Raw genomic sequence first — 271,116 nt, 5'->3', positions numbered from 1 at the left:
CTAACCAAACCATAAAAAAACAACCAAACAAACAAAACCCACAAAAAAAAAAACCCACACCAAACACAACACCCCCCACTCCACCCCCTCCAAAGAAACCAACCCCAAACGACCCAAACAGAAATCGTCTCCGAAAAGGTACGCCATTTCCCTTCCCCCCCCGCACCCCAGCCTTACCTCTGCGCCACGCTCCCCGCCTGCTCGCCGCCCGTCTGTCGCCTGCCTCTACGCCAGCCTCCCTTCCCTGCCGTCCGCCGCGGCCGCGACTGAGGGCGGCACCCTTGAAGTGGCCGGGGGCGCGGTTGCCAGCAAGCGGGGGAGGCGCGCCCTGTGCAGGCTGCGGGCCCGCCAACCCCCCCCCACCCCTTTCCACGCCCTGCTGCTCCGGCGCGCCGGAGGGACAGTCTGCGGTCGGTAGCGGGGGGGGTGGGGGGAAACCGCACCCACCGGCCTGCAAGGAGGGAGGAGAGCGCGCACGCTGAGGGGGGGGGGGGCCGCGGGGCAGCGTCTGCAGGCTCTCAGACATCAGTGTCTTACAACTGCTGGTCATCTGCAATATTCACTTTGCAACCGGAGAGCTTTGAGAGGAGGATTCTTGCAGGCTGTCATTCTGCTTTGTCGTTCGGTCCTGTCCAGAATGTAGCGCTGGTACAAGTTCTGCAACAGACAGGAACGGGTCTAGCCTTGTACGCGGGGTTTGTTTTTCCTTGCAGGTTGGACTTGAGAGTTGAAATGGCATTTTCCTTCACTAAAGAAGCACGCCCCAGACTCGCCGCAGACTCGGCAGCGTCGCGGATTTCGCCGGACCACGCCGCTGGCAGAGCCGGCGGCCGACGGGGTCGCGGGCGCTCGGCACTGCGTCGGCCGGAGGCTCCCGTGGGCGCAGCAGCGACGGTCGGGGGCGGCGCGGCTGGACAGCCGGAGGTTTGGTGTCGCGGCGTGTCTGCCGTGCGCGGGTTCGCTTCCCCGGGACTTTGGGCTGCTCTGGAAAAACGGGTGGCGGAGCCGGAGAGAAGAGCGGGCGGTGGCTAAAGGCCGAGTCGCCGCTCGGGGAGGTTGCGCTCCGCGGAGCTTCAAACTTTGGAGCCGGAGTGCAAAACCGTCGAGCGTCCCAAGTGGACCGCGGCAGGCGTCCTCGCTCCGGTCGCGTCGAGGCGCTCCGGTGGTTTTTCCTGGGGAATTCCAAAGTGGTCAGTTTCTATTAGTTTAATTTTTACCGCTTGTTTACGTCAAAACGTTTAAAATAAAAATGTCCATCACAGTAACCAGAATAGTCTTTGGGAGCGAATACTGCCCGTCGTCTGCTCTAGCTATTGCTTCCCGCTTTGCAGACAGGACTTACTCCCCATTGATGTAATCAAAGGGCAAGGAGCAAAATGTCAACAACAGAGTCCTAACTGGAAGTAACACCTGTAGAGAAACAACTCTTAACAGGAAAAGAAAAAATCGCGCATCCTAGTTAATCCACTTCGTGGTAAAGTCACAAAATATTAGAGCGCGCCTAAAGAGAAGAAATATTGCCTAGGACTGAGTAATGACTAAGTTTAGTGGCAGATATTACTTAATGAACCAGGCGGTAATTATTCCCAGTCTGTATTGCAATTCAAAAAAATTAATAGTTTAGAGACCCTTTTTAAGTGATAAAGACAGAAAACTAATTGGGAGTCATTAACAGCTCCATTTAAACATAACCACTGCTAAACAAATTGAACTGGAAACTAATTGGGAGTCTCTAACGCTTAAACGATCACACCGCTGTAAGTAAGTTGGGAGGCAACGGTGACTCCTGCTTAGAACCAAAACAGTAATCGAAGCTTTAGATTTTTAAATAAAGAGAAATAAAAAAAGGCATCGTTCAATACCGGCTACGTTTAAACGTAGGTACTGAAAGAATTCCCGGGCGGTGGTGAACTAAGATAACACTAAAAGATTTAGATTTAAAATAAAAGGAAAATTAGAGAACCAACAGGGAGTCACGACTGCCAAAATTTAAACATAGCCGTCGGGGGTGGGGGGAGGAGGGGACGGGTACCAATTCCTTCCAAGTAGAGCTAAAAGAAAAAAATGACGCCAATTAAATGCGATGAACAAAAACTTAGATTTCATTTTAGAAACAGATCGAATGCTATCTGGGCATCACGAATGCCCGTTTAACAATACTAGCGATCTTAAATTTATGCATTAAAGATACCCCCCCAGCACTAACAGATGAAAATTTTCTCATTAGGAAGCAGAAATAGAACACCAATTGGGAGCAGTTTAGGGCAAGGGTCGTCGTGAAAGTACCCCTAATTAGAGTCCTAATTCACAATCCGAAGCCGTGATTTCCAACGGTAATTAACCTTTCCTCTTGTGTCAGTCCGGTGTCTGCGCTTTGCTCCCGCTCCCTTCCGCAGCGGTACACGGAGCGCTGGCTGGCTGTGAGCCGTACGTTCACCGGATTTTTGTACTAGTCAACTCTTTAATCGGGCCATTTAAATAACAGACTATTATCTCAAATTCCAGCTCAAGCGCGTGGCACGAATTAACGGCGCCCGAGGACCACCCCATTTACTAGTGCCGCCCCGCAGCTGAGCCTGGTTATTGTGAGGCTCTTCTCGCAAGAGCCCCTCACGCACGCAGGTCCCGTCACCGCTGCTCCGCGCCGGCCGAACCGCGGAGCGGCACGGCCGGCAGAGGAGCTGCCCGGAAGCCGTGGAGAGCGAGACGGACTCAACAGCGATTCCTGCCGAAACACGCAAGGAACGCAGCTCTGCACGGCGGGGCGGCGGCTTGTCCCCTCCTGCCCGCGCGGCCCCCACCCCGCCGCGGGCAGCCTCAGCCTTCCCAAAATGGCGGCGCCACGCACCACGCCCCCCCCGCCCTCCCCCCGCGCACCGGCCGCAGCCCCGGAGAGAAACGACGCGGATGCGGCACCGAGACGGCGGCGCCACCGCCGCGGCCGCTGCTGCCGCTGGCACTCGGTTCGCGGGGGACTCACCGGCTCCTCCGGGGCTCCGGCAGGCTCCCGCCGCTTCCCTACGGGCCCGCGGTCCTCCATGATGGCGGAAGTGCCCCTCAGTCCTCCGAACTTGCGCTCTATGGGCCCGCAGTCCTCCAGGATGCCCAAGGGCCGGCTCGGTGGCGGGGGCCCGGGGTAGATGAGCCCCGGGCTCTGTCCAGGGAGCTCCTTCTGTGCGAGGCGAGAGCCGTGGGACTGGGCAGGGTCCAGCGGCACCCACAGGAGAGAGTGCCCTGGGATGCAGCTTGGGTTTTTGTTCTTCTGTTTTGTTGGGTTTTTTGTGGTGTTTTGTTTTTTTTTTTTTTTTCCCCGTCAGCAGTTTCCTACGGGGTGTCCAGGGGTGACAAGAGGGTTTTAAGCCACACAGCTTTTTTTAACTGATAGTTTTGCTGCTGTTTTGTTCTAGGTGCACTGGATTTTCCCGGAATTCTGAACTTGCTGCAGGATGGCAACTTGTTTTTTGGGAGGAGTGTTTGTGACCGCATTTCCCTTCCTTGGACTTGAAGGTGAGATGATCGAGCAGCCGTGAGGATGTGCACCACGTCTGCACCTGTCTATGCCCCCCCATCCCCTTGTCCGTGCCTGCAGGTGGGGTTTTTCCCATGCCACCCCCAACTTGGTGGCCTTGCCAAGGGTGGGTGTGCCTGGCCCTAAATCCACCTGACGCCTGCCCCCCGCGAGCGCGCCTTTGTGCCGTTCTTCGGCACTGGCCACTGTAGGTGTGCCCTGCTTGCCCCCCCCGGGTGTGCCTTTTCTGCCCCGGCACCGCCCCCCCCCCCCGCCCCCCCGAGTGCCTTTGTTGCCCATCCCCCGCGGGCGTGCCTGGCTTCCTCGCGCCCCGCCCCGGCACCGCCCCCCGCGGGCGTGCCCGGCTTCCTCGCGCCCCGCCCCGGCACCACCCCCCGCGGGCGTGCCTGGCTTCCTCGCGCCCCGCCCCGGCACCGCCCCCCGCCCCATGGCCTCGCCGACAGTGGCCGTGCCCTGCTTGCCCCCCCCCCCCCGCGGGTTTGCCTTTGTTGTTCTGCACCCCACCCCAGCACCGCCCCCCCCCGTGGGTCTGACTTTTTTGCCCCATGCCCCAGCCTCCCGTTGGCGTGCCTTGCTGCCCCCCGCCCCCCGCCCCCCCCCCCCGGCACCGCCCCCCCTTGTGTCCCATCCCCACCACTTGCCCGGGGGCGGGGCCTGGGGTATATGAGCCTCGGCCTCTGCTCAGGGAGCTCATTCTGTTCTGGGGCTGCTGGCGCTGGCAGCTCCAGACCCAGCTGCCTCTGCGGGCATGGGGCTTCGGGCGTGGACAGGAGCGCAGGCGGCTGCGGCAGGGAAGAGCTGCGGCCGGGGACACCAGGCCACCCCTGTACTCCTCAGGCCCCCATCGGCTCCAGCCCCTCAGCGAGGACCAGATGTGCTCCTGGGCCTGGCCAGGCCCTGCCGGGACGCGTTCTACCCCGTCGGGCCCCCTGCCACCAGCTACGCCGAGCGCTGCTGCCTCTGCCCAGCCCCGGGGGTGCCAGGGCCAGAGGTTGTCGTCCCCAAGTGGGGTCACAGCATCTTTGGGGGGGGTCGATGGCACCGACGCCGAGCCATCCTGCAGCCGTCTTTTTGGCTTTGCACCGCAGGCAGCTCCGTAAGCTGTCCGAGTTCCTCCCTCCCCTTCGTGTGCCCCTCAGTCCCCTCCATTTCCCATCCAGGCACCAGAATCAATCTGCGTGACAAGTGGCCTTCTCAGAACCACGGGCCTTCAAAGGGCCTTCTCTCACCTGCCTAGTCCTCTCAGAAGGACACGGGCGTTGCTCTGTGTGGACTCATTTGTCTTTCCTGGCACCTCTCCTGAGGTGCTTTGTCACTTGTTTTGGTTCGAGTCACTTCAGTGTTACTTAAGGTGCTTGGTACAGTTCCTGATGCTTTGGGGTTCTTTTCCCCGACGGTTTTTCCTTGGTTTTGGTTTTTGGTTTGGGTTCGGTTTGGTTTCAACCCTATCCCGGTGTTTTCTGTCCTTTGGGACTTCTTTCTGTTGAGGGAGGCAGATGGAGAAAAGTAGGAGTCTCAGTGTCTTACAACTGCTGGTGATCTACAATATTCACTTTGCAACCAGAGAGCTCTGAGAGGGGGATTCTTGCACGCTGTAATTCTGCTTTTGTCGTTCGGTCCTGTCCAGAATGTAGCGCTGGTACAAGTTCTGCAACAGACAGGAACGGGTCTAGCCTTGTACGCGGGGTTTGTTTTTCCTTGCAGGTTGGACTTGAGAGTTGAAACGGCATTTTCTTTCACTAAAGAAGCACGCCGCAGACTCGGCAGCGTCGCGGATTTCGCCAGACCACGCCGCTGGCAGAGCCGGCGGCCGACGGGGTCGCGGGCGCTCGGCACTGCGTCGGCCGGAGGCTCCCGTTGGCGCAGCAGCGACGGTCGGGGGCGGCGCAGCTGGACAGCCGGAGGTTTGGTGTCGCGGCGTATCTGCTGTGCGCGGGTTCGCTTCCCCGGGATTTTGGGCTGCTCTGGAAAAACGGGTGGCGGAGCCGGAGAGAAGAGCGGGCGGTGGCTACAGGCCGAGTCGCCGCTCGGGGAGGGTGCGCTCCGCGGAGCTTCAAACTTTGGAGCCGGAGTGCAAAACCGTCGAGCGTCCCAAGTGGACCGCGGCAGGCGTCCTCGCTCCGGTCGCGTCGAGGCGCTCCGGTGGTTTTTCCTGGGGAATTCCAAAGTGGTCAGTTTCTATTAGTTTAATTTTTACCGCTCGTTTACGCCAAAACGTTTAAAATAAAAATGTCCGTCACAGTAACCAGAATAGTCTTTGGGAGCAAATACTGCCCGTCGTCCGCTCTAGCTATTGCTTCCCACTCTGCAGACAGGACTTACTCCCCATTGATGTAATCAAAGGGCAAGCAGCAGAATATCAACAACAGAGCACTAACTGGAAGGAATACCTGTAGCGAAACAACTCTAACAGGAAAAGAAAAAAATCACGCGTCCTAGTTAATCCACTTCGTGGTAAAGTCACAAAATATTAGAGCGCGCCTAAAGAGAATAAATATTACCTAGGATTGAGTAATGACTAAATTTAGTGGCAGATATTACTTAACGAACCAGGCAGTAATTATTCCCAGTCCGTATTGCAATTCAAAAAATTAATAGTTTAGAGACCCTCTTCAAGTGATAAAGACAGAAAACTAATTGGGAGTCGTTAACAGCTCCATTTAAACATAACCACTGCTAAACCAATTGAACTGGAAACTAATTGGGAGGCTCTAACGCTTAAACGATCACACCGCTGTAAGCAAGCTGGGAGGCAACAGTGACTCCTGCTTAGAACCAAAAGAGTAATCGAAGCTTTAGATTTTTAGATAAAGAGAAATAAAAAAAAGGAATCGTTCAATAACGGCTACGTTTAAACGTAGGTACTAAAAGAATTCCCGGGCGGCGGTGAACTAACATAGCGCTAAAAGATTTAGATTTAAAATAAAAGGAAAATTAGAAAACCAACAGGGAGTCACGACTGCCAAAATTTAAACATAGCCGTTGGGGGGGGAGGAGGGGAGGGGTACCAATTCCTCCCAAGTAGAGCTAAAAGAAAAAAACGACGCCAATTAAATCCGACGAACAAAAACTTAGATTCCATTTTAGAAACAGACCGAACGCTAACTGGGCATCATGAATGCCCGTTTAACAACACTAGCCATCTTTAAACTGATGCACTAAAGATACCCCCGCAGCACCATCAGATGAAAATTTTCTCATTAGGAAGCAGAAATGGAATACCAATTGGGAGCAGTTTAGGGTAACAGTCGTCGTGAACGTACCCCTAATTAGAGTCCTAATTCACAATCCGAAACCGTGATTTCCAACGGTAATGAACCTTTTCCTCTTGTGTCAGTCCGGTGCCTGCGCTTTGCTCCTGCTCCCTTCAGCAGCGGTACACGGAGCGCTCGCTGGCTGTGAGCCGTTCGTTCACCGGCTTTTTGTACCAGTCAACTCTTCAATCGGGCCATTTAAATAACAGACTATTCTCTCAAATTCCAGCTCAAACGCGTGGCACGGATTAACGGCGCCCGAGGACCATGCCATTTACTAGTGCCGCCCCGGAGCTGAGCCTGGTTATTGTGAGGCTCTTCTCACAAGAGCCCCTCACGCACGCACGCAAGTCCCGTCACCGGTGCCCCGCGCCGGCCTAACCGCGGACCGGCAGGGCCGGCGGAGAAGCTGCCCGGAAGCCGTGGAGAGCGAGACGGATTCAACAGCGATTCCTGCCGAAACACGCAAGGAACGCAGCTCTGCACGGCGGGGCGGCGGCCTGTCCCCTCCTGCCCGCGCGGCCCCATCCCCGCCGGGGGCAGCCTCAGCCTTCACAAGACGGCGGCGCCATACACCCCCCCCCCCCCCCGCCCCCCTCCAAGCACCGGCCGCAGCTCCGGAGAGAAACGACGCGGATGCGGCCCCGAGACGGCGGCGCCGCCGGCACTCGTTTCGCGGGGGACTCACCGGCTCCTCCGGGGCTCCGGCAGGCTCCCGCCGCTTCCCCGCGGTCCTCCATGATGCCGGAAGTGCCCCTCAGTCCTCCGAACTTGCGCTCTATGGGCCCGCAGTCCTCCAGGATGCCCAAGTGCCGGTTCGGTGCGGGGGGGCCTGGAGTAGATGAGCCCCGGGCTCTGCCCAGGGAGCTCCTTCTGGGCGAGGCGAGAGCTGTGGGACTGGGCAGGGTCCAGCGGCACCCACAGGAGAGAGTGCCCTGGGATGCAGCTTGGGTTTTGTTTGTTTTTTTTTGTTTTTTTTTTTTTTTACGTCGGCAGTTTCCTAGGGGGTGTTCAGGGGTGACAGGAGGGTTTTAAAACACACAGCCTTTTTAACTGATAGTTTTGCTGCTGTTTTGTTCTAGGTGCACTGGATTTTCCCAGAATTCTGAACTTTCTGCAGGATGGCAACTTGTTTTTTGTGAGGAGTGTTTGTGACCGCATTTCCCTTCCTAGGACTTGAAGGTGAGACTATCGAGCAGCCGTGAGGATGCGCACCACGTCTGCACCTGTCTATGCCCCCCCATCCCTCCGTCCGTGGCTGCAGGTGGGGTTTTTCCCATGCCACCCCCAACTCGGTGGCCTTGCCAAGGGTGGGTGTGCCTGGCCCTACTTCTTGTGTCCCTGCCTCCAATGGGTGTGCTTTGCCTGCTTTGTGTACCCTCTTTATGGGTGTGCATAGCTCACACTGTTGTCTTCGCCCTGTGCTTCTGCCTTGCACCTGCTTCCCATGGGTATGCATTGTCTCCCCCTTGTCCCCGCTCCATGCAGCTGCCTTGCCCCCACCTCTCCAAGTATTGCTGCTCTAGATGTACAGCACCAATAAACTGTTAACATTCTGAACTTTGCTCTGGCACTTCCTTGGGCCCCAAATCCCTAAGACTACCCCAAAATGCCACCAGTAGATGTCAGGGGGAGTGAGGGGCACCCAGCAGGGACACCCTGAAGTCTCATGGTTTCCATCAGGCTTTCCCAAGGGCAGAGTTGGGTGGGAGAGTGGAAAAGCAGCATTACTTTTTACGTTTTCTTCCTACATCTCCCTGTTCCTGATGGGCTCCAGGTGTGGCCAGTGGGGCTAATGAGAGGGCTGGCCCTGCTGTGGACTATAAAGGGGCTGCCTGAGGGAGCTGGTAAAGGGGAACTGGCTGAGGAGGAGGTGGAGGTGCCTCCAGCATGGAATGGGTGGTCCCTGTGGTGAGGAAGGGTCCCTCTGAGCTGTCTGTGATGGAGCAGACCACCAGCACTGGTTTCCAAGAGCTTGATGCCTGCATTGGCTGTGTGTGAGCAGCTGGCCAGCCTGGCAGTGGAGGGGAGTTGAGAGATAAGTGTTGGGGCACTGAAGGTCTGAGCCGGTGCTGGGAGCTGGGGTGAGTCACATGTTCTCCCATGCACATCCCGGTCCATCCCTGCTGCCCTGCCTGCTGCTCCTTCCGCTGCCTGGGAAAGGGCTGCCCAGGGATGGGGAGGGCCAATAATGGCTTTCTGTCCTGGCCCCTTTGCTGTGGAAGCCTGCCAGGCACCCTGCTGCCATTCCGGTGGCACTGGGGCTTCCCCTCAAGCCAGGGGGAGGTGGCAGGGCTGGAAGAAAGTGGAGGCTGAGATGGGGTGCAAAGTCAGGGAAAATGTGGAAATCAAGAGTGGGTGGAAATGGTGTCACTTTTTACATTGTCTTTGTAAGGCTCCCTCTTTCTGTCTTCCTGACCCTATGTGTTAGTTCTTGCCTCTGTTTCTTTTCCCCTATTGCTTTACAATATTTGCCTGTCCCTCATCTTGTCCTTGCCTTGTGGTCCTGCTGGTCCCTTTGGCCTCTCTCTCCTGTTCCTCCTCTCTCTTATGTATTCCTCCACCTCTCCCTGGGTTTTTTGCTCAGTGTCCCGGTACTCCTCTCTCTACGCTACTGTCCTGCTCCCTGTCCCTCCCCTGTTTGCAGCATCCCGTTTACTGGCTGCCTGTCCCCCACCTCTTCTCTATCTTCCTCCTGCTTTTTCCCTTCTCTTCTCTCCTGCTGTCCTGCTGCGTTTGGCCACCAAGTCCGGTAGCCAGCTCAGTGCCAGGGTTTGTTCTGGGCAGGAGTGAGTAAACTTTTCCTGCCTCCTCTGTGCCCCTGGATGGTATTCAAGCCCCTGGGTGCAGAGCTCGTGGCTGTGAGCAGGTGCTAGGGAGGGGGCCATATGCTGTGGGGATTTGGCCAGGCCACTGTTCCTGATGGGCTCCAGCTGGGACAGGTGTGGCCAGTGAGGCTAATGATGGGGCTGGCCCTGCTTTGGGCTAGGAAGGGGGCTGCCTGGGCATGCCTGCCTGCAGGAGCTGGCTGAGGAGTCAAACCAAGGGGCTTCCACAGGCAGCTGTCTCCAGCCGGTACCTGTGGCAAGGAAGGATCCCTCCCAGCCGTCCCCAACAGAGCATGCCACCAGCACATGGCACCAGGACCTTGGCGGCTCTGTTGGCCACACGTGTGAGCTGCTGCATGTCCAGGAAACCTCGTGAGAGAAGTGCATTGAGTCACCCACTGCCTACTCCTAAGGTCAGGCAGCTGGCACTGTGGAGGAGGAAGGGGCAGAAGCAGAGAGAAAAGCCTCGGGGCGGTGAAGGTCTGCCGTTGGCACCAGGAGCCACGTGTCCCCTCGTGTGTGTCCGGGCCCATCCCTGCCCTGGTTCTCCAGATCTCTGTCTGCCTCCTTGCCTGTCCCTGCCTCTGTCTGCCTTTCAGGCTGTCTAGTTCCCCAAAGCTTCTTGCTCTTCTGCTAGCATTACCCTGTAAGTGTCACCTTCTACCTTTCCTTTCTATGTCTCTTCCTTTCTGGCACCCCACCAGCTCTGATTTCATTCTTCCTCGTTGCTTGTGACAATGGCATTTCTAGGTCTCCCTCTCTCGGTGTCTCCGTTTATTCAGTTCCCTGTGATTGTGGGAAGGGTGGTGGTCGGGGTCTGGGGTATATGAGCCCCGGTCTCTGCTCAGGGAGCTCATTCTGTTCTGAGGTTGCTGTGGTGTGGGTGCTCTGTTGGTGCTATCAGCGGTGGCAGCTCAGGAGCTGGCTGGGATGTGTGGGTATTGCGGTTTGGTCACGGAGAGAAGCAGAAGCATCTGAGGTAAGAGTTGTGGGACTGGGCAAGGTCCAGCAGCACATAGAGAGTGCCATTGGATGCCAGTTTGTTGGTTTTGATGTCAGCAATTTTATACTGAGTGTTCAGGGGTGGCAAGATACTTTAAAAACACAGATTTTTTTTTAACGGAATTTTTTTTGTTCTAGCTGCACTGGATTTTCCTGGAACTCTGGACTTCATGCAGGATGTAACCTTGTTTTTTTCCCTAGTTTGGCTGACAGCTTTTCCCTTAATATGACTGAAGGTGAGATTATTAGGTATTAGAAGGTGCAACATGTATGCACCTGTATATGCCACTCCCTATCCACCTGTCCATGCCTCCATGAGAGGTTTTTGCCCATGTGAGGCTTTTCCCCTGCCTGGTCTTCTCGCTGCTGGCCAGGCATCCTGACCAAGAGGTTCCTGTTTCACCGCCTCTTCCCAGTGTCACCTTCCATGTCCCACGAGGTAAATCCTGTGCAAGCTGCTGCGGTTGTTGCTCGGGTGATGGCCCATGTGAGGCTGGGAGAGTGTGTGTGGAGGAACCGGGGTGAGTGGAAGGGTTCCCCCGCTGTAGGAGACTATCTAGCAGAGAGAGAGCATCCTTAATATGGACATAGAGGAAATAAGGGGTGAATAGTAGGTACTAACAGACACTGTCACATAGAACTTGTAACCAATCGCATAAGTAAGGTAACTGCATGCTGGGCGGGTGGACAAAGTGAGATAGCCAATCTGAAAATGCATGATTACATGTACGGAAATAAAACAGTATATAAGACGCAGCCAAACGTTCAATAAATGGCTTTTGCTTGAAACCATATTGGTTGGTATGCAGAGTCCGTCCTTGCGTGACCACACCCCGCCCCTCCCCACTCAAGCCTGGAAAACGGCCCATCTGCTGCCAGGGCAGAAAAGCTGGTGACAAAGTGCCATTAACAAAGCACGGCTTGTTCCCCAAGGGGGCCTTTGGGAGTTTGAAATGTTTTCATTCCAGGTAAAGGAAGAGACTCATCAGTGATAAAGTAAGAGCTGCCTGTTACCTTATCTATTTCTCTTCTGTTGGTTCACCCTAATTTTATCGATGAGACGGAGATGGCCTTTTATTTTGAGATGCCCGAGTACATTGTCAGTAACCTGTGGTGTCAGGACAGTGAAGCTTTGAGCACCTAGATGCCCGTAGAAATGTAACCAAAGAAACAGGATGGAAAGTAATTTTAAAACTTGGTTTATAATTGATTTGGTTTTTTCATTAGAGCATTGATGACTGCTTGTCCTGTGGTTCAGTCCACATTCTGTTCTGTGGAGTCCTCAGTCTAGGAATTTTACATGAAAAAAGTCTCAAGGAAACACCAGGATAGGGTTGAAACAAAACCGAACCAAAACCAAAAACCAAAACCAAGGAAAAACCGTCGGGGAAAAGAACCCCAAAGCATCAGGAACTGGACCAAGCACCTTAAGTAACACTGAAGTGACTCGAACCAAAACAAGTGACAAAGCACCTCGGGAGAGGTGCCAGGAAAGACAAATGAGTCCACACAGAGCAACACCCGTGTCCTTCTAAGAGGACTAGGCAGGTGAGAGAAGGCCCTTTGAAGGCCCGTGTTCTGAGAGAACAGATTGATTCTGGTGCCTGGAAGGGAAATGGAGGGCACACGAAGGGGAGGGAGGAACTCGGACAGCTTACGGAGCTGCCTGCGGTGCAAAGCCAAAAAGACGGCTGCAGGATGGCTCGGTGTCGGTGCCGTCGACCCCCCCAAAAGACGCTGTGACCCCACTTGGGGACGACAACCTCTGGCCCTGGTGTCCCCCCGGGGCTGGGCAGAGGCAGCAGCGCTCGGCGTAGCTGGTGGCAGGGGGTCCGACGGGATGGAACGCGTCCCGGCAGGGCCGGGCCAGGCCCAGGAGCACATGTGGTCCTCGCTGAGGGGCTGGAGCCGATGGGGGCCTGAGGAGTACAGGGGTGGCCTGGTGTCCCCGGCCGCAGCTCTTCCCTGCCGCAGCCGCCTGCGCTCCTGTCCACGCCCGAAGCCCCATGCCCGCAGAGGCAGCTGGGTCTGGAGCTGCCAGCGCCAGCAGCCCCAGAGCAGAATGAGCTCCCTGAGCAGAGGCCGAGGCTCATCTACCCCAGGCCCCACCCCCAGGCAAGTGGTGGGGATAGGACACAAGGGGGGGCGGTGCCGGGGGGGGGGGGGCGGGGGGCGGGGGGCAGCAAGGCACGCCAACGGGAGGCTGGGGCATGGGGCAAAAAAGTCAGACCCACGGGGGGGGCGGTGCTGGGGTGGGGTGCAGAACAACAAAGGCAAACCCGCGGGGGGCGGGGCAAGCAGGGCACGGCCACTGTCGGCGAGGCCATGGGGGGGGGGGGGGCGGTGCCGGGGCGGGGCGCGAGGAAGCCAGGCACGCCCGCGGGGGGCGGTGCCGGGGCGGGGCGCGAGGAAGCCAGGCACGCCCGCGGGGGGCGGTGCCGGGGCGGGGCGCGAGGAAGCCGGGCACGCCCGCGGGGGGCGGTGCCGGGGCGGGGCGCGAGGAAGCCGGGCACGCCCGCGGGGGGCGGTGCCGGGGCGGGGCACGAGGAAGCCGGGCACGCCCGCGGGGGGCGGTGCCGGGGCGGGGAGCCCGGAAGCCAGGCACGCCCGCGGGGGGCGGTGCCGGGGCGGGGCGCCCGGAAGCCAGGCACGCCCGCGGGGGATGGGCAACAAAGGCACTCGGGGGGGCGGGGGGGGGGGGCGGTGCCGGGGCAGAAAAGGCACACCCGGGGGGGGCAAGCAGGGCACACCTACAGTGGCCAGTGCCGAAGAACGGCACAAAGGCGCGCTCGCGGGGGGCAGGCGTCAGGTGGATTTAGGGCCAGGCACACCCACCCTTGGCAAGGCCACCAAGTTGGGGGTGGCATGGGAAAAACCCCACCTGCAGGCACGGACAAGGGGATGGGGGGGCATAGACAGGTGCAGACGTGGTGCACATCCTCACGGCTGCTCGATCATCTCACCTTCAAGTCCAAGGAAGGGAAATGCGGTCACAAACACTCCTCCCAAAAAACAAGTTGCCATCCTGCAGCAAGTTCAGAATTCCGGGAAAATCCAGTGCACCTAGAACAAAACAGCAGCAAAACTATCAGTTAAAAAAAGCTGTGTGGCTTAAAACCCTCTTGTCACCCCTGGACACCCCGTAGGAAACTGCTGACGGGGAAAAAAAAAAAAAAAAAAACAAAACACCACAAAAAACCCAACAAAACAGAAGAACAAAAACCCAAGCTGCATCCCAGGGCACTCTCTCCTGTGGGTGCCGCTGGACCCTGCCCAGTCCCACGGCTCTCGCCTCGCACAGAAGGAGCTCCCTGGACAGAGCCCGGGGCTCATCTACCCCGGGCCCCCGCCACCGAGCCGGCCCTTGGGCATCCTGGAGGACTGCGGGCCCATAGAGCGCAAGTTCGGAGGACTGAGGGGCACTTCCGCCATCATGGAGGACCGCGGGCCCGTAGGGAAGCGGCGGGAGCCTGCCGGAGCCCCGGAGGAGCCGGTGAGTCCCCCGCGAACCGAGTGCCAGCGGCAGCAGCGGCCGCGGCGGTGGCGCCGCCGTCTCGGTGCCGCATCCGCGTCGTTTCTCTCCGGGGCTGCGGCCGGTGCGCGGGGGGAGGGCGGGGGGGGCGTGGTGCGTGGCGCCGCCATTTTGGGAAGGCTGAGGCTGCCCGCGGCGGGGTGGGGGCCGCGCGGGCAGGAGGGGACAAGCCGCCGCCCCGCCGTGCAGAGCTGCGTTCCTTGCGTGTTTCGGCAGGAATCGCTGTTGAGTCCGTCTCGCTCTCCACGGCTTCCGGGCAGCTCCTCTGCCGGCCGTGCCGCTCCGCGGTTCGGCCGGCGCGGAGCAGCGGTGACGGGACCTGCGTGCGTGAGGGGCTCTTGCGAGAAGAGCCTCACAATAACCAGGCTCAGCTGCGGGGCGGCACTAGTAAATGGGGTGGTCCTCGGGCGCCGTTAATTCGTGCCACGCGCTTGAGCTGGAATTTGAGATAATAGTCTGTTATTTAAATGGCCCGATTAAAGAGTTGACTAGTACAAAAATCCGGTGAACGTACGGCTCACAGCCAGCCAGCGCTCCGTGTACCGCTGCGGAAGGGAGCGGGAGCAAAGCGCAGACACCGGACTGACACAAGAGGAAAGGTTAATTACCGTTGGAAATCACGGCTTCGGATTGTGAATTAGGACTCTAATTAGGGGTACTTTCACGACGACCCTTGCCCTAAACTGCTCCCAATTGGTGTTCTATTTCTGCTTCCTAATGAGAAAATTTTCATCTGTTAGTGCTGGGGGGGTATCTTTAATGCATAAATTTAAGATCGCTAGTATTGTTAAACGGGCATTCGTGATGCCCAGATAGCATTCGATCTGTTTCTAAAATGAAATCTAAGTTTTTGTTCATCGCATTTAATTGGAGTCATTTTTTTCTTTTAGCTCTACTTGGAAGGAATTGGTACCCGTCCCCTCCTCCCCCCACCCCCGACGGCTATGTTTAAATTTTGGCAGTCGTGACTCCCTGTTGGTTCTCTAATTTTCCTTTTATTTTAAATCTAAATCTTTTAGTGTTATCTTAGTTCACCACCGCCCGGGAATTCTTTCAGTACCTACGTTTAAACGTAGCCGGTATTGAACGATGCCTTTTTTTATTTCTCTTTATTTAAAAATCTAAAGCTTCGATTACTGTTTTGGTTCTAAGCAGGAGTCACCGTTGCCTCCCAACTTACTTACAGCGGTGTGATCGTTTAAGCGTTAGAGACTCCCAATTAGTTTCCAGTTCAATTTGTTTAGCAGTGGTTATGTTTAAATGGAGCTGTTAATGACTCCCAATTAGTTTTCTGTCTTTATCACTTAAAAAGGGTCTCTAAACTATTAATTTTTTTGAATTGCAATACAGACTGGGAATAATTACCGCCTGGTTCATTAAGTAATATCTGCCACTAAACTTAGTCATTACTCAGTCCTAGGCAATATTTCTTCTCTTTAGGCGCGCTCTAATATTTTGTGACTTTACCACGAAGTGGATTAACTAGGATGCGCGATTTTTTCTTTTCCTGTTAAGAGTTGTTTCTCTACAGGTGTTACTTCCAGTTAGGACTCTGTTGTTGACATTTTGCTCCTTGCCCTTTGATTACATCAATGGGGAGTAAGTCCTGTCTGCAAAGCGGGAAGCAATAGCTAGAGCAGACGACGGGCAGTATTCGCTCCCAAAGACTATTCTGGTTACTGTGATGGACATTTTTATTTTAAACGTTTTGACGTAAACAAGCGGTAAAAATTAAACTAATAGAAACTGACCACTTTGGAATTCCCCAGGAAAAACCACCGGAGCGCCTCGACGCGACCGGAGCGAGGACGCCTGCCGCGGTCCACTTGGGACGCTCGACGGTTTTGCACTCCGGCTCCAAAGTTTGAAGCTCCGCGGAGCGCAACCTCCCCGAGCGGCGACTCGGCCTTTAGCCACCGCCCGCTCTTCTCTCCGGCTCCGCCACCCGTTTTTCCAGAGCAGCCCAAAGTCCCGGGGAAGCGAACCCGCGCACGGCAGACACGCCGCGACACCAAACCTCCGGCTGTCCAGCCGCGCCGCCCCCGACCGTCGCTGCTGCGCCCACGGGAGCCTCCGGCCGACGCAGTGCCGAGCGCCCGCGACCCCGTCGGCCGCCGGCTCTGCCAGCGGCGTGGTCCGGCGAAATCCGCGACGCTGCCGAGTCTGCGGCGAGTCTGGGGCGTGCTTCTTTAGTGAAGGAAAATGCCATTTCAACTCTCAAGTCCAACCTGCAAGGAAAAACAAACCCCGCGTACAAGGCTAGACCCGTTCCTGTCTGTTGCAGAACTTGTACCAGCGCTACATTCTGGACAGGACCGAACGACAAAGCAGAATGACAGCCTGCAAGAATCCTCCTCTCAAAGCTCTCCGGTTGCAAAGTGAATATTGCAGATGACCAGCAGTTGTAAGACACTGAGACTCCTACTTTTCTCCATCTGCCTCCCTTAACAGAAAGAAGTCCCAAGGAAACACCAGGATAGGGTTGAAACAAAACCGAACCAAAACCAAAAACCAAAACCAAGGAAAAACCGTCGGGGAAAAGAACCCCAAAGCATCAGGAACTGGACCAAGCACCTTAAGTAACACTGAAGTGACTCGAACCAAAACAAGTGACAAAGCACCTCGGGAGAGGTGCCAGGAAAGACAAATGAGTCCACACAGAGCAACACCCGTGTCCTTCTAAGAGGACTAGGCAGGTGAGAGAAGGCCCTTTGAAGGCCCGTGTTCTGAGAGAACAGATTGATTCTGGTGCCTGGAAGGGAAATGGAGGGCACACGAAGGGGAGGGAGGAACTCGGACAGCTTACGGAGCTGCCTGCGGTGCAAAGCCAAAAAGACGGCTGCAGGATGGCTCGGCGTCGGTGCCGTCGACCCCCCAAAAGACGCTGTGACCCCACTTGGGGACGACAACCTCTGGCCCTGGTGTCCCCCCGGGGCTGGGCAGAGGCAGCAGCGCTCGGCGTAGCTGGTGGCAGGGGGTCCGACGGGATGGAACGCGTCCCGGCAGGGCCGGGCCAGGCCCAGGAGCACATGTGGTCCTCGCTGAGGGGCTGGAGCCGATGGGGGCCTGAGGAGTACAGGGGTGGCCTGGTGTCCCCGGCCGCAGCTCTTCCCTGCCGCAGCCGCCTGCGCTCCTGTCCACGCCCGAAGCCCCATGCCCGCAGAGGCAGCTGGGTCTGGAGCTGCCAGCGCCAGCAGCCCCAGAGCAGAATGAGCTCCCTGAGCAGAGGCCGAGGCTCATCTACCCCAGGCCCCACCCCTGGGCAAGTGGTGCGGATAGGACACAAGGGGGGGCGGTGCCGGGGGGGGGGGCGGGGGGCGGGGGGCAGCAAGGCACGCCAACGGGAGGCTGGGGCATGGGGCAAAAAAGTCAGACCCACGGGGGGGGCGGTGCTGGGGTGGGGTGCAGAACAACAAAGGCAAACCCGCGGGGGGCGGGGCAAGCAGGGCACGGCCACTGTCGGCGAGGCCATGGGGGGGGGGGCGGTGCCGGGGCGGGGCGCGAGGAAGCCAGGCACGCCCGCGGGGGGCGGTGCCGGGGCGGGGCGCGAGGAAGCCAGGCACGCCCGCGGGGGGCGGTGCCGGGGCGGGGAGCCCGGAAGCCAGGCACGCCCGCGGGGGGCGGTGCCGGGGCGGGGCGCCCGGAAGCCAGGCACGCCCGTGGGGGATGGGCAACAAAGGCACTCGGGGGGGCGGGGGGGGGGGGGCGGTGCCGGGGCAGAAAAGGCACACCCGGGGGGGGCAAGCAGGGCACACCTACAGTGGCCAGTGCCGAAGAACGGCACAAAGGCGCGCTCGCGGGGGGCAGGCGTCAGGTGGATTTAGGGCCAGGCACACCCACCCTTGGCAAGGCCACCAAGTTGGGGGTGGCATGGGAAAAACCCCACCTGCAGGCACGGACAAGGGGATGGGGGGGCATAGACAGGTGCAGACGTGGTGCACATCCTCACGGCTGCTCGATCATCTCACCTTCAAGTCCAAGGAAGGGAAATGCGGTCACAAACACTCCTCCCAAAAAACAAGTTGCCATCCTGCAGCAAGTTCAGAATTCCGGGAAAATCCAGTGCACCTAGAACAAAACAGCAGCAAAACTATCAGTTAAAAAAAGCTGTGTGGCTTAAAACCCTCTTGTCACCCCTGGACACCCCGTAGGAAACTGCTGACGGGGAAAAAAAAAAAAAAAAACAAAACACCACAAAAAACCCAACAAAACAGAAGAACAAAAACCCAAGCTGCATCCCAGGGCACTCTCTCCTGTGGGTGCCGCTGGACCCTGCCCAGTCCCACGGCTCTCGCCTCGCACAGAAGGAGCTCCCTGGACAGAGCCCGGGGCTCATCTACCCCGGGCCCCCGCCACCGAGCCGGCCCTTGGGCATCCTGGAGGACTGCGGGCCCATAGAGCGCAAGTTCGGAGGACTGAGGGGCACTTCCGCCATCATGGAGGACCGCGGGCCCGTAGGGAAGCGGCGGGAGCCTGCCGGAGCCCCGGAGGAGCCGGTGAGTCCCCCGCGAACCGAGTGCCAGCGGCAGCAGCGGCCGCGGCGGTGGCGCCGCCGTCTCGGTGCCGCATCCGCGTCGTTTCTCTCCGGGGCTGCGGCCGGTGCGCGGGGGGAGGGCGGGGGGGGCGTGGTGCGTGGCGCCGCCATTTTGGGAAGGCTGAGGCTGCCCGCGGCGGGGTGGGGGCCGCGCGGGCAGGAGGGGACAAGCCGCCGCCCCGCCGTGCAGAGCTGCGTTCCTTGCGTGTTTCGGCAGGAATCGCTGTTGAGTCCGTCTCGCTCTCCACGGCTTCCGGGCAGCTCCTCTGCCGGCCGTGCCGCTCCGCGGTTCGGCCGGCGCGGAGCAGCGGTGACGGGACCTGCGTGCGTGAGGGGCTCTTGCGAGAAGAGCCTCACAATAACCAGGCTCAGCTGCGGGGCGGCACTAGTAAATGGGGTGGTCCTCGGGCGCCGTTAATTCGTGCCACGCGCTTGAGCTGGAATTTGAGATAATAGTCTGTTATTTAAATGGCCCGATTAAAGAGTTGACTAGTACAAAAATCCGGTGAACGTACGGCTCACAGCCAGCCAGCGCTCCGTGTACCGCTGCGGAAGGGAGCGGGAGCAAAGCGCAGACACCGGACTGACACAAGAGGAAAGGTTAATTACCGTTGGAAATCACGGCTTCGGATTGTGAATTAGGACTCTAATTAGGGGTACTTTCACGACGACCCTTGCCCTAAACTGCTCCCAATTGGTGTTCTATTTCTGCTTCCTAATGAGAAAATTTTCATCTGTTAGTGCTGGGGGGGTATCTTTAATGCATAAATTTAAGATCGCTAGTATTGTTAAACGGGCATTCGTGATGCCCAGATAGCATTCGATCTGTTTCTAAAATGAAATCTAAGTTTTTGTTCATCGCATTTAATTGGCGTCATTTTTTTCTTTTAGCTCTACTTGGAAGGAATTGGTACCCGTCCCCTCCTCCCCCCACCCCCGACGGCTATGTTTAAATTTTGGCAGTCGTGACTCCCTGTTGGTTCTCTAATTTTCCTTTTATTTTAAATCTAAATCTTTTAGTGTTATCTTAGTTCACCACCGCCCGGGAATTCTTTCAGTACCTACGTTTAAACGTAGCCGGTATTGAACGATGCCTTTTTTTATTTCTCTTTATTTAAAAATCTAAAGCTTCGATTACTGTTTTGGTTCTAAGCAGGAGTCACCGTTGCCTCCCAACTTACTTACAGCGGTGTGATCGTTTAAGCGTTAGAGACTCCCAATTAGTTTCCAGTTCAATTTGTTTAGCAGTGGTTATGTTTAAATGGAGCTGTTAATGACTCCCAATTAGTTTTCTGTCTTTATCACTTAAAAAGGGTCTCTAAACTATTAATTTTTTTGAATTGCAATACAGACTGGGAATAATTACCGCCTGGTTCATTAAGTAATATCTGCCACTAAACTTAGTCATTACTCAGTCCTAGGCAATATTTCTTCTCTTTAGGCGCGCTCTAATATTTTGTGACTTTACCACGAAGTGGATTAACTAGGATGCGCGATTTTTTCTTTTCCTGTTAAGAGTTGTTTCTCTACAGGTGTTACTTCCAGTTAGGACTCTGTTGTTGACATTTTGCTCCTTGCCCTTTGATTACATCAATGGGGAGTAAGTCCTGTCTGCAAAGCGGGAAGCAATAGCTAGAGCAGACGACGGGCAGTATTCGCTCCCAAAGACTATTCTGGTTACTGTGATGGACATTTTTATTTTAAACGTTTTGACGTAAACAAGCGGTAAAAATTAAACTAATAGAAACTGACCACTTTGGAATTCCCCAGGAAAAACCACCGGAGCGCCTCGACGCGACCGGAGCGAGGACGCCTGCCGCGGTCCACTTGGGACGCTCGACGGTTTTGCACTCCGGCTCCAAAGTTTGAAGCTCCGCGGAGCGCAACCTCCCCGAGCGGCGACTCGGCCTTTAGCCACCGCCCGCTCTTCTCTCCGGCTCCGCCACCCGTTTTTCCAGAGCAGCCCAAAGTCCCGGGGAAGCGAACCCGCGCACGGCAGACACGCCGCGACACCAAACCTCCGGCTGTCCAGCCGCGCCGCCCCCGACCGTCGCTGCTGCGCCCACGGGAGCCTCCGGCCGACGCAGTGCCGAGCGCCCGCGACCCCGTCGGCCGCCGGCTCTGCCAGCGGCGTGGTCCGGCGAAATCCGCGACGCTGCCGAGTCTGCGGCGAGTCTGGGGCGTGCTTCTTTAGTGAAGGAAAATGCCATTTCAACTCTCAAGTCCAACCTGCAAGGAAAAACAAACCCCGCGTACAAGGCTAGACCCGTTCCTGTCTGTTGCAGAACTTGTACCAGCGCTACATTCTGGACAGGACCGAACGACAAAGCAGAATGACAGCCTGCAAGAATCCTCCTCTCAAAGCTCTCCGGTTGCAAAGTGAATATTGCAGATGACCAGCAGTTGTAAGACACTGAGACTCCTACTTTTCTCCATCTGCCTCCCTTAACAGAAAGAAGTCCCAAGGAAACACCAGGATAGGGTTGAAACAAAACCGAACCAAAACCAAAAACCAAAACCAAGGAAAAACCGTTGGGGAAAAGAACCCCAAAGCATCAGGAACTGGACCAAGCACCTTAAGTAACACTGAAGTGACTCGAACCAAAACAAGTGACAAAGCACCTCGGGAGAGGTGCCAGGAAAGACAAATGAGTCCACACAGAGCAACACCCGTGTCCTTCTAAGAGGACTAGGCAGGTGAGAGAAGGCCCTTTGAAGGCCCGTGTTCTGAGAGAACAGATTGATTCTGGTGCCTGGAAGGGAAATGGAGGGCACACGAAGGGGAGGGAGGAACTCGGACAGCTTACGGAGCTGCCTGCGGTGCAAAGCCAAAAAGACGGCTGCAGGATGGCTCGGCGTCGGTGCCGTCGACCCCCCAAAAGACGCTGTGACCCCACTTGGGGACGACAACCTCTGGCCCTGGTGTCCCCCCGGGGCTGGGCAGAGGCAGCAGCGCTCGGCGTAGCTGGTGGCAGGGGGTCCGACGGGATGGAACGCGTCCCGGCAGGGCCGGGCCAGGCCCAGGAGCACATGTGGTCCTCGCTGAGGGGCTGGAGCCGATGGGGGCCTGAGGAGTACAGGGGTGGCCTGGTGTCCCCGGCCGCAGCTCTTCCCTGCCGCAGCCGCCTGCGCTCCTGTCCACGCCCGAAGCCCCATGCCCGCAGAGGCAGCTGGGTCTGGAGCTGCCAGCGCCAGCAGCCCCAGAGCAGAATGAGCTCCCTGAGCAGAGGCCGAGGCTCATCTACCCCAGGCCCCACCCCTGGGCAAGTGGTGCGGATAGGACACAAGGGGGGGCGGTGCCGGGGGGGGGGGGCGGGGGGCGGGGGGCAGCAAGGCACGCCAACGGGAGGCTGGGGCATGGGGCAAAAAAGTCAGACCCACGGGGGGGGCGGTGCTGGGGTGGGGTGCAGAACAACAAAGGCAAACCCGCGGGGGGCGGGGCAAGCAGGGCACGGCCACTGTCGGCGAGGCCATGGGGGGGGGGGGGCGGTGCCGGGGCGGGGCGCGAGGAAGCCAGGCACGCCCGCGGGGGGCGGTGCCGGGGCGGGGCGCGAGGAAGCCAGGCACGCCCGCGGGGGGCGGTGCCGGGGCGGGGAGCCCGGAAGCCAGGCACGCCCGCGGGGGGCGGTGCCGGGGCGGGGCGCCCGGAAGCCAGGCACGCCCGCGGGGGATGGGCAACAAAGGCACTCGGGGGGGCGGGGGGGGGGGGGGGCGGTGCCGGGGCAGAAAAGGCACACCCGGGGGGGGCAAGCAGGGCACACCTACAGTGGCCAGTGCCGAAGAACGGCACAAAGGCTCGCTCGCGGGGGGCAGGCGTCAGGTGGATTTAGGGCCAGGCACACCCACCCTTGGCAAGGCCACCAAGTTGGGGGTGGCATGGGAAAAACCCCACCTGCAGGCACGGACAAGGGGATGGGGGGGCATAGACAGGTGCAGACGTGGTGCACATCCTCACGGCTGCTCGATCATCTCACCTTCAAGTCCAAGGAAGGGAAATGCGGTCACAAACACTCCTCCCAAAAAACAAGTTGCCATCCTGCAGCAAGTTCAGAATTCCGGGAAAATCCAGTGCACCTAGAACAAAACAGCAGCAAAACTATCAGTTAAAAAAAGCTGTGTGGCTTAAAACCCTCTTGTCACCCCTGGACACCCCGTAGGAAACTGCTGACGGGGAAAAAAAAAAAAAAAAACAAAACACCACAAAAAACCCAACAAAACAGAAGAACAAAAACCCAAGCTGCATCCCAGGGCACTCTCTCCTGTGGGTGCCGCTGGACCCTGCCCAGTCCCACGGCTCTCGCCTCGCACAGAAGGAGCTCCCTGGACAGAGCCCGGGGCTCATCTACCCCGGGCCCCCGCCACCGAGCCGGCCCTTGGGCATCCTGGAGGACTGCGGGCCCATAGAGCGCAAGTTCGGAGGACTGAGGGGCACTTCCGCCATCATGGAGGACCGCGGGCCCGTAGGGAAGCGGCGGGAGCCTGCCGGAGCCCCGGAGGAGCCGGTGAGTCCCCCGCGAACCGAGTGCCAGCGGCAGCAGCGGCCGCGGCGGTGGCGCCGCCGTCTCGGTGCCGCATCCGCGTCGTTTCTCTCCGGGGCTGCGGCCGGTGCGCGGGGGGAGGGCGGGGGGGGCGTGGTGCGTGGCGCCGCCATTTTGGGAAGGCTGAGGCTGCCCGCGGCGGGGTGGGGGCCGCGCGGGCAGGAGGGGACAAGCCGCCGCCCCGCCGTGCAGAGCTGCGTTCCTTGCGTGTTTCGGCAGGAATCGCTGTTGAGTCCGTCTCGCTCTCCACGGCTTCCGGGCAGCTCCTCTGCCGGCCGTGCCGCTCCGCGGTTCGGCCGGCGCGGAGCAGCGGTGACGGGACCTGCGTGCGTGAGGGGCTCTTGCGAGAAGAGCCTCACAATAACCAGGCTCAGCTGCGGGGCGGCACTAGTAAATGGGGTGGTCCTCGGGCGCCGTTAATTCGTGCCACGCGCTTGAGCTGGAATTTGAGATAATAGTCTGTTATTTAAATGGCCCGATTAAAGAGTTGACTAGTACAAAAATCCGGTGAACGTACGGCTCACAGCCAGCCAGCGCTCCGTGTACCGCTGCGGAAGGGAGCGGGAGCAAAGCGCAGACACCGGACTGACACAAGAGGAAAGGTTAATTACCGTTGGAAATCACGGCTTCGGATTGTGAATTAGGACTCTAATTAGGGGTACTTTCACGACGACCCTTGCCCTAAACTGCTCCCAATTGGTGTTCTATTTCTGCTTCCTAATGAGAAAATTTTCATCTGTTAGTGCTGGGGGGGTATCTTTAATGCATACATTTAAGATCGCTAGTATTGTTAAACGGGCATTCGTGATGCCCAGATAGCATTCGATCTGTTTCTAAAATGAAATCTAAGTTTTTGTTCATCGCATTTAATTGGCGTCATTTTTTTCTTTTAGCTCTACTTGGAAGGAATTGGTACCCGTCCCCTCCTCCCCCCACCCCCGACGGCTATGTTTAAATTTTGGCAGTCGTGACTCCCTGTTGGTTCTCTAATTTTCCTTTTATTTTAAATCTAAATCTTTTAGTGTTATCTTAGTTCACCACCGCCCGGGAATTCTTTCAGTACCTACGTTTAAACGTAGCCGGTATTGAACGATGCCTTTTTTTATTTCTCTTTATTTAAAAATCTAAAGCTTCGATTACTGTTTTGGTTCTAAGCAGGAGTCACCGTTGCCTCCCAACTTACTTACAGCGGTGTGATCGTTTAAGCGTTAGAGACTCCCAATTAGTTTCCAGTTCAATTTGTTTAGCAGTGGTTATGTTTAAATGGAGCTGTTAATGACTCCCAATTAGTTTTCTGTCTTTATCACTTAAAAAGGGTCTCTAAACTATTAATTTTTTTGAATTGCAATACAGACTGGGAATAATTACCGCCTGGTTCATTAAGTAATATCTGCCACTAAACTTAGTCATTACTCAGTCCTAGGCAATATTTCTTCTCTTTAGGCGCGCTCTAATATTTTGTGACTTTACCACGAAGTGGATTAACTAGGATGCGCGATTTTTTCTTTTCCTGTTAAGAGTTGTTTCTCTACAGGTGTTACTTCCAGTTAGGACTCTGTTGTTGACATTTTGCTCCTTGCCCTTTGATTACATCAATGGGGAGTAAGTCCTGTCTGCAAAGCGGGAAGCAATAGCTAGAGCAGACGACGGGCAGTATTCGCTCCCAAAGACTATTCTGGTTACTGTGATGGACATTTTTATTTTAAACGTTTTGACGTAAACAAGCGGTAAAAATTAAACTAATAGAAACTGACCACTTTGGAATTCCCCAGGAAAAACCACCGGAGCGCCTCGACGCGACCGGAGCGAGGACGCCTGCCGCGGTCCACTTGGGACGCTCGACGGTTTTGCACTCCGGCTCCAAAGTTTGAAGCTCCGCGGAGCGCAACCTCCCCGAGCGGCGACTCGGCCTTTAGCCACCGCCCGCTCTTCTCTCCGGCTCCGCCACCCGTTTTTCCAGAGCAGCCCAAAGTCCCGGGGAAGCGAACCCGCGCACGGCAGACACGCCGCGACACCAAACCTCCGGCTGTCCAGCCGCGCCGCCCCCGACCGTCGCTGCTGCGCCCACGGGAGCCTCCGGCCGACGCAGTGCCGAGCGCCCGCGACCCCGTCGGCCGCCGGCTCTGCCAGCGGCGTGGTCCGGCGAAATCCGCGACGCTGCCGAGTCTGCGGCGAGTCTGGGGCGTGCTTCTTTAGTGAAGGAAAATGCCATTTCAACTCTCAAGTCCAACCTGCAAGGAAAAACAAACCCCGCGTACAAGGCTAGACCCGTTCCTGTCTGTTGCAGAACTTGTACCAGCGCTACATTCTGGACAGGACCGAACGACAAAGCAGAATGACAGCCTGCAAGAATCCTCCTCTCAAAGCTCTCCGGTTGCAAAGTGAATATTGCAGATGACCAGCAGTTGTAAGACACTGAGACTCCTACTTTTCTCCATCTGCCTCCCTTAACAGAAAGAAGTCCCAAGGAAACACCAGGATAGGGTTGAAACAAAACCGAACCAAAACCAAAAACCAAAACCAAGGAAAAACCGTCGGGGAAAAGAACCCCAAAGCATCAGGAACTGGACCAAGCACCTTAAGTAACACTGAAGTGACTCGAACCAAAACAAGTGACAAAGCACCTCGGGAGAGGTGCCAGGAAAGACAAATGAGTCCACACAGAGCAACACCCGTGTCCTTCTAAGAGGACTAGGCAGGTGAGAGAAGGCCCTTTGAAGGCCCGTGTTCTGAGAGAACAGATTGATTCTGGTGCCTGGAAGGGAAATGGAGGGCACACGAAGGGGAGGGAGGAACTCGGACAGCTTACGGAGCTGCCTGCGGTGCAAAGCCAAAAAGACGGCTGCAGGATGGCTCGGCGTCGGTGCCGTCGACCCCCCAAAAGACGCTGTGACCCCACTTGGGGACGACAACCTCTGGCCCTGGTGTCCCCCCGGGGCTGGGCAGAGGCAGCAGCGCTCGGCGTAGCTGGTGGCAGGGGGTCCGACGGGATGGAACGCGTCCTGGCAGGGCCGGGCCAGGCCCAGGAGCACATGTGGTCCTCGCTGAGGGGCTGGAGCCGATGGGGGCCTGAGGAGTACAGGGGTGGCCTGGTGTCCCCGGCCGCAGCTCTTCCCTGCCGCAGCCGCCTGCGCTCCTGTCCACGCCCGAAGCCCCATGCCCGCAGAGGCAGCTGGGTCTGGAGCTGCCAGCGCCAGCAGCCCCAGAGCAGAATGAGCTCCCTGAGCAGAGGCCGAGGCTCATCTACCCCAGGCCCCACCCCTGGGCAAGTGGTGCGGATAGGACACAAGGGGGGGCGGTGCCGGGGGGGGGGGCGGGGGGCGGGGGGCAGCAAGGCACGCCAACGGGAGGCTGGGGCATGGGGCAAAAAAGTCAGACCCACGGGGGGGGCGGTGCTGGGGTGGGGTGCAGAACAACAAAGGCAAACCCGCGGGGGGCGGGGCAAGCAGGGCACGGCCACTGTCGGCGAGGCCATGGGGGGGGGGGGCGGTGCCGGGGCGGGGCGCGAGGAAGCCAGGCACGCCCGCGGGGGGCGGTGCCGGGGCGGGGCGCGAGGAAGCCAGGCACACCCGCAGGGGGCGGTGCCGGGGCGGGGAGCCCGGAAGCCAGGCACGCCCGCGGGGGGCGGTGCCGGGGCGGGGAGCCCGGAAGCCAGGCACGCCCGCGGGGGATGGGCAACAAAGGCACTCGGGGGGGCGGGGGGGGGGGGGCGGTGCCGGGGCAGAAAAGGCACACCCGGGGGGGGCAAGCAGGGCACACCTACAGTGGCCAGTGCTGAAGAACGGCACAAAGGCGCGCTCGCGGGGGGCAGGCGTCAGGTGGATTTAGGGCCAGGCACACCCACCCTTGGCAAGGCCACCAAGTTGGGGGTGGCATGGGAAAAACCCCACCTGCAGGCACGGACAAGGGGATGGGGGGGCATAGACAGGTGCAGACGTGGTGCACATCCTCACGGCTGCTCGATCATCTCACCTTCAAGTCCAAGGAAGGGAAATGCGGTCACAAACACTCCTCCCAAAAAACAAGTTGCCATCCTGCAGCAAGTTCAGAATTCCGGGAAAATCCAGTGCACCTAGAACAAAACAGCAGCAAAACTATCAGTTAAAAAAAGCTGTGTGGCTTAAAACCCTCTTGTCACCCCTGGACACCCCGTAGGAAACTGCTGACGGGGAAAAAAAAAAAAAAAAACAAAACACCACAAAAAACCCAACAAAACAGAAGAACAAAAACCCAAGCTGCATCCCAGGGCACTCTCTCCTGTGGGTGCCGCTGGACCCTGCCCAGTCCCACGGCTCTCGCCTCGCACAGAAGGAGCTCCCTGGACAGAGCCCGGGGCTCATCTACCCCGGGCCCCCGCCACCGAGCCGGCCCTTGGGCATCCTGGAGGACTGCGGGCCCATAGAGCGCAAGTTCGGAGGACTGAGGGGCACTTCCGCCATCATGGAGGACCGCGGGCCCGTAGGGAAGCGGCGGGAGCCTGCCGGAGCCCCGGAGGAGCCGGTGAGTCCCCCGCGAACCGAGTGCCAGCGGCAGCAGCGGCCGCGGCGGTGGCGCCGCCGTCTCGGTGCCGCATCCGCGTCGTTTCTCTCCGGGGCTGCGGCCGGTGCGCGGGGGGAGGGCGGGGGGGGGCGTGGTGCGTGGCGCCACCATTTTGGGAAGGCTGAGGCTGCCCGCGGCGGGGTGGGGGCCGCGCGGGCAGGAGGGGACAAGCCGCCGCCCCGCCGTGCAGAGCTGCGTTCCTTGCGTGTTTCGGCAGGAATCGCTGTTGAGTCCGTCTCGCTCTCCACGGCTTCCGGGCAGCTCCTCTGCCGGCCGTGCCGCTCCGCGGTTCGGCCGGCGCGGAGCAGCGGTGACGGGACCTGCGTGCGTGAGGGGCTCTTGCGAGAAGAGCCTCACAATAACCAGGCTCAGCTGCGGGGCGGCACTAGTAAATGGGGTGGTCCTCGGGCGCCGTTAATTCGTGCCACGCGCTTGAGCTGGAATTTGAGATAATAGTCTGTTATTTAAATGGCCCGATTAAAGAGTTGACTAGTACAAAAATCCGGTGAACGTACGGCTCACAGCCAGCCAGCGCTCCGTGTACCGCTGCGGAAGGGAGCGGGAGCAAAGCGCAGACACCGGACTGACACAAGAGGAAAGGTTAATTACCGTTGGAAATCACGGCTTCGGATTGTGAATTAGGACTCTAATTAGGGGTACTTTCACGACGACCCTTGCCCTAAACTGCTCCCAATTGGTGTTCTATTTCTGCTTCCTAATGAGAAAATTTTCATCTGTTAGTGCTGGGGGGGTATCTTTAATGCATAAATTTAAGATCGCTAGTATTGTTAAACGGGCATTCGTGATGCCCAGATAGCATTCGATCTGTTTCTAAAATGAAATCTAAGTTTTTGTTCATCGCATTTAATTGGCGTCATTTTTTTCTTTTAGCTCTACTTGGAAGGAATTGGTACCCGTCCCCTCCTCCCCCCACCCCCGACGGCTATGTTTAAATTTTGGCAGTCGTGACTCCCTGTTGGTTCTCTAATTTTCCTTTTATTTTAAATCTAAATCTTTTAGTGTTATCTTAGTTCACCACCGCCCGGGAATTCTTTCAGTACCTACGTTTAAACGTAGCCGGTATTGAACGATGCCTTTTTTTATTTCTCTTTATTTAAAAATCTAAAGCTTCGATTACTGTTTTGGTTCTAAGCAGGAGTCACCGTTGCCTCCCAACTTACTTACAGCGGTGTGATCGTTTAAGCGTTAGAGACTCCCAATTAGTTTCCAGTTCAATTTGTTTAGCAGTGGTTATGTTTAAATGGAGCTGTTAATGACTCCCAATTAGTTTTCTGTCTTTATCACTTAAAAAGGGTCTCTAAACTATTAATTTTTTTGAATTGCAATACAGACTGGGAATAATTACCGCCTGGTTCATTAAGTAATATCTGCCACTAAACTTAGTCATTACTCAGTCCTAGGCAATATTTCTTCTCTTTAGGCGCGCTCTAATATTTTGTGACTTTACCACGAAGTGGATTAACTAGGATGCGCGATTTTTTCTTTTCCTGTTAAGAGTTGTTTCTCTACAGGTGTTACTTCCAGTTAGGACTCTGTTGTTGACATTTTGCTCCTTGCCCTTTGATTACATCAATGGGGAGTAAGTCCTGTCTGCAAAGCGGGAAGCAATAGCTAGAGCAGACGACGGGCAGTATTCGCTCCCAAAGACTATTCTGGTTACTGTGATGGACATTTTTATTTTAAACGTTTTGACGTAAACAAGCGGTAAAAATTAAACTAATAGAAACTGACCACTTTGGAATTCCCCAGGAAAAACCACCGGAGCGCCTCGACGCGACCGGAGCGAGGACGCCTGCCGCGGTCCACTTGGGACGCTCGACGGTTTTGCACTCCGGCTCCAAAGTTTGAAGCTCCGCGGAGCGCAACCTCCCCGAGCGGCGACTCGGCCTTTAGCCACCGCCCGCTCTTCTCTCCGGCTCCGCCACCCGTTTTTCCAGAGCAGCCCAAAGTCCCGGGGAAGCGAACCCGCGCACGGCAGACACGCCGCGACACCAAACCTCCGGCTGTCCAGCCGCGCCGCCCCCGACCGTCGCTGCTGCGCCCACGGGAGCCTCCGGCCGACGCAGTGCCGAGCGCCCGCGACCCCGTCGGCCGCCGGCTCTGCCAGCGGCGTGGTCCGGCGAAATCCGCGACGCTGCCGAGTCTGCGGCGAGTCTGGGGCGTGCTTCTTTAGTGAAGGAAAATGCCATTTCAACTCTCAAGTCCAACCTGCAAGGAAAAACAAACCCCGCGTACAAGGCTAGACCCGTTCCTGTCTGTTGCAGAACTTGTACCAGCGCTACATTCTGGACAGGACCGAACGACAAAGCAGAATGACAGCCTGCAAGAATCCTCCTCTCAAAGCTCTCCGGTTGCAAAGTGAATATTGCAGATGACCAGCAGTTGTAAGACACTGAGACTCCTACTTTTCTCCATCTGCCTCCCTTAACAGAAAGAAGTCCCAAGGAAACACCAGGATAGGGTTGAAACAAAACCGAACCAAAACCAAAAACCAAAACCAAGGAAAAACCGTCGGGGAAAAGAACCCCAAAGCATCAGGAACTGGACCAAGCACCTTAAGTAACACTGAAGTGACTCGAACCAAAACAAGTGACAAAGCACCTCGGGAGAGGTGCCAGGAAAGACAAATGAGTCCACACAGAGCAACACCCGTGTCCTTCTAAGAGGACTAGGCAGGTGAGAGAAGGCCCTTTGAAGGCCCGTGTTCTGAGAGAACAGATTGATTCTGGTGCCTGGAAGGGAAATGGAGGGCACACGAAGGGGAGGGAGGAACTCGGACAGCTTACGGAGCTGCCTGCGGTGCAAAGCCAAAAAGACGGCTGCAGGATGGCTCGGCGTCGGTGCCGTCGACCCCCCAAAAGACGCTGTGACCCCACTTGGGGACGACAACCTCTGGCCCTGGTGTCCCCCCGGGGCTGGGCAGAGGCAGCAGCGCTCGGCGTAGCTGGTGGCAGGGGGTCCGACGGGATGGAACGCGTCCCGGCAGGGCCGGGCCAGGCCCAGGAGCACATGTGGTCCTCGCTGAGGGGCTGGAGCCGATGGGGGCCTGAGGAGTACAGGGGTGGCCTGGTGTCCCCGGCCGCAGCTCTTCCCTGCCGCAGCCGCCTGCGCTCCTGTCCACGCCCGAAGCCCCATGCCCGCAGAGGCAGCTGGGTCTGGAGCTGCCAGCGCCAGCAGCCCCAGAGCAGAATGAGCTCCCTGAGCAGAGGCCGAGGCTCATCTACCCCAGGCCCCACCCCTGGGCAAGTGGTGCGGATAGGACACAAGGGGGGGCGGTGCCGGGGGGGGGGGCGGGGGGCGGGGGGCAGCAAGGCACGCCAACGGGAGGCTGGGGCATGGGGCAAAAAAGTCAGACCCACGGGGGGGGCGGTGCTGGGGTGGGGTGCAGAACAACAAAGGCAAACCCGCGGGGGGCGGGGCAAGCAGGGCACGGCCACTGTCGGCGAGGCCATGGGGGGGGGGGCGGTGCCGGGGCGGGGCGCGAGGAAGCCAGGCACGCCCGCGGGGGGCGGTGCCGGGGCGGGGAGCCCGGAAGCCAGGCACGCCCGCGGGGGGCGGTGCCGGGGCGGGGCGCCCGGAAGCCAGGCACGCCCGCGGGGGATGGGCAACAAAGGCACTCGGGGGGGCGGGGGGGGGGGGGCGGTGCCGGGGCAGAAAAGGCACACCCGGGGGGGGCAAGCAGGGCACACCTACAGTGGCCAGTGCCGAAGAACGGCACAAAGGCGCGCTCGCGGGGGGCAGGCGTCAGGTGGATTTAGGGCCAGGCACACCCACCCTTGGCAAGGCCACCAAGTTGGGGGTGGCATGGGAAAAACCCCACCTGCAGGCACGGACAAGGGGATGGGGGGGCATAGACAGGTGCAGACGTGGTGCACATCCTCACGGCTGCTCGATCATCTCACCTTCAAGTCCAAGGAAGGGAAATGCGGTCACAAACACTCCTCCCAAAAAACAAGTTGCCATCCTGCAGCAAGTTCAGAATTCCGGGAAAATCCAGTGCACCTAGAACAAAACAGCAGCAAAACTATCAGTTAAAAAAAGCTGTGTGGCTTAAAACCCTCTTGTCACCCCTGGACACCCCGTAGGAAACTGCTGACGGGGAAAAAAAAAAAAAAAAACAAAACACCACAAAAAACCCAACAAAACAGAAGAACAAAAACCCAAGCTGCATCCCAGGGCACTCTCTCCTGTGGGTGCCGCTGGACCCTGCCCAGTCCCACGGCTCTCGCCTCGCACAGAAGGAGCTCCCTGGACAGAGCCCGGGGCTCATCTACCCCGGGCCCCCGCCACCGAGCCGGCCCTTGGGCATCCTGGAGGACTGCGGGCCCATAGAGCGCAAGTTCGGAGGACTGAGGGGCACTTCCGCCATCATGGAGGACCGCGGGCCCGTAGGGAAGCGGCGGGAGCCTGCCGGAGCCCCGGAGGAGCCGGTGAGTCCCCCGCGAACCGAGTGCCAGCGGCAGCAGCGGCCGCGGCGGTGGCGCCGCCGTCTCGGTGCCGCATCCGCGTCGTTTCTCTCCGGGGCTGCGGCCGGTGCGCGGGGGGAGGGCGGGGGGGGCGTGGTGCGTGGCGCCACCATTTTGGGAAGGCTGAGGCTGCCCGCGGCGGGGTGGGGGCCGCGCGGGCAGGAGGGGACAAGCCGCCGCCCCGCCGTGCAGAGCTGCGTTCCTTGCGTGTTTCGGCAGGAATCGCTGTTGAGTCCGTCTCGCTCTCCACGGCTTCCGGGCAGCTCCTCTGCCGGCCGTGCCGCTCCGCGGTTCGGCCGGCGCGGAGCAGCGGTGACGGGACCTGCGTGCGTGAGGGGCTCTTGCGAGAAGAGCCTCACAATAACCAGGCTCAGCTGCGGGGCGGCACTAGTAAATGGGGTGGTCCTCGGGCGCCGTTAATTCGTGCCACGCGCTTGAGCTGGAATTTGAGATAATAGTCTGTTATTTAAATGGCCCGATTAAAGAGTTGACTAGTACAAAAATCCGGTGAACGTACGGCTCACAGCCAGCCAGCGCTCGGTGTACCGCTGCGGAAGGGAGCGGGAGCAAAGCGCAGACACCGGACTGACACAAGAGGAAAGGTTAATTACCGTTGGAAATCACGGCTTCGGATTGTGAATTAGGACTCTAATTAGGGGTACTTTCACGACGACCCTTGCCCTAAACTGCTCCCAATTGGTGTTCTATTTCTGCTTCCTAATGAGAAAATTTTCATCTGTTAGTGCTGGGGGGGTATCTTTAATGCATACATTTAAGATCGCTAGTATTGTTAAACGGGCATTCGTGATGCCCAGATAGCATTCGATCTGTTTCTAAAATGAAATCTAAGTTTTTGTTCATCGCATTTAATTGGCGTCATTTTTTTCTTTTAGCTCTACTTGGAAGGAATTGGTACCCGTCCCCTCCTCCCCCCACCCCCGACGGCTATGTTTAAATTTTGGCAGTCGTGACTCCCTGTTGGTTCTCTAATTTTCCTTTTATTTTAAATCTAAATCTTTTAGTGTTATCTTAGTTCACCACCGCCCGGGAATTCTTTCAGTACCTACGTTTAAACGTAGCCGGTATTGAACGATGCCTTTTTTTATTTCTCTTTATTTAAAAATCTAAAGCTTCGATTACTGTTTTGGTTCTAAGCAGGAGTCACCGTTGCCTCCCAACTTACTTACAGCGGTGTGATCGTTTAAGCGTTAGAGACTCCCAATTAGTTTCCAGTTCAATTTGTTTAGCAGTGGTTATGTTTAAATGGAGCTGTTAATGACTCCCAATTAGTTTTCTGTCTTTATCACTTAAAAAGGGTCTCTAAACTATTAATTTTTTTGAATTGCAATACAGACTGGGAATAATTACCGCCTGGTTCATTAAGTAATATCTGCCACTAAACTTAGTCATTACTCAGTCCTAGGCAATATTTCTTCTCTTTAGGCGCGCTCTAATATTTTGTGACTTTACCACGAAGTGGATTAACTAGGATGCGCGATTTTTTCTTTTCCTGTTAAGAGTTGTTTCTCTACAGGTGTTACTTCCAGTTAGGACTCTGTTGTTGACATTTTGCTCCTTGCCCTTTGATTACATCAATGGGGAGTAAGTCCTGTCTGCAAAGCGGGAAGCAATAGCTAGAGCAGACGACGGGCAGTATTCGCTCCCAAAGACTATTCTGGTTACTGTGATGGACATTTTTATTTTAAACGTTTTGACGTAAACAAGCGGTAAAAATTAAACTAATAGAAACTGACCACTTTGGAATTCCCCAGGAAAAACCACCGGAGCGCCTCGACGCGACCGGAGCGAGGACGCCTGCCGCGGTCCACTTGGGACGCTCGACGGTTTTGCACTCCGGCTCCAAAGTTTGAAGCTCCACGGAGCGCAACCTCCCCGAGCGGCGACTCGGCCTTTAGCCACCGCCCGCTCTTCTCTCCGGCTCCGCCACCTGTTTTTCCAGAGCAGCCCAAAGTCCCGGGGAAGCGAACCCGCGCACGGCAGACACGCCGCGACACCAAACCTCCGGCTGTCCAGCCGCGCCGCCCCCGACCGTCGCTGCTGCGCCCACGGGAGCCTCCGGCCGACGCAGTGCCGAGCGCCCGCGACCCCGTCGGCCGCCGGCTCTGCCAGCGGCGTGGTCCGGCGAAATCCGCGACGCTGCCGAGTCTGCGGCGAGTCTGGGGCGTGCTTCTTTAGTGAAGGAAAATGCCATTTCAACTCTCAAGTCCAACCTGCAAGGAAAAACAAACCCCGCGTACAAGGCTAGACCCGTTCCTGTCTGTTGCAGAACTTGTACCAGCGCTACATTCTGGACAGGACCGAACGACAAAGCAGAATGACAGCCTGCAAGAATCCTCCTCTCAAAGCTCTCCGGTTGCAAAGTGAATATTGCAGATGACCAGCAGTTGTAAGACACTGAGACTCCTACTTTTCTCCATCTGCCTCCCTTAACAGAAAGAAGTCCCAAGGAAACACCAGGATAGGGTTGAAACAAAACCGAACCAAAACCAAAAACCAAAACCAAGGAAAAACCGTCGGGGAAAAGAACCCCAAAGCATCAGGAACTGGACCAAGCACCTTAAGTAACACTGAAGTGACTCGAACCAAAACAAGTGACAAAGCACCTCGGGAGAGGTGCCAGGAAAGACAAATGAGTCCACACAGAGCAACACCCGTGTCCTTCTAAGAGGACTAGGCAGGTGAGAGAAGGCCCTTTGAAGGCCCGTGTTCTGAGAGAACAGATTGATTCTGGTGCCTGGAAGGGAAATGGAGGGCACACGAAGGGGAGGGAGGAACTCGGACAGCTTACGGAGCTGCCTGCGGTGCAAAGCCAAAAAGACGGCTGCAGGATGGCTCGGCGTCGGTGCCGTCGACCCCCCAAAAGACGCTGTGACCCCACTTGGGGACGACAACCTCTGGCCCTGGTGTCCCCCCGGGGCTGGGCAGAGGCAGCAGCGCTCGGCGTAGCTGGTGGCAGGGGGTCCGACGGGATGGAACGCGTCCCGGCAGGGCCGGGCCAGGCCCAGGAGCACATGTGGTCCTCGCTGAGGGGCTGGAGCCGATGGGGGCCTGAGGAGTACAGGGGTGGCCTGGTGTCCCCGGCCGCAGCTCTTCCCTGCCGCAGCCGCCTGCGCTCCTGTCCACGCCCGAAGCCCCATGCCCGCAGAGGCAGCTGGGTCTGGAGCTGCCAGCGCCAGCAGCCCCAGAGCAGAATGAGCTCCCTGAGCAGAGGCCGAGGCTCATCTACCCCAGGCCCCACCCCTGGGCAAGTGGTGCGGATAGGACACAAGGGGGGGCGGTGACGGGGGGGGGGGGGGCGGGGGGCGGGGGGCAGCAAGGCACGCCAACGGGAGGCTGGGGCATGGGGCAAAAAAGTCAGACCCACGGGGGGGGCGGTGCTGGGGTGGGGTGCAGAACAACAAAGGCAAACCCGCGGGGGGCGGGGCAAGCAGGGCACGGCCACTGTCGGCGAGGCCATGGGGGGGGGGGCGGTGCCGGGGCGGGGCGCGAGGAAGCCAGGCACGCCCGCGGGGGGCGGTGCCGGGGCGGGGAGCCCGGAAGCCAGGCACGCCCGCGGGGGGCGGTGCCGGGGCGGGGCGCCCGGAAGCCAGGCACGCCCGCGGGGGATGGGCAACAAAGGCACTCGGGGGGGCGGGGGGGGGGGGGCGGTGCCGGGGCAGAAAAGGCACACCCGGGGGGGGCAAGCAGGGCACACCTACAGTGGCCAGTGCCGAAGAACGGCACAAAGGCGCGCTCGCGGGGGGCAGGCGTCAGGTGGATTTAGGGCCAGGCACACCCACCCTTGGCAAGGCCACCAAGTTGGGGGTGGCATGGGAAAAACCCCACCTGCAGGCACGGACAAGGGGATGGGGGGGCATAGACAGGTGCAGACGTGGTGCACATCCTCACGGCTGCTCGATCATCTCACCTTCAAGTCCAAGGAAGGGAAATGCGGTCACAAACACTCCTCCCAAAAAACAAGTTGCCATCCTGCAGCAAGTTCAGAATTCCGGGAAAATCCAGTGCACCTAGAACAAAACAGCAGCAAAACTATCAGTTAAAAAAAGCTGTGTGGCTTAAAACCCTCTTGTCACCCCTGGACACCCCGTAGGAAACTGCTGACGGGGAAAAAAAAAAAAAAAAACAAAACACCACAAAAAACCCAACAAAACAGAAGAACAAAAACCCAAGCTGCATCCCAGGGCACTCTCTCCTGTGGGTGCCGCTGGACCCTGCCCAGTCCCACGGCTCTCGCCTCGCACAGAAGGAGCTCCCTGGACAGAGCCCGGGGCTCATCTACCCCGGGCCCCCGCCACCGAGCCGGCCCTTGGGCATCCTGGAGGACTGCGGGCCCATAGAGCGCAAGTTCGGAGGACTGAGGGGCACTTCCGCCATCATGGAGGACCGCGGGCCCGTAGGGAAGCGGCGGGAGCCTGCCGGAGCCCCGGAGGAGCCGGTGAGTCCCCCGCGAACCGAGTGCCAGCGGCAGCAGCGGCCGCGGCGGTGGCGCCGCCGTCTCGGTGCCGCATCCGCGTCGTTTCTCTCCGGGGCTGCGGCCGGTGCGCGGGGGGAGGGCGGGGGGGGCGTGGTGCGTGGCGCCGCCATTTTGGGAAGGCTGAGGCTGCCCGCGGCGGGGTGGGGGCCGCGCGGGCAGGAGGGGACAAGCCGCCGCCCCGCCGTGCAGAGCTGCGTTCCTTGCGTGTTTCGGCAGGAATCGCTGTTGAGTCCGTCTCGCTCTCCACGGCTTCCGGGCAGCTCCTCTGCCGGCCGTGCCGCTCCGCGGTTCGGCCGGCGCGGAGCAGCGGTGACGGGACCTGCGTGCGTGAGGGGCTCTTGCGAGAAGAGCCTCACAATAACCAGGCTCAGCTGCGGGGCGGCACTAGTAAATGGGGTGGTCCTCGGGCGCCGTTAATTCGTGCCACGCGCTTGAGCTGGAATTTGAGATAATAGTCTGTTATTTAAATGGCCCGATTAAAGAGTTGACTAGTACAAAAATCCGGTGAACGTACGGCTCACAGCCAGCCAGCGCTCCGTGTACCGCTGCGGAAGGGAGCGGGAGCAAAGCGCAGACACCGGACTGACACAAGAGGAAAGGTTAATTACCGTTGGAAATCACGGCTTCGGATTGTGAATTAGGACTCTAATTAGGGGTACTTTCACGACGACCCTTGCCCTAAACTGCTCCCAATTGGTGTTCTATTTCTGCTTCCTAATGAGAAAATTTTCATCTGTTAGTGCTGGGGGGGTATCTTTAATGCATACATTTAAGATCGCTAGTATTGTTAAACGGGCATTCGTGATGCCCAGATAGCATTCGATCTGTTTCTAAAATGAAATCTAAGTTTTTGTTCATCGCATTTAATTGGCGTCATTTTTTTCTTTTAGCTCTACTTGGAAGGAATTGGTACCCGTCCCCTCCTCCCCCCACCCCCGACGGCTATGTTTAAATTTTGGCAGTCGTGACTCCCTGTTGGTTCTCTAATTTTCCTTTTATTTTAAATCTAAATCTTTTAGTGTTATCTTAGTTCACCACCGCCCGGGAATTCTTTCAGTACCTACGTTTAAACGTAGCCGGTATTGAACGATGCCTTTTTTTATTTCTCTTTATTTAAAAATCTAAAGCTTCGATTACTGTTTTGGTTCTAAGCAGGAGTCACCGTTGCCTCCCAACTTACTTACAGCGGTGTGATCGTTTAAGCGTTAGAGACTCCCAATTAGTTTCCAGTTCAATTTGTTTAGCAGTGGTTATGTTTAAATGGAGCTGTTAATGACTCCCAATTAGTTTTCTGTCTTTATCACTTAAAAAGGGTCTCTAAACTATTAATTTTTTTGAATTGCAATACAGACTGGGAATAATTACCGCCTGGTTCATTAAGTAATATCTGCCACTAAACTTAGTCATTACTCAGTCCTAGGCAATATTTCTTCTCTTTAGGCGCGCTCTAATATTTTGTGACTTTACCACGAAGTGGATTAACTAGGATGCGCGATTTTTTCTTTTCCTGTTAAGAGTTGTTTCTCTACAGGTGTTACTTCCAGTTAGGACTCTGTTGTTGACATTTTGCTCCTTGCCCTTTGATTACATCAATGGGGAGTAAGTCCTGTCTGCAAAGCGGGAAGCAATAGCTAGAGCAGACGACGGGCAGTATTCGCTCCCAAAGACTATTCTGGTTACTGTGATGGACATTTTTATTTTAAACGTTTTGACGTAAACAAGCGGTAAAAATTAAACTAATAGAAACTGACCACTTTGGAATTCCCCAGGAAAAACCACCGGAGCGCCTCGACGCGACCGGAGCGAGGACGCCTGCCGCGGTCCACTTGGGACGCTCGACGGTTTTGCACTCCGGCTCCAAAGTTTGAAGCTCCGCGGAGCGCAACCTCCCCGAGCGGCGACTCGGCCTTTAGCCACCGCCCGCTCTTCTCTCCGGCTCCGCCACCCGTTTTTCCAGAGCAGCCCAAAGTCCCGGGGAAGCGAACCCGCGCACGGCAGACACGCCGCGACACCAAACCTCCGGCTGTCCAGCCGCGCCGCCCCCGACCGTCGCTGCTGCGCCCACGGGAGCCTCCGGCCGACGCAGTGCCGAGCGCCCGCGACCCCGTCGGCCGCCGGCTCTGCCAGCGGCGTGGTCCGGCGAAATCCGCGACGCTGCCGAGTCTGCGGCGAGTCTGGGGCGTGCTTCTTTAGTGAAGGAAAATGCCATTTCAACTCTCAAGTCCAACCTGCAAGGAAAAACAAACCCCGCGTACAAGGCTAGACCCGTTCCTGTCTGTTGCAGAACTTGTACCAGCGCTACATTCTGGACAGGACCGAACGACAAAGCAGAATGACAGCCTGCAAGAATCCTCCTCTCAAAGCTCTCCGGTTGCAAAGTGAATATTGCAGATGACCAGCAGTTGTAAGACACTGAGACTCCTACTTTTCTCCATCTGCCTCCCTTAACAGAAAGAAGTCCCAAGGAAACACCAGGATAGGGTTGAAACAAAACCGAACCAAAACCAAAAACCAAAACCAAGGAAAAACCGTCGGGGAAAAGAACCCCAAAGCATCAGGAACTGGACCAAGCACCTTAAGTAACACTGAAGTGACTCGAACCAAAACAAGTGACAAAGCACCTCGGGAGAGGTGCCAGGAAAGACAAATGAGTCCACACAGAGCAACACCCGTGTCCTTCTAAGAGGACTAGGCAGGTGAGAGAAGGCCCTTTGAAGGCCCGTGTTCTGAGAGAACAGATTGATTCTGGTGCCTGGAAGGGAAATGGAGGGCACACGAAGGGGAGGGAGGAACTCGGACAGCTTACGGAGCTGCCTGCGGTGCAAAGCCAAAAAGACGGCTGCAGGATGGCTCGGCGTCGGTGCCGTCGACCCCCCAAAAGACGCTGTGACCCCACTTGGGGACGACAACCTCTGGCCCTGGTGTCCCCCCGGGGCTGGGCAGAGGCAGCAGCGCTCGGCGTAGCTGGTGGCAGGGGGTCCGACGGGATGGAACGCGTCCCGGCAGGGCCGGGCCAGGCCCAGGAGCACATGTGGTCCTCGCTGAGGGGCTGGAGCCGATGGGGGCCTGAGGAGTACAGGGGTGGCCTGGTGTCCCCGGCCGCAGCTCTTCCCTGCCGCAGCCGCCTGCGCTCCTGTCCACGCCCGAAGCCCCATGCCCGCAGAGGCAGCTGGGTCTGGAGCTGCCAGCGCCAGCAGCCCCAGAGCAGAATGAGCTCCCTGAGCAGAGGCCGAGGCTCATCTACCCCAGGCCCCACCCCTGGGCAAGTGGTGCGGATAGGACACAAGGGGGGGCGGTGCCGGGGGGGGGGGGCGGGGGGCGGGGGGCAGCAAGGCACGCCAACGGGAGGCTGGGGCATGGGGCAAAAAAGTCAGACCCACGGGGGGGGCGGTGCTGGGGTGGGGTGCAGAACAACAAAGGCAAACCCGCGGGGGGCGGGGCAAGCAGGGCACGGCCACTGTCGGCGAGGCCATGGGGGGGGGGGCGGTGCCGGGGCGGGGCGCGAGGAAGCCAGGCACGCCCGCGGGGGGCGGTGCCGGGGCGGGGAGCCCGGAAGCCAGGCACGCCCGCGGGGGGCGGTGCCGGGGCGGGGCGCCCGGAAGCCAGGCACGCCCGCGGGGGATGGGCAACAAAGGCACTCGGGGGGGCGGGGGGGGGGGGGCGGTGCCGGGGCAGAAAAGGCACACCCGGGGGGGGCAAGCAGGGCACACCTACAGTGGCCAGTGCCGAAGAACGGCACAAAGGCGCGCTCGCGGGGGGCAGGCGTCAGGTGGATTTAGGGCCAGGCACACCCACCCTTGGCAAGGCCACCAAGTTGGGGGTGGCATGGGAAAAACCCCACCTGCAGGCACGGACAAGGGGATGGGGGGGCATAGACAGGTGCAGACGTGGTGCACATCCTCACGGCTGCTCGATCATCTCACCTTCAAGTCCAAGGAAGGGAAATGCGGTCACAAACACTCCTCCCAAAAAACAAGTTGCCATCCTGCAGCAAGTTCAGAATTCCGGGAAAATCCAGTGCACCTAGAACAAAACAGCAGCAAAACTATCAGTTAAAAAAAGCTGTGTGGCTTAAAACCCTCTTGTCACCCCTGGACACCCCGTAGGAAACTGCTGACGGGGAAAAAAAAAAAAAAAAACAAAACACCACAAAAAACCCAACAAAACAGAAGAACAAAAACCCAAGCTGCATCCCAGGGCACTCTCTCCTGTGGGTGCCGCTGGACCCTGCCCAGTCCCACGGCTCTCGCCTCGCACAGAAGGAGCTCCCTGGACAGAGCCCGGGGCTCATCTACCCCGGGCCCCCGCCACCGAGCCGGCCCTTGGGCATCCTGGAGGACTGCGGGCCCATAGAGCGCAAGTTCGGAGGACTGAGGGGCACTTCCGCCATCATGGAGGACCGCGGGCCCGTAGGGAAGCGGCGGGAGCCTGCCGGAGCCCCGGAGGAGCCGGTGAGTCCCCCGCGAACCGAGTGCCAGCGGCAGCAGCGGCCGCGGCGGTGGCGCCGCCGTCTCGGTGCCGCATCCGCGTCGTTTCTCTCCGGGGCTGCGGCCGGTGCGCGGGGGGAGGGCGGGGGGGGCGTGGTGCGTGGCGCCGCCATTTTGGGAAGGCTGAGGCTGCCCGCGGCGGGGTGGGGGCCGCGCGGGCAGGAGGGGACAAGCCGCCGCCCCGCCGTGCAGAGCTGCGTTCCTTGCGTGTTTCGGCAGGAATCGCTGTTGAGTCCGTCTCGCTCTCCACGGCTTCCGGGCAGCTCCTCTGCCGGCCGTGCCGCTCCGCGGTTCGGCCGGCGCGGAGCAGCGGTGACGGGACCTGCGTGCGTGAGGGGCTCTTGCGAGAAGAGCCTCACAATAACCAGGCTCAGCTGCGGGGCGGCACTAGTAAATGGGGTGGTCCTCGGGCGCCGTTAATTCGTGCCACGCGCTTGAGCTGGAATTTGAGATAATAGTCTGTTATTTAAATGGCCCGATTAAAGAGTTGACTAGTACAAAAATCCGGTGAACGTACGGCTCACAGCCAGCCAGCGCTCCGTGTACCGCTGCGGAAGGGAGCGGGAGCAAAGCGCAGACACCGGACTGACACAAGAGGAAAGGTTAATTACCGTTGGAAATCACGGCTTCGGATTGTGAATTAGGACTCTAATTAGGGGTACTTTCACGACGACCCTTGCCCTAAACTGCTCCCAATTGGTGTTCTATTTCTGCTTCCTAATGAGAAAATTTTCATCTGTTAGTGCTGGGGGGGTATCTTTAATGCATAAATTTAAGATCGCTAGTATTGTTAAACGGGCATTCGTGATGCCCAGATAGCATTCGATCTGTTTCTAAAATGAAATCTAAGTTTTTGTTCATCGCATTTAATTGGCGTCATTTTTTTCTTTTAGCTCTACTTGGAAGGAATTGGTACCCGTCCCCTCCTCCCCCCACCCCCGACGGCTATGTTTAAATTTTGGCAGTCGTGACTCCCTGTTGGTTCTCTAATTTTCCTTTTATTTTAAATCTAAATCTTTTAGTGTTATCTTAGTTCACCACCGCCCGGGAATTCTTTCAGTACCTACGTTTAAACGTAGCCGGTATTGAACGATGCCTTTTTTAATTTCTCTTTATTTAAAAATCTAAAGCTTCGATTACTGTTTTGGTTCTAAGCAGGAGTCACCGTTGCCTCCCAACTTACTTACAGCGGTGTGATCGTTTAAGCGTTAGAGACTCCCAATTAGTTTCCAGTTCAATTTGTTTAGCAGTGGTTATGTTTAAATGGAGCTGTTAATGACTCCCAATTAGTTTTCTGTCTTTATCACTTAAAAAGGGTCTCTAAACTATTAATTTTTTTGAATTGCAATACAGACTGGGAATAATTACCGCCTGGTTCATTAAGTAATATCTGCCACTAAACTTAGTCATTACTCAGTCCTAGGCAATATTTCTTCTCTTTAGGCGCGCTCTAATATTTTGTGTCTTTACCACGAAGTGGATTAACTAGGATGCGCGATTTTTTCTTTTCCTGTTAAGAGTTGTTTCTCTACAGGTGTTACTTCCAGTTAGGACTCTGTTGTTGACATTTTGCTCCTTGCCCTTTGATTACATCAATGGGGAGTAAGTCCTGTCTGCAAAGCGGGAAGCAATAGCTAGAGCAGACGACGGGCAGTATTCGCTCCCAAAGACTATTCTGGTTACTGTGATGGACATTTTTATTTTAAACGTTTTGACGTAAACAAGCGGTAAAAATTAAACTAATAGAAACTGACCACTTTGGAATTCCCCAGGAAAAACCACCGGAGCGCCTCGACGCGACCGGAGCGAGGACGCCTGCCGCGGTCCACTTGGGACGCTCGACGGTTTTGCACTCCGGCTCCAAAGTTTGAAGCTCCACGGAGCGCAACCTCCCCGAGCGGCGACTCGGCCTTTAGCCACCGCCCGCTCTTCTCTCCGGCTCCGCCACCCGTTTTTCCAGAGCAGCCCAAAGTCCCGGGGAAGCGAACCCGCGCACGGCAGACACGCCGCGACACCAAACCTCCGGCTGTCCAGCCGCGCCGCCCCCGACCGTCGCTGCTGCGCCCACGGGAGCCTCCGGCCGACGCAGTGCCGAGCGCCCGCGACCCCGTCGGCCGCCGGCTCTGCCAGCGGCGTGGTCCGGCGAAATCCGCGACGCTGCCGAGTCTGCGGCGAGTCTGGGGCGTGCTTCTTTAGTGAAGGAAAATGCCATTTCAACTCTCAAGTCCAACCTGCAAGGAAAAACAAACCCCGCGTACAAGGCTAGACCCGTTCCTGTCTGTTGCAGAACTTGTACCAGCGCTACATTCTGGACAGGACCGAACGACAAAGCAGAATGACAGCCTGCAAGAATCCTCCTCTCAAAGCTCTCCGGTTGCAAAGTGAATATTGCAGATGACCAGCAGTTGTAAGACACTGAGACTCCTACTTTTCTCCATCTGCCTCCCTTAACAGAAAGAAGTCCCAAGGAAACACCAGGATAGGGTTGAAACAAAACCGAACCAAAACCAAAAACCAAAACCAAGGAAAAACCGTCGGGGAAAAGAACCCCAAAGCATCAGGAACTGGACCAAGCACCTTAAGTAACACTGAAGTGACTCGAACCAAAACAAGTGACAAAGCACCTCGGGAGAGGTGCCAGGAAAGACAAATGAGTCCACACAGAGCAACACCCGTGTCCTTCTAAGAGGACTAGGCAGGTGAGAGAAGGCCCTTTGAAGGCCCGTGTTCTGAGAGAACAGATTGATTCTGGTGCCTGGAAGGGAAATGGAGGGCACACGAAGGGGAGGGAGGAACTCGGACAGCTTACGGAGCTGCCTGCGGTGCAAAGCCAAAAAGACGGCTGCAGGATGGCTCGGCGTCGGTGCCGTCGACCCCCCAAAAGACGCTGTGACCCCACTTGGGGACGACAACCTCTGGCCCTGGTGTCCCCCCAGGGCTGGGCAGAGGCAGCAGCGCTCGGCGTAGCTGGTGGCAGGGGGTCCGACGGGATGGAACGCGTCCCGGCAGGGCCGGGCCAGGCCCAGGAGCACATGTGGTCCTCGCTGAGGGGCTGGAGCCGATGGGGGCCTGAGGAGTACAGGGGTGGCCTGGTGTCCCCGGCCGCAGCTCTTCCCTGCCGCAGCCGCCTGCGCTCCTGTCCACGCCCGAAGCCCCATGCCCGCAGAGGCAGCTGGGTCTGGAGCTGCCAGCGCCAGCAGCCCCAGAGCAGAATGAGCTCCCTGAGCAGAGGCCGAGGCTCATCTACCCCAGGCCCCACCCCTGGGCAAGTGGTGCGGATAGGACACAAGGGGGGGCGGTGCCGGGGGGGGGGGGCGGGGGGCGGGGGGCAGCAAGGCACGCCAACGGGAGGCTGGGGCATGGGGCAAAAAAGTCAGACCCACGGGGGGGGCGGTGCTGGGGTGGGGTGCAGAACAACAAAGGCAAACCCGCGGGGGGCGGGGCAAGCAGGGCACGGCCACTGTCGGCGAGGCCATGGGGGGGGGGGCGGTGCCGGGGCGGGGCGCGAGGAAGCCAGGCACGCCCGCGGGGGGCGGTGCCGGGGCGGGGCGCGAGGAAGCCAGGCACGCCCGCGGGGGGCGGTGCCGGGGCGGGGAGCCCGGAAGCCAGGCACGCCCGCGGGGGGCGGTGCCGGGGCGGGGCGCCCGGAAGCCAGGCACGCCCGCGGGGGATGGGCAACAAAGGCACTCGGGGGGGCGGGGGGGGGGGGGCGGTGCCGGGGCAGAAAAGGCACACCCGGGGGGGGCAAGCAGGGCACACCTACAGTGGCCAGTGCCGAAGAACGGCACAAAGGCGCGCTCGCGGGGGGCAGGCGTCAGGTGGATTTAGGGCCAGGCACACCCACCCTTGGCAAGGCCACCAAGTTGGGGGTGGCATGGGAAAAACCCCACCTGCAGGCACGGACAAGGGGATGGGGGGGCATAGACAGGTGCAGACGTGGTGCACATCCTCACGGCTGCTCGATCATCTCACCTTCAAGTCCAAGGAAGGGAAATGCGGTCACAAACACTCCTCCCAAAAAACAAGTTGCCATCCTGCAGCAAGTTCAGAATTCCGGGAAAATCCAGTGCACCTAGAACAAAACAGCAGCAAAACTATCAGTTAAAAAAAGCTGTGTGGCTTAAAACCCTCTTGTCACCCCTGGACACCCCGTAGGAAACTGCTGACGGGGAAAAAAAAAAAAAAAAACAAAACACCACAAAAAACCCAACAAAACAGAAGAACAAAAACCCAAGCTGCATCCCAGGGCACTCTCTCCTGTGGGTGCCGCTGGACCCTGCCCAGTCCCACGGCTCTCGCCTCGCACAGAAGGAGCTCCCTGGACAGAGCCCGGGGCTCATCTACCCCGGGCCCCCGCCACCGAGCCGGCCCTTGGGCATCCTGGAGGACTGCGGGCCCATAGAGCGCAAGTTCGGAGGACTGAGGGGCACTTCCGCCATCATGGAGGACCGCGGGCCCGTAGGGAAGCGGCGGGAGCCTGCCGGAGCCCCGGAGGAGCCGGTGAGTCCCCCGCGAACCGAGTGCCAGCGGCAGCAGCGGCCGCGGCGGTGGCGCCGCCGTCTCGGTGCCGCATCCGCGTCGTTTCTCTCCGGGGCTGCGGCCGGTGCGCGGGGGGAGGGCGGGGGGGGCGTGGTGCGTGGCGCCGCCATTTTGGGAAGGCTGAGGCTGCCCGCGGCGGGGTGGGGGCCGCGCGGGCAGGAGGGGACAAGCCGCCGCCCCGCCGTGCAGAGCTGCGTTCCTTGCGTGTTTCGGCAGGAATCGCTGTTGAGTCCGTCTCGCTCTCCACGGCTTCCGGGCAGCTCCTCTGCCGGCCGTGCCGCTCCGCGGTTCGGCCGGCGCGGAGCAGCGGTGACGGGACCTGCGTGCGTGAGGGGCTCTTGCGAGAAGAGCCTCACAATAACCAGGCTCAGCTGCGGGGCGGCACTAGTAAATGGGATGGTCCTCGGGCGCCGTTAATTCGTGCCACGCGCTTGAGCTGGAATTTGAGATAATAGTCTGTTATTTAAATGGCCCGATTAAAGAGTTGACTAGTACAAAAATCCGGTGAACGTACGGCTCACAGCCAGCCAGCGCTCCGTGTACCGCTGCGGAAGGGAGCGGGAGCAAAGCGCAGACACCGGACTGACACAAGAGGAAAGGTTAATTACCGTTGGAAATCACGGCTTCGGATTGTGAATTAGGACTCTAATTAGGGGTACTTTCACGACGACCCTTGCCCTAAACTGCTCCCAATTGGTGTTCTATTTCTGCTTCCTAATGAGAAAATTTTCATCTGTTAGTGCTGGGGGGGTATCTTTAATGCATACATTTAAGATCGCTAGTATTGTTAAACGGGCATTCGTGATGCCCAGATAGCATTCGATCTGTTTCTAAAATGAAATCTAAGTTTTTGTTCATCGCATTTAATTGGCGTCATTTTTTTCTTTTAGCTCTACTTGGAAGGAATTGGTACCCGTCCCCTCCTCCCCCCACCCCCGACGGCTATGTTTAAATTTTGGCAGTCGTGACTCCCTGTTGGTTCTCTAATTTTCCTTTTATTTTAAATCTAAATCTTTTAGTGTTATCTTAGTTCACCACCGCCCGGGAATTCTTTCAGTACCTACGTTTAAACGTAGCCGGTATTGAACGATGCCTTTTTTTATTTCTCTTTATTTAAAAATCTAAAGCTTCGATTACTGTTTTGGTTCTAAGCAGGAGTCACCGTTGCCTCCCAACTTACTTACAGCGGTGTGATCGTTTAAGCGTTAGAGACTCCCAATTAGTTTCCAGTTCAATTTGTTTAGCAGTGGTTATGTTTAAATGGAGCTGTTAATGACTCCCAATTAGTTTTCTGTCTTTATCACTTAAAAAGGGTCTCTAAACTATTAATTTTTTTGAATTGCAATACAGACTGGGAATAATTACCGCCTGGTTCATTAAGTAATATCTGCCACTAAACTTAGTCATTACTCAGTCCTAGGCAATATTTCTTCTCTTTAGGCGCGCTCTAATATTTTGTGACTTTACCACGAAGTGGATTAACTAGGATGCGCGATTTTTTCTTTTCCTGTTAAGAGTTGTTTCTCTACAGGTGTTACTTCCAGTTAGGACTCTGTTGTTGACATTTTGCTCCTTGCCCTTTGATTACATCAATGGGGAGTAAGTCCTGTCTGCAAAGCGGGAAGCAATAGCTAGAGCAGACGACGGGCAGTATTCGCTCCCAAAGACTATTCTGGTTACTGTGATGGACATTTTTATTTTAAACGTTTTGACGTAAACAAGCGGTAAAAATTAAACTAATAGAAACTGACCACTTTGGAATTCCCCAGGAAAAACCACCGGAGCGCCTCGACGCGACCGGAGCGAGGACGCCTGCCGCGGTCCACTTGGGACGCTCGACGGTTTTGCACTCCGGCTCCAAAGTTTGAAGCTCCGCGGAGCGCAACCTCCCCGAGCGGCGACTCGGCCTTTAGCCACCGCCCGCTCTTCTCTCCGGCTCCGCCACCCGTTTTTCCAGAGCAGCCCAAAGTCCCGGGGAAGCGAACCCGCGCACGGCAGACACGCCGCGACACCAAACCTCCGGCTGTCCAGCCGCGCCGCCCCCGACCGTCGCTGCTGCGCCCACGGGAGCCTCCGGCCGACGCAGTGCCGAGCGCCCGCGACCCCGTCGGCCGCCGGCTCTGCCAGCGGCGTGGTCCGGCGAAATCCGCGACGCTGCCGAGTCTGCGGCGAGTCTGGGGCGTGCTTCTTTAGTGAAGGAAAATGCCATTTCAACTCTCAAGTCCAACCTGCAAGGAAAAACAAACCCCGCGTACAAGGCTAGACCCGTTCCTGTCTGTTGCAGAACTTGTACCAGCGCTACATTCTGGACAGGACCGAACGACAAAGCAGAATGACAGCCTGCAAGAATCCTCCTCTCAAAGCTCTCCGGTTGCAAAGTGAATATTGCAGATGACCAGCAGTTGTAAGACACTGAGACTCCTACTTTTCTCCATCTGCCTCCCTTAACAGAAAGAAGTCCCAAGGAAACACCAGGATAGGGTTGAAACAAAACCGAACCAAAACCAAAAACCAAAACCAAGGAAAAACCGTCGGGGAAAAGAACCCCAAAGCATCAGGAACTGGACCAAGCACCTTAAGTAACACTGAAGTGACTCGAACCAAAACAAGTGACAAAGCACCTCGGGAGAGGTGCCAGGAAAGACAAATGAGTCCACACAGAGCAACACCCGTGTCCTTCTAAGAGGACTAGGCAGGTGAGAGAAGGCCCTTTGAAGGCCCGTGTTCTGAGAGAACAGATTGATTCTGGTGCCTGGAAGGGAAATGGAGGGCACACGAAGGGGAGGGAGGAACTCGGACAGCTTACGGAGCTGCCTGCGGTGCAAAGCCAAAAAGACGGCTGCAGGATGGCTCGGCGTCGGTGCCGTCGACCCCCCAAAAGACGCTGTGACCCCACTTGGGGACGACAACCTCTGGCCCTGGTGTCCCCCCGGGGCTGGGCAGAGGCAGCAGCGCTCGGCGTAGCTGGTGGCAGGGGGTCCGACGGGATGGAACGCGTCCCGGCAGGGCCGGGCCAGGCCCAGGAGCACATGTGGTCCTCGCTGAGGGGCTGGAGCCGATGGGGGCCTGAGGAGTACAGGGGTGGCCTGGTGTCCCCGGCCGCAGCTCTTCCCTGCCGCAGCCGCCTGCGCTCCTGTCCACGCCCGAAGCCCCATGCCCGCAGAGGCAGCTGGGTCTGGAGCTGCCAGCGCCAGCAGCCCCAGAGCAGAATGAGCTCCCTGAGCAGAGGCCGAGGCTCATCTACCCCAGGCCCCACCCCTGGGCAAGTGGTGCGGATAGGACACAAGGGGGGGCGGTGCCGGGGGGGGGGGGGCGGGGGGCGGGGGGCAGCAAGGCACGCCAACGGGAGGCTGGGGCATGGGGCAAAAAAGTCAGACCCACGGGGGGGGCGGTGCTGGGGTGGGGTGCAGAACAACAAAGGCAAACCCGCGGGGGGCGGGGCAAGCAGGGCACGGCCACTGTCGGCGAGGCCATGGGGGGGGGGGGGCGGTGCCGGGGCGGGGCGCGAGGAAGCCAGGCACGCCCGCGGGGGGCGGTGCCGGGGCGGGGCGCGAGGAAGCCAGGCACGCCCGCGGGGGGCGGTGCCGGGGCGGGGAGCCCGGAAGCCAGGCACGCCCGCGGGGGGCGGTGCCGGGGCGGGGCGCCCGGAAGCCAGGCACGCCCGCGGGGGATGGGCAACAAAGGCACTCGGGGGGGCGGGGGGGGGGGGGCGGTGCCGGGGCAGAAAAGGCACACCCGGGGGGGGCAAGCAGGGCACACCTACAGTGGCCAGTGCCGAAGAACGGCACAAAGGCGCGCTCGCGGGGGGCAGGCGTCAGGTGGATTTAGGGCCAGGCACACCCACCCTTGGCAAGGCCACCAAGTTGGGGGTGGCATGGGAAAAACCCCACCTGCAGGCACGGACAAGGGGATGGGGGGGCATAGACAGGTGCAGACGTGGTGCACATCCTCACGGCTGCTCGATCATCTCACCTTCAAGTCCAAGGAAGGGAAATGCGGTCACAAACACTCCTCCCAAAAAACAAGTTGCCATCCTGCAGCAAGTTCAGAATTCCGGGAAAATCCAGTGCACCTAGAACAAAACAGCAGCAAAACTATCAGTTAAAAAAAGCTGTGTGGCTTAAAACCCTCTTGTCACCCCTGGACACCCCGTAGGAAACTGCTGACGGGGAAAAAAAAAAAAAAAAACAAAACACCACAAAAAACCCAACAAAACAGAAGAACAAAAACCCAAGCTGCATCCCAGGGCACTCTCTCCTGTGGGTGCCGCTGGACCCTGCCCAGTCCCACGGCTCTCGCCTCGCACAGAAGGAGCTCCCTGGACAGAGCCCGGGGCTCATCTACCCCGGGCCCCCGCCACCGAGCCGGCCCTTGGGCATCCTGGAGGACTGCGGGCCCATAGAGCGCAAGTTCGGAGGACTGAGGGGCACTTCCGCCATCATGGAGGACCGCGGGCCCGTAGGGAAGCGGCGGGAGCCTGCCGGAGCCCCGGAGGAGCCGGTGAGTCCCCCGCGAACCGAGTGCCAGCGGCAGCAGCGGCCGCGGCGGTGGCGCCGCCGTCTCGGTGCCGCATCCGCGTCGTTTCTCTCCGGGGCTGCGGCCGGTGCGCGGGGGGAGGGCGGGGGGGGCGTGGTGCGTGGCGCCGCCATTTTGGGAAGGCTGAGGCTGCCCGCGGCGGGGTGGGGGCCGCGCGGGCAGGAGGGGACAAGCCGCCGCCCCGCCGTGCAGAGCTGCGTTCCTTGCGTGTTTCGGCAGGAATCGCTGTTGAGTCCGTCTCGCTCTCCACGGCTTCCGGGCAGCTCCTCTGCCGGCCGTGCCGCTCCGCGGTTCGGCCGGCGCGGAGCAGCGGTGACGGGACCTGCGTGCGTGAGGGGCTCTTGCGAGAAGAGCCTCACAATAACCAGGCTCAGCTGCGGGGCGGCACTAGTAAATGGGGTGGTCCTCGGGCGCCGTTAATTCGTGCCACGCGCTTGAGCTGGAATTTGAGATAATAGTCTGTTATTTAAATGGCCCGATTAAAGAGTTGACTAGTACAAAAATCCGGTGAACGTACGGCTCACAGCCAGCCAGCGCTCCGTGTACCGCTGCGGAAGGGAGCGGGAGCAAAGCGCAGACACCGGACTGACACAAGAGGAAAGGTTAATTACCGTTGGAAATCACGGCTTCGGATTGTGAATTAGGACTCTAATTAGGGGTACTTTCACGACGACCCTTGCCCTAAACTGCTCCCAATTGGTGTTCTATTTCTGCTTCCTAATGAGAAAATTTTCATCTGTTAGTGCTGGGGGGGTATCTTTAATGCATAAATTTAAGATCGCTAGTATTGTTAAACGGGCATTCGTGATGCCCAGATAGCATTCGATCTGTTTCTAAAATGAAATCTAAGTTTTTGTTCATCGCATTTAATTGGCGTCATTTTTTTCTTTTAGCTCTACTTGGAAGGAATTGGTACCCGTCCCCTCCTCCCCCCACCCCCGACGGCTATGTTTAAATTTTGGCAGTCGTGACTCCCTGTTGGTTCTCTAATTTTCCTTTTATTTTAAATCTAAATCTTTTAGTGTTATCTTAGTTCACCACCGCCCGGGAATTCTTTCAGTACCTACGTTTAAACGTAGCCGGTATTGAACGATGCCTTTTTTTATTTCTCTTTATTTAAAAATCTAAAGCTTCGATTACTGTTTTGGTTCTAAGCAGGAGTCACCGTTGCCTCCCAACTTACTTACAGCGGTGTGATCGTTTAAGCGTTAGAGACTCCCAATTAGTTTCCAGTTCAATTTGTTTAGCAGTGGTTATGTTTAAATGGAGCTGTTAATGACTCCCAATTAGTTTTCTGTCTTTATCACTTAAAAAGGGTCTCTAAACTATTAATTTTTTTGAATTGCAATACAGACTGGGAATAATTACCGCCTGGTTCATTAAGTAATATCTGCCACTAAACTTAGTCATTACTCAGTCCTAGGCAATATTTCTTCTCTTTAGGCGCGCTCTAATATTTTGTGACTTTACCACGAAGTGGATTAACTAGGATGCGCGATTTTTTCTTTTCCTGTTAAGAGTTGTTTCTCTACAGGTGTTACTTCCAGTTAGGACTCTGTTGTTGACATTTTGCTCCTTGCCCTTTGATTACATCAATGGGGAGTAAGTCCTGTCTGCAAAGCGGGAAGCAATAGCTAGAGCAGACGACGGGCAGTATTCGCTCCCAAAGACTATTCTGGTTACTGTGATGGACATTTTTATTTTAAACGTTTTGACGTAAACAAGCGGTAAAAATTAAACTAATAGAAACTGACCACTTTGGAATTCCCCAGGAAAAACCACCGGAGCGCCTCGACGCGACCGGAGCGAGGACGCCTGCCGCGGTCCACTTGGGACGCTCGACGGTTTTGCACTCCGGCTCCAAAGTTTGAAGCTCCGCGGAGCGCAACCTCCCCGAGCGGCGACTCGGCCTTTAGCCACCGCCCGCTCTTCTCTCCGGCTCCGCCACCCGTTTTTCCAGAGCAGCCCAAAGTCCCGGGGAAGCGAACCCGCGCACGGCAGACACGCCGCGACACCAAACCTCCGGCTGTCCAGCCGCGCCGCCCCCGACCGTCGCTGCTGCGCCCACGGGAGCCTCCGGCCGACGCAGTGCCGAGCGCCCGCGACCCCGTCGGCCGCCGGCTCTGCCAGCGGCGTGGTCCGGCGAAATCCGCGACGCTGCCGAGTCTGCGGCGAGTCTGGGGCGTGCTTCTTTAGTGAAGGAAAATGCCATTTCAACTCTCAAGTCCAACCTGCAAGGAAAAACAAACCCCGCGTACAAGGCTAGACCCGTTCCTGTCTGTTGCAGAACTTGTACCAGCGCTACATTCTGGACAGGACCGAACGACAAAGCAGAATGACAGCCTGCAAGAATCCTCCTCTCAAAGCTCTCCGGTTGCAAAGTGAATATTGCAGATGACCAGCAGTTGTAAGACACTGAGACTCCTACTTTTCTCCATCTGCCTCCCTTAACAGAAAGAAGTCCCAAGGAAACACCAGGATAGGGTTGAAACAAAACCGAACCAAAACCAAAAACCAAAACCAAGGAAAAACCGTCGGGGAAAAGAACCCCAAAGCATCAGGAACTGGACCAAGCACCTTAAGTAACACTGAAGTGACTCGAACCAAAACAAGTGACAAAGCACCTCGGGAGAGGTGCCAGGAAAGACAAATGAGTCCACACAGAGCAACACCCGTGTCCTTCTAAGAGGACTAGGCAGGTGAGAGAAGGCCCTTTGAAGGCCCGTGTTCTGAGAGAACAGATTGATTCTGGTGCCTGGAAGGGAAATGGAGGGCACACGAAGGGGAGGGAGGAACTCGGACAGCTTACGGAGCTGCCTGCGGTGCAAAGCCAAAAAGACGGCTGCAGGATGGCTCGGCGTCGGTGCCGTCGACCCCCCAAAAGACGCTGTGACCCCACTTGGGGACGACAACCTCTGGCCCTGGTGTCCCCCCGGGGCTGGGCAGAGGCAGCAGCGCTCGGCGTAGCTGGTGGCAGGGGGTCCGACGGGATGGAACGCGTCCCGGCAGGGCCGGGCCAGGCCCAGGAGCACATGTGGTCCTCGCTGAGGGGCTGGAGCCGATGGGGGCCTGAGGAGTACAGGGGTGGCCTGGTGTCCCCGGCCGCAGCTCTTCCCTGCCGCAGCCGCCTGCGCTCCTGTCCACGCCCGAAGCCCCATGCCCGCAGAGGCAGCTGGGTCTGGAGCTGCCAGCGCCAGCAGCCCCAGAGCAGAATGAGCTCCCTGAGCAGAGGCCGAGGCTCATCTACCCCAGGCCCCACCCCTGGGCAAGTGGTGCGGATAGGACACAAGGGGGGGCGGTGCCGGGGGGGGGGGGCGGGGGGCGGGGGGCAGCAAGGCACGCCAACGGGAGGCTGGGGCATGGGGCAAAAAAGTCAGACCCACGGGGGGGGCGGTGCTGGGGTGGGGTGCAGAACAACAAAGGCAAACCCGCGGGGGGCGGGGCAAGCAGGGCACGGCCACTGTCGGCGAGGCCATGGGGGGGGGGGGCGGTGCCGGGGCGGGGCGCGAGGAAGCCAGGCACGCCCGCGGGGGGCGGTGCCGGGGCGGGGCGCGAGGAAGCCAGGCACGCCCGCGGGGGGCGGTGCCGGGGCGGGGAGCCCGGAAGCCAGGCACGCCCGCGGGGGGCGGTGCCGGGGCGGGGCGCCCGGAAGCCAGGCACGCCCGCGGGGGATGGGCAACAAAGGCACTCGGGGGGGCGGGGGGGGGGGGGCGGTGCCGGGGCAGAAAAGGCACACCCGGGGGGGGCAAGCAGGGCACACCTACAGTGGCCAGTGCCGAAGAACGGCACAAAGGCGCGCTCGCGGGGGGCAGGCGTCAGGTGGATTTAGGGCCAGGCACACCCACCCTTGGCAAGGCCACCAAGTTGGGGGTGGCATGGGAAAAACCCCACCTGCAGGCACGGACAAGGGGATGGGGGGGCATAGACAGGTGCAGACGTGGTGCACATCCTCACGGCTGCTCGATCATCTCACCTTCAAGTCCAAGGAAGGGAAATGCGGTCACAAACACTCCTCCCAAAAAACAAGTTGCCATCCTGCAGCAAGTTCAGAATTCCGGGAAAATCCAGTGCACCTAGAACAAAACAGCAGCAAAACTATCAGTTAAAAAAAGCTGTGTGGCTTAAAACCCTCTTGTCACCCCTGGACACCCCGTAGGAAACTGCTGACGGGGAAAAAAAAAAAAAAAAACAAAACACCACAAAAAACCCAACAAAACAGAAGAACAAAAACCCAAGCTGCATCCCAGGGCACTCTCTCCTGTGGGTGCCGCTGGACCCTGCCCAGTCCCACGGCTCTCGCCTCGCACAGAAGGAGCTCCCTGGACAGAGCCCGGGGCTCATCTACCCCGGGCCCCCGCCACCGAGCCGGCCCTTGGGCATCCTGGAGGACTGCGGGCCCATAGAGCGCAAGTTCGGAGGACTGAGGGGCACTTCCGCCATCATGGAGGACCGCGGGCCCGTAGGGAAGCGGCGGGAGCCTGCCGGAGCCCCGGAGGAGCCGGTGAGTCCCCCGCGAACCGAGTGCCAGCGGCAGCAGCGGCCGCGGCGGTGGCGCCGCCGTCTCGGTGCCGCATCCGCGTCGTTTCTCTCCGGGGCTGCGGCCGGTGCGCGGGGGGAGGGCGGGGGGGGCGTGGTGCGTGGCGCCGCCATTTTGGGAAGGCTGAGGCTGCCCGCGGCGGGGTGGGGGCCGCGCGGGCAGGAGGGGACAAGCCGCCGCCCCGCCGTGCAGAGCTGCGTTCCTTGCGTGTTTCGGCAGGAATCGCTGTTGAGTCCGTCTCGCTCTCCACGGCTTCCGGGCAGCTCCTCTGCCGGCCGTGCCGCTCCGCGGTTCGGCCGGCGCGGAGCAGCGGTGACGGGACCTGCGTGCGTGAGGGGCTCTTGCGAGAAGAGCCTCACAATAACCAGGCTCAGCTGCGGGGCGGCACTAGTAAATGGGGTGGTCCTCGGGCGCCGTTAATTCGTGCCACGCGCTTGAGCTGGAATTTGAGATAATAGTCTGTTATTTAAATGGCCCGATTAAAGAGTTGACTAGTACAAAAATCCGGTGAACGTACGGCTCACAGCCAGCCAGCGCTCCGTGTACCGCTGCGGAAGGGAGCGGGAGCAAAGCGCAGACACCGGACTGACACAAGAGGAAAGGTTAATTACCGTTGGAAATCACGGCTTCGGATTGTGAATTAGGACTCTAATTAGGGGTACTTTCACGACGACCCTTGCCCTAAACTGCTCCCAATTGGTGTTCTATTTCTGCTTCCTAATGAGAAAATTTTCATCTGTTAGTGCTGGGGGGGTATCTTTAATGCATAAATTTAAGATCGCTAGTATTGTTAAACGGGCATTCGTGATGCCCAGATAGCATTCGATCTGTTTCTAAAATGAAATCTAAGTTTTTGTTCATCGCATTTAATTGGCGTCATTTTTTTCTTTTAGCTCTACTTGGAAGGAATTGGTACCCGTCCCCTCCTCCCCCCACCCCCGACGGCTATGTTTAAATTTTGGCAGTCGTGACTCCCTGTTGGTTCTCTAATTTTCCTTTTATTTTAAATCTAAATCTTTTAGTGTTATCTTAGTTCACCACCGCCCGGGAATTCTTTCAGTACCTACGTTTAAACGTAGCCGGTATTGAACGATGCCTTTTTTTATTTCTCTTTATTTAAAAATCTAAAGCTTCGATTACTGTTTTGGTTCTAAGCAGGAGTCACCGTTGCCTCCCAACTTACTTACAGCGGTGTGATCGTTTAAGCGTTAGAGACTCCCAATTAGTTTCCAGTTCAATTTGTTTAGCAGTGGTTATGTTTAAATGGAGCTGTTAATGACTCCCAATTAGTTTTCTGTCTTTATCACTTAAAAAGGGTCTCTAAACTATTAATTTTTTTGAATTGCAATACAGACTGGGAATAATTACCGCCTGGTTCATTAAGTAATATCTGCCACTAAACTTAGTCATTACTCAGTCCTAGGCAATATTTCTTCTCTTTAGGCGCGCTCTAATATTTTGTGACTTTACCACGAAGTGGATTAACTAGGATGCGCGATTTTTTCTTTTCCTGTTAAGAGTTGTTTCTCTACAGGTGTTACTTCCAGTTAGGACTCTGTTGTTGACATTTTGCTCCTTGCCCTTTGATTACATCAATGGGGAGTAAGTCCTGTCTGCAAAGCGGGAAGCAATAGCTAGAGCAGACGACGGGCAGTATTCGCTCCCAAAGACTATTCTGGTTACTGTGATGGACATTTTTATTTTAAACGTTTTGACGTAAACAAGCGGTAAAAATTAAACTAATAGAAACTGACCACTTTGGAATTCCCCAGGAAAAACCACCGGAGCGCCTCGACGCGACCGGAGCGAGGACGCCTGCCGCGGTCCACTTGGGACGCTCGACGGTTTTGCACTCCGGCTCCAAAGTTTGAAGCTCCACGGAGCGCAACCTCCCCGAGCGGCGACTCGGCCTTTAGCCACCGCCCGCTCTTCTCTCCGGCTCCGCCACCTGTTTTTCCAGAGCAGCCCAAAGTCCCGGGGAAGCGAACCCGCGCACGGCAGACACGCCGCGACACCAAACCTCCGGCTGTCCAGCCGCGCCGCCCCCGACCGTCGCTGCTGCGCCCACGGGAGCCTCCGGCCGACGCAGTGCCGAGCGCCCGCGACCCCGTCGGCCGCCGGCTCTGCCAGCGGCGTGGTCCGGCGAAATCCGCGACGCTGCCGAGTCTGCGGCGAGTCTGGGGCGTGCTTCTTTAGTGAAGGAAAATGCCATTTCAACTCTCAAGTCCAACCTGCAAGGAAAAACAAACCCCGCGTACAAGGCTAGACCCGTTCCTGTCTGTTGCAGAACTTGTACCAGCGCTACATTCTGGACAGGACCGAACGACAAAGCAGAATGACAGCCTGCAAAAATCCTCCTCTCAAAGCTCTCCGGTTGCAAAGTGAATATTGCAGATGACCAGCAGTTGTAAGACACTGAGACTCCTACTTTTCTCCATCTGCCTCCCTTAACAGAAAGAAGTCCCAAGGAAACACCAGGATAGGGTTGAAACAAAACCGAACCAAAACCAAAAACCAAAACCAAGGAAAAACCGTCGGGGAAAAGAACCCCAAAGCATCAGGAACTGGACCAAGCACCTTAAGTAACACTGAAGTGACTCGAACCAAAACAAGTGACAAAGCACCTCGGGAGAGGTGCCAGGAAAGACAAATGAGTCCACACAGAGCAACACCCGTGTCCTTCTAAGAGGACTAGGCAGGTGAGAGAAGGCCCTTTGAAGGCCCGTGTTCTGAGAGAACAGATTGATTCTGGTGCCTGGAAGGGAAATGGAGGGCACACGAAGGGGAGGGAGGAACTCGGACAGCTTACGGAGCTGCCTGCGGTGCAAAGCCAAAAAGACGGCTGCAGGATGGCTCGGCGTCGGTGCCGTCGACCCCCCAAAAGACGCTGTGACCCCACTTGGGGACGACAACCTCTGGCCCTGGTGTCCCCCCGGGGCTGGGCAGAGGCAGCAGCGCTCGGCGTAGCTGGTGGCAGGGGGTCCGACGGGATGGAACGCGTCCCGGCAGGGCCGGGCCAGGCCCAGGAGCACATGTGGTCCTCGCTGAGGGGCTGGAGCCGATGGGGGCCTGAGGAGTACAGGGGTGGCCTGGTGTCCCCGGCCGCAGCTCTTCCCTGCCGCAGCCGCCTGCGCTCCTGTCCACGCCCGAAGCCCCATGCCCGCAGAGGCAGCTGGGTCTGGAGCTGCCAGCGCCAGCAGCCCCAGAGCAGAATGAGCTCCCTGAGCAGAGGCCGAGGCTCATCTACCCTAGGCCCCACCCCTGGGCAAGTGGTGCGGATAGGACACAAGGGGGGGCGGTGCCGGGGGGGGGGGGCGGGGGGCGGGGGGCAGCAAGGCACGCCAACGGGAGGCTGGGGCATGGGGCAAAAAAGTCAGACCCACGGGGGGGGCGGTGCTGGGGTGGGGTGCAGAACAACAAAGGCAAACCCGCGGGGGGCGGGGCAAGCAGGGCACGGCCACTGTCGGCGAGGCCATGGGGGGGGGGGCGGTGCCGGGGCGGGGCGCGAGGAAGCCAGGCACGCCCGCGGGGGGCGGTGCCGGGGCGGGGCGCGAGGAAGCCAGGCACGCCCGCGGGGGGCGGTGCCGGGGCGGGGAGCCCGGAAGCCAGGCACGCCCGCGGGGGGCGGTGCCGGGGCGGGGCGCCCGGAAGCCAGGCACGCCCGCGGGGGATGGGCAACAAAGGCACTCGGGGGGGCGGGGGGGGGGGGGCGGTGCCGGGGCAGAAAAGGCACACCCGGGGGGGGCAAGCAGGGCACACCTACAGTGGCCAGTGCCGAAGAACGGCACAAAGGCGCGCTCGCGGGGGGCAGGCGTCAGGTGGATTTAGGGCCAGGCACACCCACCCTTGGCAAGGCCACCAAGTTGGGGGTGGCATGGGAAAAACCCCACCTGCAGGCACGGACAAGGGGATGGGGGGGCATAGACAGGTGCAGACGTGGTGCACATCCTCACGGCTGCTCGATCATCTCACCTTCAAGTCCAAGGAAGGGAAATGCGGTCACAAACACTCCTCCCAAAAAACAAGTTGCCATCCTGCAGCAAGTTCAGAATTCCGGGAAAATCCAGTGCACCTAGAACAAAACAGCAGCAAAACTATCAGTTAAAAAAAGCTGTGTGGCTTAAAACCCTCTTGTCACCCCTGGACACCCCGTAGGAAACTGCTGACGGGGAAAAAAAAAAAAAAAAACAAAACACCACAAAAAACCCAACAAAACAGAAGAACAAAAACCCAAGCTGCATCCCAGGGCACTCTCTCCTGTGGGTGCCGCTGGACCCTGCCCAGTCCCACGGCTCTCGCCTCGCACAGAAGGAGCTCCCTGGACAGAGCCCGGGGCTCATCTACCCCGGGCCCCCGCCACCGAGCCGGCCCTTGGGCATCCTGGAGGACTGCGGGCCCATAGAGCGCAAGTTCGGAGGACTGAGGGGCACTTCCGCCATCATGGAGGACCGCGGGCCCGTAGGGAAGCGGCGGGAGCCTGCCGGAGCCCCGGAGGAGCCGGTGAGTCCCCCGCGAACCGAGTGCCAGCGGCAGCAGCGGCCGCGGCGGTGGCGCCGCCGTCTCGGTGCCGCATCCGCGTCGTTTCTCTCCGGGGCTGCGGCCGGTGCGCGGGGGGAGGGCGGGGGGGGCGTGGTGCGTGGCGCCGCCATTTTGGGAAGGCTGAGGCTGCCCGCGGCGGGGTGGGGGCCGCGCGGGCAGGAGGGGACAAGCCGCCGCCCCGCCGTGCAGAGCTGCGTTCCTTGCGTGTTTCGGCAGGAATCGCTGTTGAGTCCGTCTCGCTCTCCACGGCTTCCGGGCAGCTCCTCTGCCGGCCGTGCCGCTCCGCGGTTCGGCCGGCGCGGAGCAGCGGTGACGGGACCTGCGTGCGTGAGGGGCTCTTGCGAGAAGAGCCTCACAATAACCAGGCTCAGCTGCGGGGCGGCACTAGTAAATGGGGTGGTCCTCGGGCGCCGTTAATTCGTGCCACGCGCTTGAGCTGGAATTTGAGATAATAGTCTGTTATTTAAATGGCCCGATTAAAGAGTTGACTAGTACAAAAATCCGGTGAACGTACGGCTCACAGCCAGCCAGCGCTCTGTGTACCGCTGCGGAAGGGAGCGGGAGCAAAGCGCAGACACCGGACTGACACAAGAGGAAAGGTTAATTACCGTTGGAAATCACGGCTTCGGATTGTGAATTAGGACTCTAATTAGGGGTACTTTCACGACGACCCTTGCCCTAAACTGCTCCCAATTGGTGTTCTATTTCTGCTTCCTAATGAGAAAATTTTCATCTGTTAGTGCTGGGGGGGTATCTTTAATGCATAAATTTAAGATCGCTAGTATTGTTAAACGGGCATTCGTGATGCCCAGATAGCATTCGATCTGTTTCTAAAATGAAATCTAAGTTTTTGTTCATCGCATTTAATTGGCGTCATTTTTTTCTTTTAGCTCTACTTGGAAGGAATTGGTACCCGTCCCCTCCTCCCCCCACCCCCGACGGCTATGTTTAAATTTTGGCAGTCGTGACTCCCTGTTGGTTCTCTAATTTTCCTTTTATTTTAAATCTAAATCTTTTAGTGTTATCTTAGTTCACCACCGCCCGGGAATTCTTTCAGTACCTACGTTTAAACGTAGCCGGTATTGAACGATGCCTTTTTTTATTTCTCTTTATTTAAAAATCTAAAGCTTCGATTACTGTTTTGGTTCTAAGCAGGAGTCACCGTTGCCTCCCAACTTACTTACAGCGGTGTGATCGTTTAAGCGTTAGAGACTCCCAATTAGTTTCCAGTTCAATTTGTTTAGCAGTGGTTATGTTTAAATGGAGCTGTTAATGACTCCCAATTAGTTTTCTGTCTTTATCACTTAAAAAGGGTCTCTAAACTATTAATTTTTTTGAATTGCAATACAGACTGGGAATAATTACCGCCTGGTTCATTAAGTAATATCTGCCACTAAACTTAGTCATTACTCAGTCCTAGGCAATATTTCTTCTCTTTAGGCGCGCTCTAATATTTTGTGACTTTACCACGAAGTGGATTAACTAGGATGCGCGATTTTTTCTTTTCCTGTTAAGAGTTGTTTCTCTACAGGTGTTACTTCCAGTTAGGACTCTGTTGTTGACATTTTGCTCCTTGCCCTTTGATTACATCAATGGGGAGTAAGTCCTGTCTGCAAAGCGGGAAGCAATAGCTAGAGCAGACGACGGGCAGTATTCGCTCCCAAAGACTATTCTGGTTACTGTGATGGACATTTTTATTTTAAACGTTTTGACGTAAACAAGCGGTAAAAATTAAACTAATAGAAACTGACCACTTTGGAATTCCCCAGGAAAAACCACCGGAGCGCCTCGACGCGACCGGAGCGAGGACGCCTGCCGCGGTCCACTTGGGACGCTCGACGGTTTTGCACTCCGGCTCCAAAGTTTGAAGCTCCGCGGAGCGCAACCTCCCCAAGCGGCGACTCGGCCTTTAGCCACCGCCCGCTCTTCTCTCCGGCTCCGCCACCCGTTTTTCCAGAGCAGCCCAAAGTCCCGGGGAAGCGAACCCGCGCACGGCAGACACGCCGCGACACCAAACCTCCGGCTGTCCAGCCGCGCCGCCCCCGACCGTCGCTGCTGCGCCCACGGGAGCCTCCGGCCGACGCAGTGCCGAGCGCCCGCGACCCCGTCGGCCGCCGGCTCTGCCAGCGGCGTGGTCCGGCGAAATCCGCGACGCTGCCGAGTCTGCGGCGAGTCTGGGGCGTGCTTCTTTAGTGAAGGAAAATGCCATTTCAACTCTCAAGTCCAACCTGCAAGGAAAAACAAACCCCGCGTACAAGGCTAGACCCGTTCCTGTCTGTTGCAGAACTTGTACCAGCGCTACATTCTGGACAGGACCGAACGACAAAGCAGAATGACAGCCTGCAAAAATCCTCCTCTCAAAGCTCTCCGGTTGCAAAGTGAATATTGCAGATGACCAGCAGTTGTAAGACACTGAGACTCCTACTTTTCTCCATCTGCCTCCCTTAACAGAAAGAAGTCCCAAGGAAACACCAGGATAGGGTTGAAACAAAACCGAACCAAAACCAAAAACCAAAACCAAGGAAAAACCGTCGGGGAAAAGAACCCCAAAGCATCAGGAACTGGACCAAGCACCTTAAGTAACACTGAAGTGACTCGAACCAAAACAAGTGACAAAGCACCTCGGGAGAGGTGCCAGGAAAGACAAATGAGTCCACACAGAGCAACACCCGTGTCCTTCTAAGAGGACTAGGCAGGTGAGAGAAGGCCCTTTGAAGGCCCGTGTTCTGAGAGAACAGATTGATTCTGGTGCCTGGAAGGGAAATGGAGGGCACACGAAGGGGAGGGAGGAACTCGGACAGCTTACGGAGCTGCCTGCGGTGCAAAGCCAAAAAGACGGCTGCAGGATGGCTCGGCGTCGGTGCCGTCGACCCCCCAAAAGACGCTGTGACCCCACTTGGGGACGACAACCTCTGGCCCTGGTGTCCCCCCGGGGCTGGGCAGAGGCAGCAGCGCTCGGCGTAGCTGGTGGCAGGGGGTCCGACGGGATGGAACGCGTCCCGGCAGGGCCGGGCCAGGCCCAGGAGCACATGTGGTCCTCGCTGAGGGGCTGGAGCCGATGGGGGCCTGAGGAGTACAGGGGTGGCCTGGTGTCCCCGGCCGCAGCTCTTCCCTGCCGCAGCCGCCTGCGCTCCTGTCCACGCCCGAAGCCCCATGCCCGCAGAGGCAGCTGGGTCTGGAGCTGCCAGCGCCAGCAGCCCCAGAGCAGAATGAGCTCCCTGAGCAGAGGCCGAGGCTCATCTACCCCAGGCCCCACCCCTGGGCAAGTGGTGCGGATAGGACACAAGGGGGGGCGGTGCCGGGGGGGGGGGGGCGGGGGGCGGGGGGCAGCAAGGCACGCCAACGGGAGGCTGGGGCATGGGGCAAAAAAGTCAGACCCACGGGGGGGGCGGTGCTGGGGTGGGGTGCAGAACAACAAAGGCAAACCCGCGGGGGGCGGGGCAAGCAGGGCACGGCCACTGTCGGCGAGGCCATGGGGGGGGGGGCGGTGCCGGGGCGGGGCGCGAGGAAGCCAGGCACGCCCGCGGGGGGCGGTGCCGGGGCGGGGCGCGAGGAAGCCAGGCACGCCCGCGGGGGGCGGTGCCGGGGCGGGGCGCCCGGAAGCCAGGCACGCCCGCGGGGGATGGGCAACAAAGGCACTCGGGGGGGCGGGGGGGGGGGGGCGGTGCCGGGGCAGAAAAGGCACACCCGGGGGGGGCAAGCAGGGCACACCTACAGTGGCCAGTGCCGAAGAACGGCACAAAGGCGCGCTCGCGGGGGGCAGGCGTCAGGTGGATTTAGGGCCAGGCACACCCACCCTTGGCAAGGCCACCAAGTTGGGGGTGGCATGGGAAAAACCCCACCTGCAGGCACGGACAAGGGGATGGGGGGGCATAGACAGGTGCAGACGTGGTGCACATCCTCACGGCTGCTCGATCATCTCACCTTCAAGTCCAAGGAAGGGAAATGCGGTCACAAACACTCCTCCCAAAAAACAAGTTGCCATCCTGCAGCAAGTTCAGAATTCCGGGAAAATCCAGTGCACCTAGAACAAAACAGCAGCAAAACTATCAGTTAAAAAAAGCTGTGTGGCTTAAAACCCTCTTGTCACCCCTGGACACCCCGTAGGAAACTGCTGACGGGGAAAAAAAAAAAAAAAAAACAAAACACCACAAAAAACCCAACAAAACAGAAGAACAAAAACCCAAGCTGCATCCCAGGGCACTCTCTCCTGTGGGTGCCGCTGGACCCTGCCCAGTCCCACGGCTCTCGCCTCGCACAGAAGGAGCTCCCTGGACAGAGCCCGGGGCTCATCTACCCCGGGCCCCCGCCACCGAGCCGGCCCTTGGGCATCCTGGAGGACTGCGGGCCCATAGAGCGCAAGTTCGGAGGACTGAGGGGCACTTCCGCCATCATGGAGGACCGCGGGCCCGTAGGGAAGCGGCGGGAGCCTGCCGGAGCCCCGGAGGAGCCGGTGAGTCCCCCGCGAACCGAGTGCCAGCGGCAGCAGCGGCCGCGGCGGTGGCGCCGCCGTCTCGGTGCCGCATCCGCGTCGTTTCTCTCCGGGGCTGCGGCCGGTGCGCGGGGGGAGGGCGGGGGGGGCGTGGTGCGTGGCGCCGCCATTTTGGGAAGGCTGAGGCTGCCCGCGGCGGGGTGGGGGCCGCGCGGGCAGGAGGGGACAAGCCGCCGCCCCGCCGTGCAGAGCTGCGTTCCTTGCGTGTTTCGGCAGGAATCGCTGTTGAGTCCGTCTCGCTCTCCACGGCTTCCGGGCAGCTCCTCTGCCGGCCGTGCCGCTCCGCGGTTCGGCCGGCGCGGAGCAGCGGTGACGGGACCTGCGTGCGTGAGGGGCTCTTGCGAGAAGAGCCTCACAATAACCAGGCTCAGCTGCGGGGCGGCACTAGTAAATGGGGTGGTCCTCGGGCGCCGTTAATTCGTGCCACGCGCTTGAGCTGGAATTTGAGATAATAGTCTGTTATTTAAATGGCCCGATTAAAGAGTTGACTAGTACAAAAATCCGGTGAACGTACGGCTCACAGCCAGCCAGCGCTCCGTGTACCGCTGCGGAAGGGAGCGGGAGCAAAGCGCAGACACCGGACTGACACAAGAGGAAAGGTTAATTACCGTTGGAAATCACGGCTTCGGATTGTGAATTAGGACTCTAATTAGGGGTACTTTCACGACGACCCTTGCCCTAAACTGCTCCCAATTGGTGTTCTATTTCTGCTTCCTAATGAGAAAATTTTCATCTGTTAGTGCTGGGGGGGTATCTTTAATGCATAAATTTAAGATCGCTAGTATTGTTAAACGGGCATTCGTGATGCCCAGATAGCATTCGATCTGTTTCTAAAATGAAATCTAAGTTTTTGTTCATCGCATTTAATTGGCGTCATTTTTTTCTTTTAGCTCTACTTGGAAGGAATTGGTACCCGTCCCCTCCTCCCCCCACCCCCGACGGCTATGTTTAAATTTTGGCAGTCGTGACTCCCTGTTGGTTCTCTAATTTTCCTTTTATTTTAAATCTAAATCTTTTAGTGTTATCTTAGTTCACCACCGCCCGGGAATTCTTTCAGTACCTACGTTTAAACGTAGCCGGTATTGAACGATGCCTTTTTTTATTTCTCTTTATTTAAAAATCTAAAGCTTCGATTACTGTTTTGGTTCTAAGCAGGAGTCACCGTTGCCTCCCAACTTACTTACAGCGGTGTGATCGTTTAAGCGTTAGAGACTCCCAATTAGTTTCCAGTTCAATTTGTTTAGCAGTGGTTATGTTTAAATGGAGCTGTTAATGACTCCCAATTAGTTTTCTGTCTTTATCACTTAAAAAGGGTCTCTAAACTATTAATTTTTTTGAATTGCAATACAGACTGGGAATAATTACCGCCTGGTTCATTAAGTAATATCTGCCACTAAACTTAGTCATTACTCAGTCCTAGGCAATATTTCTTCTCTTTAGGCGCGCTCTAATATTTTGTGACTTTACCACGAAGTGGATTAACTAGGATGCGCGATTTTTTCTTTTCCTGTTAAGAGTTGTTTCTCTACAGGTGTTACTTCCAGTTAGGACTCTGTTGTTGACATTTTGCTCCTTGCCCTTTGATTACATCAATGGGGAGTAAGTCCTGTCTGCAAAGCGGGAAGCAATAGCTAGAGCAGACGACGGGCAGTATTCGCTCCCAAAGACTATTCTGGTTACTGTGATGGACATTTTTATTTTAAACGTTTTGACGTAAACAAGCGGTAAAAATTAAACTAATAGAAACTGACCACTTTGGAATTCCCCAGGAAAAACCACCGGAGCGCCTCGACGCGACCGGAGCGAGGACGCCTGCCGCGGTCCACTTGGGACGCTCGACGGTTTTGCACTCCGGCTCCAAAGTTTGAAGCTCCGCGGAGCGCAACCTCCCCGAGCGGCGACTCGGCCTTTAGCCACCGCCCGCTCTTCTCTCCGGCTCCGCCACCCGTTTTTCCAGAGCAGCCCAAAGTCCCGGGGAAGCGAACCCGCGCACGGCAGACACGCCGCGACACCAAACCTCCGGCTGTCCAGCCGCGCCGCCCCCGACCGTCGCTGCTGCGCCCACGGGAGCCTCCGGCCGACGCAGTGCCGAGCGCCCGCGACCCCGTCGGCCGCCGGCTCTGCCAGCGGCGTGGTCCGGCGAAATCCGCGACGCTGCCGAGTCTGCGGCGAGTCTGGGGCGTGCTTCTTTAGTGAAGGAAAATGCCATTTCAACTCTCAAGTCCAACCTGCAAGGAAAAACAAACCCCGCGTACAAGGCTAGACCCGTTCCTGTCTGTTGCAGAACTTGTACCAGCGCTACATTCTGGACAGGACCGAACGACAAAGCAGAATGACAGCCTGCAAGAATCCTCCTCTCAAAGCTCTCCGGTTGCAAAGTGAATATTGCAGATGACCAGCAGTTGTAAGACACTGAGACTCCTACTTTTCTCCATCTGCCTCCCTTAACAGAAAGAAGTCCCAAGGAAACACCAGGATAGGGTTGAAACAAAACCGAACCAAAACCAAAAACCAAAACCAAGGAAAAACCGTCGGGGAAAAGAACCCCAAAGCATCAGGAACTGGACCAAGCACCTTAAGTAACACTGAAGTGACTCGAACCAAAACAAGTGACAAAGCACCTCGGGAGAGGTGCCAGGAAAGACAAATGAGTCCACACAGAGCAACACCCGTGTCCTTCTAAGAGGACTAGGCAGGTGAGAGAAGGCCCTTTGAAGGCCCGTGTTCTGAGAGAACAGATTGATTCTGGTGCCTGGAAGGGAAATGGAGGGCACACGAAGGGGAGGGAGGAACTCGGACAGCTTACGGAGCTGCCTGCGGTGCAAAGCCAAAAAGACGGCTGCAGGATGGCTCGGCATCGGTGCCGTCGACCCCCCAAAAGACGCTGTGACCCCACTTGGGGACGACAACCTCTGGCCCTGGTGTCCCCCCGGGGCTGGGCAGAGGCAGCAGCGCTCGGCGTAGCTGGTGGCAGGGGGTCCGACGGGACGGAACGCGTCCCGGCAGGGCCGGGCCAGGCCCAGGAGCACATGTGGTCCTCGCTGAGGGGCTGGAGCCGATGGGGGCCTGAGGAGTACAGGGGTGGCCTGGTGTCCCCGGCCGCAGCTCTTCCCTGCCGCAGCCGCCTGCGCTCCTGTCCACGCCCGAAGCCCCATGCCCGCAGAGGCAGCTGGGTCTGGAGCTGCCAGCGCCAGCAGCCCCAGAGCAGAATGAGCTCCCTGAGCAGAGGCCGAGGCTCATCTACCCCAGGCCCCACCCCTGGGCAAGTGGTGCGGATAGGACACAAGGGGGGGCGGTGCCGGGGGGGGGGGGGCGGGGGGCAGCAAGGCACGCCAACGGGAGGCTGGGGCATGGGGCAAAAAAGTCAGACCCACGGGGGGGGCGGTGCTGGGGTGGGGTGCAGAACAACAAAGGCAAACCCGCGGGGGGCGGGGCAAGCAGGGCACGGCCACTGTCGGCGAGGCCATGGGGGGGGGGGGCGGTGCCGGGGCGGGGCGCGAGGAAGCCGGGCACGCCCGCGGGGGGCGGTGCCGGGGCGGGGAGCCCGGAAGCCGGGCACGCCCGCGGGGGGCGGTGCCGGGGCGGGGCGCGAGGAAGCCGGGCACGCCCGCGGGGGGCGGTGCCGGGGCGGGGCGCGAGGAAGCCGGGCACGCCCGCGGGGGGCGGTGCCGGGGCGGGGCGCGAGGAAGCCGGGCACGCCCGCGGGGGGCGGTGCCGGGGCGGGGCGCGAGGAAGCCGGGCACGCCCGCGGGGGGCGGTGCCGGGGCGGGGCGCGAGGAAGCCGGGCACGCCCGCGGGGGGCGGTGCCGGGGCGGGGCGCGAGGAAGCCAGGCACGCCCGCGGGGGGCGGTGCCGGGGCGGGGCGCGAGGAAGCCGGGCACGCCCGCGGGGGGCGGTGCCGGGGCGGGGCGCGAGGAAGCCGGGCACGCCCGCGGGGGATGGGCAACAAAGGCACCCGGGGGGGCGGGGGGGGGGGGGCGGTGCCGGGGCAGAAAAGGCACACCCGGGGGGGGCAAGCAGGGCACACCTACAGTGGCCAGTGCCGAAGAACGGCACAAAGGCGCGCTCGCGGGGGGCAGGCGTCAGGTGGATTTAGGGCCAGGCACACCCACCCTTGGCAAGGCCACCAAGTTGGGGGTGGCATGGGAAAAACCCCACCTGCAGGCACGGACAAGGGGATGGGGGGGCATAGACAGGTGCAGACGTGGTGCACATCCTCACGGCTGCTCGATCATCTCACCTTCAAGTCCAAGGAAGGGAAATGCGGTCACAAACACTCCTCACAAAAAACAAGTTGCCATCCTGCAGCAAGTTCAGAATTCTGGGAAAATCCAGTGCACCTAGAACAAAACAGCAGCAAAACTATCAGTTAAAAAAACCTGTGTGGTTTAAAACCCTCTTGTCACCCCTGGACACCCCGTAGGAAACTGCTGACATAAAAACAAGAAAAAGGAAAAAAAAAAGCCCAAGCTGCATCCCAGGGCACTCTCTACTGTGGGTGGTGCTGGACCCTGCCTAATCCCAGAATTCTTGCCTCACATGGAAGGAGCTCCCTGGGCAGAGCTCAGGGCTCATCTACCCCAGGCCCCAACCACCACCCTTCCCACAGTCATAGGGAACTGGGTAAACTGAGACACGGAGAGAGGGGAGCTAGAAATGCCATTTTCACAAGCAATGGGGAAGAATGGAATCAGAGCTGGTGGGCTGCCGGAAAGGAAAAGACATAGAAAGGAAAGGTAGAAGGTGACACTTTACAGGGCAATGCTAGCAAAAGAGCAAAAAGCTTTGGGGAACCAGACAGCCTGAAAGCAGACAGAGGCAGGGACAGGCAAGGAGGCAGGCAGAGATCCAGAGAACCGGGGCAGGGATGGCCCTGGATGCACACAAGGAGACACGTGGCTCCTGGCACCGATGGCAGACCTTCACCACCCCGAGGATTTTCTCTCTGCTTTTGCCCCTTCCTCCTCCACAGTGCCGGCTGCCTGACCTTAGGAGTAGTCAGTGGGTGACTCAATGCACTTCTCCCATGAGGTTTTCTGGACATGGAGGAGCTCACGTCTGCAGCCAACAGAGGCGCCAAGGTCCTGGTGCGGTGTTATGGTGGCATTCTCTGTTGTGGATGGGTCGGAGGGATCCTTCCTTGCCACAGGGACCAGCTGGAGACAGCTGCCTGTGGAAGCCCCTTGGTTTGACTCCTCAGCCAGCTCCTGCAGGCAGGCATGCCCAGGCAGCCCCCTTCATAGCCCAAAGCAGGGCCAGCCCCATCATTAGCCTCACTAGCTACACCTGCCCCAGCTGGAGCCCGTCAGGAACAGGGGCCTGGCCAAAGCCCCACAGCACATGGCTCCCTCCCTGTCACCTGCCCACAGCCAAGAGCTCTGCACCCAGGGGCTTGAAAACCATCCAGGGGCACAGAGGAGGCAGGAAAAGTTTACTCACTTCTGCCCAGAACAAACCCTGGCATGAGCTGGCTACAAGGCTCGGTGTGCAAACGCAGCAGGGCATCAGGAAAGAAGAGAAGGGAAAAAGCAGGAGGAAGGTAGAGAAGAGGTGGGGGACCGGCAGACAGCAAACAGGGTCCTGCAAACAGGAGAGGGACAGGGAGCAGGACAGTAGCGTAGAGAGAAGAGTACTGGGACACTGAGCAAAAAACCCAGGGAGAGATGGAGGAATACATAAGAGAGAGGGGGAGTAGGAGGCAGAGGCCAAAGGGACCAGCAGGACCACAAGGCAGGGACAAGACGAGGGACAGGGAAATATTGTAAAGCAATAGGGGAAAAGAAACACAGGCAAGAACTAACACATAGGGTCAGGAAGACAGAAAGAGGGAGCCTTACAAAGACAGTGTAAAAAGTGACACCATTTCCACCCCCATCTTGACTTCCACATTTTCCCTGACTTCGCACTCCATCTCAGCCTCCACTTTCTTCCAGCCCTGCCTCTCCCCCTGGCTTGAGGGGAAGCCCCAGTGCAATCAGGAAGGTGGTAGGCTGTCCATCAGGCTCCCACAGCAGAGGGGCCAGGACAGAAAGGCATAGCTGGCCCTCCCCATACCTGGGCAGCCCTTTCCCAGGCAGCAGAAGAAGCGGCAGGCAGGGCAGCAGAGATGGACCGGGATGCACACAGGAGAACATGTGACTCACCTCAGCTCCTAGCACCAGCTGAGACCTTCAGCGCCCCAACACTTTTCTCTCAACTCCCCTCCACTGCCAGGCTGGCCAGCAGCTCACACACACAGCCGATCCAGGCACCAAGCTGCCAGCCACGTGTGCTGGTGGTCTGCTCCATCACAGACAGCTCAGGGGGATCCTTCCTCACCACAGGGACCAGCCATTCCATGCTAGAGACACCTCCAGTTCCCTCCTCAGTCAGTTCCCCTTTATCAGCTCCCTCAGGCAGCCCCTTTATAGCCCACAGGAGGGCCAGCCCTGTTTTTAGCCCCACTGGCCACACCTGGAGCCCATCAGGAACAGGGGCCACAGGCAAGAACAAACACCCAGGGACAAGGAGCTCAGAAGAGGGAGATGTAGGAAGAAAATGTAAAAAGTGATACTGCTTTTCCACTCTCCCACCCACCCCTGCCCTTGGGAAAGCCTGATGGAAACCATGAGACTTCAGGGTGTCCCTGCTGGGTGCCCCTCATTCCCCCTGATATCTACTGGTGATGGCGTTTTGGGCCCAAGGAAGTGCCAGAGCAAAGTTGCGAATGCAAACGGTTTATTCGTGGTTTGCGTCTGGAGCAGCAGTTCTTGTAGAGGTGGGGGCAAGGCAGGTGCATTTAGCAGGGACAAGGGTGGGGAGGGGGACAAAACATGCTCATGGGAGGCAGGTGCAAGGCACACCCATGGTGGGGGGGGGGGGGGGGGCGGTGGTGGGGGGGGAGGCAGGTGCACAGGGGGAGGATAGGGTGTGAGCTATGCACACACATAAAGTGGGTACAAAAATCTGTCGGGGATAACCTAACTGAGGAAGATGAAGTTGACCTTGACAGCATTCCAGTATACCCTTGAAAAGACGGAAGAAGTGGATGAAGAATGTTGTAAACAGGTTTGAGGAAGTGATAAGAGACTGAGCAATAAGAGACTGAGCAAGTAAATACCACAGAGCAGAAACTCGGCAAGAGAACAGTAGGTACAGTGAGAAATACAGTAGGAGCTCCAGCCAATCATTATGTGAATGGAGGTGAATGGACAGAGCTATTGAGCGAATCATTTTAGCAGCCTTAGTGCATGAACAGGTGGACAGATAAGAAAGGTTATAAAAGGGTACGCTTTTTCTGCTGCACCATCTCAGCCATCTTGGTTTTTGCAACTTAATAAAGACTGCCTTCTTACATATACTCTTGTCGTTGTCCATCCCTACCGTGAAAAAAAGCAGGCAAGGCAGGCCCATGGGAGGCAGGGACATGAGAAGTAGGGCCAGGCACACACACGGGAGTCAAGGCCACAAAGATCGGGGTGGCATGGGAAAAACCCCACCTGCAGGCAGAGACAGGGGGATGGGGGGGCATAGACAGGTGCAGACGTGGTGCACATCCTCATGCTACTTGGTAATCTCACCTTCAGTCCTAGGAAGGGAAATGGGGTCACAAACACTTGTCACAAAAGACAAGTTGCCATCCTGCAGGCAAGTTCAGAGTTTCAAGAAAATCCAGTGCACCTAGAACAAAACAACAACAGCAACAACAAAATCAGTTAAAAAAGCTGTGTGTTTTAAAACCCTCTCATCACCCCTGAACACCCCGTATGAAACTGCTGACAAAAAAAAAAAAAAAAAAAGGCCCAAGCTGCATCCCAGGGCACTCTCTACTGTGGGTGCTGCTGGAGCTTGCCCAATCCCAGAGCTCTCACCTCGCACAGAAGGAGCTCCCTGGGCAGAGGCCGGGGCTCATCTACCCCAGGCCCCACCCACCGCCTTTCCAAACATCCCCCGGGGAAGGGGCCGCCGCGGGGCACAAAGGTGAGAGCGTCCGGTGCGTAGCCCACTCACTGTAGGCGGTAGCAGGAGAGAGCGCGGCAGCGCGCACCCGGAGCTGCAGTACCGTCTTTTGGTCACAGGGTGGCAGCAGGGTGCGCGGCAGCGCCGCCGGGGCTGCATAACCGCTTTTTGGTCACACGGTGTCAGCAGGGAGCGCGGAATGCTCCGCTGGGCCTGCAGTACCGACTTTCGGTCACATGGAGGCAGCAGAGAGCGGGGCAGCGCCTTCGGGGCTGTAGTACCGCTTTTCAATCACAGGGTGGCAGCAGGGTGCGCGGCAGCGCCGCAGGGGCTGCAGTACCACGTTTTGATCACAGGGTGGCAGAAGAGAATGCGGCAGAGGCAGGAGAGAGCGCGGCAGCGTGCCGCCGGTGCTGCAGTACCGCTTTTTTGGTCACAGTGTGGCAGCAGGGAGCGCGGCATCGCGCCGTCAAAGCGCACGCGCGGCTTCTAGGCTACAGTACCGACGTTTGCTCACACGGTGGCAGCAGAGAACGCGGCAGCGCGCTGCCATAGCGCATGCGCGGCTTCCCGGCTGCAGTACCGCACTATGGTCATAGGGTGGTAGCAGAGAGCGCAGCCGCACGCCGCGGGGGCTGCAGTACCGCTTTTCGGTCACAGTGCGGCAGCAGAGAGCGCGGAAACGCGCTGCCATGGCGCATGCGCGGCTTCTAGACTGCAGTACGGGTCTTAGCTCACACGGTGGCAGCAGAGAGCGCGGCAATGCGCCGCCAAAGCGCATGCGCGGCTTCTAGACTGCAGTACCGCTTTTCGGTCACAGTGCGGCAGCAGAGAGCGCCTCAACACGCTGCCAGGGCGCATGCGCGGTTTCCAAGCTGCAGTACCGACGTTTGCTCACACGGTGGCAGCGGAGAGCGCGGCAACGCGCCGCCATGGCGCATGCGCGGCTTCTAGTCTGCAGTACCGGTCTTTGCTCACACGGTGGCAGCAGAGAGCGTGGCAACGCGCCACCAAAGCGCATGCGCAGCTTCCCGTCTGCGGTACCGCACTATGGTCATAGGGTGGCAGCAGAGAGCGCGGCAAAGCGCCTCCAAAGCGCATGCGCGGCTTCCCGGCTGCAGTACCGATCTTTGCTCACACGGTGGCAGCAGAGAGCGCGGCAAAGCGCCTCCAAAGCGCATGCGCAGCTTCCCGGCTGCAGTACCGACCTTTGCTCACATGGTGGCAGCAGAGAGCGCGGCAACGCGCCACCAAAGCGCATGCGCGGCTTCTGGACTGCAGTACCGACCTCTGCTCACACGGTGGCAGCAGACAACGCGGCAACGCGCTGCCATCGCGCATGCGCGGCTCTCCGGCTGCAGTACCGCACTACATTCATAGGATGGCAGCAGAGAGCGCGGAACGCGCCTTCGGGGCTGCAGTACCGCTTTTCGGTCACAGGGTGGCAGCAGCAAGCGCCACAAATCGGTGTCACCGCACACGCGCGTGTACCACGCCCCAGTACCCAACCCTAGTCAAATCCTGGTAGCAGAGAGCACCGCAAAGGGCCGCCAGCGCGCATGCGCGTACCCCGGCCTGCAGTACCGCAGCCCCCCACGCGGAGGCAGCAGAAAGCGCCGATTCACGCAGCACCCCCGTGCGGTCACAGCAGCACCTGCGTCTTTCTCTGACACTGGGGGTACAGGGGGACCCGGAGAGGGGTGGGGCATGACCGACACCAACGGCTCTCCCCGGCATAACCCACAGACGAACACTCACCTGCCACAGCCCACGAGACAGAATCCACGCTCGATGCCTGCCCCACGCCAGATCATTGACACTGGCTGCCGCACAGCAGAGGGGTGGGGGGCGTCCGCCAAAGGACGGTGCCGTGGCTCTTGCTTGCACTCGGCTCTGCCACGTTCCCCGTCCCGGACCATGCCCGGACCGGCTCCCCAGAGCAACAATTGCCCCTTTCCCCACCGGACAGCCGTGGCTGCTGCGCCTGCGGGGCAGCCCTTGGATGGAGACAGAGCTGGCCTCCTGGGGCGAGAGCGCTGAGCAACCGGCAGGCAAACCTGGGGGGGGGGTGTGGGGGGGAGCTGCTGCGCAGCACCGGACACTCACAGCAAGACATCGGGAAACAAAAGGCCCCAGCCATAGTTCAGCACATTAGAAGAACAACACAGAAGAAAGGAGAGGAATTCAATAGAACGAGGGACAGAAGAGCAGTCGAACTGAAGGAGACCAGCCCGAAATACAGACGCATCCTCTACAAACCAGAGTGATTTGAATACTTAACACTCTATAGAAAGACAAACAGATACAATTTCCAACCCATTCTTAGCAGAAAAGCAACTGCTCTTGCTCATGTCTGATGCCCTTCCTTACAGCGCTGCTGCAGGACAAGGCTGTACACCCCCATCTAGATCTATGCTTACACCTGTCTCCAAAATACACAGTTGTTATTTGACTCTGCTCCTGCCCCGCCTTGTTCTATCATGTCACATGATTAGAAACGAAGTACTTCAGAGCGCTCTGTCAAATCACAGGGAAGAAACTCAGTAACATGCAGCTGCCTCTGGCTTGGAAGAATTAGAGAAACCCCTGACCGCTTAAGTACACCTCATAAATTACAAGCTGTACTGATTCTGCAGTGAGTTTAAACCACGTTAGTCATTCTGCCAATTATACAATTTTAACTTTCTCTAGAGTTTCATGTATGATAGGAAAAGATCAGTGAAATAATAGATCCCCCACATGGTTTTACTTGTTAAAAAGAAAAAAAAAAACAAACAGAAATTCAAATCCCCAGGGCTGCAATAGGTAAGGCCACCGAACGGGACTGGCAGATGAGCTAAGGCTTCTGGCTGTACCAAAGCACGCAGAGGAACATTTTTTTAATCGTATCTCGACCGTTGCAACCGAGAATCCGAAGACCAGCAACGCCATCCACTTTTGGAACAGCAAAAAGTTCCAGCTTTCCACACGCAGCAGCATGTGGAAGACAGAGGGCCAGGGGAGGGCCTGGGACACACAAGTGGGGCAATGGGGCCCTGAGGGCCCAGGACTCGTCACATCTCTTGCTCTCAGTGCTGCTGGGAGAATTTGATCATTCAGACACTTCCTTCTCTTCCTCTCCTCCCTTCCTCTCCTGTAGCTCCGGTCACACGGTGGTTCTCCACCTAAAAGATTACATGGCTGTCTCAGCTCTTGCGAGCTTCCTAGACATGTAGCCTCACTTGCTCGTGCGTCACACGGCCGTACCGCACCTGGGGTTACGCACACGGACCCTCCGGTGCACACTGGCAGTCTCGGTCTTGCCTGCAGCAGGCCTTCGATTTCTTCTTCTTTACCTTTCTCTGGCCTCTTCAGCTTCAGCTGCAGCAGCTCCTGTCCGCTGCCCACAGCCAGCAAGCGCTCTGCCCATCCCCTTTCGCTGTGACAAGAGTGAAGCCAGGCAGAGACAACCTAGGCAAGCCTGAAGCAGGTGCACGCAACAGCATCCCCAGGGAAGGAAGAGACAACTGTGCCCTCAGTGCAGCCTCTGGGAGACAGAAAGAAGAAGCAGTGACCATTATTGACCGTAGATCATCCCTGGCTAAATCCGCCCCTTCCACAGCAGCTTCTGGAGATGCCGCTTTTTCCCTGCACTGCAGCTAATGGCACCCACGTTAAGGCAGAATCAAGTGCATTCGAGGGCCAGCTTGCTGCCATCACAACAGGGTGACCTGGGGCTGCGAGACAGGCTGCAAGGGAAGTGCTGGAGCTGGGGGCAGCTGCGCGGGGCGAGCGGGGCCGGGGGAGCTCTGTCGAGTCGGGGAGGCGCCCGGCGCCTGCACCTGGAGGGGCGTCCGCCTCCTTTCCCTCTTCCCTTCCACCAGCTCCCGGGAGCTCCCCGGGGCTGCCCTGACCTGGCTCACCCCGAGCATACAGGCAGCCCGCCGCAGCACGGGCTTGGAGGCTTCCCGTTCCGCCGCCCCCGGCAGCCAGCGGCCTGCAGAGACCCCCGCACCCACCGAAGGGACTCGCTCGCCTCACCGCCGGCCTCGGCCCTTGCCCGCCACCATACTGCTCCTGCGCATGCGCCGGCCGCCGACGGCGCGCCGGAAGAGCCGCAGCCGGCGCGCGACCGCCGCGCTGCAGAACCGCGCTTCGGCCGCGCGGCAGCAGCGTCCGCCAGGCGGCGCGTGCCCGGGGCGGCCCCGGCGCTGCAGCCCCGCGCGTTGCGCGCCGAGCGCCCGCCGGCCCCGCGCCCCTGGGGCGGCAGCAGCGCGACCCTACCGGGAGGCAGCGGCCAGCGCCGGGCACCGCCCCGCGGCGGCGGCGGGAGGACACGCTCCCGGTGGGGCGGGGCGTGAGCGGGGAAGGGGCGGGCCTGAGCTTAGGCTGGGGGCGAGGGGCAAGTCGGGGGGTGCAGGCAGCCCCCGAGGTCCGGAAGCAGAGGGGCGGCGGGAGGGCGGTGCCGAGCATGACGGGGCGGAGGGGGCACAAGGTCGGAGGGCAGGGGTTCGGGGGGCACGTCCCGCAAAAACCTCGCATGGGGCAACATCTCCATGGGTATCACTTGGGGGGGGCAGGGATGTGCCAGGGAGGGACACGACAGTGGGGAGGAGACCCTCTTGGCCCCGGACTCTCCCCACCGGACAGCCCTGGCTGCAGCACCCGCGGGTCCCCGCTGGAGACAGAGCCAGGAGCCTCGGCCCGCAGGGCTGGTGCTGCCAGGTGAGCACGCTGAACGGCCGGCAGGCAAACCTGGGCAGGGGGAGCTGCCGAGCAGCACCAGACACGACAGCTCAAGAACAAAAATCCCAAATTATGTCTCAGCATATCAGAAAAGTAACGCAGGAGAAAGCAGAGGAATTCAGTGAGAATAAGGGATAGGATAGTGGTTGAGCTAAAGGAAGTCATCTCAAAGTACAACATGTCTTTTCAAAACCAGAGCCATCGGTACGCTTAAAAAAAAAAAAAATCAACATTAAGACTCACCAATACAATTTTGAACGCATTCTTGGCATAAAAACAAACACGCTTGCTGGTGCTGGAAAATGTCTCGTCCCTTTCTCATGGCGCCCTTGCGGGGAGATAACATCCCCCACCCTCAAGACCACAGGACGACCTCATACTGTCATCAGACTCACCGCAACAGCTACAGCCCTTGCGCCGCTGCCACTGCTGCACATCTCACTTGCTCGATCAATGAATCTGCAAAGTGAAATGTAAAACTTTAAATAAACATAATAAAGTCATGTTTAAAACTTTCTTTAAAGAAAGAACAAGTCTCAGTTGTTCGCTTTATACCAAAAAAAAGGCACATGGATGTCCATGTACATCCAACAAAAATGCTTATGCTATGAAAGTATTTGATCCGATGTCTGTGTTAACTGAACTCACCTAGCTGCAAGCAGATACCATTAAATCACCTGTCTCCAAAATACACCGTTCCCATCCGACTGGGGGGTTTCTTGTGCGTTACACTATTAGGAGGGAAATCTGGGCAGCTGCACCGCCCAGGAGAGATGCCACCGAACAGCCAGGGAAATGCGCCATCGAAAGCCAGACAGAAATAAAGTACTTCAGAGCACTCCATCCAAATATGGGGAAAAACACCCCTAACATTCAGCAGCCTCTCTTTTTAAACATATAGAAGAAATACTGAACTGCTTAAACACCCTCATCAATCATACCCTGCAGCTCTCGGGCAGTTACAGTTTAAACAAGGCAAGTCCATTTGTATATTACACAACATGAACTGTTTGGGTTTTTATGTAAGGTAAGAGATCCCCATATTATTTTACTTGGTGGGGGGGTACGGATGGACGGACAGGGACCACAACACAATGTAGAAATCAAATACCCAGTGCTGCAATACTTAAGGCTACCAAACAGGACTGGAAGATCTGCCAGGGTGGGGGGGGGAACCAACCAAGCAAGCAAAAAAACCCCAAACAACAAAACAAAACAACACCAAAAAAAACCCAACCCACAACCTTCATTGCTCTTAGTACAGATGTCAGTATCTCAGTCAGGTTTTCACGTACCCCTATGAGATATTTTAAACACTTAAGGCCTGAAAGAGCAGAAAGCTTTTATCTGGAACACAGTCCATTTCTTCAAAACACCCAAACTCTTACGCACAGTTTCTTTCCCCTTTCAGTACCACACGATGCTCACAGAATCGTTTCTCAGCAAGCACACAAAACAGAAGGCTATGCACGCTCTCAGGAAGAGCAAATAAACGGAGGGAAGTACGCTTCACACAGGCACAACATGCTCCAGAACAGACCTTATTTTATTTTGAGTGTTTGTGTTGAAGTACTTCCTATCAAAACTAGAGAAGGAGAGCTGGCACGTTCTCCAAGTTCACTTTAAAGTCCGTACTGCAAGTACCCGGGGAAAAATGCAGACACACATGGCAGACGTACCTTGTCCTTGCAGGCCACTCGGGATCCTTTGGGCCAGTCTTGTACCTCCAAGGCAGAAGAAAGGGTCACCACGGTGAAATGATGCCAGTTGATATTCTGCTGAGAGTGGAAAAAAAAAAACAAGCCACCTTTTTGCACAAAGCGGGCTAGGAATCGAAAGCTTCCTATTTCGGCGAAGGTTTGCAATGACTACAACCGAGTGGAGGAAAAAGCATTTTGCATCATCTTTGGTACAGCTGTTGAGACAGGCCACTAGAGATTTTGGTTTTCATAGAAAACTGGGCGCTTTCTGCCTTTTTTTTTTTTTCTTTTTTTTTTCTCCTTCTGACTCATTGGCAGCTTCAGTCTCACCAGAACTCCCTTCCTTAGATCGACACAGATAACTACGCACCTTTTCTCAAGCCTACACAGAGCCAGGGTTTCCTCACCCTAGACATCCCAAATCGAATACTATCCCTAAAATGTACAGTGACCCACCTGCCCTTGTCAACCGCCTCCTTGCAGAAACTGCCCCTTCACAGCTTATCCCCGTCTCGGCGGATTGTCCTGCTGGAGGATGAAGTGCAGAAGATCCGTATCCCCACAGCATTTGTCTGTGAGGGTACATGTTCAGAAATACTCCGAATCTGTAAGACAGGTGTAATTTCTGTGATTTCAATCATCAGAACTCAATTGTGAGGAAGCAAACTAACGTTTAAATGAAGGGTCTGTATGCTATAGTCCTAGGAGAGGGGCAGGGGGGAGAAAGGCACTATAAATTGGAAAAAAAAAAAAGAGCATGATTCAGAGCTCCCAATCATGACGGAGCGGTGGTGACAGTAACAAAAGCAAAACCAAACAGCAGCAATGTTAAGTGAAATCCAGCTTTAACTCTGATCACGTCTTTAAGAGACTCCCCAAGTCTATATACCTCAGTCCTATGAAGGACTAGTCCTTTTTTTTGAAGGACTAGTCCTTTTTTTTGAAGGACAAGCTTTTTTTTTTTTTTTTTTTTTTAACACGTAAAAGTCCCAGACTGAGGGCTCCACGGAACAGCATATGGACTGAACCACAGGACAAGCAGTCATCAACACTCTAATGAAAAAAACAAATCGACTATAAACCAAATTTAAACATCACTGTCCATCTTGTTACTTTGGTTACATTTCTACCGGCATCTAGGTGCTCAAGAGTTCACTGTCCTCACACCACAGGTTACTGACAATGTACTCGGGCATCTAAAAATAAAAAGCCATCTCCACCCCACCTATAAAATCAGAGTGAACCAAGAGAAGAGAAACGCTCAAGAAGGCAACAGGCAGCTCTGCACTTATCACGGAGGAAAGTCTGTTCCTCGGCCCGGAAAAAAACCCACTCTCGACTACCAAGGGACCTCCCGGGGAACGAATCGTGCTCCATTAACGGCGTTTTGTCCCCAGCTTCTCTGCCCCGGGCTTGGGTGGGGAGGGGCGGCGGGGCCCTTCCACTCGCCCTGGCCCCTCCGCGCTCCCCCAGCCCCACGTGGGCCATCGCCCAAGCACCGACCGCATCCGCCCGCGCGGGATCTCCCTTGTGGGACGCGGAACGTGACGCCGGGAAGAGGCGGCGAAACAGGAACCTCTTGGTCAGGTCGCCCGGCCAGCGGCGAGAAGACCGAGCAAGGTTCTGCCCGAGGGGCCGGGCAGGGCCCCCTGGAGCCCCAGCCGGCCCGTTTCCGCCCCCTTTGCCCGGTACCGAGCAGGCCCAGCCGCCCCGCCCCAGACACCGGCGAGCACCGCCCGGCCCGCTCCGGCGCACCGGCAGCGCCGCGCCCCGGGACCGCCGCTCCCGCCGTGCCGCGAGAGGCGCCTGCCCGGCTTCCGGCCCTGCGGGGACATCGCCCTCCCCACCCCCCCACGGCGCGGCTCCCCCCAGCTCCTTCCCACACGGCGCGGCTCCGCCCGCAGCCCCCCCGCTCCGCGCCCCCGACACGGGCCCCGCCGGCCTGGCCGCCCGCCTCACGGCTTTCCCCGGGACCCACCGGTCGATCGCCCGGTCCCCACTTACCCGCTCCCTCGGCGGAGCCCGAGCCAGAAGAGCCGCAGCCGCAGCCCCAGCCCCGCAACGCTCAGTGACCGCGCCGCTCCTGCCGCGATTCGCACTGCTGGGCGGTGCACCGGAGAGTGCAGGAAGCCACGCGCCCCGGAGGGGCGGGGAGAGAGGCGGAAGTGACGCTTCCGGCGGCGCGACAGGATGCAGGAACACGCGCCCACCAGAACGGGGGATGCGGCAAAGCGCGCCCCCTGCCGGGCGGGGGGAGCATGGAAGACACACCCCGGGGCGGGCGGGAGCACCGCTGGGCAGCGCCAAAGCACGCGCACCAGGTGCGGGAGGAGGGAGCGGGACGGCACCTCCCGGCGGCCGGCGACCGGGAGACCCCGCGCACCCGCCGAAAGGGATGACTCGCTCGCCTCACCGGTGGCCTCGGCCCTCCCCCGGCGCGCCGCCGTGCTGCTGCCGGGCACGCGTTTGCCCGGCACGCGCTTGCCCCGCCCACCAACGACGCGCCGGAGGGGCCGGAGCCGGCGCGCGAACGCCGGGCTGCAGGACGCGCTGCGGGCAGAGGGCGAGGGGCAGAACGGCAGCGCCGGCCCCGCGCCCGCGGAGCGGCAGCGGGGCTGCCTTACCGGGAGGCAGCAGACGGCGCCAGGCAGCCCCCGCGGTATCGCATGGCCGCTGCGGGCGAACGGCAGCGTGGAAACAGCGAGCGACACCGCGCATGCGCGGGTCGGGGCTGCAGTACCGGCCCTTGGCCGCATGGTGGCAGCAGAGCGCCGCAAAGCGAACTGAACCGCGCAGAAAGCCCATTTAAGAAGCGCGGGCTCTGAGGAAATCCGGGGGCGATGGACAGAAAAGGCAGCGAACGTGCCCCTCCAGCCCGTGTCCGGGGCTACACGGCAACAGCTGCCCTGTCCCCCGATGACCCCTCACTAGCCAGGGAGGGGCGTCGAGAAAAGGGGAGGAGACCTGCGGGTCGAAGTGAAATCGGGTTTAACGAGACAGCACCACTACCAACAGAGGCGTGCAAAGTTACACTGGGCCAAATGAACGTGCAGCAGCCGCGATCGGCAGGAGAGGGGTCCTCGGGAGCAAGAAGCAGCAGGGAAAGGAGAGACCCCTGCAGGAGCCCCGCGGGAGATCCCCTTCCTCAGCAAACCTTCCCCCTTTATACTGAGCATGACACAATGGTCCGGGCTACACCTGTAGCTGACTCAAACTGCTAACAGCCTGCTGAGCATTGCTGGGCTGTGATTCTGGACCAGCCAAACCGTGACGGCGAAACACAGACAAGCAAGTCTGTAGACAGAAACTTTTAAAAGCGATGGGGATTAAGGAAATAAGGAAAAAATAAAAATAAAAATAGTAATGGAGAAGTAGAAAGAAAAAATCTATAAAGCAAAGGCACTGAAGAAAAAGAAAAAGTTAAAACTTAAGATATTAAAAAGCAAAGAGTAGATGTAGAAAATACAGTGTAAGCAATAGGGATTAGGGAAATAAAGGGGAAAGATATAAAAATACAGAAAGTGACAGCCAACAAAAATGGAAAGAAAAATTTAAAAGGACGGTGGTAAGGAAAGATAAGGTATAATTAAAAAATAAAGACAGGATGTGGGATAAAAGTAGATAGACATCTTTAAGAGCAACAGGGTACAAGAAACAGAAATAATTTAAAAATAGGGTCAGGGAGGTGGATAGAAGAAAATTGAGGAAGAATTTTTTTTTTTTAAGTGAGAGCATACAGGACAGAGAGAGGAATTAAAAAGGAGGGACAGGGTGCCAGAGGGAGGGAAAATGAGAAAGAGAAATTGCAATGCAGTGAGGCACAAGGAAAGCATTAAGAAATTGGGAGAGGGAGCCAGAAAGTGGGACACCATGAACAAGAGAGGGATGGAGAGGGGGACAAGGGTGTAGAGAGGAGAGCTGAGAGATTGCACCAGAAAAGAGGGACTGAGAGACAAATCGGAGAGATGGGGAGTGAGGCAGAAGGGACTGGCAAGACAGAGGCAAAACAAGGCCCAGGGACAAATTCTAAAGCAACAGGGAAAAAGAAACATGGGCAAGAAATTAAAAATAGAAACAGGGAGCCAAATAGAAACACATGTAGAACAAATATTTCAAAAAGCGATGTGGTACGGGAAATGGGCAAGAAATAACACATGGGGGCAGGGTGACAGATGGAAGAAGCAAAACTGAAGAAGTGGTTGGGTAGAGAACACAGAGGGAAGAATTAAGAACTAGAGACAGGGAGATGGACAGAGGGAAAAGCAGAAAGAATATTTTAAATGTGAAAGGATACAAGAATTAAAAGAATAGGTATATGGACCTGCATAGAGGGATGCAGGTAAAAATGTGAAAAACAACAGGATACAAGAAACATAGGCAAGAAATTAAAATTAGGTCAGGGAGGGGGAGAGCAAGAGAGGGGTTGCAAGAAAATTTAAAAAGCGACTGGGTTCAAGAAACTTAAGTGAGAAGTTAAAAGACAGGAACGGGGAGGTAGAAACTTTCAAAAGCGATGGGGTACAAGAAACATGCAAGAAGGAAAAAACAGGAACAGAGAGCCCAGTAGAAGCAAACTGCCATGGGTTGACCTTGGCTGGCTGTTGAGTGCCCACCAAGGTGCTCCATCACTCCCTTTCCTCAACCAGAGGAAGAAAATACAACAAAAGCGGTAGTGGAAACCCACCACGCTTCCCACAATCAACAGGGACCTGGATAAATGGAGGCAGGGAGAGAGGGAGACCTAGAAATGCCCTTTTCACAAGCAATAGGGCAGAATGAAAACAGAGCTCGTGGGGTGCCAGAAAGGGAAAGACAGAGAAAGGAAAGGTAGAAGGTGACACTTTACAGGGTAATGCTAGCAGAAGAGCAAAAAGCTTTGGCAAACCAGGCAGCCTGAAAGGCAGACAGAGGCAGGGACAGGCAAGGAGGCAGGCAGAGATCTGGAGAACCGGGACAGGGATGGGACTGGACGCACGTAAGGGGACACGTGGCTCCTGGTGCCAATGGCAGACCTCCACCACTCTGAGGCTTTTCTCTCTGTCTCTGCCTCTTCCCCCTCCACTGCCTCACCTTAGGAGTAGGTGGTGGGTGACTCAATACACCTCTCCCACGAGGTTTCCTGGACATGCAGCAGCTCACATGTGTGCAGCCAACAGAGGCGCCAAGGTCCCAGTGTCATGTGCCGGTGGGGCACTCTGTTGGGGATGGCTGGGAGGGATCCTTCCTTGCCACAGGGACCAGCTGGAGACAGCTGCCTGTGGAAGCCCCTTGGTTTGACTCCTCAGCCAGCTCCCACAGGCAGGCATGCCCAGGCAGCCCCCTTCATAGCCCAAAGCAGGGCCAGCCCCATCATTAGCCTCACTGGCCACACCTGCCCCAGCTGGAGCCCGTCAGGAATAGGGGCCTGGCCAAATCCCCACAGCACATGGCCCCCTCCTTGGCACCTGCCCACAGCCACGAGCTCTGCACCCAGGGGCTTGAAAGCCATCCAGGGGCACAGAGGAGGCAGGAAAAGTTTACACACTCCTGCCCAGAACGACTCCTGGCACTGAGCTGGCTACAAGGCTCGGTGCCCAAATGCAGCAGGACAGCAGGAGAGCAGGAAAGAGAAAAGTAGGAGGAAGGTAGAGAAGAGGTGGGGGACAGGCAGCCAGCAAACGGGATGCTGCAAACAGGAGAGGGACAACAGTATAGAGAGAGGAAAGCTGGGGGGTGGATGGGAAAAGATGGAGGAATATGTAAGAGACAGGGAGCAGGAGAGAGGTGGAAGTAACCGAGGTCTAAAGTGATAGGGGAAAAGAAACAAAGGTAAGAACTAGCACATAGGGTCAGGGAGATAGAAAGAGGGAGACATACAAAGAAAACTTAAGAAGTGACATCATTTTTCTGCCCTCCCACCACCTCTTGACTTCCACATTTTCCCTGACTTCGCACCCCTATCTCAGCCTCCACTTTTTTTCCAGCTGTGTCTCACACACACACACACCCCAGCTTGAGAAAAGCCTGGCAGAAGCCCCGGTGCCCTTGGGAAGATGGCAGCGTGCCCAGCAGGATCCCACAGCAAAGGTGCCAGTATAGAAAACTATCACTGGCCCTCGTGGTGTCTGGGCAGCCCTTTCACAGGCAGCAGAGTGGGAAGGAGCAACAGGCAGGGTGGCAGAGATGGATGGGGGCACACACAGGAGAACACGCAACTCACTGCAGCTGCTCATATGGGCTCAGACCTTCAATGCCCCTCCATGGCCAGGGACTCACATGTGCAGGTGATGCAGGCACAGATTTCCTGACATAGTGTGCCAGTCATCTGCTAGGGGGATCCTTCCTTGCTGCAGGGACCAGCCCTTCTGTGCTAGAGGCACCATACTCCCTCCTCAGCCAGTTCCCCTTTACTAGCTCCCTCAGGCAGAGCATTTATAGCCCACAGAAGGGCCAGTCCTGTCTTCAGCCCCACTGGCAACACCTGGAGCCCATCAGGAACAGGGGCAAGAACAAACACTCAGGGACAGGGAGATTGGAAGAGGGAGATACAGAGAGAAAATGTAAAAAGTGATGCTGCTTTTCCACCCTCCCATGCCTTGGCTTTGGGAAAGCCCTACGGAAGCCACAGGGCTTCAGGGTGGATTGTCCATGATGGGATTTTGGGCCCAAGGAGTTACCAGAGCAAAGTTCACAGTGCAAACAGTTTATTGGTGGTGTGCATTTTGAGCAGCAGTAGTTAGGGAGATGGGGACAAGGCAGGTGCATGGGGCAGGCACAAGCATGGGACAGGATCAAGCAGGGGGCAGGCACAAGGCACACCCACAGGCAAAACCTCACTTAGGGAAAAACCATGCAGGAAGAGGAAGGGGCATATACAGATCCAGAGGTGATGCGCATCCTAACACCTGCTACATAATCTCACCTTCAGTCCTATTCAGAGAATTGGTGTCAGCAAAACTAGTAACAAAAACAAGGATCCAATCTGCATAAAGTCCAGAGTTCATAGTCACAGTTGAGACCAAGTGCAATAGAGCCACACAGTGCGACGCACTACCATGGGCGATACAGAGCTCTACAATACAACACATGCTTAGGCCACAGTCGAGACCAAGCGCGATACAGAGCCATGCAGGACAATGCCGTCTTACATCACAGTGCAGGGCCACGTGAATACAGAACCTTGGAGTGCTGCAATGCAGGACAAATACACCACCATTCCATACAGTGTCATACAGAACACCACACTGCAACACCATGTCAGGTGGCTGTCACTGTAAATACAGAGCAATGCAATGCAAAACCAGAACAGCAGATGCATGACAAGTTGGACTCTAAAACCTAAACCCATACGGATGCAGCCATGCAATCCTGTCTGGGATCTCAATGGAAATATATTTTTCAAGAGCAGATCGTTCCAGCACAGATGCCTCCACAAAGGTAACCCTCCAGAAACATCTGCAATGCAAAATAGACTTTTGGCTCCCATGACAAGATGGTAAGCGCTTGACAGGCTCTGTATTGAAAAGAAGAGGCGCTCAAGACACTACCAATGCATGTACCAAGCGCAGAGGGCCTGTGGGGTGAACCATAGAGAGATCTGTAGAAGGCACTGTATAGGAAGTGTAGCACAGACTACGCAAATGACACTAGGCCACAGACGCAGGCTAGAACGGCCCTGCTTGGCCCCCGTTCGCATCCTGAGGAATGGACCCTGGGTGCTCTAGCAACCACCGGGAATAACAGACCCCAAAGGGCCATCTCTGTAACTCCAAATTTAAATTCCCTGCTGGCCCCAGTCAGCCCTCTTTTGCCTCTTGACTTACAGTTCAGAGGGCAGGGTCCAGAATCGGGAGCACATGAACTAATGGGGATGCTCCTGCATTCAGCAGGTTGCTTTTCATGACCTGCAAGACAGAACTCCACCCATCACAGCCACAGGGGCCAGCATTCACCTCTAAAGCAATGACACCTGCCTCAGAAGCACTACTCCCAGAAAGTGAGATGGGATGTCCAGCATCGCCAAAAAAACCAGAGGAAAAAGCATATGCTAAGATACAGCCCAAAACCGCAGCTCTTCCTCTCTCCCCCTCTTTTACCTTGGCTGCTCGACCGCCTGGAGTTACATTCTTCCATCTGCCTGCCACCTTTCCAACTCAAACAACAGGGTATGATTATAGCTACATCAATAATATGACATCCCAAAACCTGCTACTTCAGCACACCGGTCATCACTCACCTTGCCAGAATCCACACCATTGTGGATCTCTCACTTCAGACATTGATTCACACCTAGAAAACAATGCCAAAACAGTGTAAGCTACTCCGAGCCACCAACAGTAATGCCAATTCTCTGACCTTGCACACCGGCCCACCATCATTCAGCGCTCAGCTCGCCTCTTCTGTTGCACTTTGGCACGGGTTTGTCCCTCTGCATCTGAAAAACAGCCCGAATAATCCCCATGAAGCAAGTCGGCTGGCTGCTGACCGATAGCTCGACAAGATGCAAGGTCCATCTTCTCTTGGCACATTCTTTCTAACTACAGCTAAAAAACCATCGCCTATCAAGCCCCACATGTGTTGACTACCACACAAACTGCTGTTCCCAGAAGACCAGAGTCCAACCTCACACAACTCCAAAACACTATGAAAATAACTGTGGCAGCTGGCTACAGCTAATTGGCCAGAGATGGACTGTATGGTCATTGCCAAAAGAATCTGATCAGATCAACATATCACCCCACAACAATAAAGCTATGCTAACCCTGTCTTTAAAATTGCTACACCCCTGGGCAAGGCAGCTCCAACCCTGACATGAAGACCAACAATACACGCAGACAACACGATAAATGTGACATGAGACCCAGTAAGACCACAAGCAAGAATGACACCAGAGGAAGATGCTGCCAGAATAAAAGCCCTGTGGTGCCACGATGGCAAAGACACTCTAGAGCGGCCCCAGAATAGAGTCCAATGTAATGGCCCGTTACAAGAAGTTGCTGTCAAATCTGAGATGACAGATGCACAGAAAGCCCAGCTTAAAGACCTACGAATGGAAGGATGCAGGGAAGAAGTTCCAGTCCGTGAAAATGGACAGCTAGCAGGTAGAGCCGCCAACACAGCATAGAAGGACACCGCAAACGAGGACTGTCCAGAAACTTCTGAGACATGATACCAACCCATGATTTAAGCTTGTTAACGCAAGAAAAGAAGCCCTGGACTGGCGATATGCTGGTAAGTACAGGCATTTGAGAGACTAGGAATGGCGCCCGAGATACGTACCGTGCTCCTCAAGCGCAAAGAGCAAGGAAGGCACTGAGACCCGAGAAGGTTTAAGGCACAGAAGACATTTGAAAGTTGAACTGCATAGTGCTGCCTGAGCAAGCCTGCCTGTGTGTTTCACTCTGAGGCCAGAAAGAAGTGATTTGCCCAGTGTGGCTGAGATGGCCTTTGTCAAAGCTAAGTTAGCATTTGGCTATAGCTGACTTTTGGCCTGCAGGCAGTGCCAGTACCCTGGCTCAGTTTGTACATATTTGCAAAGTGTAACACAGAATATCCACTTCTGTCCTTCTGCATCCAAAGTAAGGGAGTGAGAATATGACAAACAACCAAGAGCACTTTGTAGATTTATGGTCCTAGGGGAGTTTTAACGATGCTATCGGTGGTTTCAAAGAGTTGTTTTGAGAGATTCAGAACATGTGATGAAGTCATAATGGCTGCATGTGTTTGAGGCCAGAGTCACACAGTACTGTTTTAGCTGCATTTCTGAGCTTCTTTCTTCCGCATGCATTGTAGGTAACGATTATAGTTATTTTGTGAGTGGTAGGTCTAGATTAAGAGGCTCTGGGCCGCCTTAGGAGGCATTAATGTCCTGTCCATAGTTCTGTGGTGGTGTGTAACGTGATTGAATTGTAAAACAAAACATCTGGGGAGGAGGGTTTCTTTTAAAACCAAATAACTCTCTGATTATGCTCTAGCTGGCAGCCCCACACAGCTGCTGTGGCTATAGTAACATTTGCTTCGAGGGGACAGAAGTCAGCAAAAGGAGGTGGTGCTGGTGTGGAATTGGCCTTAGGAGCCACTGCTGAAGGAAGTACTGCTCATTCAGATCCTCGCAGCCTGACACGTCCTGCTTGACTTCCCTCTGTGCTGTGTTTTGACTGAGGACAGAGTCCATGAAATCTAGGTTCAGTAGTATTTACCTTGCTCTGTCTCTTGGACACTGGAAGTGTTTTGCAGACTCTTGCTTGCTGTCCGTTTAGCTGTCACTGGCCTTTCTTGGTATGGGACAGCCACAATGGGGCTGTTAAACCCAGCTTTTCTAAGAGCTGTTTCACTGTAGCTTCCTCTGTCTTGACTGCCAGATTCATGCAAGAGACATGCCTGCTCTACTTTATTGCATGGGCAAGGGATCTTTCCCACAGAGGCTTTTCTGCATTGCACATTCACTTAGCCAGTCTCCTCTCTGGAGAGAAGGCAGGACTTCCTGACTGTTAGTAACCTTCATTTGGAGCCGGTCATTGCCTTTTTTAGGGAAGTTGTGACATGGACGAAGGCTGAGCCTAGCCTTAGAAACACAGTGTGACTGACAAGGCGATCTGTGGAGCATGTGCTATGTCCAGAAAGGATTCAGTGACAGTTACTTGGGTTGCAGGAAGACAGCTGGTGACAGCTGGCAAGGTTATTCTTTTACCATTGTGGCCGTCAATGCTGCTGTTCTTCCCTTCATTCCATTTCCATGCATGTCAGTGCTGCAGCTGTGCTGATTAAGTGCAGAGAATTAATTCACTCACTTGTTATTTTAGCCTCTTAGAGATCCAGATCCCATTAATGGGTCTACCTAGCAGAGATAAGAGAGGTTGTTTGGGGCTTTTTTTTAATCTTTTTTTTTTTTTTCCCCTCACCCTTTTGGAAGTTGATTGATAAGAGGTAATTGTACAACTCAGTTTTCACTCCTGCTGAAGCTATAGTATCATGCTTAGCAGGGAAAACTGCAAGTGAATCAATGCGCGTTGCATTCAGCTCTCAGGATTAGTTTCCCATCTGTCCATCTGCATCGTGGCACAAAATTAGAAAGCAGTCCTTCCAGCATGCAACTCTGCCCTGCATTTCCCCCGACCCAGTTATTCAATCCCCAAATTGTCAATTTTGTCATCTTCTCAACTCTTCTTCCTAGCCAACGACATACATGTGAAAAGGAACTGCCTGCAGGCTGTAAAAGTATAACTGCAAGTACCGAATGAAAACTGAGCTGAGCTTCCTGGTCTTTTCACTGCTTACTTCTCAAACTCTTTGACCTCACTGGCTCTCAGTTCTCTATGGGAGAAGAAGCCTATAAAAGCCGCATGGAAACATTAGCTGGCAAGGGCAGAGTAGCCTTCCTTTCCCTCAGCTGCAGGTTTTGTTACCCCCTCTTTGGCATCCACAGTGGTGTACTGAGATCCTGTTTTTCCTGCAGTCGTATGTCCTGGTCCTTTGCAGCCTGAAATGATATGTAGCCCAGTCAGCCTCTGTGTTAAGCGCTGTAGCCGGCCTGTGATTTTCACAGGTCTCTGCTGATAAAGTATTTTGGTTGCATTAACCCATGTATTTCAGCCACTTAACTTCTTAGAGTTGTTCTGATGAAGCACAGACCTTTTAGAAGTCAGCTCACCCGTGGCTTCCTCATCACCCGTGCCAACACTGACTGACTCACTCATGGTATCAACACCATAGTGAAGTATGCAAATTATTCCTGTCCAATGGTACCTACTGATCCAATTGGGAACGTAACCAGAGTAACGATGAAAATGCAAGCCAAACCAAGCTGAGCCAATGTGAAAAATGCAAACAGTGATTAATCTGGTATCATCAAGGTTCTTATGCTGTACACCTCATCATACTGGGTGCCTTCCTGTGGTGCACCGAGTGAGGCTAACATCTGTCACTTTTTTTTAAAAACTTCTCACTTTCCCTGAGGGAGAAGAGTGTGCCATGGAAGTTCTGCTTTGGTAGAATGTTTTGGCTCAGGACTTTTTCTTGGGAAGATTTGGGGTTATTTATTTTGGTGTGTTTTTTCTTTTCCTACAGCTCTAGGTTAGGGGAGATGCATTCAAAAGGATGCAACTTGTTCTTGGAAGGGCAGGAGAAGAGATGAGTGGTCGTCCTAGTTTCTGGAGTGGGATTGAGAGCATTGGGAAGGCTCATTTCATAGACTTGAATCAGCGTGTAAGAAAGGCCATTTTTCAAAGCAAGAAAATGGTCTGCTGGTCATTTTTACTGGTGATTCAGAGTACTCAGAAAATTTAATGCCTCAGATGTGGCAAACGCTAAGTGCTACGCAGCCTCTGGAGTGGACTGGAAGATTAAAATTAATGACAACTTTGAACAGGTGGGTTGGGAGTTTTGAGGAGTGACAGAGAGAGATGTCAGTTTGGTCAGGCATACACTTGAAAGTTGAGCTGCATAGTGTCCATCTGATCCTCCTAGATAGCAGTAAGAAAGACAGTGAGTACGATATAAACCTTGAAAAATATTTAATGAGGAGCTTTTCAGCACATGCATGACAGTGGGTGTGGATGCAGTCAGTATCTACCTTCCTAGTCTTTGCGTGGTCCTCTCGATGTAGCTGTAAGTGGCAGTATTCATCTTTTAGACTTGGGTTTATCATTTAAAGTCTATGTCTCCCTAGGTCTCTCTGTGTTGTTGATGGAATAAGAGTTTCCTTCAGAGAGCCATTCAAAGTACCTAGATTTACGCCAACTTTAGACATCTTAAATGCCTTTGTAGGTGCTGCGTAACTATAATTCACAGGCCTTTGGCTTTCTTTTTATCTTATTCTGTTATTGAAGCTACCCCTTCTGCATTCAGGTTTCTCATGGGTTCTCTGGGTTTAAGTGTTTAGAAAGCATTTCATTCAGCCATCTGCTCAAGGCAGTATCCTGCAACTTAGAAAGTTGTTCATGCTTGGGATTTTGTTTGTTCCATTGAAATGGAGAACATTAGGTACCAATTCCTTTCAGCGGACATGGATGGAGCAGGTCCAGAATTCTGGGAAACTATTTCAGTGTTGAATTTGTTTTGGTAGGATTCTACTGAAGGTGCTAAAGGTGACCTAAATTGCTAGGGATGATCATAGGTGCAGGTTTGAAGGGACGGTAACTTCTAGCAGGGAAAAGATGGAGCAGTAGATGAGCAGGAACACGTTCATTGGGAGTTCGAATGACTTGACTGAGGTCATGCACCAAACCCACAGCAGAGTCAGAACAAGAATCAAAGCTACAAATTTCTTCTGCAACATCTTCATCTTGGGACATTCAGCCATTCATTTCAACAGGGAGGTGCTATGCAGCTCAGAAGTGGGGGTTAAGAGACTTGATTAATTACTTGTTTACCAAAATCTCTTTGCTTAGGCACATCCATTCAAAGCAAACCCTTCTAATCACTGGCCTTGTGATCTCAAGTGTTTCTTACTTATCATTGTCAAATGCTTGCACAGTGATGCTGTGGTTCTAAGTCGCAGTGAGTATCTTGTTACAAAGCTTGCTGCTTTGTAAAGATGCGGAATCATCGTGCCAGTAATAGCATCCTCTGTCCATTTCCCACCCTGCTCCCCACCCCCTACTTAGCTGTTTACTTGTATGTTTGTATTTGGCGAAAAAAAAATATCCTTTTGCCATAAAGAGCGCAATGTCCAAGCTGCGACTCGCATTACTGCATTTAATTTGCTCTTGCTGTCACATGGTCCCTGCGGGTCATAATTCACTGTGGTTGTCATCACAGAACAACCTTGCTGGCCCTGTTATTGTTATTGGGTCCAGAAAGATGAGTTGCTGACCTTTCCCAAGTGCTTTTTCTGTCGACTGCTAAAAACCTTCAGAACAAAGTTGCCTGTTTTTTAGTGGTGTGAGCCAGAGTCTTTATCTGCCTGCAAGCTTTCTGAATCTTAGCACATTGCGAAGATAGCTCCAGGTATTGCAGAGGAGAGCCTAGTTTACTCTGAATATACTCTGAGCAAGGGTAAGCTTCAGGCCCTGAATGCTGGTATTAAGTACTACTGCTTAATCACATTTGCATAGCTTCTGGTTTGCTTGTAACAGAAGAGTGAGCTCACCTCTGCTTTCAAGCTCCCATGTAAAAGGCGTGCTGCTGACCACCACATAGACTGCCTAATGTTGGTGTGGGCAGCCCAGTGCTGGTCTATGCTGTAAGGAGCTCATTAGGAATACAGTAGCAGGACTGGAAAAAGGCATTGCATATTCCACTGGCTTCAGGGTAACAGTTGTCAAATGCCTGCTATTCTGCTCTGCATTTCAACTCTTTTGGGTATTACTTGCAATGCTAATTTGGAGTAAACCTTCCAAGCTGTATGAAGCTGTACAGTATATAGGTAAAGAAACTGCCAGTTCCACAATCCTGCAGATTATGGAAGAAAACACTTTCTAAATACATCGTGGGTGTTGGGAGGGTGGGATTTCTGGAAAGATTTGATGTTGATGTTCATGGGAACGTTTAAAACCAGAAGCGTAGGAAAGGTCCCCGTATTTTCTCTGATTTTAGGGTGAAGGATGAGGAAGTTGTATTAGTTTAATTCTGATGGGGAAGTCTTAAGTATTTCTTTGCTGAGGGACATATCTTAAGGCAGCAAGAAAGAGACAAATGGATAGGTGCACTCCCATGGCTTCCTCCTTTCACAGCTGTCAGGGCACATGCTGAAGCAGCACGGAGGGAAAGCTCAGGCCTAATGCTGAATGGGAACTGTACAAAGCTGAGTTCTCATCCAGCAGCTTAATGACTGGTGCTGTAGGCAGATCACTTCAGAAAATGCCTCCATTTCTGTCCTGTCTGTAAAACGGGGACTAAAATCTTGGCTTTCTTAAAGGATTTAGTAATCTACTCACAGGAAGAAGTATATGTATCTAAGGAATCAGGGATTAGTTTGGTTCTGTATAAAATTAGTTGAAGCAAGGTCATTGCTCTGATGTTAATGCCTCACCAGGGTCCAGCTAGACTGTCCAGTGGTTCTAGACTGAAAGTGCCTTTCAGATGCTTGCACTAGCACAGTTGAGATCAAAGGTTTTTGATGAAGCAAAACACAAACAAGAAGAGAGTGCTTTTCTCTGCCTCTTTTTGTGTATGTTCTTGTAAGCCTAGATAAAGAACACCTTCCTTTGTTACTCATTTATTGGCCCATAGGAGAGGATAACAATCCTTTATTATAGAATTGTTTGGGGGATTTTTTTTCAGTCCCGTGTAAGGCTCGTGACAGTGCTGAAGGTCACGAGTTGCAACCACCTTCATGACCCATGGCGGGGGCTGTTAAGCTTAGGCAAAACAGGATTATTCACTAGTGTGAAATGCTCAGATAAGCTGTTCAAGTAGTTGATAAAAACATGGGAACTGTTATTCAGGTAGTTGCCTGAGGAAGAGAGTATCTAGCTGCTTCCATTTTTCAGTGTTGAATTCTATGCATTCCCAGATAAATCAGCATCCAGTGTTGCATAAGCCTCAGCTTTTGAATGCCAGCCATTGTGGAGGCTCAAATTCTGTATGTGCCCAGCCAGGTAACTCAGGATACAATAATGGGTATGTGGAGGCCATGGCCTATTTTCTTTCTGTCTATACAAATGCACACTCCTGCCACCCGCAAAAATAACTTCCCACATGGTTGGTCTGTTGGTTAACCAGCCAGCATTCCCAGTAGCTGGATAAACGCCATCTGGCGATTGCCTCTCTGTATTCCAGATCATGATCTGTGAAGTGTCCAGTGTTTATGGTACTGTGACCAAAGTACTGACGTAGAGTTATCCGTGTCCTTATATCATCAGCATGCTATATGCTGTTATACTACAGATGCCTGGGGGAGCGACTCTGGACTGAATCATGGAATCATTCAGGTTGGAAAAGACCTTTGAGATCATCAATTCCAACCATCAACCCTACTCTACCAAGTACACCCCTAAACCATATCTCCAAGCACCACATCTAAGCGACCTTTAGACACATTAAGGGATGGTGACACAACCACCTCCCTGTGGGCAGCCTATTCCAATGCCTGACAACCCTTTCAGTGAAAAAATTTTTCCAAATGTCAAGCCTAGACCTACCCTGGTGCAGCTTGAGCCCGTTCCCTCTTGTTCTATCATTAATTACCGGTGAGAAGAGACCAGTACCTACCTCTCTACAATGTCCTCTCAGGTAGTTGCAGAGAGTAATAAGATCTCCCCTCAGCCTCCTTTTCTTAAGACTAAATAGCCCCAGTTCCCTCAGTCTCTCTTCATAAGACTCATTCTCTAGGCCTTTCACCAGCTTTGTTGCCCTTCTCTGCACTCTCTCCAGCACCTCGATGTCTTTCTTGTATTGAGGTGCCCAAAACTGTACACAGTACTCGAGGTGTGGCCTCACCAATGCTGAGTACGGGGGGACGATCACCTCCCTACTCCTGCTGACCACACTATTCCTAATACAAACCAGGTTGCCATTGGCTTTTTTGGCCGCCTGGGCACACTGCTGACTCATATTCAGCCGCTTGTCAATCAGTACCCCCAGGTCCTTTCCTGCCAGACAGCTTTCCAGCCACTCTTCCCCAAGCCTGTGGCATTGCATGGGGTCGTTGTGGCCCAAGTGCAGGAGCCGGCACTTGGCCTTGTTGGAGCTCGTACAGTTGGCCTCGGCCCCGTGATCCAGCCTGTCCAAGCCCCTCTGTTAGCGCCTCCCTACCCTCAAGCAGATCAACACTCCCACCTAACTTTGTGCTGTCTGCATGAGGCCTTTTACAGATCAGGCTATTAGTTGGCTCTGCGAACAGCCAAAGGGCACGGAAAGATAATGCTTTGTTAGTACCTCCACAGAGAGGCAAAAATTCAGAATGTATTTACTTCCCACCTCTATACTGCATGTGTCTTATCATATCCACTTGGTAAATCACTCCTTAGCTCTTAGGGATGAAACTGGAAAATCACCTAGTGATACTTTCTTATGGTCTACCCCAAAATCAAGGCTTATTGGCTGACAGGACTACAAGAAGATGCAACTGAAAAGCATGTGATGCCAATTGCCAAACAATCTACCTTTCCTCCTTTGCATGTGCTGTTCTGTTGGCTAACAGAGTTGAAATGGATGGAAACAGAGGCACCATAAGATGGTGAAGAAAACGTGCAGTGAAGAAAACCCTGAGAGTCTATTTACAACTACAAAGGCTCAGGTATTTCTATTTTAATTTTATAAACATGCCTGCTGCTTCCCTTTTGGCCTACAGGTCTTCTGTCACACATTATCCCTCTGCCTGTATGTGCTGTCTCTTCAATTAGTACCACGTCTATTCTTAGGGGTTCCCCATCTGCCCCCTTCCCATCCAAAATACCAATCCAAACCCCCAGGTCTCAAGAGAACTTTTAGAAACAGAGCATGTGGATCTGATTACCACCTGACTCCATCTCTTGTATTTAGTAACTACTGCCATCTCCCCCCACATCTCCCAAAAGCTCTTTGTTTGCGGAACTGTCAGTCATTCAGAAGGTCTTTAGATGAATGACCCCATTTTGTCTGTCCAGACAAAGATCTGAGCCAAGTCTTAAAAAGTGGTGGCTCAAGCTGCAGTTTTGCTAGTGAGAAGAGCCTGAAACTTTCCCTATGGAGATGGTGGGGGCAGGGGGAAAAGAAGCGGGGCAGATGAAGAGGCATAACACAGCTGCAACTATCTGGAAGCCATAAAGCAAATGGACAGAGGAAAGCAGAACAGCACATAGGGCTGCAATACGTAGAAATACATGTCTATTAATAAGGGATAGTTACTGAGCTATACTCACCCATGTTATAGTGAGAGAATACAAAATGGTACAAACACCATCACATGGAACATAGCTCTTATGAACTTACAGAAAGTATGTTTATTAGCCAACAGTGGGACTTGAGTGTTATCCTCCAGCATTACTGGGCTGGCTTCCCCATGGCTTGAAGCCAAGTCTTAGCTATGGAGCTGTCTCCAGCAATCAGCTCCAAATTTAACTTGATGGGGAGAAACAAAACCAAACCTTAGAAAAAACCAAGCTGCTACAGCACTTTCCAGAGCAATTTTTCAGGTAAAAGTGTTAAAAGATCTCCTTGGTTTGGGCTTAAAAACCCTGCTTGCCGCAGAGAGTCCAGGCTCAGCGTGGTTTCTTTTTGTTGCCTTTCCATAAACCTGAACTTCCAGAGTATAGAAGGACTTTATCCTGCTCCCACTGAAGTGGATGACTCTTTCTCTTGGCTTTGAATGCCAAAGCAGCAGGCCCAGAAAGAGTGATCACTTTTTAAAAATATACAGGAAGAGGTCAAACACACAGTAACTTACTGTGGTTGTGCCAACGCTACATAGTCAGAACGCTGCAGGGACTTTACTGAGCTACCTCTGCATACTGAATCTCTGACTCTCAGCACATCCAACAACTTACTTGGGTTCCACCGAACACATCCTTTTTTCTTTGTTAATTTTTTTTTCTGTATTTACGAATATCTCGAACTGTTTTAAGATGGAGTTTTGTTAGAGCCTTTACAAAGTCCTTGTTGATTGTTTGGGGAAGCCAAAATATTATGTAAGAGTGTTGGAGGTGTTGATCTAAAGAGAATATAAAGCAAAACTGAAATACATATTTTAAACCTGTAGTTAATGGAATTTAATTATACATACCAATTCTGTTGTGTTTAAAGACTGTTAAGGTGCTTCTTTTATGACTTGTTATTACGCCTATATGTCTTTAATAAATGGAATTTAATTTTGTTAATAGGAAAACAAGACAAAATTACTTACCCTCTAGGGTGACTTTTTACCTCTGTTACCTATGCTTTATTCTTTTGTGGGTAAGCTTTTAAACTGTTTGCTTGTTCTTTAAAAAAAAAATAATCCATGAACTTTATAGAAATATTTTATGAACTAAACTTGGGGAAAGAAAGTGCTCAGAATACTGAAAATTATCATCAACTGATAATTTAATTCATTGAACTCCACCGGTTTTTCAGTAGGGTTTTAGAATGGTTCTGAATCTTTTCAACTTCTTGGCTTTAAATTTAACCGAGAGATACCTGGTATTGAACACAATCAGGCAAAACTGATAGCGAATGAGAACTTTGCCCATGTTAGAACATAAGGATTTTCTTGATCATCAACACTTCTTATCTTCTGCATATGTATACTCCCATCTAATGAGAGCAGAGAAATAAAATGTCCAAACAATAAAAGAGCATTCAAAGGTCACAGAGAATCTTAGCACTTCGTGTTGAGTTACTCAAACATTTCATTTTCCCTTTTTGTGCACTAAGTTGAGAAGCTTTTGATGACCCCAGCAACAGGTCCAAGATAATTAATTTTTTAAGTAGTTAAAATCAAAATTGGGGTTGTGTTTTTTCTCATAGATCATTTAGTTAGTGCGAACAGGTTATATGAGAGAAAATCATCCTAGCAGAAGCTGCGCAGTTGTGCTTATTCACAGAGCAAAAGGAGAGGAATCCAGCAGCTTGGTTTTGCAGTAGTCCCATGCGTTACTCTGGCAGTCAGGGAAAGAGGAGCCGTTTTATTTGTGCACGGTTTTCCGTGGAAATATCTTGACAGCAGGAGGTTAGGAGGCAAGATGAAATATTGGCTGTCTGCTAGCACACTTATTTATGTGCAAGTGCACAGATGCAGAAGAGATGAACACTTATAGATGTAAAAATGACTAGAAAGAACCACGTCCCTGGTATATGTTTTCTTGCAAGATTGCATATTGTCCTGGTTTGGGCTAAACCAGAACTAATTCTGTTTTAGGGCTTTAAATTTTCAGTTAAGTCTCCTCTAACTAACAGCACTTTCTGAAAGCAACAGCACGTTTTTCCAGACAGTGACTGCCTCTAGCAGTGATAACACTTGATGCTTATAGTTCGTACCAAGGACTGGCATGCAGAAAGGCCCGTGCTTATACTTGTTCTTATAGCCACCGAGGTTACTGCTAAATCCTGTACTCCGTGTTGGGGTGCCCTAAGTGTAAAGGGTCGCAAGCACGTGAAAGGTCGCCCCTGCAGGGAGGAGCGAACCGGACAGGTGACCCAAACCTGACCCACAGAGTGTTCCATTCCGTATACGTCATATTCAGTATAAAGCTGAGGGATCACAAGGGTCTCTCTCTCTTCTTCGATGGCGACATCTGAGGAGGACTCTCTCTTCCTCCGTCTGTGATCCCGAGCCGTGCATCCCTGAATGCAGTGCCCGAGTCCAGCTCCTGCATCTGGTTCCCATCTGCTGCTGAGTCCAGCCTAGGACTGCCCCAGTGCCAGCCCTGTAGCATCAGTGGCGACTTATGGTCATCAGAGTGCGAGGAGCTGGGTTCGGTATTGGTTTTGTACATATTTGTGTATATTTTATTACTTATTCTCTTTTCATTTATTGCAGTTGTTTCAGTCAAGCTGTTTTAGTTTTCTTTTCCAAACCGTAAAGTCTCTCTCCCTCGTTCTCTCTCCTTTTCCCTTTTGGGAGGGGAGAGGGGTTAATAGAGAGCGTCTGTCATTCGTTAGTGGCCGGCCCAGCCTCAACCTTGGCAGTGGGGTCGTGGGGTTGGCATACATCCTTGACAGCAGGGGAGAGGGCCTGGCAGTGGCAGGTGCGCTGGCCAGGGTTGCAGAGGAAAAAGAGGGTCCTGCTGTAATCCAGGAGGAAGAGGTGTTGCTGGGCAGGCACCAGCTTGTGGTAGCTGTGAGCGGGGGAGACAGGATGGAGTCTGTCAGCTTGCTGCTGGTGGCAGCCTGGGCTCTGGAGGTACAGCCCCTTGGTGCGTGGAGGGGGAAAGCAGGATGGTGTCACTGGCTGGGGGACAAAGTGCCAACCCCCCCTCCTCCCTGGGCAATGGCGGGGACTCACAGTTGAGGATGGTGGCCCTCTTGCAAGGCCAGGTGCTGGCGGCAGCAGGGGGGGAGAGGGGTGCAGCGCTGGCGCCAGGCGGCCTCGCTCTCGCATACCTCGTGGAGGTAGCGGCAGGCCTGGCTCGGTCTCGGCAGGCCGGGCAGCGTCAGGAAGGCGATGATGTGCAGGAGCTGTGGGGAGGTGGGGGAAGCATCAGCTCCAGGACCCCCCTGCTTTGAGGGGGGACCTCAGCCCCACCAGCCTGAAGGACCAGGCCTGTAGCTAAGGCCTAATTGCTTCTAACCCTGATCGGGCCTGTAGCAAAGGCCTCATTGCTTCTAACCTTTTACCTATTGCTTATTTTTTAAGAAATAGACTAACATTTGTCAGGAAGACAGCTAAACCTTGGAACTAACTAATCACTCCAAGGCCTGTAGATAAGTAATTTGATAGGTGGAAACCTGTGCATTTGTGTGTATAAATGTCTGACAAAGGTGTCCGAGGGTGTGCTGGCTTTGTGGTGAAATAGCTCTAGCACCTGGGCTTGAATAAAGCAGTATCTCCTCTCTAAACTAGTTTCGAGAGTCTTATTTCAGGTAACAGGTCCACTGCCCAGACTACTGGGAGGACGTTGCCAGGTGACGAGCTCCACCTTCAGGGCTTAGACCTCAAAATGAAACTGTGGGCCCTAAAAAGAGGCGATGGGTCATAAAAGATGGGTTTGGACCCTAAAAGTGAGGATTTAGGCCCTAAACATGAGGCTTTGGGTGCTAAAAAGGATGGGCTAGATGCAAATGACGCTTTGGACCCTGCAAAGGAGGGGCACCTCCTGGTTCCTCTAGCTTTTGCCCCAGGGTGCTGTGTAGGGGGCAGGACTCTGGACTTGGGGATGGTGACCCTTCCCTGGGCTCGTGGGCAAGGCCGTGCCAGCTCAGAGCACGCAGGAGGTTTCCACCTCTGAGCACCGGGACGAATGAGGACTTGCCAGCTTGGCAGAGCATGGGTGTCTTTTTGTGCCCTGGGCTGTCTCAGGAGGGTCCCAGCTTCTCTCCTCCTCCCCTCCCGGTTTTTGTGGTCCAGGGGGCAGCTGGGGCTTTCTTGAAAGGACCCGCCAGGTCCATGTGTGCTGTGCTTCCATGGGCTGCTTGAAAGGAAGGGCATCGGGCAGCTCTCTGGGCAGCCCTGCTTCCTCCAGGGGCTGCCATTTCCCCTTTGCCCTCTGCCCGCTAAAGAAAAGACTTCCCCAACGGGGTGAACAAACACAGCTACTTTTTGGGGAAAGCCTGGCTGAGGGGTAAACTTGCCAAACAAGCCTGCGGCCAGGGGTGCTCTGGGGGGTGAGCTGTCCCTCAGGCAGCGGCAGAGAGCAGGAATGACGTTGCCTGCTCCACGTGCTCAGGACACTCCCCATATGAAGGACGCCATGGGACACAAGGGAGCCTGGGTCACAGTGGCAGTTGCTCAGCAGCGATGACATATGGATGATGTCACAGCCAGCTGACCGTGTTGCTCGAGGACAGCTGATGTATAAGCAATGACCTACGAAGGAGGTCACTGCCAGGTGATCGTGACCACCCCTGGAGAGCAGAGGGCCAGTTTTCTCGTGCAGAGCCCCTGGGCTCATCGTGCAGCTCGCCCTGCGTGGTGAGGTGCTTGTCCCAGCTGGGCACGGCCATCCTCTGAGGTACCCCGTGTGCCACAGGGTGCTGACCATGGCTTCTGCCTGGGCGAGGAACTGTTACTGCTCAGACGTGGAGGAAGCAGCACCTTTCCTCCCCAGGCTCCTTGCCGAGTGCTCCCCCAACACAGGCATTCACAAGGAGACTGTCCATGGAGTGCTGCTCTTTGCGGATATTTCAGGTGGGGTGAGCAGGGATGAGCAACCACAGACAAGAGCCATTTTGGGACACACCAGGCCCTTTGGAGCCTGCCGCTGCCCCTCAGACCGAGTGGCCGTCTTGTCACTGCTGAGGTCTTCTGTTGGGATGCCTAAAGACAGCGGGATGGATTATCTGGGGCAGTCAACCACTGCTGCCACTGGCACTGAGCTGGGGCATGGGAAAGTGTGTCCTACAGGTTCTCGGGCCAGGCAGCATGCCACATGGGCATTTCCTGATTTCTGGGTGTCCCTGTTCACAGGCTTCACTGCTTTGACAGAGGAATACACCCGGAGGAGTGGCACAGTCAGAGGCACTGATGAGCTCGTGGAAAACCTGAATGGCTACCTGTGTAACATTTTGGGGGGTAAGAGCCATGCTGCAGGACTGTCTGGCATCAGGCCGTGAGGCTGCTCATATGGAGGGTGGAGGCAGACATGCTGGGCAGCCTGGTCCTGCCTCCTTGGAAGGGCTGGGGCTTTCTGTGGCCCAGAGGAACAATGAGAGCAGCCAGGGTCTCCTGGTGAGTCAGGACCAGTGCAGGTCCTTTCTGCTTCCCACTGTGGCCCAGGAGGCACCCGCTTTCTCAGCAGCCACCTCTGCACCTCTGGTGTGAACACCCAGCTCAGTGACACCTTAGGGCCCAGAACAGCCTGAGGGCATCCAGCAAGTGCCAGCATATGAGTGACCTGAGGATGCTGGCACGGGTGGGGGGCTGTGTGTGTGTGAGAGAGAGAGAGAGAGAGAGACCCTTACGAGCCCCTTTTCACAGGGGACATCTTGACCCTTCTGAGCTGACCGTGAGCACATTGTGGCCACCCTTTTGGCAGCTCTTGTAGAGCAAAGCAAGAGAGTGCTCAAGGGTGATGAAGGGTCTGGAGCACCTCTTTGAGGAAAGGCTGAGAGGGCTGGGACTGTTTAGTCTAGAGAAGGGAAGTCTCTGGGGGCATCTTAGTAATGTATCTAAAACCTGAAGGGAGGGTGCAAAGAGCACAGAGCCAGGCTCTTTCCAGTGGTGCCCAGCATCAGGACGAGAGGCCGTGCCAGGGCATGACTGAAAACCAGGAGGTTCCTCTGTATGTGAGGAAACAGTTTTTGACTGTGTGAGGGTGACCGAGTGCTGGCACAGGTTGCCCAGGGAGGTTGTGGAGTCTTCCTCCTTAGAGCTATTCAAAAACTGTCCTGGGCCGCTGGCTCTGTGCAGCCCTGCTTGAGCAGCGGGGTCGGACCAGAAGGACCCCTGAGGTCCCTTCCAGCCTCCACCTTTCCAAGATTTGGTGGCAGCTCGAGGCCCTGCCTCCGTGCCTGCTCTGCGGGTACCAGGGCTGCGGCCACTGTGAGACTAGGAGACAGGCCAGAGTGGTGCTTTCCTGAGCTGTGCCCCACAGTGCACCCTCACCCGGGTGCTCCTATCGGGCAGAGGGGCTTGCTTTGCGGCTTCTCAAGAAGGTGGCCACATGACTCTTCCTTTCCTTCCCTCTGTCTGCAGAGATGCTGATTTTTGGAGGAGACATCTTGAAATTTGCTGGTATGTACTTAGGACAACAACGCCCACGTGTACCAGTCTGCAACATTTAACTGTTGTGGTGACCATTTGCTCTGCCCTCCTTCTCAAGAGGCTCTGTGCAGCACCTTGAGCCAGCTTTCTGGCCCCACACCCCCCTCCTGCAGTGCCCTTTCTCCAGGCTTCTCCTTCCTGTCCCCCCCCGCCCCCCGGGCCTGCCTGTGCTTTGGCTTTAGCAAGGGCTGTAGCTCCCCTCACTGGGTGCCTGCTTGCAAGCACCGAGAGGAGGAGACCCCGTAGAAAGCACAGCCAAAGGTGTGTGTCAGGGTGAGGAGGAGGGGCAGGAGGCTCCGGTGAGCGCAGAGCTTGGGCTGCCAGGCTGCAAGAACGGGGCGAGTCCCTGGTGTGCTGCAGCTGCAGAGGAGCGCTCGGGGCAGGGGTGCCACCACTGCCAGCTGGCTGCTGCTGCTGTGGCTGGCCCGGGAGAGAAGAGAGGTGTCCCGGTGCCCAGGGTGTGGTCCTCCAGGACAATGCCCTCCCACAGGCCCGTCTTCCTCAGCACATCAGCCGCTTTCTGCTGTCCCTGCCGCTGAGTGTAGGTTGGGGAGAGTCAGGTCTCAGCAAAGTCCTTACCTTCCCCTTGCTTTCCTCAGGTGATGCTGTGCTGGTGCTGTGGAGAACATCACCCAAGGCGCTGGCTGAGACCATCAGCCTGGCGCTGCAATGTAGCTGGCAGATCCAGAAGAAGTATGGGAGTTATGACACGAGCGTGGGCCAGAAGATGCATCTGAAGATAGGTATGGGTGCTGTGCCAGCTGCAGATCCCTGATGCTCTCCTGTGCCACAGGGTGCTTCTCCCCGGCAGGGAATGTGGGGATCCCTACTGGGGCTAGTGCCAAAGGAAAGCATCTCCTGTGAGCATTCCAGGGGCTGGCTGTAGTCGGGAGTGGGGATGGGAGACCAGGGCTGCTGGGTTTGCGTGTGTTTGCAGACGCAGAGGAAGCTTAAAGGCAGAGCGGGTGTCAGGTCAAGTATTAAGGCCTTCAAACGCCTGCTCTAGTGCAGCTGTCTGCGGAGGGTAGTTATCCTTTCATTTTTTCAGGTGGGGGCAGCTTTGCATCCTGTGCAATCCCTGCTGGATTCTCCCCTGCCTTTCAGAAGGAGCAAAGGGGAACTGCTTTGCTTACAGCTGTGAGAAGGGCTTTGGCAGGTGGTTACGTCTCCTCAAGCAGACAGCTACAACCTGCCTGCGTGTAAATGGAGCAGGCAGTGATGAAGCCCGCTGCCTCGCTGGGCTTCCAGGCCCAGCAGCTGGGTGAGACACCTGGCACTCTCAACACATTGTCTGTTTCTAGAGATCCGTTTCAGGGAGCTGTGTCAGTAACCCCCCGAGTAGGACGGAGGATGCCCTCCTCCTCCACAATGCCCGTCTCCCAGCTGGGCTTCAGATTAGCTTCTGAACAGCTGAGATGCTGGGGGCTACAGAGCTCAGAAAGTTCCCTGTGTCAGTTCTGCTTCTCCCTCTCTCACCAGCGATCTCTGCAGGACAGGTGTCCCTCCTGATTTTCGGAGATGAGAGCTCGCAGTACTTCTGTGTCTGTGGCCAGACCCTGGATGAAGTTTGCGAGGCCCAACAGCTTGCGAATGCGGGCGACGTTATCCTCTCAGCCACCTGCTGGGAGCTCTGTGAGCAGCGCTGGCTCAGGACCAAGCATCTTGCAGGCGAAAGAGCTGTGAAGGTGGGTGGATGGGATAGCCTCTAGAACTGTCTTAAGGACCGAGACCTGGGCATGAAGGAGGGAGGTGCCAGGAGGCTGAGGAGCTGAACATGGAGAGAATTGTAGCTGTGAAAGTCGTGAGGCAGCTGAAGCTCCTGTCCTTCCCTCTCAGGGGTAACTGAGGGCTTGGCTTGCTTGGTTTGAGGGGTTGGGAGGCACTGGAAGGCCCAGCAGCACTATCCTCCGTGGGTCAAGGAGCTGGGGATGTTTGGATGATGCCTACCCAGCTCCTGTGATTCTGAGGAAGCACTGCCGTCCCATCCAGCCAGATAGGCGTGTTCTCCTCTTTTCTGGGCAGCGGCGGTGGAGGGCAGGCTCTGTCCCCTGGGCCTCCTGAGGAGGCCAGGGGCAGTGGTTTCATTCTGTTCATCTCCAGGTTACAGGCATGGATCGGATGTCTTGGTCAGAAGGCCAAGAGGCTTCACGCAAGCAACAACTAGGAAGCCACAGCTTGGAAGAGGAAGGTAGGTGCCAAATTCCCCTTGTTCTGTGATTGCCTGGAAAGGTAGGGCCTGGCTGCTTCAGGGGCCAGAGAGGAACTGCCTCCACCCTCTTCCCCCTTTCAGTTGGCACTCATGCTTTTAGCCCTCCTATGCATCAGCTGGGGCAGTCGCTGCTGCTGCCTCCTCATTCCAGGGGACCGCTCTGCCCTGAGCATCTGGAGGTGGCAACATGAGCAAAGGCAGAAGACTCTTTCTCCCCCACTTCCAGTGCCAGCCCCTGCTTGCCGACACCTTGTAGTCCCATCCTCTCAGTGACCACCTCCTTTTCTCTCCTCAGATGCCATGAGGCTCAGTGATGGTAGCGCACTGGAGGTGCTTAGCAAGTACATACCAGAAGATGCTTTCATGATGGTACGGCCGCCACAAATGCTGGGGGCTGCATTTTTGGAGGGCAGAAGAAGTGGTGCATTGCAGAGGTGGAGTTCTCAGGAGAACAGACGAAAGAAAATGCACCCTGAGATGGCCATGTGGGGAAACTGAGCCAAGGGGCACCGGTGCTGTACCATTGTGTGGGTTGTCTTCAGAGAGACACAGGTGGTGGGAGGCGGACTTTCATCTCGCTGTCTTTTCTGTGGGTGCGGTTCTGGATGTGCTGCGGACATGATGGTGGGATAAAGGGGAGATTCCGCTGAGTCCCCAGAGCACCCCTGAGGGTCACCCCTCACGTCCGTACCTGCCCCAAGATGGGGTGTTACTGGAGCACCTTTGCAATTTGCGTTATGATTTGGTAGCTGCCTGCCACAGGCTGGGCAGCCTGCCCGCTGTTTGCACCAAGAGGAGGATTTATTCCTTCCTCCAGCAGTACCTGCTATTGCCAGGATGCCTGCTCTCCCTCGGTATCTGCTGTAGCGGTAAGCCCCCGGGAGAGCAGGCGGGTGAAGCCGTTGTGCTCTTGTCTTCCAGCTTGATGATGGAGTGCCCCTGGACCTCCTCTCTGAGCTACGGCCAGCAACCTGCCTCTTCATCCAGCTGCAGCTTGCAGTGATTACCAGAGCAGAGGATCTCAGAATGATCCTCCACGATGGCAGCAGAATGATACTAGAAATCCTCTGTCCTCACAAGGGCAAAATCAACAAAATCATCCTGTTTGATAAAGTGAGTGTGTGGGAGCAATCACCTCCCCCCACCCCAAGAGGGTGGGCAGTGAGCAAGAGGGAGTGACTCCCTTGTAGGCATTGTAGCAAGACGTGCTGCATCCATCCTTGGCAGGGCTGCACGTTCCTCTGCGTGTTTGGACTCCCCGGAGTAAAGATGCCCTCCGAGAGCCTTCGTGCCTTGCAGAGTGCTATTGAGATCTTCAACGTTTTCTCCACAACACTCTGGCAAGTACGGTGAGTGTGTGGCAGGGGGTGTGGGGGTGTGCATGCTGCCTGGGACAGCACAAGGGGGCTTACCAGAAAGACATGCCTTCTAGCTTGCCCTCCCTTGCCTCTGGCAGGAAGGAGGCAGTGCCCTGAGAGGTGGCAGGTGACTGACCCCTGGGCTTAGCCCACAGCAGCCCAGTGGACTTCCTGCAGGCACACTGTGCTAGCCACAGCACTGGAACAAGCCCTCGCAGGAGCGAAAGGCTCCTCGGTGCCAGAGGCAGGCCCTTCTGGGCAAATGGCCCATGAACGGGAATGTCAACCAGCCACCTGGCCTCAAGTTGCTGCCATCGCGGGCGCTTCCATCGTGGGCGTCTTCTTCCCTCCCTCTGCTCATGAGAAGCCTGTGGCCTTCGGCAGGTCACAGCGCAGGGCCTCAGGGGAAGTGTCCAAGACTTCCTGCCTGCGCTCTGTCCCTGTCCCTTGTCCCTTGCAACCGGGGTACGTCGCGCCCCTGAGCTCTCCACGTCCCCAAGACCTGTGCTGGCAGGGTGGGACAGCAGGTGGCCCGGGCTAGTGCCAAGGCAAGGGGAGGTGCGGGAAGGGATGAAGTGGGGCGGGCAGGACTGCGCCCGGGGCACTGCTGAAGCCACTCTGTTTCCCTGTGTGCCAGGGCAGCATCTGTTGCAGTTACCAGCGGGACGATGTTCTGTGGAGTCATTGGCCACCCTTGCAGGCATGAATACACAGGTACAAGGCGCGTGTCTGAGGTGCAGGCGGCTGGCAGGGGCCTGCTCAAGCACAGCAGTCTGGAAGAGGAAGGCGGGCTGGGAGAGGGCTTGTCCAGAAGCCAGTCAGGAACAGCCCAGGCAGCGCCGGTCCTGGCCCAGGGCAGGAGAACGGGCTCTATGGCCAGTTGTTCCCCTGGGTTCTGCTGATCCCGCTGTGGGGTCGGCCTGGGCTGGAGGTGAGGCAGCCATCAGCCTGGAAGGGGCCGCAGGGCTGGTGGCAGAGGTACATCAATGCGTGCTCTGTCTCTCTCTCTCTCTGGCAGTCATCGGTCACAAGGTGAATTTGGCAGCGCGGATGATGATGTACTACCCTGGGCTGGTGTCCTGTGATGCAGAGACCTACGCTGCCTCTGGGCTGCCCCCTGACTACTTCAAGGAGCTGCCAAAGAGAAAGATGAAAGGCCTTAGCCATCCTGGCACTGTCTATCAATACGTTGGGTGAGTGTCCACCGAGAGGGCTGGGTGGCACCAAGGGTGTAGCCTTGGCCAGCAAAGAGGAGTTCTGCAGAGAGAGACCAAGCTGGTCTTGCTTCCCTGTGGCCGAGACAGTTGGTAGCCCTGGCATGGGAGGCTTTTTGCCTCTTTCCCCTGCTGTCTCCTGCTGCTGAGAGAGCAGGAGAGAAGCCACAGGGATGGGGAAGCTTTGTCTCTCTTAGTAGACACAACCTGGCCTTGCAGGCTCTGTCCAATGGGTTTTGACTGCGCTTTCCGTGCGGTGCTTGCTCCACCACGTGCCCCGGTAATGCTGTCCCAAGGAGGCTTTTGTCCCAGCTGCTTCCGAGCAGGAAGTTTTGGGCCACTCTGGTTCCCATGGGGAAACGTGGACCATCGGGACACTCTTCCTCACGTCTTCCTGCCGAAATCTCAGCTCTGCCTCTGGGCCAGGATTTGACCTTTTCTTTGGATAACGGTTTGAATGTTAACATTGCCATCTCTTTGAAACTACCGGAAGACTCGAGCCAAAGGTGCCAGGTGCTTGGCATCCCAACACATTCAGTGACATAAGCCCTCCTTTCCAAGACACTTAGAACTAGCCAACAGCACACCCCGGCTTCTTTCACAGGTCTCTGATTTCTCTGGATTTGGCCTCTGGTGGTGGACTCCTGATACGTTCTGCCGTCCCACCATGGCCGTTAGGCTTCTTTATGCTTGAAGCTGTCCTAGCAGGTCAGCTTGAACTTTGGCTGGGGGAGGGTGCAGGGGATAACATGCTGCTCAAAAGAGAAGCAGGTACCTGAGAAGCACATCTTGCCCCTCCACAGCAGGCTGCTTCTCTCTGTCCCCTGGCTTCTCACCAGCTAATTGACTTGTGTTTTCTTTTCCCCTGCTTCTAGCGTACCTGACGTGGGTCTCACCAAGAAGAGATCAGCGTGCAGCCCCTTGCTGGGTAGGTGGAGTACACCTTGCTCTTCTGAACCCCAGTTTCTTCCTCTTGGGAATTTTTAGTGCTGCACTGGGAAGGGAGAAACTTTTGCTAGGGATGGTGTTGCCTGCAGCAGCCCTAAGGAAGGGCCTCCTGTCTTGGTCGCTATTTGGTTGATATATTTGGGGTGGAGAGCAGGGTGAGGTGCCTGGTGCTCCCTGCCATGCTCCAGACCTGGTACAAAGGTTCCTTTCAACTGTGGAGCTGCTCATACCTCAGGGGCTAAGCTGATCCTCGTCTTTGAGATCAGGAAAGAGATTTTCTCCTGCCAGACTGACAAGAGAGTTTTGGTCCTGGCTTCTCCCCCTTGTGCGCCTCAGAATTCCTCTCTCAGCAGCACCTGGGCATAGACATGGAAATGTCAGGACACACGGGATGCCTTTAGTTGCTTGGTGTCTTGCCGGATGTTTTGGGCCCTGTTACGGGTGATCCTCAGTAGGCAGCTGAGCCCCACAGAGCCACTCGTTCCCCACAGTGGGATGGGGAGGAGAATCAGGAGGCTAAATGTGAGAACGAACACTGGTGGGCTGAGATACAGACAGCTTAACAGATAAAGCAAAAGCTGTGCATGTGCGCAAGGCCAAATCAGGCATTCATTCACAGCTTCTCATCGGCAGGCAGGTGTCTAGCCATTTCCAGGGAAGCAGGGCTTCATCATGCATAACAGTGACTTGGGAAGTCAAATGCCGTAACACCGAACATCGCCCCTTCCTGCTTTTTCTTTTGCAAAACCACTGCAGACAACACAGCGTCCCAGAAAACCACCTGTCTTCATCTGGATGAGCTGAAACCTTCAGATGTGGTGCAGAAAGCCTGCCAGGACCTTGGAGTGGGCAGCATCTCCAGGGATCTAGCGAGGTAAGTTCAAGGCAGGGAAGCTCTTCCTGAGGGCTTGAAACGATGCAGACCATGGAAGGGAATCGACCCTAAGGCCACTAGAAACATCACTGGCTCTAGTGAGTTCCAGGCGTGGGTTGCTTGTAATGCCTCGCCCTGGCAGGTTTGAGCTAAGAGTGGGCAACTCCCTAGATACAGAGCTTGGGAGGTGTCAGGCCTTTGCTGTTGCACAGGGAGAAAGGGAGGAAGGGCCCTGAGCCCAAACGTGGCTGGGGTGTGAAAAGGCCTTTGTCGATGTGACCAGGCTGTGGGGGAGATTCCCTGGGGCAGAGGTCCGGCCTGCTGCCAGACAGGATCTAGGCTCCTGAGGAGAGGAAAGGCAGGGCTCGCTGCTCTGTGCTTTGGCCACTGTCTGCAATTCTTTTGCCATGGACTTCAGTGAAGGCTGGAGGTCGAAGGGGGCCCAAAAGCCTAAGCCAGTGGGAGGATCGTCCCTTTCAAAAGTGAGGTCTAGCTGTAACGAAGATGCTGGCCACCCTGTTAGGCCGAAGCGACTCGCCACCCTCCTGAACTGTGTTTCATCTTACGTTCCTTGCACTTATCGCTGCCAGGTCTGCTTCTTTCCAGGTTCCTGATCCAAAGAAGCTCGGGGAACCCGTGCTACTGCAAGGAGCTGCTGCGCTGCCTTTGTGGCAACGACATGCTCTTGTTCTGCACCCGGAGGCAGGGTGACGAAGCAGAGGAGAACTGGGAGAGCCTAGTCAGTAAGTACCTTTGCTGACGACTAGCAAGTTGCTGTGGCACATTCTCCACAGCCCAGTCTTGCCCTGTCATTCCCCCATGGGTCTGGGCAGAGTCAGACACTGCAGCAGTGCAGAACTTGGTCCGGTAGAGGTGTGAGAGCTCCTGCGTGCCTTGCTGTTGGGTCAGCCAAAGCAGGGCCCAGCAAGTTCTGGTGGCTTGGAGGGGCCTAAGTTCTTGGGGCAGGAGTTGGGGGGCTAAAACACAGGGGAAATTGTTCCAGAGCACCTGTGCTCCTTAGGCATTCTAATGGGCATATCATTTACCTGGGCCAAATGCCAGCTCACATGGGAACACACCCGAGCTTGAGGTGAGGGACAGGCCCCGGAAACTTGAATCCAAAATTTGCAAGTCACTTTGCAAATTGCCTTATTTGTGCTCTTTTGCTCCCCCCAGAATCTGCAGTGGAGGCTTCACTCCTCGCAGCACCCTCGACCTCCCGCATGGGGAACGATGGCAGAGTCTGCATAATCAGACCAGACGTGAACCTGGAGAACATCATGCTGCCTGCCACCTTGAAAGGTGAGGGGCCGAGTGCCACTCTGCTGGCTCATGGCTCTACTGGGGCCCCTTCCCCGGGCACCAGCTAGAGGGAGGCTGGGCAGCTGTGTGCTGCAGAGTCACCCTTCCAGCCTGGGGGCTCTGCTGGGAAGGTGGCTCCGGTCCAACCAGAAACAGGCCTGGGATTGTGGGCAGCCGCTGTTTCCTCTTCCTGGGTGTGGACCAGCTGCCAGCCTGTTGGCTGCTTTCCAGCAGCAGACAGGGGAGAAAATTTTAGTGGTGGCAGACTAAAATGGCTCCCTTTTCTCACAGAAACAAATCCTTTGCTGGGAAAAAGCTTTGACATGCCTCTGACTCAGCTTCGACTGTGGCTTCTAGCTTGCTGTTCTGTTTTTAAGCTCCTCAGCTATCGCTGGTCTCAAGGCACCTAATCCAAACCAAATCCAGTTGTTTTTTTTTTTTCCTGTGGATTGGCACGTAAATCCCCCCACAGCCAGGGGAGCTGGATGGGGGAGCTGTCAGTGGGTGGTGTCCCTCCTCTCTAGCTGTAGCCATTGATGTGAAGCTTGAAGAAACACCATGCTAAAGCATTCCTGCCAGTAAGTTGTTTTGTCCAACAAAAAAGAGAAGGAGACCGAAAGCAAGCAATAGCATTGTCTGGCCAAGTTGAGACAACCATTGTGGGGAGTTCTGAGTCTGCCTCTGAGGTGGGGAAAGTTCTTTATTCTCTGTGTGCGCTGTTGGGCAAAAACCTACTCCAGATCTGGTAGGGCGCATCATGGGATGCATGTCCTTGCTGGATCCTGCCCTCCTCACCCTAGGTGGTGGTGGAGCATTTGTTTGAGTATCTCGCTTTTCCCCAGGCCTTGTGCCTGCAATTCTAACAGAAGCAGAGCCATTTTGAAGACTCTATCCTGGGCTGCGATTGCCCGGCAGGTGCAGTCCTGAGGAGAGGCGGCCAAAGTCTACCCCATTTCACAGGTTGCCACTTTCCAGCCTCTCCAGCCTCAGCACGGGGAACAGGCAAGAGAAGGACATGTTGCTTTTTTTTTGACAGAGACTGCGCTGGCTCAGCTGGACCAGAGAGAGCCGCTGGAGAGGACAGTTTTGAAGTTTGCAGCTGTCATTGGGCCGGTGTTTACCACCCAGCTGCTGTTGCACATCCTTCCCACTAGCCTGAAGAACGAGATGAATTGTTTGTTGGACCTGCTGGTGAGCAACAACATCCTTAAGCGGCTGAAAACCACTGAGGTGCCAGAAGATGTCCGAGAGCCTACCAAGGGGCCAGCCACCTCTCCACAGGCGGAGAGGGGTAAGTGGTAGTGGTAAGGTGGGCAAGGGAGCTCCCAGCTGTGTCCCAGCAGGGCTCCCCAGGGCATGGTGCGCTGCCCCCCAGGTGGGGAGTGGGTGCAGCTCAGGCAGGCACGGCTGCTCGGGGTGGGTTGTTCAAAGATCTTACCAGTCAATCTCAAAGCATACTGGCTTTGTGCTGGAGGGAGCTTCCCACCAGCCGTCCCAAGTGCCTCTGCTCCCCTGCCCCCACGTGCTGCTGGTAGCACAGGCATAGGAGGATGTGTGGAATCCCGGACATCCTCTCCCAGCCGCCTGCAGCGTCCAGATCAAAGATGCCCTCCAGAGTGTCCTGGGGCCTTCCAACGGGCTTTGATTCAGCTTTGATTCCCCTGTGGCACAGGGGGAAGCGAGGCTGGGGACGGCCTTGCCAAGAGCGAGGAGAAAGCATTGGCCAGGGCTTGCTTTGGCTGGTGGCAACAATCCCAGCTCTGTGTCCCCAGGGCTGTGCTAGTGTCAGTGAGGCAAGCTGGGCCTTTTGCCCTGTGCTGCAAGGCTCGGTGCGCAGCAGTGTTAGTTCGCTGCGAAGGATGCACGCCAAGGCTTGACTTCCGTGCTCTGTCTGGGACGGCCCTGAGCCCTGGCCCCAGCCCGGGCTGATGCAAAGGCCCTTTGCCTTGCAGGTGTGGAGAGGCCCTCTCCAAGCAGTAAGACCGTGGAACGGCAGTCTGATGTCCTGGCCTTCTGTGTCCCGCTGTGGCGGGAGGCTGCCTACGAGCTGTGGCCCGAGGGACAACGGGTCACCTTGCACCGCGAGTGTGCTGCCTTCCTGGAGCAGCATGCACACAAATGCAAGAGCTGCAGCCAAGGGGACTTTGTTGCCCTCCACCGCTTTGCCCTCAGCAGCACCCAGGAAGGAGGGAGCTGTCAGCACCCTGCTGACCAAGGAGACTTGCGCAGCTGGGAGGCCTTGGTGCTGGCAGGAGAACAGCTGAGGAGGGATAGGATCCATGCCCCTGAGGGTAAGCTGTGCACCACGCTCCGCAGCCCAGGCCCTCAGTGTGTCGGGACCCTTGCGAGGATCCTTGCAAGCCCACTGGGAGAGGGAGAGCAGCACTCACCCTGGGGTATGCAAGGAGGTGTCTAACCCCTTGTTTCCTTTCCAGATGCTACAGGTGCTCTGCAGCAGCAGCAGGCTTTCATGGAGGAGGATTTAGGGTGAGCAGACAAGATTTTGATTATTTTTGAAGCCAGTGAGCTCAGGGTCTCCAGAGGAGACAAAGGAAGCTCTGGCATTTGGCTGCCGGTTGTGACTGTGGCTTGGGGAAGAGGCTTTCTGTGGGGCGGGAGCTGGGAGGAGATGGGCATGGAGATGAGAGAGTGCTTGAGGAAGCCCGTGGGCTCAGAGGGATCACCGTGCTAAACCGGAGCAGGCCTCACTTTCTGGTTCCTACAGAGTAGCACTGCAAAATCTGAAGGGGAAGTGGCACCACAGGGGGTTTGCCTGTGGGAGGTGATAGAAAGCCCACCTTGTCTTTTTCTCCCTACCTACAAAGCACTTGCGTGAGTCACACCTGCCTGTGGCCTCGTGCTCTGCTTTGAACAAAGGGCTTTTGATGTGGGGAGAAAGACCAGTTTAGGTTATGCCTGTGTGTTCTTTGCGCTCTTCTTCCCCTGGGAACTGTCCTCTGACTAGGGTGGCAGGGCAGTTTCTGGCAAAGAGCGAACAGATGACTGAGCTGCCCAGCAAGACCAATGGGAAGCACAGCGGCACATGCTCATGTGAATGCCAAACCATCGTGGAGTCGGTGCTTGTGCCTTTGGCTCGCCACCACATGGCAACGGGTGATGCTGCCAGAGCCTTTTACTACCTTCTGGAGAGCGCGGCTGCCTACCTGCATGTCTCCGACAGCCACATGGTGAGTTGCCTGCTTGCCAGCACCCACTGTGCACGGAGTCCTGCCTGGCCCTGGGCAGGACAACTTCCCCATTGGAACAGGGCATGCCTCCGCAGGGCCTTGGAAGGGGTCAGACCCTGACTTTTTCTCGGCTTGCCTCTTCTGCGGCAAGAGACGCAGGGCACTGTGCACTTAGTAATGTGGGCATTGCCAGGGGGAGAAACAGGCCCTCTTAAGACAGAAGCTGGAAGCAACAGGGGAGGACAAGACTGGCCATGGGCTCTGCACCCACGCTCACCTGCTCTCTGTGTGCTTGTGCAAAGGCCCTCATGAAGCTCAATGAAGCAGAGGTGCTGAGGAACTCAGTAAAGAAGAAAGCGAATGTGATATCCCGCTTTGAAGAGGGCACCTTCTTCAGCCTCAAAGGGGAGGTAAAGAGACGGGGAGGTCTGGAGGGATCTCCTGGGGGACGAAGCTGGATGCCTTCCCCAGTTGCAGGGGATATCCCTGGCACCTCCAGCCACTGGCACATTCCTGCAGTCTCTCAGGCAACTAGTCCATATCGGGATGTTTCCCTTTTCTTGTGCAGGTCTGCTGTCAACTGGGATGCATGAAGCTGGCGGAGAAAATGACCAGGGAGGCTTTGAGCCTCCTCAAAAGGCAGTTCCCCCGGACCTCCGCTGGAGCCTTTTCCAAGTCTCAGGTGGAAAAGTTGCCATGTGCCGTTTCCATTGCCAGAAGAGCATCCTCCCTTCCTCAGGCGGCCCGGTAAGAAGCAGAACTCAGAACCCAGGGGATGAAGAGCCATTTCCTACCTGGTCCCAGGCATCTGGGCCCAGACCTGCCTAGACTCGAGGCCACACCTAACCTGAGGCTTAGGCCTTAGTGGGACTGAGGCATTAAGGAGCAGTGTGTGGGTAGAGCAGGGAATAGCAGAGCCCCACACTCCCTCCCGCCCTGCACAGTCATGAGAACAAAGCACGCCTCTGGGTGAAAAGCAGCTCACAGCTGGGGATGTGTCTCCTGGCAAGTGTTGGCTTTGGCAGGGGACTGGTGGTGGTTGGGAACAGAGATCTGTAAACAGGGAATAGAGGCTGAGGAGGGGCAGGGGTTCTGGAGGCAGGATTAGGACATGGGGAATGAGCAGTAGGTGGAGGTGAGGTGTGAGAATGAGGAAGCTCAGAGGGCAATCCCATGTTCCTGCGAGTTCCCGGCATTGCTTGCCCCCCTGGCGCTGTTGTGCCAAACGCTCTCTCAGGCAGTCAGCTTCCCCTGGTGGCACTACTTGGTTTGCCCCTTCTGCTCCAGCAGCCCTCCATCCATCAGCTCCCTTTGCTCCGAGGAGGTATACCTGGCTGCTCCAGCACCTCACTCTCCCCCAGCCCTGTCCGATTTAGCACTGCGCAGCTAGAGCCTCTGGGCCCAGCAGTTTCTCTTGTGTGGCAGGAGGAAGAAGCTTGCCTGGCTGCTGCGGCAGAGCTGCTGTCTTTCCTTACTGAAGCACCTCTTCAGCCAGGAGGGCACTTCCAGCGGACGGACGTTCTCCCACCTGGCAGCGCGCATGAAGGCCAACACGGACAGGGTGGCGGACTCCTACTGGGCAGCAGACTCCTGCCACACATAACTTCATTTCCACTCTTGTGTTTTAAGTCTATCTCCTTAAACACATCTCCTTTTACGGTGCCCTTTGTTGTCCGGCCTTTCTTTCTGAGGCATGGGAAGACACGCTGTCTTATTGTTTTTGTTGAGGGCTACTGGTGCTCCATCAGTGGTGGCTACAGCTCTCTCACAGGCCCTGGTGCAGACTCATGGTTGAAGATGCTTCTGATTCTAGGTCCCATTAAAACCAGAGGGCCTCTAAAACCCTAGCCCTCCCTTGCTTTTGTTCCTCACCACCCACATGCAGTCATCCGGCTACCGCTGCTCCCTGTCTTTCCCCCGCTAAAGGGGAGGAGAAAGCTGTTTAAAAAGGCAAGGGTGGCAGGAAAAGCCCCAGATGGCAAGGGGACTTTGGACAGGTTCCTCTGAAGGTTTTGCCTTGTCTGAAAGTCCCGGTGAACTCAGGAGAGATGAAGCAGGAGCCAGGGCTCGAACCAGTAAACCAGTCCTTTGGCTGCATGGCCTGGAAAAGCTCTCCGGTCTGCTCCAACACCTCTTTCATCTCCTTTTTGCGCCTCTTCTATGGTGGTAGTTGCATTGTGTACAGCAAGGCAGCGTTCTCCATCGGCAAGGTTTAACATCCCACATACCCCTTGCTCTTTTAGTAATAACAACATACCTAAAGCTAGTCTGTTTTGTAAAGCCATTTTAGGCACCGGTTGGATCTGCACATTCGTTTCCCCTAAGGCATATAACCGGTCCAATTACTGAAGACGTGTACTTGCCCGGTCAGATTTTCTAATACAAACTGGTGTCTTTTCAGGGTCACATACGGGGTGAATACATTTTCTATCATTAAAGATGTCTTCATGCCCCAGGTATAATAATCAAGTGTTTGGACTCCATGTACTGCCCATTCGGGTCATGCCTGAGGCCCATCACTTTCTTGGCGCCTTCTTTTCTGATGAGGCATTGAGTACTGGAACACCCTAGTGTGGAGTAATTACTGGGAGGACTTACTGAGATACCTTCCCTTGTACAGTGATGAGGGAGTTTCCAGGGCGGAATGCAGCTGATATGCAAAAGATTTGTTCCACGGTGATTCCCTGGGCAACACAACTTGCAACCTTAGATGCTGGCAACACCAGGGGAGCTTGGTGTGCTGACTCTAAGAGAAATAACATGGAGGGTGGAGCGGAGTGGAGACAGCGCGGCCAGGCTCTGGGATACCATTGCCAAGATGGGACCTTGATGATACTGTGGAACTGATAAGCTGCCTAGTTGCTACCCTGGGCCAACAGTCTGTCGTCTTTTTGACAAACTCATGTCCTGAAGTGAACTCAGCTTATTATAATGTCATTATAACAAGTGTGTGCGTGTACACGCAAGACACACGTGCAGATATGTAGTTCTTAAACTGAGGGGCTGCCAGACAAAAGATTAGCTGTCAACATGCTTTGGGGGCTCCTGGCGCGGGGCGGGAAGGGGGCTCCTGGTCCCCACATCATCCTGCCTGGTACCAACAGCGCCTTCGTGTCGTCCAGCGCGAGGCAGGAAGCTTTTCACGCAGTCCTGTGAGGAGAAGCTCAGGCAGAAGAGAGAGCTGCTTCCTCACCTGCGTGAGGCGGTGCAGGAGGACACCTATGCCCTGGGCACTGCCCAGAAGGTACGAGCCCATCCCACCTGCTGTACCCCTGCCTGGTGCTGGCCCTGCAGAGCCAGCTCCTCCGCCGCTTCTCTTGGGAGGGCAGCAATAGGATGTGACTGTCCCCACAGCACAACAAGCGCCCTTGCCCACAGAAGCGCAAGCAGCTCGTCGCCTCCAAGGCTTTATTTGTATTTGCTAGGTGGTGTTACTGTTATTACTATTAACAGAAACACAAGTATTTAAAGCTTATTCCTGCACAGCAAACCATGCTACACGGTTCTCTTTGTTGTAACTGACTGCTGTGTAACACATTCTTGATTGTTTAATGCTGCACCTGTACCACCTAGAGTTAGCCACAGTTGGACTGGTTTGAAACTAAAGCCAGAAAGGAATTGGCATTCAGTCTTAGTCACTGCGTTACAGCTAGAGAGGAAGTGATTTGAGTGCTGTCAACTCGTGGACTACTTGGCGTGTTCCAGAAAGAAAGGAAAAAATGCTCTTATTTGAGCACTGAGATTATTTTTAAGTCTTGCTTTCCTTTAAAATGAAAAAAAAAAAAAGTGACAAGCTGTTACTTCTACAGAGAACATATAACTCACAATTTCAAAAGCTAGCGGGCTTTACCCTCCCCTCAACTCCTTCTTTCTAGAATCATAATGGTTTATAAACTGTACCTTACCATTTCTGAACCCTCGAGCTAAATCACGGTATATCCAGTATTTTGCTCCCCACCCCAGTTTATCCAGTAATTTGAAACCTGAATTAAACCAGCCATAGGCATCATTCCTACGAGGAGATTGCTGTCCTTTACCTGACCAGTGCACCAGAATATTTCAACACGGAGCCGGAGCAGAAAAGAAAACACTCTGAGATAAAGGCTGCACTTGGTGGAAGTGGAACAAGAAGTCTGTTAAATGAAAAGGTAGAAACATCTCCTCAGGAATACAATTCATCAGGCTTGCCTCAAAGCCCGTAGAGTTCAATTGGTTTTGGAATTTAAATATTGTACTGTCATCATTCCAGGTCATTTTCTTCACGTAGCAATGGTTCCAGGAATTCCCTTAGTGTCAGTGATGTCAGATATTCCTTCCCGGCTGTTTTGGTCTACAAACCCACTCCTCTAGTGCTGTGCTACTTACAATAAATGTAGGCATAGCCTTGAATGATTGTCGTGATTCAGTTCCTCATCTGTAAGGTAATGCTAATACTTCTATGATAGGAAGAGTTTTGCAAGGTTGTGGTCGTTGACGTTTGTGACGCACACATGAACTATGCAGGCAGTGCTTTTGAAAAGCCTATAAATAGAAAACCTGTTTTGCCTTTTGGAATGCTGCAGGTTTATTGCTTTTTTTAAAAAAAAAACAACTTTAAGTTTAGTAATATTTGGTAATATTGCCATTTACATGCCATAGAATTTGAGTATTCTGTTCTATTTTTACATGTGGATTAATGCAGCAAAATGCCATGTTGTACAATTTATTTGAAATCTTGAGCTTAGCTGCATAATGCTTGTTGGAAATTTGCAGGATTGATTGTTCCAGTTGTACCACCAAGAACATAAACTTGAGGACTGTTTTTCATCAGCAGAAATACACACAGTAAAGTCAAACAACTGGAAGACAACTGTATTGTTCATGTCTAGTGCATGATTGCTGGAAAATGCATAATCAGAAAATACCACAAGAAAAAGAAGAAACGGCGGAGAAATACCTCTATGATCATGCACCTATTTACAGGCAAAGTAGTTAAGGCTTTCAAGGGAAAATGCCTTTGTGAACGAAATCTCTAAATATAACCTAGGTTTTAATTTCACCACATCTTGGCTGAATATATAAACAGTTATTTTTTGTTCTTATTAGGCCATAGAGGAGGTTTTTTATAATGGCCCTCTTAGTTAAAAATCTGTCTTCTTCACATACGAAATGACTCGTCAGTCTTCCAAGCCATCCACAGAGGCACCCCCACAAAATCACTAACCAGACAGACAAATGTATGGCCAACCAGGAAAGTAAAGAGAAACCAGCTCCTTCTGCATGTGAAGCAAGAGCACTGGTATGATAACCCTGTCACATAACCCAGAAGTGACTGAAATGACATTCAAGGCCTGAATGGCTAACGGGAGAATTCCTTCTTACGGCTAGGTGGGGCTCCTCCTGCCCCTTACCTCTCACTTTCATAGATACCACTCCACTAACATCCCTTTACCAGTTAAAAACAGCAGATAAGACAAACTGTGGACAAACAAAACCCAGCAGCCGAATCATCTCTTCATGAACGCGCTTCACCCTCTCAGAGACAAGCTGGCCCCCACCGTGCGGCCGGGCACGCAGCCGTCCTAGTGCCAGAGCACAAGCTCTCGTCGCACCACCCCCTACGGCGTGCTGAGACAGCAAACTACCACATAAGCAGTGAAGAGGCTCCTAACACGCCCCGTACAGAACAAACCCACTGAACATGCTTCACTGGAGCCGTTGAATCCGGCTGTTGCGGCATTTCTCAGCTCTGTTCAGCGGCTGTGATGAGGTAAGCGTGAGAGGAGCTGCTTGGAAGTGTCACCCCAAGGAGAAGAGCACCTAGACATCCCCAGGCTGAGTGCTGATGTGCTTTAACATTTTCAGCTGAGTATGAGATGAATTGAGACATTTCCCTTGTTCTAGGAACTGATCAGCACACACTGCAAACATTTCAAGAAACAGCATCATGTAGTGGGTACAATGTCACCTTCACACACAGCTGCTGTTCAACCCCAGAGGCTTAAACTGAGCTCCCATACTTAGAGAAGATGGGGGTAAAAGTCTTCCTCAAAGTTCATATCCCTGGCCTTTTTACTCATGAAAAAGACAGAGGTGCAAATGCAAAGTCAGCCCTTCCCATCATTCGTCATGTTACACAATGTGGACATTACTGACAGATGAAGAAAAGCAGTAGAAAGGAAAAAAAAAGCGAGAAAAGAATGAGAACATGAGTAATGAGCAGGTTCCAGGTTTCACACAGTTCCATGACCCAACTCACTGCTTATACACAATTATTTTAATGTTTTTGCTTAGAGGCAATGACGCTGATCCCTTCTGTAAGGGAATGAGGTGTCTCCATAAAGTGTGATGTTTAAGATTTGGGTATAACATACTTCACCTTGATAGAAGACGACCGAATTCTTATCTACACTTAGAAATCAATGAGTTAGGCTCAAATCGATCGCTGAGGCCAAATAAAGACACGCAATAAAAGACCCCAAAAAAATAAAGAAATGCGATTTCTGTTGATTAATAAACAATTACTGTTTCCCAAAACACACTCCACTCTTTTGGTGAGCTGTTTTAAGTGTGCCCAGGAATGGGACTCCTGTTCCTTCCATGCTGACCACAAGGCTCAGTAGGGAATAATCCAGAGGTGGCAAAGATATAATTAGTCCTGTTGCTCTGCCCACACAGCTGGTTCCTGAAGGAAGTCTCACGGCTCATCATGGTAAACTATGATTTCTGTTTGAAGCATACATTAAACTAACCCTGCTCCACTCTGCATCCTACTGGCCGACCCAGCATCCTTCACCAGCATAATGCCAGATAAGATTTTAATCCTGTATTTTCCCCCATATTGTTGTAAATTCTCTGCACTATGGTGGTTAACGCTAACGCAGCCCTGCATGAATCTCGCCGGGAGGCTCGGCACACAACTTGTTGATGCTCCCAGACTGCTGTCCGCTGCACCTGCGGCCATCTGCCAAACAGCGCTCAGGTACTTCCCACCATAAGATCCGACACGGAGGACAGAGCAACCTCCCAGCTTCTGCTGTCAGGGACCTCACGTGACTTGTATGAACTCCCTGCAGGTGCAGTTCCTCTCCTGTTCCAAAGCGAGAAGTTCTTACCCAGAAAACCTGACAGAAGCATTTACATAGTAAACTTTCAAGCCTAGAGACAAATAAAGCTGCAACAAAGGGGTGGGGAAAAAAGGATCAAGTGTTCTTATCTGAGCAGAGATGAATTAGTTATACACAAAGCATTGCTGCTATTTTTAATAAAATCACAGAATCACAGAATGTCAGGGCTTGGAAGGGACCTCGAAAGATCACCTAGTCCACCCCCCCCGCCAGAGCAGGACCACCTAGAGCAGGTCACACAGGAACGCGTCCAGGCGGGTTTTGAATGTCTCCAGGGAAGGAGACCCCACCACCTCTCTGGGCAGCCTGTCCCGGTGCTCTGCCACCCTCATAGGGAAAAAGTTTTTCCTTATGTTCATATGGAACCTTGCTTCAATACAAAATTTTTTGCTGTGAACAACACACACGTTGAGGCTGAAGCTTGAAGCTTTTAAGGCGTACGTGTGCATTTGGGATGGGAAGAGCTTCATCCCCTTCCCTTTGCTTCACACAGCCAGCCGCCTGAGGGAAAGCTGGGCCTGAAAGGAGCCTGATTTCCACCCCGCCACCCCCCCAGCCCACTTGTTAGCAGCAGCAGGAGTAGGCAGGGGTCACCAAAGCAGAGGGTGTTCCTCAGGGGAAACGGTACTTTGACTGGGATGAGAAATGGGAGCTGCAGCCTCCGGGATGAGCACACGGTGGCCCTGTTGTGGTACCGACGACTGCAAGAGGAGAAGGCCCTTGCTGGGGTCAGGATGGGCCCGGGATGGGTGGGGGAGCACAGGCTGGGGCCGGAGGTGGCAGCTCGGGCTCCTCCACCAGAACCAGCACTGACAGCGCCGTGGCTTTCCGTGCGGCTGCAATGGCAGCCCAGGCGATGGAAGCGTTTTACCAACGGCTGGGGACCGAACGCACCGGTGGGATGTGGGCACGCGCTGCCCGTACAGCCTTTGCAGCTTGGCTTTTCCTGTTTTTCTGATAGCTGTTTTTTCTAGCCACCATAGAATTGCAGGTGCTTTGCACAACAGGGGCCGGGGCGTTCAGTAGAGACTGACCAAATCATGTTACGCCCGAAGGCTTGAAAGGTACAAGAACCACATTTGGGGTGCCACAGGTTGGCTGGGTCCCCCAAATTCCCGTTGTCACCCATAACCCCCGTTTCCTCCCAATCCCAAGCTGGAAGGGGCCCAGGCATCTAAGTGGCCCCTGCCCTAGTCCTTCCTGGAGGGAACCCAGGCTTCTGGGTGCCTCTCACCCTCCCTCATTATCCGCGCCCCCCCCCCCCCCCCCCGGCCCCAAGCACCCAGGTATCCGAGATGACAACGCTGGAACACTTGTGTACTGAGGGGGTTGGAAATGGAGCGGGTGAAGCTGGGGTGGCAGCGCCAAGGACCAATGTGGTCTCCGCACTGCAGGGCTAGAGGTGTCGAATCTGTCTTGTGAATTGCTGAAAGACTTTGTGCCTAAATACCTCCATAGCATTCCACAGCAGGAGCTGTGTCCTGATTTGATCCGCCCCAGCTGGCTCCGAAAGCACCCCCCCCCCAGCTGCTCGCTCACCCTTACCCGGTCCCCTGAGGGATGGGGAGGAGAAAATGCAACCAAAAGGGCTTGAGGGTCGAGAGGACAGGGAGGGCTCACCCACCAGTTACGGTCACAGGCAAAAGACAGACTCAACTTGGGGGATAACACCACAGATTTAATACAAAACAACCACCACCATCAAGGAGAATGAGAGATACAACCAGGTCTTAAATACCACACACCTCCCCCCCGCTCTTCCCGCGCTCAGCTCTGCTCCCTCTTCCCCCCCAGCAGCGCAGGGGCAGGGAATGGGAGTCACAGACCCCCGGCCGCCCGCCCCACAATGCGGGGGACGGACGGACGCCCTCGCGCCGCGGGAAGGCGGGAGAGGGAGCGCGCAGGCGCAGAGCGTGGTCTGGTGGGTGCGGGCAGCGCCGGGGTGGCGGCAGTCCCCAGGCTGGGGTTCGGGGCGTGGGAATCTCCTTGGGGGACGGGGACCCTATGGGGCGGAGGGGGCAGTCCGCAGGCCCGGGTTCAGGGGCGCAGGGTTCTCTGGAGGGGCAGCGAGCCTATGGGGTGTGGGGGGTCCTCAGGCAGCAGCTGGGGGGTGCAGGGTTCTCTGTGGAGCGGCAGGGTTTGTAGAGGGCAGTTCTGGGGGAGGGGTTCAGGGGTGCACTGAGCTTTGGGGATGTAGTGCTTGTGGGGGCCGTGCTCCCACGGGGACAGGCAGCGAATGCAGGACGCGTCCGCTGGAGCTGCGGGGGCGGGGGGGAGACAAGGGCTTCGGGGGCAGCGGCGGTTGGCGAGCCTGGCGGGCTGCCCTCTCCCTCAGCAGCCTTCAGCCGCTAAGTGGTAAAAGGTCTTTTGCCTGTGCTTGAGCAGCTGTGGTACAAGTTGTCTTCTGCCGGCTTTTGTTTGCCCTGTAGTGCGGACGTGTTGAAGCAGGTGCAGCTTACGGAGGTGCTGAAGAAGGAGGTGAGGTCGCTTCTGATGGCTGCTGAAGAGGGCTTAACCTCAGCACAGCTGGAGCAGGAGTACACGGCCATGATCGGTAAACCTCTCCCTCTGTGTGACCTGGGCTTCCGATCCACCTTGGAGCTGGTGGCGGATACGCCTGAAGTTGTCAGTCTGCCCTTAATGAGAGAGGCACTTTTATCCTCAAAGGTGAGGTTTTGTTTCTTTACGGGTGGAGGATTTGTTTGAAACCACCTACTGGTATGAAGTGATGCCCTGGAACAGGGACGAATTCCCAGAGCTGTAGGTCATGTATTTCTGTTACTCTTTTTCCCCTATAGCTCTGTTTAATTTCTTGTCCTTGATGTTTCCTTCTGTATTTTGATCTGCCTTTGATCTGCTTTTCTGTTTTTTCCTCCTGAAAAATCACGCAGGCTTCTAGTCCTTTTTGTACATTTTGCATTCTGGACTTAGTTTAGAAACTGCAGTAACATTTCTTATGGGTACACTAGAGCTGGTAAGCATCACTTTTCCTGTAAATTCAGACTGCAGCAGGAGCCAAAACCAGGGATGGGGCCTCTCAGGAGAAGCTGTAAATGTTTCCCTACCTGACCCCATGGGAAGTTTAGTCTGTGTTAAAGAACCTTTTTAGTTTTCCTTTTCTTTGGAGAAGAGCTGTGGAAACAAATGGTAGGTGCAAAGACTTGACTGGGGATGGTGAAATTATATTTTTCTCTTTTAGAGTGCTACAGTAAGACAAGCAAATGTTGTTTAAAAGCATGGAAAAGACGTGGGTTACTCTCCAGGTCCCCAGGAAGGCCTTGCCTGGGCAGGTGGGTGCTCTGTAGTGGGGCTTTACTGTGATTCTGGCTGAGGGGAGCAATGAGCCATTTACTGTTTTCCCACCAAAACTTGCAGCAGCTGGGTTTCCTGTTGTGATCCTATGTCCAAGGACTTGACCTGCCTTCCTGCCTGGGTCTAGATTTATAGGGATGAGGGTGCAGATTGGTTGTTGGCTGTTGAAAAGGGTTCAGTCCAGTTTGCAAAGGGAGAGGAAAAGTGGTTGCCCTACTGGAACTTGGCCCCGATTTAGCGCGATTGCTTTTGAGGCAGACACCTGCTTCTGAAAAGGGTGGGGGGGAAGAGGAAAGGAAGGAAAGAAGAGGAGGTTTGCCTGTGTCGAGCTTTTAATGGTTCGTTGTTTTGGTAGTCTTCATAGTTTCTTTCTGTTGTAGCCATTGCAGGTGAGACCACCGAAGGAATTGTCCGACAGAAGTGCCAGGGCAGAGAAGAGTGCTGCTGTGAAGGTGGGTGCTGCTTCTCCCTCTAAGAATCTGCAGTTTCCCTCGGAGGGGTAGGGCTCTCATCCTGCCAGCAACCGTCTCTGATATGGTTGTGGTTGAGCAGACAAGAGCAGGTTCCTTGCTGACCCTGAAGAAGAACCTGGCAAGTGAGAGAGAGAGAAGGAAGAGATGCCACAAGGTGAGGTACAGGAAGAGATGTTGCAAGGTGAGTGTTATTTAACGGAAAGCACGCAGCTCTCACAAGCGCTGTGGCCAAGCGACTGTGTTTCAAGAGGGTGTTGCTGCATTTGCAGCTTCTGTAGCAGTTCCAGTTCCCCTAGGTTTCAGCACAGAAGGGCTGTGGGGTGCTGCAGAAGCAGCTGGCCCAAGGGAGTTGTCTTCGTAGCAGAGAGCTTAACTGGATGTTTTCTGCAGGTTGCCACCGTTTTTGGTGGGAGGTGAAAGAAGGGCAGTTCAGCCTGTTCAGAGTACGGACTTTCTGAATGCATGTGCAGGACTGGATTGGCTGGTCCTTCCAGGAGCAGGTAACAGAACTAGAAGGGTCTCCTGAATATCTGCTTGGCAGGCTGGTAAAGCCTTTCTGATGTGCTTTTTGAGGATGAAGGTTTAGCAGTAGTCTGGAAGGCACAGCCACAATGTTCCACAAAAGGAAACAGAAGAGACTGCAGATGTCCTCAGTGTTCCATAGTAACAGCTATGAGAGAAGGTAGAAAATCGCATACGGTTCCTGCCAGATTCCTGACTTTTCTGGGGAAAATTCATTTTAGCATCATTCTACCAGTTGGTTTAACCCTTAGTATGTTTACAAGAGCAAGTGGGTTTCCTTTGTTGTTTTAATTTATTAGTACAGTGAAGGGTGCCTCTCCAGTGGATCCTCGTGGCTGTGAATGCTGCAAGGGATGAAGCGAATGGCACCAGTGCTTTCAGACTTTCATTTTCAGATGTCTTCTCTTTCTGCTTAATATGTAACGCTGCATCAGTCTGACAAAGAATGACAGCCAAATTATCATCTTTGCAGCAGCACTTGCAGTTGAGATGCCTCCGTTGGAACCCAGCTGTGAGACAGAGAGCTTCCACCTGACAGCAGAAGAGAGATCAGAGCCGGTGGAAACACAAGCAGTAGGTTTGGGTGATGGCCTCAAACAAGTAAGAGGCTGGACAAGTGATCTGCAGCTTTTCCATGTCTTAGTCCAGGGAGCAGTACTCTTTTTACTGCTTTTGTTTCTGCAGAGTTTGCATTGTTGATGCACTGCTGTGAAAACAGAAGTGCCCTAGTTATGAATGCTGGCATTCAGCTGGCTTACTGGTGCCTAGAGTGTTCCTCAGTTCTTCATGGGCTTCAGAGGCCACTCTGTGCCCACCTGCAAACACATCAGAGGTATGCTTCACTGCAGTCCACCAATAAAAGCTCAAGGTGGGGTTTAACATTAATAGTGGGATGGCTAAAAGCTCAGCATAAGGGGTTTATTGGTTGGACTAGGTCATCTTTATAGCTTTCTTCCAACCCAAACCATTCCATGACTATTGTGTTTTAATGTCAGCATTTAGGGCTGGTTTTGGATGCGACCGGGCTAAAAAATGTGGAGAGAGAAAGAAAATCTGGGGCTCATTAGGAAACAACTGTGCAGAAAGCGAGTGAAGGAGAGAGATGGAAGCAGAGAGGTGAGGAGCTGTGGCTTGAGCAGGGGGGCTGTACAGCCCCGTGGGGAGTTGAGAGGTTGCCTGACTTCTCTGGTCCCGTCAGGCTGGGATGTTGCATCGTGCGTGTTTGTCATCTGGTGTAGGGAGTGGCTGGCACGGAGCTGAGGTTGCTCGGAGCTGTCTGGGCGATGGAGTGCTTGTGTCCAACAGCACCTTTCTGCTGCAGACGTCCCCTTTGGTTTCGGGGAGGTGCAAACTGGGGCTGGGGTGTCCCAAGGAGACCCCGACATCCTCCCCTGCCTGTCCCTGGGCTGCAGTGGGGGCCAGTGGGCTGGAGGAGCTGTCACTCTGTCCCCAGTCCAGCAACAGAGTCTGGCTGCCTCCTGCTGTGTATTCAGCCTTCGCGTTGTCTGTGCTATATAAACGTTGCTCTTGGAAAGGAAAGCACACAGTGGAAAGCTGAAAAGAGTGCACGATCAAGCCTGAACTGCCCCAGCAGGTGCTTTGCCTCCTACGCAGCAAAGCACAAGAGTGAAAATAACAAGTTAGCTTCCTTCAGCCATGTTCAGCATGAAAACCTCAGCTGAAGTTATGTGAAATTCTCTCCACAGTCTTAGGCCACTGCAAAATGCAAGCATGCAATAGCTATTTAAATCTGTTATTATGTGACCGATGGCATATGATAATTAGAAATCCTTAATCGTTAGGATCTCAAGGAGCATATGAACCTGTTTTTATGCAAAAATTGGTTGGTAAGCTTACCAGGGAGGATCATTTAACTGACTACTGAAACAGATTACATAGTCATTTCGGTGAAGACTTTAACACTACTAAGCCAGTGGTGTAAAGGAGACATTCACAGAAAGCTGTGGAAGAGGAAACACAGGCCAAATTAAACGGTCTGCACTTCACATGCTCTCTGAACAAGCCGGTAGCCACGCACTATTCACTTAGACATCAAGGGGAAAAGAAAACCCAAGTCTTCCGTGGCTGCTACTTCTGCCAGAGCAGCTAAGCTAACAAATGCAGGCACCGCTGGCGTATCTGATGTAATAATATGATTTTCTTCTGCCTCTGTGTTTCTGGAGCATTCACTGCTGCAGCCTGTTTCTACACTGGATATTTTTTGACGAGTACTTTGTGGTGGCTCTTTTGGCTTCTCTGCAAGACAAGAAAGTTAAGCTTGCAGATCTAGCCCTGAAATTCACAGCAGCCCATCGATACACGGGCTAGTCTGGTGTCAACAGAACCTTTACCTTTGGGACTTTGATTTTGCAAGTGTAATCTGATTCATGCTGCAACCTCTTCTCACCCAAGCTGTCCTCCTCAGATGTCGCCATCGAAGAAGAGAGAGAGACCCTTGTGATCCCTCAGCTTTATACTGAATATGACGTATACGGAATGGAACACTCTGTGGGTCAGGTTTGGGTCACCTGTCCGGTTCGCTCCTCCCTGCAGGGGCGACCTTTCACGTGCTTGCGACCCTTTACACATAGGGCACCCCAACACGGAGTACAGGATTTAGCAGTGACCTCGGTGGCTATAAGAACAAGTATAAGCACGGGCCTTTCTGCATGCCAGTCCTTGGTACGAACTATAAGCATCAAGTGTTATCACTGCTAGAGGCAGTCACTGTCTGGAAAAACGTGCTGTTGCTTTCAGAAAGTGCCGTTAGTTAGAGGAGACTTAACTGAAAAGTTAAAGCCCTAAACCAGAATTAGTTCTGATTTAGCCCAAACCAGGACATTCCACCCCTTATTCCATACCATTTATGTCATACTCATTACTAGCTTATAATTTGTCTTTTTACATGAAAGTTCATTAGGTTTGTTTAGTTCATGATTATGGGTTTCCATTCTTCCATAGCAGTCTCTCAGGGCAGGAAAGATGTCATGAAGTTTGTTGTGGTTCGTGCCCACAGTTTGCAAGTCCACATCGAAGGTGTTGGACGTCACTCGATGAGGCTAGCTCCGGTTATCCTGAAAGACGCTTATTGAACACTGTTAGTATTATGTAGCAATTAACACTGTACAGGTCAGAATTAAGTGTTCTCACCCAGACTTAAATTCCCTTGAGGCACATATTGGACTTCACCATCGTTCATCATTACCCACCAAGTATGACCAGATCCTTGAGCGAAAGCAACCCCACAAATGGGTTTGCCTTTGCCCGAAGCAGGAAATACCCACACAGTTTTTCCCAACAAATTCCTTTCACCCACCACAGAGACTTTATCCCCTTCAACTGTATGTAAAAGGTCAGATTGGGCAGGACTGGCTCGATTGATAGATCCTCTGGTGTTAACTAACTAGGTGGCTTGTGCTAAATGCTTGTCCCAGTTTTTGACAGTTCCACCACCCATTGCTTTCAGAGTAGCTTTTAATAGTCCATTGTACCGTTCAATTTTCCCAGAGGCTGGAGCATGGTAGGGAATATGATATACCCACTCAATACCATGTTCCTTAGCCCAGTTGTCTATAAGACTGTTTTTGAAATGAGTACCATTATCTGACTCAATTCTTTCTGGAGTACCATGTCACCACAAAATTTGCTTTTCAAGGCGCAGGATGGTGTTCCGGGCAGTGGTGTGAGGTACTGGATATGTTTCCAGCCAGCTGGTGGTCGCTTCCACCATTGGAAGCACATAACGCTTACCCTGGTGGGTTTGAGGCAATGTGATATAATCAATCTGCCAGGCCTCTCCATACTTATATTACAACCATCGTCCCCCATACCACAAAGGTTTTAACCGTTCAGCTTGCTTGATTGCGGCGCATGTTTCACAGTCGTGGATAACCTGCGCGATAGCGTCCATAGTTAAATCCACCCCTCGGTCATGAGCCCACTTGTACGTTGCATCTCTTCCCTGATGTCCTGAAGTGTCATGGGCCCACCGAGCTAGAAATAGTTCACCTTTATGTTCCCTGTCTAGGTCTGTTTGGAACACTTTCGCAGCCTGATCCACTTGCTGATTGTTTCAATGTTCCTTAGTGGCCCGACTTTTAGGTACGTGAGCATCTACGTGACGTATCTTGACAACTAGTTTCTCCATCCAGGCAGCAATGTCTTGCCACAATGCAGCAGCCCAAATTGGTTTACCTCTGCACTGCCAGTTATTCTGCTTCCACTGTTTCAGCCAACCCCACAAGGCATAAGCTACCATCCATGAGTCAGTGTAAAGATAGAGTACTGGCCGCTTTTCCCGTTCAGCAATGTCCAAGGCCAACTGGATGGCTTTTACTTCAGCAAACTGACTCGATTCACCTTCTCCCTCAGCCGCTTCTGCCACTCGTCGTGTGGGACTCCACACAGCAGCTTTCCACTTCCGACGATTCCCTACAAGGTGGCAGGATCCATCAGTGAACAGAGCATATTGCTTTTCATTATCTGGCAACTGATTATATGGTGGGGCTTCTACAGCACGTGTTACCCCTTCTTCTGGTGTCATTATAAAGTCTTTACCTTCTGGCTAATCAGTAATGACTTCTAAAATTCCTGGATGATTGGGGTTTCCTATCCCGGCCCTCTGTGTGATTAAAGCAACCCACTTACTCCAGGTAGCATCAGTGGCATGATGAGTAGAAGGAACCTCACCCTTGAACATCCAGCCTACTACTGGCAACCGTGGTGCCAAGAGGAGCTGTGCTTCAGTACCAATCCCTTCTGAAGAAGCTCTGACTCCTTCATATGCTGCCAGTATTTCTTTTTCAGTCGGGGTATAGTTGGCCTCAGAGCCTTTATATCCTCGGCTCCAAAATCCTAGGGGTTGACCTTGAGTCTCCCCTGGTGCTCTCTGCCACAAGCTCCAGGTTGGACCATTATCCCCGGCTGCAGTATAGAGTATATTTTTAATGTCCTGTCCTGTTCGGACTGGCCCAAGAGATACTGCATGTACAATCTCACGTTTGATTTGTTCAAAGGCTTGTTGCTGTTCAGGGCCCCAGTTGAAACTGTTTTTCTTTCGAGTCGCTACATAGAGAGGTTTCACAATCTGACTGTAACCAGGAATATGCATTCGCCAGAAACCCACAACGCCTAAGAAGGCTTGTCTTTCCTTTTTGTTAGTTGGTGGGGACATAGCAGAGATTTTATTAACCACGTCCATTGGGATCTGGCAGCGCCCGTCTTGCCACTTGATTCCCAGAAACTGGATCTCTCATGCAGGTCCTTTGACCTTGCTCCTTTTTATGGCAAAACTGGTGTCTAAGAGAATTTCAATGATCTTCTTACCTCTCTCAAAGACTTGTTCTGCTGAATTCCCCCATATAATGATGTCATCAATGTATTGCAGGTGTTCTGGAGCTCCACCCTTCTCCAGTGTGGAAGTCTAATGGAGAATGGAGATTAATAGTGGACTGTCGTGGCCTGAATGAAGTTACGCCACCACTTAGTGCTGCTGTGCCGGACATATTAGAACTTCAGTATGAACTGGAGTCAAAGGCAGCTAAGTGCTATGCTACAATTGACATTGTTAATGCATTCTTTTCTATTCCTATAGCACCGGAATGCAGGCCACAGTTTGCTTTCACCAGTCTTGTAAACCAACTTTTTAAGCTCAAGTTCCCGAATGAGCTTAGAAATGGTAATCAGTGAGTCTTGGCTGGTACGATATTGTCGTCTATGCACTGTTTTGGTAGCAATCGGCACCTGTGGATCTTCAACCTTCATCTGTCCCACAGCAGTGGACTCCTCTGAAAGTTTAGGCAATGAAGCTAATAGTTCTTTAGCCTCTATAGGTGCTATACCAAAAACCCACCGACGACCTTTTGGGCCTTTATAGTACCCTCTCTTTAAAAAGTCTATGCCAAGGATGCATGGAGCATCAGGACCAGTCACTATAGGGTGTTTCTCCCATTTGTCCCCAGTTAGGCTCACTTCGGCCTCCACAACAGTCAGTTCTTGAGGTCCTCCTGTCACTCCAGCAATAGTAACAGTTTGTGTTCCTTTACGATTTGATGGCACTAGGGTGCATTGTGCACCAGTATCTACAAGGGCTTTATACTTCTGTGGTTTTAACGTGCCAGGCCATTGGATCCACACAGTCCAATAAATTCGTTTGTCCCTCTCCTCCACCTGGCTGGAGGCAGGGCTCCTCTAATTTTTAGCACAATACCCATCAAGAAATGGGTTTGTATTCACTGGAGCAATCGCTCTGGTAGAACTTTCTTTTTTGTTTGTTCTACCTTGTAACCTACGTACTTGAGCCCACAAGACAAAAGTAGGTTTACCATCCCACTTCCTCATGTCCTCTCCACGCTCACGCAGGAAAGACCACATGGAAGCTTGGGACATGTACTGTTCCCTTCGGGCTGGCCTTGCAGGATAGCGTCTTCTCCTAATGGCTTCAACACGAGTCCATTTAGGGGAAGAATAGGATTTATCCTCTTTCTTAGACAATTTCTCATATATTTTTTCCATTTTCTTAGATATTTCATCAGCCATTTCCTTAGCTACAGCTGAGACACAGGCCTTCATGGGATCAGCGAGACTGTCTTCATACTGTCGCACTTTGTTAGCCACCTCATTCACAGCTGGTGTCTCAGCATCTCCTCCCCCGACCATTGTTGACAATGTATGGGAATACATTGATGGTGCACTCTGTACAAACTTCCTCAATATGGGTCGCTGACATGGCATTTCATCGGGATCTATAATTGCTTGCCAGTCACTATAGATCACCTCTCTCACAGCTAATTCCCTCAGGTACTTAATACCTTTTTCCATAGTGTTCCATTTGCTTGGGCGGCATTCAATATCTTCCTTAAAGGGATACCTGTACTTTACAGCTGCTAAGAGTCATTTCCAGAGGCTGGCATTGCTTTTCTTTCTTGCAAGTGCCTTGTCAATGCCTCCATTCTGAGCCAGGGATCCCAATTGCCTAGCTTCTTTACCGTCCAGTTCTATGGTTTCGGCCCCATTATCCCAGCATCGGAGCAACCAGCTGGTAATAGACTCTCCTTCATGATGATTAAAGTCCTCTCTTACATTACGCAGCTCTTTCCTAGAGAAGGGTGTACTTTCCTCTCTCTCTGACTCCCCCTCTGATGCTTTTGTTTTAGAAGGACCCTCGTCTGAATCTTCATCATCTGTAACTGGGCGATCTGTCTTTTTAAGGTGTTTTTTCCCAGTCACAGGGGCCTTATCCTCCTCTTCTGACTCTGACTCCTCTACATGTGCTGGTGGGGCTTTAGAAGGACCCTCTCCTGGATCTTCCTCATCCCTCACTGGGCGATCTGATTTCTTTGTCTGTTTCCTTCTGGACACAGGGGCAACTTGTGCTGCTAGAGATTGAGTGGGAGCCTTAGTACTTATCAGTGCAGCTGTGGTGCTCGCCGGAGTTGGAGTAGTGCCAGTGCTCACTGTCGGAGTTTGAGCAGTGGCAGCACTTGCTGTGGGAGCAGCAGCAGTGCTTGTGGGAGCTGGAGCAGCGGCAGCGCTTGCTGTGGGAGCTGGAGCAGCGGCAGTGCTTGCTGTGGGAGCTGGAGCAGTGGCAGCGCTTAGCGGGGGAGCCTGCTGGGTCTGAGTGGCTGTGGTGCATGTTACCCTAACTTGCTGTTTCCTTCGCGGGGTCTGAGTAGCTGCAGTGACTGTAGCTGAACAAGACCTATACCTACACCGAAATTTAACATACCACCACACCCCCTGAAACACCTGTAAGAGAATTGATAGTAAAAGGACGATATATAAAATCATGATATTCGGATGGTGATGCTCGCATCCGGGAGCCACATAATCGGATAGATTCCACTTGTTATAGAAGGGAGCAGTATAGTTTCCCCAGGTGTGACTGAAAGTGTAACTAATAACAGAATCCACTATGTAACGCAAGATGTACCTGGGTAAATTTGCTAACCAATTTATCCCAGCACAAACCAGTGATAAGCACCATAGTGTAGTGGTAAATTTCGCCCAGTGCCTATAAGGGATAATCCACAAGATAAGGCTAACAACAAGTAAACAATAATTCAACGCATACAGCAGATGAGGCGATATCATGGCACTTAATTTCAAACAAAACATTAGAAGAGAACCCCGTGGTATTAAACTTAAGAGGCTTATCATCTTGTGAGCTGTTTGTTTTAATTTCCAACCGTTCAAGAATCTCGGAAACAAAATTCCGCTCTTTTAAAAACAAGCGGGAGTTTGTGCTATTCAGGTAATTTATCGGAGCTCTGGTCATTGCTCCACGTTGGGCATCAATTGTATCTGTCACGGGTTGAGGCTGGGCTGGCCACTAACAAATGACAGACGCTCTCTACTAACCCCTCTCCCCTCCCAAAAGGGAAAAGGAAAGAGAACAAGGGAGAGAGACTTTACGGTTTGGAAAAGAAAACGAAAACAGCTTTAATGAAACAGTAACAATAAAAGAAAAGATAAGAATAAGAATCGCTCCTCCTGGGAATCGATTAGCATCTCAGCCTTACCCCCCCCCAGCGGTGGTGCACATGCCCAATACCGTCTCTGTGCGGGATTTTTCTGTCACTGGGTCTGGGCGCATGGGCCGGGGTAAGGGTACAAACAGGAGATGTATGGTTTTGTGGTCAGACAGGTGCTGTGTCGCTGCAGCGATGGTGAGGCAGACATCCCTTGGGGCAAGATGTTCCAGCAATGTTGAGACATCTGTTGCAGACACAGTCTCGACAAAGTCCTTTACGCCACCCCGTGGCTCAACATTGCAGTTTCATGGATGGTGCTCCGTGGTGGCATAGAAAGCAAAGATAGAGATAAAGAAAGAAGGAACGACACCCCAATAAAAGAACCACGACTACCAGCACCCAGTGGAATTCCCCACCTGACGTGAAGTCGATTCGGACTGACGGGATGCCGCAGCTCCGTGGTGGTAGCTATTGCACTTGTACTTTTTTTTTTTTTTTTTTTTTTTTTCTTCTCTTTCTCTCTCTTTCTTGCCTCTACATGAATGTTTTTGGAACTATTAAACTTCTTTTCTTTACGGCACCTGACCGTGTTTGTGTCTTAATCTCACTCTGGGAATAACCAAGAATTTCCCCAGCCCTGACCATTTCAGGTCTGGGCAGCAGGTTTGCACGGGGCGGGGGTTATTATTCTTTTGGATTTTAGTCTTTTTATTCCTCCCCTCGTCCCGGTCCCCCTGCCCCGCCCGCCGCAGCGGGCATTCCTGGGCTGTACCTTACTGCGGGCACAGGAGTTTGCAGAGGCTGGGTGGTGACGGTGGGGCTCAAGCATCTGAACAAGCTATCGCTGCCCCCGAGGCTTATTTTGGGGGGAACAAGCCTGTTTTGCGAGAGCGGGGCAGGTGGTTGCGGTTCCGGTCCCGCGCGCCCCCCCCCCGCGACTGTTGAGCGCGGCGTCATTCAAACCGCGGCACCCCCGGTCCCAGCCGCCGCCGCGCAGCCGGTGCGGAGCTCCTCGGCCGCGGCTCGCCTCGGGGGGCTCTTTCCTCGCCCAAACCCGCGGCACTGCGGCTTGAAAGCCCAGCAGCGAAAGCCAGACGCCTCACCCTCAGCTCGGGCTCTAACGGACACCTGAAGCTGCCGGCTCGCTTGGAGGGAGGGGGCGCTTGGGGGGGGTCCGCGTCCCCCGCCCCCCGGGTTGCTTTAGGGGCAGCGGGTGAAGGGAGGAGCAGAAATAGGGTGAAACCGAGGGAAGTTGGTAGCGGGGAGGGGGAACTTGAAGCTATTTTGTCCTGCTAGCGGCGGGTGGGAGAAACATCCCTGCTTTGTGGGATGGCAGGACTGGGTTTTGGTCGTCTGTGGGGGTTTTGTGGTGTTTGTTTTTAATTCTTGCTACAACCGAAGGCTTCTGGGCAGCACCAGCCCCCGGGGTTTGGGTAACCCCGGGACACGGGGATTGGGGCGAATTTCCCCGAGTTTCAGGGCTTCTAAAGCACCCCGGGGGAGGTGTTGCGGCTCCAGCGTGCAGCACCCCGGGGATGGGTGTCACCCAGCGGCACCGGGAGCGGCACCTGCCCCGGTGCTGGAGAGCGGCTGCACCCTTGGGGAGCCTCAACCCTCTCCCTGTTGTTCTTGCAGGATCTGCCCCATCCCCTCCCTTCCCTTCCCAAGGCATGGCTGAGGCATCGCACCTGTGGGCAGGGAAGGAGAAAAGAATGAAGAATGACACCGTGGTGGACTTGGACGACAGCCTGGCCAGCCTCATGTGGCTGCCGGACTTCTCAATCAGGAAGGACACCAGCACGGGCAAGTCCTACTGCCTCAGTGGCCCAGAGCCCCTTGACTGTCACAAGCTTTCCAGCTTCGACGCCCCGATGTCGCCCCTGGCCGCTGACCCAGCGTGCATGGGGGTGCCCCACACTCCCATCTCCTCTTCCTCCACCTCAAGGACAGCGCACCACACCCTGCCCGTGCACCCTCAGCTGGTGAAGGACATAGACTACAAGACCAACCCGCACGTCAAGCTACCCTACTCCTACGCCACCCTCATCTGCATGGCGATGGAAGCCAGCGATAAGCCCAAAATCACCCTCTCTGCCATCTACAAGTGGATTACCGACAACTTCTGCTACTTCCGTCATGTTGATCCCACCTGGCAGGTAGGAGATTTGGAGACCTCTTGTCCCCTCGCCCCGCAGGGCTGGGGAGGGCTTTCCACAGCCTCCACTGTGCAAGGCAAGGTCCCATGGGGATGCTGAATCCCACTGGGAGGAAAGCGTCACCGGCAGCTGGTGGGGAAGGGCTGTAACAGAAAGAGCTTGGGTGTGTAGAAATGCCGCAACCATGAGGGTGGCAGAGGGAAGGAGCCATTATGGGGGAGAGCCCGGGGCCATTTTGGGTGCAAGGAGGTACCTGTCGGGCTGTTGGTCCCTGCAGCTCCTCTTGGCTCCAGGACGAAGGCATCTCTGTCCCCAGCTCCACCTTTCTGAGGCTCTCGTGGGGTCCTGAGTCCCTCCGGGCTGAGCACACGTGAAATGGCCAGATTGAGCATCTCTGGGTGCTGAGGTGCAGGTGTAGGAGAGGGATGGAGAGGACCCCCAGGGAGATGCCGCTTGTTGGACAATCCTTCGCTGGGGAGGTTCAGAGCAGAAATGCTGCTGCTTTCCCAGCAGGGCAGGTCTCCTATCCCCTTGGACAGGCGTGGGAGGCTCCATCGCTGTGACGAGCTGGTGAGGCCTCAGAGGGAAGCGCAAAAAGAGGTCAAATAGGGCTGCTGTCCCCAGCTAGCATGAGCATGTCCCCAGAGGGTAGGGGACAGCCCCCAGGCTCACCAGCTTTGGGGACCGCTTGAAGCACAGGGGCTTTTCCCAGCCACCTTGGCTCACTGCCCTCCTCCGTCACGTAAGGAGACCTCCGGCACATGAGGCTTTCTAGGATATGGCAGGGCAGGAGGGACCTGGGTGGATCGTCCCTCTGCTTGGGTTATTCCCAGCCCAAATCCGCAGTGTGCCAGCGATCCCGGTGGCAGCGCTCACGCAGGCAGGGTTGGGCAAAACTGCTGCAAACCCCCTGCCCAGGTGTTGCCCACCCTCCTTCTGGGCAGGTGGGTCTCCAGCAGCTCTTGAAGCCCAACATGGGGAAGGGAACCCCCTGGTCCCTCTCCAGGGCCAGCATGTTGACTTTCTTCTGCAAACTCACGGCTGGATAATCACCACTTTTTTAATTAAATGTGTTTATTAAAAAAAGAAAGAAGGTTTTCAATCCTCTCCGCAGAGATGCAGGGGGTTCATGGGATTGTCGCAGGCAGGAGTGATAAATATGTTAACTGGCTGGGTCATAATGGAGGGTGGCCCAGGCTGAATGAGGTCTGGGATGGGGAGGGGAGATGGGGAGCAGAGAATTCAGCTGGCAAGTCTCTCACCCTTGTAAAATTTTGTTAAACTGTAAATTAGGAGTTCTCACAGCCTGAATTGTTTGCAGGGATATCAGTGTTCCTGATGCTTTTTTCTTTCTCTCTTTTTTTTTTTCTTTCTTTCTCTCTCTCTTTTCCTTTCTGCCTTTTTTCTGTCTCTCACGCTCTTTTTTTCCCTGTCTCTCTCGCTTTTTTTTTTTTACTTTCTTTTCGAGGCTGTGTTCTCATCCCCTATTCCGATTCCCGTACGTGAAGGCAGCCTGGAAAGGTCAAGCCACCCATACTCCAGGGGGAGATGGATATATTCCTGTGGGAGCTGAGTGCGTTGGAGAGGTGCCAACACACCCAAGGAGCTTCAGCCCAGAGGAGTGTTTTGTTGTGTGCGTGTGTGTGTGCGTGCATGTGTTTTTTGACAGCTCTAAGCATTCAAGCCTTGTTTTTCCTATTCGGCACTACGGATTATGGATGAATAAGCATAAAGATATCCAGGCAACATTAAAAAAAACCCCACAATCCTCTCCCATATCCAATCTCTTAATCTTGGCTTTGTGGAGTCCAATGCTGGGTTATTTACCCAACAACTGAGTTCCCTTTCTGATTATTCATATCACTCCAGGCACATTCAGGGTTTCAGAACAGCTCGATGGGAGCAGAAACTCCTCTGTTTCTCCCTCGCCCCCTTTTTTTTCTTTTCCCCCTTCAGCTCATTGCAGTGGTGGCTGGTGAAGATGCAGTGATTCCACACCAAGCTTCCTCAGGCCAGGAGGCACGTCTGGGGATACACTGGGCTGTGGTGGAACAGTCCATGTGTGTCTCCAGTTTTGCCCGTCTGGTTTGGGTCAGCCTGGCCGCTGGGAGGCACGGTGCCTATTTTTTTGGCCAAATAATTTCCCCTCAACACTAGCAATAGGCACAGATGAACAGGGGGAAACAAGGAGGGCCCTCACGATGCCATCCCCCGCGGTGCTGCCATGTGTTGCCACTTGTAATGGGGCTGTGGCCACACTGGTGTAAATCATAGAATTATTTAGGTGGGAAAAGACCTTTAAGATTATACCCTCCTCTTCCTGCTTAGACACGAAGGAGGACCCAGCCTCCTTCAGCTTAGCTCCATGCTTAGAGCAAGTCTGGCCAGTTTCTCCCAGTGCTCTGCATGATCAAAGGCCCCACAGTCCCAATTTACAACCAAGGAGAGTTGCCCAAAAGCTTCCTGTTGGTTGGCAGGTTGAGCTTGAGCCCCTTGGCTCCTGTCACCTCTGGCTGGATTAGACAGAAGGCAAGAAAACTCTGCTGGTGGCTAGGGGCAGGGGAGTTTCTGCTGGGCATGCAGCCTGGGATGTCTCAATGTTGCCGTTTCTGCTTTCTTTTTCCCAAAGGTCCTTGCTGAAAACGTGTTTCTCTACCAGCCTCACCACACAGGTAGGTGCTGCAGCAGCAAACAAGTGTTCAACCTTGGGTTTTTTTTCTCTTTTGGGTCTAGAACTCCATCTGGCACAACCTCTCCTTGAACAAGTGCTTCATCAGGGTGCCCCGAGAGAAGGGCGAGCCAGGGAAAGGCGGGTTTTGGAAGCTTGACCCCCAACATGCTGACCGGCTCAAGAATGGGGCCTTCAAAAAACGGAGGAACGGCCCCAGTGCGGATCCATCCTGCCTTCACCAAAACAGACCAGACAGAAGCACAGGGCGTCGCCAGCCCAGCTGCCTCCCCTTGTGCCTCCAATAACATCCTCAACGTCAACATGGAGTCGCAGCAGCTGCTGAAAGAGTTTGAAGAAGTCACCGGTGCCCAGAACTGGAAGCCGGTGGTTGGCAAAGCAGGGCAGAAGCACAAGCAGCCCTCGCCCAAGCAAATGGCCAAGACACCTCGGCTTTCTGACTCTGCCTTGCTGACCCAGGAAGAGGAGACCGAGCTGGGATCACTGACAGGTGACTTTGGCTGGGAAGCCATCTTCAACACCAACCTGAATGGAGACTTCTCCACTTTGGGGGATTTGGAGCTCCCACCTACTCCAACCAGCCCTGTAACACACGACCTGGACTTGACAGTACACGGGCAGCACATTGAGTGTCCCCAGGGGCAGGAACAGGTCCTCACCGCATCCAACCAGAACATCTTGGACTTTGATGAAACCGTCCTGGCCACTTCCTTCCTGCAACATCACGGGGACGAAGAGACAAGCGACTGCCTCTCCAACGCTGTCAACATAGAGCAGTTGTTTGATCTCAACGACACCTCTTTTCCAGCAGATGCGACCGACTGGAGCAACCTGGTGGCCCTCCTACGAGAGGCCAGTCACTTCCAAAGCCCACAAAGACTTTAGTAGGACGCTCCCCCCGTGCTGCTGGGATTTAGAAGGCACAAGATTTTCTAGAGACAGAGACATCCACAGTGACTTTTACCAGCTTAAGTCACAGAAACACCACCACAAGAACTGCTTGGTATATCTTTAAAGGACACATCACAAGTCTCTAGTCCATGAGTCTCCTCAAGACGAGAAATATTAACAGCACTTATTTTTTTACTTGTAAAGGAAGAAATGTGAATTATCTTTTTTTTTTTTTTCCCCCGCCATGGAAATGAACACGGTACATGTTTCTTCAGGGCTAAAGGAAAGCACCTGTTAAATCCCATCCAAGACATTCCTGGTAGCTTAGGACTTGAGGACTTGATAGGTTAAGTGCAATTTCCTCATCTATTCGTCTCTCCATTTCTCTCTCTCTTTCCTTTTTCTGTCTAGGTTAGTTGGTAGGTATAGTGTAATAATTAGCTAGCATGTAAAGAGAAGTCCCTTCTGGAGTCCAGTTTTGAAAATAGGTAGTAGATTTATGTGACATTCTAACTTATTCTGAAGCAATAGGAAAAACTGGCCTCACCACAAGAATGGGACAGCTGTACACACACGGACATACAGAGTCGATTTTTTTGTTGACAGAACAGAGTCTAATTCTCTGTTTAATTAAAAATACCTATTGATGTGCATAGGTATATGTGTGTGCATACACCACTCCACACCCCCCACCCCACCCCCCCCGTAGATTTTTATCATCTCTATTGTGTAGCAGAAAATGGTGCTATTCACATGTGCCAGTGGTTTCCAATGACACCCAAGGGTTCTCAGTACCTCGGAAAAGATGCTAAAGTCTCCAGGAAATTAAAGTTTGTGAGAAAAGATTAACCACTTACTTCCCTAAGCTTTCAACCTGTCCCAGGCAGGCTGAAAACCAGTAGCCGTGTGCTATCCCACTGGAAGGCTCTAACGGCTGGAAGGCTCACACGAGAACAGCACTGCCGCAGGAGCGGGATTCTGGCTCCGGTACTGAGGGAGCACGTTGCAGGGCTTTCCCTTGAGCTCGCTGCTGGATGCTGGGTGTCCCAGGAACACAATTCGTTGGCTTTGCAATACGCAGCACCATGGACTCCACACGATACTGCACAACAGGTTGGATATAGTCACTGTAATTTCAGAAATGCAGAGTAAACACGGCTGTATCAAACTGTGCGAGTACACACTTACATTTCCTGAATTTCAAGTACGGACAACCAGTTTTCCAAAATAAACAGCCACACTCTCACTTTTAAGGTACATTTTCTGTCACATACACTGGAACTTTTCCATGTGTTTCCTCACCATTTAGCCCTAATAACTGAAAATCAAGTACTTCTAATTTTTACCTATGGAAAACCAAACACCCAACAGGCTGCAACAACATGTACGGATGGCCACGCTGCAGTCAGGGAACAAGCGTTTACTAAACTGTATTTTTGTTGGACTTGCAGAATACTGAAGAAAACACAGTATAACATGCAGCTGGTGAGCATTTTCCCGGTCATCATTGCAGGAATGAGGCACTGCATTATTATTTCAACATCTGGGAAAACAGAGAAATGACATGGGAGCTGTGTAAGCTGGTAATTGTGCCTCCAAGCTTTTAACCTTGAGGAGTAACTAGAACGTGCTTTTCAGCAAGAGAACTAAGGGAAGAATCCAAGTTAGCCCAGTTCAAAAGTCTGCTGCTTTGCTCTGGGTATCGTGCTTTCTCCCTGAGGATGCCACAAGTAGTATAGGAAGCATAAAAACCCCAAAAGTTTAAGAACTGTCACCTTGTTTGAGACATCACAAAATGTTGCATGTGGAGGTAGCAACATGAGAAAACCCAGCCCTATTTATTTATTACTCAATGCTTTAGTAAGGCTTTAAAAGCACTGATAGCCAGGTATTCACTGTGTCCATTCACAATAAAAACCAAAATAGCTGAAAATTACACACATGGGTAGCAAAGGACTGAAAATCCCAAAATATCAAAGAACAGCCCCATATAATCCTGATTCTGTTCTTTGTAAGCAACTCAATCACTGCTCAAAAGCCCTCTGCCTGACGCACTACACATTCAAGTATTGTACTGAATGGCTTCGGTATAATTTCTTTGACTCTGACGTTATCAATGAACTCAGAGAACCAACAGCTTTAACCAGACCCTGCTACCTCACAAACAGGTTGGGGTTTGAAAGTGTAGCTCTGCAGCAGCATGAGCTGCTGCTGCTGCCTTGCACTAAGTTGTGTCCAGTGCTGAGCTCAGGTGTGTGATGAGGTGCTCAGGGACTGGATCTGGCAAGAGCTAGGGGTTTGGGTTGGTTTTCTTTTGTTTTTTTCTAGTTTTCAGCAAGTTCTTCAATCATCTGACTAACAATCCATAGGTCTATGACCATCTCCCTGTTAGATTTGTTTAGTCTATTATGGAATATGCAAGATAGCTTAATAAAACAAAAGAAAAAAACACCTTTAAAAAAGGTCTTGTAAAACTTAGTAAGAGAGACAAAACATGGAAAAAATAAAATATCTGAAATCTGTTCTTAGTGCTATTCCCTTTAACATCTTTTCCAGCTAAGAAGAAAAGGAGTATCTACATAAATGGCAGTGATGATTCTTCTGAGAGAAAAAAAATTATTTGAGGTGACTGGGAATTGCTGCAACTGCTATTGTTGTGATCTGGAAAGTTTCAGTGGGAACAAAACCTGAGTGCACAGAAGGAAAGAGCAAAGAGCAGTCAGGACAGAATATGCAGCCTGTTTCTGTGCTCACCCCCACGCACGGCCATCTGAGAAAATGACAGGCAGGACAGGCTCTGCGGGCTGCAGCCGTGACCGCTCAAGCACCCCTACGTCGGCAGCACGCCAGCCCCCCCTCCCTGGCCCTAGCTCTGCGTTTCTCCTCCCTCGCTCCAACAGCGGCACTTTTTGGGGAATGTGGTGAACCGGGTCAGGGAGCTGAACTGGCAAATACCAACTGAACACCACCGGGGTTCTGTGGCCAGGGCCGCCCCCCGCCTAAAACACAGGGCCAGCACCAGCAAGACCAACAAGAACCTGCACTGGGGCACGAGGTGACCCAGGCAACTGCAGTCAAAGGGAAAAGATGGCAATGCTCTTGAGTTGGGTTGGAGTGTTAAGGACCGGCAGCTTCAGACACGCCTGTTTCGGGCTGGCTCAGGACAATGCTTGTCTGCTCAGGACAGCAGTTTCCAAGTTGTCTTTTTGTCCACAGAAGTTGGCAAAATAATCAGTCCTGGTCAGCTCAGCTACAGTCTGTTAAGACAGAAAGCAGAAGGAGGGTAGGAAAGAAGGAGGGCAGGAAAGAAGAAGACAACAGCAGCGCAGACCACATGAGTGAGAGTAGTTGTCTCTCGTTTCAGGTGCGGTTCAGGGCTCATGCGAAGCCATGAAAACAGTCTAGTTGGTCCAGTCCCTCAGAATCTGGGCAGGGAAAGCCCTTGGTATTGCTGGAAACTGCTAGGGTCTCAAAGGAAGAGCAGTGTAAGTATCACTCTGTCCTGCTCCCGCTCCCTCTGATGCTGCTATTGAAATAACAGAACCACACACAATTTGCATGACACATGTCCTTAATAAAGCCAGAGCCCTTCTTGTCTTACCATCAGATCTCACCCAGAGGTCTGCTTCACAGCACATGTCACTCAGAACACACTCGATGCAGCTTTGCCTGCTCTGGAGGAAAATCATCTCTTTCTAAGGCATTCTCAACTTACTGGTTACTGTTTTAAAAAGCATTGATTCTCAGACTCAGTCAGTAGAAGAGACTCACTGGCGTGATTACCTCTGGGGCACTCATTGTTAAAAATAAACAGCTATTTTTAACCTCTGAGACTAACCATTCAGTCCATTAGTACTGCTTTTGAATGCCCTTCCTTTACATTTCATGTCATGCAAAACAGTTTTCTGTGACCTTATGAAAATACACACACTAACTGAAAAGATACTGGAGAATGATTGTATAATGCTTTTGTGAAGTGTGAGGAAAACCAGATCTTACCTGTGAGCCCCTTGTTCATACGTGTAAGAACTGAATGCCAAAACGTCTCGCCATCTCATGTGTTCCATCAATCCAATCCAGTTTGTCTGACAACTGCAGATCCCCACGGACCCAGCTGACAGAATGATCAACCGTTTTCCATGTGTGAAAGGCAACGCCTCGTTATAAACCATCAGGACACTGTTGCTCTTTCTACTAATAACAACGTGGTTTTATGACAGCTTGTTACAAACCAGCAAACAAAATTCCCCCCAGGACATTCTCATACGGCTCTTTCAAAAACGTGGCACACAAAAACAAACACTTAGGTATTCTAAAGATAGACACAGACTGTGCTACAGCAAACTGCTGTTAAGGCCCATCTCAATGACATACTTTGTACTGTTTTCCCCACTCCCCCAAAGGACTACTGAAACAGAAACTCCAGTTTCTCTTCCCCTGTTTCCATGGGTTTTTAACTGAGTGGACTTTGGTGGAACAAACCCCTTCAATATTAACAATCAATACAACTGTTAATATAACACCTTCTGTATTAACAACACCTATCTCACCTGCACATAGATTTATAATTTCAGCACTAAACCAAGTTTCCACCTAGTTGGAAAGTATTTAACTTGAACAGAAATCATCTGTATGTCATGAATGACGCTCAGATCAGTACTCAGCTTTATGAGCTGTTCATAACACATAACACCAAATCACTCCAGCGAAGAGTGAAGCCAAGTGTGATTCGTGTCATATAAAGGCTATTTTTAAGCCACTGTAGTTACTGTCTTAACATCTCACACACTGTTTTGTTCTCCTTTTAAGCCTAGCTTTGTTGGCATGCACCGTGAAGTGAAACAGAAACCTGGCAGTTCATTAAAAGTTTTTCTGATGAATAGTACATACAAAATAATAACCTTCCAGAACTTCAAAATGGTCCATCTATTCAGATACGTTGGAACTGGGACTGAGCATTTGCTTTGGTTTTGTGCACTTTAAATAGAAAAATACACGGAAATTAAATATTGAGGGTATAACTACACAACAGAGCACAGCACAACAGCAGAGTAAATAAGCTCATGTTGCTGCATACAGACTGTCCAAGCACCTGAGCTAAACTGATTATTTCTCCCTACGCTGACTTTAGCTCACACCTATTCCCATGTTAAGGATCTGGCCTTAAAAAGAACAAACAAAATGGAGCAATAGATCCACCGGCAGACATCTGCCTTATTATCAAACCAATCAGACAGCACTCGGAGAGTAAATAAAGGAAAACGTTGATGAAGAACACGAAAGCCCACATTTTCAAAAGGGTAATTCATTAGATGCACCTAGAAAAACACAGAGGCTGCGTTAACCTGCGTGATGTCTTTCATAGTCAGAGAAGTCCCTACTTTTTAAAAACTGTGACAACTCAATTTGTTAACTTTGTATTAGGATTCTTTGCTAAAATGGTAAACTTACACAGTTAGAAGTCACGAACTATTTACAAGTCAGGAAAGAATGTCCCTCATCAGTTGAAAAGAATAGGCGGAATTAAGTAAATCACAAAGGTCAGGTCTGAATTTGGTCAGAACAGGACTTCTAAGGACTGAACCATCTGAGTATTAAATGTAAGGTCTTAAACAGCAAAGCAATGAGTAAGTCTGACAGCTTAAAGTAAGTTCAAGTAGTTAATTTAGTAAAAGCACCACACTTGACAAGTTGTGAAAACGGGTAAGTTGTTCTCAAAACCCAGAAAGGAGTGAAAAGGAGCATCATTACGTAACATGACTGAAAGGTAAGGGCTTCAGTATTTTACGTTCCAGAGACACACAAAACCCAGTCTCACCCAGTGATAGAATGCTCTATTTGAAAAGGTGTACAAACAGAGAACAAACAGTTACACAAGTTACATGAAATGTTCAACAAAATCTACAATCATTTAAAAAAACCCCAGTAAGTCAAATACATTAACCTTTTAAAACTTTATCTCATTTCTCATTGTTCTCCAAACATTTAAGATAAGTCACCCAACAATATTGATTTCACTCATTGTATCTGACCCAAATTCATCCAGCTCAGCCACAAATCAGTTCTCTTTCTTTTCATCTAAAGACATTAAAAGAGAACAGATTTAGGCAAGTTACAGGACAGTCAAGACCGGATCAAGCTATCCCTCTTCCAATTTGAGCTCTCTAGAAAAATAAGAATCCATAAAGACTTTCACCGATTGCACAAGATTGTGTATTTACCAGTCTTCCACACAATCTCCAAATAACACTCCCCCAGGTTTTCCTGCTCTTGCACGTCCAAGACAGTGCTTACTTCGATTTCATTGAAATGGTGTCCATGGCAATATATTTTCCATAGCAAATATATTGGTTAAGCAATGCCCAACGTTACTTCAGAGCTAGCTGCATGCACGAGTGCACGACATTAAAAAAAAAAAAGAAGTTATTTCTGCCTTGAAGCATTTCTATCTCAAGGCTTTACTTGTAATGACCTTACCTAGTCGGAACGAGGTCACGGGAGAGAAAACTCAGTGCCTTCTGCCCAGTAAAAGCAAACCCACCGCAGTGGCAGCAGGCAGGCTTGAGTTCTGGATAGCCCAGACGGAAAGAGAAGGGAATAGGAAGGCACAAACGGAGAGGCAGAAGCAGCACTCTGAATCTCTCTGTAAGGCAACGGTGACTATGGCACAGGAAGAGATACCCTCTTTCGCCACCCTTGGGTTTTTTCATACTTTGAAATACTACAACACAAAAGAGGACAGTCTGTGTGGTAGATGCTTCTTGAAACTGTCTTTTTTCAGTCAGCCTAAGGCTATGGTTTTGGTATTTTCCTGAGTTTACAGGGGTCTTGTTTAAAAGGTACAACTCAGGTTGAAATTAAATATGAAAACACACTGCAGTATTTGATCCTCCAGTCTTGTTCCTTCTTAGTAGTTTCACAGAAGAGAAAGCACTTTGCAGCAATTTTCCCTCCATTCTAAATCCACACCCATTTTTCAGCTGTTGGTTGTGTACTCTGCACTACTCAGAGACCCCTGCACAGTACCCTACTCAGAAAAAGCAGAGTATTTTGGACAGAGCATACAGCAGTGTGCATACACGATGCTTTGCAATAATGATCGGAACTGAGCAAGTAGTTCCTTGGGCTGCCATGAAGCACATTGACCCTTGAAGATAGAAGTAAAAATTGCCTGAAGTTCTGCAGAACTGCTGTGAAACAACATAATACAGACTTTGAAATACGCATCAGATCAATCCAAATATGGGTAAGAAAACCTATTTGTTATTTACTGACCTTATCAATAAATCACAGAGCCTTAACAAAATTTGGCAGACCTTTCATACACTTCATAAAAATGCACACCCTCTTTTTAACCTCCTGACTGTTTCAGATTTTTAAGGAGGAAAAAGAGCAATTTCCCTTTTCACGTTTGTTTGGAAAAAAAGCCCCACAAGCAGCAACATTTTTTCTTCTGCTTTTCTTCATTTCCACATGCTGGATCTCCTGTGAAAGTGAGGAACTTAAATTTCCCCCCGCACCTCGCCCCATTTTGGTTTTGTTTGTTTTTTGTTTTTTTTTTTTTCTTGGAAGCAGAAGCTCTCAGTTCAACATTCAGCAGTGTCATCCTAGTTCTCTTTTGACTTGTTTAGGAGATTCCCCATGTTTCTTGAGTTCACTTCATGTCTTGCTGGTCACAAAAGAGACCCACTGCCCCGACGAACAAGAGACTCTGCGTGTGACTAGCATCGCAACATCACCAAACCCTGTAGCGCTGTACAGCTGCTGGGGGCAATATATCACCAGAACCACATGAGCCTCCTTGGAAATGAAGAAAGAAGCAGAACTGGACCTTCTCCCTATCTTGCAAGGGCATGAGATGAAATACAAAGAAGTGTCCTCTCACCCTCTGCTGCCCACGCCCTAACTTTGAGCTGTGAGGCAAAGGAGGATACGGGAGGCCACAGCGCGCACCCGCAAAACGCCGCTACGCACAGGCACAGCACTCACTGCTCTTGTGCTGTGTCCTAAGGAGCTACGAACAGTTCCCTTGGAGATGGCAGAGGCAGCACCAGCCTCAGCTGATAAAGCCAAACCAGTGAGAAGTCCAGCTTGCTTTTTGGTAAGGCGAGATCGCAGGAAAGGGAAGGAAAAGCACCCTCCATTTTTATTTTGATAGGAGGAAAGAGGAGCATAGTGCTTGAAGGAGCACTTCTGTTCTGAAAACACAGCATGTGAACAAGGGAGGGAAATAGGAACCATAGGGGTTGGAAAAGGACAAGGAACACAGAGGGGGTCAAAACCACGGACAAGGAGGCCGCAAAGCAACAGAGAACACCCCACTTGTACGTTTATGGCCATGCACGCAAGCTCACCCTTAGGGCATGACAGTTTTGAGAGGAGCTCCTCAGTGTCAACATTTCCTTATCTTTCTCCTGCAGCTCAGTCAACAAAGAATACTGACCTTACAAGAACATGAGTTCTTAGAAACATTTTAAGCGTTACACAGGCCGCTTCTGGGTGTGCATCTACCTCCTGTCACAAGAACACCGGTACTATGAATACCAGGGCTGTGGAGATCACACCTACGTCCTGCAGGCCCACTCCAATTTTATGTCCAAAGATGTTTAATGATTCTAGTAGGTACCCTGAACGACATCTACATATGGCTGAACCCAAGGAGAAGCAAGAGAAGGTTTGGTAGCAGAAGCACCTCCAACACACAAAACCTAACACACATGACTTCTGAAAATCAGTCTCGGTTCATGGATACAGGACACACAGTGGCACACACAAGGAATTTAAGAATGCAGAAAACACGCAAAACCAGAATCTCATCGGTATTTCAAAATTTTCTGTGTGTGTGATTGTACCTACAATAACACAACAACAACAACAGGGAAGATGTCCATCTGTAGAAATACTCTGTATTGATTTTCTCACTTTATTCCAGGGTAACACCATTAGAGTGGTGCTGCAAAGCTAGTGAGCTCTCCTAAGAGCTCCAAGAGACAGAAAGCACAATCCTCCCCACAGATTTTACCTAAATCCCCAGTACTTGGGGTCAGCTATTTGTATACAGCGCAGATCAGCACAAGTCAGTAAGTTCTGAGATGACACAAGGAGCCTAACAGGGAACTGGTACTCAAATCTTTCTACTTCACAAGTAGGGTCAGCACTCCGCACTGCTGAGACTGAGCTAGAAGCAGTACATGCCACCCAGACATTACCCTGCACCGATACAGAACTGAATCAGATTGATGCTGTGGGTTGATATTTAATGTACTTTTTTTTTAGGTTATGGAGGAAGATCTGATCAATTTACCTGCCCTCCAGGATGTTACAGGCCTAGAAGTTAACCTGGTCATCCAGCAGCTCACATGACCAAAGCAGTCATTCTAGAAAGATCCATGGCTGGCTGTAGGAGGAGGCTACTACTTTAACAGGCAGTTCAAAACCATTTCAGATCCCCTCTCCAAAACTCTTCTTTGCTTAAATATTTGTTTGAGCTTTTGTTTGTTCTTTCCACGGTTTTCTTAAGTAGACTACAACTTCTCATCACTTCTTCACAAGCTCCTAATACAACCTAACAAAAATATATCTTATTATCCTCCAGAGGAGGAAAACACAGGTTTGAGCTCTCTTCTGAGCCTTCTCTATTTTTTCAAAATATTTTAAAATGCATTGGAGCAGGAGTCAGACACAGTGCTGATCCCATCTGTTTCACTTGTGTTGAAGTATTCCTAGTTTAGAATTCTTTGGTGCTCACTGCAATCACCAGACCTGACAAACGTAAACCTGCTGAAAGGATACTCTGCACGCTAAGTGAGCTGTGAAACGCCCATAATAAAATGTAACTCAACCTGAACTATGCAACTAAGCGTTGCCTGTTTCCCTTTGTTCTATGGCTGAAGATTATTTCATCCCTTACTGACTTAGTAGTATGTCTCTCCTCAGACTCAGACAGTTCTTAGCAGGCTGTAATGCCTGAGGGCAGCAGCTGCAGTCCATCAGCAGGAGCAACCAGAGTGCAGCTCTGTCAGCTGTACTGAATTTATCCCTGAATTTCACCTACTTAAAATCCCGGTCCTTTATCCAAACAGTTAACTGTCACCATTTCCCTCTTGAAAAACAGATACCATAAAACCCTCAGCAACTGAACACCACAAAACGAGTAAAACTTTTTGATAGGGTCGTATTAGGAGACAGCCATAAACCTAAACTGTTTCCACTTAAGCAACTTGCAAACAAACCCTTTCCTTTTAAAGTAAACCTCTTAATGATCCAATTTGAATGTGTAACAACTTATACTGAGGTTTATGTTTGCTGTAAGCCATTAACATCATTCCAATTAAATGCTTTTAAATGTTAAGGAAACCATGTCTAACAAACCTTCGTAAAGAAAATCAAACCATGGAAATGGAAAAGCAAGGAGCCTAGAATTACAGAGTTTTTCTAAATCCAGCTTGTGACAGAGACCATCTCTCCCAAGCAGGTGCAGAACAAGTAACTTCACTTTGGTTTTGTCAAACAGATCAATGATATTCATTCAACACTGAGGAAGAGCTGAAAACTTGTTTTTAGTTTTGATTCCATTAATTTCTACTACGTGGAAATGACTCAGGTATTCCTTCTTGCAATTGAAGACAACAGAATGAGTTAAAAAATTTCAACAAAAGAAGGAACAAAATCTGAAATACAAACTAGTTGGATAAACCTATTTTAATGCAGGTTTATTATATGCAATTCTTCCGTCACAGAACAGATTGACAGAACAGTTGAGGTTGGAAGGAGCTTCTGGAGACCATCTAGTCCAACCTCCCTGCTCAAAGCCTATGACCTCGTCTAGTATTTCAGTTGGCTTTGGATTTTTTTAATTTGACTCCAGTTTCTACACAAATGTATGTTTCACAAATTCATTTTCACAAATGTATGATTTTTGTGTATAGGAACTGATGTGTTTTGCTAACCCGTTGGAGCACGGGTGGAAGGAGCCATCCCCCATGCTGCCCAGCACCGTAATACAGAATCCCTGCTTAATAACACTGAGTTGCTAGTGAGTTTTCTTTGAGTCAGTTCTATCACTGCTTCAGCAAATGCTTCCCAGGCTCTGGAGGTGAAGTGGCCTCAAGAAAAACTCAGTTTGGGTAAACACCAATATTTTAACTATGCAGAGGCAAATTAAGCTTCAAAACACACATTTAAAGAGATACACAGACGCACAAGTCAGCAGAGCGTGTGTTTCTGTGATTTTTCTGAACACAAATGGCACTAAACACATGACTAAAACTTTCTTAAAACACACACTTAAACCAAAAAATGGTCCAAGTTTCAGATGCTCAAATGCCTACAACTTCTACAGCCTAAACTTAAGAACATAATAGGTGTAGAACAAGGCTTGAATTTTCCAAATTTGCCAGAAGTAGGGAAGTACAGAGAAGCTACTATAAGCTGTCTTAAAACAAGAATTTTCACCATAGTGAAAAAAAAAAAAACAATGAAACTCAAAATCCAAACCAGTTTGGGTTTTTGTATGGGGATTTTTTGGTTTGTTGGTTGGTTTTGGTTGTGGGTTTTGGATTTGGTTCATTTGTTGGCTGGATTTTTAAATGACAATCAAGTTGAGGACATCAATACCAAGTACAAAAAAAAACCCGCAAACCACTCCCTCTCCCCACTCCCTCTCCCGTAAGTAGAAGTAGGATGAGTTACCTCCTCTTGTTGTCCCACAAATCCAACTCTTCTACAATCCTTTCCTCCCTATATCTAAAGTATAAAACGAGCTCGATCTTGTTTAAAAAGCAGTGACCATCAAGACAGAACACAAAGGCTTACAGCACCGTCAAGACTCAATGGTTGAAACCGTTTCCTCAGTTGCAAGTCGTGCCATCCCCTTACCACTATGTACCTCACAGAAACAGTACTTTCCCCTTCTCTCACAGAGGAAAATAAATTCTAGATTGGAAGGTAAAAAAGAACGGGGGGCGGGGGGGGGGGTGTTTGAAGCGGGTAAGCAAAAGCCTCAGCTCTGACCACGGAGGCGAACATGAGGTTTATCACTCACGACGCTGCTCCTGGATCCCACGCTGCCACCGGGAAGGTGAACTCACCCGGGAAAGTCGAGTTTCAGATTTATTTCTGTCCGAGGGAAGGAACCGCAGGGAGATCCTGCCTACGTCAGCTCCCCAGCCACATCCCCCACGGCGCCACACGAGTCTCCCCAGCTCGCGCGCTCCGTTTTGAGATGAAAAACAGCTAAAAAGGAGCTACAAGGCGCTGGCCCAAGGGCACCTCCTACCTGCCAGCTCTGCAGCCTCGTCAGAGGGGGGGGTCAGGCCCCAAGCCCCGGCGGTGGCCGATGACCCTGTGCCCGATCGCGGCTTTGTCTCGGAGCCGCGCGTGCCTCCCGCCCGCCGCCCCGCGAGCGCGTTCATCGCCGCAGCGGCGACCGAAGGCGGAAGCAACCGGCGGGACGCTCGCAGCCCCGGGACCGTTTTCCCGCAGGCGCCGGCACGGCGGGAGACGCGGCCCGGACGCGCCCGCCCTTCCCCGGGCAGCGGAGGGGCCGCCCTGACACCCCCCCCCCCCCCCGCCCCGGGCCGCCCTCCCCGCGCCGCGCCGCGCCGCTCGCACTTGCGGTGAGAGCCCGGGGGAAGAGGCGCTGCCGGGGCCGCCTCGCCGTCCGGCGGCGGGGCCGGCGCTGCGGCTGCCGCGACACCAGCCCCGGCCCGGGCCGAGGGAGCTGCAGCCCCGCGGCCGGGAGGCCTCTCCCGGCGTTAGCGCCGCTGCGGGGCCCCGGAGGGGAGCGAGGTAACGCGGCGTCCGCCCGCGGGGCCTCCGGTCCCGCTCTCTGCGTCCCTGCTGCCGGGACCGCTCCCCTTCCCTGGCCGCCCCGTGCCTTCGGAGAGCCGCCTGCCGGGGACGGCCGCGGCGGGGTGGAGGTGAGAGGGTTTCATCTCGGCGCTGCCGGGGGGGGGAGGCAGGGAGGGAGGGAGGGGAGGAGGGAGGGAGGGAAGTGCTTGACGGCCCTTGCCGTAACTCCAGACCGTGGGGGCTGGGAGCTGAACTGGGAAGCCGCAGCTTTCGGGACTTGTCACCTTGGCCGTGACGCCGTACTCGAGGTCACCTCGCCGGGAAGCGAGGGAGGGCAGAGCTGAATCGTTGGACTCGGAGATGCGGTTGTGTTTAACTGAAGCAAAATGACAATAAATGTCCCTGATTGTGCTTTCTTGCAGCACGGAGTGGGTTTTCCTTACGAGAACCCTCGCTGTTGAAAGCTATGGGAACGGAGCCGATAGTTTTGAATTCAGGTGGCCTCTTAAATGGCAAATAAATATGTTCCATGGAAAGATAATGTTCTAGCTTTTGGCTTTGTAGGTGAGGTAAAAATTTCAGCTGTTGAGCTGCAGCAGGCACGCTTCTCTGTAGCTTCAGTAATGCCAGTGTCAGTAACCCTTGCTGCTTGTCAGTGTGGGTTTTGAGGGGAGATGGTATTTTACTTGGTATGAAGGACTCAACACTGTTTTACTGTCTGCAGTTACAATTTGATGCTGTGTTGACCATTCGCAGTGTGTTCAGAAGCGTTCTTAGCCTCACCTTCCTTCAGAGAAGTCCTCTCTGATGTCTCTGGTGTACCTACTGTTCTACAGTTTCCCAAACCTCAACCCAAATAAAAAGGCAGTACCTAGGAATCATTCCCTTTTGGGTGGAGTTTCTACACAGTTTTGTGTAGGTGCCTCCAGCAAAGAAGATAAAAATAGTCATTTCAGTTTCTAGGTGCTTTGCCTGAAGTTTCTGCAAAGCTTTAAGCTCGCTCACATAAATCAGGCTTTAGAATTATCTCTTGTTTTGTTTTGTTTTGTGGTTTTGTTTGGGTTTTTTTAAACACAACTTTTCCTGTGTCCCTTGAAACAACTCTCCTGGTAGAGGTGGAGGGAGAAGGACTGGGAACAGTCATGCCTCAGGGGTGACATAGCCAGGCACGCTGCTGGATGCAAACTCTAACGGACTGGAGCCCGTGGATTGCAATTAGACAGCCAAAACTGCTGCAGCCCCCAAAGGTGTTCCTCGTGCTTCTGAGTGTGGCTGTGCTCGAGGCAGGAGTGTTTGGCCTTCCTGTGAACCGCCAGTTGAGCCCTGTGCTTGAGGGTGCTGTAACACTGGGTAGTATGATGACTTGGGGAACTTTTCTGCCCAGTTAGAATCCCACAACTTTGCAATGGCAGTAACTTTTGTAATTATATCTTTTTTTACGAGGTGCTTGATGAATGAGGAGAAGCTGAGCCTGGAAAGCTGTGGCTGAGCAACCCTGAGGCGATACTTATGGACTGGTCCCACGTGTGGGATTGGAGAGACAGGAGCAGGTCAGTTAACAAACACATCCATCTCGGAGGGGACATCAAACAAGCTTTTTTTGGCAATGAAGGGGGAGAGAAATGGCTAGCTTCATCTAACTAGAGACAGGCTGATTCAAAGTGTGAAAGTCTCATCGAAAACAAAGAACCTTGGAGTAGTGGAGAACTTGCTGTGCTTCAGAAGGTTTGGTTAAAATTTAGGCACTCACGAATAAGAACGTCTAAATACCTGTAGCCTGTGCACGTAAATACAATGTAGGCAGAGAAGTTTCTTGGAAAAGCTTTACACCTTTACCGTGCTTTACCAGTTCAGCAGTGTCAGCAACTGGAGATTTTAAAAGCTCTGATTCTCAGATCAGAGTTCACGGTACAGGTTTCTGGGTGTGCGCTGTGTGTTTTATTCTGGCAGAAGAACAGGCCTGTATGCCCTGCGGTACCTTGTGGGTGTAGCTATCAGTAAACCTTCAAGGTGAACAGTGTGTGTATGTCCAGAGAACCCAGTTATTTCCAGGCCCACCCACTTTCCTGGAGGATGGTGAGGACTGTGCAAGGACTGAGCTGTGAACGGAAGGAGTTTGCCATCAGCTGAAGTAAGGGTCTGCGGGGTTGTTTTGTGTTTAGGAAAGATAATTGGCTGCTGGTCTTACAGTTCATCGAGCCCCTTGCTTCTGTCAGGAAAAAGGGCAGCTCTCTGGTACAAGACCAGTTGTGCTGGTGGGTTGCTGGGGAGGTGTTCAAACCAGGGCTCACTTGCCAGGGGCAACGTCAGGTGGTGAAGAGGGAGACCCCCGGGTCTGAGTTGCCGGGGCCAGGAGCAGCAGTCGGTCTCTACCCAGACTTCTGGAATGCCGTGGGGACAGGTTTGCTCGTGCCAGGCTGGGGTGTGTTAGATACAGCCTACACTCAGCCACGGGGAGTGGAATTTAGGGGTGGGATTACTGTGCAGCACAGGGGGGCACAAATTACTGTGTTTTCATCTCCCCCTTTAGCGTAAGACTTAAGTTTTTGTACGGTGCTGACTCAGCAGCCTATTTCAACATCTTAGAATTAGGAAAGATTGTTTCACAATTAAAGCCACTGAATTTAGTGCTGCTAGTCAGAAGCTGGAGATGTGAAGTAATTCGAATTCAGATGTTTCATGTGGCTGTAAATGATTCCTGGGGGGTCAGTCTGTGGGTGCGGGGGTGGAGGCGGCACAGCAGGAGGTGTGTTCCTGCGGGGCGGGTGGCGAAAGGGTGAGCGTGCGAGGGGAAACCTCTGGGCATAGTCACAAGGGAGACTTGTGCAGGACTTGCAAAGTGGGGGGTTTATGTGGTACAAACTGCCTACAACGGTGGGCACTGGTGCTGCACTGAAGAAGGGAACGTCCTAACCCCTGGCCCGTGTTGCCCCCGAGACTTCCTCATGTCACATCCCACTTCTTCATTGCCCCTTCTCCATGGGCTCAGGGTTACAGTCTTCCCGTGTCTCAAGAGTGTTTCTGACCGTCAGAACAAATTTCTAACGGGTTTAATATTTAGGAAAATGAATGTAATACTTATTGTAGTTTACTCATGCATTAATTACTGAGTTGGAAAAAAAGCCGTGTTCTTTGAGATGTGAGCCATGTTCAGCGTCCTTGTTGTGATCCATTTTATACTCATGTTGTGTAATGCTGACCTTGGGGATGAAGGTATTTCTGCGTGTTTTGTTGACTTACATCTTGAAAGTGAGGTGTTGATATATACGTTGGATGTTAGGCAAGACAAAAACATAATAAAAAAGCACGGTAATGGTATCTTTCCCTCTCACCCAGTTATTATGGTAGAGCAGGTTTTTTTGTTGGGGTTTTTGTTGTTGGTGGGTTGGGTTTTTTTTGTATTTAGAATGGTCTGTCTGTTCTCTGTTTAGACACAGAGTCATGTGAGATATTAAAGCTGTTGTGACCTGATGCATCTACAGCTCCAAATTAGGTGGATGAGTGGGTTAATTGATACAATATTGAAACAGAGGAACCTATTTTATTGTAGTTCTAATTTTGCATACATACGAGATATGATGTGATAATATTTATGCAATGCATGAGTAACTATTCATTATTAAAAACTGTAGAGCCTGAGGTTGTCTGGCAGGTATGTTTAGGCTCTGCCATATCACGAATGCGGCATCACAAAGTAAACAGTGAAGTAGTTTAGTTGTCCAGCTGTTAGAAACACAGTAGGAAATCCCTGGCTTCTCAAGCCATAAACTGTGATATGAGTTTGCATAATACAGGCGTTTCTAATTCGTCTTGGTTAGAGAAGACGCTTCACTATAGTCTGCAAAGGCAGTGTGATTTGGCCATCTTCTACCTGTTTCCATGTGAAACTTTTTAATGGCTTTTTTTCCTTTCTATACCTTTAGTGATGGTTATGATTGCTAATAAGCTTCAAGAACTTCTTATTACATCTGTGTTATCTCCTTTTTTTTAAAAAAAAAAAAAGTAATTCTGTCTCTTTTCAGAGGTGTTGGACCCACGCAGTCATTGTCAGAAGTCCTGTAGGTGACTTCAGAGAGGCGCCTATCCAATTATTTGCTTGAGAGTTGAAATACAGAATGAAATCAAGTGTAACCGCTTGTGTCCACACTGACATTTTCTTTGAGGAGAAAGAAATAGCAGAAACAACTTCTAACCTCCTGTACAAGAGAGCGGAGTGTCCTTCCTGTTTGGCTCGCAGGCAGCGCGATGCTTGTCTTCCCTGGAGTTGGTAGGGATCAGAACGACCCTTTCTCACGGGGTCTGACGTGCGTGTCTTGCCTGCAGGAAGGCGCTCAGCTGCCGGGCTGCCTGCCTGCCAGCCACCCACCCTGCCTGTACAGGCTGCTGCTCCTCTGGCGTGGGGAGCTCTGCACCAGCCTCCGTCTGTGTCAGGCTGGGTGTCCAGGCTGGGCAGCTCCTGGGGAGTCAGGGTCAGCCCAGGCTCCTCATTCCACCTGCACAGTGAAGGGGCGGATGGGCACGTGGAAGTGGCTGATGCAGATGTTCAGAAGCCGAACGTCCAGCAGTGCAGCAGCTCGTGGCTAGTGCCAGCTGTGGGCGCTGGCTCTGAAGCTGCCTACCTAGTCTTTCTGCCTCTTCTTCTGGAGGGGTTGTGCTCAGCGAGGTGTATGAACAAGGCCTGCCAGTGTTCTTCTCTCTGAGGGCTTTTGTGTGCTCCTGTGCTCAGCCATCGGTTTGTAAAGGTTTGCTGGTACAATCTAGGAAGTTAAAGTACTTTGTGCTGTGGTGGTTGGGGGAAGTGAAAACCTGAGTTTTAATTGAAAATGGTGGAAGGATCAACTCCTCGTATGGACTGTGCTGGCACTAAGGTTTGACAACTTCTGTAGGTCTTTTGAAGGAGAAATCTCGTTGCATTTGGCAAGACTATGGGAGTCATCTCTTGATGTCCTGCATCTTTGCGTAGTAAGAGCTTGAAAAGCAAGGAATCAAACTTTTGTTTGAACCCAAAAATCCACCTACAGTTTTCTGTTGCTCTGTAAAATACAGAGAGTAAAATTTTGACTACAATAGCAAAGTGAAGTGAAGCAGCACTAGAATTCATGTTTGCATCTTAGCTGATTGAGCCATTTTATTCCATTTTAGCCCTTCGGTGCTTGGAGCAGACTGGCTTGTCTGTTGACACAGTGACTTGGACAAAAGTGTAATTTCAGAAATGCTGTAATGCTGCCGTGGTGGTAATACAAAGAAAGCAGAGTTAAATTCATGCTTTGAGGTGTAAGGTTGTAGGTATTATTTGATGTGGTAGTCTTTGTATCTCTAAAGGAGTTTCACAATGTTGCTGCTTATATATAGAAACAATAGCTTTTAATTCACTAGGCAATGCTGAAGTACGAAACAAAATTTCGTTACCTTCTAAGGCAGTATTTCCTTTCAACACACAAAAAAAAACCTTTGAGAAATTGCAAGGCCTGTTTATTAGAGTAAAATCATAATGAAAACGGGGTTTTCTGTTTACATATGGCCTTTTGTTTAGTTGGTGATTCTTGAATTGTTCTTGTTGCTAACTTGTGGTGTATGGAGGTATCAAAGTTTTGATTTATTTCCTACCAGCTCTTGGCCATTTCAAGCTCTTGAGTCTTTCCTCAAGATTTCCGTGACTGCTTCAAAATGAGTATGTGACTGTTCAGCTGGGTGTTTTTGTCAGGTGCTTATTCAACTGCAGGAAGACAGAATCAAGCTGTAAATCCAGCCATAAAGAAATCAGGGGGAGACTAGATGTCATGTTAGGGGAGACATTAACAAATGAGCTGACATTGCTAAATTATTGCTTTGCTTAACAAGCCTGAGTGCAAAGCAGCTGAGGACACTGAGAGTAAACAGCATACAAGATACCTGTTGGTGTGTGATGAGTGTTGTAAAACAAATAGGTGAAGTGTTTTTAAAAATCAGAATTCTGATTTGGGTGTGATTTGAGGCTGCTAAGTGACAAATTTTACATAAATAGGTACACATTTTAAAATTGCATTTGAAGGGTGTTAGCCTGAGAAATGTGTGTTCAGTTGACAGGAGGGCCTTTGGAGAAGGCAGATTAGGAATTTACCTAAGACAAAGCAACATGCAATTTGAGGAATATTATAACTGATGTCCTCAACTGCCACCTTATGTATTTGTCTCTTTTTGAAGGGTTTTGTATTTTACATTATGAAATCACTGATCCAAGAATGAATCTTACTTCAGGGCAGTACAAACACTCAGCCAAAGAGGAGGATGTTCTGAAGTCACTCTTGCGTGCTTTTGATGATGAGTTTTTCTGAGGCTAGGTGTAATTCAGAGTAGGGGTTTGCAGTCAGCAAAATCTGAATGCATTTCAGGTAGGTGTCTAAGTTTGGTGGCTTCTCCTTGGTTTTCTGAGAGGGGAAAAAAGCAGAGGCAAGTGCTCCAGCTCTAATCCGGCTCCCTTCTAGCAGCAGTAGCTCTGGTCTGGCTCAGTGAGGGGGCCTGCTTCTCTTCTTTCCTCTGTTCTTACCTTCCCTCCCCTGGCTGGGCTGTGTATCTGATGCCATGCAAGTGTCTGTCTCTCCTCCACTGCTGCTCACTTGAGAAGGAATGAGCTCATGGCAGGAACTCGCTGCTTTCTACACTCAGCTCGGGATTAACTTTTCATTTCCCGCAGTGCTCCTGCCCCGTAGCCTCCTTGGTTCACTGTCCCAGTGCTCATGTCCCAGCATCGTTCCAGTTGCCGTCACTTCCCATATTCCGTTTTTCAGAAGTGGGCACTTCTTGTCAACAGCCTTCCAGTCCCTTCTGTGGTTTCATAGGGAGGGGCTGAGGATGCAAAGTGGATACAGGCATTGTGGTGCGGCTTATGCCTCTGCCTTCCTTTCTCACACCCTCTCCCAAACTACCCCAGCGTCCAGCTCCAGACAGGGGGTTATTCTGCAGGCTGCAGCGTGGCCTCGCAGATTGTCGGCACCGTACAGTGTAGCTCCACTTCCAGCACACCGTTTCTGCGCCTCGCACGGGCAGGCTTCTCGTGCTTCTGAAGAGCTCTTTGGAAAATAGCCTCCTGTCCTTTTGTTTCTTTTTTTTTCTCCAGACGTTTATAGCTTCTGTGAGCTGTGAATAGGGCTGGAGTAGGACTGAGGAATTGGAGACCGTGTAGTTATTCTGAGATTGTTTTCCGTGTTGGAATTTTGTCAGTATTGAGATGGGAGGTCGTTAGCCTCTAACTTCCCTGGTTCTTAAAAGGATGTGTTGTCTGGTGTGTCGTGGGGGTGTTTTTTGGAGAACCTTCTCCTTTTTTGAGGCGTTTGTTCCATACTTTGTATAGATTGCCTGCTGAGTTGTTTGAGCAATGAGAGGCTGCCTGAATAGACTGCGAGATTCAGCTCTGCTGGCATGAAACTCCTTCAGTAGCAAATTTAATACTTATCTATGGTACCGTATATACAGCTTGCTTTAATTCTGTTTCTTGAATAAACCTTAAAATACTGTGACAAAATCAGTGTTCTAGAATACAGATACTGCTTTCATAGCCGTTCTTCTGTTTGCTACTGTAGATCACCTCTTGATCAAGTCACTGAATATAGTTGTGCTTTTGTAATTCGATCAAACAAATACACGTATAACTGACACTGCATGCTTACAACTCCATCAGCTGGAGGCTTCAAAGTGTTTCACAAAGTAGCTGCATCTATATTGGGTCTAACATATAACTTGGGACTGATTTTTATGATCAGTGCCCCTAGAAGTAGGCTAACAGCATATCTCTCTCAGCTACAACTTCCAGTTCTGTCACATACTTCTTAAGGGTGCTCTTTGACTGCTTGTTGAAATATCTTCTTTTTCAGTGTGAAAAGTGAACCTCCTCAAAATAACATGCTGGCCTGGAAACAGTTGTCTGTCTTATGTTGTCTCTCTCTGTACGGCCTGTTTGTGTGTCCGGGTAAACACAGTCACATCCAAATGGTGTGAAAAGGTTACCAAGTAGCTGTCTTGAAGTTGATGACTCTGCAGCTGTAAAAGTTACTGGAAGGTTTTGGCGCTGTTAGTGAAAACTGATTTAGATTTGGAAAGCAGAAGAAAAGAAAGATATTAAGCCCAAGTGATGTAAAGGCCAACGTTTAGAGGTAAAGCCCAACATCTAGCCGTAAACTACACATCTAGAGGTAAAGGCCGACATATAGATGTAAAGCCAAACATCTAGAGGTAAGGGCCAACATATAGATGTAAAGCCAAACATCTAGAGGTAAGGGCCAACATCTAGAGGTAAGGGCCAACATCTAGAGGTAAGGGCCAACATCTAGAGGTAAGGGCCAACATCTAGAGGTAAAGGCCAAGCATCTAGAGGTAAAGGCCAAGCATCTAGAGGTAAAGGCCAAACATCTAGAGGTAAAGGCCAACATCTAGAGGTAAAGGCCAACATCTAGAGGTAAAGCCGAAGCGATGTAAACCCAACGTCTAGAGGTAAAGCCCAAGCGATATAAAGCCCAACGTCTGGAGGTAAAGCCCAACGTCTGGAGGTAAAGCCCAAGCGATATAAAGCCCAACGTCTGGAGGTAAAGCCCAACGTCTGGAGGTAAAGCCCAACGTCTGGAGGTAAAGCCCAAGCGATATAAAGCCCAACGTCTGGAGGTAAAGCCCAACGTCTGGAGGTAAAGCCCAACGTTTGGAGGTAAAGCCCAACGTCTGGAGGTAAACCCATAGCGATGTAAAGCCCAACATCTAGTGGTAAAGCCCAACATCTAGATGTAAAGATCAACAAACAGAGGTAAAGCCCAACATCTAGTGGTAAAGCCCAACATCTAGATGTAAAGATCAACAAACAGAGGTAAAGCCCAACATCTAGTGGTAAAGCCCAACATCTAGATGTAAAGATCAACAAACAGAGGTAAAGCCCAACATCTAGTGGTAAAGCCCAACATCTAGATGTAAAGATCAACAAACAGAGGTAAAGCCCAACATCTGGAGGTAAAGCCCAACATCTAGATGTAAAGATCAACAAACAGAGGTAAAGCCCAACATCTGGAGGTTTAAGCCCAACATCTAGATGTAAAGCCCAAGCAATGTAAAGCCCGACATCTAGAGGTAAAGCCCAAGCGATGTAAAGCCCAACATCTAGAGGTAAAGCCCAAGCGATGTAAAGCCCAACGTCGGGAGGTAAAGCCCAACGTCGGGAGGTAAAGCCCAACGTCGGGAGGTAAAGCCCAACAAACAGAGGTAAAGCCGAACATCTGGAGGTAAAGCCCAACATCGGGAGGTAAAGCCCAACATCGGGAGGTAAAGCCAAAGCGATGTAAAGCCCAACATCTAGAGATAAAGCCCAACATCTAGAGTTAAAGCCCAAGCGAAGTAAAGCCCAACATGTAGAGGTAAAGCCCAACATGTAGAGGTAAAGCCCAAGCAATGTAAAGCCCAACATCTAGAGTTAAAGCCCAAGCGAAGTAAAGCCCAACATGTAGAGGTAAAGCCCAACATGTAGAGGTAAAGCCCAAGCAATGTAAAGCCCAACATCCAGAGGTAAATCCCAAGCGATGTAAAGCCCACCATCTAGAGGTAGAGCCCAAGCGATGTAAAGCCCACCATCTAGAGGTAGAGCCCACCATCTAGAGGTAGAGCCCACCATCTAGAGGTAGAGCCCAAGCGATGTAAAGCCCATCATCTAGAGGTAAAGCCCAACGTATAGAGGTAAAGCCCAAGCGATGTAAAGCCCAACATCTAGAGGTAAAGCCCAACATCTAGAGGTAAAGCCCAACATCTAGAGGTAAAGCCCAACATGTAGAGGTAAAGTCCAAGCGATGTAAAGCCCAACATCTAGAGGTAAAGCCCAACATCTAGAGGTAAAGCCCAACATCTAGAGGTAAAGCCCAACATGTAGATGTAAAGTCCAAGCGATGTAAAGCCCAATATCTAGAGGTAAAGCCCAACATCTAGAGGTAAAGCCCAAGCGATGTAAAGCCAACCTCGAGAGGTAAAGCCCAACATCTAGCCATAAAGCCCAACATCTAGAGGTAAAGCCCAAGCGATGTAAAGCCCAACATCTAGAGGTAAAGGCCAACATCTAGAGGTTAAAACACAACATGTAGAGATAAAGCCTAACATCTAGAAGTAAAGCCCAAGTGATGTAAAGCATAAGATCTAGAGGTACAGCCAAACATCTAGTGGTAAAGCCCAAGCGATGTAAAGCCCAACATCTAGAAGTAAAGCCCAAGCGATGTAAAGCCCAACATCTAGAGGTAAAGCCCAAGTGATGTAAAGCCCAACATCTAGAGGTAAAGCCCAAGCGATGTAAAGCCCAACATCTAGAGGTAAAGCCCAATATCTAGAGGTAAAGCCTAACATCGGGAGGTAAAGCACAACATCTAGATCTAAAGCCAAAGCGATGTAAAGCCCAACATCTAGAGGTAAAGACTAACAAACAGAGGTAAAGCCCAACATCTAGAGGTAAAGCCGAAGCGATATAAAGCCCAACATCTAGAGGTAAAGCCGAAGCGATGTAAAGCCCAACATCTAGAGTTAAAGCCCAACATCTAGAGGTAAAGCCCAAGATCGGGACGTAAAGCTCAATATCTAGAGGTAAAGCCCAAGCGATGTAAAGCTCAACATCTAAACGTAAATTCCAAGCGCTGTAAAGCCCAACATCTAGAGGTAAAGCGCAACATCTAGAAATAAAGCCCAACATCTAGAGGTAAAGCCCAAGCAATGTAAAGCCCAAAATCTAGAGGTAAAGCAAAACATCTAGAGGTAAAGCACAACATCTAGAGGTAAAGCCCAAGCGATGTAAAGCCCAACATCTAGAGGTAAAACCCAAAATCTAGAGGTAAAGCGGAACATCTAGAGGTAAAGCCCAACATCTAGAGGTAAATCTGAAGCGATGTAAAGCCCAACATCAGGAGGTAAAGTCCAAGCGATGTAAAGCCCAACATCTAGAGGTAAAACCCAAAATCTAGAGGTAAAGCAGAACATCTAGAGGTAAAGCCCAACATCTAGAGGTAAATCTGAAGCGATGTAAAGCCCAACATCAGGAGGTAAAGTCCAAGCGATGTAAAGCCCAACATCTAGAGGTAAAACCCAAAATCTAGAGGTAAAGCGGAACATCTAGAGGTAAAGCCCAACATCTAGAGGTAAATCTGAAGCGATGTAAAGCCCAACACCAGGAGGTAAAGTCCAAGCGATGTAAAGCCCAACATCTAGAGGTAAAACCCAAAATCTAGAGGTAAAGCGGAACATCTAGAGGTAAAGCCCAACATCTAGAGGTAAATCTGAAGCGATGTAAAGCCCAACATCAGGAGGTAAAGTCCAAGCGATGTAAAGCCCAAAATCTAGAGGTAAAGCCCAACATCTAGAGGTAGAGCTCAACATCTAGAGGTAAAGCTCAAGCGATGTAAAGCCCAAATTGTAGAGGTAAAGCCCAAATTGTAGAGGTAAAGCCCAATATCTAGAGGTAAAGCCCAACATATAGAGGTAAAGCCCGACATCTAGTGGTAAAGCCCAACATCTAGACGTAAAGCTCAAGCGATGTAAAAGCCCAACATATAGAGGTAAAGCCCAAGCGATGTAAAGCCCGACATCTAGTGGTAAAGCCCAACATCTAGACGTAAAGCTCAAGCGATGTAAAAGCCCAACATATAGAGGTAAAGCCCAAGCGATGTAAAGCCCAACATCTAGATGTAAAGCCCAACATCTAGAGGTAAAGTCCAAGATCGAGAGGTAAAGATAAACATCTAGAGGTAAAGCCCAACATCTAGAGGTAAAGCCCAAGCGATGTAAAGCTCAACATTTAGAGGTAAAGCCCAACATCTACCGGTAAAGCACAACATCTAGAAATAAGCCCAAGCAATGTAAAGCCCAACATCTAGAGGTAAAGCCCAACATCTAGAGGTAAAGCCCAACATCTAGAGGTAAAGCCCAACATCTGGAGGTAAAGCCCAACATCTAGATCTAAAGCAAAAAATCTAGAGGTAAAGCGCAACATCTAGAGGTAAAGCTGAAGGGATGTAAAGCCCAACATCTGGAGGTAAAGCCCAAGGTCTAGAGGTCAAGCCCAAAATCTAGAGGTAAATCCCAATATCTAGAGTTAAAGCCCAACATCTAGAGGCGAAGCCCAACATCTATGTTAAAGCTCAAGCGACTGAAAGCCCAACATCTAGAGGTAAAGCCCAACATCTAGAGTTAAAGTCCAAGCGATGTAAAGCCTAAGATCTAGAGGTAAAGGCCAACATCTAGAGATAAAGCCCAACATCTGGAGGTAAAGCCCAACATCTAAAGGTAAAGCCCAAGCGATGTAAAACCCAACATCTAGATTTAAAGCCCAACATCTAGAGGTAAAGCCCAAAATCTAGAGCTCCTGTGTTCCTGGGTTCCTGCAGTTTCTGTACTTTTTCCTCAGCAGAGATGCTATGCAGAGTTTCACGACCCAAAGTTTCACATAGTTTCACAACCCCGATTTCAAATGTTACCAAAATCAAAATTCATACAAAAGTAGAAAACTTCACTTCATCAGAAGCAAACTGGAATTAGTGGAGTGCTTGGGAGGAGAAAGAGAAGGTGCAATTCTCTGCCCAAACTTTTGAATGTTTATCTGTTCTCCTTTGTGCAGTGTGGGAAGCCAGTTTGGCTGCACAGTCGATATTTTGGGGCAGCCCCACTGTGAAGATCAGCCACCATGTATGGGGTCTTCTCAGAGTCTCATAAAATGCTCTTCTAAGCTGGGAAACATGCAGGTAATAGGGAACATGGATCTATATCCTACCAATATATGTATCTATATATACCTATATATAATCTATATACCGATGAGTATATTCACCTCGAGCAGGGGTTCTGATTTAACCTCTGGTGGAGAAAGTTGATAAATTTGCTATCAGATTCCAGAAGGTGCATCTCCACAGCCCATGCCTCTCATGTGCTTCTTACATGTCTTACAGAGCATCTTGCTCTTACAGGGGCACCTAAGAATTAATCTAAAGATTCGGTGAGTGTACGCCTCTGGACTTGCCTGCTGCATTAGCAGATTTGGCTGTTTCAGGCAGGGAATATTGGACAGAGAAGTTGTAGACCTTATGTTCATTGGGGGAAGGAGGGAAAGAGGGGGCAAGAGAGCAAGGATTTGTATCTTTGCTGTATTGAAATGCCCCATAAAAGACAGAAACTTTGCTACAATATACAGCAAAATATGCATCTGTTAAACAAATTCTCTTCTACATCCTTTAACAATAATCACAGAGATAAACCACATGGTTCTAGAAATCCACGAGCATAACAATGACGGCCAAGCAGCCCACACAAAAGCTATTAGAATGCGCTAACTAGGCGAGGAGTCAGATGTTATGTGCTGTTAACAGTGAGCTGAGCAATATTAAACAGCGGTATCTACAGCAGCCAAAGTTAGAAGCAGCTAAGAAAGCCAAATCACTAGCAGTTAAATCACCAGCAGTAGGTTTTACTTACAGATCTTACAATTTGTCTGTTTTTATTAGAGTTCCTGTGATTTTGGCTTTGTTACTTTTTAATGGGTTTGGATTTTTTTCACATGCTACTGTTTTACTTCACCTGAGAACGGATATTGACTTTAGTGCTTCTTGTTTGAATGAGACATGAGTGACACGATTGTATTTCTTTTCATTGAGAATTTTATCAAAACCAGGTGTGTACAATAGATACCCATCTGCACAGGATAGGTCTTCAAGGACACAGGTCTTAGCAAAAAGCCCTTGTCAGACCATAAAGCAAGGTTTTCTGCCTTGAAGTATGTGCATAGAAACCACATTCTTTAGGGAAGAAAGAGGCCTTCTATAGACACCCCGTCTTTGGAAGGCTGATCTTGTGGCTGTGAAGGCATGTGGGCCTGATGCTTTTCTAACTTTATCTCACTATAGAAGGGGACACAGAAAGTCTCCTCTGGCAGTCACATGCATGTCTGAGTCTGTTGTGAAGTGCAGGCTCACGCAGTATTTACCTTGTTTACATGCAAGTACACAGCCTGGCCTAGACTTCAGGCATGTTCCAGTGCATGCATGGGAAAAGAACTCGAGCATACCCAAGCATCATGCTGCTGTCTCCTCCCGTGACACTGGCAGGAGGTGAGATTTTGGCTCACACTAGCTAAAAACTCTGTATTCAGCCATGTGCAAGCTCAATTCTTCGTGCCTCTTTCCTTCTTCTCTTAGAAAGATAGGTAGGCAATACCATTTATACTGTTCATTCATCATATCTTTATCATGCCTCTTTTTATTTCTTTCATGACTGCTGTTGTTACCATATATTATCATATATAAGTGTTTCAGTGGCCCTACTATTTCTTACCATCCTCTTTCTAGTCCCCTTAATCTGTGAAAGAGAGATGACCAAAATTGCACGTGTTAGTCTGGGTCTAGGTGAAGATAATCACGATATTCAAATATTTTTGATGACGTCCTCTGCCCCGCTCTGAACATTTTGCTGTTTTGACTGCTGCTACACTGGTCAGAGGTTTACGCTGAAAAGCTCTAACAAATCTGTTTTCTAGATAATTACCATCAGTAAGTAATTTAATTCATATTACATCTTTTTTATAATGGGCATTACCTAGCACTAATTCATCTCCCATTGTGCTGTCTTTAGTCCTGCTGAACAGTCTTACTGTATGTGGGCAAAGCAAAAATTGTTTTAGCCATAAATGAGACAGTGCTGAGCGAACTTTTTCTGTGGTATTATTTCTAGCTGAACGATGTCCAGTGGCGCATCCTCTGTCTCTCACCCTGAAGCCCTTTTATTTTTTGAAGTGGACAGAAAGTTTAAATATTTATGTAAGCATCTTTCATCTACCGGATAGCTGAAGATTAGGAAGAACAAGTTATTTAGATAACAGAATTCTTTGTTTAGATCAAAATGAAACAGTTTATGAATGGCACTTGAAGACTGTATAGCTTCTGCACATGTGTCATTATTGTAAGGGGGCATAAATAGGTTTGTGCTAGCAAAACACCTTTTGTTTAATCATCAATATGATTTTGTGTGCAGGAAAGACAAAAGGAAAAATAAAAAAAGCTTTCATCATTATTTTTGTATTTATATTGCTGTAATAAAATAAAATGGCGTAGTAATCTTGCCCCAAATGCTAAATTATATCAGAATAGTTACAGATCAGTCAGATATTATGCTTTAAAATAATGTCCAAGAGCTTTTGGTCCAGTTTATTTGGTAATACATAAGTGAGACGTAGGTACAAAAATGCAATTTTATTTCTTTAAGTTAGCACAGATGTCTGGTAAAAGAATAAATAGAAAGTGCACTTTAAGGCCTTCATTCTTAGGTTCCTCCATGGAACCCTTGCCTGTGTGTGGGGCACACTGATGTGCACAGGCATACACCTGCTTGCAGCATCAGGGCCTTTATATTACTAGAAGTATAGCCACGATTATGAACTACATTTTGCTAGTTACAAGTACCTTTCTAGTCTCCAGCAGGTTGCATTTATATTTGTGATGATTCATGAGTTTCCTACCAGGTTCCCGAAGGCATGCTAGACAGACAAACAAATAAGAAGCAATATGGGAACATACATACAGACGCTTTGGCTTAGAGCAGCAGTTCATCTAGGTTTGAGCTCTGGCAATGGCAGATTTGGAGGCAACCACCATTATTCTTATTGAGAAAATGTTCTTATTAGTCAGAAATGATTGAGGGTCTTAAGCTCAGATGTGCATACACTGTTCAGAATAATTTTGTATTTGCTGCTTTTTAAAATTATTGTTACCATAATTGATTTTTTCCTGTCCGTATTTATGTCTGATTCTTTTTGAGTCCTGCTTAGAGTTTGAATGTATTACAGCTATGGTTCCTCTCCAAGGTTGATTTTTGCATGTTAATGGTTCTCATTTTGGGGATTTGGCAAGCTGAAATCCCAATTCTACAAAAAATTGCATATGAAAATGAGTAATTTTATTTATGAGAGCCACTGGTCTCACAAAAAAAAACCTTACACACGAGGCCTAACACAACATACAGAAATTCAGAGATAGATAGTTTACAGCGAAAATAAGGGACAAAAAATATATATTGCAAGATTTTTGTTTCAATTGCAATTGTCTGGTATAGAATCATTTCTCAGTTCTATAGTTAGGGTCATGCTTAGATGTATGCTACCATCTCTGCTCCCACTGGTTCTGCAGTTAATTGTAGGTTTTATTTTGTACAGAATTTGTTTTAATTTTATCCCATTGTACTTTAATCTTAAGCTTTGCCTTCCAACTTCAATTTTTTATGTTTGCACTCTTTAATCCTAAATTATTATTGCGCAGCTTTTGCTGTGTAATAAATGTTCATATGATTTTAGTCCTTCTGAAAATAAATGTGGATTTAAGTTTACATCTTTTCATTAGTACAAAGTTAAACAATATTTAATCCTAGGCAAAATGGTGCTGTATTCTGGAGACAGGTTCTACTGCATTTATTCGTTGTTGGTTAGCAGTACAAGTAGGCCTAGTGATTACCTACAAATACTGTCCATGTAAGAGCAGTAGAACTGGTCTTCAGTGATTTTTCAACTTTCTTGCTGGTTTGGGTTTCTTTTTCTTTTTATGCTGGAAACTTATAACGTATGTACCTTAGCCGTTTAGAAGATACCCAGAAATGAGCATGAATGGTCATGGGTAGACTGTGAATACATTTTATTATTTGGTTGTGAAATGTCTAACTCAATGGGTCTACAATCTTGAATGAAGCCTTTAATCCTTATTGCAGATGGAATAAATAATAATAAAATGCCCTTCTTGATCAGTGATATACAGACACGTGCTTACTTGGACAGACATAATGTTCTGGCTTTTTTCATTACGGCTTTGTTTTAAAGAGTACATCCATGTAAGCTTTGTCCAGATCGATGGATTTCTTCTGCGTTGCTGCCCGCAAATGCTCAGGGAGCAGCCTCCGACTTCTTATCTCACCCAGGACAATATCATCCTTGTTTCGAGGCCTCTGGGTCCTGGCATCCTCGAGGGCACTGTGCACATCCTGCAGTTTCATCTGAAGCCAGTCCTGTCTCTCCACGGTGTGTCGATGCTCTCCAAGATTATGCATTAATTGCATCTCACTCACTGATCTTTTCCTGCATGAAAGAAAAGCAAAGAAGGAGACTCATAGTGTCCCTTCTTGAATTCTAGATCTTCACTCAAAAACCAAGGTTTGGGAAATTTTGTTAGGTATTGCAATACAGAGCCGTAGAACCTACCTTTCTAATTTGTAAGGGACAGAATGACATCTGGAGAAGAGAAGGAGGGTGGATGGTGATTTGTTATTGGTAATGGATATATTAGTGAGAAGGCATCAAAAATGGGAAGTAGTCTAGTTTTGTGACAACATTGTTTGACTATATTTATAATTTAATTTAGCTGTTGTAGATGAGCTTAGGGCTTATACGATAGAAGTTAACTGATTAATATAATGATGGCATTTATTCAGCAGTGGTTTTCTGTGAACACTAAAGCTAAGGGAGCATGATTTCCTACGGATTTGTGTTTCAGTGCTGACTGATGTTAGCGTCTAATTGTGAGTTCCAGCTAGATTCTCACACAGTAATAAAGGTGCTCTCCTATGTAGACACCCCTGAGCATCTAATAAGAGATGCAGGTTACCCAATGGTATTCCTAAGAGAACACTTCTATGGTTTTTCTCTCTCTACTCAGCTGCCTATCTTCAAAAAATATGTAAGAACTCAGAGTATCTGAGATCTCTACAGCTGTATCTAGAGGACAAAGTTTGGCCAGTTTGGCCAAAGGGTTCATAAGCAGGGATAGAAAGACTCACATACACATAAACTTACATACAGACAAACCAACCATTATTCTCAAGAACAGCTAAAGTCATCCTCCAAACTTGGGAAGTGTATAATAATATACTTACATCATTGGTCTTCCATCAGACTTTGTAAAAAAGCATAAGGCGTATAAAATGATTGCAGTCATGGCCAGATTTTTTACAGAAGTCATTTTGTCTACAAAGACAAAAATTAACACATGTATAAATCTGTATTTCAAGTAATTTCTGTTAATTACAAAGGAATTTAGTTTAGAAAAAAAGCTGAAGAAAGACTTCAGAGGAGTGATTTAGAAAAACTTTTTTTGGTGTGAAATGGATTAGGGCAAGGGATGCAAATGAAGAATTTAGTTCTAATACTAATTTTGTGAGCAACTTACTATTACTTCGTAGGCAAGTCTAAGAACTGTCATCAGCCTTAGTTGCCCTGCATCATCATCATCATCATATGGATACCCATCTCTTGGATAACTGGGTGAAAAGCACCGTGTTCTTCCACTACTACTACTATTATTATTATTATTACTACTACTGTAAAATAATTTATACTTTACATGCTCCAGGTATGTTGAAATGCTTGTATATAGCTATGCAATTGTGTTGTTCTTTTATCTATTTCTTTTGTATATTCTTTAGAATGAAGAGGCTGACACTTTTCTTGACAATTTTGCCTGGAGGCATAACTCTACTGAGTTTAATTACATTAGAGAAATCAGAATTGAGCCCCTCATTTTTTCAGCAATAATCCTGTATTGCCAGTATGAATTCCACTCTGCTTTGTACATCATCAGCAAAACTGCCACTTGGGATTTATTTGAAAGATATTTATTACTGTTGGTGCGACAACAGGCAGAAATGACACAGTTCAAATACCAATTTCCAGTTTGGATTTTTAATATTGGCAGCCAGAAAAGGCATCTTTTTGTTATAGATTAAGAAATTTGATACAGAGTAAGTGAAACTTAAGAAATATAAAACTCCACAATGTCATTTTTGCAATATTTTCTGCAGCTTTACTCTAGGTCGGAAAAGCATTTATTACATAATATGAATGTGGTCCTAGCAGTCCATCTAACCCAATAGTATAGATTCAGGAGCTGGATTCACTTCAAGAGATTTCTAACTCACTGTCTCAGATTTTTTCATTTCACAAATTTGGTTCAGATAATAAAACAGTTTGATCTTATTAATATTCACTTTATTTTTAAGACAGTCTGTAAAGAAGCTAATGTTAAAATTAATAAAGAACCAATGATAAAATTTTCTACATAAGTCTTCTAGAGAACTTGGAAATAAAATAGAGCATACTTACCAGATAGTATCTTAAACAGAGTTCTGGTTTGGGTATGTCGGCAGATGACTGTGTCTTGATGTCAAGTATATTTAAAGACTACCGAATTGGTTTAGTGGACCCCTTAAATGTAACTTTAAAATAGAGCTTCTAAGTAACTTAGAAGCCCTTTTATTGTCTCAGTTGATGTCACTCTCAACACACACCCTCCTGACCCTCATGTACCCACCCTCGGATGCTTTTGTTAATTTGGCATTTACAGGGAAAAGAAAGGTCTCAGCAAAAAGAAAGTATCCTGGGTAGCTGTGAAGAAGTTTGACTTTTAAATTCAGATTCCCTATTACTCATAGATTTGTGCCCAAGATAACATAATCTCTGAAGCTGTTGGAATGATTTACAAAGCAAACTTTGTGTTGTTAAATGCAGGCAGGTAAAACTTAAATTAGGCAGTGAGGTTAGTGATCTACAAATACAAGATTAAAACAACTCTGATACTTGTGGGAAATAAGAATAGTCACTTCAGGTCAGATACTAGATTTCTTTGGGAAAGAATATACTGGACAGGAGGAGAAGCCCCAAGATGATAGATGATCATATTTTTAATGAGAAGCTGGTGATACTGAAAAGTTGTTAAAATACAGTGTTATACCCTCACTGTTCTGTTATACGTGTACCTATGAATACCCCTGGAATCTCTCAAATGTGACTAGATAAAATGGAGGCATTTGAAGAGGCTGCAGTATAAATTAGTACCCTATAAATTTTGTAAAACAAATACAGAACTCTTTGCCTACATTCTAAGAAGTGTGATGTGTAAATCAGCAATACTTTCCCATATATATGAAGAAACATTATTTTTAGCTGCAAGATATTTTTTCTACATTAGATGCTTCTTCTGAGTTCCAGCATGTTTCTCCAGGGGAAAAAAAAAAAGTTTACATCTGCACATTTTAACACACCATTTGGAAGCTGTTATTGCTTTTATCGTGAATGCTTTTTCAGTTACGCTATATACCTGTTGGGTTTCACAAAGAGGTAAAAAAAAGATACTTTATAATATTGATTTACACAGATGGAATTCTCGTGGGGAAAGGAAGGGAAGAACCAGAAACTCCAAAAAGCTCTAAAGAGATCTCATGTTTCCCTCAGTAAATAGTAAATGGAGAAGTAAAGAAATAATCCACTTAAGTTCAAGAACACAGGGTAGAGATGGCTTCCAACACTGTACTGGCAGTTGTCAATATCCTTCCAGCTACACCAAAAGAAAGCATACAGAGGTTTATGGGGATGATATGTTTTGTTAGGAGATTTGTGTCTGATGTGGCCACTAGAGATACTAACCTGGCTTTAGTGACTAAAAATGTACAATGGACATGGCATGCCAGGAAAGGATTTGAAAAATCTCTGCACAGTTGGTAATGAAAGGCTCAGTTTTTTACACTTTACCATAACAAAACCTCTAGCGCAGATCCCCAAGTCAGTATTTTTACAGAGGCCTGGCAATCATATGGAACCTCTACCATGTGACAGCAAAGCCTTAACTAGAGTACAAGCAGTAGAAAATCTAGTGTCTGTATACAGAATTTGTGCTTTCATATATACTGACAGCAACTGATAGCAAAAGTTGGCAATAAGCCATTAGTAACAACTGCAAAATGAGTATTAGCAGACTTGAGTTGCCGACATTATTCTTCTAGTTGCAGTTGCATCCCTTACAACACGTGTAAATCTGGAAGAGACCCCAGGCTGGAGCTTTGACTCAAACTGAGACAGAGAAAACACCAGAGGATGATGCTGTAATTGAAAATACTTAATTCGCCTCAGACAACTGACAGTATGTTAGTGGGGATGCCCTTAAACAAGATGTAATTTTAGCTGGCTTATTTGCTGCACACCCAGTCTTTAAAATAACTCTGAAATAGGATTTCTTATTCATTGTCATTTTTATTCAAAGGTACTAAATAAGTTGTGCCTAAAATCTCAAACAAAGATGGCTAAACTTGATACTTTAAAAATATTCATATGTGAAAAAATATACAAGATGTATTAGAATTGAACTGTTTGCCTCAGATGAGTGAAGATACAAAAATAATAAAAATAATAATAATATGAAATATATAGCCCAATATGTGTAACCAAATAGAGCCTGTGATGGTAATTAAAGAAACTTTAAATTACAGCTCAAAATTGGCATAGCTTTGTCTGTATATGCAGAAAAAATAGCTTATTTGGATTATTATCCCTGATATCAAGAAATGACGTTATTTGAAAATACAGCATCTAATAACTTATCCCATGTCATCTATATTTGCTAAACTTAGCATATCAAATGTGGGAATGACAGCTAATGGACCAAGTTAATGTAGTCTTTTTACAAAATACTATAAATGTGTACATTTTTGTTTGGACACAGCATATCCACTGTGTAATGATGAGCTGAGAATGGTATTGAGCTCTTTTAATGTTTCAGAAAGATGAAGATTCATGTTCAGATTCAAATTTTTCTTTTTCTTAGGCATCCCCTTAAAAAATTCTGATCTCTTTTGGGCACTGCTTAATGGAAGAGCCACACCCAGGAAACCAGGGCTAACACCTGCTGAAATGCTGTTCAGTAGGAGGGTTAAGACTACCCAAATTTATAGACACAATGGTGAAAAAAAGGTATATAAAGAAAAAATAAAATATCTCCTCAATGAAAAGGAATTTCATGATCCTTTGTAGATATAAGACTGTATATAAATGGCAAAATGTGGGTGAAAACCCCCCAAGTTTCTTAGGAAACTACCTTCTGCTACTGAGGATACATTTCTAGTGCCTGCAAATGAGGACTGGCCTACAGGAGACAATTTTTGCTTCTCTTGGAATAAGAGGAGGGAAAACACAGTAGATTTTCCATATTCTGAAAACAGCAGGCTATGAATGAGCCCGTGCATGAAACAGCGGGTACAACTGAACAGGCAGTCAAGAAACTATAAACCATTAAATATTTCAGGTATCTACCAGGCAAAGGCAACTGATTCAGAAATTGGTTGCAAACTATCGGTGTATATGTTGCATTATCAATACTGAAATTTCTTTTCCTATGGAAGAGGAAGAAGTCAGAGTGGGTAACTTTTTATGAGACTTAGGCTGAAATACAATAATTCTTAGATGACTGTAGTTCAAATTTATGATTATTTCTTCATGTATGCCAGCAAACTGTCTCAGGCTAGATCTAAGCTTGAACTGAGTGTTCTCTTTTATCGTCATCTAAAACCATAGAATGTTATACTGTAAATGAGAAAATATAGCAATGTATTCCAGAATGGCTTCTCTATGCCATGAGACATTCTAGACATCAAACAAGGGCACAGAACGTCTGAAGGTGAGGGAGAGGACTGAAGAACTGAACAGGCTGGAATCACAGTGCGGGAGGGAAGAGCTGACCACAGCCTTTTCCTCTGACAAGACTTTTCTTGATCAGAGAACTACCCTTTGCTGACCTTCCCCTATAGATTGTACAGATACTTGAATCAACTGTGCATGAAAAAAATCTCAGTGTTGCTTTGTTTGCAGGTGACAAGCCACTTACGTTGAATTTGTGTCATTGAGTGTAATCAGACTCCAGGGCTGAAAGCAAGTGGAAAGCAATTAGACAGATTTTACAGCCAGGTAGGTGAACAATGGCCATTTTCTAAAAATTCTGAATTCTTTATAATCTACTTCATATATTCTGTTTACTTTGTCTGAGAAAAATATTATTCTGCATCTTGAAATTAAACGCCTCCTGAGGTACATTGCTGGAATATGGTTAGAGGACACAAAGCTTTCTAGAATCATACTCTTAAGTGACTAAAGCATATTTTCACAAATCAATTATGTAATCTGGTGTATTAATATTCCTACAGAATTCTTCATCCTCTAGATTTAAGGCTTAAATACTGCAGTCAGATTATTTCTGTGCTATTTACAAAAGCAGGGTCTTTCCATTTTGCTGTGGCACTGGGTAGTTCCAGATAAAATGCTTTCTAACTGCAGCTATTGCTAAGAGAATATTAGTAGATCATTGAGCAAGGGAACAAAATAATTGGTGACACACTGGATGACTGGTGAGACAACCTTTCTAAATGTGTCCAAGGAATGTTTCTGCCTTGACACAAACAGGAGCCAAAGTGACAGTCAGTAAACTCTTTAGAACTTCATTTGATTGACAAGATTTGTGGCTTTTCAAATATCATAGCAGCATGTTTGGTAATTTATGTAAGCAATATTGGGTATCTTCAGGTGTTTTTGGGTTCTTGCAACTAGGTGAAGATTTGACCACATGGCGGTTTCCAATTAGATAAAAAACAGCACAGAGACTTATGTGAAAATCAAAAGATGGCCTATCACAGTTTTAGTTTATGTCCAATCTGCTTCATACATTGTGTTTTTAGCAGCTACTGGCAAATGTGAATTTGGAAATAACTGCTTGCCAGTATATTTTTCTCCAGTTGCATAAAATCTTTCATCCGAGAATCACAAAAGTTCCTAAATCTCTCTGACTTCTTTCAGAGGAAAGTATATACTGATGATGGTTTTTTTCTATGTTAGGGACGTTTAGGCAAAGATAGATTAAATGCAAACATCACTGAGAAAAAGATCAGGGAGAAAACAGAAGCTGGTAGATTCTAGTCCCACTCACCTGGCTTTGGACACTGTAATGATAATTGTGATCCAGATTATTTCTAGAGTTTTCACTGATTAAGTGAAACACATACAACGTTTGAATGGACACCCCCTTTTGCTCTCAATGTAACTTAGGCATGCTATCTAACAGAGCTATCCAGTTTATCATGGAATTTCTGTATTGACCTATCATGGAAATGCCAGGCTTTGATGAAATGGTCATGAATGTATGACTGTTTGCTCTCTGCATGCCACCCTATACCATGGCTGCATAGAATTTCACATAGCATTACATGGCTGTTTTGAAGCCTAAATGGAGACCCCTGCTTACCTCATCTCTCTCTCATGAGAAGAATCTGAAGCTTGATGAAACAGCCCAGAGCAGCCTGGAGGAATGCTAAAATGGCTGTTAAGGAAAGTCATGAAGATGAGGTATCTCTACAGACACATATTTCAGTAGTCATAATAAAAATGCTGTTGTGCATCATGAACAATAAGAAAAGCCATAGTTAGATTCAACACATACATATTGGCACATTTTTAAACTACTGTAAGTGAATTGTAAACTAAATATGTAAGTATTTACAGAATTGTGCGTGAAAGCATACGTTTTACTTTGGATTTAAAAGTTCTGGTAAATTATTTTACAGTCAATATTTACTTTGTGGGATATTAGCCCTCATGACACTGAAAAGCTGTGCTCACAATGCTTTGCTGAATTCATTGCTCTAATGAACAATACAGGACTTTATGACCTTTTTCAGTAAATAGGAAGCTGGTACAGTACTCAAAACTGCTGTTAGATCATTGGATTTTTGGCATTAATACCAAATTGAATTATGCATATGCACACATTAAATATATATCATATATAGGCCAGTGTTTCTTGGCCTATTACTGTCTCTAAATACTTTGTGCAGGCTTGAGTTCCCTTTTAATGACATGAAAGTTGGAGCTCTAATGAGGCCTCATGTTAATTTTTGTTATCCGTGACACTGCTGACAAGCCACATAAGGAGATCAGTTTTGAGAGCACGAGTAGTCCCAAAGGGAAATGCATCTAACACTGAATCAGGGGTGAGTCTAAAATCCATCCCACTCCTTTTCCAGTCTGAAGCACCTCACTCAAGACTTCAGGATTCAGGAACCCTCTCTTCAGCATACATCTGCACACACAGGCACATATGTGCACATTCTATAAAATCATCATTCTAAAAGCAATTAAGACATTGACTAAAAAGATTTGAGTAACTAAATATTAGTGTCCACTTGATCTTAAAAGTGGGAGGTAGAGAGCAGCGATCTACAAGTATCAAGTTTGACCTAACAAAACCATGGTAAGAGTGAATGTGCTAGCTCTGCATAAATTAACCATGAAGACTCAGGATGGTACAGGATGGAACAATGAAGGTCTGCATGTTTTATGCAGGTAGCCACATATTTTTCTATCCTTTCTACTGAAAAGGTATTTCAAGTTCATACTCCCATATTTTTTGCAGTGACTGCAGATGAGCAGATAGCATCCAAGTAAGCTATCTGGAGCTTGATGAAATCTCATGGGAATGACAAGTACAATTTACAAATGAATGATGGCATTTCAGACCTTTCCTTCAAACCAGTGAATGTCCTGAAAAAATCTTAGTCCACAGCCAGCTGAAAGACTTGAAAACAGAGAGAAGTGGCAAAAATCATTGTTTTGTTTGGGTTTTGAAAGAAAACGTTCAGCTAGGTGCTATGCAAACATGCAAGAATATGCAGACCCTTTAATAATGGTGTTACTAAGGACAAAAGATGTGGTTTATTTTATATGCAGCTTTTCATTATTTGAAATACTAATTACAGCAAATAAAATGTTTTAAGTTAATATATTAAAGACCTTGTCCCAGAAATAAAGTTCTTTTAAATGAAAATTTCTAGGTACAAGACTTATCAAAGATTAACTCAGTGGTTAAATGTTTTGACCTGAAGTTTCTTCAAGATATTCTCTTAATATATTTGTATGTATATTTATACTATTTTCTAAAGGGATAATACTTTTTCTATATTTTCCCTGCTTTATCTAATCCATCCTTTTCACTAAATTATTAGCTGGAATATTAATAGTTGTCAAAATCAAATTCTTGGATTAACAATTTTCTTTTACAGAACTCAAAAGACATTTTAAATACATGCGTTGTATTTGTATTATATGTGTATTTTAAATCCTTCTATGTTGACCAGTAATTTTCTCAAAACTAATTCTTCTTCTTAGACTTCCTGAAATATCAGTACTAGCAAGAAATTCTTATGGTAATTCTCATAACGTAGTTCGTCAAGAAGTCTAGCACTTTCTATGCATTTTGAGCATCAGTCACTTCCTGTTCTGCTTCTTACTTCATTCTTTTCTCTGGTTGGATTTGACAATGTAGTCTGTGAGAAAATGCACTTTATGGTAAGGTGTGTGAGTCTCAGTGCTTCACAGTCATTTGCTTTTGTTTCTTTGTTTCTCTATGTTTCAGTCTCTATGTTGAGCCAGTGGGATTCAAAAGAAGAAAAAATTGCGGAAGAAACTGTACCACTGAACTGGTAGTTTTGGTGAATTAGGTAGATTATACTAGTCAGTATGTCTCCCTTAGATCTTCCTTGCTGACATGCGTATTTCTCCTCTCTCACAAACCTATACAGATTATCACAATTTATTTTTTTTTCCTGTTAAACTGTTTAGTTCTCTGCTTAGCCTCTGCTGAAATCTATTCCTAGGCTGTCTGTCTTCTTCCATATGAAATTCAGACTCTTCATCTTAATTTTCTAGGCTTTTTGTAAAAGGCCTATAGCCCTACTTTTGTGCACTGTACATTGTCATTTTAATCTGTGCAGTTTGGGCTAGGACAGAACAAATCAAAATTCGCTTAGCTTGCACTGTGCATGAATGACAATACAGAATGCTGAGTAGTGAAGGACCTAACCCTGTATTTCTGCCTTCATTTTCTGCTACCCTTTGTTTTACATTGTGATTTCCCTATCTCATAGGATAGACTAGTGAAGGTAAGAATTAACCAGTTCTGCCTAAGCAAATCACTTAATTTTCCATGCTTCATAGTCCATATTACAATGGTCATCCCTATAGAATCCTGTCCCTAACTTGATTTCTTCTGTGGTAACCCCTATGTTAGGAATAGGCTTTCCTCCATTAGCCAGATAACTTTTCTCCTCTTGTCTCCTTTGCCCTCTTCTGACTGCCCACTACCAAAACAATTGGCTGTTTTTCAGTATTTAAGAAATTATAACAATGACTGTATATAGACAAATATTTATGTATAAAAAAGCAGAATCTGTAAGAAGGAGCCCAAACCTACAGTATGCTACTACGAACTGTTCCTTTCCTTCCTGCAAGTTGGACAATTCTGCATGACCTCAAGACTGTGAACTCTTTGAGTATGGATTGTATTTTTTTATGAATTCTTATGCACAGTTATCATCCTGTAGCAGTTAACAATGGGCTTTGTAGTTTTACAGTTATCCTACAAATGCATCTTAGAAAACAGAGAATCATGTAAAGAAGGATTCTGAGCCATCTTCCCTAGCAGCCTTGTGAAATTAAAGGTCAGAACAATTTAGGCAATTACTGCATTAGTTTTCCCAAGATTAGTGCCCCTTCTCCTCTCTCACACACTGGGAAACTCCTTTAAAAGGAGTCTCTGCATATCTCTGTAACACAAATGACCTGAAAACCAAAGGCATGGTCAGAAGCTAACAGGAAACAGGGCATACTAATGTGCAAACAGATGCTGAGGCAACAGCAGCGTCTAGACCCTCAAAACTCTTTATATCTGAGACATCTATAAACATTTCTGAGAGTACAAATTTACCAAGGTGCACAAAGGAGATGGCTCGAGCTCACAGTTTGTTTTTGTTCCATGCTAGCATCTGTGCTGTAACTATAGGAACGGACTCTATAAATAGCCCAACCCAGTTACCTTTTTCAGAACTTCAGGGATGGCTAATCCCCAAAATAGAAGAATTACATAACTCTGTTCTCTAAACATACTCATTCACTCTGCAAATTGGGTTCTTTGTGCACCACTGTAAAATTAGCGCATCCCTCTAGCTTACATTCAATACCCACTGGAGCAGTTGTTCATTTGACATAGTCATACTAACCTGAAGGAGCAATGCTAACTTTCAGCATCTGAGGATTTGGGCTTCAGCTGCAGATATTTGTTAAAGTGCACTGAAAAAGAAGAGCAGATCTGAAATATCAGACTATAACACTGATTCTAAAGTTAAATTAAGTAGGGCCAAAAAGGCGTATTTTTGACACACTTGGCTGGATGCACATGGCTAAATTATGTGAGGGGGAGCAAATATTCAAACTCAATCATGCACATTTGCAAGACTGTCCTTGAACTTAAAGCTACAACAAAAGTCAGAGAAGTGTTTCTTCCTCTGGAAAACAATGGTATTTAAGAAGCACGGTATGCTAAAGGGAAGATCTCATTCTGGAGTTCTGAAATCTGTCCTTAAAGGAGCAACTGTACGCAAAACTAGACCCAGTGTATTGCAAGTGGAAATGCTATGCTTGGATCAAATGCTAACTCTACAAAACTCTAAGAGCCTTTTACAGTGAAGGTGTGTATTGGAAGTACTTGCAAACAGAATACCACAGGAGTCCTTAATGCGTGCAATTTTATGTCCAGTTACTGCCTTCTCAAGCTGAGCAATCACATATCTCACTGCTATGGTGGCCTATTAGCCTAATAATGTAAAAAGAGGGCATTGCATTGGAATGAGCAGATCTGAGGACACACATGCTCAAATATGACCTCATCACATTAAGGATATACTTAGAGGAGTAGTATCCTTCCAGGAAAGAGTGCTCTACAGCTGTGTTATCACTAATGCCTGCTCATGGTAATTCTCATACCGTCTTTGAGGGCAGAGTTACTTTACGCATTTTACAGATGAGCAAACAGAAATGGGAAAAACTGTGTCCACAGATCTCAAAGCTGAAGTCTACCTAGAATGGTAGGAAATATCTCCAAAAGGCCCCTGCATCACTGCGTGTAAGTGGAGATACTTTCCCTTAAAAGTGGTCCCTACTGTGTAACATTCTGGTTGCAGAGACCAAAAGCTGAACCTGTTTGGTATGTGAAGTCCTGCATTCCAGGCAGCAGTGCAGACCTCAGGGCTGCGAGTCTATTACTGCTCTATTATGTAATGTTTACAAGCTCTTTGCCACAAGTGATCTAGCACCTGCAAGAGGCACATATTTCCCACTCTACTAGGGTTGCAATCTCATCTTTTCTTCTCTGTATTGATCTTCTTATTGAGAAATTATACAAAATCTGCAGAGTGGTATTTTTAAGCTTCTTGGGTATTACTAGATTTTCACTCTATGTATGTCTCATGTTTTGTGCTCTCCAGGCGTACTTATTTTCTTTCCATCAGCCTTCACTGTTTTATCCATCTCTGTTGTGGTTCTCTCCTGGGTTTTTATTCCTGATTTGTAATCAGTCATATGGCATGCTACCTACCATATTTCTGAAGAAACACAAATACATGGTTCTACTTAATTTATAGCTCTGTTCTTTTGAAATATGAAGTTAAAGCTCTTTGCAAAAATATGAACGCTGAATGGAATGATTGTCATTTTTTGGATTTCTGGGGAGCCTCGCACTGACAGCTGTTATTGCTGGTGACAATCCCACCTCCATGTAATAAAACACTTCTCTGTATTTTCTCACTGCACAAGTATGATAAATACTTTGTTACAGGCATTTACTTACATCCTATTCCTTCTGTGATGGTGAAACACAGGTGTTAACAAGTCACTGAGCTTCTGTGGCTGCATTGTAAATAGCATTAGACTATCCAGGTGATGATATCACATCAATATTTTACATTTCCAAAGAAATGCCTTGCATTTTTATTTTTTGAGTACAGACCATGAAATAATACAAAGGGCTTTTCAAATTCCTCAGTGTTCAGAAAAGACCACTGTCAATGTAATGTTTTTAAAAGAAGAGGCTTTCAACTGTCTCCTGTTTCACAGAATCATTTAGATTCTCAGAGGTCCTGTAGTCCAACTGTCTGCTCAAAGCAGGGTCAACAATGAATTCAGACCAGGTTGCTCAGGGATTTATCCAGTTGGGTCTTGAAAATCTGCGAAGACAAAGATCCCAGAAGCTCTCTGGGCAACCTGTTTCAGTGTTTAATTACCTTTAAGGGGAACCTTTTTTTCCTTAGTCAGAATCTCACATATTTCAATTTGTGGCCATTGTCTCTCGTTTTCTCACAATGCACCTTGGTGAAAAGCCTCACTCTGCCTTCTTGGTAACCTCTGCTTAGTTACAGAAATGCTGTTATTCGGCCCTCCTAAGCCTTTTCCAGGCTAAATACAAGCTTTTCTCAGCTTCTCTTCTTAGGGTAACTGCTTCAAGCCCCTGACCATCATGGTGGTCCTCTGCTGGATTTGCTCAACTTCATAGTCTTTTCCTTACTGGGGGCCCCAAAACTGGACACAGTATTCCAGGCGCAGTCTAGTGGGTGCAGAGTAACAGGGGATAATCACTTCCCTCAGTCTGCTGGCTGTGCTGCTGTTGCTAGAGCCCCGTATGCTGTTAGTCTTCATTGCTGCCAGGGCATACTGTTGAATCATGTTCAGCTCACTGTCCACCAGGACCCCGAGGTCCTTTTCAGCAATGTTCTCTCTAGCCAGTCAGTCCCCAGCCTTTACTATTGCAAGGTATTAGTCCATCCCAGGTGCAGGACTTAACATTTGTCCCCGCTGTATTTCATGAGGTTTCTGTAAACCCCATTCCTCTAACCTAATGCTAGACCCTTCTAAATGGCAAGCTTCCCTTTCAGCTATCAGCTGCACCCCACAGGCTGGTGTCACTGGCAGGTTTGCAGAAGACACATTCTGTCTAATCCTCTGAGTCATTGATAAAGTTATGAAAAAAGAGGTCCCAGAGTAGACACCTGAGGAACTCTACTTGTAATCAGCCCCCAGGTGAAGTACAAACTATTAGCCGCTGTTCTTTGAGCTTGATGATCTAGGCAGTTTTTCATCCATCTAGTAGTCCTTCTGTCTAGACTAAGTCCCATCTTGGTACAGGGATACTATGGAAGATTGTGTCGAAATCTTTGGTAAAGTCCAAGTAGACAACATTGACTGTTCTCATCCCATAGTAATTTCATTATAGAAGGCAATGAGGTTGGTCAGTGCCATGATGGGTATTCCCTGTCACTTTTCTCCTTATGTGCCCAGAAATGGCTTCCAAGACTCATGCCATGATTGTACAGGAGCAAAAGTGAGGCTGGTTAACCTGTAGTTTCCAGGATCATCCTTCTTGAAGCAAAGGAAAAAATATGCCAGACATGCAGACAAGTTAGATCAGAGTTTCCACTATGTCTCTGCAGCAATTTTTTTTTTAAAAAAAGGATTCTAGGCTGAGGTAGTTACATAGCAGTTTCATATGCAAAATAAAAAGCAAGGGGGAAAAAAAGACAATATATTATATTTAAAGATCCATGAGGAGAGGTTGATTGAAAATAATGAGTTTTTAGCTGTACAAAGGCATTTCAAATGTCATTAATTGACAAGGAAAGCGATATAGTAACTAGATAAAGAAACAAGTTATGTAAGGTAGTTAAATGTTCTTCATATTTAGTTTTGTTTAGACTAATCAAAACATTCAATAGAAACAGCCTGTGTTCCAGAGGACAGTGAACCAGCTGTATCAGTCTGAAAAAGGCTCTTGGGGTGATCTGATGTAGTATGCTTTATTTAGGTACATTGGTGGCCTTAATAATTAAAATGGAATAACAAAAAATTGCAAGATTAACCAAAATAAGCAAAGATCCTACCTCACTTACCTCTCAATTATTTGAGTATGCTAATAAATTAGTAGATAAAGAAGACAATATGGACCTTGGGTACGACCTGATTTAGTAACTCCGAAGAATATCGCATGTCAAGGGATATCATCCACTGGAGCATGAGTTTCCCACAAGGATTTTGTCTCCTCACTGTTTTAATCAGAAAAAGAATACAGATACTGAAAAAGTATTTACGTGAAAGGAAAGAATTCTTGTGCTTTTTTTTTTTTTTAATCAATGTGTTTTACCTCATTTAGGATTTTTATCGTGCAGTCTCTTGGCTGCAAGTTGGCTTTGGCAAGTTTCATAGAAAATTATTGCCTCTCAAGGGTTTCAGTAAGCACTGGCAAAACTTTCAAATACAAAAGCTTTTGAAAATCTGATGCATTTGCAGCATCTCAACAAGAAGTGTTCCATTATAATTAAAACTATACCATTAGTCATGAATATTTGTAATCAAGGGTGGATCTGCTGAGAAGGATGTATCACAAAGGTCATTCTTTGCCTAGCATGCGTTTTCCTTAGTTCATGTTATCATTACATCTGTACAGCTAATTGATTTCTTCAGATATCTTTCTTAGAACCAGAAAAACAAATCAAAGGTACAAAATATCATGTGGGAGGGGGTGTCATATGAACTTACCATACTGTCTAAATCACACATGCACAAAGAGAAGCAGCACTTTGTAATGATTTTCTGTTCACTCAGTGTATGCACACAGAGTACAATATATTAGATATTTTCGTTTTCTGGCCCAAAAGAGCTCTGACAACACTTTGAAGAGTTCCATGGCAGTGGCTTCCTTCAGTGTAAATTGGGTGGACCAAATTTTCTTAAGTAACCCTTGAAACCAGACTGGCAGGATGTTTCTTGTTTTTATTGATAGTTTTACAGGCATCGAACAGGTAAGTTTCCTCAGAGAGCACTACTCTTACAGGCCTAATGTTCTTGTTGGGGAAACCCTCTTCACTTGTGCCAGTGATCCTAAAAGGACAATTTGGCCTACAGAGGAAGTTCCCTCGCTTCCAGCTTTCCATTCTGAGAGGCAACCAGGCATTCATTAGCAAAGACAGTTCTTTTACAATTGTAGAGGAAGGGATGCACAGCAGGAAGGCTAATCTCAGTGGAGTCAATTTTGTATGAAAGTCTGATATGATGTCAGTTTATTGATGTTATCGGTGGACTTACGTATTATTAAAACCATGCAAGTTTACATTTAAAAAAAGGTCTGTAAATTGTGCCTCTGCAGAGCTGGTGAAATTTTAGGGAAGCCATGGGTTTCTAACAGACTCCCTACAACTCCTAGCATTGGGATAAGTTCTGGAACTTAGGGTTTAAGTGATGTTTGATGTGGGGACCTTCTTTTCTACGGCTAGGTCCTTCGGTGACATCCACAATAAAAGGTTCAAGTGTCCCATGTATTACCAGCAAGGATAGAGGTTTACTTGCTGGGAAAATGAGAAAAAATGGTAAGAAACCTGGGGGGAAATTACTTATAATCTTTACATATGTTTCTTACATATATTAGAAAGCTCAGCAAGGTCACTTTGTTTGTATATCAGGGCCTAATCAGTATGCTATCAAACACATTTTTCCCAGATTTTAGTGCTAGAGGGGACATGGTAGGTTGTAAAATACCTATAAAACGAAAACATTTTCCTCTGTATTTTATTTTAGAGACGTTTATCACACACACACAAGTTTCAGAACAAATACTTACCTGCTGAGTGACAGTTAAAAAAGCATCCGAGTGCAGGCAGGGTGCTGCATCAGAGGATGCCGTTAGCAACGCTGCCCTCTCGTGGGGAAAAGGGAAAGAGTTTCTTAAGTGTGTGGCCATCCAATTACCAGTAAGAACACAGTGAATGGGTTTGCTTTTGCTACTGAAAACAAAAATATGGTACGCTTTATTCATGTCATTGACAAGCAAATCTCTCCCGTGTGTGAGAAGAAAATAGATAGCCAAAAGGCCTAATCCTAAGAAAAAATATCTGAACAATTTGCTGTGCAAATAATACAGAATATGACAGACCCTTTCCACTGTCACTCCTGTGTTAACAAAGAGAAACTGGGCCAAGTTAACCCTGCAGTAATTCTGATGAAGTCAATGAACTGTGGTTGCACAAAGGCTGAATCTGGACTGTGATGTAGCTAGTTTCTTGTTCAATTTAAGTGTTGACAGATGAACTCCTACGGATTTAGAAAGAATACTTAGGATGTTACCACCTTACCTGTTGACTCCTCCTCCCAGCTAGATGTCACTGCCACAAATATTGAGCTGCGTGAATTAGGCATGTGAGCATTTCTGATCAGCTGCAGAGCAAAGACTGTCAGATTTCTAGCCAGAATAAACCAGCAGAAACTAGGCAAATATAAACAAAATTTGTAGATATTTGAGGTAAATCAGGTACAAGCAACAAGTAGATGTAGTAATAGTGATTTGCACAATATCTTATTCACACAACAGCACTTACACCAGTATTCCAATGCAGTAACACAATCAACCTCCAAAATCATCTATCTCCAAAGACCTGTTCATTATGAAAACAGACTGTGTTAAACTGTTCCTTATTCATAACTGTCACATGGTTTTCATGGAATTAAAACTTTACTTTAAAAACAAGTAATTAAGAAGCTTTTGAAAACGCCTGTCTTTCACTTTTTTAGGACTTGGGCTATATCATGTGATCCAACACGTAAGAACTGAGATCCAACATGAACGAGAATTAATATATTTTAGTCATTTTCCCACACTCTGCTTAGTTCCTCCAGTACCAAAAAAACCACCAACCAGCCAAAACCCCCCCAAAAACAAATACTCTGACAGTTTCTTATTTTCCAATGAGAATAAAATTTTACTTGTATATCTTTTATGTTGATTTCCCTAGGGAGATTCACATATATCCTCAAGGATATCATTTGATCCTTAGAATATCCTTGGTTTCAGTTATCTTCTTATGCCATTAGATCTGGAATTATCCTTCAAGTCAATTTCAGCTGCATTCCCAGAAAATTCTTAACTCTCCTCCAATATGCAAAGCTAACTTTGTCCTCTCCTAGACTCACAAGGAGTGGACACAGCTGCGTTTGGTGATATTTTGTCAAGTGGCATTTGTTCCTAGCACAAGAAGCTGAATCTGATCAAGCTCAGAGAACGTATGCTATATATTCAAGCCTCTGCAGGTGCTGTGTGCAGGTCCAGACATAAACCTAAAAGGAAAAGTAATTCCTAACCTCTTAGATTTTATTCTCTTTAGCAAACACTAAGGAAGCACTAAAAGTACAAAGTCTAAAAAGTATTTTAATAATAAAATTAAGACCTTATCAACCCTAGGAAACTTCATGATGACAAAAAAGGCCCTGGTTTGTAGCAGAGAATAAGCATAGTGTAAGAGCACAGCCAAGGGCCTTCCAGTTGAGAAGCCATATTTTTCCTGGGGAAGCAGGAAAGCTACATATTGTTGCAGCAATACCAACTTGTACAGCAGTGACATCCCAGTGAAAGAAAGAGGCTTAATAATTGAAATAATTTTTTCAATAAAAGTTAACTAAAAATTTTTCTTTTAGCTCCCGTTTAACCACTGCAACCAGTGAATCATCTGGAAAAGGAAACAGATTTGTCATCTCACTGCCCACGTGTACAGTGCATGATGAAGAAAAGGGGACACACCTGTCTCCAGGAAGAGATTAAGCAAGACCTGACAAGGTTGGTAAAACTAGGTGAGAGGAGAGGGAGGAACATAGGAGGAGAAAGGAACTCTTTCACTTGAAAAAAAAACCCAGCCTTTTGGTTTTTTTTAGCCAATGTAAAGAAACAAAAAAGAATAGCTACAGTTTTTAGAAAGTCCTTTGCTGGCCACCTTTAAATGTCCCTTACAGTACCTTACCCTTAATTAAGTATGGAGAGAGGTAGAAGGAAATAGAGCTGCAGGAAGAGAAAAAGCAAGAAGTGGAAAGTAAAAAAGCTGCAGAATCAGGGGGCTGCGTAACCCTAGTTTAGAGAAATGCTCATAACCGCTGGGTACTGCTGTGGTATCAGTGGGACTACACTGAAGTTATAAAGTAGACAGTAACGCCATAAAATGTCTATCTGGGGCATATCTGCACAGCTAGGTGTAGCTGCAAAAGCAATGCGGATAGGCACATTCAAGCTTCTTATAATCCAGCTACTTAATTTAGCAAGCATAACGAAGGCCTGGTGGCATGAGTTTCACCACGACATGGCAGCCCTAAAACAAGTTCTCTGAAGATGTTCTTATTCATACTAGTGTGGCTATAGCTGGTGTGAATGTACCTATCAGGCTAAAATGACACTTTCTGTGGCTGGACAGGTAATTGGTTAATTGCAAATCTCATAGAACAACATGACTGTTTGAGAGTGTTTGTTAATTTGGGAATGTTTATTAATAGCATATTGCACTTGACTCTGAAAGCACTTGAAGAAAAAATAATTACCTAAGGAACTGGTATGTAGTTACACTTAAGCAAAATATGTATTATTAAGTAACAGCTATTTGAGGATGATTTTTTCAGGTTTTTTAATGATAACTGGATTTTATGCATTTAGGTACTCCATACCTAAATAAGAGTACCTTTGTGAAAATATCCTAGACCTAGCAGGTCTAGGATGCAGAACTGAATTCAAACATGATTTTTGCATGACAGAGATGTAGCTATACTTCGTGATACTACTCAGCTCATAGTAACTTCGGGATCTGGTCCTCCTTCTGATGCATTCAGAAATCACATAGTTAGCATTATTGCCCCTGTCTAATTGGTCTTTCCATGACAGTTGTGCATGCTTTGGAATTACTTCAGAATTTTATGGATGCATCTGACAGTTGTTAAGACAGCAGGCTCACTGCTTATCACATAAACCAAATAGACACAATTTTCCGCTCACTTGTATGTTTTGTAGCATCTCGTGTTTCTTACAGATGCAGATTACCCAAGATGTCTTGCAGTGAAAAATCAAAATCCTCTAAGGAGTCATAAACATGTCCAGTCTTCCTAAATACAAAGTTCTGGACACATGGGGGCTTGCTTTATTTCTGATTCATTGCAGTTTAAACCAGGGTACTCTACAGTTTTGGTGGTATTACAACTGGTTTGCCTATGCAAACCTCTGTCAAGCCAGGTAATACATAGCAACTCCAATAATCCTCTATCAGGTATTAACTATATAAAGCACAAGCTCACAAATTGTCAAAATGGAAACAAATGGGTTTTACTGAGCGTGAAAGGATGTCTGAATACACTCAGATGGATGCTGATGGTCGAGTACTCTAGTATGGACTGTTGCTTGAAGAAATCCTTGTGTTAACACCTGTCTTCTACTGGGGCACACAAATATCACATGTTTCAGCACGTAAAACAATTGTAATGATGCCTCCAGAGAACTGGAAGAAAGACTGCATCGTTCTTCAACCATGGGTGTCATAAAATGATTATACTTTTTTCACTGTTGATTTCTCACATCCTTCTCTTTGCAAAAATCACTGGAGATTTCACACCAGTTTATTCCATTTCACAATAATAAACAGTGTAGGTTAAAAAAAAATCCCTTAATACAGAGAAGTTTGAGATTATTTTCTCAAAGCATTCTCAAATTAAGTTCAAAAGCAGTTTGTTGGTTTATTGCGATCTTGGATGCAGTTAGCCTGGTACGGGGCGTGTTATTTGCCTCTAGATGGTGCTCTGAGGTTGAGATGAAAGAGTTCCGTTAGCTTTTTCATTACAACTTTCATCGATCTCTCAAAATCAACATAAATGCTCTCAGAAAACAAGGAAAAAAACTTGCTAGAATGCATATGAGCGCACCATATTAGTTTCAGGTAACTGATATCCCCAGGTTGTATAAGGAAGTGATTTCAATTCTAGCACTGAGACCACGTAAAACTCTAATATAAAGGTGCAAATTCTGTAAAACTTCAAACCATGTAATAGGCATTAGTTAAATAATACCTTCATGGTTAAATAATATCAGTTCCAAACAGGTAATAGTGCAGCATTACAAACTGGAAAACAAAGGCAAAGGGATTACTTGTTTTGCTCAAAGTCTGGAAAATTGTGCATGTACGTGATTTAACACTTGCTTTTTTAAACAGAGACCACAGCTATTGATTTCTGTGTTGCTAAAGTGTCCTTTCTTGATATCTTTCTAGGGAGGAAGTAAGACTAGGCCCTGGTTTGTAGCAGAGAATAAGCATAGTGTAAGAGCACAGCCAAGGGCCTTCCAGTTGAGAAGCCATATTTTTCCTGGGGAAGCAGGAAAGTTACATATTGTCGCAGCAATACCAACTTGTACAGCTGTGCAACATGTCCATATTTCACTGTCTTTGTGTCTACAGCTGCTCTGGTGCTGGAATTGCTCCCTCACAGTTACTACCGCTACTGGCTGTGCAAGTGCGGTCTTTGAGTGTCCCAAACTAGTACAGGACTTGGGTCATAACTTTGGCATTTTAACAACGAAGCTCAATAATTTCTTCTAAGAATGAATTCCACTGTTGGCTGTGTAGTTTGTGTGGATCCGTACTTGCATATTTCTACTTATCATTCTCCTTCACATTGGTGCAAATATTATGGCAGAAGGTAGAGATGATTCACGTATCTCAGAGATTTCTGACAATGTCTGTTATTTTTCAGCAAAAGGCAAGTTTTTACATAATTTGTAAATGCTGTACATTCTTTTGGGTTCTTTTTTATTTTCAACAAGCATAGTCTTGCATGTTCCTTCCCAATGAAAGCTCTAACTGAGGTGGCGTTCATCAGTAAGAGGCTCTCTTCGTCCCACCATTTGCTTCCTATTTCTTCTGCCACATGCAGCTGTGACACCGAGGAACATTTTGGTTAAAAATGCAATAAAGGAAGATTTTGGAGGCCCGCACTGTCTTGCTGCTAAGTCTGAAATTTAAGTTTACTTTTAGGAAATGAGTAGCTTTGCCTACTTTTTGTAGTAACCTAATATCCATCTTAAATTTTTTCTGTCCTGTCTTCCCTGTAGTCACGACTATGCAGGGTCCATCTTGTTCCTTTCATTCTAGGCTCACGTTAGAGTAAGCCCTATTGCAACATATTCTTTATCCCTTTTATTCGTTTCCTGGAGATGAAGACTTTGTTCATACAAATTGTTCGAGTTCTGAAGTGGAACACCAAATTTTTCATGATGAAGATAGGAATGTCAAATTCTTTTGTGGCAGAGTCAGTGTTTCAACATGTAAAAAGTCTATTTATTTTCAGATAGCATAAGATCAGAGCTGTTAAATTATCCGAAGCTGACATTTAGTGTGACCTTTACCTTTAGCATCCAAATGCATTGAGTAAAAGCAACTGAGAGTCTAGTTCATGCTAACCCCAGTTAGAAAAGAAAAGAAAGCTGAAACTTGGAGGTTGCAACACAAGAGATTCTCGAAAATACTATATGAAGCATTGTTTCATGACAGGAATGACTCAACAGCTGCTTTTATAACCTTAATGTGACAGTGAATACATCTATACAGAGAGAACGCTCAAGAATATTTGTTCACTGTGGTTCTAATGTTGGATTTTTTTTCCTGTAAGACCTGATGTCAGGAGTAGCTTCTGTTCTCTATGATCTGCTCCATTAGCCACTTTTAAATCAGATCACTTTTGCTCTAAGTTTTTCTGCCTGCAATAATTTAAAATACTAAATCATTAAACACAGGGAAATTGTAAAAGCATTCCCAGCAAAGTCCTAGACAAAGTTACTGGTGCATTAAAATGTGCATGTTTCTTATAGGCATGATAGACATCTCCTTAACTCAACAGACACAATTTTTTTCCATCATTCAGGATTCAAACATGTCAGGAAATTAGTGCACATAGAATTGTAAAGGTCCATGCCCCAATATTTGTATTTCCTCTGGTAGTGACTTTGATGTCAGAGGAGCTATTACCCTGAATTCTTTGTTTGAAAAGAAAAATCAAATGGAAGGTACAAATCTATTATAGAATCATTAAGGTTGGAAAAGACCTCTGAGATCAAGTCCAACTGTCAACCTAACGCCACCATACCCCCTAAACCATGTCCCAAAGTGCCACATCTACATGTTTTTTGAACACTCCAGGGGTGGTGACTCCACCATTTCCCTGGGCAGCCTGTTCCAGTGCTTGACCTGTTGAAGTATTTCCACCTCTCATAGTTTTATCTGTAGATTTACAGATTTAATTAACCAAGAGGTATTTTTTAGAAAACTTAAGAGTAAGTGGTACAGATTATTTCTAACAGTAATGTCTTTAGCATGACACCAGTCTATTTCAGCATGCTCCATAACAGTAGTTTTATTAGTCATCTTTCAGAAATACCTTCATAGTTTTCTCTACATGAAAAATCTAAGATGGCAGATAGCATTCATATGACTGAAATGCTGATGCCTCTTTGTCACCTTGCTGCTTCCCAAATTTACCTTTAAACTGCTTCTCAGAATATTATCACAGGATATCCACTGGTGTAGCTGTTCTTGTGTTCCAGGCTGGAGTTCGTCCAACATCCCCACTGTTCTCTCTGTCCCTCTGTCCTCATGTCCTCTCTGTCCTCCTAGCTGCAGCAGAGAATCACACAGATGTCATGGGGTGAAAGGGTTAAATGTCAGTCACGTATTTCTAATCTAGCAAGTAGACTGTGTGCAGAGGGAGCAAGTAGGGAGAAAAGGAGTAGAGGTGAGCAGTGAAATGACACTAGAAGACTGACTGGGTACAGCTGCACTTGTACTCACCATTAAAATTGGTAGGTCAGAGCCCATCATACAGCAGCTGTAATCTATTTCCCTAGCTGGGAAAGAGCACAGGTATGAAACAAGTATAAAGTTCATACATATAAGGCATATGGACAATTTATGACTTAAGGGTTAAATTACAGTAAACACAGACTCCTTGCATCTCTCTGTCCACATACAGACATAACGCATTAATGTGTAAACATCACACTAGAGTTGCTCCTCTAGCTTCTTACCTTAAGGTATCACGTTGTGCGAAATATATACACTTACTTAGGTAAAGGCAGTGTGGTTCATGTTGTCAGTAGCACTCTTCTGAGCCATCTTTGTGAATGGGAAGACGTTTCTTTTCTCCCTTTTTAAGAATGAGGTTCATAATTTCCTTGAGAAAGATAACATTAGTACTCAGTATTTAGCATGACTCATAGAGATATTCAGGTAGCCATTTCATTGGATTCTATTTTCCTATGATCAGTACCTAGTACAGACCATCATTTATTGTCATTAGTACTGAGTTTTTTCATCGGTAACAATCCACAATCTACACTTTGCTCTACTTGTAACTAGCCCATTCATGAGTATGACTTACAGTATTCCTTTATGTGGATGGCTCTGTCAGCTCTGCAACTTCTCATCAATAATAAATTGGACGGAGCAAAATGAATTAAAGAAAAGTGACATTCCAGCTACTTTTCTGCGCTCTGGACAAAACCTGCCCTGCACTCTCACTGTTCAGTGGGAGAAGGCAAGTGTTTCCAAAAAGAATCACCATTCAGACTGAGGCAAACAAAAGAATACATGTCCTGTGTGACAGGACATGCAGGGTCAGTTTTGGACACAAAGAGCAGAGCCAACACAGATGCTGCACCATCTCTACAGAAGGAGTCCTTAGATTTAAAGATGTTACACTATTAAAATGCCTGAATGTGTACTTAGTATACATAAGTTCAGTGTGACAAAGATATTCAGTTAAGTTGCTGTGCTTCATATTGATCTTAATCTTGTAACATTTTAGGGGTGGGTATGATCAAAAAAATTAAGGTTTAAAGCTATTGCTGTAGATACATCCATTTTGCTCACAGAGTTCCTCTAAGGCAATCTAGACTCTGGAACATGGCTCTGGATATGGCATATAGGATCCTTTCTGAATCAGTTGTGATTTTTTTTTTTTCCTCATGGCAGAAGTAGTCAGTTTACTCTTATTTTCTGACATTTTAAGCCTGCCAGGAAAAGCAAGAATCTGAGTCCTCCCTAACTCTGTAACTTCTTCCATCATAGAAGGATTTAAACAACTTCAGCAAAAGAGGAAACACTCTGTGAACCAAAAACCTCCGTATCCTCATGCAACAACTTGAATATCTAAGAAAACAACAAGTTCCAGCAACTTTCTAGGCTCTTTTATTGTTTAGAGCCTCCTTTGGTAAGATTTACTAGAAAAAAGTTTTGGTTCTAGAGACCTCCACTCAGCAGTGATGAATGTTTTTCTGTGTTTTATGAGATATTTCTATAAACAATTACTGGTTTCACCCAAGATTATGTCTCTAATATTTACCAAAGGTATGGCAAGTAACAGTTTTCCGAGGGATCTGTCACACTGAACAACAGACTATTTCAAGGGTTCATTGCATACAGGTGAACCATCAGTCTGAAAATTTTAAAAGAAGCCATCAGATTGAACATGATCCAGATGTGAGTTTTCTAAACACAAACTTTAACAAATGGGAAAATCAGTATAAATTCTTCTTTAATGTCTTTTAAAATGTCAGTGGGAACAAATGAATATTTTATTACTTAAAAGATTAACTCCTCAGCATTCTGCTGGCATTATATAACTTTAAGTTGTGTCTGAACACAAGTCTTCCACTACTGTCTAGGCAGTAGAAATATCCTAATTTGGGAATAAAAAAGACAGACACTGAATCCCAGAAGCACCATATTGCCTGTCACAGGGAAACCACAGTCAAAAAGGGTTCAGGAGCTGCAAATGAAGGGGCTCTAAATGATGTTCTGGAGAAAGCTCCAGGGTATGGTAAATGTGTCTGGAGAACTAGAGGAGTATGTCTGGAATAATCAGTCTGCAGCACTTATTGAAAGAAAGTATGTGAGAAACTATGAAATTCAGACAGACACAACTCCTAAATAATATAACACCCCAGAGAAACTGAAGATAGCAGCTCAGGAAAGGACAGAGGATGCTATTGCGTATGACAAGATTCTTCCAGAAACTGGTGTAAATGAAGGTGTAAGGGTTGGTAATTTGGGTAATCTGGTAAATTTTCAAATTGAGGCTGACCCTTACTAAAGGATAAGGCTGAACAAATCAAATATGGTAGCCTTGGCTACAATGAGAACTGAAGTATAAACAGCTAGCCGCTAATTAGTTAAAAAATCTAGAAAGGAGGTTCTCCGTAGTAAGAAAAACTTTAAAGAAATATGAGGGAAAAGCCATGGAAACTGTTTCAGAAGTTTATATTGAAGATGTGCACTGTGATGGACCTCAGAGTCGCTGTCCCCTGACTGCATAGATAGAGAAGTTAACGAGTGCTGCAGCCTCTTTTTAACACACAGCCCCTGATTTTATTCCCGTGTAAATCATGGCATAAGAGAAAAGGACAGAAGTGATGATGTATAGTCAAGTCACACCCTCACGTGGAATCAGGATAGAGCTAGACATCACATCTGTATTTGTGAGCCCAGATTCCCAGACCATCAATCTACACGTAGATAGAAAGACTGAGAATCAGTCAAACCTTCTCTATGTCCAAAAGGCAGCAAGTTTGATCAATGGGGAAAGCCTAGCATTATTTCTTAGTTCCAGTATGACTAAACAGCTAACTTTGTCATCTCATTTTTTCTAGATTCTGTCATATTGAAGAGAATATGTAACTTGACCCAGAGCATAGGCTTTTGGGAGTATAAGCCTTGATTATTTCTGCTGCAGCATTTACAATTAAAAGATGACCAAAAGTGTTAAGTTTTTTTCAGACTTTCACATAAAAGGCAGTCCTTTGAGTAAAATAATTTTGAAAGGAGATAATTAGGCCAGCGTCCCTTATAAGGTAACTATATGTGTGTCTATTGCAGACTACCGAGATATCAGATAGCCCAGCTGGCTGTGCTAACCCCAGAACTGGAATCAGTATCACTGCATCCTCATGGCACTGCACTCAAACTAATTAGCTGGGTGATGAGAGATGGGGCATTTTCAGCTTGCCATATGGTTTATAATATATTATAGCTTAAGCTAAATGTCTCCACTCTGCTTGCTTCTGGGACACGTGTCTTTGTTAGCCTACTGGGAGTTTGCTTAGGGGTCTTTGCTTGCTGTGTCCTGTGGCGTGCAGTCAGGCCCTGAGCAGACAACCCTAGATAATTGCATAGGGCCTTGAAATGCAAGAAGGCCTCTAAGAGGGAGTGCAAGAAGAGCACAAGGTTGCCTGCTCCTTCAACTGGAGGCACAGCTCCATTTAATGACATTTCTAAGGGGAAGAAGTAGATATTGATCTGCCTCTAGCTCTCAGCATAGCTGGCTGTCAGTGAGTCTTCTAACTCACTGACAAACATCTGATCCTGGTAAAAAAGCCACCAGGTCAGTGCAGTTGTGCTTTGAGAACTGTCTGCATCCTTATCTTCGCCCTGTCAGTGATGTAACGGACAAGCAGAGGCATTTCATGCTACTACATGAAATTTAACTGGAGATCACAAACCCTAAGAAGTCTTTACCTGCCACTCCCATAATTTCTGCCTGGCATCACCACTGAGTGCCAGAGCTGCATTGCTCTATCCTGACATAGTTTGATTTTCTTTTCAAGGTAACCTTTGTTCTGAACTTTCTTGTTTTGTAGTACTTGGATTGAGTATTAATATCAACATCTCTGTAGTGTATTTTGTCCTAAATTGCTGCTGGGCGTACTTACCTGCATTGTAATTTAGGGTTGGGAAATTATAAAGCCCTACGGTGGTGTGGTTGTACACGATCCTTTGTTCACAGAACTCACCACCTACGCACTATGGCAAAGAACAAAATGAAACACCAAGCATGATGCTTATAGTGTGTCTAGGTTAATCCCAAAACAACTACCATTCCTTCATCATGCATAAGCATTTACAGAAACAATAGAGATGAGACCAGTATAAATAACAGAAGGATGGGGGTTTGCAGCCAGAGCAGACAGATTTATCTCTGAAGTTGGTCAAGCCTTGGAGTTGGCTCTGCTTTGAGTGAGGGGTTGGACCAGGTCCCTTCCAACTAAAATTTTTTTGTGATTCTATAATTCTAAGATATTCCAAGAGGTTGTTGCACCCAGGCTAGTAAGGCAAGAAGGAGATAAGGGACTGAGGAAATAAGAATGGGAAATAGAGGAAATGAAAGAAAAGTTTAGCCTCTTTAAGAAAATATAGAGGTTTGATTTTTTTCAAATTCTGTCTACCAAATGGATCGCTGTACTTCAGGCAAAATTAATGGAACCAAGTGCTACTGTTTTCATTCCCATGAAATATCAAGGAATGTGAAGGCATTTAGCTAATGGAAATAGTTAAGCTAAATGCAGTTGATATTAATAATATCAGGGAAACCAGGCTTCAACAGAACAAACTCACAGTACAAAGTAATACTTTGTGCCGTAATAGTTTTGGCAAAAACCTGTCCCACATTAAGCAGGAGAAAAAAAAGAAAAATATTTAAATTCCAGCTGTGCCCTGAAAATCAGATCCAGAATGTGGCCAAAGACTGGAGATCCTGATCCATTGTTGAATAAGAGCGGCTATTAAAATGTCTCACAGAAGAAAAATGCTTACTTTGATTTCTTCTACTCTTGAGCCTCAAAGTTTACCTAAGCAATCTGAGTAAGATGTGCAAAGGTGTTTGACTTTTAGGCATCTGACTGCTTTAGCTCCTGATTGGAAAACCTAGCTCTCTAACCAATGCATTCAAGTCTAAACTCACTAGTTAGTCCTGCCAAGAACAGAGATAAATGTAATTTACACCCCAAATGACAGAAAACTGCTTCTCTCCTTGGAAGAGTGGGATCGGTTTTCTCCCTTAGGAAGATCCTATTTAGGAGGAGGGATGTCTTTTCTAATCCACATTCTGTCTCCCATCCACATCCTTGTTCTGAAAAATGTATTACATACAGTGAAACAGTGCAAGTAAGTGATTCCAGAGGATTGACACCCAGGGTGTGTGGCAGCCTGCTGCCAAAGTCACTTTCATGGACCACGGGAGAAGGCATTAACACTGAAGTTACTAATCAGGCAGAGTGAGGACTGAAATCAGGTCTGTCAACACTAATGTGGGTGCCTTAATCGCCAGATTACTGGATCTTTAGACTTCTCCAAAATGAGATCACAGCTCAGAATTACTTCTGAGTCCGTATGTTAGAGTAATGACTATGGCATTTAGACTGATACTCTTAGGTTGGGGCTCTTTTGTCCCTGCCTGGATAGAAGTATATATCCATCTATTTAGTGCTTAAACAGTGAGCCTGACACATCCAGGCTGCAGTAGATCACCTCTATATATTCTTCATGGGCAAACAAGGCATTTTCTCTAACTTGCACACAGAGTTTGCTGGATTTGTTGAACATTTGCAAACCATTGCTGCAGTGCATGCACATTAGAACTTAATCTTCTGGGAAGTACCACAACTACTGTGTGTTTGTTACAGCATTTGGGATTTCTGAACATTCTGCTGTCTGCTTAGGACTGAATGGTAGGACAACCAGAAATCCTTGACACATGTCCAATATCCTTAAATTCTTCCCAGTCAAAATATCTGTAGAATCTTATGCAAAAAAAGGCTGCATCCTTGGGAACCTGAAGACCTGGTTACTCTCCTTTAAGAGTCAAGTCCTGTTGGAGATTGCAGCAATATTGTCGCAATATTACAACTGCAATTAAAACTTAGAACATAGACTACAAAATCAAGTGTCTTAAAAAGAAATAATTTCATGGTAGCAAGTGCATTTGGTGGAATTTAAGTTTAGTGTTGCCAAGAATATAACCTTATGGTCTGAGATGGTAAATGTTAAGGTGCAGTTTAAGCAGCTCTCTAGTATGTGGCTCTATTGACTGTAATTTACCTGAATAAAGCATTTTTCAGCATTAGAATTAATATAGTTCATTGCTTGATGAGTAATTAATCTTAACAGAGATGCTGCAGCATCAGTGGCATCTTGCAATCAGGCATTATAGGCTTAGATTACATTGCTCAATGGCTGTAAATCTGCTTAGTGGATATTAGTGAAGGTAATGACTACCAAACAGCCAATATTATTGTTTCTCAATGTTAGCCTAAGTCTGGCCCATAGCAGACACTTAAGAAAACAGTGTAAGAAACAAAGGCAGAAAAGAAACAAAAGAGGTGTTGCTCTCCTTGATATTCAACTTCTGTCTTCCAGTGCCACTTACATGTCATAAATATATTATCAGGAAACTGCATATGGCATTGTGGTGATGGCTTTAAATCAGTGTCAAATACTGTATTAGAATCACAATAGCATCTTAAAACATATATGGTCTCTGGTCTGTACAACCGATAGCATAAAGCAAAATTCAGACAAAAGAATATGCTACAGATGAGTTAATTGCAAACACTAATCTTACAGTCAGTATTCATCCCCGCTATCTTTTTTTGCTATTGCTGACTTGTGTCTCTATATAAATAAATAAGTTCATTACAGGAAGTTCCACAGCTTCTAAATGTGATCTCTCTCCTACTGCTACCGCTATTTTTCTAATTTTTAATTTCTTATCATGTTCTGGGTCATATCACTCAATGTCTTACATGAGATTCTAAAGTCAGTCTTAGGCAGGTGGAAATAAAAAAATCTCAGACTGGGTACTGGGACCATGCCTAAGAGCCAGAAGATGAGCACATACCAGATTGATCCTTTCTTCTTTGTGCTGCTATATCTGCTGCAGTATCATTTAGGGATAGTTTCGAGGCTTTGGCCAGAGATGCTGGCAGAGTAAGCACTTCACAATAGCAATAGGAATTGCTTCAACATAACATTTTCTTCATCATGATGTAGTTTCCTAAGGTAGGATTTGTATTTTTCCATACTTTAATATGTGTTACAACCTGCTATCTTCAGCAGGGATCTCATTCATCTGTTGAAGCTGTAATTTGACATGAGTCTGAGGCTGCTCTTATGGGCAATTTGTGTTATGCCAGCCTGAAAACCTTGATGAAGAATAACAAAACTTTGTTCAGTAGCATAATTACATCACGTGAGTGCTCACAGTGCAGCTGTGAGATAAGACAAGTATTTTTCCTCATCCCATTCAAAGATTCACATTCAAAGTAAAGGAAAGTTTCCATGATTCTTCATTTCTATTCCTGGTGGCTTTTCTAAACACCTTTCTCCATCTCCACTGTCTGAAAACTCAGTGGCACATAACAAATCCATTCAAGATTCAAGTGTCATATCAACTCCATTTGCTGTTGATGGTGTCTTCAGCTCTTCCTTATCCATCTACACATCTTCATGTTTTAAATCCTTTTCCCTGACCTGTTTTCTGTTGCCATTCCCCCCTTGCTGATGCCCTTCATCCTTTTATTACTTTTCTTTTTTTGCTCTTTATCTACTTGCTTCTGCCATGTCAATGGCTGCCTTTCCAAGTTCAGAGGAATTTTGGAGACATGCAGCCAGGAACCTTAAGAAAATGACACCACTTGTGAATCTGTGTCAAGGGAAAGCCACGTTTCTTGGGTAGCAGCATTACCCCATGGCAGTATCAGAGGGTGGCTAACTTCACAACAAATGCTGGGTTTAAGAGGACTGTTGCCTCAATAAATTTGAATGAACAAAGGCAGTGTTCCTGAAGACCAAGAATTACAACTACACTTTGAGGCCACACAACAGATACAGCCATGACAGAGAGCTTGAAGGTGTCTTCAGGTGGGAACACCCTACCAAGCTGACAGCTCATCTGGGCTTCTGCACCCTCAGTCTCATGCTTACTATATAGGAAAACATGGAAGAGTGTGTATCTTCCAGCACTGCTCCGGGCATCCAGTTCCTAATCTCACAGAAAACTCTGCAAGGGATATGTCTTTAACTTTCTCACCACCACAGCGAGCATCAGCAGCTCCTTGTAACAGCACACCTGATTATTTCGGTTTTAACTGTAATACTTTTTGAACGTGTCTCTAGGGTGGAAAGCATGGGGCTTCTTGTGGAATAACAGCAATTAGCTCAGAGCTGTGCAGAAGTAATATACATTGCTGACCTGATCACAAGGCAATAGTTCTCTGTGCTGTCCCAGCAGCACAGAGTTTGCACAGGCAGTAGCATTGTATGAGCAAACTGATGGCTATATCAGTCACAATATACCTTGTCCACACTCAAAGGCCTCACCCAGGAACTATCCCTGGATTCAACTGAAGAAGCAGGAGGTCTTTGACCAACTCTTCATTCAGTGCAAGCTACAAAAAAAACAAGGGATCCCAATTCTTTGCTCTCTTTCTCCTCCTTTGCAGACGCCTCTTACCATTCTGTGTTGCCCTGCTACAGGCATCCACAGGAGACTTCACAGGAGACACAGTCTCTCACATCACCATGCTGGCAATGGCACTGAGGTAACTTATCACTACTAGGTGGATCATCATCTTCAGAACTTGACTTCACCCATCTCTCCTCAGGTAGTCAAGGCAGAAATAGCTCTGACCCAGTTGTTCGAGTATTGAAATCTGTTCTTGAGAACCTGGGCACTGTGGGGATGGAGACCATAGGCAACAGAACAGTGCCCTGTGTTTGACTGGCTTGCTTTTCTCACCTCTGCATATATCTTGATGAAGAGGGGCCTCAGCACTGACTGCTTCAGTCTTCTGATCTGCCCCTGTCATGCAAGTTGCAATGAATATAATGCAACAATATCAATCAAAGGATAAAAGATCAAATAAACGCCAACAAACTGCAAACTTTTGAAACAGTGATTGTATTATTGAGCAAGAGATAACTTCTTATTTCATAGCTGAAAACGTGAAATGGCTTATTTTGAACAGAGTAAACATAGGAAATACATTTATTATTTTGAATGTACAAAATCAGAAATACTAAGCTAAAAAGAAATTGCTTTGGAGAAAATACCGTTGAGGCAGGATGCCCTGCTTATATTAAAGAATATTATTAAACTGCTTAATAAAGCAACAGCAAAAATTATGAAGTAATTATTGTAAGCACTAAGACAAGAACTTGTATAGTTTATACAACTATACAGATAGAGAAATTACTGGTTTTGTTTATGTGAGCTAGATGTTGATTGTGTGTAATCAGTCCTTGAGGATAAATTACAAAGCTTATGCAAGAAAAGGGTAACTAAAACAGAAATAGAAGGGAGAACTGACCATGAATTCAAAGGTATCAAGTCTCATGGTATGTTATGTAATTACTAAGCAAAAGAAGTAAGCAGATTTCAACATTTTGATATGGAAAACTCATAAATAAGATAAAGAGGAAAAGTGAAGCATGAAATGAGCTGACACAAAAGGAAATGGCTAAAAGTAATGTTGACATGTGGATACATGCTAATGAAATTCACTGATAAAGTGAAGAAACATCATCAACACAAATAATTAATGATTACCAATTAGAATTAATACTAAAAGAGCCTATAGCCTAGACTAATGGAAATGAGAAGTTGTTTAATGTATATAGAAACAGTAGTTTTGTGCTTGGGAACAAATAACACTATGTGCAACAGTTTGACATGACCGAAGAGGAAACCAACATAGACACATCAGTCACACTTGAACTGCTGACATGAGGTAGTTATGAGAAAAACAAATACAAGCCTAAGCTGCCATCAAGAGATCTGTTTTCAGTAGAGGTATGAAAATACTTCTGCTGTGTAAGACCTCAGTGAAACTTCATCTGGAATACTGTATAAAATTATGAATTGAATCTGAGAAAGATGCAAAGATGGGCTCCTGGAATGATTAAGAAAAATATTCTCTGCACAAGATAAAGCTTACAGAACATGGCTATTCCAGCCCAATAAAATGAAAGCTGAAATGAGATAAGATTGCTTTCTACAAATGTATCACTGTGGGAGTGGATTATTGGATAAAAAGGCAAGTGCTGGCAGGCAAACAAAGGTGTCTACTAGCAAATGCATTTAGACTGCAAATTAAAGGACAATTAAAAGAATGTTAGGAGAAGCAAAGCACAACTGTGTTAAAAATGGAGCACAATCATTTTACAAAGTGCCTGTGACAGCTGGGCACCAGAACCATGAGCCCATTAGGGTCCCTTTAATCCTATGTTCGTAACAGGGCTACCTGTCTTACAACTTTTTCAGCCAGTTTGCTGTTCCTAATTGAGCAACAACTTTCACATCTTTAATATCTGGTTCCTTTCAACAAGTCTATCCTGTACAAAATTTGTTCTTTACTGAGCTATTTTATTTTAGTCATATGATCCAGACAGCCACATTTCTTAAATGGTGTGATGACCTAAGCCTCACACGATCAAGTTGTAACTAAGCCTCTGTCCTTCCTCTTGAAGGTTTACTTCACCCCACAGCACTCCTCACAGATATCAGCCATTCCTAGCAACTGTTCCTATCACCCACAGGTTTACTGGTATAATCAATGTACTAGCATGCAATTAAATGTATTCATATGCCAAAATGCAACTACATCAGAAAATTTCAGTAACAAAGAAGAGAAAAAACATGAAACACAAATATCATTAATATCGAGCTGACAGGACTCAGCAAGGTAGCCAGTACAGTTAAGTGGTGTTTTCATATTTTTTTTTCAAAATAAGGAGTATGAAATCAAGTTTCATACTTTGTATGTCATGACCAGAATTTCTGATGCTTTTAAATGATGCAGCAAGAATGCAAAAGGAGAAAAAATGTTTGTGTGTAGTCATGCGGTAAAAGGGAAGAATCATCCGACAGGAACCTTATAAAGTTCAACAAAGGGAAATGCAAAGCCCTGCACTGGGGACGAATAACCCAATGCACCAGTACAGTCTGGGGACCAACCAGGTGGAAAGCAGCTTTGTAGAAAAGGCCCTGGGGATCCAGGTGGACAGCACATTGACCATGAGCCAGCAATGTGCCCTCATGGCAAAGAAGGCCAACAGCCTCCTGGGCTGCATCAGGAAGAGCATTGCCAGCAAGTTGAGGGAGTTGATCCTTCCTTTCTACTCAGCCCTGGTGAGACATTTCTGGGGTCCCAGTACAAGAGAGACTGGGACATACTGGAGTGAGTCCAGCAGAGGAATATGAAGTTGATCAAGTGACTGGAGCATCTGCTGTGTGAGGACAGGCTGAGAGAGCTGGGACTGCTCAGCCTGCAGAAGAGAAGGCTTGGGGGGATCTTACCGGTGCGTGTAAGTACCTGGTTGGGGGAATGAAGACGGAGCCAGACTCCTCTCAGCGGTGTCCAGTCATAGGACAAGAGGCTACAAACAGAAATACAGAAAATTCCATTTAAACACAAGAAAAGCTTCTTTTTTTTTACTGTGAAGGTGGTCGAACACTGGCACAGGTTGCCCAGAGAGGGTGTAGAGTCTTTGTCCTTGGATACTCAAAACCCAACTAGACACAGCTCTGGTGAACCTGCTGTAGGTGGCCCTGCTTTGAGCAGGGTGGGGTGGACTAGACAATCTCCAGAGGTCCCTTCCATTCTATGATTTAGCAACTCAGTGATCTTTACTGAATATGCAGTGTAATCCTAACGGTTGCTACTGAAAGCTGAAGGATTACCACATTAGCATGGAAAACATAAAGAAGGTAGCAGAATGCATTCAATTGCAAACAATGTATTTGTTACCCATCCAGTTTGTACACCGATACCTAATATGCATTAATATATTCAGGATTAAATTTAGAAAACACTCAGAACACTAAATAAGTATGCTTGATCAGTTAATTCATTAGTAAAAGACAAAAGCAGCACTTGACCAAAAACTATTAGTTCTTTGAAGAGTAAGCTCATAAATTTCCTCTCACAAGGTGTTTGTTCTGTTTTGAATCCAAAGATATCTTTAAATATTCGAACTAGCTTTAATACACAGCTGAAAATAAGTTCCTGCAGTTTTCCTAAACTGGTTTAACTAGTTTTGATCTTTGAATCATAGTACCTCAAATTAGAAAACAAATAGTTTTAACTGTATTAGTTACTGCTCATACAAAGCCCTGGTTTCGAGCCTCTGTGTCTTTTGTACCACATCAGGTACAGAAGGAAGCTTGCAAATTCCAGCCTGTATTCCTGTGACCGGAATGCAGTGTAGCTCGAGGATAAGAGCTGTTAATGCTCATGACATCATAAACGCACCCTTTATAAACACCTTCTTTAGGTATGACTGTTAACTCCTACCAGCCCGAGCACTAATGAAATATTACAAGAGTGTAAATTTGCTGAACAGAAACTGCCTGCACGCACACTTCTGGCGGCACGGAAAGTAAATTTTTCGGTTGACTAATCTTTTCATGAAATGGGTTGCTTTTAGCAAGAAATAGAAGTGAGCATCCATATAGCCCTCACAAGTAGCTAGGTTGTGGTCGGTGAACACATGCCTCAGTTTAGGCAAAACCCTCCACCCTTCACAGTATGTCTGCAGCTGACCGAAACAAAGATACATGGCTATTGTTTGCATAAAAACAGTTCTGCTTTCGAGGTGTATAGTGATGAAGTTATGTACAGAGTAACAAAGTTCCCACACGGTGTTCCTGAGCATGGCTGTCATTTCTAGTGGTACTTCCTGGGTTTGGTCTGGCACTTGTCCTCTCTCACTTCTGTCAGTGACACCTTGTTCAGTTTCCAAAGCAGGGCAACCGGGAAACCTAGTCCAGGCAGTGGATGCAAATTTAAAGATTTTTATGAGTTGGTTGATAAAAGGCACAAAGTTCTTACAACTGTTGGACTCACTCAAAATTGGAGAGATGCAATGAAGTAATCTCTGTGAATGTAATCTCTGTGACCATCCCTGTGAATGAAATAACCTCCTAGTATTGCTTAGAAACGTGGACTGATTTAACAACATGAACTGGATCTCCCTTTTTTTTTTTTTTTTTTTCCTATTTGTGAGTATGTAGGCGCTTGTTTCATACTCACACAGACAACAAACCGAGATTTGGCCTTGCAGGCACTTGTAGTTATTTACTAATAGACTTCTATAGATTTCTGTCACTCTACCTCTTTGTGTTGGGTAATTGAGCTTCAAATACTTTTTTTTTAATATCAGCTAATGCAAATCTATGTTGGCTTTTTAAATAATTTATTCAGCATTCCCAGACTAGAGCACGTTTGTGTTGGTATCTTCTCAGTTTTTGCTGTGATGAAAAATTCACAATGCTGCTTTGAATAACCAGTTTGGTAGGTTCTTTGAGAAGTAACCGTATGTTACTGCATTAAAATGCAAATGCATTGTGATACTACGTCACTATGATGATTTCCTGCTGATAAATAATTTAGGAGGGATAAATTAATTGTGACTTTAAAAGTAATCTGGAAAAAAATTAGATCATTATGTCTTACAGTTTCTGAGGCTCCTGAGAACCTGAAGATGTTTTACAGCATTGTGAACTCCTGCTGTATCATTGCGATACTCTGCTTTATCAAGACATTTTTGTCCTAGTGCAATATAAGACGGATTCAGACCAGGTAATAGTACAGGGCAACATGTTGGCATTTTGAGGTTACTGAACAGAACTGTATACTGCACTGATGATCAACACCAACTGACAACAGTGTGCTCTGAATACTCTATTTTATGTCCTGATGGCATCTCAGATTGGTGATAGAGTGCTCTGCTGTGTTCATGTGCAGTGACAGTGACTGCAATTCTGCATCTGCATCTCTCTGCTGCAATGGACTCCTCCATACTGGGGAATCTGAAATGAAAAAGCTTTATCCCTATAGTCAGTAAGGCTGCTTGCTCTATGTCAGGATTTCACTAGAACAAAAAAGGAAACATTGGTGCTGTAATAGTGTACAACAAAGCAGTAAACTTTTCAGGAGAAATGTGGGAGATTTAGCCTCAAATCTTTGCACTGCCTCAGTTGGTTTTCCTGTATGGCAGATGATCAGATAATGCTTCAGCTTCAATGAGTATTTTCTGAGGAACAGTGTCTTTGTAAAACTGTCCACTAATAGATATGATGAAGAGTTTAGAGTTATGTGATTCTAAGTGCTCTGTCAAGAAGTACTTAGGAACTAAGTTTAACTAGTATGGAGTAGATAGATAAATCATGAGATTACACATCTAACAGTAAGGATATGTGCTGGTTCTGGCTGGGATAGAGTTACTTCTCTTCACAGTAGCTACTATGGGCTGTGTTTGGATTTGTGCTGGAAATGGTGTTGATAACTCGTGGATGTTTTAGTTACTGCTGAGTAGGGCTTGCCCAGAGCCAAGGCCTTTTCTGCTGCTCACCGCACCCCAACCGCGAGCAGACTGGGGGTGCACAAGAAGTTGGGGGGGGAACACAGCAGGGACAGCTGACCCCAACTGACCAGAGGGATATTCCATACCACGTGACGTCATGCTCAGCATGGAAAGCTTGGGGGAGAAGGAGGAAGGAGGGACATTCACAGTGATGGCGTTCGTCTTCCCAAGTAACCGTCACACATGATGGAGCCCTGCTTTCCTGGGGCTGGCTGCACACCTGCCTGCCAAGGGGAAGTGGTGAATGAATTCCTTGTTTTGCTTTGCTTGTGCACATGGTTTTGCTTATTAAACTGTCTTTATCTCAACCTGTGAGTTTTCTCACTTTTACCCTTCTGATTCTCTCCCCCATCCCACCGGCAGGGAGTGAGCAAGCAGCTGTGTGGTTGGTGCCTGCTGGGGTTAAACCATGACAGCATAAAATCATTATTGAATTCCTGCGGATTATGTGAGCACGGCTCCCATTCTGATGGCCTGGATCAGGCAGAAGCCATTCTCAAAAAGTAACATGCAGTTGCATAAGCAAAGACTGTGTTTACGTCTCATATAATGCTTCCTATGCACTGTAATCTGAATTAATATGGGTTGCTCAAGCTTATATAGGGTGTTTCCTAACTTTTTAATGCTTGATTATTTTTTTAAGCTGATACATGTCCATCTGAAATATTTAGTTGTGAAACAAATGGCATATGGTGACAGGGCACGGCATAGTGGCACATTGCTTTGTAGCCTAGCAGTATTTGCTAACAAACAGGGTGGTTAAGTGAACTGCAATGATTTTTGTAGCACAGGTACAATGTGTATCAATAATATGCTGATAATACTGACATTGCATGTGTAACACTGCACGGGGTCCTCCAGCATTTGGCCTGTACGTGCAAGGTGCTAAAAATTTATCCAGTGCTGCTGCTGTGGAAACACCAGCTCAGTGGGGACGGCCCTCCTCTTCCCAAGGCGTTCTCCAACTCCCCCAACAACTGGGCTCACGATTGTGGAGGCCGTGGTTACTTTCTACAGCCTCAATCGGCTTTGGACCTTTTGGCCCATTTCAACCCGAATTTACTTAGTGTCTCAGTATCCAAAGTTTTAGAAATTCAACAGAAACAAATTACATCACTGTGGCAACTGACGAGTCGTTGGGTATCTGTCTGGCGTGGCAGACGCGCGACGGGCCCGTGTTTTGCTCGTGCGTGGAGCGCGGAGCGCGGCAGAGCCCCAGGCAGGCGGGGCGGGCTCCCCTGGTGGCGGCCTGCGGCGGGGAGAGCAGCTCCGCCCGCGACCCATCGGCGCGGCGCAGGCCCGGGGACAGCGGGGGGCGCCGAGGGGATGGAGGCCGCCACCGGCACGGTTGGCGCCTACCACGGCGCCCCCCCAGCGGCGAGGTGCCCCCGCGGTGCCAGGGCCGCGGGCAGCCGACATGGCGGCGGCCGTTGGCGGGAGGCGCGCGGGGGCTTGGGGCGGCGCCGCAAACCGCACCCGCTCCCCCCGCCCCGCTGCCCCGAGCCCCCGCACGCGCCCCGCCGCCACTGGGTGGGGCTCCTGGAAACCGCCGACTCCCGGCGTCCTCGTCCCTCCGAGCGGCGGAGTGAGGAGCCAATAGGCGGGCGGGTACCGTGTGCGCAACGGCCAACGGGAGCGGCTCTTTTAGGACCGCTGTCTGAACCCCTCAGAGCGGCGGGGGACGGCACGGGGAGCGGGGCAGCGAGGCGCGGCGGGGGACGCCGCCCGGAGCAGGTAGCGGCCGCCCGAGCTGCAGCGGGAAGCCGGGGCGAGCCGCTCCATCTCCCTCGCGGTCCGTGAGGGGGGCGCGGAGGGAGCCGGCAGCCGTCGCGCGTTTCCGGGAGGCTGCTGGGGAGGGCGGGCGGCAGGCGGGCGCTGGGGACAGGGAGCTCGGAGGTCCGTCGTGGTGGCGGGCGGGCAGGCGGACAGGCCGGAGGCGGGTTGCAGGCAGAGGAGCCCGGTTGCCGGGACGGATGCTTAGAAAAGGGGGGAACCGCAAGCGCTTCTCCGAGCGGCTGTCTAGGCACCGTCGGGCTGCGCTCTCGCGTAGGCGAGGCCGAAAGCTCCGGAGTCCGCGGTGGCCCTCTCCACCTGCCACTGGGCCCGGAGCCGGAGGGTACCACCCGTGTCCCCGTGCTCTTCCTCGCCCACCCTCCCGCCTCTCCGCTTGGTCTGCCCTCCCGTCGCTGGATGGGCCTGTTGTGGGCAGCAGAGCGCTGGCTCTTCCTGCGAAGCGGCTCCGGCTTCCCCCGGCTCCGACTGTGCTGCCGCAGTAGTTCCCCTTTCTTAGAGCCCGTGTAGTTGTGTCTAGTGCAAAGGACAGCCTTACAGGGAAGGGCCACAAGTTTGTCTCCCGCTTAGGAGAATGTATGGGGAAGAGAACCGAAATGGTCCGCTTGTTCAAACTGGAGTCCCGGTTCAGTGGGTTCGTGCATCAGGGAATAGTAGATTGAGAGCTGTGATAGCGTTTGATGTGTGCAGCAGGCCCTGACTCTGGGTAGAGACTTGGAGTCCTTGTGCAGCAAGAGCCACGTGGGTCTACAGAAAGACTTTCTTGAGTGAAGTTTAAAGCGTGGCTAATTGCAGAGCTATACTGACTGATGGCAATTTGTAATTGAAACTAGCTCGAATCCCATGGAAATAAGAAACCTTTAATTTAATTTAACCTACTTTACAGCTGTAGCAACTGTGAATTTTTGATATTTTAATAACTTTAATAATTAAACCAGAGTTGGAGCATGCAGGAGTCTTACTATCTGTGACACCCATGTGTACTGTAGCAGGCTAGGATTTCTTGACCCCCAGCTTCCCCAGTTTGTGTGTCATGTCTGTGCTTCATACTAAGATACCTCCAAATTGCTGAAATAATGGTATATATTTCTAGGATCTTTACTCTCAAGCTTTTCTACCCTGTTTTTGTACCTCTTAAATATAGACGGCTTAAAAATCAGCCATTTCCCCACCCAAAACCTGCCACAACTGGATGTGAAAGATTGACTTTGCAGGGTGTTTTTTTTCCCCCCCTAGCTTTTTGATGCAAGTGCTTAGTCTTTATTTACCTTATGCTGGACTGCAGGTCTAATGAAGCTTTACTAGACACAATTTTAACAGGAAAAGCATGGTGGGGCAGTTGTCTTCCATTAAGTGTGACTGTCTAATGTAGAGATATGTTTTGCATGCGATATTTTTTTTTTTCATTTCTATAGTTACAAAAAACCCCAACCTGTTGACATCTTAATCATCTTAAGCAGCTGATACTTGTCAAGAAAAAGTTAGCATTGAAGCAGATTGAATCTAACTTTTATAATAGCAAAGGATTTCTTCTCATTTGGTATTTGGTGTTTCTCAGACTTTGAAAATGTGCACATCTAGCCAGATGTGAGCAGAGAGTATCACTAAGTGTCAGTTTTATAGTGCAGCTCTTGACAGTGTGCTGTGATTCTGCTTGAGAGAGTCACCTTTAAAAGCTGGAGTAATAGATGTCTTGAAATACCTGTACTAACATTTCTACTGCAAATAGACAATCAGGGCATCCACAGAACCTCTTGTCTTCTGAGGGGCCGAGCTGAATCTCCTCCTGACTAGTGTAAAACAAAGGGTCCTTTGTCATCTTCCTGTTTCTTAAGTTCTAGCTGTTGTAGGAACTCACAGTTCCTTGCAAGCACTGTGCTTTTGGTGCTTGGAAGGGATGTATAACAAACTGAAATGGTTATAGAGCCATTTGGAAAGTTTAAGCAAGTGCTAGAAAACATAATAGATGCTGTTGAAGACATAGCTGTAACATTGCAGAGACTTCAGGTTTGGTTAGCTGTTGTGTGTGTGTTTTGCTTGTCTATTTAGGTTTTTTGTCACAAAATATTCAGTGTTGGCAGGTGGTCTGTATTCATAACGGTATGCCTGTACTTATCCGCAGGAAGCGGAGCTGCTGGGCAACATAAAGCAAACAAACAAAACCTTCTGAAAAGCAAAGAATGTCATCAGAACTTGTGCTTGTTTGGTTTGGTACTTTGTAGGTGGAGGACTTACCATCGTTTAATGGCTGGGCGTGGTTAGTACCTTCATGTACATCTGTAGTGCTTCTCCCAGTTACTAATTGTGAGTCTTGCAGTCCTCCAGCTATGCTTTATTTAGCCTCAACACTTTCAAAATCTGGAAGCTAGAGACAGTCTTAACAAATACTGTTTGTCTCAATAGACTAGGTATTCCCATTTGCATTTTTTTTTTTTTCTTCTGAGCATCTCCAACCCAGGGTTTATAGGGAGGCCCTGTTTATAAAAGTGTTCTTTGCTGAACTTTCTCAAAGAATGTGTGACTCCATTGATGTACCCTATTACTTTCTTCCTTTGGGTGTGGTTAGGAAGACTATGCTTAGTAGATCTTGCCGAGCTGCCATTTGGTGTTGGTAGCTATGTATTCACTACATGCCAGCCTGCCCATGTCATTGTTCAACTTGATGTTTGTAAATTTGTAGGGCTTCTTGTGCAATAGGCATAACTGATGGATCCAAGTAACACATCCATTAGTGTAAACAGGACTTAAGATTGGAGCCCTTAGCATCTATGTGATCAGTGTCAGCTACTGGAGACCTACAGGAGTGGAGTAAATACCTGTTCTCCTGAGAAGGAAGAGAGGCTGCATGTATCCTGTTAAATTTGTCTTCACTTTTGTTTGTCCTGTTTGTAGGACAGGTAGGCAGCCCGTTAGTTGAACTTTCTTTAACTAGGTATGTGTTTAAGCTGTTTTTAAAGATAATAAAGTTGTGAAAATGGGATTTTAATTTTTTGACAGGGCTTTGTTCAATGTGTATCAGAAAAAAGGAAAGATAAACTTGTGTGGTTTTTTGTTAAAGAAGGTGATTAGGCTTCAAATACAACTTGATAGAACAGTTGTCAGATGAATGAGTTATTTTTAGGGTCTTAGAAGAAATACTGGGAATTTCTGCAGAAACACGGGAGAGGAAATATCTTTATTGATTTGCATTGGAAAACCATTGAATTTCACCATGTTACATTGTTTAACTGTGGTTTTACATGAAGAATTTTGGAATGGCTCACCTAAACATTAAGGAATTAAAGTCTTGGTTACAGTTATGGAGGACTTGAGTGTAATTTTAATGAAGAGTTCTAAAATAAATCTTAACTGTTTACAGCTGTTCAACAATCGCCTAACCAGCTGTGAGTGTGCTTACTATGGGTGTCCTTTACTACAGAGGCACTAGAAGTTGGAATTTGGTGAAATGTAAAGGGCATTTGAGAATTTTCTTATGGAAGTATAGTTAGTGAATTAGTACTAAACATTCACATGTCAATGCATTATGGTTTGTGGTGAGGTTTTTTCCCCTGTAAATATTTCTTGAACTAATCTGGGGTTTTAATTACCTAGACTTGTCTCTTAACAGTGAAACTAGACAAACTGATGAGGCGCTTGTGTTGTGTTGTATAGCCCCCTGCCCCCTTTCTGCTACTTGTTTTTTGGCTTTCCCCTACCAGAAAATTATAGAATCACAGTAACAGTTGTAGCAATAATCCTCCTGCTGCTCCTAAGGCTTTTCCTAGTGATAAGCTGGACTGGGTATCCACATACTTGTATGAAGGCTAAATTAATGCCTTTAGCTTATTTTCTTAATGCAATGAGTAAGAATTGAGTGATTTTATAGCTCTAGCAGTTCATGTAGTATTTAACTGTGAGTGTTACTCTGTTGTGTTGTAGTTAGGTTCTTCAGACAGGGTTTGTTCTCTTTTCAGGGATAACTCGAGAGCTATGATTTATGCAACTAACTTGATAAATAGTGAGGCTTTACCTTGTAATCTTTTCACAACCAAAAACACAAGTGAGATTTCTAATGCAGATTTCTAGTTAACTTAGATAAAATAGAATTGTGATCCTGTTCACCAAATCTTAAATCTGCCTGCCTCTTGTTTTCTTAAAACTTGTTTGCAAGCGCTCTGGATATAAGTGTTAAACATGTTACCATGTGAACAGGAGATGGAGTATAGTAAATGTTCTTATGTGATATGTGCTTTACTGTAATAGCTTAATTTCTGAACTGATCTATGCCCTCCATGCAACTTGGAGAAATGAGGTTAATTATACCAGAAGTGTTTTGGGTTTTTTTTTTCTTCTTCAACAGGCACTTGAAGACTAAGCTCAAACAGTAAACAATTCAGAAAAACATCAACTTATAACGTAATTATAAAAGAATAGTAAAAGATTTTCTTTGGTTTAATTAATTTTCAGAGGATGGACTTACTATAAAAGAAATGTAATTACAGCAAAGCAAGGGACTGCTGTAGTACTTTGTGAACAGAGTACTTACTACTCAAAAGTAACTTCAAAGTCGTTGGTACAGAATCCTTCTGAGTAGAAGCATAAATGAATGGAAATCTGTACTAAAATCAGAATTTTTGGCTGAAAGAAGGTGTGTAAACATGTACATGGGAAGTATCTGTGTAACCACGTGTGTTGAATACCTCTAGTGACAAAGTTTTGCTGAGATCAACTCAACAGTGGCCCATATTGAGGTCAGCTTCCCCTTGGTAAAACTAAAGGATTAAAAAGGTTAAAGACCCCATGATTTCAGGCACAGCCCTGACTTCAAAGTATCTTACTTTTGTGAGGGTGTCTTCAAATGGCAAATCAAATAGTTTGTGGGTTAGGCTGAATTCCACTAATAAATTATTGCGTGGTCATGGGTTAGTTTGTACAAATTCACCGTTTTCCTAAAGCAATTGAGTGAATACTGTGCTTTGTTTTTCTCATTGTTGTCTTAAAGGACATTACCAGACATTGAAGTAGTGCTGTATCAGCCTAGATCTTGGTATCAGAATGCTGTAGTGCTGTTAACTGATACTGCATATGAACTATTTAAGTCTTGCCTAAATCAATTTAATAATGTTCCTTACCTTGAATGTATATACTGCCAGAGATAGTATTATATCCAGGAGGAATGTAACTTGAGGAACATATAGTCCAGGAAAAGCTTTCAATATGTAGCATGGTTTCTGTGGTTAAGAATGGCGAGGAGAAGAATTGGGTGGGTTGTTTTAAAAAAACAAGTCTACTCTATTTTTGGACATAAGGCTATACACTTAGTTATGCAAACTTTGACCTAACTATATTAGTTACTATATTAGTTACTCTAACTGGTATTGTATTTCAATAGTTAAATTATTTAAAGTGGACAAATCTACTCACTGGTAGTAGGTTAGTTTCTTTGAACACTTTCAAGATTGAAGAATATAACTATTTTGAAATGTCTGTTGTTATTTTTCAGAAATTCAGTAATATACTGAGTATCAACCGCAAGTTTTCAATGTTCCACATGTAGCTTTGGGTCTTCTGGTGGCATTTATACTCCAGTTGTGATGACTTGGGTATAATCTTTCAGATTTATTTAGTTGTGTTGCATTCCACTTCTTTGTAGACATCATCGATAAAGGCATGTTGGTATACGTGACAGAACTTACTATTACCTTGAATCCACTGCAGTTACTTGTCTGGAAAGCGTCTAGTGAGACACTTAGCATCTAATGTACTACCAGGCATAAGCTAAAGACTGCCTAGCTAATACTAAATTAGTGGACCTGTTTTGATAGTTCTTCAAAACTTAGTTGTTCTAATTAGCTTCCAAACCTGGCAGCGTGTTTTCCAGCTCCTGGAATTGTGTTTTCTTGGCAGGTTTATCCTGCAGGGTCTGTGGATTACAGCTAGTAAAGAAAATGACCTTGCAGAGAGTAGGTAAGGGTGCTGAAGTCTGAAATGTGGATAAGCTTTTCTTTCTGCAAGCTGTGGGAAGAATCCCAAATCTTCTATGTGACTTTGGAGTTTGGAATAGGTACGCTTTAATGTTAAATTACACCAAAAGCGGTTTACAACAGGAAATACTCTGTTCCATCATTTCAGTCTCTACTCATCTTCTAAAACAGTATCTTTCACAGATAAGGTTTCCCAACGGATATAACCTTGGACCATGAAGACAAACAAACTGTCATACTTTGGTGATATGCTGGATAGGTATTGTCCGACTAGGGCAGATCATTGACCCTTGTGGTAGTTGAAAATGTGGACATTCTGTTGATAGCATTCATTGATATACTTCTGTGGAAACAAGGCACCAAATGAAATGAGACGTGATATCATGATAGGACCCAGGCTTGTCTTTCTGGCAATAACCTTGTTTAGATGAGTTAAATATTACTTCCTTTGTTGCCTGAGTTTCTCCAGTTCTTAGATATTTTTTTTGGTTTTTTATTTTTTTTTTTTGGCTCGCTGTAGTGTCCTTGTAATGTGGCAATTGAAGCTCTCTGAGGGACTTCTGTAATGATTTTTGTCTGGTGTGGATGCATAGTGTATGGTGTTCAAAAATATTTGGTGTGTTCAGATTTGATGTCTAGATAGACTTCATCTCCTGAATATAAATAAATAGTTTTTTCCACCTTACTTTTAGACCTTTCTGTTGTACTGCTGCTAGGTTCAAGCTGTTCAAGCTGTCAGAGGGGAAGGAGGAAATTAGTTTGTCAGGCTGCATTTTTGCAGAACTTTGTGGCTTGTAGCTGATGCTTGAGAGGTTGGGTAGTGTGTGTTTTCTATTTTCTGTGAGTAGTGATCTCCATATGATTGAATTTGGGGAGAGCATGTTGTTGACCTAATGTTTGTCCGTGATAAACTAGAAAATGGACCATTTAATCTCTAGCAAGGACATACATGCACACTCTTTTTAGTTGCTGGTTTTAGCATTTAAACATTCAGTGGAACTGCAGCAGGCTTTCCTGGCACTTGGAAAGTGAATCTTTAAGCATCTTGATCTGTGTTTGGACAAATCTGAGAATTGGTCTTTTTCCTGTTAAAAACAGAATTGTCCTTGTTTTGAGAGACAGAGACCTCTGTTTGAAGCAATGAGTTAAATATTGCTGCAGTAGCTCTGAAGGCAAACAGAGCTGCTGTTGTTTGCTCCATAATAGTACTTGCTCAGCCTTGGATGCTTTAGAATTCTTTTGTTTTTTAACAAGATGGGGAATGTTGGCTAGGATCCTGGAGCGTGTGGTTTTTTGGTTTTTGTTTTTGTCTTACTGAAGTGCTTAGGAGCTCTTGATTTGTCAAAGGATAGCACCCTTCAAATAAGCAGTGTCTTCAAAGTGTCACTGTTTGCTTATCATAGAATCACAGAATGGTTTAGATTGGAAGGGACCTCAAAGATCATCTAGTTCCAACCCCCCCCTGCCATGGCAGGGACACCTTCCACTAGATCACATTGCTCAAGGCTCCATCCAACCTGGCCTTGAACACTTCCAGGGATGGAGCATCCACAACTTCCTTAGGCAACCTGTTGCAGTGCCTCACCACCCTCAGGGTGAAGAACTTCTTCCTTTTATCTAGGCTATACCTGCCCTCTCCCAGCTTCCAACCATTACCCCTCCTCCTATCACTGCAGGCCCTTGTAAAAAAAGTCCCTCCCCAGCCTTCTTGCAGGCCCTCTTCAGGTACTGGAAGGCCTCTATAAGGTCTCCCTGGAGCCTTCTCTTCTCCAGGCTGAACAAGCCCAACTTTCTCAGCCTGTCCTCATAGGAAAGGTGTTCCAACCCCCTGACCATCTTGGTAGCCCTCCTCTGGACTCGCTCCAGCAGCTCCATGTCTTTCTTGTGTGGGGGGCTCCGGAGCTGGACGCAGTGTTCCAGGTGGGGTCTCACAAGGGCAGAGTAGAGGGGCAGAATCACCTCCCCCGACCTGCTGGCCGCTCTTCTTTTCACGCAGCCCGGGATACGGTTGGCTTTTTGGGCTGCAGGCACACACTGTTGGCTCAGGTTCATCCTATCATCCACCAGGACTCCCAAGTCCTCCTCCCCAGGGGTGCCCTCAACCCACTCATTGCCCAGCCTGTATCTGTGCTTGGGATTGTCTCGGCCCAGGTGCAGGACCTTACACTTGGCCTTGTTAAACTTCATGAAGTTGGCCTGGGCCCACCTCTCCAGCCTGTCAAGGTCCCTCTGGAGGGCATCCCTTCCCTCCAGCGTGTCGACCTCACCACACAACTTGGTGGTGTTGGCAAACTTGCTGAGGGTGCACTCAATGACACCGTTCACGTTGCCAACAAAGATGTTAAACATCACCGGTCCCAGTACCGATCCCGGAGGAACACTGCTTGTCACTGGTCTCCACTCGGACATTGAGCCATTGATTGCAATTCTTTGAGTGCAACCTTCCAGCCAATTTCTTACCCACTGAGTGGCCCATCTGTCAAATCCGCGTCTTTCCAATTTGGAGACCAGGATGTTGTGCGGGACAGTGTCGAAGACTTTGTGCAAGTGCAGATAGGTTACATCAGATGCTGTAACTCCATCATAAAAAGCCACCAGATTCATCAGGTAGGATTTTCCCTTGGTAAAGCCATGTTGGTTGCCTCCAATCACCTCCACATTTTCCATGTGCCATATAGCCTTCAGGAGCATCTGCTCTGTGATCTTGCCAGGCACAGAGGTGAGACTGACCAGCCTGTAGTTGCCCAGGTCTTCCTTTTTTCCTTTTTTGAAAATGGGGGTGATGTTTCTCCCATTTCCAGTCAGTGGGCACTTCACCAGTCTGCCATGCCTTCTCAAATATGATGGAAAGTGGCCTAGCCACTTGGTCCTCTAGTTAGGTTCTGAACCTGTGAGTTCAGAAGTATCTTAGCATGAGGTTCTCTGTAGCAGCTTAACAAAAGCTTCCTCTACCAGAGGCTGTTTATCCATACAAGTCATCTGGTAATTTTGATCATTCCTGTTCTACAGCAAGAATCATTTACAGAACTCTTACTAATCCTTTCAACTGTCAGATTTCATATTTTGTTGACTGTTACTAGCTCAAAAAAGTAGCTACAATACAGTGATTCAGATATGTCAAAGCGTGTCTTAAACAATTTTGTGTTTGATAGGAGTTATCTGTCTGCGTGTTTGAAGAGGTGGTTGTTAACAAGTCATAGAATTATAGAACAGTTTTGGTTTGAAGAGACCTTCAAGATCGATTCCACCCTTTGTCCTAGCTCTACCAACACCACTAAACCATGTCCCTAAGTACAGCAGCTAACCATCTCTTAAACCGCTCCAGGGATGGTGACTCCACCACCTCCCTGGGCAGGCTGTTCCAACGCCTGACAAGCCTTTCAGTAAAGAAATTCTTCTTCATATCCAGCCTGAACCTCCCCTGGTGCAGCTTAAGGCCATTTCCCAGTGTTCTGTTGCCTGTTACTAGGGAGAAGAGACTGACCCCCATCTCGCTACAACTTCCTTTCAGGTAGCTGTAGAGAGTGATAAGGTCTGCCCTCAGCCTTCTCCTCTCCAGGCTGAACAGCCCCAGATCCCTCAGCCGTTCCTCATACGAGACATGCTCCAAATCCTTCACTAGCTTGGCAGCCCGCCTCTGTACCCTCTCCAGCACCTCAGTGTCCCTCTTGTAGAGAGGGGCCCAAAACTGAACGCAGATCTCAAGGTACAGCTTTACCAAAGCCAAGTACAGAGGAATGATCACCTCCCTGCTCCTGCTGACAACACTATTCCTGATACAGGCCAGGATGCCATTTGCCTTCTTGGCCACCTGGTGTAAATATGTATTGCTGGTTAATAGCTACAATTCAGCTGTTGCAAACATGTAACAAGATGCACTCTAAACCTGGATAAAATGGTTACTGACACTTAAATATCAACCTTAAAATGCTGAATTTGTTTTTACCATGTTGTCTTTCAAGGTAGGTATTTTTTCTGGACCTGCTCCAGCCTGTTATGCATTAAAGGTCAAACTAAGTTTCCACTGGGAACTACATCTATTTATTAACTGTTTGTTTCTTTAAAAAAACGCAGTTATGATGTGGTTCTTCAGTAATTTGCTGCTGTGAAGAACTTTAACGTATTACCTGTGTTACCCTTTATACCTGTGAGGAGTCACTTCTGAGCTTTGGAATTAGGAGTTGCCAGCAATGCTGTGCTAACTGGCATGTAGATATGCATTCCCAGAAGGCAGGGAAAGGTAGGTGGAGAATGGGAACATTCTTTCCCTTTCCTGCTGTTGAGAGAACCTTTGTTTCTAGCAGGGCAAAACATAGGCTGCTGATTTCAGACTTTGTCCACACCTAGATTCCATGTGGAATCTCAAGGGTGAGTATTTATGTATGTTTGTGTGGGGGTTTTTTTTGGTGTTTTTTTTTTTAACTGAACCCATTTCATCATTATACTAAGCATAGCTTTGGATCTGGATATGTTGTAGGTCTGGTATTCTGTAAGAGTTCCAGGAGGATAATATAATTATTTTTGATATCAGTCTGACTTGAGGGAGTATGGTCAGGAATAACTGAGGCAGAAAATTGCTGATCTATTCTGGCTTCTAATTTTCTTTACATCGCATTACTAAATAGTCAGATTTTTCAGTTAGCTAAAAAGCTGGACTGTAGCAACGCAGATATTTTTGACTGGCAGCATAACTTTTTTCATTGTTTTAGCTTTTAGAAACAGATGTTGGACTGTAGCCCATGTACTTGGTGTTGTAGCAAGGTTCCTGTGTTTACGTAGCCAAAGGCTGTCGCTGCCCATGTGAACGGGTTTGCAGACTGAGGGTGGGTTTGCAGACTGAGGGTGGGTTTGCAGACTGAGGGTGGGTTTGCAGACTGAGGGTGGGTTTGCAGACTGAGGGTGGGTTTGCAGACTGAGGGTGGGGCATTATGTCAGAAGTAGTGTTAAGCCTTTCTTTGAGGGAGGGCAAGTGAACTGATGGTATTAAAGTACTGTCAGTAGAGTCTTAAGTGGTAAAACGTACGAATTATGGCTAGGCAGGCAAATTAGTAACAAGATTATGTAGGAACCATAATAAAACTGAATCTTGGTGGCAAAATTGGTACAGTAATGATTGCATGCATTTTCCCTCTTCGGGGGAACAGAAGTCTTTATATGTGGCAGCAAGCATGGAGATTTTTAGGAGGAAATGGAGTTGAATGGTGCATGCAAAGACCTCCCCGTAACTGGAATAAGCAGAGCACTGATTGTGACTTCAAGAGCCACAGTAAAGACAATAGCATTGTATCTTACATTGAACAGGAAAAAATGACTCGTAAGCATGCTGTACCTTGCTCTCCATGCTTTATTGCAGGAGGGGTTCTTTGAAATTTACATTAAAGTCCCTTAAGTATGTGGCAAAAGTGGTCCTGTAAATAGCTTTTTCCCTCTATCCACCTCTTTCAATCTCATGAACTTTCAAAGAAACAGCTTTGGGTTATGTACTGTGGCCGATGGAAATAGTAGTGCTTGTTCGGTTCTAAACTTGCTGCTGTATCCGTTAGAAGTTTTTAAGATGGTTCACTAGTAAATGCAGGAGCTAACCTTGTCAAAGGGAGTCAAGGTTTGGAGTGTTAGACCAAAAAACATTTAAGACTTTGTACCCAGACTCCTGAAACTGGGGCTTGTGTAGGTGATACCTCATTTCTGGCAAGTAATTGTTTAGAGCTTGTTCAGAGGCTTCATTGTGATACGAGCATGTTGAAAAGCACAGCACAATTGCTTTACTATGACAGGAACCTGAGATGCAGACAAGTGTTCCAAAAGTATGTTTTCCAGGCAAGAAGTGCAAATCAAGCCTGTAGTTATTCACTCCTTACAACATCTCATGTGCATTCCCTGATAAGTTCCTGCTTGTAGCAGCTGGCTGTTTCAAAAGAACTAAGGATGTTTAGAAGTCTTTTAGTCTTGGGTGGTAGGTGAAGAAAGGCTCTCATTGTGTTTAGGTATTCAGTGTTGTAATTCTTACTTGCTTAAGGAGTGCTCCATCTGTGTTTAAGGAGACTCAATTTTGTTGTTTTTTTTTCCTGTATGATGGTTTTGTGGAATCTACCCCTTTTGGTAGTGTTCTGGTCATAATGGTTTGTGTGTGGATCTGCTACAGGAGACTAACTAGACATTCACTACATCAGCTTATTATTTTTATAAGTGGTTGGAAAGTTTGATATCACAGAATCGTTTAGGTTGGAAAAGACCTTTGAGTCCCACCGTTAAATGTAGTGGAACAGTTAAAACATGGTGGAAGTATATCCATATTCTACAGACTTCTACAGTAAAGTGAGCTGTTTAAGGGTTGCAGTTAAGATGTTGGTATATTTGGTTTAACAGAATGGCTTGAAGTTAGCCTGAGGCACAGACTGAATTCTAAAAGTCATAAAGATTATGGTCCAGAGACCACATTAGTGTGAGAAATAGCAGTATATTTGTCCTTAAAAGTATTTCAGTTTCCAGTATCTGGAGTTAGAAATCATTTCCAAGTGGTTGATTAAAGGAGGGGAAAGAAATAATTCTCATAGTTAACTTTCTAGCTGCAGCAAAACCTACAGCACTTGAGCTTTGTGCTGGATTTGAGTAACAATCCCTCACCCTTCATTTTATTAGAAGGTGTATTTGTGGCTAACTCAAATTTGTAGTTTATGTCAGAATTCTAATCACTTATTAGGGGGGAACCCCTACAGACTTAATTGATGAAAAGTTTAGAAACCTCTATCATCTGTGGAACTGTATGGGATTTTATAATCAGTATAAAACCAGCAGATACCATACCAACCAACCAACTATGCCTTCTCTCTGGCCTAGCATAATTTGTAGGAAGGCTTAGCCTGACACTGGCAAGGGACTTTGCTGACATAAGCAAAATACCAGAGACAGCAATTGGCAGGTGCCTGGCTCTCTGTGTTCTGTTAATGTATTTGAAGTATCTACTTGTGATTATATTTTAATGATATGACCTTTAGTTTACATGGAACAGCCACTTAGTGGTAAAGGTCCATACACACAGAGGTAAAAATAGGCTGAAGTTGAGCTATTTTCCTAGGCTTGAGTGGGTGTCTAATTCCTTAAGACACTCTTAGCAGGGGCAGTTTACAAGATCTGGGATGACTATAGTGACACTGTGGGACTCTCGGAATCTGGTGGAGAAAAAAAACCACATCATCTTTAAGTACACCTAAAAAAAGGGCTGCTAAGCATTTCTTTTGGGTATGAGACTGAATGTTTGCATCTGTGCTGTTTATTTGTATCTTCTGCAAATCTGAAGTTCTAAAATACTTTTGTTTTTAACTTTTGTTAAAGTCATAATGGTTTCCATCCCTGAATACTATGAAGGAAAGAACATCCTCCTGACAGGAGCTACAGGCTTCATGGGAAAGGTGCTTCTGGAAAAGCTGCTCAGATCTTGTCCTAAAGTGAAAGCAGTGTATGTACTGGTAAGACACAAAGCAGGGCAGACACCTGAAGCACGAATAGAAGAAATTACCAGCTGTAAGGTATGTGTCATGTGCTCAGAATATATGTTTTTGTCCTTCTTTATAATGTTCCCATTTCATTTTGAGAAGAACGTCAGTTTGTCTAAAGCAAACTATTGTTGTTAAATGGGTTTTTTTTTTCATTCTAATATAAATATAAAATCTAAGACCTGGCAGTGCTTCTATAGCTGGTTTTCAAGTTGTTAGTCTCTAGCAAAGCCAGTAGTGAAAAATTACCCTGTATTTAATTCAGGGGAAGGATATTCAGCTGTAATGCAGAACTGAGAAGTAAAACACCTGAGTTAAAACTTGTTAAGGGCCTTAATGGTCCTTACCAGCCTTATCTGGGATCTTGGACCACATATCCCGTGATGTTCATGAAAGCCTTGCCTGTCCCAGCCTGAGTCTGCACAGAGCCATCTCGGAACCATCCTGATATGTGATGTGGTTTATCTGCAGTCCAGATAAACTACATGTGAATAATGGAGAGCCATATGTACATCCCTCAAGACGACTATCCCAGGGCACACAACAGTAATCAAATGTAAGAGGCAATGTGGACTGGGAGTTGTAAAGGAGGGTCTCAATCCCATTTTACATCTCAAGCAAGTCAGTTTTTCTCTGTGTGCCTGCTTTCCTTTTCTGTACGATGAGGCTTAGTACTACCTTTTTCTTGAATGTGCTATTGGCTCTAACAGCAAGCTTGTTTAAATAGCTTATGTTCATAAACAGAACAGAAATATTTGTCTTAATAGATTCTATTGTGGATTTGTCAGTCATACAGATTACTATAAACATTTGACAGCAAGGCACTGAAATTCTGTGCTGTGGAGTTATCGAAGTGGCTGTCTAAATGATTTTCTGTGCATGCTGAGTGGGATACTTTCCTCCCAAAAAGGCTCATTACCTTAATATTCTGATGAGCTAGGCTGGGCATTTTTACACATGCAGAACCTTGCATCAGTGTTGTCCATCTCTACTACAGAGTATCCTGTTTATGGTGAGAAGGATCAATAGGAAGGGGAGAGATTTCTAGCATGAGCTTTGCTAAAGCACAGTTTGTTTGTATCCAGGCTTTCTCTTATGGGACATAGGAGTTGGCAGTTTAATTTTTTAGGTTTAGGAAGTACGTTGAGATGCAGTGCAGTCTCTGTAGAGCATGTGCTTGGAAGGTGCTTAAAGGGAATCGGTAAGAAGGTAGGAATGCACTTGGGCTAGGAGGGGCAAGTTCTTTAAAATAAGGCAATGAATTTCTACAACTCTTGACTAGTTAAGATTACAGCAGACTCAACGATGGCTGTCTCTAGCAAATGATTTTCTGTTACCATGTCAAAACTGTAGCTCATTGCTCAAAAGCATCTGCTTGCAGTCATGTGTCATGTCATAGAGTGCAACAAGAATGAGTTACAGTGGGGTTTTGTCTTAAAATAGAGTTGCAAATTCTGTCTTCATGAAACCCTCAGTTTTGTCACTCCCTGAAGCAAGGAGAAGATCTCCAGACAATGCTACGATGAGAAAGAAAAAGTTTCTCAATCTGTTTTTGTAAACACTTTTACCCAAATAAAAAGTGGGGAATATTTGGGCAGGGGGGAGACCGGCAGTAGTATGGGCTGACTTAAACATCAGCAAGACTTAAGCTGCAGTATAGCTTTTTTGGAAACTCATGTGTTGTAAAAGGCTTTTAAATTTGAGTCGAAGTCTTCTGCTTATAGCCTATATCAACTCTTGCTGAGATAACAATCTGATATGTTTTATGACTCTTGGTGAGCGTTTATTGCTGGAACGGGTTCACAAGTCCTGGTAAGCAGGACTACTGCTTGAGATAGTCCTACATCTTAGTCCGTAGAGTAAGAACATGAAGGAATGGTGTTGCACATTTATGTGGAGATGTAGATAGGGCCAGAAGTTTGTTCTGTCTTCATCACATGGTTAGACAAATTAGATTCAAAGTGTGTTGTTTAACTGGCATTAATATAATCAAGATTCCTCCAAAAGACTATGAAAATTTTTAAAATTTAAAATCTAAATGGATAAATAATTAAAATTGAGCTGCAATAGCCAAAAATGTTGAGGTTTCTACTTCCTTTGGACTTCAGATATCGAATTCCTCTGTTAATTTGTAATACATATTTCATGTTTGTTCTTGTTCCCCTTTGTACTGGTGTCAGTGCTGGTGTGAGGTATGTAGCCATACATTACTCCTGTGGATGTGAAAAGGGGCAAAACAGGTGCAACATACAGACTAACTGGTTCCTTAAGTGCTTCTCTGTGGGACTGGTTTTCTGTTATAATGCACAACACATTAATAGGATTAAAGGGTAGTTGCTTCAGTTCCCTGGAGGCAGGCACGATCATTCTGACTAAAAACATAGCAGGTTTATTTTTGAAGTGACAAAAGGCTTCCTGCCCTTAGGTGAGCACTGTTTGAGCGCTTGAAGAATTGCAGAGGCTTTAAATGCTGTCTCAGCAGCTTTGTCCATTAAGATGGAGCTTCATGTTTAGGAAATCAATTCAAGACTTCTATCAGTGGAGATGTCCCATATTCTCATGATAGCATTATCACTACAACTGCAGTTGGCCACACAGTGAGCTACATTAGCTCACAGCTGAGCTGAAAAATTATCTGGAAAAAAAAAAAGTATTTTTCAGCTGGACCTGCAAGCTGGTTTGCTCAGTCAGTCATCTGGCTACGTGCTATTGCCAGTGCGGGAGAAGCAATGTGGAAATAAAGAAGTTAGGGGAAGGACCAATCTGTTTGTTAGCAGTACAAACTTACATTGCCGTAAAAGTCATGGAACTGCACTATTAGGTGACTTAATTTGTAGTTGAAAATTAATTAACATCTCTTCATTCTGTAAGGAAATGTTATTTAACTATTTGCATTCAGGATAACTGCATGCTTGCAGGGGAAAAAAAGTACTGCTGTGATGTTGATACATGTTAATTGGCTTGGGTTGAAGCAGTTGCGAAGGTATTTGCCCCTGTATAATTAGGAAGAGGGGCCTGCTCTGGTGGAACTTTCAAGTATGTTTTATTCCCACAGTACTGTTTTGCTCAGGAAGACTTGCATACTAATGAGTGTAAATAAGATGTGGCAAGAATTTTTATCTGTGTGTGGTTAGCCACATGGTTAGAACCCAGTTAATTATGAGGAGAATATATGATGGAATATAATATGGATGAGATTTTTTTTCAGTAAGAATAGCTGAACACAATTTGATAAGTCTTGATCAGATGTTCTAACACAGTATGCAGCCTTGAACCCTGTCTTTTTTAGCTAGCCAGAGAAACAATTTTTTTTAGTCAGGAAGTTCCCCAAAACTGGCGTAACTCCAGGATAGCATTTTTTAAATCACTGGAAATTTTTAAAGCTTGATGAAAGCTTTCTGAACCTAAAAAACATTGTGACTTGTGCAAGTCTATGAGAATTTGAATAGACATTATCAAGCTTGGGAAGGGGGCAGACTTTTCCCTTTCCTTCTGTTGAAAGAAAAGAGATTACAATATTTAGACTGCTACTTAAAATTTCTTTTGAGTCCTGGTATCTAATAGATACCATTCCTTCTTTCTTCTGATATTGATAGAGATCTGGCTGTTAAGGATAGGGATGACTATTAAAAAAAAAAAAGTGTGAATTGAAGTCTTATTACCTTCTGTACAACACATGCAGTACTACTTTAATTGTGTGGAATAAAGTGTGCACAACTTTGTCACTGATTTTGTTCATGGGAAGTCAGTGACACGCTGTAATGTTTCTAACACTTTTCTAACTTACTGATGATCTTAAATGAGGAGGTATAACTCTGTTTAGGTAAAAAATATGGGGTTTTTCTTCACTTAAATGAAATGTGTATCTCGTTCACTGGCCATTAGTTTGAATTTTTAGTCCTGGGTTTTTTTTTTTGACAGCTCTTTGACAGGTTGAGAGATGAGCAACCAAACTTCAGAGCAAAAATAGTAGTAGTTACAAGTGAACTTACACAGCCTGAACTGGACCTTAGTGAACCAATCAAGGAGAAACTTATAGAATGCATTAATATTATCTTTCATTGTGCTGCTACAGTCAGATTCAATGAAACACTAAGGTGAGTCTAAAATTCTCTATATTCTGGTCTGGTAAACCAATGGGAGGGAGTAAATCTGGTGTTTGCACAACCTTGCAAATATTCAGCCTGTCAGGCTACTTCATGTCCATTTCATGATCCCCCTTAGAGTAATAATGTTTTCCCCCAAACTTAATCTTAAGCTGTTGGATTTTCATTTGCTGTTCTTAAGAAGATGGAAGTGTATTATTTAGACCTGCTTTGCCAGAGGTTAGAATTACACTGTTCATCATGGAAAAGTTCATGTCTTTTAAAGCTTTAGACAAAAAGACAAATCCATTATTAGCACTTAAAAACAAAAGAAATTATTCTTGTAGTTTTGCTATAGGCCCTCGGGTTTTGTGTGTTGGTGGGTTTTTTTGTTTTAACTAAATACCTGTGCTGGAATTTCAAAGCGTCTTTGAGGGGAAGCTGTTGAACATGTTGCAATTCTAAGTCTTTCTAACATCATGTTACTCTGATCTCTGGGATGGGTAGAAAGGATATGAATAAGCTCTAGCTATGTGTATGGTGCTCACTAGTAATAGTAGAGCTTTTTTCCGAATGCATGAAAGGGAACACAAATCAGCCTTCCTTGTTAGAAGGGAAATGCATGTTTTCAGAGGGTAACTTTTTGCAAAACTGTATCTGGGGGAAGTTCTACCACTTGTTGTCTACCTGCTGAACAAAGAGATTAAATACTGTTCGGCTTTCTCCACGTCTTCAGAAGGTCCTTCATTAAGAAGAATAGAAGCTTGCATTGTTGGTAGTAGGGAGAACTAGATGCACAGGGAGAAAGATGAAAACTAAAAGTCAAACTTCCATGTATTACACAAAATCTATTAAGGAAATACTAGAGAAAGGAGTACCAGAAACAAGAGAAGATTATATTTGCTTTTTGGCAAAAACAATGACTCGATTTGGTGTTGAAACACTGCAATAAATATCCAGTTTGGATAAATGACTTTGAGGAATAGCTCTGATTTTTATGGGCAGTGGTTGGGGGAAGTAAAGCAACTTCAAGATAAAACACTTCTCGACTCAACTTGATATGTTAAGGAACTGCCAACCTGACAAAAGCCCAGAGGGACTTTAAAACAATTTGAAAGACTAGGGGAATAGGATCTTGGTGCAAAAAGCCTCTGGCAGTTTCTGCTTTCTTGGCAGGTCCAAGAAAGGGGTGGGTTGTTTAGAAAACCAGAAAATGCAACCATTTCTTAGTTCTCTGGTGTCAAATTTTTCCTAACAAATGTGCTGGAATTGTTGGAGCAACCCTTGAAATCTGAACACCACCTAGAGCAGCCTTCATTAGATTTTTAACAGGAGTAATTAATGTAAAATTCAAAATACTTGGCTTGGGGCCAGTGGTAGGAAAAAAGTCAGAATAAAAAAATACCTGATCGTAATTTGGAACTCTTCCTAATTTGTACTTGCTATACACTTCTGTATCTTAAAGTGGTGTGTACAGCTCTGATTGTGAACTCCTTTCTTTGACTTCTTGAAAGAGGCACTGAAGGCTGAGAACAAAACTTTTATCTAAAAAAAAAAAATAAATCCCTGAAACTAATTTATTCAGAAGTAATGTTTTCGATTGATGTTAATTGCTTTGGGATAGTGGTCCCACTTTCCTGCCCCCCCGCCCCAGCTTCAGTAATAATATGTGATAAAGCAGTCTTAAACTAAGTTATGTTGTTTTTTGTTAATGTCACGCTTTATTGCAAATCTTTGATAAAGCTTTATTTAGCTGTAGTCTTGAAACTTAGTTGATTAGTACACTGTTTACAAGAAAACTAATGCCCATAGTAAGTTTTATAGGCTTACAGGGGAGAGTATCTAAATTGTATAAAATAATCATAGTAGTTGATCGGTAAGCTGTGTTCTGGTGGGAATTGTAAAGATACACCTACACTCCTACGGTGTCCTTAAGGACTCTGTTTTAATGAGGAGTAGTGAAGTTGGAGGATGAAAGTGTGGGTTTTAGTGATTTTCCTTCTTTTTTTTTCCTTCTCCTTTCTTCCTGTAATCCCATTGTGCTATTAAGCCTTGTGCTGTCCTGGAAGAAGATGCCAGTCTCCAGTTTACTAGCCCTCTAAGCCTTCCTTCTGAGATGTTGACTTAACTCAACTTCAGCTGGGAAGTTGAGATGCATATCATGTGGTAGCTAGGTGTTATGTTTCATTATTTCCTTCACGTTTTATGAAAAATGTAGGATTGGGATTTAGGTTGAGGAGATCAAAGATATGCTGACTTTCTAGTGATGGGGTGTGAGGATGCCAATACCGGTTGTAAACTTAAGAAAATTATCCTGAACATTGAAAGATGTTTTAGATTAAGATTGCAGCATGTTGTTCTGAGCAGAAAGTTAGGACACTGTCCGTGCTGCTTTTTTGGGCAGGGTGGAATATTTAGGAATACTTTATATACCTGTCACTTTAGGATAAATTGAATAGATACTTCTTTTTGCTTGTTTTTGTATTGCTTTCTGCTAATCAAATTTCTGTTTAATCAATAGAGACGCTGTTCAGTTAAACGTGACTGCCACACAACAGCTCCTCTTCTTGGCACAGCGAATGAAGAATCTGGAAGTGTTCATGCACATTTCAACTGCCTATGCACATTGCAATCGAAAACAGATTGAGGAAGTAGTTTATCCACCTCCTGTTGATCCCAGGAAACTGATAGATTCTCTTGAGTATGTGTTATTTTTATGAAGCTACTTCAGTGATCTGTAACCACTTGATTCCTAGTTATGAAGTACGCAAAAAAATTAGTTAGGAACCTGAAGGATGAAATTAGCTTATGCTGTCCTGTAAGTCTGACGGCATGGCTGACACTTCCCTTTACAGAAAAGGAGATGGGTTAAGGATTTATGATCACTTTGAGCTGTGGAGTAGTGCCAAAGGTGTGGAGTTGTACTGGAGGAGAGGGATGCTCATATCTACTCATGATGCTTCCTATATGCTGAGAGTTGCAGTTTTTCAGCTGTACGCCGAGCTGAATCAGGAGCTATTAAAAACAAAAAAAGCTGTGCTGTTACAAGTGTGCTAGCGCCAGCATTGTGAAGGGATAAAACAAAGACAGTCCCTTTAACAGCAGCCTCCACTACCTCCACCTAAGCACCATTGCAAGATCAGACTGAGATACTGAAATAATATTACTTAGCTGTTCAGAAACACGACCGTAGAAGTAGTTCTGTTAGGTATTTGGAGACCGCAAGCTTTTAAAAATCTGTTTTCTGTAGCTTTTTAGTCTTGAATTGGGCATTAATAGGGAAAAAACCCAGCTCATTCTATATTTAAGTTCTGTGTTTATTAGCTGTCCCGAGTTCTTCCTTAGCTGTCACGAAGTGGTAGGGGTTAGAAAGGAAACCTATGTCAAACCTTAACTGAAACAGGTGGCAAATATGGGATAAGTCAAGTGTAATGTAATAAGTAATAATCTCAATCTCTAAATCAGTCTCTCCCTTTTTCCCTGTCATACGAAATATCACTCCTTGTGAGAGAAGTACGAAACTGAAAATAACTAAAAATAAAATATCGTCTTTAACTTGTTATTATAGGTGGAAGAGTACTAACATAAAAAACAAATTACCTACTACCTAGAATGCATACTGAGCCAAGCTTTTCTATAATGTTGACTTTAAATACACTCTCAAATGATATATTCTGAAATAGTCATGTTTTTGTCTGTCTTTTCACAAGCAGGATACACACAACTTAAACTGCTTGGTTTGGGCTTGAACAGCTTGGTTTTAGAACTCATGGCAGTGAGGGAGAGCTTTTGTAAACTTTTATACAAGAGTGTCTCTCTAGCCAATAGCTGACAAAGATACAGAAACAGATTTGTGTCCCTTTCTGGGATTTTCTACCCCTCTTCCCATACCAGTTCATATCATGAAGGGAGTCTGAGGTGCATCAGCTTTGATTCTAACAGAACATTGGTGAGTAACAATGTTGGCTAAATTCCGTTTATGTGGCTAAGGTGGATGAATGAGGCAAACAAGTCCTGTTTTGAAGTGGAGAACACCAAAGTAGCAATAGTTCAAGAGGCACATCTCTGCTTGTGTGCTATGACTGAAGGTTATCACAACTTTAAATGCAAACTGCTGAATAAATTAGGAAGCAAGATGAAATTGCAAGACTAACTAAATTAAGTGGAGAAACAAGGTGACCCAGCTTGCTTCAGAGGTGGTGTGTGATCGCTTCACACCTTGAGGTGATGCTCATAATGCAGCTGGGTCCCCTTTGCAGTGGCATCATTTTCTAGATCACTTAGGGCTAACTGAGGAGCAGTGTGCCTGTGTCACAAAGACTAACTTGCTGTGTCTGCACTTCACACTTGAGAATGTAATTGATAGAATTAGGAACATACTCCTTGCTCTGTAGTTGGTGTGTAATAAATTAATTGCTTGGGGCGGGGGGAGTAAGTGGCCGTATGCATCTTTCAGTGGATACTGAACATGCAACTCTCCTGTCTTTATATGGAGAAACTAGCTTTTATTTTAGCCTGTATCTCGCTTTCTTTAAAGGAGAAAAAAATTTCATGGTAACTTTAACAACAAAAGAAGACATTAACAAAGTTCGTAAATGTACTTACTTTCTACAGTATGCCTTGTAAAATAGTTGCAAAACACCTCTGGAAATGGGCATATGTTCTGGTGAAAGACTTCTTTTGGTGGTGTTGGCATTTAGTGTCAAATGTTTAGGTTTTATGGTTTAATTTGAAAAAAAATGAGCGTGAAGTCAGTATCAACAGTCTTCTGTAAGTTGGTAGTAATGTCCTTAAACCAGCCTGACTACAGTGATGCTATAGGATCTCAAATATAACATTCTTCCTTAAGATCTTTTTTCAGAAGGGTTCTCCATAGGCAATTGCCACCTTAATTTAAATATTAGTGTATAATCAAAATGAGTAATAGGCTCTATTAAACTTGATTTTTCTGCCATCTGGGATTGTCCTTCAGTTTAAATAAGAAAAAAACCCCTAACTCGTGTATTTTGATGAATAGTATGTTAGGAGGCTATGTGATTTTTAAAGTTAAGTGCAGTATAAGCTGTCAGCAGACATTTATTGTTTGATATGCAAATGGTTATGGAAAAGTTTTGCAAATTCCAGCTGTTTAAAGTAGAAAAAGGTATGTGCCATGCTAACTTCAGTGGGAGTTGGTGTTGCATTCTGAAAATCAAGCTGAGATTTCAGGTATGCTAGTTCAGTGTTAGATACTGGGGTTGTTGCAGAAACATGAAATACAGAACTGAGTTTTTAATTATTGCCTAAATGTCTTCACAGAATTTTGTGTTCTTCTGTGCTTATGTTCCTTCTAGGGGAATGCTAATGCTTATGCTTTGGTAGTTTTGGTGTGGTTTTTTTTGCTGAAGTTTTATTCTTGTCCTTGGGTGATGTTTTGAAGAAGAGATTAGATTTTAATTTTACTTTCCAAAGTATTTTTGATTTATCTGGTTGTCCTTTTTTACATATTGTCCTCCCTCCACCTCCCACCCCAACAGCCTCCAGTGAAGCAGCATGCAGTAATTTACTCTTGCCTCTTATTTTGTTTCTTCAGGTGGATGGATGATGGCCTAGTGAATGATATTACTCCTAAACTGATAGGCGACAGACCTAATACTTACATATATACAAAAGCCTTAGCCGAATACATAGTACAACAAGAAGGTGCAAAATTAAACACAGCCATTGTAAGGCCATCTATTGTTGGTGCTAGCTGGAAGGAGCCTTTTCCTGTAAGTCATCAAGTTTTCCCCTGACCATCTTGCCTATAAACTGTAGTAGGTACTGACAGCCTGTTTATCTAGTGACCTTTGTAGAGGAAAATCTTTTAGACTATGAAGGTGTGGCTTGGCTGGTTCTGGATAACAACTCTGATACAAAAGCTGTCAAATATAGTGTTCGTCTTTGTGAAATTTAGGGGCAAATTGCTTCTAATCATAGAACAATACACTTCTATCACAATGGGAGATACCTTTTAGCAGGTGAAATAAATTGTCAGCTTTTTACTTCCTGATTCTGTGTATCTTCATCTGTTTTTCCCTCTTCAAGATGCTTTGGTATGTCAGCAGCTGCAAAGAGTGACTAAGAAAACTGGGGACTGCAGGACATAAAGGTGTTTTGGTGCCACTTCTTTTAGTCAAACCCTGTAAGCTTGGTAGGGAGTGGCATAAGTTCTATGTACTGTATGCTATATTGATTTACAGCATATATGCCTCCTCCTATATGGGAGACTGGTGTTGGAATAGCTTCTCAGCTCAACACTGAATGTGTCTCAAGCCTTTAAAATCTATATAATTGACTTTGCATACTTTTGAGTATGTACAATGTACATGTCAAAGCAGTAAGTGTATAGTGTCTGAATACTGTCGTTAAAGTGGAACAAGAATATCTTCTGTCTGAAAAATGAAAAAAACCTAATAATAGCAAAACTGCTTATCTGAATGTTCTGTGGGCTACTAGAAACTAATCTAAAAATACTTGTAAACTTGAATACTTTGAACATGAACATATTTATACAGACAATGCCCTGCCGTTCATTCACTAAGAAATAAACAAGCTAGCATCTCGCTTTGAAGGACCAGCGAATCTACAGGTAGATCTCTTGTCTAAGTCATAGCAACTTGTTACATCACCAGACTTTGCTGTGAAAGAACTTCATTTAGAAACACAGAAATTAATCTTTCTCCTCTTTATTCTCTTTTTCCTCCACCTCTTACACTGTAGAAACTTCTCAAATTTTCCCTTGAACCTGCTGACTTCAGTAGACTCTAACCAAATACTTTCCTCTCCCTGTTCCTAATAGGGGTGGATTGATAACTTCAATGGACCTAGTGGTGTCTTCATTGCTGTAAGTAACGAATATACTTAATTTTTTTTTTCTTCCTTTTGGAAGGCAACAAAGCTTCATATGTTTTACTGGTGGGTCTTCTGTCTATTTTGTTGTTTTGTTCTTTAAGGCAGGAAAAGGAATTCTTCGAACAATGAGAGCTTCCAACAGTGCAGTAGCAGATCTTGTTCCAGTAGATGTTGTTGTCAATACGACACTGGCTGCAGCCTGGTATTCTGGAGTTAATAGGTATAACAGGTGACAATAGAGTACTAAGTATTTTGAAGTTATTTTGTGTATCTTAAGTCAATCATCTATTGAATTTTTTTTTTTTCACCAATGTCCTGCTTTTCCCCCAGGACAAAGGAATTTAAGGTTCTAATGGCATTAGTCCCTCAAAGTGTAATTTCCTTATACCAAATATACTGATACTGTTGTCCAAGCTATGCCTGAAAATTCCTTCCTGGGTTGTCTTGTAATCGGTACAGTCTACAGTAATGTAGGTGACTCCTGAAAGAAAAGGAATATGATAGTTAAAGAAGGAGAAAAAATACTGAAAGATGATATAGAAAGCACAAAAATATAACATGGCTGACACTTTCTGCTTTACATAAATGGTGCTGTTGAGGGAAAGGATAAGTTTAGGTATGTGTTTTGTCAGTGGTTTTTAAAAGGTTTGTCTTCTAACTTGCTGTTTTGTCTTTCCCTCCCCAGACCAAGAAATGTCATGGTATATAACTGTACAACAGGTGGCACCAATCCTTTCCACTGGAGTGAAGTTGGTATGCCATGTTTCTTTATAAGCTTTATTAGAAAAATAAGGTCACATAATAAAAGCACAGGCTATAATCAGTAGGTTATCTTATATTTTTGTTGAAACTAGTATGATAGCCATACCTCTCGATTTTGCAGTGTATTGTGCTTTTTTATTATCTTCCACTGTTAATTCTCCCCCCTTGCAGCATTATCACAGTTTCATTTTGTTCTTGGTTTACTTTTTTATTCCATTATGACTTAAACTATGGGAGAACTGATTTTTTGTTTGATGCTGCTATGACCCAGTCTGCGGAGTGTGGGTAGTGTGCAGAGACAAGCGTTGCTCAGAAGAGCAGTAGTGATGTTGGGTTTATTACCAACCTTACTGAATACTTATGGATAAACAGCTCACAACTAGATGTTTTGTACATCTGCATAATTGAGAGGTATGGTAATAATAGTTTTGCACTTCTGTAGTTCTTTGTGTTTGGCTTCAATTAATTGTCAGTTGAGGTGGCTTTTTTAATCTTCAGATAGCTACATGAGGCTTCAGCTATTCATGTACAGGGAAAAGTATGGCCACCTATTTTCAACTCTTAGATGTCACAACTAGAATGTAGACACATGCCAGAAGCTTTGTAATAGTTTTTGTTATAAATAGCAATACAGGCTGGCTGGCATGGTAAAGCTGTTTATTAGCTTTCAGATTTTTAGAAGTAGAATGCTTAAGCTCAGATTGTTTTTTTTTTTTTAATTTCCGTTAACTTCAATACTTAAATATATTTTATTACTCTACTACTTTCTTCATTGTTTTTTACTTGCTTTTGCCCATTTTATATGTATCTATAAACCTTATTGCTTCAGCCAAACTTAGAAAATTGCTGATTTCATTTATATCCCAATTTGAATTGGGATGTTTAAACACTATTACACTTTCTAATACACTGTAATGTACTTTGAAAACCATTTAAATTTTACATGGTTATTATCAAAGATGTTACACATCTTTTCTTTCTCAGAATACCATGTAATTTCTACTTTCAAGAGGAATCCTCTCGAACAGGCCTTCAGGCGGCCCAATGTAAATCTAACTTCCAATCACCTTTTGTATCATTACTGGATTGCTGTAAGCCATAAGGCCCCAGCATTCCTGTATGATATCTACCTCAGGATTACTGGAAGAAGCCCAAGGTAATGATGACTAGCTCTGTCTTGTCCGTTCCTTCGAGTTTTAAACAACTCTATGCTTACACTATGATGTATGTTGATTGTTTTTTGAAGTGTTTTTCTTCCCCTGAATGTGTGGTGACTAAAACTCAACCTTTCTTTTTCTCCTGAGAACAGGTCCTTGAATTCAAAGTGACTTTGAAATTTTTAGCAAAAGTGAGGATGTTTTTGATGGATAGTTTGGGGGTTTGAGTAGTCAAGGTAAAGATCTAGCAAATAATATGTTCCCGAATAATAAGTATTTAAAATATGTTGATCCTCACTTTTTCCTACAGAATACTATGTGAATTTGATTTTCAAGACGAGTCCATTAGAAAGTGCAGTAAGACACCCTAACTTTAGTTTTCAATCCAACCCCGTCTTGTATCAATGTTGGACTGCAGTCAGCCATACAGTGCCTGCATTTTTGCATGATCTTTTGCTCAGATTGACAGGCCATAAACCATGGTAAGGAGGACAGGGCTAAAAATATCTTGCTGATAAGGTGGTGGAGGCTCTGAGGAAGACATGGATGGCATGGGCGCTACCTGTATGCACTAACTTTATGCAATAACAATCCAGTTGCTGGATTTTGGAGAGATTAATGACTGGCCCAACCAAGCTGTCAGATGTCTTGGATCAGAATCTTGGTCAGTCATTAAACTCTCGAAGTGGCTTGCATTAAGATTGTTTCCTGTTCCATTTTTGGTTTATAATAACAACAGAGTTAATAATTGTGGGTTATTCCTGTAGATGATACAAACCAAGATACCAGATCAAGTTGTATCATCTCAACATTCCATTCAGTGTATAATATTTACACTAGTATCCGGCTGACTTCTTAAGTAGTGAAAGTGGTGTCTGCTAAATAGGCTAAACTAAATTGTGTAGAGGGAATATAATATGTCACTTCAATTCATTACATATTTGCCAAGCCATGGGATCTTAATTCATTGCATATGTTATGTTTTTAAAAGTATTTGTCTTCAGACTCTAAAATCTCCATTGTGGTGACAGTGTATTAACAGAAGTGAGTCTTCATTCATTGTCCTGTCTGTCTTACAAGGAGGGGAAATAATCTCTAACAGTCTTGGCACTGGATCGGTAGAAGGAGACCATGTAAGTGGTTTGTAGGAGAACTTCTAAACTGCCTTGGGTTCTGTTGTTCCATGCTTAGTCAATAAAGTAATACTCAAAGGAACAGCAGTGGCAGGGGGCTGTGCCTGTGTAGTCATCTTCACACATTTCAAAAGATGTAAGCCCTTCAGATCAAAAGAAGGTATTGAACATACAAGTTCCTAGCTGTCTGTTTAGCCTGTACTCGGGACTAAACTGTAATAGTTGCTCTATCCCCCAGTGACCCCTCACCAGCCAGGGAGGGGAATCAGAAAAAGCAGAGTAGATCTGGGTTGAAGTGAAAACAGATTTAATGAAACACCACGAATACCAACAAAGGTACCCAGAGTTATACTCAGCCAAATGAATATGTAGCCGTTGCAATTCACAGGAGAGCAGCCCTGAGGAGCAGGAGGAACCCCAACAGGATCCCCATAGGAGTGTTGATGAAAGGTTGCAATCGTGACAAACTTATCTACATAATCACAGATAAGCAGACACTTTATTGCAGTGCTGGGAGGCACGGGGGATCGCTCCACCTGACGTGCTTCGAAGTTACATATAAAAATTCAGCATTTTATATCCTTTATCTGCAAAGTCATGGACTTTAGCATATTTTAACATAAGCATGCATGTTATGCCCACTATTAATTTTGACATTTACAATGATTGGTCCACCCTATTAACTAACTTTGTTAGTATTCCTATACTAATATAATCATTGGTTATCTTACTGATCAAGATCTGATATGCAAATTAGGATGGGGAGGATGTGAGGGTCTTCACCTTAACATTCCTTAGTTTCTCTGGTTTCATCACATAAGATAAGAAGACATGCCAAGAATGTGTACTTTCACTCCCTGTACCTGTCTTCCTGCCTCCCTGTTCTGTTCTGGACAATTTCACAATTAGCTGCAGCTTTAGCTTTGACCTTCTTTGCAAGGCCTGCAGCTGTTGTTTCTTAGCATCAGTGAGGTTTTGTGTATTTCTTACTACAATGTGAACTAATATCATCAATACATAGTGTTAGTTATTCATTAAAGCAGTCAAGTCATTCATTAAAAGCAATTAGTTATCAATGAAAGTAATTATCTATTCAAAATGCAAACTTGATTATAACAGGAGCTCCCCCTTCCTCAGCCAACCTTCCCCCTTTACAATGACCATGACATTACGGTGTGGGCTGCCCCTGTAGCTCACTTGGGTCAGCTGGCCTGGCTGACTCCAAACTGCTAACGGCCTGCCCAGCATGGCTGGGCTGGGATTCCATCCAAGCCAGCCAAACTAGGACACTAGCTTTTAGGTTCTTTTGCAATTTTAACTTCTTAATAAAAATTGATAGAAATTGCCTGACGGATGTGAAGACTTCATCACTCGCTAAAAATAGTTATACTACAAATGCCAACCTACAGGATTTCAAATGGTTAGGAAGTAGTGCTGGCAGAATCTTGTCAGTCTTTAAAAAGCATCTAGTTTTTTAAATATTTGACCAGTGGGAGTAAAACAAGGCTGTGAACAGTCATGGTATTACTTAGAACACTCTTAACAGTTTTATATTATGACACTGTCAATGTTGAATCTTGTTTTTGCTTTTCGTGGAGTTCCCACTTGATTTCCAAAGATGGAATTTAGTACTTTAATCAGTACCAGTGCAATTTGTGACATTAAATATGTATTTTCTAGCCTGTGAAGTATTAATGATATGAGTATTTGTAATTAGTTTAATATAGCAGTGGGTGGGTGAGTTTCCCATCATGCTCAAAATATCCAGTTTGGAGGAAAGATGAGAGATTTAACTAAAATAAGCTATTGTTTTGTCATTGAGATTACTCAAATGCCCTTGAAAAAAAGCCTTTTTGGTTTGATACTCAGCCCGCTTACAGTAATATAACTCTCATTATATAGTACTCTTTTTTTTTTTTTTTTTTTTTTCCCTTTAAGGATGTACAAAGTGGGAGCCTGCAATAGAAGCAGTAGAAGCAAATAAATACTTAGGTGCAAGCAAGACATTCAGTGTTAAATCCTAGTGGGCTTCATGTATTGCTTAATAATAGAAGAAATTTGAGACAGATCTTTAGTCTTCCACTTTTTGCTAGTCTTCTGGCTCCAAGTACTTTGAAAGCTGCCTTATCTGATGGGCTGGAGACAGTCATGTTATAGGGGCATACTACTGTTGCTGTGGATGTTCTGTCCAGTTGACAGAATGGTTTTAATTACCAGGTAGCATGTACTAGGAAACTTCTAAAGCCTTGGAAATATATGGGATATTCTTCAAACTCAATACAGTGCTCTTCTGAGTGAAAAACGGTTGGCATAATCTAAAATGTGACATTTCCCACCACAATTTGGCAGAAAAACTTGAGCAGTGTAGTAAAATCAGCACAAGAAAATGGACTTCACTTGGTCAATATGCTGCCCTCTCTGTGCTGAGTCTGAATACACTTCTGAGGTCTCTATTGTGTAGGAAAAATATCTAAGCAATGAAATTACTGTGTAGGTTTAATTGCACTGTTGTGATACTGTCAGGATATTGTACTGCAACTGAATGAGAAATTTTTAACAAGTGAAAGAAATGGATTGTGCCTATGACCCTTCAGAACTAGAGGATTATATTAGTAATAATAATAAAAAATCTTCCTGTTCAGGGTTTTTTGGAAAATTACCTGTTGAAATCTTTCTGCACTGTGAAATCATTCTTTTGCACCTCACTTGTGGAAGCAATGCTTTTAGTGAGATGGAAATCTTTTTGCTGTTGTTGCATCTAGTTGAAAGTTCTTGAATTTTAGCAGTTCCCTGATAATGTTAACAGTTAAGGAAAGGGAAAGAAGAAATAATGCATATAATACTACTTCAAAATTTTATAGAAAGAACATGTACAGTAAGGATTGGCATAATGAAGATTTCATATTTTGTACTAGAGACTTAAGACTTACAGCATTGTGTTGCGTAGCAAAGCTTATTGTGTAATTAACTTTAGAATGAGCTGTGGTTCTTTCTTGTAACTTTACATAGTTTTTATGAACAGAGCTGTATGTTGAAATCTTAAAGCCTTTAAAAATACACACCCAGCAGATCTTTCCAGTTACTCTGGAAGAACAGAATGTGGCTTGAAATATTTAAAGTTGCAATTCACGAATTTCTCTGGCGATTCATTTTCCTTTACTGCTTCTTAGAAAGCTACATGGAAAGTGTGGTTGATGTATGTAGGCAGGTGTAAAGGATGTAATTTCCTATCTGTCATTTCAGTTTAAAGCTTCTTAAAACTTAACATGAAGCGCCTTTCACGTACTTACTGTCTTACAAACCAGAAATGAATCAAGAATACACTTCTATTAAGTAGATTAATATGTTTTTTCCTCTTGGAATCACTTAAGTTGTACATTTGAAAGAACCACAGAGCTGCTGGAAAGATAAGAAGTCCAGTATTATGTCTTACACTTGGAAATATACAGGCAAACAAAAATTTGAACAAAGACAAAATTGAAACTTGTTCTATGTATTGTAGAGGAATCTTAAAAAGATACATAACTAACTATCTCTAATGCTTATGCGGAGACTTTCAGATTGGCAGCCTGTAAATCCACTGAAAGATCAGGCTGCATTTAGCATTAGAACTGTTTTTAGCCTGCAGACAGTAGGTTGTGTGTAAGACTTCTTCAAAATGCAGTTTTAATTCCTATTATGTGCTTCCCAAACTGTTGTAATGTGTTTTGTGTTAATGGCAGTCAAGACTGCCTAGTAGAGGTGAAATTCTACCTACTATTTAGGTGAAAGTCTTGCATGCTATCACACTGGCTTGCTGAGTACTGCTAATGTTCATTTCTTTATGATGATCAGCAGGTCTGAATTTTCTGTTTTCAGCTTATGAAGAAGGTGTGATGCAATGCTTGATACTATACTGACTGGTTATATATGGCTTTGATATTTATGACTTGTATCTAATGGCTATGTCTGGAACAACCTGTGAAGTGTATATTTCAGAACTTCAGTTGAGAGATAAAGTTCTATGTGTATTTATACTCTTTTTTGAGTCTTGTGTGTATTGCTGTTTGCAGGAGCGATATGGTGCCATTGAAGTTATAACAGTCTGTCAGAGCTACACAAGCATCCACAAAATGATACTCATTGCTGACGTCTCTGAATGAGAGGCTGTCACCATATTTCTTTTTCTTCTCAAAAAAAAGAAGTGTCGTTTCATGTTGACTTAGTGCAAACTAACAAGCTGTTGCCAAGAAAGCTGATCCCTCTGCCAACTTTGTGATTGATCTAGCAGTTGAGTGAATGTGGAGGCATTTGATTCTTTTGGCTGATGTATCAAGAAAGTAACCCCGTAAACTTAAAAAACAAAACAAAACCAAAAACAACAAAAAAACAAACAAAACACCCCAAAAAAAAACAACAAACCAATTTTCTACTGATGAATTGAATCCAGTAGTTCTGTGACCAGTCACTAAAGCAAATTTGAGTTTGAGGGAGGCAAAAATATGCAGCTGAGGTAGAAGAAATCTTTCTAGTCACTTGTTTGGGTTTTTTTGTTTGGGTTTTTTTTTTTAATCAGCTTAGGTATGCTTTAAAACCATATCCATAAGTAGAGACAGCAAGATACTCAGCAGAGGTTAGTCTTCACATGAATTTAGTTTAGTTTTTGTTTACAGAAAAGAGCGAAAACCAATGCCAGTGGCCAGTAACAAGCTCAAAATCTACACATGTCTAATCAGGTATTCGTTTGCACCGTTTAGTATTTTGCAGAGGCACAAGATTTCTTAAATAATAGCAGTCTAAGCACTAACTAAAACTCAGCTGCTCTTCTAGCTTGGCATAAGAACACAAACTGGGGAGCACAAAAGGGCAAGTCAACTAAGTTAAATAATCTTAAGACTGTCAGTGGACAGACCTGTACAAAGTGTAAGCACTTAGCCACAGTGTCCTGTTTGGTACTATTTTTATCCAGGCTGTTTTGCTTTGAGGTCTTTCTGGCTTATCTGACCAGTGAGATCTTTGCTTTCCAAGTTTTGAGTTCTTTTCTGATTTATTTTTTTTCCCCCTTAATATGCTTTTTTTTTTTTAATGTTCAGTCTTGCTTGTGCAATTTTGCATCAGAGGAACTCTGGTTCAACTCAGCTCCTGCTGTTGCCACCTTGCCCAACTGGTGAAACCTTAAACAGGTGTTTGAGAGCATCTAGAAGTGTCTACTAATAAAACTAGCTGGTGGTCCAAAATTTGAATACAACTCCGAATTACTCTGTAGATAGATTCCTATGGGGTTTAAGGAAAAATATTTGCGCTTTTTGTGCTTTAGAGATACTCTTACTTTTTCAGTAGTCTCTGCAATTTGTATTACTCCATTTTGTGAGAAGAAGCAATTGTGATGTTCCCTTAAATACTGAGATGCCAGCCATTAGGGGACACTAATGTGATGCAAAATACTTTTAGAATAGCTTCTGGGACAATTTGCTATATCCCTTCTACAAGTTTGACTGCATTAAGGCAGCTTTCAGAGAAAAATCAGTGGGCTTTATTGCTTCTATGAACTTTATTGGACAAAACTTACCTTCAGAAAGCTATTTCCTGTGCTGGATTGTTCTGCTTTCTTTGCCCTGCCCCCTTCTTCTCATTCTGTGCTTAAAATGATCAGTGTGTCCTGCTATAAGTATCAAATTGGAAGCAGTTCTGTGAGATAGAAATACCTCAGGCACCCAAAGCAGGAATTCAATGGCATTAGGTTATGTTGTACTAGTTAGTTCTTACGAAAATTGAGTGACCATCTCTATCACTGCAACACTTGAAACAATTTTCTTGTGATAAATGTGGGAACTTTGCATCTGAGAGACTGGATGACTCATGTTTCTTGGGTCCACTTCGGTTAGTCTGATAAGAGAAACTTGCCCAAATTGATCCTTATAACATAATTTCTCTGTACTCCAAGTGATGGTTTTGTAGAGTTGCTTCCTTTGCATAATAAGGGATGATGGAAGGTATTTCTGCATTTCCTTTTGAAGGAGCACAGAGCTGATCGCCTAACTAGTAGGATGTAGTTTGACCTCATTAATGTTATAAATATGTCAAGGGTGAGTGTCAGGAGGATGGAGCCAGGCTCTTCTCAGTGATGTCCAATGATAGGATAAGGGGCAACGGGTGCAAGCTGGAGCATAGGAGGTTCCATACTACAGTGAAAAAGTTTTTCTCTATGGTAAGGGTGACAGAGCACTGGAAGAGGCTGCCCAGAGAGGTCTTACTTCTCTGGAGACATTCAAAACCCGCCTGGATGCAGTCCTGTGTGACCTACTCTAGGTGGTCCTGCTCTGGCAGGGGGGTTGGACTAGGTGATCTTTCAAGGTCTCTTCCAACCCCTAATGTTCTGTGATTCTGTGATCTCCTGTCATCTATATGCGCACTTAAATATTTTTGTGCCCCCAAATACTTTCCTGCCCTTTGCTGCAGAAGCAGTAGTGTTAAGGGGCTAAGCCATGTTTCTGGTGGTTTTAAGCCTTGATCTCTTAGTGATCATAATGAACCAGTTTTGTTTTGTTACAGAGATCTGGTCTTGCACAGTATGCAGTAAGATTTTGGTTGGACTTGATCTCAAAGATCTTTTCCAACCTGAATGATTCTATGATTAGGGAAACCTACTCCTGTGCTTAAAGTTGTCATGTGCATTATGTTCTGCACTGTGCAATTTGACACTTTCATTAGCTCAAATTGTTCAGTACAACTAGATACTCCAGTATGCTGAAGTGAAAAGTGTTTGGTGTCTGTGACCTCAATTAAGACTTGCCAATGGAAGACAACATTTTACCATCTCTTCTTTTTTTTTTTCTTGTTTTTAGGGAAGAAACTTACTATTGCACTGGGAATTAGGATTAGGAAAAAAGGACTGTCATATAATTTCTCATTCTATATAAAGATTGGACAGCTGAAGTTCACTTTAATAGTATGCAGAAATACCCTGTTGATATAATATAACATGCTTTGGGTACAGAGCAAGATGGGATATCTTGCAACATAGGGGTGTGGGGTTGGAGGGTAAAAAATTCACAATCTTACTGTCTGGTTTTTTTTTTTGAACTAATCTTTACCACTGTAACCTGTACATTCCACGCCTTGGACTGCAGGATGATGAAAACAATAACACGTCTTCATAAGTCCATGATGTTATTGGAATACTTTACAAGCAATTCTTGGACCTGGAATACTGAAAATATGACTATGCTAATGAACCAGCTAAACCCTGAAGACAAAAAGGCAAGTAGCTGTGTGATGTGGGCATGGAGACTGAAAGCATAGTAGAAGCTCATTTATTTAAGATTGAAGAAGGACATGAGCTGGTAATGCTGCTTACTGTAATGTGGAGCTAACCCTAGTACTAACTTAGTACTCACTTGTTCCTATAACTATCTTGCTTATTCTTTTACCTGAAACAAAATTGACAGTTAAAAACCTGCTAGAAAAATTTTAAATGGCTGTTAATGTAGAATCTTGAGATGAGGAAATAAATACATCAGTGAAGAACTTGAGTTGTGAATTTACTGTAGTACTTTCCTCTCCCAAGGAAGATAGTCACATAGTTCTTTTAAAAATATAGCTGTACAACTATAAGTTTAGCTGTACAACAGCTAAAAGAATCTGCATTTATCTGCCAGTGAACTTGGCACAGAGCACAGTTTATTCTGTAGCATATTAGAATTATTTTGTTGCTTAAAGGGAAACAACATAATAGAAAATAGTTATTTTTAGTGTGGAATTCCTTACAGACAAATGAAATGGCAAAGCAGTGCACTTAGAAGTGGAGGGAAGGATATTACTGCTGAGGAAGAAAAATAAGGCATGAAGTGGCTGGAATTTGGATAATATAGGGAGCTTGTGGTTGAGCTGGAAATGGGATCTAAATCTGGATTATTATGATTAAGGGCAAGATAACTTCCTTGTATCAAAGACAAATCGGAACTATCTAGTATAAAGGCATTTATTCTTTTCCTTTAAATTACTATATATAGCAGGTGAATTTTTAGGCAACTAACAGTGAAAGCTTTTATTTTATGCAGACGTTTAATTTTGATGTTCGACAACTACATTGGGCAGAATACATGGAAAATTACTGCATGGGAACAAAGAAATATGTGCTGAATGAAGAAATGTCTGGCATCCCTGCAGCTAGGAAACACTTGAATAAGTATGTATAAATTTTAGTTTTCCCGTGTTTGTATTTTCTGTGTTTTCCTGCCCTTGTCAAGTTTTGCTTTTCCATATTATGACTTAATTGTTCTTAATAGCACCTGTTTAGGTCCTCCAAAATTCTTCTGTTCCAGTCTAGTGGTCTGAAGTGTTTTCTAAAGAAGTCAGACATCATCTTTCTTCTATTTGTTGCTCCTGAGTTGCTCTCAGTATTAATAGTTACAGTATTAGTCTAGGATTATGGTTGTAGCTCTGATTACTAGTGTATACTGTAATCTAGGTTTCTGATTTTACCCAAGTGTCTTTTGGAAGGTAAAAAGGTACACAGTAACACAAGGTCAGAATGGCTTTTTCGGTTAAGGAGGTTTAATGGAACAATAGTTGTTTCTTCTAGGAACGTGATCTTTAGAAGTAGATGAGTAAACAGGCATGGACTTTCCACCTCAGAGCAGGAAACTTTGATGTTGGTGCCCTAAGATGACTTCTCTTAGCCTTTTATCTGTAGCTTACCTCCTCCAATTTGAATGCATTGTTACTGTCCAGAATTTTACTGGCGCAGTTGCCTTTGTTTTGTTCTTGGCTGATTCATAGACAGTTGTAGACTTTTTGACTTCTCTGTTTAAAGAGTGAACTGAAAGTGGTTAATCTTGTTCTGCAATACTATTTCACGTCTGCTATCCTGATAGCACAAAGAGGAGTGGTCTAGGTCATTAGTTGTGTCATTCTTCTACAGAAAGGGATTTGTAGATGTAGAGTGGATTAGCTTGATATGTTGCAATCTCAAAATTCCTTTTGAAAGATGGTAATCTTTGATAATGGTGGGGATTGCTGAAGAGGAGACACTTTCTGATTCTTTTTTTTTTAATTTAGATACTGTTAAAAAAATGCATAGGCGTTATCATACATTTGCCATTCTTTTACAAAGGATCATACCAAAAATAACGTAAGAAATAGTCTTGTGTTGGATCAGCATCTGGTTACCCCCAGCTCTCGGTTTATAAGTGGATTATTTTGCAAGAGGTTTAGATTCTAACGTGTTTACTCTGAGGTGTTAAGTTGGTCTCTTCTGTTCCCACCTAGCTCTTAACTCTAACTAATCTGAACTTGAGGAGTCCACTGCCTCAATATTAAGCAGATGTGGCAGCCTAGGGGACCTGACTTCTCTCAGAAAAAAATGAGTAGAATTTTTCCTCAAATAGAAAAGTGGTCTTTACTTTTGTAATACAGATGTTTAGACTGCTTTTTCTACAAATAAGGTATGTAAAGGAAGGTCTGGCTGGGTGACACCCAGCCTACCTGTAAAACAAGATAAGGGCAGTGGGTATCTCCTTAAAAAGAGCTGTCTTTAAAATACAAATTGTCATTATCTACTGAACCAAAGAGATTGCTCTGTTTCTAAGAAATCTGAGCAAATTCTCGTTGCTGTTTGTCTTGAAGCTTCCATCTTTACTTGTCAGAAGGTTGCTAAAAGTCACAGTTGCCCTGAAAGGATGCTTAGTCTTTCCTAATCTTTAAATATAGTTCCCTGAGAAGGAATGAGTTTAAAACTGCAGTGAAGACTCCAGGCTCTGTGGCTGGAAGATCCTATGATGTGTTGATATTTTTTTTGTCAGTGGCAATTGGAGTTAATTCTGCATGTATATATGAAGTCTTACATACGTAGAGGTAAGGAAGGGAGTTCATAGTGTTAAATATTTTTTGGTTTTGGGGTGGATGGCAGCCTTCTATAGGTAAGTTACTGCGTGTGCGACCTTGGTTTTAAGAGGTTTTTATCCAGCAGCTATAAAGCAAAACTACATGTGGTTAGCTACAGGGCTGGCTCTGTTCCTTAGTTTCCATGTGTTCTGCTTTTCAGCAGTGAACTATGGAAGAGCCTTTTCTCTTGATCCTTCACTCATCAGCTTATTTCTGTCATTCACTTAATACTAGTTGAGATGAATAGATGGACAAATTAAATTCTACATTAGAAGTTAATTTTTAGGGTTCTCTTTTCCTGTAAGTCTTGATACCTTGGCTTTTAACAATTTCTTTTGTTTTTCTTTAGGTTAAGGAATATACGCTATGGCTTCAATACAGTTCTTGTGATCCTGATCTGGCGTATCTTTATTGCAAGATCACAAATGGCAAGAAATATCTGGTACTTTGTGGTTAGTCTGTGTTACAAGTTCCTCTCCTACTTCAGAGCCTCCAGTACTATGAGATACTGAAGAAGAGAATTTAGCATTAGGACATCTATGCATATGGTGGTCTAACTGCACAAAGCCTGTAACATGTAGTCATCTCACATTTTGTAAAAGCATAATTTCATCTTAAATTGGAGTGCGAAATATACAGTATGGTATATGTAATGTTAGTTGTGTATCTTCCTGGAAACAGAGAAAATAAAATGGTCAAGTGCCAGGTTGAATTGGAATTCAACAAGCATTTAAATCACTTTAACTGTTTGACCTGGGGAAAACATTTTAGACCACTGACCAACATAACTGTGCAATTTGGAACATGTTTGATTGAAATCTGCCTTAACATGACTTTTCTTTTAAGTTTTACTCCACGTTGAGCAAGACAAATGTTGACTTAGTAGTTGCTAGTTGCTGTAGGCCTATTTATTTGAAAATCTTCTAAATGGAAAAGGGTTTTGCCAGTTGCAAAAGTGTATAAATGATGGTGGATCTCTTAAAAAAAATATTTGAGGACTTTTGTAATTTGTCTTTCTTTTTGCCACTTCTTCCCTTCTTCTCAAAGTAGGGATGCCAGAGTGGTGCCTGCTTTGCTTTTAAAAGAAAAAAGGGGAAAAAAACCCCAAACAAACCAACCAAAACAACCTTCCTTAATTCCTGAAAGGCCTTTTGTCTGATCTGGTCTTCAGAATGCACAGCTCTGTGCTTGAAACTGGCTGCATCCAACTTGCATTTATGTCAGCGTGAACAGTTTCTCTGAAAACAGAATTGATTCCGTCGTTGAGTAGATAAAAGAATATGTAACCCTGAGGGTCCTCTTTTCTAATGATTTTTATTGGGAACACAGAGCCAGCACTTGATTGTTACACTTCTGACTTCAAAAGGTAAATGTATTTGAAAGGAATTTATTATGCTTAGTTGCTATTTATATTACTGGTAATAGTAGTTGGACTAACTATAGGCTTTAATTAAGAGATATACCTGTTTTTAAATTCTAAGCAATGTTAGCAAATACTTAATGAATTCATAATTTTTTAAATCTTGGAGCTATGAAGTTTTGTGCATCGACAACACCGATGTGTAAGCACACTTTCTCGTCCCTGCCCCAATAAAACCTCTCATTTCACTGGGCCAGCAGAGCAAGATGTACCTGCTTCAAAATGAAAATGTTAACAATTCTTCCATCTGTCTTTTAATTTAAATTATTAGGTTTAAATATGAAGAAATCTGTTTTGGTTTTTTTCCTACGTGTTACTTTATTTCAGTAGGGAGAACATTTGTAAACATAGCAAGCTGTAACAAAAGCTTGAATCCTTGTTTGAGGCAATACGTGAAGATCCTTTAAATTTTGGTTGCACAGAATTGTATCAGAAAACACTGTAATGTTCCTCTAATTGATGCACTGACCAGCACCCTTGCCTAGTGTTTGTTCATTAAAATCAGTTTATACTGATTAGTACATTCTTGAATCTGATTGGAAAGACAAATGATGACTAAATTACACAAGAGCTACATTATACTTGCCCTTGGTAGTTTTTTGTCCTATTTGAATTAAGTATGTAAAGAACTTACTTTGCTATTCCTGTGAAAACTCTGACTTTGAAGAGAACACCTTTCGTGCAGGTATATGTCTCATTTTGAAAAGATAATGGCTTCCTTGTTGAAGCAAAATATTCTGTAGTAAGTAGTTAAGCTATAATTCCTTTTTTAAATGACCTGTGTATATATAAAGCTAGTGATGAAAAGCCTAAATGGTCTAGGACCACACCTTGTGTGAGAGACCTCTGACTGTGGCTGAAAATAAATTACGGCTTCTGTGACTGAAGATGTTACACTCTTAACAAATAAGTTAGGCGTATTACATTTTTAGTTGCCTCCCCGAGTATCTTACTAGACCTGAAAGTATGCTTAAGCATTCTTGCATTGTAGACTTTTTTTTCAGAGGTGCCTACTATCCACTGACACCGCTTGTCCCATGTTGGCATGTGGCTGAAGTTTGCAAAAGACAGATACATCATATCCTGAAAATGATTCTGTCAAGCAATTCACTTATGAATTTTGGTTGTTTATAATACATGATACTTTTAGTATTGATTTGTTAATACTGAGAACTATGAAGCCAATGAACTGATTTTCTGGTCCAAAACACTTAAAAATCTCTTCTTTTGAATCAATAACAAAGAAAAGGATTACTTTCAGCATAGCTATATTTAACCCCTGCTCTTCAAACAGTTGCCAATTTAGAAACCAGATTTTTTTCCCCGCTTTGGAGACTGTGGTGCTGTGCACTATTGATATCTTGCACAAATCATCAGTCATCCTGTTTAGCTGACAATAGATTCGGTGTCACACTTATTACATTAGTTTTGTCACTTCCTGTGGTCAGTCTGTGAAATTCTGTCTGAAACTACTGGGGTTTTTTCCATATCAGAACCCTGTTCTCTTGCAGTTCTTCATGCCAGTGTTTGCACATAATGGAACTGTATTTTGATACAGTAAGCTAGACTCACTGTACTGACTAGCAAGTTACAGGAGGTATTCCAGTTGGTTAAGTAGGAAGAAGAGCAGTCTGAAACAACATGATCACTTAAGTTACTTGTATTTAAGTTTGGGACCAGGAAAAAAATTGCATTTTCCTGTAATGTTTTTCTCTGCTGTAGGAACAGATGTTTGGAAACAAATGCTAAATCGTGAGCTTTTATAAGACAAACAGAAATATTGGGTGCCTTTGTTTGTAAACCAAAAATAAACAAATCCCTTGAAAGTGTTTTTAGTGTTTATGGTATTTTTGCATGTTTTTAGTCTAGTAGGTGGAAAATAACTGGATAGTGTAAATGCCATCTTTATATAAACATGCTCTTTCCTTTATGAGAAACTTTGCAAATCAAGGTAATGACTAATACTGCATGTAGGAAAAAAAAAAAAACCAACAAAAAACCACGAAAACAAACAAACAAAAAAACCACACAAAAAAAACCCACACCCAAACAAAAAACCAAGAACAAAATGGCAAAACCAACCCAAAACAAAACAGAAAAACCTTCACAATCACAAAACAAACCCCAACAAAAAGCCCACCCCAGTCTAAACCTTCATGGGTTGATATCAAAACACACGGTGAGGTATGCTTTGGTCATGGTGACTTTCTTGTATGGCAGCTAGTTTTCTCCTTGCTGTCATGACCTGTTCATTTGTAGCGTTAGTTTCAAATTTACTTAGGTGCTTTTTCATACAGTTTGAAAGGGTACTATGGTTTTGCAGTAGCTCTTGTATTAACATTTCAAGGAGTTGCAAGCAACTGCAGCTATTTGTAGCATCTACATTTTGTGGTGAGGGAGGAAAAGTTAGCATTAAGTTACTGCATCACCAAAATGACTTGTTTTATTGTTTTTTAACCTTAACTTCTTGGATTCTGCAGATTTTGTGGATTCTTCCTTCTTTTATCAAGAGCCTGGTTCTAGAGATCGTGCATCATCTGTAAGCTGTGGTTTGGGGTCTGCCAGCTTTAAAGCATAATCTTTCCTTTACTTGCCTTTAAGACTTAAACTACCAAATATAGATGGTTCTTGTTGGTCTCTAGTTGATTCAAAACTGGAAGCAAGGAATAAAAAAAACTTAAGGTATTATCCCTTATGTGTCTTGTGCTGTTAAACATTTTGCCCTTTCTTTGTAGTACAGTATTACATTGTACGTTGTTCAAAAACAAAGAGCAGGTTTATAGAGGTATCTTGGATCTGAGAAGTGTCCTGCGCAGAGCTGGGAAGTATAACTTTTCGTAATATTTTTACATATTTCACAATCTGAGCAGACTTTAAAACAGATACGAAGAAAAGTCACAAAAGAATGACTATTCTAGAGAAATGTAAGTCAATTGCTTTGGTGTGTTCTTGCTATTTGTCAGTCTTTTTGTGCTGAAGTATATGCAGTTTATTTTGTCTTGCCTGGTGACATTTACTGTGTGTGTTTGAGTAAATCTCTGGAAATTGTAAAGTAGCTCTGGTGGAGCTGACATGAATTGTCTGCTCTTATTCTCAATATGTGCTACCATCATAAATTTAGAAGTGAAGGTTGACAGGTCTCGCCACTTTAAATTCTAGGTTTTCTTGCTCTCTTAGAGATCATTCTTCAGAGCTTCTTCAGACAACTCTGTCCTCCTTTCTGACTGCAAGGTAAAGGTTACTTAACCAAACTGTGAGCTGCTGCTCTGCCATCTCGAACTAAATTTAACACTGCTTCCACTTTCAAGATATTTATAAATGCTTTCCTCCTTAATGTTATCTTAGTACTTTTCTTCAGTGCGAAGTTGACACTTACTCACATTGGTTTTGCCTGCTGTGCAACAAATATGACTCACTGACTGATAATAAGTAATTATGCAACTGTCTTTCTGGAATATGGAGTAATGACAGCTTTGAGCAGCTTTTATTCTTACTATGATTCTATGAGAAGCAGGAGAAACTGTGTCTAATTGGTGAAAGCAAAAGTTACAACATGTTAATACACTAAATAAAACTGGAATGCTTAGAGCCATGGGCTCTAGGTAGGGTGAATGGGACTTTTTTTACTCTTGATTCAGGTATATCCATTAACTGCAAGTGTAGTGATTATTACCAGAAGCCTTTAATTTTATTCTAATTGAGTTGTTATACCTTTCAGGATGGTAATTCTGTAGTCGTTATCACTTCCAAAAAATTAATATCCTGACATGTAGAAGCAAGGCCTTTTGCTTCTTTGTGGGCATATGAAAAAACTAAAGTGTGAACTTACCATAAGATTCTTCAAAATGAAAAAAAATCTAAGACCACCACTTGGTTAAAATTTTTTGGCATGTAGAATGAATACTAAATCTTAAATTGCCCTTGCCTTGTATGATAGGAGTTCCTGCTACATCCTCTGTGTATGCCCTTTCTCTACTGTGGAAATGTTGGTTCAGCCTACCACCAGGAGTGTCAGAAAGTAGTCGTGGTATTCTTGTTTTAATCAACAAACATCTGATTCACTGCTTAAGTGAAAATGAATAAGTACTTAGCCACTATTAACTGTTATGTATCGTGTCAGCCGTAATCTACATTCAAAGACAGCATCATGTAGTTGAATATTTTTATCCTTATGAAACTCGATAGCTCATCCTTTCTTTTATTCCTGATGAAATTATCCCAGAACTGGATGTCTAGGGACAGAAATAGTTACACTTACTGTTTTAGGCACCTAACTTGGGTGGAATTCAATAATGTAATGTTAGGAGGCTTGATTTCCTCTATTATACAGTTTTCTTAGCATGATTAAGAATCATAAGGCAAATCCTTAAAATAAGCAGGGACTTATACAAAGCAGTCACATTCTGCAGTGTGGAGAGGAAGACCTATGAAAATAAAAAGAAATGGTTAAATTATGGGCGAAGGCTGAATATTGTTAATATTTGTTCTTATGTTAGTATGTATGTGGAATTGAGGATGTATTGATGCTCTGTTATGTGGTTCATGATCTGCATTTTATATAAAGCTTGTGGTGCAAGCAGATAAATCAGCCAAGAAGTTAACTGTGAGTCTAAGTGAGCCAGTCTGTAATCTGGTACTCCTTGCTTAATGTACTCTCTAGGACAGTGCTTATTCAACCTAAAGATTCAGATTCAGTTTGAGAGGGACAGCAGCTAAAGAGATGTTCGGAATATTGCTGACAGCTTGTGAAATTTTATGGAGTCTATGGGAGATGAGGTTTTCTTTGCAATTTACAGGATAGCCGTCTTGCAAGTTATTTACATGGTATAAAGTGTAGCAGTGTCGCACAAATACACGTGTTAATCACTCCCATGATTAGTCTCCCATGAACAGACTCACAATCTGTTCAGATAGGCTTTGACAAATTTCTTGTGCTTCAAGGAGGTAATTCATTTTGAAGTAATTGCTAGAGTAGCCACTGTAAGTCCTTAGCAGGAAGAATGGAAACTTTCTGAGCCACTTGCTGAACAATTTCTTGCTTCATGTTCCTTGAAGGACTTTCTATTTGATATGCTTTACAGTTGTACTTAAGTTAATAGTTAAGTATAATTCTCCAGTTGTGTGAAGTTACGTTTACTTTGAGGGAGATTAGTTCTTTTTTGTTTACCTATATCTTTCAAATCCCTCTTACCTTTCCTGTTCCATAAAGGCTCTCCCAATTTAGGTCAGAGACATGCTATTGGTTGCATAAAGCATACAGCACATATTTCAGATCTTGTGCCTAGTAACTAGGGTAAGGATTCAAGTCTACTTCAGGCCAGAGCAGCACAATCCTCCTGAAGCTGTTGAGCTTTCACTGAGTAACTGTGAACTGACATCATATGCTATTCTGACTATTAATGCAACCTTCTCCAAACCTGCAAGTCAAAAAGCTCTCTTCCAAATGCAACAGTGGGGGGACTCCTAAACTGATTTCCCCCGGCCTTCTGTTTGCTGGCAGAGCCCTTGTCTGTAATCAGCTACTTAACACAATCCAATGCAGGACTCCTCTAATAATCCCCTTTTTCCTCTATCCTGTTGCAAGAGTGACAACCCAGTAGGTTGCTTCCATGTTTGGGTCTTGGGTTTAATCAGCTCTTGCTGAAGGGGCTTTTTTCAAAGGAAGACCAGAGCTCTGGAGCAGTAAGATCTGGTGTGTTTGGAGTAATTTATGTCAGGTGAGTTTGCACTGAGCAAACAAACTCATAAAAACTGTTGGCTTCTTTGTTTTCCTCCCCCACCCAGATGCTACCATTGGTTCCTCTGCTCTTGGCACTTGCTGAAGTGACTATAGTTGTAGTGCTAGGCCTCTTGAGGTGAAGAGTACGCTTTTGGTTGTAAGCACTTTATTAATGCCAGGCACTGTAGATATAGGGAAAGGGCCACTTTTTTTTTTTTTAAAGAATATTAAATTTGAGTTCTTGGAAACAAATGAAAAGCATTTAATTCTCCTGTGACAATGTGTATCAGTCTAAATTACACACAAGATTACTTAGTGAGCAGAGCATGTGTCACTGCTTCTCAATCTGTGTATGGTTTTAAGCCACAACTAATCTTTTCCTTGTCAGTGACACCTGTGGGTTTTCCTCTGTTAAATATTTGATTTGGAAAGAAAAACTTGCAAGGTAACTTCTACTCTTTGTGACTAACTTAAAACCAAGTCTATCTATTTTTAATAGGAATGTGCTGCACTTAGCGTAATAAGTGAACTTCTGGATGAATTTTGTTACTTCTATGCCGGTTTCTGCATTCCATGTGGTTTCATCATTTCAGAGCCAATAGGTGCTTAGCACCTGTATGTGAATTCAAAGAGCATGAAATGTGACTCGAAATTCTGCAGAACATTAGGTGGCTGAAGATCTTTTAAGGACTTATACTCCAGTAGTATTCTATTGAGGGCTTTCCTTGTAGCAGTCCTCTCTGTTCCATTTTTTAAAAATGTTAAGTGATATCACTGTTATATCAGTCTCCACTATTACTGTAGGGAAAGAGGAAAGTACTGATGGGAGTTAAACCACTGGTAGGAAATACTAGTTCTGTCTGAACTAATGACCTAAAATATTTTTAATCAGACTTGATAGAAAGAAAAGTACTGGGGAAAAAACCTCAGAGCCACAAAATATAGAAGCAGTTGGTGCTTTTCTCTTTAAAGGTTGTGCTAATACCTATCAAGTAATAACCTTGTTTCTAATTAGAACCTTACTGTGTAACCTTTATAAACAAGAAATGCTAAGACCAGAAAGCATGTGTGAAAAACCAAAGAGTTCTTCTTGGCACTTCTTTCTTTATTTTAGAATTAAATGAAATCTTGTCACTTTAGTGGCAACTAAGAGTGGAAACTCTTGGGTTTTTTGCTTCTTGTTTGTCTTTTGTTGAAATGTCAGGAGTTACTGCCCTGGGTGCCAGCAGTGATTGGTGTAGCTGGCATAGAAGCTGAATGACAAATCTGGAAACAGATGCTCCCTTCACTCATGGTAGCTTTACAGGTGCTTGGCATGCAGGTCTAGTAATTAACCTTTATGTTAGGCATCTTTTAGGGTAAGTTGGATGTGTGGTGGCATAGTAAGACAGCTTGCCTGAAAGGGCCATCTCTTCAGGCACTTTGAAAAAGAAAAAAAAAAAAAAAATCCAGGAAAACCTTGTTAAGTGTAAAGCCAATGTCACCTGCATACTTAAAGTAATAACCTTTCTATATCCTGGGGTGGTGTGGTCATCACATCAGAATGTCTTTGGTATTTTCTGTCAGAAAGCTATTAGAACATAAGCGAAGATGATGACTTGAGCCTTGATGAATGATTATAATCTTTGAAAGCATGAAATCTGCTTACAGGTCATCTTTATCTTGATCCCTCTTCCCACCTATTAAACATTGGGTGGCTCCTATTTTGAGATCACCTTAGAAACCCGGGTGGGAGAGTTTTATAACAGGTAGTTATTAGCATGGGGTGCTGCAAAAAGACACGAGGTGTTGCACAGTAACTGCTTGGGGCTTTGGGGTAGGAGAACAAGCTCACTTAGGCCTCAAGTGGTGCTGAAAGAATGGGCTGCTACCACTTTAAGCTGAGAGTGCCTGGTGTTAATCTTCCTGCCCAATTTGTCTCCAGTACCTTTCATGGGATTTTCAGGGTTGATTGCTGCTGCATTTTCTTGAAGTGCTTGAATTAAGTACTTTCCATAAGGAGAGAACAGAAAAGGCTCAAGATTCCTCTGAATAGTGGCTTGTGTGAACTTAACCACAGTGAACTTACTGCTCTGCTTATCTTTTCTGCATCATCCATGTGACCCTCCATGCTGACTTGTAAACATTTGCTTCCAAAGGGACTGCTTGCTTCCTCAGCTTTGCTGCGTTTAGTTAAAACATTTGTCCTCAACTGCAGGCCTTTTGCAGCCATAGTTCTTCTGATCGCAGGCAGCAATTTTTCTTTTTTGCATTGGAGCATATATAATGTGTTAGTGGGTGTTCAAATATGTTTCACAGCTTCTGGGTTTTGTAGAACTTCTTAAATGTCCTACTAACTACATAGTAAATAGCTTCCTTTGTGTAATGCTTTGTGCCTTCTCAGTTCTTCACTATCCTTAGCCTAGGTAGCTTGGGAGGCTAGTACAAATTCCTAGATGTAGCTCACCAGGGAAACATTGATGTGATTTCATGTGCATATAGTCAGCACTCCAGGTAAGTAAGGCAAAAAAGTGATCTTTTTTTAATGTAAAAGTGTGAAGTGAAAAACTGCTGGTGTTTTCACTTTCTTTCCTTCAAGCTATCTGTAATACTATGCTGTCTGTTAATTGTTTGATTTTAAACTAAGTATACAGTGCACATGGCTTCTGTTGTCCATTATGGTCCCCGGAAATATTCTTTCTTGACAAATTTCGATTTAGAACAGGTATATCCACAGCAGATTTGAGCCCTCATGTTTCTTGAAAGTGTTCCTCAGTTGTGTTAATCACATTATTACGTAGTAATTTACAAGCATCATATAGTAATCTGAAAAATCTCCAGGTGTTTAATATATACATGTCTCAATCTCCATAAACATGTACATATGTATAAAGAACAATATATAGCTAGTCTTTCCTCTTCTATTCTGCTTTTGTTCATGACTTCTGATTTACTGTTCTATCTGTGGTTCCTTATGGAACGGAGGGAGGAAACACTGAACCATTACTATTCTCAAAACATAACTGCTTTATAAGAAGGCTAAATATAGACTGCCTGTGCTAACTTGTGCCGTCTGTTTGGTGCTTGGCTTGCGTCAAAACCACACTAGTCCAGTACCTTCTTAAGTCCTTTTGCTGTGCTGATGTCACAGTCTTTGTGCTGGCTGTATGAAAGAGCACTGTTTGGTTTGAGAAGACATGAAGGTAGTCTGGATACAGCATTATTTCAAGTTCTTTGGGGCTGCTGGCTTGTGCTACGCTGGAGGATTAAATATTCTTAAGCTTGTGTCTGCTGGTGAGCTTCTAAAGGAGGCTTTTGAAGTATACCCCAATGATAGATGCTAAAATATTAATAGATTTGACAAGCTTATGATTTATCAGGGGGCATCAGAACTGAAGTGGGGGAGCATGGGTTGTCACCAGTGTCTCGACATAGCTGTGGAAGATGGGGAGAAACATTTCATCTTTATTGCAGAACTTAATTCTTGAGACTTGCCTAAAGCATTCTGCCCTGCTACATTTTGCAAGCAAGAAACACGTGCATGGAAGAAATGGGAAAGTGATAAAAAAGTGTCAAATTCTATACAACCGGATTAAATAAAACTTGTGTAGCTTGTGGTGGTGTTTGCACCTGTCTGAAAGAAGTGGAAAATGAGTGTTAAAATGGATGGTGGATGATGAATCACTGCTCTTAAAATATTTCTACTCTTGCCCTTTTCTTTAGGGTGGAAAGTATAACTGTTTTAGAGAATGTGTTTTGAAAGTAAACGCTCTTACTAATATATTGCAAACACTGATTTTTTTTTTTTTTTTTTTTTTTTTTTTTGCTCCTGCAGGAATTGATTATACTTTGTTATTGCTGTAGGATGATATATGTCTCAGGCTGTTTAATTCTGTCCTGCGATAATGATGTATCTGAGGAAAGACAGAAGGTACTAAAACTGTAACTGAAATGTTGATTGTAGTGCAGGTTTTGAACAGACTCCTGTCCACTGTCTGGGTTGTCTTGGAGATAAAGTAATTTGAATACATGTGATGTTAATGGGTAAGCTCTGCTTAGATTTAACTGCACGAACATTTTGAACTGTGCCCATTAGTAAGCTTACTGGAAAAGTCATATTCAGCATTCTGAAGAAGTGGCGCACAGTTACTCTTTTTAGGTACTCGGACTGTAACATTATCATAGCAGATTTTCTGATACTCCTGTTCTTTCACCTCTTTTTTTCTTTAGAAAAGAATGACTGAAGATTAGTTGTTTGTTGGAAACTAAGAAACACAGAGCCCAGATTTCTCTTACCTGGCAGTTAACTTCTTTAGGAAAGAGGCTTGCCTCAGGAAACTGTTTGTAAGTGGTGCATGTCTACCAATATAACATTTTTAAAAGCACTAAACTAAATAATTATGCAGTCAATACTTTTCATATCAATTGAAGTTTAACACTGTACAGACAATACCTGCTATATTGTGCTATTTAAGCATACAGTTTTAATTGTAATAGTATTAAACATTTTCCATGTTGCTACCGAGTATTAAAATACTAGCCTCAATTTAAGTATTTCCAAATAAAAATTACCCTCTCTAAATTAGATTTGCTTATTTTCTGTGTAAACTCTACCAAGCGTATATGTGTGTATACACACATGTGTATGTATACAAGTATATGAATGGCTTTTCAATGTCAGTCTTTGTAGCAAAAGCTACAGTGCTTGCAGTGCAAGGTGTACAAGAGGATTTTCACTGCTTTACAGAACTGAAAGGTTTATCATCTATGTTTCACCACTATAGGTAATTTAAATGCAGTGCGCTGTTTGGAGCCTTACAGTTCTGTTTTTGTTGTTAGTTTCTGCACATAGAGAAGCTGGTGCATGTATTGTTAAGTCCTACTCCAGAACAACTGAGTTTGGAATAGAAAGGATTAATAAAGAGACTGAAAAATTAAAAACTAGGTCATAAAAAATATTTTCATGACTGTGTTAAGATGCATAGGCTTTAGTTTCTTTTACTGTTGGGTTTGAAAGCTTGACAACGGGTAAATGAACTTGTGAAGACACTGTATCGGAGTCTTAAATGCTCTCTCCACATTCTTGAGCAGGTAGTGATAAATGGAAAGATGACAGAAGAAAATTCAGTTGCATTCCATGAAAGGCACTCTTCTCCTGCCAGTTAATGAAAACAACCTGGGAGCTTGTAACTGCACACATTTGAGGGGGGGGAATAATTTTAGTTTTACTTTTTGTACAGCTCTGTAGGAGCTGTGTTCTAGAGTTAATTTTTAGAGCAAACTTGAATTCACAGCTAAGCAGTGGTTGAGTGAAAGTGCTGAAACACCCTTAATAATGATATTGCAGATGCTGTTGCTTCAGTGAGTTTATGGACTGACAATTCATTTGAATAGAGAGCGCAAGCCAAAAGAGGAGGTTTTAAAACAGGGATCATACAATGGACTGTTGTTGCCTGCAGACTGTTAGGTAAGCGGTGATAAACAGAGTGCATGTTGATGGCAATTGTTGTGTGCTCCGGTTTTGAAAACTTAATTGTGTCTTCTGGCAAATACAGCATTGCTACCGCAGGGGCTGCTGTGAGCCTGTTGTCTGACCTCACTCGTGTAATGTAATTGCAGTTAAATGCCCAGAGACATATCTAATCTTTTGTTTTGCCCACCTATGTATCTCTCTTGCTACATGGTAATTCTGCATGCTGTCGCTGCTGGTGCTGCTCTCCTGCTCTGTGTGCAGAGATCAGAAAGGGAGGAAATTCTGATGACCAGCTCCAAGTTGCTCACATTCCTCAACATTGCTCAGAGCCCCTGTTGTTAGGAGACTGTCGTGTTTCCATAGTAAACTCTGGGTCTGCAGCCTGAAGCCCTTCAGGGTGGAACTTGGCAAACAGGCCAGGCCTGATTTGGCTGCTGTTGATCTCAACTGCAGAAGTGCAAACTGAAAGAGTGAAGTGAGTCTTCTGGGGGGTTTGAAATGGATATTGCATCAAAGATACTTTGCATGGCAGAAAAAACTTTCCGAGGATTCTTGTGCACACACACACTTAACATTTTGTTGGGGAAGAGGATTGTTCTTATTAAAGAGAATTTTCCTGAGAGGGAAAAAATGTCTAAACAGGCAGACAGCCCAGCTGAGATGCTCTGAGCTTGGCCAATTAAAGCTACACTGCAACAGATGATGTGATACCCAACAAACTTTATTTCTAAATGCAGCATTTCTTACTTCAAGAATCATAAGCTCTCTATAGAAGAGAGCTTTACACTAGTGAAGACTGCAGTGCTTGATGGGAAGTTTGGGTGCGGATAGCAATGTGGCTATGGCAAAAGGGAACCTCCTCTGGTCTCAGTTGTCAAGAAGTCAAGATTATTAGCCTCAGCTAAACTCAAGGAGTTTTAGATATTGCAGTTTCTGGGTGTCCAAATGGTCTGAAACATGTAAAATGTGTAACAGCAGTGGTGTTTCAGAGCTTCTGAATTGATTTTGTGGGGTTTTTTCCTTCTCTTTCTTCTTTTTTTTTTTTCAAGTTAATTTAGCCATTCTGCTATTCTAACCTATGCAGTAGCCTTTCATGCAAAGTTAGTTGAGAGGTGAAATTCTGGTTTTGTTTATTTAATTGTATAAAATTTACTTAACAATAGAATTTTGTGCAGCAAACCAGGTATTTCAGAGTGAAGAATGAGTGTAACTAAAAAAAAAAAAATCTCAATTTTAAGAAGTTTTAAGCCAGAGCGTACCCAAATTCTGTTCTCAAGGTTTTTCCACACTTATAAAGTCTAGATAGCTGCTTTGTGCATGTTAACTTTATTTTTAACTTAATCTAGGAAGTAGGAAAACCTTGGCTAAACATGACTCACAAGTGATAAAGCCTGTGAAAGCACAGAGAACCGGACTACTAGAAGCTTGTTGTGCTCAGTGTTGAATCCTGGTCCATAGGATAGGCTTTGTGGCACTGCAGTGTTAAACTCTTAATTTATCTGGTGTTTGAAAAATGACTCACACTGAACACGCCTATTAAGTAACTACTAGTTTCTTGCATGATTCTTTCCTGCCTGTAACAATGACAATACTGGAGACTAATTGAATTGTTAACTCTTCGTAGTCCTAAATCTGGCATCATTCTTGCAAGCTGAGAGCTGCAGAAACCTTTTGGTTTGCTTTCTGGTAACCTGGGAACAGTTCAGGATCCCAAAGACTATACCAGGCCCACGGGGGACCTCTAACATTGCAGGTAGAACATGCAGTGCAGAAAGAAAATGGCTCTGTATATCTTGGTGAAGAAGAGCATGCAAAAGATGCAGAAGCTGCTAAAGTGAAGGAGTTGCCTGTTGGTAAAATTGTGACTATCAATAGCAATGCTTCCATTGGCTGGCATGTGATGTTAGTCCGCATCCATGTTACGTCTCCTGTTCTCAACACCACACACAATTTCAGCTTCTGGAAGCAGTTGGAGGGTGTTTTTGTTTGTTTGGGGTTTTTTTTAGGTTACTCTGGAGGTATGAGATGTGCCTCACTGAAGTTTGCTGTACTTGGGTTGCAGACTTATCTATTCTACGCCATTTCCTTTCATCCGTCCATCCATCCATACACGTATACCACTTGAGCTTTGTATGTTGGGGCTTTTTTTTTGCCATGAAAAGATATGAAAAAGCTACGGTTTACTGCCTGATCTTTGCTCTAGAGAAGGTAGAGAGTTCCTAAGTTATGAATTAGTGATACAACCCCATGCATATTACATTACGGCAAGGAACAGTGCAGCAAGTGATGTGTACTAATTCAGTATAAACTAGCACAGAGTGGCACAAAGCTACAGTATTCTGCAGTATTTGTGAACTGCAGCGTTCTAAGGGCTTGACATGGCACTTTTCTACATAAAAAGGCTTGCATTGTACACAAAGTTGTGAAAGAAACCCTGCTATTTAGTGTTTCAGCTGTTTTTCTGTAGGGAGTTAGTATTTGCTGTCTAGATTGTTGGTGTTTTTTGTTGTGGTGGTGTTCTTTTTGGTTTTGGGTGGTGGTTTGTTTTTTTTTTTTTTTCCAGAACTGATGAGAGATCTTGCATGATCAGAACAGTTCTGCTCACAACTATGGGGCTGACCCAATGGCAATGAAGTCTTAAGTCAAGCATGTAGTGAATTTGTAGGTAATTTAGTTCCATCTCCTCTTTACATCAACTTAAGAATAAAGCTTGTTCATTTTAATTTAACACTATGTCTGTATACGTTGAATTCGCATGTCTTCTTTGAGCCATGAATAAACATACTGACCAGTCTCCTAGTGCAATGTACCACTATGTTAGAAATAACTGACTCTTGAAGAAAGAGGGCTGATATTAAAACTTGCCTGCTTAGCTTGGACTGTATTGCAATTGTTCTGAGTGGAAAGAATTTAGCAGCTTCAACTAATGCTGATTGTGTGGAATATCAAGCATCTGCTGATGAAAGGCAAAAGCCACTTCCTGTCTTTGAGCATAATGTGGTTTCTGTAGTGTTCCGTGATGTTCATTAAAGGCCTCCAATCTTTGAATTGCTGCAAGAGAATTGACCAGTGGTGTAAGTCAGTTTTCTACCTACTGAACTGTCACATTGGCCCTGGAACTCCTTTAAATTCATTTTCTTAAGCTATTAAGGCTCTTCCATGATCATTTTGTTGCAATGTGCTGCTTGGAGCTTGCTCTGGCCTGCCATTGCAGATGTGGTAATAGTAACCTGAATCCTTGAGCTCTGTCAACTTTGGCAAATCTTGCAGAGGCAGTTGAAATTTATCCCTTCCAAAGCAGATGTGTGATGGGATGGCTGTATGTCCATGTCTCCTCTTCACAGTATGCATGATCACGTTACTTATGTACAACAATGGGGATTTTTTTTGTAGTAGGTCCATTATTTAACTTTTTGCTTTGGCTCTTTTTGCCCCTTCTTCTTGCCGCAATTATTTTTGTGAAGACTTCAGCTTGAACATTCAAAGTACTGAATATTTCATAACGCAGACTTCTCATTTCCTACTCAGTGTTTAGAGCTACACCTACCATTGCAGAGACAGGAAATCCCCTCAGTTTCAATAGAAAAGTTTTCTACTTCCCCTCTTTCATCCTGCTGTATGGTATTTACTGTAACACAATGTATGCTGCATCTTTCCCTAAAGGAGAGAACTAGTGGTTTCATTGCTGGCTGGTAATGCCTAAGCAGCGAGTCCCCTGTGGCGGAAGATATTGTGGGTGGTTGCAGTGATAGCAGCTGCTTACTAAGTCTTTGCTGCTTGGAGGCAGGAAACTAGTTATGACAATGAGAAAATAGGCATATTAATTCAACTTGAGAATCTGAAGCTAGCTAAAGCTTAAACCCAGGTGATTTTGTATCAGTGCGTATACTTATACTGGCATGAATCCTGCTTAGGTTTGCTGTGGGGCAGAAAGGGTTTGCAGATTACTGTCCCTTGTACACTCTCATTGAGAATGAGATACAAAACTGCGAAAGCCATACACAATCATGCAGCAAGATCTGTACTGACTGTGTGTCACCATTATTCATAAAGTGATTCCTTATTATGATTAGATAACATTGCAGATTTCTTTGTTTTCCTTTAACCTTCTCTGTGACCATGAAAACAGTTTGAAATTTATTTCTTTAGTGTGTATTAATTATGAATTAAACTTTCTGATATGACTTTAGATATCTTCACTGGATTTGAATGAGTTTTGTCTTGCAGTACAGAGGGGAAACAAATGATTTTTATTTCTACAGCTACTTGCATGGCTGCATGTTTACTATACCAGGCAATAGCACACTATCAGATCTAAATCAACTACCTCTAAGTCAGAAATGGTGTTGCTCTGCCATCTTATGGCAGAGTGAAAACTGAACACAGCACTTCCTATTTTAGTTTCAATAAAGATTAATATATGCATATTAACGTGGGGCAGCTGGAAGAATAATTAGGAATGCAGTTGATCCTATTTTTGTCTGTATTTTAATTAAAAATAAATGAAATGTACCATCTTTGTTCAGTAATCCTGTTTGGCTTAGTTTTTGCCATCTCTCGGAAATTGCTTTTTCTTTGGACTTGGGGTGACTTTGTGCTTTCCGCACTCTTACATTACTCTGGTAGTATAAGATAGTAGACAGAAGACTAAGTTCTGTTTTTAACTTTGCTGCAGTCTTCCTCTCTCTCTGGCTGTCTTTTTCTCTGTCTTCATTTCCATGTTTAAAGGTGGGGACTGTGAATCTTGCAATCTTTCACAAACCCAAACCCCACTACTGGATTTCGGCCTGGAAAGTCCCCCCAAAGACTTTTGAATCCACCTTTCTACAGTTCTAGCACGATATAAATAGCTTTGAGCACGTTGCTTTGTCCTTATTCTCTCATCTTTTCTGGCTTGACCTCTTAGTCTAAACCTGTAGTTGGGGGCTGTGAACCTGCTTTCTGATCTCCCTGTGCTGATTGCATTTTCCCCTGGGTCCTGAAAAAAAGTTATTTAGCCATGGAGCCCAAGCCTGGCCAAGAGCAAGCAGACTGTGGTTATGTGCCAGTTTTCTGTAACAATGGAAGCTTGTCTTTGTTGACTGATCAAGAGCAAATACATGGATTACTTTTGGACTTCCTTCTGGACTTTTAAGCTGGTTTGACAAATCATTCATCTCTGATCGCCTACCACTTGGATTCGGTTCTGCCTCCTTTTCAGGCAGTGGTACCCTCTGTGAAATGGGCTGTACAATGATACCAAGAGTTTTGGACTTCGCTGCTGAACTTGGCAGGCACCTGGAGTGTTGTCATTTTATGTGCTGTTCTTGATGTGAAGTACAGACACTGTACTGGCATCATAGCCATGCTGGCATCATGCATTTTTACCTTAAGTATGTTTCTGAAAAAGCATGCAAGAATGCATCTCACTGCTGTTTGCCTGAGGTGGCGTATTTATGTGTTTTGAGCATATTCTTTAAGTGCTGTAATACTGTAAATGTTTTTCCTGTGTTAAAATCTGACATTAAAATGTATTTACTGTGTTCTCCAAAAATCAAGTAATTTCTCGGATTTATTTGGGACCATGTATCTGTTATGCATCAATTTAATGAGATGTGCAGTTGATTTGATGTAATTGTTATGAATGTCTTCTATGTAGCAGACAAATTCTGCTTTTATACCTTGCTTTGTTATGATGTTTTCAACCTTGTTGGAAGGTAGTATATAATCAGAGCTTGCTGGCAAATGTATATCTGGGGCAAGAGTACCTGAAGTTGGGGAGGGGAGACAGGTGAGGACTGTAGTCTCACTTGTATTTGTTTCACACCAATACAGGGAAGAGGATGTTTGGCCCCATCTCCTGCCTGATGTTACATTTTCATCTGTCAGTTATCAGTATATACCTCATTTACAGTGTCAGGTATAAATAAAAAAAAAATAATGTAGTTATCAAAAGGCTATACCAGAGGTGATTCCTCATGTTCAGCTTTTACATTCAGCAGTTGTTTGTGTTTCGTGATAAAATAGTAAAGCCATCATAGAAATGCTTAATCAGAGTGGACGTTTAGATGTTGAAAACGTAGCATGTCCAGTTACGGTTTCCTGGTATCAAGCCCAAAGATGAGAGAAGCAGTACACGAAGTGTGAGCTGATACCAGTATAGGTAAGCTGTTGAGATGGTCAATATAAACATATCGGAATGGTATCTATCAAGAAGATGATTATGAGGGGACAAATAATAATACATGTCTATATTTTTTTAAATGGCTTAACGAGTTAAACTGAAAAACATTCTGTTCTTTATCATTGGTCATGCTGAGAGAAGAAATCATATTCTTGGAAAAAAATTTTCTGTCTCCTAATCTACAAAGCCTGCTTGATGAACATTTCTTCAGCCAAATTGTGCCAGATTGCACTAGCATAATTTCAACTGTCCTTGTCCAAGCGTGGTACGATACAAAACGTGCTTGTTAGTTGGTGTACTTTGATTGCAGCAGTTAGCTGTATGAGGCATCCTTAGGGCTCTTCTCTGTGCCTGCAGTATCGGCAGTGGGAGGGAGGTAGAGGTGGGATGGGAGGAGGGCTGGATGGACTCTGTTGTCTGTGCGCAAAGCAGTGCAGAACAGCTGAGACAGCTGGCAGCAATGGAGGTGGTGTTTCTCTGGGGCTTTACATCTCACACCCTTTGTGCTCCTAACTCCTCTGTGGTATGGTGCCTCATGAGCTCTGGTTCATTGCATTTCAGGTTTTATTCTTCTGGATGTGAAAGGGTGCTAAATATAGGGTCTAGATACCTGGCAGAACACAACCAGTAATTGCTAGTATGTTAGTGTAAAATAGTACAATTGTATGAAATTAATGCTTTAGTATTCTATTTTTTACTTATCTTTACATTGAGGAGCTGCCACTGTGCTAAAGATGGTGCATTTCCTTATCAACAAAATATTCCTGAGGGGATGCTAGATGTTTGGGAGCTAAGCGACCAGGATACTTGCAACTGTTGCTGGTTTGCTTGATCCATATGCCAGGTTTTCCTTAGCTGAAAAGTGTTAGTATCGATCTTTCCTTACAAAACATTTTGAGATTATTCAGGCTAAATGCTTGAGCTAAGCACAGTTTTGTTCCCTTTCTTCATTTGTCCTTTCCCAATTAATCAGTTATGCTGTAGATGTAAGGCTGGACTCTATCCAGGGGAAGCTTTGACCTGTGTCTTAATGCATTGTGCTTTTTGTAGCCTACAGTATTTTTGCATTTGTTGGCATTGTTCATCTTGTTTGATTTTGGTCTTGTTTACTTTGAAAGGTAAAAATCTCTGTCTATGAGAAGAGTTAGCTGCAAAAGGAAAAAAATATGTCATAGCATTACTCACTGCAGATGCACGTAACAGCCTGTATCCACAGTTACCGTATATCAGTGAGCTGTTGTGAAAAGTGGGAAAAGGCCAGCGGTGTTGCTTCTTTTAGTTCTTAGTTACTGGTTGATTTTGGCTAGTATAGCAATTGCTGCGCTTCGCATAGTGAAAATTAGCTCAGTGCGTTTTCCTCTAAAGTTGTGCTCCTTGTTTTGCACAGGAGACTCAAATAGATCTTGAGGCATATCCAAAAGCCTGAATTAAAGAGCATATGTTCTGGGAAACAGTGTCGTGGGGCGTTTCTGTGAGCTCTTATTCCACCAAGTACTCTTTTGAACATTCTTGCTATTGCACACTTTGTTTTATGCCCTGACAGGTCAACTGAAGAATTTAGAAGGATGTAGCAAGTTGAAGTAAAAGCATTATCAAAAGCCAACCTTTCTTGTTTTACTGCTCCCTCTGAGTCCCTGCTTTGGTTAATTAGAAGTAATAAAATGTAACTAACTGTCTCTCTGTGAGGCAGGAACAGTGGCCCTTTCAGTTATGCGGAGGGCTGTAACGGTAGAAGGGGAGGAAATGTTAAAAGCACAGAGTCTCTCTCAGGAAGTAGTCTGCATCCAAGGGAATCTGATATATTAGGCTGACTAATATTTGGGAGGATGCAGAGTAGACGTAAGTTGTGCAGGGGTGGTAGCAACTTTGTCATTTGAACTATGGAGTTACTAGGTGACTGTATCTTTTAACTTCTGCTATGCTGCTGCTAAAAGTCTATAAAGATACTTTGCTCTTTCAGGGATCTTCACCCTGAAAAAAGGGACTTCATAATCCCCAGGGCGTGAGAGTTGATACTTAAATATTTAGCTGAGACGTGTTTACTCACCAGAACCAGAAGCAGGTTGTACCAAAGCTTGGAACAGAACTGAAAACTCTAGATCTGTTTTTAGGATAATACTGAGTCTAAAACCCTGTGTGGCTGAGGTTTCATGATTGCTTTAGATGCTTTAAATTGTAAGTGGAGGCTGCAATCAAAAGGAATGGACTGATCTGTCTAGTGCATCCGTTCATTCCTCCTCCTTTGCATTGGCACTAGCATTCAATTCTTGGCTAACAACTTTGATCAAGAAACCAATGCAGTTATAAAAGTCAACCCAGTTACATAAAGAAAGAAGAGTGTTCAGCTCTCCACGCAGCCAGACCAGAAGTGAGGCTAGCACAAGGGGAATGGCATCAACAGGCACTTTCACAGGAGATGAGGCACAACTGCCTTCTTGGTAGCAGCCTAAACTTGAGTTGGTTTAAAGTTATCGTGAACCTGCAAGCACTGTAGGAACATACATCAGTTCTTTGGATTGCATGTGAAGCATTTGTCTTGTGTGTTTTCAACACTTACTGTTTGTCCTTGGTATAGTAGAAATCAATTGGCAACACTGTTTTTATTAATAGATGGAAATGAAATAGGTTCAAAATGGTGCTGGCTTAAAACTTTCGTCTCTGATCTTTTAATAAATATTTATTTGCTTCATTTTCAGGCAAACATTTTATTTCCCCAAAAATGTCCCAGTGACTGAAAAATCATGGATATGAATCTTTCTGGAAAATGAATTGATAGCATTTAGCATTGTGAGCATTATTACTGCAAAATTTTCATTTGCAGATCTTTGTTACAATGTTTACCCAAACCTAGCTGTAATCCTAAACTGTAAAACTAGCTTAACTAGGATTCATGTGGGAATGTTGAGGTGAAATTCTGTGGTTTCTCTTTTGCAGGAGGTCAAGTGAATTTATCAGTGATCTCTGCTGGTCTAAAAAAGTACACGAATCCCAACTACATGAATCCCAACTGAAGGTGTAACGTGGCAGAACAGCATGGTTCTGCTCTGAGATGAGACTGTATTTTTAGAGAGGGAGAGGGAAAAACATGGTTGTGAGTTGAAGAGTTACTTAATGTGTTGATTCTACAAAATGAGAATTTCAAGGAGGTAATATCCTCAGCTTTTCAATACGTCAATCTTTGAAGTAACATGAAGGCTTTGGCTGAAAAAAGTGAATGAAAATTTAATCTCAATGTGTGTGTGTGTGGTGGTGGTTGGGTTTTTTAAGCATATTAAAATTGAAGTGAGTTTTGTGCTGCTGCTATTCAGGGTCTGTTATATGCATCTTAATATCTTCTTTCATTTTAGGGAAATGGTACGCAATAATAGGCTTATCTTGAGAATTAAACTTGATTTTTTTCTTGTTACATTAAACTTGGGCATAATTCGAATCAAGTCATTGAATTACAATAGGCTAAAACTGGTGAAAAAAATTGTTGGAAAATCAGAACTCATGCACAACTATCAAAACATAAATATATTTAATCCCTCTTAAAACTAAATCTGCCTTCAGTTAAGAACTACTGGATTCATAAACGTAATACATGAATGATAAGATTTTTAATATTTCAAGACATTATATCTTGTTTAAAATATGAAACTGCTGATTTTATTGAGCCAATAGGTTTTCCAGTTTTCTAGCAGTGGCCTTGCAAACTGTTCAAATATGATCAGCTCACTGTGTTTTAAAAAAACCAACCAACCAACAAACAAACAAAAACCCTAAACAATACCCCACAACAAATCAACAAAACCAAGCCATGACTGAACCCAACAAAAACCAGTCCAATTTATATGTCTTTTCTACTGATCTTCTAACAGGTTAATTCCTAACCAGTATTTGCTGCTTGTTTTGCCCTCCCCCCACTCTGTCCTTCACTTCTTGTTCCCTCTTCTCTTGAACTTCACATTGTCACTAGGTGGATAAATTTTTCACCTTTCTTCCTCCTCAGACAGGAGGAGCAACGCGAAGCAACTTTTCTAGCAAGAGCATAAAGTGTTTTTTTTATGTCTTGCACTCTGTTCCATCTCAGTGGTCCACTAACCTTCATTGAAAAGCAGTCTGCGTTCCCGCCCGCCAGTCCTCGACCCCCTTTAAAAACCCCTCAAAACCAGAAGAACAGAGCAACCATTCTGGAAGGTTCTGATGAATATTGTCTATATTCTTTGCTTTCTCTTGTTCTTAAACTTAGTTGTATGGGTGTGTCTTTATTTTTTTAATAACCTCATAGGCGAAACAGCAGCTATATACATTTCTACAGCATCAAGTGTACGTTTATTTATGAGCATTTTATTCTCCAAGCACACAGCAAAAGCAGGGACAGGCCAGACTGACTAGCATTGATCAGCACCATTATTGTGGGGCTGGGGACTGGCTCTACCTACTAAAACATGGATTGGGCCGTTTTGGACAGTTAGTGATTTAATGGCTTTGTTTTTCTTACTTCAGAGGTACAGGACACTAACAGGATACAAAGCCAGCTCTGCATTGAGAGTCAGAGCAAATGCGCGGATGGAGATCAAGTTGTAAGATTTGACCTTTGCCTGCCTTTGAGGAATGATGCTGGCTGCCAAAGCTGCGAGTTTTGGGAGCAATAGCAGCTACCCAGTGGGGGAAGTAGTAAAGTCATTAGTGCCTCTGTCTGCACACAGGATAAAAACAAGACCTTCAGGAGATAAATAGGTAGCAAAAGAGGAGAATAGTAGGACAAGAAAGCCTGCATGTCTGTTTTGCCATCCCAGATAAGGAGCAGGTTGTACAGAACGTGCCCTTCTATGCTTTTTCTCCCTGATGTCTTTGGCTGCTGCACAGTAAGTGTTGCTTCTCTGTCGTAAATTTGAAATGAATGGATTGTTTCTCCATTTGCCAGTGGGCCGGATGTTTCTGTTTCATCAGTAATGTGTCAGATGTGTTTGCGCAGCATTGTTTATAACTGCAGAGACTGTTCATGTTTCTATATCATCCTGTTGGATGGCATCATTCCAAAATATGTCATTGTGGTGGGTGATCAGCAAACTCTACTGTACATGGAAGTAATTTTGGGGGTTTGGGGCTTTTGTTTTGTTCATGCAAGATACAAATGAATTCATGAAGAAAAGCAGCCTTCAAAGTGTTTGATTAAAGCTGGAATGATATTGATGATGCAGGTTTCAGAAGTTGCAGAATTGAAGATCTCCACAGGACCAGTAGGAAAACTGCAGTCTCAAGAAGTTCTGTATATTTGTCACAGAAAAAACAACTGCAACTCAAAGATTTCTCGGTCAGGGTTTGTATTCAGTTGTTTGTTATGAAATAGCATATTCGGAGTAAAAGCTGGTTTCTGTTTGTCCTCTGACTGGCAGAAGAAAACAACAACAAAAACCTAGAACTGAATAAATATATAAATAATGGTTGAGATGTTGACTGATGGTGGTTCAGGGGGGTATTGTGAAATACTTGGCCAAATAATAGAACATATTCAATAGAGTGGGGCTAATGAGGCAAGTATAAGATTATTTTCTTTGGGAGCCTAAACGTAGTTGAAAAACATGGATCTTGTCCATTGTGATGGTAACTACGAAAAGAAACTGTTTAATTACTGTTGCAACTTATTTTTAAAGAATATATATGTTGCATTTACCAGTTGGAACCTTGAAAAAAATGTGATTTTGGTAAGTTATGACTATGAAGGTGTTCAAGACTGAAAGTTTGATGCACTTCCCGTGTGAAAATTACATTTTTTGTAGAAATATTGAAGGTGGAAATACTGAATTATTTTTTACAAAGAAAGAGGAAGCTGAAGACCTCAACCATTTAAGCTCCCCAAAAACCCACAAGCAATGTTTTTCCCTGCCTTGTATAAATATTTCTTTGTTCCTAGGTTTAAATATCCCTTGCCCTTTCTAGCACAAATGAGACTTGTGGCTTCTCTCATCCAGAATAAATCTGTTGCTTCTCTTGATGACTTGGTGCTTATATATTTCGTATGAACTTAAGAAGCTCGGATAGCATTTCAGTTGTATTTACCACTTTGTTCAGTCATTCCCAAGTCAGACAATACTTGCTAAAACTGATGAGACTAAAGTTTTAAGCAGTGAATTTGCAGGGTGATTTAACTTATGTTTTCTGTTTTGTCAAATCTTTTAATTTAGCTGCTGATGTGTTCCTTTTTTAGGATTTGAATAGCCTTCTAAAAGACTTGCACTTAAATTACTATTAAAAGTCGAGCTTAACCATTGAAGTGACTCGGAACTGGTGCTGCTGGATGCGGCAATTCTGAAATATTTTTAAAAGCTGAACCCTGTTCTCCTTAGTTGCCTTTCAATAACGGGGTGTAAACACTGCTTTTTTTTTTTTTTTTTTAAATTGACACTCTGATGCAGAGAGCTGTCTTTGTCTGGTACAACACTGAGCATGCTGTCCACAAAATGATAAACCTTTTGGTATGTTTCTCAGGTCTGTAAAATTGTCTGAATATAAAGTGTGCATGAAATATCAAGTCTTGCCTCTTCAAAAG

At 47.7% G+C, this 271,116-nt stretch overlaps 2 protein-coding genes, 2 long non-coding RNA genes and 1 pseudogene across 4 annotated transcripts; 3 read left to right on the top strand and 2 right to left on the bottom strand.

The window, feature by feature from the left end:
• Nucleotides 1–74,537: 74,537 nt before the first annotated feature.
• LOC147414630 (uncharacterized) lies at nt 74,538–80,298 on the bottom strand. The gene is made up of 5 exons (XR_015183843.1): nt 80,236–80,298; nt 78,688–78,836; nt 78,211–78,306; nt 76,927–76,990; nt 74,538–75,332 (listed from the first exon to the last, which is right to left on the bottom strand). It is a non-coding gene; the product is annotated as an uncharacterized LOC147414630 (long non-coding RNA).
• A 52,766-nt stretch (nt 80,299–133,064) lies between these two features.
• Nucleotides 133,065–139,176, top strand: LOC147414629 (forkhead box protein J1-like; annotated as a pseudogene).
• Nucleotides 139,177–152,060: 12,884 nt separating this feature from the next.
• Nucleotides 152,061–201,095, top strand: LOC147414628 (uncharacterized). The gene is made up of 5 exons (XR_015183841.1): nt 152,061–152,102; nt 153,418–153,524; nt 174,614–174,709; nt 187,133–187,271; nt 200,784–201,095. It is a non-coding gene; the product is annotated as an uncharacterized LOC147414628 (long non-coding RNA).
• Nucleotides 168,787–169,940, bottom strand: PTH (parathyroid hormone). The gene is made up of 2 exons (XM_009955070.1): nt 169,855–169,940; nt 168,787–169,060 (listed from the first exon to the last, which is right to left on the bottom strand). Exons 1-2 carry the CDS (start codon nt 169,938–169,940, stop codon nt 168,787–168,789), a joined length of 360 nt encoding a protein of 119 aa, XP_009953372.1.
• A 7,322-nt stretch (nt 201,096–208,417) lies between the features above and the next one.
• Nucleotides 208,418–246,526, top strand: FAR1 (fatty acyl-CoA reductase 1). Its single transcript, XM_086472461.1, has 12 exons — nt 208,418–208,440; nt 221,793–221,986; nt 225,875–226,050; nt 228,560–228,739; nt 231,611–231,788; nt 232,859–232,903; nt 233,013–233,140; nt 233,597–233,664; nt 234,658–234,829; nt 243,073–243,202; nt 244,003–244,130; nt 246,177–246,526. Exons 2-12 carry the CDS (start codon nt 221,798–221,800, stop codon nt 246,337–246,339), a joined length of 1,557 nt encoding a protein of 518 aa, XP_086328587.1. The 5' UTR covers nt 208,418–208,440; nt 221,793–221,797; the 3' UTR covers nt 246,340–246,526.
• The last annotated feature ends 24,590 nt before the right edge of the window (nt 246,527–271,116 follow it).

Source organism: Leptosomus discolor, chromosome 12 (assembly GCF_034619465.1).
Source record: "Leptosomus discolor isolate bLepDis1 chromosome 12, bLepDis1.hap2, whole genome shotgun sequence".
Classification (NCBI taxonomy): Eukaryota; Metazoa; Chordata; class Aves; order Leptosomiformes; family Leptosomidae; genus Leptosomus; species Leptosomus discolor.
Note: the sequence above shows the minus strand (reverse complement) of the source record. Positions and strands in the feature narration are given on the sequence as shown.

Excerpts from the sequence above, each read along its gene's own strand:
- FAR1 (XM_086472461.1), top strand. The coding sequence starts at position 221,798 with ATGGTTTCCATCCCTGAATACTATGAAGGAAAGAACATCCTCCTGACA. Across the intron at positions 234,830-243,072 it reads ATTACTGGAAGAAGCCCAAG|GATGATGAAAACAATAACAC; the intron begins GTAATGATGACT and ends CTTGGACTGCAG. Across the intron at positions 243,203-244,002 it reads TAAACCCTGAAGACAAAAAG|ACGTTTAATTTTGATGTTCG; the intron begins GCAAGTAGCTGT and ends TATTTTATGCAG.
- PTH (XM_009955070.1), bottom strand. The coding sequence starts at position 169,940 with ATGACTTCTGTAAAAAATCTGGCCATGACTGCAATCATTTTATACGCC. Across the intron at positions 169,061-169,854 it reads TCTGATGGAAGACCAATGAT|GAAAAGATCAGTGAGTGAGA; the intron begins GTAAGTATATTA and ends TCTTTCATGCAG.